Below are 268,804 nucleotides of genomic sequence, written 5' to 3' on the forward strand. Positions count from 1 at the left end.
TCTGAGCTTCCTGACTGCGTGGCAGACCCCCTAACCGCCCACCCAGGAGAGGACTGGGTGCTGGGGAGGCAGGCAGAGGGGCCTGGCGAGCAGAGGGTGGGACCGGCAGGGCGAGGGTCACCCGGGGGCACCGGGGCTGTGCCACCCAGGCTGCCCTTCGCAGCCCAACCAGGAGCGGCAGAGGCCGCGGTGCAGGTGGAATGAGCCCCACCGTCCAGGAGGGGCTGCCTGTGTGGCTGGCGGGGTGAGCTGGGCCTGGAGAGGCACGTGGACAGGCCTGTCCATACCTGGCTGGGCACCGGGCCCCCCCGGGCCAGGCCTGAGTGGGGAAGGGGGCTGGTGGCAGGCGGGCGGGGTGGGTAGGCTACACACACGTACACACGGGGGCGTGCAGTCTCCCCCAAGCCAGCAGGGTCCTGTAAGCTCCCCTCAGACCCCTTAAGGTCACGGGGTCCCCCCAAGAATGTGGGGGCCCACTGGCACTGCCCATGGCCACGTCCTGATTGCCAGGAGGGGCCCGGCCCTCCCCGCCACTGGCTCCACTCTGCACACCCACCTCCAGGGGACACCCTCCTGGTGTCCGACCACCAGCCCTGCCTCGCCAGTCACGTGGGCCTCACGCCACCCTGCCCTTCAGTCTAGGTGCTTCGGGAGCGTTCTCCCCCGACCTCTTCACAGCACAAGAGGCTTCTCCTCCGACCTCTTCTTTCTTCGGCAGCGTCAGAGTGGCGTTCGGTTCTCAGTTTGGAAGCGGCACTTTGTCATTTCTAGAAACTCTTTTCTTTTCAAATCTGCTCAGCAGTGCGAGCGGTCTTGCTCAAGCACACCCAGCAAACAGGCTTTGCACTCGGGGTCCGGGCGTCTGAGGGGAGCCTGCAGCCAGCCAAGCCAGACAGCTCTGCTCCAGGGGCTGGGGTGCCCCGTGGGCCAGGGTCTGGACTGCGGTCTGTCCACCAGCTTGGGCAATCACTCACAAGGAGTAGAGCGCTCCAGGACAAAAGGCGCTGGCATGGTTTCTCCCAGGAACCTGGAGTCCTGAGTTACATAAACACAGCGGAAAAGGGGCCTGGAAGCTGGTGATCATTCTGGTGGCACGAGTGCTCCGCGAGCGTGAGCTGGCGTAAACCCTGACCCAGTGAGCAGCCTCACCGACAGGCACGGAGCCAGCCCAGCCCACCACCCCGAGGCCCCCGGGCTGAGGCTCGATTTGCCCAGCCTTCGGAGCCAGGAGCCACGCATGGCCTCGGCCTTGGGCTGTCAAGCTTTGACCTCATTCCTTGAAATCCTGACAGCGCTTCATTGCTGAGCGACTTGGCACCATTGACAACGCTCTTTCCACGTGTTCTCAGCTCAGACCAGAGGCAAAGCGCCTCCGTCGCCCCATTTCCAACAAGGCGTCTGTCAATGGCGGACACCCGTGTGTTCACAGACATGGGGGACCCGAGGGGCCTGCACCCTGCCCCCTGCTTCCCAGCCCCCATCCCACTCTGCATAACAAAGGAACAGCACCTGAAGAACAAGGGAGGCCAAAACTTTTAAGTTATTCAATCAAATATACAGAGTGATTCATTTAATATGTACATATGTACAGAAATGCACTTTCACGAGGAGGGGCGGCCAGGGCCGGCAGGTGGGCAGCAGCCAGGGGCCCGCAGCAGACGCTGACGGTCGCGAGGGAGAGTCTGTGAGAAGGCACTTGTCACAAGCGGCGGTACTGCCGCCGCCCCGGGGGACGGAGCAGTCAGGAAGGGCACTTCTGAAAGCACAGTTGAGAGATCTCTGGAGCGAGCGTCGTGGGCAGCGCAGGCGAGGACGGCGGGCTGGAGGGGTGGGTCTGCCTGCGGCCTCAGGCCATGCCGACCACCACGGGCCCCACTGGCGACCCCCAGCCCCACTGCCACCACAGGAGCCCCCGGCAGCGGCGGGCCACGCCGGACGCCGTGGGTCCCACCGGCTCTTTGGCCTGGAGCCACGGCGAACCCAGATGAGGAATAAAGGAAGGTTCTGTAAACAGCGCGCCACCTCGGGGACAAACGTCCAAGGACCTGGGGAGGACACGCCCCCTTGCTGTCTCCTGCCACACACGCGTGTGCGGCCCACGGGAACGTTACAAAAATAGCAGCTCTCCAAGAATTCGCCGCTGTTTTCCGCCTGACAGTTACCGAATAATTTATACAAGGCTACAGAAACGTAGAAAATAAACATTTGTTTTTTTGCTTTTGGTGTTTTTTCTTTTTTACACAAAATAAACTATGCGCGTGGCCTCGGCCTCCTGTGGCCCCGAGGGCAGCCTGGCGCCTACTCCCGGCCGGCGCGGCGGGCAGCGCTGGCGCCCCCAAGCGTGCGGTTGTCCACCTTGGGGCCTGAGGCCCAGCGGGCCGGCCGCCCGGGTGAACGGCCGGGGTCTTTGGTGAACTTGTGTGCAAGGAACTTCTCGGCCTCGGGGGACTCGTCCTCCCCGCGGCCCGGCTCCTCGTCCTCCTCGTCCTCCCCGCCGCCTGCTGGCCCGGGCAGCGCCTCGCCCACCCTGCGCGGGGGCGGCGTGAAGTTTTTGCAGGGGAACAGCGTGTCCTTGGGGCCGCTGGGGCCGCCCGGCCGCTCGATGGGATTGCGAATGGGGTTGAGCGGGGCCCACTGGTTGTTGGGGCCCTCCTCCCGCGGCAGCCGGCTCCTCTCTCGCTCTTTCCTCCGCTTGCGCGTCCACCACACGCAGACGACCACGCACGCCAGACACAGCACGCTGAACACGCCGCACAGCACTGTCGCCAGCAGCCCTGGGGCGGAGGCACCCAGACGTCAGAGGGCCAGACGCCCGGTCCTTCGGCTCGTGGGGATGGGCAGGGCCCCAGGATCGGGGCTGGGAGGTGGGGTCGGCTGGGAAACCTTTGCTGGCGGGTACAGAGGAGCTGCCGCGTCCCCTGGGCAGGCAGAGGCCACAGCCCTGCCCTCCGAGCCCAAAGGAACCCACCCACTCTCCCTGGGCCCAAGCGGCGCTCCCCTCCCGCTCACCTGTGGAGGACCTGCCCACAACGACCGTCTCCACCTTGACCTCGGTGACGGCCAGCAGCAGCGAGCTGTTCCCCCGCTGCGTGATAGCGGTCACGATGGCGTGCGCCGCGCTCTGGATCAGGCTGCTGTCCGGCACGTCTCGGGCTGGGCTGAAGGACTGTGGCAGAGAACAGCGCTGAGGGGCCGCCTGCGCACTCAGCTGGGCAGTGGGGGGCCTGAGACCCCCTCCACTGCGGCAGCAGCTGGGACAGCGGCCCAGCCCTGCGTGCAGCCCCAGGGAGCGTGACACTCCCGCCCCGGCTGGCCTGTCTGGGCAGTGGGGAGGAGGGGCGGAGACCCCGTGAGCCCACAGCACGGCCATCTTGGAGCAGCGTCAGGGGCTGGGGGCCTGGGGCCGGCTCACTGGAGGAGGCCTCTGGCAGAGGCTGGGGGTGCCCTACACTGGGCAGGCTGTGGGGAGGTGGCCGTGGCCTGGTCTGCACTCCCACAGACCCCGCTGGCACCTCGGCCCTTCAGGTGGGTCCCAGCCCCAGCCAGCCACGCCCAGAGTCCTGAGGGGGCCACAAACCCGCAGCTGCCCTGATGCTGGCCCAACTCACCTCCACCAGGCAGCCCCTTCCACGCCAACACCAGCACCCAGAGAAACCACCCTGCCCATCCCCCTTCCCTCCTTGCGCATCCCGATACACAGCCTCGCCCGACCTCCGAGGTGCCGACTCACACCCCACCTAGGAGCACGTTCACAGTGGGACCCGGAGCAGGGGGGTGGGGGGGTGGTGGGCGGGTGCGGAACAAAGGTGGCCGCCTGCCGGCCGCACTCACCAAGGCCACCTCCACTGCGCTGGCCTCCGAGGGTGGCCGGTCGCAGAGCAGGACCAGCAGGCGGTCCCGGGCTGCAGCCCTCGTGGCCGGCAGAGCACGGATGCCAGAGCAGACGGCGCCCACGGTGGTACCCTGCCGGGCAGGTGGCACGTGAACATTGGGCAGCGACCGTGGCCCCAAGGGGGTCCACCCTGCAGCGTGCAGCGGGACGCCCTGACAGCCTGTCTGGGGGAGCAAGGGTCCCAGCTGCCCACGGCGGCCCTCAGCCCCACCCAGAGCCCAGACGAGCCTCCGTGCCCAGGGCCGGCATTGAGAGCAGAGGGCCTTACGGGCAGAGACGAGGGTGGGGTGAGAATGCCCGTGGAGATGCGGGCTGGCCCCAGCCTCCTGGGAAGGCCGCCTGCAGCCAGGCCCCAGGAACAACTGGGCATCTCAGCCCGGGCCGGCCCCTCCCGGCTGCCCCCAAGCCCAACGCTCCATCTCATCCAACCACACGCAGGCATGGGGCTGGGCAGCCAGCAGGGGTCTCGAGCCGTCTGAGCGGCCACAGGAAGGAGGCCAGCAGTCAGGGCTTTGCTCGCCAGTGGTGTCCAGGGGGCGGGCGGCTCACCTGGGGCACCTGATCGCGGTTGAAGCGCAGGGTGAGGCGGGCACAGTTGTTGTCCAGGTGGCCGGAGCGCGGCTGGCATGGGGTGCTGGGTAGCACAGGCTCCTCCGCACTACATGCCCCCCAAGCCGCGCAGGGTGGCCGCAAGCACTGGCCCGGGGCCTTCTCCAGGCACTGCTGCCCTGGAGGGCACTGGGTGCTCAGGGCATCCGGCCGGCCAGCCAGCAGGCAGGGCTTCTGGCCGCACCACACCTGGGGGCACGTGGACAGGACCCGCAGACAGAGCCGGACGGCAACACGCAGGGAGAAACACACCGTCGGTCACGAGTCTGCGGGTAGAGCACCCCCTGCCTCCCAGGGCAGCCCACGTCTTCCGGGGCAGGCTTGCCTGTCCCCCTCCCCCCGCATCCTCCTGGGGTGAGCAACAGGGTCAGGGGTGAATGACGGGGACTGCAGGCCTGGGGCACAGAGGCATCAGACCCGGCAGGGCGGTGGGGGCGCGCAGGGCTGGCGGACAGACCCCACACCTTGCTGCAGTCCCGGTGGCCGTCCAGGCAGCGGCAGCTGTTGCAGTCCTCCACCCACGAGCTCCCGTGAGGGAAGGGCACGCCCTGCGACCAGCAGGACCTCCCAAACACGATCACTGTGGGCGGGAGAGGTGGGGCACCATGGAGAGCAGGCTCCCCCGGACCCACCAGCCCGGGCGTGACCTTGCCGGTGGCGTCCCCCACCTACCCTCCTGGCACCGCAGGCCGGATCGGCCGGGTGGGCAGCTGCAGCGGTAGCCATTGATTTCATCCACGCACGTGGCCCCGTAGGCACAGGGTGAGGACTGGCACTCATCAATGTCTGCGGGAGAGGGGCCGGGCGCAGCGTCAGCGAGGCGGCAGCTCGGGCAGCAGGGCCCGCACGGGAAGAGCAGCCCCAGCCAGCCTGGGCCTCAGGGGGCCCCGTGGGGCCGCTGAGCTGGGCCTGAGACCATCGGCACTGCCACCATCTGCCTCTGGGAGCCAACGGCCAAGCCCACCTGGGTCCGCCCCCGGCAGGGCGCCCCCAGCCACTGCTGGCAGGAAGCAAACAGCAGGACCGAGGCTCCGACCGAGCAGGGACGCAGCTGTGGCCACACTGCACCCTGAGGTCCGCGGACGCACACGGCCCTGAGAGCTCTCGACACGGGGGCCGCGCAGCCCCGCCCACCCGGGGTGGGGACCCCAGCCCCTCACTGATGCGACAGTCGGGGCCCGCAAAGCCAGGCGCACACTCGCAGCGGAACCAGTTGACACCGTCCACGCAGATGCCACCGTTGTAGCTGCAGAGAAGGCAAGGGTCAGGGGGCCCGGGGCAGGCCAGCCCGTCAGCTGGCCCACCACTGGGGGTCAGGGGGGCCCAGGGCAGGCCAGCCCACCGCCACCACTCACCAGGGCAGGGGGTTGCAGTCGTTGGTATCTGCATTTGAGGAGAGAGAGGATGGTGAGCCCAGCACTCCCTACCCGGGCACCCTCCGAGCCAGGTTGGGGGCACCCCAGGTGCACGGGGAGGGCAGGTGGACACCGTGCTGTCTATACCAGCCCACCACGCCCAGGCTGGAACCTGTGGGGCCAGGGCGGTTCTGGGAGGACAGCCTGTCGTGGAGGCCCGCACGGAAGGTAGGCTGTGTGAACAGGACAGTGGCTGGGGGGAGACGAGCAAGGGCCAGCACCGGAGGGGGGAAGCTCGGGAGAGTCAGAGGGGTTCAATCAGGCTTCCGTGGCCAAGCGCAAGGAGTGGGTCGATGGGGCAGAGTTGGGGGGGCAGGACCAGGAAGCAGGGGACAGGGTGGGCCCAAACCAGCCCACGACCACAGCCGCCCCCTGGTGCCCCCCGCCCCCGGAGCTCACTGTGGGTGCAGGTGCGGCCCTCCCAGCCATCCCGGCAGATGCAGGAGAAGGAGTCTCCGCTGCCCACACAGGTGCCCCCGTTCACGCAGGGGTTGGGAAGGCAGCTGCTGTTTTTGGCTGCAGAGGAGTCAGAGGAGGAGAGCAGAAACAGAAGGGAGGGCTCTCAGCGGCGCCAGGCAGGCCCGGGGTCCCCACCCCAGGCCTCGACCCAGACGGGGCCTCCTCACCAACAGTGCAGGTGCTGCCCTTCCAGCCTGGGGGGCAGGCACAGCGGAAGGCGTCCCCGCTGTCGTAGCACGTGCCGCCGTTGCTGCAGGTGTAGGCGTCACACTGGAACTCCCCTGCAGGCACACGGCCACTCAGAGGGTGCCCGGAGCAGCGGGCGGCGCCCGGCAGGCAGTGCAGCCCCCAGTGCAGCCCCCACAGTGGCAGGGCGTGGTGGGCACTCACGCGAGTGGCAGGTCTTGCCCTTCCAGCCGTCGTCGCACACGCAGTAGAAGTCGTTGACCAGGTCGAAGCAGCGACCGCGGCTGTGGCAGGGATCGGGGAGGCAGTCGTTGGGATCTGGAGGCGAGGACGCCGGTCAGCGGGGGGTCCCCGGCGTTCAGGGAGGGCTGCCCGGAGGAGGAGGCACCGGGGTGGGCCAGGGAGCGACAGAGGAGCAGGGAGGGAGCATGTGTACCCCTCTGCCCAACCCCTACGTGCCGCATCCCAGTCAGCGGCTCAACACGTTGAGCCAGGCGGGCGTGGGGCGGGGTGCAGCGTTGGGGGGATTGCAGCGTGGTGCGGCACGGGCGCGGGGCGTGGCGCGCTCAGCCCCGGGAGTCACAGGCCCTACAGCCGAGGGCGGGGCAGCGTGGCCCACTCACTGGTGTCACAGAGCTCGCCCTCCCAGCCGCTGGGGCAGAAGCAGCGGAAGGCGTCCACCTCGTCGATGCAGGTGCCCCCGTTGCGGCACGGCTGGCCCAGGCAGTCGTCAATGTCTGCGGAAGGCGAGCATGAGCTGGGGCCCCGGGCGGCCCGGCCCCCTCCCGGCCCTGGGCCACGGCCACTTACTCTCGTGGCAGTACGTGCCCGTGAAGCCGCTGTCGCAGACACAGGAGAAGTTGCCCCCGGGCTGGCTGATGCAGTGTCCGTGGGGGCCGCACACGCCAGAGGGGCCCATTCCAGCCACCCTGGTCCCTGTCTCGAACCCGCAGCCATCGACCACTGCCACAGAGACAAAAGGGGTCAGCCGTACCCCTGCAGGACACGGCCACCACTCGCCGCAACCCCACTCCTTCAAGCCCAGCCCACACTGCACCCACCCCTCTAGGCCCCGCCCCTGCTGCATACATGCCTGCAGGCCCCGCCCACCGCACCCACCCTTGCAGGCCCCACCCACAATGCACTGATCTCTGCAGGCCCCGCCCACAACCCATCACCCAGGAGGCCCCACCCACTGCACCCACCCCTGTAGGCCCCGCCCACAATGCACTCATCTCTGCAGGCCCCGCCCACAACCCATCACCCAGGAGGCCCCACCCACTGCACCCACCCCTGCAGGCCCCGCCCACAGTGCACTCATCTCTACAGGCCCCACCCACCGCACCCACTCCAGGCCCTGCCCACCGCACCCACCCTTGCAGGCCCCTCCAGGACAGGGCGCCCGGGGTTCGGAGCAATTCTTGCCGCCCATGTCGTCCGGGCAGGCGCAGTAGTAGTCTCCCTCCAGGTTGTAGCACCGGGCCCCGTTCTGGCAGGGGCTTGGCTCGCAGAAGTCGATGTCCACCTGTGGGTTGGGGGCAGCCGTGAGGGTGCTGCTGGCACCAGACGACGGGCCAGGGCTCACGTCCCCATGCGCAGCCCCCACGAGCGGTCCCTGTGACCCAGGCCCCACTCAGACTAGACAGCCAGGCCTCTGCAGCCAAAGCCTGGAGGACGGCCCAGCTCAGCCGTCCGGACCCCCGGCTGGACGGAAACACCTGGGTGGGCCAGGCCCCGCCCCCGGCCCCGCCCCGGGGCAGCCCTCTTCCGAGCCTCCCAGGGCAGCATCCGGCCTTCGCCCCTCCCACTAGCAGGAAGGCCGGCTCCCGGCCACCCCTCCAGCCTCCAACGCTGCCCTGAGCCCCAGCTGTGAGTCCTTCTGAAGAACCACCCCAGGCTGCGGGGCAGAAGACAGGATCTGGTGCTCACACCCCGCAGCTCACTCCTCTCCCGGGTAAAGACAAAGCAGGTCAGCGGGGGTGGAAGCGTGAGCCTCTCCTTGTCAGGCCCGAGAGTGACACCCCCAGCCCACCCCGAGGCCCCTCTTTCAGGGGCCCGCAGATTCCACCCCATCAAGGCCCCCACCCTGCATCCACAGTGAGAATTAGCCAAGGCACAGGGTAGCCAGCGGACCTGCCAGGCCTCTGGGCCACCCCACCAGGAGGGGCTGGTCCTGACAAGCCAGGACTCTGCGTGTCTCCCCGAGACCTGCCCAGCCAGGACTCTGGGGCCAGGGTCTCTGTCTAGTATTGAGCCTGGGACACACTGCAGGGCCAATCCCCACCGTGGCCTCTGCTGGCCACTCGACGGGCCACCCGTGGCAGCCGCTGGGGCCGAGGGGCGGGCAGCACACGTGGGCCTCACCTCGCAGAGCGGCCCTGAGAAGCCCTGAGGGCAGTGACAGCGGAAGCCGTCAACCAGGTCCTCGCAGAGGCCGCCGTGGCAGGGGCTGCTGGCACACGCGTCCAGCTGGTGCTCGCAGTGCCGGCCCCCGAAGCCCCGAGGACACGCGCACTGGTAGCCATTCACCAGGTCCTGGGGGAGGGCAGGGCGTGGCGTGAGCCCTCAGGCACCTGCAGCCCCACGCCTGCCGCCCCCGAAGTGTGCAGCCCTCACCTTGCAGGTGCCGCCGTGCTGACACTGCCCCCGGCAGTCGTTGGCGTCTGCGGGCAGAGGCGCAGGTCACAGCGGGCCCTCCCCGTCCCCCAGCCCTGCCCCCTGTGGCCCGCCCACCCATACTGACTGATGTGGCAGTTGGCGCCCTTCCAGCCCGGGAGGCAATCACAGTAATAGCCACCAATCAGGTTTTTGCAAGAAAAAGCATTAAGGCACGGCTTCCCTTCACACTCATTGGCGTCTGTGAACGAGACAAGGGGGGCGATGGGCCCGCAGCCCTAGCAGCACACACAGCAGCCGCCACAAGCACAGCACACAGCCACGCACACACGCCCCGGCCGCGGGACCCTTACCCAGCTGGCAGGTGGCCCCCACCCACTGCTCCGGGCACACGCACTCAAAGCCGTCCACCTGGTCCACGCACGTGCCCCCCGCCGCACACGGGTTGGAGGCACACTCGTCGATGTCTGCGGAGAGTCCAGGGGGAGGAGCAGGGGTGATCGCAGGGTGGAGGAGGGGGCAGCTGGCCTTCAGGAAGGAGTGTGAGCACCCGGGGTCTTCCCCTCGCTCCTCCCCAACCCCAGCCCCACAGGGATAGGCCGCCTCGCCCCCACCCTCCAGAGCCCCGGAATGCAGTCTGGGGTCCCCAGAAGCCCTGGAACAGGCTCTCACCCAGCGCACAGGTGGGCCCGCTCCAGCCCGACGGGCAGTGGCACTCGAAGCCCGAGGGTGCCTCGTGGCAGGAGCCCCCATTGGCACACGGGTTGGAGGCGCAGGCGTGCTCGGCTGCGTGGGGAACCAGAGGTGGGTGTGGCGGCCAGGCCCCACCTTCTACAGGGCTCCCCGCTCCGGCCCCCGCTGCACTCCGGCCAGAGGAGTCCAGCCGTGGCCGCCCCGACGTACCCCGCTCACAATTCTTGCCCGAGTAGCCGTCAGGGCAGGCGCAGCGGTACTGGTCAGGCTCCGCGTTGATGCACGTGCCCCCGTTGATGCAGGGGCGGTGGCTGCCGCAGTAGTTTAGGTCTAGGGGCGGACAGGGCGCTCAGGGCACAGGCCGCAGCCCTCGTGCCCCCCCGCGCGGCAGGCCCCGCCGGCGCACCTTTGTTGCACAGCAGGCCGCCCCAGTTGGTCTCACAGGTGCACTGCCAGGGTTCCACGCAGCTGCCGTGCACACAGCCGGGGTACGGGACGCACTCGTCACAGAACCTGCCCTGCCAGCCATAGCTGCACCTGGGGGAGGCAGACGGCCGGGAGGCCCCGCGTGTGACCGCAGGCCCCGCGCGCGGGGACCACGCCCAGGGTGGCGTGGGGGCACGGCGCAGCGCCACGTGGGCCCCTGGGGCCAGCGGCCACAGCCTTTGAAGCGGCGCAGCCCCACCCGCATGTCACGGGCAGTCCTGGCCGCTGGCTGCGCACGGCCGGCCGCAGCTGTCCAGTCACTCCTCCTGGAGCTATTTTGGGACACAGCCGGAGCGGGGCCCCCAGAGAAGGCGCCAGGCAAGGAAGGCTCTGCTGGGACCCCGGGAATGAGAGGGCCAGGTGCTTCCAGGGCCGGCAGGCCAGCGGGCACACGCCTTCTGCTGCCAAGAACCCTGGGCACAGCCTGCGACCTCGCCTGTGACTCAGAGGCGGCCTCTCTCTCCACAAGGCCCCAGCAGGGGCGCATCTCACAGACGGGGACGCTGAGGCCCGTGGGCTGTCCCAGGCCAGCCCTGTGAGAGGCCAGATCCAGGGCACTTCCTGACCCGGGAGGAATCACCGGCTCCCTGGCCTCGAGAGACCTCTGGGCTCTCAGGCCGTGACCCCAGGAGTCAGCCCTGCCCGTGCTGTGGGCCAGCATCCTCTCTGGGAAGTCCTTCAGGAGGAGGCGCAGAGGGGCGCCCCAGCCATCAGCACCACCCCCTTGAGAGCCCAGAGCCCCAAGGAGAGGGGCCAGCGCCCTGTGCTCAGTGCCCCGGGGCCCACCCGGACGGGACCCCCAAGGGGAACCCCCCTAGCACTCAAGGGTCCTGTAGGACGCGGTGACGTCCACACCACCACCCGTCATGTGGATTTATTTTTGTAAAAGGGAAGAGGCACGGCCCTTCCTGGGCTGCCCTCGACCCCCCGGCACCCAGAAGGGATGCTGGTGGTGCAGGCCAGGGAACCGAGGCTGCTGAGAGGGGCTCGGCTGGCCAGACGCACGCGCAGGGCAGGGGCGCCAGCCCGGGCCCCACACACCCACCCGGGGCCCCCTCCAGGTGAGAGGGGTCCCCGGGGCGTGCTCTCAGCCCTGGGTGGGGCCAACTCTCCAGGCCCCGACAGCCCCGGCTTTCCTGGCCTGTGGCTCCAGCAGCTCAGGGAGGAGGCGGCAGGAAGGCACGGCCATCTCCGCGGCATCCGGTGGGGGTTGGCCTGAAACCTGAGCCCAGGGCCACCAGCAGCAGCTGGGCCTCACCCACGGGGCCAGAGGGAGGCGAGCGGGGCTCACCTAGGGCCCTGTCCGGGGAGCCCTGTGCCCCCCACCGCCTTCCTGCAGGGCCCACGTGGGCAGTGGAGCGCCAGCCTCCCCCCTGCCTGCCCCAGTCACTGGCCACCCGGGGCCAACGGCTCACCCCCAAGAGCGTGGTGCCTAGGGCTGGGCCGGGCCCCAGCCCTGCCGTGCTCACAACCCAGCAGGGACGGGTCTGCTGGACTCTGGGGCTCACGCCCGGGTCAGAGGGCAGGGCTGCAGGAGAGGCCTGCCCCAGGCAGACAGCAGCCATGCATCCCGTCTCCCACACGGAGGGTGCTCCTGGGGTGCCTGCTCCTCAAGACGGGAGCCCACTGTGGGCTAGGCCCCCGGGCACCTCTCAGCCCCGCTGCTCTGAGACTGCCATTCAGCTCAAACCTGACAGATGGAGTGGGTGAAGGCTAGACACACCACCCCCAACGCCGGGTCCCCAGGCAACCTGCCCGCTTCCCTGCCCAGGACTGGAGGATTCGCTCCACTTACCCCTTCCCAGGCCACAGGCACCGCAGGACGAGCAGAGGGTGCCCCCATCCTGGCTCCCAAACACTGCCCTCCCAGCCAGAGTCATCGGGGCAATTACCAAACTTCCCTGCCCAGCATCCTTATCGGAAAAACGCAGCAGAGGGGATCCTGATGAGTCAGACCCAAAGTGGAGAAGAGGCTTCTCTCACCCCCTGCTCCTCTGTCAACTGGCAGCCCCCCCCCGAAGGGCTTCACCCTCGAGGGCGTCCGCCTGGTCCCCGGGGCCCAGCTCCTAGGCCATCGGCAAGCACCTGGCACCCACCTGGCTCTCGCCTGTAGAGAGCCTCCTGGCCCCCCCCGACCCCTGCTGGCCCCCGCTCCTCCCCGCCCACCCCCTGACCCCACACAAGCCAGCGGCGACTCCACTGCCCCCTCAACCAAGGTCCGCTGCCCAGACCCCTGGCTCTGTGGTTCCCTCTGAACCCCTGCCGACCTGTCCGGGACCTGCTGCCCCTGCCAGCTCCTTGCTGCCCACTTGCAGCAGCAGGAGCCCGGACCGGCTCCCTCTGCCCCACCTGCCCCACCTGTACTCACGGGGCCCACGTGCATCTCTAGCCAGGCCTCCTCCCGCACAGCCGGGCAGGGCGGGCAGCACTCCCACGACAGCAGCTGCCCTCTCCCGCCCGCTGCGCCTAGGGCCGCCCCGTGTCAGTGGCTCCGGGTACCGAAGGCTCGGGGCGCTCGAGCCCCACTCTCCCACCCCAGGACGCCCGCGGGGGTGGCCCCCACACCCCCACCCGCACCGGACAGCAGCCTCTGCCCCCGGCCCATCCCTGCGGGGCCCCCTGGCTGCCCCCAGGCCCCCAGGCCTCCCCCGTCCCCCGCCTGTGAGCACCATCCTGCTCTGCCTGGGCCGTGCACTCCTGCCCCGGGGTGGCTCTCAGCCCAGACCAGCCCACCCGAGGGCGGTATGCAAAGCGGCCCTGCCCACCAACGCTGGCCCACACCCTGGGACACACTCAGGCTCCAAGGGCACGTGCGGCCTGCACCAACAGTGAGCGGCACACGAGCAGCGCCCGTTCCACTCACGTTGCCCGTGTGCAGCCAACTCTGTGCGGGAGCAAGTGTGCACACACTCAGGAGGCAAAGAGGAGCTGGCGCCGGGCACTCACCTGCACTCCCCGGGCACGGAGCACCCCCCGTGGAGCAGGTTGCATCCTTGTTTACACACAGCTGCGAACGGAGAGAGCAAAGAGGCCCCTGCAGCGGCCACACACCGCCCTGCGGCCGTGGCACAGGCTCTGGGGGCAGCCCCCCCCGTGCCCACGACACCCACACCAGGCCCTCCCAGGCCCCCACCCCCCGTGGGGCCCCACGCGTCCTCCATGATGCCCCCCCGGCCCTCCCGAGGCCTCCGCAGGGCCCCCAGCGCTCCTCAGCCCCGCGCCCTGCCCGGCTCACCCTCCTTGCACTCCTTGCCCATCCAGCCGTCCAGGCAGGCCTTGTTGCCGTACTGGTCGCAGGTGTAGTGGCCGAAGAAGTCGTCGCGCGGCCGGCAGAACTTGGTGCAGGCGGCGCTGTAGTAGTTCTCGGCGCAGCGCACGCGGACCTTCAGCTCCAGCTGCGCCACGTGGCCGCTGAAGTGCAGGCTCTTCCAGCGGTCCTCGGGGTTGATCATGCCCGCGTGCGACACCCGATCGATCAGCAGCTCCTCTTGGAGGGGGAGCGGCAGTCAGCCGGCGTGGCCGCCGCCCCCAGAGGCACAGGGCAGAGGAGCCAGCTGGCCAGAGCCGGGACAGCAGGGCCTCGGCCGGCCCCGCAGGAAGCACAGGAACGGCGGGGGCGGGGGGGGGCCTCCCGCCTGCGCCCTGCAGCCAGCCTGTCCTGCCCCTCACAGCCCCACCCCGCCCTGGGCTCTGCACGCTTCTCACTGCTGCAGCCACGGCCGCCCCCGTCCCCGCAGGAGCTGCAGCAGTCACTGCGGCCGTGTCTCCAGACGAGCCTGCCTGGGCCCAAGACCACGGACCCGGCAACCCGAGGGCTGGGCCTCCCTCCAAGCCAAGCTGCCGCGTGGCCGGAGCTGGCAACCGCGGCCACGGGGTCTCCCAGCACACGTGTACTGGTTTAGGAGACAGGGCAATAAAAGGCTGAGGACCCTCACCCCGCAGCCGCAGGAACAGCCAAGCTCCTCCCAAGGGCCTCGCTCTCCTCTGGGGAACCTGCCGCACCGGGCAGCCTGGGCCCACGCCCACCCAGCTCCACTGACCGCTGCTCCCCGCCCGCCCCTCTGCTTTTCCGCAGCATCTCCACCGCTGGGACCCAGCTGCCCCCCTGACGCTGCCCAGACGCAGCGCGTCCAAACCGCGCTCCGGCCCGTGCCCACGATGGCCTCTCTGCCCCGAGGCCACCCGGTCAGCAGGCCCCGGGCCTCGACCTCTGGAGAGAGCAGAACCCTGCCCGCCCCACAGGCCGCCCCTGGTCCCAGCACCCCAACTGCGACACAAAGCTCCCCACCTGTCTCCACCCTGGCCCTGCAACCCACCCTCCACGCGGCAGGCTGAGCAACCCACCTCGGAGAAGAGCCGGTGTCCTCACGGGCCACGCAGCCTCCGCGAGCTGACCCTGGCCCGCTGACCTCATAGCAACTCCTCCCCTGCCCACAGGCCCTGGGCTGTTGGTACTGGCTGCTCCCTGTCGGCAGGGAGCCTCTGCCCACCACCACAGGCCCCGTGGACTCCGTGCAAGGCAGGCCGGCCGGCAGCTAGGCCTCCAGGGAGGCCCACCGAGCCCGTCACCAGGGCAGAGAGGGGCCACACAGCCAGAGAGAGCTCTCGGCGGTGACCCACCCCACTGAGCCATGGCTGGGCCCTAAAAGATCAGCCTTGGGTCTGGGTATCAGCAGGAGGCCACGGGAACGCCAGGGACGGCCAAGGTGCGGGCCCTCGGGGAAGACCCGGCCCCCCGTCAGAACACAGGCGAAGCGAGGGCAGCAGAAGCAAGTCCCGAGCACAGCAGAGCATCCTGGCGGCCAGGGCGAGAGGCGACCGCACAGAGGCCTGCAGGGCAGAGGCGGCTCCCTGCCCACCGTGTGCCTTCTGCCCCAGCAGGCAGAGGCCCAGGAGCCTGGCTATGCGCGTCCCCGTGAGGAGGGAGGCCCTGCAGGCAGCCCCCCGGGGACCCTCAGGGGCTGACTCACCATCCGGGGTGGTGTCGTTGTCCCAGTCCCAAGCCTCCACGATGAGGGTGAAAGAGCGCTGTGGACGTGGGGGGTGGGTCAGGCTCCTCCTCCCTCCCCAGCCAGCCCAGACCCGAGACGGCCCCCTGGAGCGGGGACGCTGCCCTTTCCAGGCTCAGGGGCCTGGACTCCCAGCTCCTGCAGCCCGCCGGCCAGCAGACTAGGTCAGAGGAGACACAGTGACCCGCACGGGGCAGCAGGCAGAGGGCGGGCAGCTGAGTGGCCTCAGCCTGAGGTCCCCGGGTGGGCTGGGGCCAGAGGGGGTCGTGTGGGAGCCCAGGGTCCTCCAAGCCTGCTGGGAGGGTCGATGCCCGTCACCAGGCCACAGGGGCGACCTGGCGGCCCAAGCACTAGAGCTGCCTGTGGGACACGGCAAGCTCACAGTGAAAGGGAACATCGCTCAGCCGTGTCCGACTCTTCGTGACCCCGTGGACTAGACAGTCCGTGGACGTCTCCAGGCCAGAATACTAGAATGAGTAGCCATTCCCTTCTTCAGGAGATCTTCCCAACCCAGGGATCGAACCCAGGTCTCCCACATTGCACGTGGATTCTTTACCAGCTGAGCCACCAGGGAAGCCCACAGTGAAGATCCAGGAAAAGTGGCCCCACTTCACAGATGGGGAAACTGAGGCCCAGGGGTGGCCTGAGGCAGCCTCAGCAGTGCTTGCTGCCCCCACCGTCTGGCCCTGTGCCCCAGGCAAAGGATGCGGCGAATCAGTGGTATCACCGAGCAGCCCAGGACCACCCTCTGCCCTCCCCAACCCCGCGAAGACCGCCAGGCATAGGCAGCGCCCCTCCCAACGCCCGCCCTGCCCAGGACTCCCTCACCTCCGTGGCTGCCCCTGCCCAGAGCTCCCCCACCCCAGCAGCTGCCTCCTAACACCTCACCCCCACCAGAGAAGACGGGCAGGAAAGAGGACGCCATCGTCCACCCTTCTAAACCCTGCCCCCATGGGGCCGACCCCAGGCTCTGAATCCCACCCCCGAGGGTCCCCGAAACCCCTGCCTCCCTGCTGTCAGCGCCCACTGCCAGGCCAGCAGGCCTGGCCCAGGCTGCCTGCCTCCTTCAAGGGTCCCCAGCAGCCACCGGGGCCTCCGCTCCCCCGTCCACAGGAGCCCCGAGGAGCCTCAGAGCTCTGTTGACGTCTCCCCCACTGCCCAGAGCCTTCCTGGGGCTGCCCACGGCTCCTGCGCTCCCCACAGACACCCAGCACACTCCCCGCCACGGAGACCTTGCACACGAGGCGCCCTCCCTCTGCCTGGAATGACCCCTCGGGCCAGCCTTCCCCAGGTCAGCCCACTCCTGGGTGCAGCTGGAGCACCCAGCTCCTCCCCAGTAAGCACTCACTTCACCCACCCACCCATCCTTCCATCCATCCACCCACCCACCTACCCACCCATCCATCCACCCACCCACCCATCCATCCATCCACCAACTATCCACCCATCCACCCATCCATCCATCCATCCACCAACTATCCACCCATCCACCGTCCATCCACTCACCCACTCATCCTTCCACCTTCCACCCATCCATCCACTATCCACCCACCCTCCCATCCACCCACCCAGCATGCTCCAGGCACAGGCTGCCTCTGGGGCCGTGGATGGGTGTGAAGCTGCTGTACTAAAGGTGTCAGGGCCAGCTTTGGGGAGGGTGCTCGGGAGGACGCGTCCCAGGCAGGGGGACCACAGGCAGGGCCTTCAGCTGGAAGAGCAGTGATGCGGGGAACAGGCCTCAGGGTCAGACTGCGGGGCGGCTGGGCCCTGTGCCAACTGTGGTGCCAGTGCTGTGCAGAGTGGGTAGCTGCCAGGTGGGTGTGAGTGAGGCCAGGGGCTCCTGGGGCTTCAGAGGGCATCCTGGCTGCACGGGCCATGAGGGAGAGCGTGGGAGGGGGCGGGGCAGGGCCCAGGGCTGGAGCCCCCGAAAGGCAGGCCGAGGAGCGCCCCGGTCCCAGGGTGCCCAGCCCACAGGGCGTGAGAGCCCACCTCCCGGCACCTGCGCTTCGGGAAGCAGGGAGCTGCTCCCGACTCCCAGGAAACCCCACGCCAGCCACCCAGGTAGGGTTACCGCCACCTTTGCCAGCACCCGGAGCTCCGGTTACCTGCCCCTGTGGGGACGTGCGCCCGCCCGCCCGCCTGCCCACCCACAGGGCCCCGCCGCCCGCCAGCTGGGCTCCTGCACCTGGGCGGCAGGGAGGCACCCGGGGAGAACCTGAGCTGGGGGGCAGGGCGCCGGGCCGGGCCTCCGCCTCCTCCCGGCTGGCCTCCAGGACTCAGTCTCCTCTCTGCAAAGAGCAGCCTTCCGTCCCAGGGCCAAGCCTCGTGGGCCACATGCCCGCCGGGCTATGTGGACCCAAGGCCCTACAGAACAGGAGGCCCCCTGGCCAGGCGCAGCTGGGTCGCCAGCCTGCCCAACTGTGAGAGGCCCCCGGCCTGCTGGCCTTCTTCCCTCTTTCAGGAAGCCCACCCAGACCTGCCTGAGCCAGAACCCCATCCCAACCGCGGCTCCTCCTGGCCCAGGAGGCAGCGCTGACTGCAGAGCCCGGGACCCCCAAGGCCAGGTCCCAGCCCACGGTCCGACCCCCGGAAAGGACAGCGGCCCAGCAGCCCCAGTGGTACAGGGCAAACACAGGGCTCAAGGCAGCCCGGCCCAGGGCACCCCAGGCCCAGGAGGCAGCGCTGACTGCAGAGCCCGGGTCCACGGCCCCACCTGCTTCTCTCCTGCAGACCCCGCATCCGAGCCCGGCCCCCCGTGGAGCAGAGCGGGATGCGGCGCAGGGAGCTCTCAGCTTCCTGAAACCCGAGCTCTTCAGAGGCCCAGGGCTCTGCCTCCACTGTCACCGCGGGGGAGTCGGGGGGGGGGGGGGGCACCTCCCCCCAAGCTGCTGGGCCCAGGGTGGGGCACGGCAGGAGGACTGGACCTCAGGCCTTCCCCACGGGAACCCGGACGCCCACGCTCCGCACCGGGGACCAGCCGGGCCGTGCCTGGGCGTGCCCAACCAGCCCACTGCAGCCAGCAGCCCACGGCCAGCCAGCACCTCATCACATGCACCGGGCGGGACCACTAAGTCGAAGATCAGATGGACCCCGGTCATACCAGGGTGTGTGACGGGGCCTGGGGCCGCAGACCCTGGCCCAGGCCTAAGGATTACAGCATTCGTCTCCACCAAGAAGCCCCTTGCTGGCCCAGGCTGCCCTCACCCAGACACGACCCCTGGGAGGGTCCCCGGAAGCCACAACCCCTCCAGAAGTCCCTGCCCAGACCCCCCAGTGACCTCCCCCTTGCCACGGTGGAGCTTCACTCTCAGCTCCACCCCCTCAAGGCCCAGGGACAAAGCCCTAGCCTGTCTCTGAGTGCCCACCGGCTGGCACTGCCCGTCTGGGGCCCCTCTTTGCCCAAGAGCCCCACCCTGTAGCCCCAGTACCAATGCCTGGGCCAAGACCCCTGACATCCGAGGCAGGTGAGCGGGACGCCTGGCTCCTGGCACAGGAGGGAAGGGAAGGTGAGCCCCCAAGTGCACAAAAGAGGCAGCAGGCCTAGGCACCGTGCAGGGAAGGGGCCGGACTACCTGCGCCCCACACCAGCCGCAGCTCCTCAGGGGCAGGGAGCAGCAGGAAGGTGCCATCCCACACTGTCAAGGATAGCCCCTGGGGGCAGACCCTGGCCCAGCTCACTGTGGAAGGGAGCTCAGGCTAGTGTGCGCATCCCACCAGGCCTTGCCCATGGACATGCAGGCCCTTGACTGGCCCAAGGTCCCCTCCTGACCCCTGAGCACAGCGCACGGGTCCTCAGTCCTCCTCGCACTCCAGCCTGGCCTTCCACAAGCCGCCACAGCCCACCCAGGCCAGCAGTCACCCCGCAGACCCACAATGTACACATCAGGATGGGGCCTTAGACCTGGGGGCCAGGTCCTGTGGTCTTGGAACCAGAATGTGAGCCAAGGAGGCAGGCATGGCCTCAGGCTGGGCAGCAGGCCCTCAGTCAGCGGGAGGCCCCCAGGGCCACGCTGTGCCTCCATTGGCCAGGCCCCCCAGGCTCCTGTGAACCCCCAGTAGCCACTGACACACCCAAGGAGGGCACACACACACGTGATCAAATATGGCCTCCACTCTGCTGGCTACGAGCCAGCAGCCAGGGCCAACCGGCGATCACCCATCTCCTGGGGACCAGTAGGACACGTGGGGGCATCCGTGGGGGGAGCAGGAAAGGAGGGGAAGCCCCACACCCAGACTGCCGGCACCTGCCGTCCCCTCCCCTCACCCAAGACCCTGGACACACCTCTGTCTAGAAAGCTGAGCCCAAGTCCAACCTGAAACCACACAGAGCGGACAACACGGGGGCTCCAGAGCCCATGCGGCCAGGTACGGGTGCAGAAGGTCACCCAGCCTTGCCTGGGGCACCGGGATAGAATGAGAAGGCAGTGGCGGGGGCCGGGGGGGGTCAGGACTGCCTGAGGGTCACTGGAAGGGCTAGAAAGCGTAGAGCCCAAACTAGGTCCCGGTCTGTCCTCTCCAAAGCCAGGGCCAGGTGCAGGCCGGCTCCCTACACTCCTGGACCCCCAGCCATTTCCAAGGCCCTGCTCACACAACCTGCTCCAGGGTCCTGGACAGAAGCCCCCTCGCCCCGCCCTCTCACGTGAAGCTCCTGAGGCAGGGCCCAGCCCCCTTCTGGGTCCCCAGGGCCGTAGTGGGCACCAAACTCCCGCCAGCTCACGGGATGGAGCTGGACTTGCAGGGGGCTGAGGCGGTGCAGCCACAGGGCCGCTGCCGGCCGAGCGGAAATACCAGGGCACTGGCATCACTACACGGGCTATGGGCCTGGCAGCCAGGCCACGCTATCCGTGGGGAGAGGGAGACAGGAGCGGCCCCCCAAACACACAGCTGCCCCACTGCCCCACCCTCACCACGGGCTGGGCCACCCACCCCTCCTGGGTGTGCCCAGCAAAGCGGAGGGCGGGGACCTAGCCCAGCACCTGCCCCCAGTCTGCAGGCCCCTGCCTGGGAGACCCGGGCCTGCCCCATCCCATTCCATGCCTGGCCGGCCGGTGGGACCAAGAGCGCAAGGGACACGCGTCGGCCCGCCACATTCCTGCAAGGCCTCCCTGCCCCCACGCCCACGGCTGCCAACTCGAGCAGAAAACACATCCTCAGGTAGCGATTTCGAACCGCGCTGGCCCGAGCCCAAGCGCAGATGACAGGCTGCGGGCCCTGCTCAGACCTGCCTGCCGCCCGCTGCGGGGGCGAAGGGGGCTGGGCTCATCCCAGCGCCCGGGGCCTCCCAGCCTGCCCCTGCCTCCCGCCTGTTCCACCCCAGGGACACACTCCCCACCTGCGGCCTGGGGGTCCAGGGAGACTGCAGAGGCCCCAGGTACGTGGGGGCAGGGCTGTGGCCAGGGGTCAGGAAGCAGGGGGAGGGGGTAGCAGGTGAGGCCTCCTGGCCCATGATATGGAGAAGGTGCCAGCACAGGGCTCAGAGCTGGGGGGACGGGGGTGGGGTGGGGGGCCAACCTCAGCCTGGCCTCAACACCCAGTCTCTTTCAGAACCAAGGCATCAGGTGGACACGTTCTTGTGGCCTCCCAGTGGCTGATCGAGCCAGAGGTCCTTGTTCAGAAGGACAGTCCCTCAGCCAGCTCGGCACCCTGCTGTGGGCACTGTCCACACGCAGACACACCCCAGCTACCCAGACCTGCCCTGCACCCTGAGACCCCACTTAGCAGAGGCCTCCCTCCTCCCTGCCCCCACCCAGTTCCCTGTACGCAGGACAAAGACCTGGGAGGCCAGGCTTCGGGCCACGTCGGGCAGCAGGCGGCCTGGCCTGCCGCAGCCTCCACCCACGGGGGCCCAGGACAGCCCACTGAGATGGACCGCATCCCTGCCAGCATTCCCAGGCCCATGGCTCCTGTCTGACAGGCGGACCTCAAGCTCCTTCTCCAGAAAGAACAAACAAAACCCAAAACGCAAGACAGGAAGGTGCTTAACAGACAATCACAGCACCAAGGCCCCTCGAGGCTGGCCCCCCGGGTCTGGACCAGCGGCAAAGGCTGCCACCAACCCACGAGGACGAGGTCCCTCGGCCCCCTGCCCGGGCAGCCCCCCACCCCCACCCATCCAGGAAACGGCAGGGCGGGCGCAGGCTGGCCGCGGGCCCGGGCGGCTCCGCCGGGGCCTGCCCCGGACCAGCCCCAGCACGCGCGGCGCACATGCCTGCGCGGCCTGCCTGGGCCCGAGGCGCCCGGCCGCGCCTCCGCACCCAGACAGACACGCGCAAGGCGACGCAGGCACACGCCGCGGGCCGCCCCGCACGCGGGCCGCGGCCACCCCGCGGCGCGGCGACCCCCCGCGCGCCCACGTGGCTGGGCGCGGACCCCGGGGCAGGCGCCCCCTGCCGGCCCCGCCCCGCCGGGCCCGGGCGCGCGCGGCTCGCCCGCGGAGCCGGGGCCGCAGGTGCCGGGGGGGTCGGGGGTGCCTGGAGACCCGGGGGCCGGGGGGCGGCGGGCAGGGCGGGGCCGGGGGCCGGGCGCCCGGAGAGGGCAGCGCGGGAGGAGCAGCACCTACCGGCCAGGCGAACTGGAACGGGATGACGACGAGCCCGGGATCCTGGTCGCCGCCGGCCCGAGCCCGCGCCCGCGCCCGGTCCCCAGCGGCGCCCGCCGGCGGCAGGTAGAAGGAGTTGCCGCCCAGCACGGGCGTGGCGCCGTGGCCGTAGCTGCAGGGCCCCGTGGGCGTCACCTTGGCCTGGTACTCCTTGAGGCACACGCGCACGTACGTGTCGCACTCGTCGTGGCCGCAGCCCCCCGCGCGCGTCGTCCGGCCGCCGCCGTCACAGCAGGCGCCGCTCAGCAGCTCCCCGTTGGCGTTCCGCAGCGCGCTCAGCTGCAGCTCGAAATAGCCCATGGGCCGCGCCGCCTAAAAATAAGGCGGAGGGACAGCGCGGGGAGGCGCGGGCCGGGGTCGCCCGCCGCGCGCCCCGCCCCCGCCCGCCGCGCCGCCCCGAAGGCTTCCGAACCGCGGCTCCCGTGGGCGATGCCGCCGGCCCCGAGGGCGGCGCGGGGCGCCCCGTCCGCGCCCCTGCTCACCTGCACGCAGAGCGCCAGCAGCAGCAGCAGCCGCCGGGGCAGGCGCCCCCGGCCCCGCGCCCGCATCGCCGCCGCGACCCCGCCCGCCGGCCCGCCGCCGCCGCCGCCCCTGCGCGCCGGGCCCCGGCCTCCCAGCGCCCGCGCGCCCGCCCGCCCTCCGAGCGCCGGCGGCAGCGGCAGCAGCAGAGGCGGCGGCGGCGGCGGCGGCGGCGGGCGGGGTAGAGGCGGCGCCGCGCGGGCGCGGGCGGCGGGCGCGCGGGGGCGGCGGGCGCGAAGGGGCGGCGGCGCTCGGGCTCGCAGGCGGCGGCGCTCGGGCCCGACCCGGCTCCCTCCCGGCGGCGGTGGCGGCGGCGGCAGCGGCGCTCCGGGCCTCGGCTCTGCGCGCCCGCGCTGCGCTCGCCCGCAGCCGACAAGTTCGGGCCGAGACTGACAGCTCGCTCGCCCATTCGTCACCCGCGCACCTGCATATGCATGAGGGGGCGGGGCCGCGCCACGGGGTGGGGCGGGGGGGCCCGGGGGCGCCCGGGATTTAAAGGCGGCGGAGGGCGCCTCCTGTCAGCGCTCCGGCCCGGCGCGCGCCTCGCCGGGCTCCCGGCGGCCGGGCGGCGGGGCCTCCGCTAGCGCCTCGGCCGGAGCCAGGAGAGCGGGACCCGGCGCCGCAACGCGGCCGCGCCTCGCCGGAGCCCCGCCGGGTCTCCGGAGCCAGGGGGTGGGGCGCCCCCTGAGGTCACCGCCACGGTCCCCTCCCACCGGTGCGCCGCCGCCGCCGCGCTCCTCGCGGTCCCAGGGGAGAGGCTGCCTCCTGCGCAAATCAGGGCTCTACCCTTCTTGGGGCGGGCGCGGCCCTACTACGCGCCCGCGGCCCCGGGAATGCCTCCCCGTCACTCCCGCCGCAGGGGGCGCTGCTCCCCTCGGACGCCCGCCCCACTGCCCGCAGGTCGGAAGCCACGGAACTAACGGTCTTCTGCGCGGCCCGTGTCCAGCTCTACTCTGGTGGCAGGGGTCGCCGGGCCGTACATCCGAGGAACGTCCGGGATGGGGGTCGTGGTTTGGGCGCGGACGAGGAGGGTGCGAATACAGGACGGTGATGCACGCCCCAAAGGACAAAGTGAAGGCCGCCCAGAGAGGCTGCGGCTGCCGTTCTGGCCGCCAGGCCCCCGCATCCCACCCCTCTCATCTCCTTATTGCCCTCTCCTGGAGTAACCTCGCCTGACCTCCACGGAGTCATGCCAAGGCTCCGGGTCTCCAAACACCCCCTCCTCTCCACCAAACAGGGTCCCTTCCAAGGCTGGAGATCACCTTGGCCGTTAGGGATACTGCTTTGGTCCAAAGGGGTTTCCCCGCCCAACCCCGGTAGCAACTGAGCTTTCTTCCATCCCTGGCTCCTTCAGCAAATTGGCCCGCGGCCCTGGTTTCACTGCCCAGCCCAGGGGTCCAGCCCCCAGGAGCCTTAAGAGCTGGGCCTGACTGCTCCCTCCAAACACCCATGCCGACCTGAGCCCCTCTCTAGGTTGGGAGGGGGCAGGACACAAGCCAGGCCCCGCCATGCACAGTGACCCCCACCAAATAAGGGAATGTGAGCGCTGTTCAGACCCTTCCAGTTGCTTCCTGGGCAGCGGTTACTGCCTGTGGGGGCAGAGGGTTCACGGAGAGAGGCTCCCCACCCCCTTCTCTGGCCCAAGGGCAGGGACGGAGTCCTGCAGGCCCCATCAGGGAGGAGCAGCCCCCTGCACATCCCCGGGGACAGAGCTCCATCCTGGCCCTTGCCCACTGCCTTACTACCCACTGCCCTCCAGCACTCACTCAAACCATGAGCAAGATGGACACAGCCCCTGCCCACCCACCTGTGAGTGGCTCCCAGTGGGGCTGGTGGAATGGGCAGAGAACGTAACACAGGACAGCAAATCGTACTGAGTGAGGCACGTTGGGGGTTCCCTGCCCAGCAGGCTTGCTCAGACCCAGTGGGCAGGCCAGGGTCGGCCAGGTAAAGGCTGCAAACAGCACGTTCCAAGGCCCTGGGGTTGAGGAGGAGAACTCGTGGCCTCGGCAGAGCAGGTGGGGGCCTGGGGAGGCTGGAAGGGGTGGCGAGCACCAGCTGTGCTGGGCCGGCCTGGCGAGCCTTCCTGCGAAGACTGACGGGAAGTCACAGAAAGCAGCTGAGCTGGGTTGGGCTGCACATTTGTGACTTACATTGTCACAGAGATCCCTGGCTGTAGGGGGGAAGGGCAGCACGGGTTGAGGTCGGACAGGAAGGCCACAAGCAAACGAGAGGGGCCAGTGGCCTGGCAGGGTCCTGGCCGTGGAGGGGCCGAGGGGGCAATTCTGGCACAGGTGAGAGGTGAAATCTGGAAAACAGCACCGCCCCTCCCCCCACCCCCGCCGCTGCCCTCTGTGCCCCTCGTCCACCTCGAAGCTTCCTGCCAGTGGCCAGTTGCAGGAGAAGCAAACGGCCGGGATGCTCCGCAGGGTGCCGTGGCTGACCCTGGCGGCTGGTCCGCAAGTCCCAGGAGCTGCTGCTCTGGGCGGAGGCCCTGCCCTGCTTGGAGCTGGCTCAAAGGCGGCAGCGAGGGATTCTCAGCCCACCTCGATTCCAACTCAACCTGCCAGCAGGCGGGGCCACCCTGGGGCCCAGGGAGACCCCACCCATCCTGCGACCCCTGTCTAGGGGTCGGGCCCCTCCGCTTCCATCCAGGCCCTTTGGGAGCAAAGCAGGCTCCTTGCCTTCCTGCCCAGGGTGCCCCCTGCAGGCCACAGATGCCCCTCATAGTCCCCTCCCCCACCCCCTGCCTCCCAGGAGCCACAGCCTGGACATAAGGGAGCCAGGAGAGGCTGAAGGCAGGACGCTGGCCACTTGAGGGAAGGGGCCGGGACTGGGGCTGTGGGGTGGGCGACCCTCCTACAGGGGTCCCCTCCTGTGGTGGGGGGGGAGCCAGAGGGCCAAGACCCGGAGACAGCCAGGCTCCCGCCTCTTCCAGGAAGACCCTGGCATAGTTTGGGGCTCCCTGGGTCACACTCCGCTCAGTGTCCCAGCCCCATCCGCCCCCTAACCCACGGGCTCCCTCTCCTAGCCCCCTGCCCCAGGGGGCGTCACTCTGCGCCAGACAAGGCACGCGTGGAGGGGGCACGGCTCAGCCCGGCCAAGCTGCTCAGGACCAGGCTGGGCACGGCCGCCGGGCATGTGGACAGAGCCGGTGGGGCTGAGTGAGCTACTTCCGCCCCTGTTTTGCGGCGCTAAATATAGCAGCCATGGAGGGGAGTTTCCGGTTACAGCCCCCCCCCCCCCCCCCCACTGCCAGGAAATCGATGCCAGCTCCATTAGGCCCGGCAGTGCCTGCTGACCTGCCTCAACGGGCTGCCGAGTGGAGTGCGGAGCTGGACCGCACCCAAGACCAGGGCCCTGTCCTGCCAGGCCGAAGCCCATGTGCTCCCCAGGGCAGAGGGCCCCCAGCCCCACCCGGGGCCCAGCAGAGGCCCCTCTGAGCGGGGAAGGCAGTGGAGCTCAGGAGGTGGGCAGCGGCGGCTGGAAGGTGTGGGCGGGGTGGGGCAGCTCCAGGTTGGGCAGAGCCCCTGCCTCAGACTCTCCAGACATCCCAGCCCAGGGCCGCCCTCAGGGCACCTCTGACAGGGCGGAGCTGGCGCTTGGGACCCCAGCACGGCACCACCCCGCCGGCCCCACACCTAGGCCTGAGCACCGCACCCCACAGCACCCCACTGCCGGGCTGGGCCCCCAGGAGACCCCACCCGGGTCACAGCCAGCATTCGCATACAGGCGTTGCTGCCTGAGTGGGCCTCCCGGGTGCAGCCACCCTAGGGCGGCCCCAAGCGCCAGACTCGGGGGCCACGGGCTCTGAGCCGCTACTGGAGGGGCTCAGCCACACACGACCCCCAGGCCAGCAGAAAGGAAAGTGCCCGCTGGCCTGGGGTGGGCAGGGAGCCCAGGAGGTAGGGGGCCTCAGCTGGGGAGCTGTCCCCTCCTAACAGCAGTGTTTCAGCAGAAGCCAGAGGCAGCATGTCCTCGCTCAGCGCCCCTCCCATCCCAGCCAGGGCCCAGTCCCGGGGGACACTGGGCACAGGGCACACAGGTTCACAGCAAAAGCTCCTGGTCACCCGGACCCCCAGTCCCAACCTGTCTGTCTGGCAGGATCTCCTGGCCACTCTGCCCTCTACAGGGTCAGTGGACCATGACCCAGGCTGCCCCCATCATGTCCCAGGGCATCATCCAAGGGCCTGACCAGAGGATCTGGGGGCCTCTGGGAAAGGGCCAGGCTAGGCCACCACCCTCACAGAGGGGCGAGCCAGCCTTCCCTCCAAGAAACCTCCCTGGCCCTCTCCCAACTGACGGCCCTGCCACGCCTGCAGACACCCACGGCCATGATGACCCACACACTCCTCACCAAGGCCCCAGCGTACGCCGGAGGTCCTGCTGGCTGCCTGGTGGGGCAGATGTCCAGCCCTCCTGAGACCCCAGGCGCTCAAGGGCAGCTCACGTCATCCCTGACCCCCCGAGTGGGGGTTCTGTGGGGCTTGCAGGCCAGCCTGCACACAGGTCAGCAGGTGGAGCAAGACTTGTCACCAGTGCCCAGGGCCACAGGACTACTGAGGGGGACACCGGCCCAGCCCCACTCAGGGAGGACCCAGGAGCACGGAGCACGCGCCTCCGGACCTGCCCACAGCCTCTCCTGCCACAACAGCCACCACCCCCAGGGCCACAGTTCCACCCACGGCCCAGTGCCCCGTGGGCCCTGAGCGCTCGGCCTGGCTGACCCTTCCCTGCCCCGACACCGTCTTCCCGCCTCTCCCTGCCAGCCGGTGGCACTGCCCAGGGCTGGCCTAGCCCTCTGCCAGCGGCCAGCTCCCAACAGCCCCCCCGTACAGCCTGCAGCCGATGCCTCTGCTCAGGGGGAGTTTGAGGGGCTTTCATGGAGATCTCGCCCTATCCTGCCCCCCAGCTCAGCCCGGTCAAAGCTCAGAGTCGGTGGACAGACGCAAGAGCGATGCCAGCCTTTATTGGGTCTGCGGGGCTCTCACTGGAGACCCAGGCCAGGGGCCACGCAGCTGAAGAACCACGAGATACCAAAGATCACGCCGAGGGTCTTGGGAACATCCGGGTCGGCCGCAAAGGCCCGGGCGCCGTCCAGGGGCAGGTGCACCACCTCGATGAGCTCTCCCTCCTCAGCCAGGCCCCCACCCAGGCCGCCCCGCTGGGCATCCGTCACCTCCGCATAGAACATGGTCTGGCTGGAGCCAGTCAGTCCCACGCCAGACCTGCAGGTTGAGACAGTATGTGCTGAGGAGTCCACACAGGCCCCGCCGGCCACCCCTGCCCCTTCCACAGTCCTCTCCTGACCACCCCTTCCAGCCCCTGGCAGGCAGGGTTCCAGGAGGCCCCCAGATCCCCACGCAGTATCTCCTTGAGTGTGGGGGAGACCTGGGAACATGCTGGATATGACGAGGCTGGGACTAGGCTTGTGACTTGCAACTGGTTACATTAGGTCAGGTGAGGAAGGTGGAATTCTACAGATGTCATTAAGGGACCTAACAAAGGGGAATTTAAGTTCATCAAAGGGGGGATGATCCTGGGTGGGTGTGACCTAACCAGGAGAGTTTAGAGATCACTGAAAACTCAGAGACAGCTGAAGACAAAGCAAGCTGCCTCGCTGCTGCGGGAAGGTCATGGGCCAGGGTGTGTGGGAGCCTCTAAGGGGCTGAGAGCCAGCCAGGAGACAGAGCCCGCAGGCAAGGCCACGAGGAGCTGCAAGAGGACGCAGAGCCTCGGACCAGACTGCAGAGCCCAGCTGACGCCTGGCCGCAGCCCGTCAAGTCCCTGAGTGGTGGGCCAGGCTCTCGGCAAGCAGACGGCTGACCCCCCGGCAACCACACGATGAGAATGCAGGTGGCTGACAGGCAGCCCCCACTCTCCCGAGGGCACTGCCACTCTGCCCAGCCTGGGCCAAGCCAGTCCTCTCCCCACCCGGCAGAGCCAGTCCACACCCAGGGCTCCGGCCGTGCAGCTTGCGTCTGTGAGCACTCGCAGGGCAGGGTACCCACTCCAGGCTGGGGCTCATGGTGGGGGTGGGGGGTGAGGTCCCCAGGACCAGGGCTCATAGGCTGGGGGGGCATCAAGGACTCCCCTTCCTTCCTGGGTGGCAGCCAGGAGGGGGTTGCTGGCCCCAGGGAGAGGGATGGGCCAGGCAGAAGGCAGGGGCGCAGACCGGGCGGTGGCGATCAGCAGCGGGTAGGTGACTGCTGGCCTTGAGGACGGGGTGACGGGCAGGCTGGTCTGGACTCGAGGGGAAGGGCCCAGCACAGTGTGCAGGGGAGAGGGAAGCCAGCGGGTGTGTGCGAAGTCCAGGGGACAAGGGGGACCCGAGGTCCCGCTGAGGCTAGCTGAGGCCAGCCGAGGCCTGCGGGGTGGAAGAGCTCCCGGGACACCGGGGCAAGGAGCAGAGGGACCTCCGTCCCCTCGCCAGCTGTCCCACCCCCGGCGGGACCACGCCCAGACTGACCTCACCCAGCTGCTTCCTCCGCCCTCCGGCCCCTTATCTCCCCTGGACCCTTCCTGAAGCCCGTTTCCGCCGGCGGCCACAGCCTCGGCTTTGATGGAAGTCGCTGTCTGCGGGGTTTCCAGGCCCCGTTTCCGCCAGTGTGTGAAGGAGACCGGCGCCAAGCAGAGTGTGCCCTGCCAGGCCAGCACGGCCTCCCCCTGTGCACTCAATCACGCCCCTGGCCGCGAGACCTCAGGCAAGAGCCGGGCCGCGTCACCCGGGACGGGCAAGGAAGCGGCCGGGGCCGCAGACGGAAGCTTTGGGCCCAGCCACGGGGCTGTGCGAGCTTAGCTCTGGCTTGTATGGCTGCTGTCTGGCTGCCGTCCAGCTCCCGGGGCTAGGAGCTTCGCTGGCCTCCTCTCCCCCTCCCAGGCCTGCCTCCCCTTGTCCCTAAAATACAGTCTGAGCTGACCACCTGCTGTCCAGAACCCTCCGTGGCTCCCCAGTACCCTCTGGATCATGGCCGAGGCTGGGTTGCTCGTCCCCTTGATCTGAGCCTTTTCCATGCAACGCCCCTGCCAGGCCTCCACCCAGATTCACCCCTTCTGGGGACCCTGCCCCCAGGGCTGGCCTGCCCAGTGAGTCAATCCCTACCTGAAGTCAGGGCCCCTGGACCGCCGGCCCAAAGGCTCAGAGGCCAAGTGGCCGCTGGCCAGGCACATGGAGGATGCCTGCAGATGACTGGGCCCTCATGCAGCCCGGATGACCCTGGGGTGCGAAGCCCCGCCTGGAGCGCGGGGGCGCCAGGCCCTGCCCCACCTCCTTCCCAAGACTGAAGGCCAGGGACACCCGGCAGGGCCCAGGTGTTGCTGCGGCGGCCCTGGGCCGGCCTGGGGGGCAGAGCTGAGGCCCCACCCCTCTGGAGCAGGCTGCTGGGGGCTGGGGCTCAGCTGGAGACCCTCCTCCTGCTCGGGACATCACCAGGGCTGGGGACCCATCACCACACTCCCAGGGCAAGGGTGGGCTTCACCTGACATCCTGTCCCGGAAGATGTCCCCGGGGGGGTTGGAGTGCCCGGCAGGCACCTGGACTCTGGTCGGGGCAGGCCACACTGCGACCCCTCCCTGGGAGCGCAGAGCGCCAACCCTGGCCCAGGACTCGGCCCTCCCCTCGCTCCTGAGCCGCTGTCAGAGCCCTCTGTGCTCACCCCCACCCCCAGCCCCCGGTGCCTAATCCCACAGGAAGCAGGGGCATCTGTGAGCAGCAGCTGCCACTGGAGCCGGCCATGGGGGTGGGGGGTGCGGCAGGGCCGCAGGGAATTGCAGTGGGGGCTGGGGGCCGCAGGGGTCCGGGGGGGCACAGTGGGGCCAGGGGCTTCAGGCTCCGGCCAAGCTTCCCGCAACCCCGAGCTGCAGAACACAGCGATCTCGCCCTGCTCGCACAGCCCTGGGGAGGAAGCACTCGCCGCCCCCCAGCGGCCCGTCCCAGCCCGCCTCCAGGGCTGTCCGACTGCCGGCCACCCTCCCAGCCCCACTCACTTGTACGAGGTCACCCGGCGCAGGTCAGAGGGTGCCAGGCGGTAGCCGCACTCCTCCCAGGCCTCCTTGCAGGCCACCTCCTCCAGCGAGAGCCCGGGCTGGTCCAAGAGGCCGGCACACAGCTCGTAGGTGACCCCCGCCGAGCCAGGCAGCGCCACCTGCAGTGCCTGGGGCCTGTCCTGCTCCGCAGCGGCCAGGGACCCCGGGAAGAGACGCTCCACCTCGCCAGCGTACACGGCTGGCGGGGGGAGGCAACCGCGTCACAGCCTGTGGCGGCCGGCTCCACGTGACCTGCTCTGGCCAGACCCCCCTGCCAGGGCTGTTTCTCCCGGAGCCCCCTCCCAGGTCTGCACACTGATGCCAGGACCCCAGGGGACTGAACGTGAGCCCGCCAGCCTCCCCGCCCCCAGCCTCACCTGGCCGGAACTGCTTCACCAACACCAGGCTCCTCCGGGAAGAGTTGAACATGAGGATGGTCACGCTGGGGGTGGGGGGTACTGAGCTCAGCACAGAAGCACGCCCTCACCTCACCACCCTCCTCCACAGCCCTGGAGGGTTGGGTCCCTTGCTCAGATGGGCAGATTGAGGCCCAGGCCAGGACAGAGCTCGCCAGGGTCACACTGCCAGGTAAGGACCCAGGCCTCCTGTATGTGCCGGGTGGCAGGAGCGGGAAGGATACACTGGGCAGCTGGACAGGCTGGGGTTAGCAATAGCTGAGGGCACAGGAATGACAGGACACGTGGGCCCTGCAGGCCAGCTAAAGCCACACTGCCCCCAGCCCATGCTCCTGGCGCTCCAGGGCAAGGGCACCTGGGCAGCCCACACGGGGCCCCTCGGTGAGAGGCAGGGAGAGCAGGGGCGCTCAGAAACGCAGAGGGGGCTGTGGCTCTGTTGCCCCTGGGCCCCATGTCCCTGCCAGCCTGGGGCTTCCCTGGTGCCAGCCAAGCCAGGCCCTCACCTATCGTGAGTCTTCATGAAGTCCCACGATTTCTGGGTGCCATTCTGGAAGAGAGAGGGCAGCGGTTGGGGAGTGCCCCGGGGAGCGAGGAGGCCCCGGGGACCCACTGCAGCGGCTCTTCCCAGGGAGCCCAGCCATGGCCCAGGCCACCTGGGAGCCAGGAGGCGCAGCGGGTGGGCAGGGGGGTCCAGGGCAGCTGCGTGCTCCCCAGGAGTGATGAGAAAACGGGAGCAGGTGGTAGGGAGCTGGTGGAGATGCTCGCTGTCACCCAGACCGGGAAGGATCATGGGGTGTGGAGGGCCCCGGGCAGGGGTTCCCGAGTGAGTGGAGCAGAGATCAGGTCTTCACGGCTGAAGCTCCCTTGGGCGCCTGGACAAAAGGCCATGGGAGGGCTGGAGAGGGGTGGGTGGTGTGCCAGCGCCCAGCAGGAGCTCACCCTGCGGACTCAGGGGTGTGACTGGACGAGGGACCACCCTCTCCCCAGCCTGGTTTTGACCCGGGGCTGTCTCTCCCGCAGCCCGTGGTCCTGCTGCTCTGTCCCTTCCTTCTGCCACCCTGCTCCCCTGCCCAGGGCGCCCTGCCCCAGCGGCTCCCAGGGCTCCGGGCAGCACCCGGTGAACAGAAGGCAGCGTGGAGCTGGAGCCTGCACCGCCAGGGGCAGCCAGAACCGATGCTAGCGTGGTTCCAGCCGGCAGGAGGCATGAGGGGCTAGGATCCTGTCAGCCGGGCGTTCCCCATTCCTGAGCCTTCCTCAAAGAGGCCTCTGAGGATGGGGCTGGCCCTGGAGCCCAAGAGCCCAGCCCTGTGGATGCCCATCACCAGCTTGCTTAGCCCACTGCCCTTCAGCCACTGGTCCAGCCCTTTGCCCTGGTGAGCTGCCAGCCCGACACATGGGGCCTTGTCCCGGCCACGAACGGGACGTGGACCTGAGCTCCAGAGCCAGAGAGCACAGCCAGGACTGCAGGAGAGGGACGGTGCTGAGGAGCAGCCTCCCGGAGGACTTCCCGGAGGAGGTGACACTGCGCCAGGACTCAGAGGAAGGGCCTTCCCGGAAGGGGGACCTGGCAGGCAGAGGCCCACACGCTGCTCTGAGCGGACTGGGGAAACTGGGCTGAGCTTGGCCCAGAGGCAGGAGCACCCTGGCAGGGCGGCAGCTTTGGTTTCCGGGGGGAAGGAGAGCTGGCGCCCGGTGCTGTGCCGGTCGGGCTGCCCGGGAGGCCGCTGTGAGGCACCGCCCACAAGAGGCAGGCCTGGGCCTGCCTGCAGCCTGGCCACCCCAGGGCCGGCCACCCACCAGGAGGGCTTCCCGGGAAGGCCTGTCCCCTGCCTCCCTCAGGGCACGTGTCACCCTGTGTTGGTTTCAGGAGCCCTCTTGAATCAGGATCAGAACATCGGTCAAACCTGAGGTCCAGGCAGGGTGGAGTGGAGGGTCCAGAGAGGTCCACCGAGGCCCAGGCAGCCCCTCCTGCAGGACCCCCACCCAGGTGGTCCAGACCCAGGCCTGGCTCATCTTCACGGCCCTGGGAGGGAGGAACAGGACTGGAGTGTAAACACAGCCCCTCCCCCTCAGAGCCATGGGGGTGCCTTGCCTCGGGATGATCAATCTCCATCCATCAGACCCCCCTGGCATAGCAGTTACTGAGCAAGGCTGCAGAAGCCCCTCGCTGACACTCATCGCCCCAGCCCAGTGTCCCACGAGCCCCTGCCTGTGCCCACTGCAGCCCACCACCCACACGGGCTCAGCTGTGGTTACCAGCACCCATCCCCCTTTCATAGGAAGTGGGGGAGGGTACCACAGCCAGAGGCCACTGCGGTCAGGTGCCTGGACCACCCTGTGCCCCTGAGAGCCATGTGGCCACAATCAGGCATCCTGGCCCCTGGCCAGCACCAGGGGCAGGGCGGCAACCCCCACATCCCTGTACTATGCCCTCAGCCCACCCCGGCTTCTGCCCCAAGCCAGTGCTGCCAGCCTGGGTCCAGCCTGGGGACAAGAATCCCTGTCCCCTAGGGCCAACGGGACAACAGCGACGAGGGGGGGCGGTGCAGCCTCTCTCAGGCTGGGGGTCAAGAGGGCGTCATAGTTTGGACAGAGGAAGGGGCCGGGGGCAGGGGGCAGACAGGTTGCTGCAGGCCAAGGGCGGTCAGGCAGAGAGAGGGCCACCAAAGACCTGCACCGCCTGTCCTGACTGGGGGGCACCACGGGGCCGCACAGACCACGCTACGGGGCGCAGTCCTCGCCTGGATGGCACAGTGGACTCCAGGGGAGCTGGAAGCAAAGGGGCAGGGCCCAAACTGGACAAACGTGTTTCCTGTGAACCTACTCCATGTACGGCACCAAGGGAGGCAGCCGTCGTACCGCACTGCCTCCCAGGGAACGGCAGGAGGAGATGATGCCCTGGCGGAAAGCCTGCAAGGACGGCAAGTGGAGACACGGAGGAGGCGTCCTGGGGAGGAAGCCCACCTGGAGAGGCTCTCCAGTGCGCGCCCCCGTCCCTCCTTTCACCTTCTTCTGCCCAGAATGGAGAACACCACCTCCAGGAAGCTTGCCCCGACCCCCGGGGCGCCCAATATGTCCCACCGCAAAATGGGCCGGGGCTCAGCAAAGTCTCTTTGGAGGAATGAGTGGTCCCTCGAGGTGTCCCTGCCCAGACCCTCCCCGACCCCGACACTCAACCGGCGTGTACACCTGGGCTCTGGCAAAGCGCTCCTAGGGGACGCGAGGCCTGCGGGGCGGGGCTCCTGGGCCCGGAGGCGGGAGCCGGGAGCCGGGAGCCCGGAGCCGGGCTCCGGGCGGGGGCGGGGCTGCAGGGGCCGCCGGCTGGGGGCGGGGCCCCGGGCGCGAGGGTGGGCGGGGCCCCGGGCGCGAGGGTGGGCGGGGCCCCGGGCGCGAGGGTGGGCGGGGCCCCGGGCGCGAGGGTGGGCGGGGCCCCGGGCGCGAGGGTGGGCGGGGCCCCGGCTCGAAGGCGGGCGGGGTCCCGGGGCGGTGTCGGGCTGCCGGGGGAATGGAGGGCGCGCTCACCTGGCGGTAGTGCAGCGTGAGCGGCACCAGGTACGGCGAGGCTGCGCAGCGGCCCACGGCCGCCCCCTCGATGCGCTCCATGGCGGCGCGCGGGCGCGTCCCCCGGCTCTGCGCATGCCCAGTGCGCGCGGGGCGGGGCGGCGCCGAGCGCGGGGCGGGCCCGGGGCGGCCCCTGCCCGGGGCCGTGCGGGTGGGGCGGCGGGCGCGGGGCGTTCCCGGAGCCCGCGGGCTGGGACCCGGGCGGGAGGCGAGCCCGCCGCAAGGTGCAGTCGGTCGAGCGTGCGGCCAGCGGGGCGGGCGCGGCTGGAGGTTTGAGAGGCGATCTCCGCTGCCCGCGGAACTTGGGCATCTTGGTCGCGAGAGCGACGCAGCGCAGCTTGGGAGAGGGGGCTCCAGCCGAGCGGATATCTGTCTGCCCCCTGGGGCAGGGAGAGAAGCCGGCGCCGCCGCCGCGGCCCCCGAGAGGAGCGTTGGGGAGCGCGAAGGGTCATCCTGTGGGCGGTGGTGGCAAGAATATAGACACCTCTGGAGGCCCCTGGGTGGACGGAGAGAAGGCTCTGGAAAGAGGGCAGGGCGAGAGGAGCCTGAATCTGCCCTTCAGGGAGGGGCTGCCACTCCTGTCTGGCTGCGGCTGCTACCCACCCCCCGCGCCCCTCCCTCCTTCCTTGGGTGTGGACTTCCAAGACCCGCTCCAAATGCAGCCACTGCCTCCCCAGTAAGTGTCAGCCGCTCAGTCGTGTCCGACTCTTTGTGACCCCGTGGACTGCAGCACACCAGGTCTCCCTGTCCATCGCTAACTCCCGGAGTTCACTCAAACTCATGTCCATTGAGTCAGTGATGCCATCCAACCATCTCATCCTCTGTCGTCCCCTTCTCCTCCCGCCTTCAATCCTTCCCAGCATCAGGGTCTTTTCAAATGAATCAGTTCCTCGCATCAGGTGGCCAAAGTATTGAAGTTTCAGCTTCAGCATCTGTCCTTCCAGTGAATATTCAGGACTGATTTCCTTTAGGATGGACTGGTTGGATCTCCTTGCAGCCTAAGGGACTCTCAAGAGTCTTCTCCAGCACCACAGTTCAGAAGCATCAATTCTTTGGCGCTCAGCTTACTTTATAGTGCAGCTCTTACACCCATACCTGACTACTGGAAAACCCATAGCTTTGACTAGACAGACGTTTGTTAGCAAGGCAATGTCTCTACTTTTTAATAGACTGTCTAGATTGGTCATAACTTTTTTTTCCCAAAAAGCAAGTATCTTTTTATTTCATGGCTGCAGTCACCACCTGCAGTGATTTTGGAGACCCCCCCCCAAAATAAAGTCTGACACTGTTTCCACTGTTTCCCCATCTATTTGCCATAAAGTGATGGGACCAGATGCCATGATCTTAGTTTTCTGAATGTTGAGCTTTAAACCAACTTTTTCACTCTCCTCTTTCACTTTAATCAAGAGGCTCTTTAGTTCTTCACTTTCTGCCATAAGGGTGGTGTCATCTGCATATCTGAGGTTACTGATATTTCTCCCAGCAATCTTGATTCCAGCTTGTGCTTCCAGCCCAGCGTTTCTCATGATGTACTCTGCATATAAGTTAAATAAGCAGGATGACAATAGACAGCCTTGACATACTCCTTTCCCAATTTGGAACCAGTCTGTTATTCCATGTCCAGTTGTAACTGTTGCTTCCTGACTTGCATACAGATTTCTCAAAAGGCAGGTCAGGTGGTCTGGTATTCCCATCTCTAGAAGAATTTTCCACAGTTTGTTGTGGTCCACACAGTCAAAGGCTTTACATAGTCAATAAAGCAGAAGTAGATATTTTTCTGGAACTCTCTTGCTTTTTCGATGATCCAACGGATGTTGGCAATTTGATTTCTGGTTCCTCTGCCTTTTCTAAATCCAGCTTGAACATCTGGAACTTCACAGTTCACATACTATTGAAGCCTGGCTTGGAGGATTTTGAGCATTACTTTGCTAGTGTGTGAGATGAGTGCAGTTGTGAGGTAGTTTGAGCATTCTTTGGCATTGCCTTTCTTTTGGATTGGAATGAAAACTGACATTTACCACTCCTGTGTCCATTGCTGAGTTTTCCAAATTTGCTGAAGTACTGAGTGCAGCACTTTCACAGCATCATCTTTTAGGATTTGAAATAGCTCAGTTGGAATTCCATCACCTTCACTAGTTTTGTTTGTAGTGAATCTTCCTAAGGCCCACTTGACTTCACATTCCAGGATGTCTGGCTCTAGGTTGGTGATCATACCATCGTGATTATCTTGGTCGTGAAGATCTTTTTTGTATAGTTCTGTGTATTCTTGCCAACTCTTAATATCTTCTGCTTCTGTTGGATCCATACCATTTCTGTCCTTTATTGAGCCCATCTTGGCATGAAACGTTCCCTTGGTATCTCTAATTTTCTTGAAGAGATCTCTAGTCTTTCCCATTCTGTTCTTTTCCTCTATTTCTTTGCGTTGATCGCTGAAGAAGCCTTTCTTATCTCTCCTTGCTCTTTGGAACTCTGCATGCAAACGGGTATATCTTTCCTTTTCTCCTCTGCCTTTTGCTTCTCTTCTATTCACAGCTATTTGTAAGGCCTCCTCAGACAGCCATTTTTCTGTTTTTTGCATTTCTTTTCCTTTGCATGGTCTTGATCCCTGCCTCCTGTACAATATCACGAACCTCCATCCATAGTTCTTTAGGCATTCTGTATATCAGGTCTAATCCGTTGAATCTATTTGTCATTTCTACTGTATAATTGTAAGGGATTTGATTTAGGTCATACCTGAATGGTCTATTGGTTTTCCCTACTTTCTTCAATTTAAGTCTGAATTTGGCAATAAGGGGTTCATGATGTGAGCCACAGTCAGCTCCCAGTCTTGTTTTTGCTGACTGTGTAGAGCTTCTCTATCTTTGGCTGCAAAGAATATAATCAGTCTGATTTTGGTGTTGATCATCTGGCGATGTCCATGTGTAGAGTCTTTTCTTGTGTTGTTGGAAGAGGGTGTTTGCTATGAGCAGTGTGTTCTCTTGGCAAAACTCTATTAGCCGTTTCCCTGCCTCATTCTGTACTCCAAGGCCAAATTTGCCTGTTACTCCAGGTGTTTCTTGATGGACTATTACTCAGCCATAAAAAAGAACAAAATATTGTCAGTTGCAGCAATGTGGACCTAGCAATCACCATACTAAGTGAAGTAAGCCAGACAGAGAAAGACAAATAACATATGATATCACTTATAAGTGGGCTCTGAAGTACTGTACAAATACACTTATCTACAGATGTAGGAAACAGACTTACGGTTAGCAGGAGAGGAAGCGGGGCAGGACGAACGGGGAGGCTGGGGCTGACATATGCACACTGTTATATATGAAATAGGCGGCTGGTAAAACCTAATATGTAGTACCGAGAGCTCAGTACTCTACCACGGCCTAATCGGGAAAATAATGCAAAACAGAGTGCATGTATGTAGACATAGAACTGAGTCACTTTTCTGTACACCTGAAATTAACACAAAATTGTAAATCGGCTATACACCAATAAAAATTAAAAAAAAGAAAAGGAATGAAGTTCTGACGTGTGCTATCACACGGAACAGCCTTGACGTTCTGCTGAGTGAAAAGGCAGACAGAAGGTCCCGTGCGATATGAAAGGAACGCATAGGAACAGAAAGCAGATCGCGGTTGCCGGGGCTGGAGAAGCGGAGAACAGGGACCGTGTCCTTTCTGGGGGACAGAATGTTCTGGAACTTGGGAGACAACACTGAGAACGTGCTGAACGCTGGTGAAGTGCGGAAGCCAGACGGTTAACGTGATGCGATTTTAGCTCCATTTTCTTGAAGGAAAAATACATCAGGGACTTTCCTGGTGGTCTAGTGGTTAAGAATCCACCTTCCAGTTCAGCGGATGTGGGTTCGATCCCTGGTCAGGGAACTAAGACCCCACATGCACAACTAGAGCCCGCATGCCACGCTGGAGAGCCCACACAGCTAAATAATTAAAAAAAAAAACACACACACACACACACAACAGTGAGACTGGTCAGGAGCACCCCACGCGGGCTGGAGCACCCTGGGGCCCATGATGGAGAGTCAGGGTCAGGTCCCCGCAGGCTGCTGTGGACCTGGGGTCAGGAGGGGTCTGGAGCGAGGCTAGAGGCGTGCTTCTAGGGGCCTGCTGTGGGCCTGCTTCTAGGGGCCTGCTGTGGGCCTGCTTCTGGGGGCCTGCTGTGGGCCTGCTTCTGGGGGCCTGCTGTGGGCCTGCTTCTAGGGGCCTGCTGTGGGCGGGCAGCTGGGAGCTGGGGCTCGGGGTGCACTGGGGTGCGAGCACGAGGGCAGCAGGGGGCTGGACTAGGGGCCCCTGGTGACGAGGCGCTGTCTTCAGGGACCTGGAGGAGCAGGAGGAGGGGCGTGCCGTGGTTCCCAGGGGAGCCCGCTGGGCCGGGCTGGGCCCCTCAGTGGCACCAGGAGCCTGGGAGGGGTCCAGGCAGGGGTGTCGAGGGGTTGCCGTAGCCGCCTGCTGGGGAAGGCAGGAGACCAGTGCGAGGGGCCTTGACCACTGTCCAGAGCGGAGGCCGTGCAGGCGAGTGGCCTTGGGCCCCATGGGAGCAGGTGCAGGGGGAGGAGGGAGTGGAAGATGGGGTGAAGGCCAGGGGACTCGGGCCACGCCCTGGGGAGCCCGCTGGAAAGCCCCCTGTGGGTCTGGGGGCCTCAGAGACCCGGCCGAGCCGTGCTCAGAGTGGACGTGGAGACACGCACACACACACACTGGGGTGAGCATGGGCTGAGTGGACATAGAGACACACACACACACGCGCGCGCGCACGCACACACACACACACACACACACACACACACACACACACGGCGGTGAGCATGAGCCTCGGCAGCCTCCGATGGCCGGGACTGGCTATGCCGAGCCGCGCAGGCAGGCCTCCGAGCACTGAGGCGAGGGGAGGGCAGGCTGCCTCCTGGGCTCCAAAGGAGAACGGACACTGGCCTCTCCCAGCTTCTAGAGGCCGCTGCACTCCTGGCTCCCGGCCGGCACCTCCTCCCTCTTCACAGCCAGCGGCGCAGCAGCCCTGTTCCCACCTTGACTACGACCCGCCGGCTTCCCCTCAAGACGACCCCAGCCCCTTATGACGACCCCAGCCCCTTGTGACGACCCCGGCCCCCTCAATGACCCTGTCCCCCTCATGACGACCCCAGGCCCCTCGTGACGACCCCAGGCCCCTCGTGACGACCCCGGCCCCCTCATATGACCCCGGCCCGCATGTGACGACGCTGGGCCCCTCGTGATGACCCTGACCCCTTCATACGACCTCGTCCCCCAAGTGACGACCCCGGCCCCCTCATATGACCCCGTCCCCCACATGACGACCCCGGCCCCCTCGTGACGACCCTGGGCCCCTCGAGACGACCCCAGCTGGCACTGTAGCCCAGGACACCCCCAGGGTCCCCCACCTGACTGTGTCTTCGGCCTGTGAATCTCCACGCTGGCAGGTCCTGGGAATACCATGTGGACTTGGGAGTCAGGGCAGGGTCCCGGGTGAGACTCAGCCTGCTGGGCCCCTGGCAGGACTCGGGGGCTCCTGCTGGCCGCTGCCTCGTCTTTTTCCCTAAGAGGCGGGGGCAGGGTCGTCTGCCACGACTGGGGCAGGAGGAGAGGGTGGCTGCACGTGGCCCAACGGGACTGGGGGCCCAGATTCCCGTGGCCTGGGGAGGGGCTTCCTGGTGGCTCCAGCCTGGGGGATGCCCCGGCCGGTGCCCAGCAGTCTGGGCAGGTGGATGGGTGGACGTTGGCTTCCTCCAAGGCTCAGCCTTTCCCCAGAGGGGGTGATGGGCAGCCCAGGGGTCCAGAGGTCAGGCTGCTGGTCGGGGGGTTCCTGATGAGGGGGCTTCCTCCCGGGGTGGGGCAGTGGGGGCTGGCGGGCTGCGGGAAGCCCAGGAGTCGGGGTGTGGTTTCAAAGCAGGTGCGGAGCTCAGGCCTGGTCACTGGCGGAGCCAGACGGGTCACGGAGGGCCAAGGTTGGGGGCGTGGGGCTCCAGGGATGCCCGCCTCCGTCTTGGTCTCCCACTAGGCAGCGCACCCCACTCGCCAGTATCTCCCCACCCGAGGACCGGCGGCCTCCCCGGGACCTCTGCACTCCCACCCTGACCCCGCTCGGCTCGGAGCCCCTTCCCTCCCTCTGGTCTCATCCCTCCTGCCCTGCCTGGCCTGGGTGCCCAGGCTCCACCGTGGGCTCGTGGAGCTGGGGGAGATGTGCTCAGGCCCCGGCAGGGCCTCGGCCTGCAGCCCAGCCCTCCTGCTGGCCCCCACCCGCCCTGAGTCCCCAGTCCCCTCTCCACCCTGTCCAGCCTCGGCCCTGCCTGCCCCCCACCAGTCCAGGTCGAATCTGGGGCCTCTGTCTCCTGCTGGAGCAGCCCCCCACCTGCACCTCCAGGTGCCCAGCCCCCCTGGAGCCTCCCAGGAAGTGAGGAGGGGGTGCCTGCTCTCCCCCACCCTTTCCGGGGTCGCTCAGAGTGCCGGTGGCAGCCGACGGGCGGCTCTCATTCTTGAGGACGGCTGAGCTGGGGGCAGGTGACACAGCGCCCTTGACCATTCGGGCTCCTGGCTCACAGGGGGACACCATGGGCCTGGGGTGGGGGTGGACTGCCTGGCCGGGCGGGGGTCCCTGAGGGCAGCCTGACCCCTCCCCCCAGGCACGGCCTAGCTGGCTTCCAGGCCCCCAACCCCTGCGGGATCTCCCAGGACAGTGGCCTGTGAGGGTAAAGTCGGACGGAGCGGAGGCAGTGGGACAGCACCTGGCCCACAGGCCAGAGTGTCCGGGCGGGTCTGGAGGGCCGCAGGGGCACGGGAAGGGGCTGGGGCCTCGTGGGGGGTGGGGGCGTGTGTGCGGGCCCCCGGCTCTGACCTCGCTCTCACCCGCCTCAGCGTGGGCTCCTGGGCGTGCACAGGCTTGGACGTGCGGGAGTCGCCCTAGGCCGGGGCGGGACAAGGTCCTGCGTTCCCAACCCCCAGGCGCCCCGGGGTCTCGAAGGGAAACCGCGCAGCCAGGAGCCCCAGGAACGCGCGCGCCCCACTGCAGCCGGGCCGCCCGGAAGGCACGAGCCCGGGAACAATGCCCTTCGTGTGACAGGCTTTCCCTCCGTGGGAGAAAACAGTGCTTGACAGAATGGCGGTTTCCTGCATTTGTGCTGCGGCAGAGAGTGGCTCACACAGGGGCCTCCCACAAAGGGGAGCTCCTCGCCAAGTCGGCCGGGGCCCCAGGGCCGGGCAAGGGTCTGCCCCGTCCTCCAGGCCCCTGCCCACCCCCCAAGCCTCAGCTTCAACCCTAGCTGCTTGTCAACATGCAGAGGGGCTGGGAGGGGGCAGGGGGGCTTCCTGGAGGAGGGGGCCTTGGACAGAGTGGGCCATGAAGACAGCTTCTCGGGGACAGAGGGTCCAGGGCAGAGCAGATGGGGTGCCATGGTGAGGGCAGGCTGGGGGCACTGCCGTGGGCGGAGGGCAGAGGTTCCAGGGAGGCGTAGCAGCAGCAGAGCCTGGGCCTCCTTCCACGGTCTGGGTGGGGAGGGCACGGCCTGGAGGTGCCCCTAAGTAGGGCGATGCTGAGTGCTTGTGGCCCACGAGGGCTGCCACTGGCTGAAGGTCCCACCACCTCTGCCCGCAGGGCCCGGCTGGCCCAGGTGGTCAGACCCAGAACCCAGCGGACCGCTGGCCTGCTGAGGTGGGGGCAGGATCCTGAGGGCACCCCTGGGGGCTTTCCCTTCCCAGAAGAGGTTTGTGGACAGGGCCTGGGAAGAGGGCGTTTGAGGCGGAGCAGGGCGCCTGTGGCAGGGACGGAGTGCTGAGCCCAGGCTCACACCGCGGGGTTCTTGGGCTATGTGCTGAGGATGCCGTCTCCACCCACCTCTTCCCTGAGGACGGGCCGCCGGCTGGCCCTCCTGCCCGGTAATTCCAGCGCTGATGCACTCTCCAGGGCACAGAGCCTGGTAGGCTGTCCCGATCTCTGTGTTTCAACCTTTCTCTGTCCCTGGGCACAGGGACTCAAGTGAGCTACGAGCTGCCCACCACACCCCAGCCCTGGGGGCCACACTGTGGCCACTGGCCTCTTGGTCTCTCCTGGGGGAAGCCCTGGCTGACCCTCCTGCCTTCTCCTAAGGCTTTGGCAGCTCCCACACCCAAAGCCCACCACAGCCGCACCTCTCCTTGGAGCTCAGGCCTCACCCGCTCACACCTCACCCCCCATTCAGGGCCCAGAGCACAGAGGTGGTGGGACCCACCACCTTGCGCTTGGCACACAGGGCCCTTCTCTGCAGGGCTGAGATGAGGCTTCCCTAGGACCCTGCCTTTTCATACTGCTCACAGTGTTCTCAGGGAGAGAATACTTAAGTTTCAGAAAACTAAGACCATGGCATCCAGTCCCATCACTTCATGGCAAATTGATGGGGAAACAGTGGAAACGGTGACAGACTTGATTTTGGGGGGCTCCCAAATCACTGCAGATGGTGGCTGCAGCGGTGAAATGAAAGGATGCTTGCTCCTAGGAAGAAAGGCTATGACAAACCCAGACAGTGTATCAAAAGGCAGCGACACTTTGCCGACAAAGGTCCATATAGTCAAAGCTATGGTTCCTCCAGTAGTCATGTGTGGGTGCGAGAGTTGGACCATAACGAAGTGCTGAGGAATTGATGCTTTCGAGCTGTGCTGTTGGAGAAGACCCTTGGACTTGCAAGGAGATCAAACCAGTCCATCCTAAAGGAAATCAACCCTGAATGTTCATTGGAAGGACTGATGGTGAGGCTTCAACACTTTTCCACCTGATATGAAGAAGTGACTCATTGGAAAAGACCCTGATGCTGGGAAAGATTGAAGGCAGGCGGTAAAGGGGACGACAGAGGATGAGATGGTTGGATGGTATCACTGACTCAACGGACATGAGTTTGAGCAAACTCTGGGAGACAGTGAAGGACAGGGAAGCCTGGTGTGCTGCAGTCCAGGGGCCACAAAGAGTCAGACACGACGTAGTGACTAGGCCACAGGACATCCAGCTTCAAGGCTGGTGGACAGCGGCCCCACTGCTCCCCCCACCCTAGCCCCGACGCACTGGGCTGCCCTGCCCACGGCTGCTGCCGGCCTCCAAGGGCACAGTGGGGCACTGCGGAGGTGGGGAGGCTCCTGTGCCCACTGTCCTGCCACCCCTGCCTCCTCTGGGGCAGGCACCCTGCAAGGGGTCTGGCCCCCACTCCTCGCCCCCCCGCCCCGATTCTTCACAGGTGTTCCCCCCAAATCTCGTCCACACCAGCGCCCCACTTGGTCTTTCAGATGGGATCAAGTTCAAGCTGCCACCCCCTCTCCTGGCCCTTGTGACCTATAGGGTGGCACGGTCCCCCTCACGCTCTGACGGGCGCCCTGGCCGCTCGCGCGAGCTCACTGCCCTTTGGGAAGCGCTGGCGCCGACCTGGGGCTGCAGAGTCTTCTCTGCCTGACACCTCGTGTCTCTGCACAAGTCCTGGCATTACAGCTGAGCTCAGAGCAGGTCGAGGCTGCAGAGGCCCAGCCTCGCGGGGACGCACCCATGGCGGGGTCTGGGTGGCAACTCTGCCCCGGGCTCCTCTGCCCTCAGGCAGTGGCATCCAGCGCTCCTAAGACCTCTGGGACCAACTCCTCATATTAAATCCTGCCATTGGAAAAAACCCCAGTGATAGCCATGATGGTTTTTTCTGGTTGAGCTGGACTGAGTCAGGGAGGGCTTTGCAGGGGGAACACGGTGTGTGTGGGGTAAGGGGCACACTCAGAGAAAGGCGTTGCAATTGCAGGGCTCTAGGGAGGGGAGGCAGGCCAGGGCCAGCCCAGAGAGGTCCGTCTGGTGTGGTGGGAAGGGGGCAGAGGTTGGGTAAGGACAGGGGAGCTGTGTCTCCCATCACCTTCCGCAGACCCTTCTCTCAGCTGTGGGTGATCGCGTGACTGAGGCCGGGGCCTGGTGAGTGGGCAGCCTTGGAGCAGGGGCTGATGAGGAGGTCTGCCGTGGTCCCAAGTGGACCACCTGTCCAGGATGGGCAGGACTGCTTCGTGGAGCCCAGTGAAGGAGCAACAGGAGGTCTGGCTCACCTGGGGAAGCACTGGGAACCCCGTCTCCCTCTTCCTCCGCAGGCCACAGTCCTGCCCAGCCTGGAGCGCCAGAGGGCTCCTCCTTTTGCTGAGGCAGTGGAGCTGGATCCCACCCTCTGGGACTTGAGTTCTGCCTCCTGCTGTTCTTAAGCTGGTCGAGCCTGTCGCCCCTGAAAGGACCAGAGGAGAAACACAGGCCTGCGAGGGGCACCCCTCTGCCCAAGGATCGTCCTCCTCCGCCCCCGCCCCTCCCGCAGCGCTATGGGATCTGATCTCATGAGCACAGCCCCCATCAGCCTTCCCTCCCTGCAGACGGGCACGCGGAGACCCAGAGGAAACGGCTGAGCTGAGACCAGCCTCGCCCCTGGTCTGGCTTGGAGCCCCCGGCCCAGGACCTAGGGTGGCCCCGGGCAGGTGGCCGTCACCTCTGACCCCGGGCCAGGGTGGCCTCGGCGTCTGGGCCTCAGCTCAGAGCGTTTCCTGCCTGCCCGCCCCAGCCCAGCCCCGCAGGAAGTCGCCGCCTCCTGAACAAAGGGGCCGGCGGACAATGGCCATTGAATTGGGCCGGGGCGCTCGCGCACGGACAGGCCACCAGCTGCCCGCACTGATAAGACCGCTCCGCGGACTCCGCGGGCCCCTGGACCCCAAGCGCGGGCTCGCGGCCGGCGCGCCCAGCGGCCCAGCGGCCCAGCGGCCCAGCGGCCCAAGGGCAGTCACCCCGAGGCGGCCCCGCCCCACAGGCCCCTCCCCATCTGGCCCCGCCCCGCGGGCGGGCGGCCAATGAGGAGCCAAGCCGGGCTCCTCCCCCACCTGGCCCCGCCCCGCGGGCGCGCCCGCTGGACCTGTCGAGGTCTGCAGAAGCCGCGCTTGGGGAAGTGTCCCCTCAGAAAGCGGAGGAAGTTAGCGCCTCGTGCGTTTCCTGCGCCTACTGGAAAAGCCGGGGAGGGCGGCCCTGGCTCTCTGCGAGGGTCACGTGCGGCTCGCTGTGCTCCAAGGGTGGAGCTGGCAGCCTGGTCCTCACGCCTGCTTGGGGCAGTCCTCCCGAGGCGGCTGGACACGTGGTGAACACGGTCAGCTCTGTATACAGAGGCTCAGCGCCGAGAGCCAGCTCCAAGAGAGAGCAGTGGGGCTGAGGTCAGCAGTCATCCCTGAGCTGGTTCTGCAGGGCCCAGGTGACCCAGGTCATCACTCCTGGTCTGGGAGGCTCTGAATGTGGCAGGGGGTGTCTGCGACCAGGAAGGCATCGCCTGGAACCTGCGGGGAGGATGGGACTGAGAGGGGCAAGACCTACAGGTCTGGGAGAACAGAGACAGGCTCCTTCTTCCTGGTGGGATGACATAGCCCACTTCCGGGCCTGGCATGTGCCAGGCAGGGCAGGGGTCTGGGGAGCTCAGGCCTACAGCAGCCCCGTTCTGTCGTCCAGCCATGTTGGTGGCAGTGGCTGTGGATAAGGTGACTGCTGGAGTGTTTGCATGTTGACTCTGCCAAGGTCCCAGGGTGCGGTTGGGTGGGGAGAGATGGTGATCAGCGTGGTGGTGGGCCAGCAGCGTGTGGCCATGAGCAGAGCCGCATGGTGGAGTGCTGGGGCTGGGACCACTCGGGGTGGTGCTACAAGGCAGCCCACATAGCTCCCGGTGCTCAGTGAGGCTGCCCAGACTGCCACTCAGTGGCCTGGGGTCATGCCCTCCAAGGAGCCAGATGATCGCTGCCAACTCCTTTAGCCCCTCTTGCTCACGTACTGTGAGCACTGCATCTCCTGAGTAACTGAGGTAACCGTGGTCACTGGGCGGGTAGACACACCTGACCTTCAGGTGGACACAGCCGGGCCCTCTCGGGGACTCATGCCCACCCTGGCCTACCTGCCGTGTTTTCCTTCACCCCGTGCTGGCCCTGGCTGTGTCCTGACCTGACCACCTCCTCCACTCCACCCGTTGATCCGAAGCCTCTGAACTGTGGCCACCCTCCAGCCAGAGGCCACATGGGACCCCGTGCCGACTTCGATGCCCCACTGCGGTCTCTGCAAGCATGGCCAGGTTCTCACGGGTCACATGGTGTTCCGGGAGCCGTCCAGGCTGGGCCACAGACCCACAGCCTGCGTGAGCAGCCGCCCGCCCAGCCTCTGCCCAGCAGCAAGCCCGCTGCTCCTAATGCAGGAAGTGGGAGGCCCAGCGGCTTCTGACTCCCGCCCTTTATCAGCCCACGACGCTTCCTGTGGCCCACGCAGCCTGGCCCCGCGGCGCCAGGACACCAGGTCATCAGTGACTCATCGAGAGCCTGCCCTGGGGACACCCAAGCCCATGCCCCCCGACTCCCGCAAACGTGAACTCCTGCCCTCAGCCCAGCCCACACCCGGCTGGCAGGCCCACTCTGAGCCCCCGTCCCCGGGCCACCCACCGGCATCTCCCCACCTTTTAGTCTGTCCCTCCCTCCCCCATCCACAGCCAGAAGGGCTGAGGTGGCCCCACCTCTTTGTGCCCCCCCGTTCCCAGTGCCTATAGCCAGTAAGGTGGGCAGCCAGGGCTGCAGGGCCCACGGGGCTGACCACGAGCTTTGGCCACAAGCTTGCTCCCTCCTGCAGGCCCTGCTGTCCCCCAGCCCCAAGGAGCACCACCACCACCAGCTCTCCTGGGGCCGTCACCCAACCCCAGGTTGGCAGCCCACCTTCCTCCTCTGGTCTCAGTGTGGACCCCTCTTCCTCCAGGAAGTCTTCTGGACCAACCCCTACACCTCTCCCATCCTGGGGCCTCCCAGGGGATGCCTCCACTCCACAGAACTTGTCTCGGACCTTTACTGGGCCCCCAGACCCCCCTGCCGCAGGAACCCAGACTCTGCTGCTCGCGGACAGACCCCTCCTCCCTCACCCCAGCGCACCCCTTGCCCAGTGTGCCTGGGGACACCGTGAGGGTCAGGACAGGAACTGGAGTGGGGGTGGAATGGAGAAGATAGGGCACCGGGAGGCTCATCTTGGTCTGCACGCGCAGGGCACCCGCTGGGCCCAATGTAAATGCTAAAGGAACCACCAGCTGTTGGGGTGGGCCCTTCCCAAACAAATGCGGACCCCTCCCTGGAGCCAGGTCCTTGTGGCACTGACCCTTACACACGCACAAGTGTGCACACACAGGCACACACCCTGCAGGAGGGTCCTCACGGCACACACCAGCCGTCCCACTCAGGCCCACCCTGTAGGGCCGTCTGCAGGCTGGCCAAGCGAACGCCCGCCACGCGCCACAGCTTGTGGGGCTAGAAGTGGGAGCTCTGCTCAGGGTGTGCCCACGTGTGCATGGCGCTCCTCTGCATGCTGTGGCCTGGCCCGTGACCACCACGTCACCTCCCCAAGATTCACATTCCCCAGCTGGGTCAGTGACCGTCGTTGGGAAAGTCTGTCTCTGCCCAGGGCCAGGCTGGGGTCCACCAACCGGGGGGAGGGGTTGAGTGCCATCTACAGACTGGTGAGCTCGGCGCCCAGCCCTCAAGCCGCCTCTCCGTCACTGCAGGCCCTCCCGCTCAGCCCTACCCGGCACCCTGTCCCCCCGTGGTTGCCTCGCCTCTGCCCTGTACAGCGGCTCTGCTCATGCCCAGCCCACCCCTGCTGCCCCATCTGCCCTCAGCATGGGGGCTGCTCCCCCCCAGGGATTGTCCCTGTCCCCACGGCCGACTGCAAACCCTCAGAGCTTCGGTGAGGTCTGCTGAGTAAGTAAACCCATGAACCGATGAACGGGGCCTGTTTTCCAGAGCCCTGCGTGTGGCTGGAAGGGACACCCAGTAGGGGCTTGTGGGGAGGGAAAGCCAGAGGGGCAAGCCCCCCAGAAGGTCTGTCCAGGATCCTGGCCGTCTGCTTTCAGGTCCTGCGGGTGTGGCCCCCACTGGCCCAAGCCCTCCAGCCCCAGGGCATCCCCTCAGCCACTGGCTCAGCTCCACCGCGGCTGAGGCTGGCAGCAGGGCCCACAGCAGACAGGCCCCTGCTGAGCCCTGCACGGGCGTTTTCCCAGGCCCCACTGAGGCGGGCACCCGGCAGACGATGTCTTTATTCACTGTGGCCTCTGGGTGGGGGAAGCAATTACTCAGCCTGCCCGGGGTGAAGGGACCTCGTAGCCAAGGAAAGGACGGTCCCCACGCTATCGAGCAGGGCGGCGCTGCCTCCAGCCATCCAGGCCTCCGGGGCTCAGCTGAGTCCGTGGCCTCTGCAGTCGCCCCTGTGACACGTGGCAGCCCACCTGCCCGCCGCAAGCCTGCCCGGCACCTGCCCCACCGCGGCCTTCCACTGGCCTCGCCGGGGCCGAGGCGGCGGTGACGCCAGGGTCCCACCATTCTGGCCCCCTGCCCTCCGGGGACCCAGGTGGACCATTGTGTGACGGCTTCCTGAACTAGGCTCCTCTCGCGGCAGGAAGGCTAGACCGCCTCGCCTCTGCCGCCGCCCACAGGCCCTGGGAAGGGCCCGGGCAGTCTGGGCCTGAGGCCCGCAGCCTTGGAGCCCGACCCTCAGACCCCACCCCTTGCCAGCCTGGCTGGGGTCCAGGCCTCCCCAGGGACCAGCCAGCCCTCCAGGCACGTAGGCCAGGACAACGCGGGTAGACGCCAACCAGCCCGGGGAAGCTGCCGCCTGCCTGCGAGCGACCCTGACTCGGGAGAGGTAATGCCGTCGGTGCCCTCAGCTGGCCAGTGTGCACGTGCAGGGAGCCAGCTGTCCTGCCGATGTGGCCACAGGGGACCGAGAGAGTGTCTGGACCCCTGGGCAGGGGAGGTGGCCCAGAACCCAAGGCCCTGAGGCAGACAGCCAACCCCCGCTGCAAGTCGGACAGGCAGGAGCCGCCCAGAGCCCCGCCGGCCTGCTGGTCCTGGAGCGCCCCCTGCTGCCCGGGGCTAGCCCTGCAGCGCGGCAGTGGCGGGGTCTCCCTGCAGGCACAGGTGTCTGGACTGAGGGTCCGGACTCAGTGGCTTCACTGGGCCCTGAGGCTGAGACGAGGGGTGGCTGGGGCCCCGGCTGCGGGGCCTAGGGTGACATTAGGGCCCACGGCCGGGCACGGGCCACTTTCTGTCCACACTGATCCCCACGGTCTTGCTGGCCAAGGGGGTCCTCAGCTCAGAACAGGGTGGGCGTGTGGAGGATGGTGAGCCTGGGGCGCCCACGCCGGCGGGGGTGGCACTGAGCGGGGGTTCCCGGGGGCAGAGCCGTCCTGGCCCACCAGCCACTGGACGGTGTCAGAGAACAAAGACCCTGAACAGGACTCGCGGCTTCAAAGGCAGCCTTTATTGTGCAGGGAACAGTGTCCCCAGGGTCTGTGCTGGCCCCACCTGGGGCCTGGGAGGCGAAGCAGGAAGCTGGCCTGGCAGCCTAAGGGCGGCCAGGGGGAGGTGGCCGTGGGGCTGGGCCCCTCAAGGCAGGCTGGGCAAGTCCAGCCCCCGGTGACCTGGGGCCTTCAGGGGACCCCAGGGCAGCCCCAACCTGGGGACCGGGAACACCCTCGCCCTCCTGGGGCCCCCCTCAGCCCAGGAGGGACAGGGGCCCCTCTCCCGGTCCCAGACTCGCAGCCCTCACTCGGCCAGCGCTCCAGCCCGCTGAGGAACAGAGGGAGGGCCAGGGTGTGGAGACAGCAGAGGGGTTCGGGGAGGGCAAGCGCTGGATGGAAGGAGGGCGTCGGCCTGGGGTGGCACGACAGGGAGGGCTGGTCTGCGCCTCGCCCAGTGCTGAGCCGTGGGAGCAGCGTTTGTGGGGCTGCCAGCGGGCAGGGCACAGTGGGCGCTCAGGCTGGGCTGACCCTGGTTCTCAGGGGCCCCCCAGAAGCTGCCCCTCCCTCAGAGAGACTCCCCCCAGTGCCCGCAGGGGCTGTGGTGGCAGAGGGCAGCCACCAGCCCTACTGCCTGTCTGGAAGCACGACGGCGGAAGCCAGGAACGCGTGGGGAGCTGCTGGGAGGGGGCAGGTGTGCAGGCCAGGCCCCGGGCAAGCTGGCTCGGGATGGGGCTCCCTGCCACCTGTGGGCACTGGGGGCATCTCGGGCCTGCTCCCCCTTCTTGGGGGGCCCGAGGCAGCGAGTAGCACGCCGTGGCCCATACAGTCCTGCCAGGAAGGGCGCCCATGGTCCCGGCTCCGTGGCCCAGAGGGGCGGGAAGGGCACGCGGTCACGGAGCGTGGCGTGGGCCGGGTGCCAGCAGGTGCCACATCCTCTGCAGACACACCGTGAGGGTGCCCAAGGCTCCGTCGGGCCTCAGGCCCCAGAGCTCAGCCCCGCTGGGGGTGGACCTGGGTCTCGCCAGAGCCCGGGACCCGGCGCCCTGATGGGGGACCCGGCGCCCTGATGGTGGCCCCGGGGAAGAGCAGCACTGGCGTGTCTGTGCACAGGTGTGCAACGCGGGTGTGCAGGCCCTGCAGGCCTCTCCCGGCCGGCCCCCCTCCCCCACCAGGCCGCCGGGGACAGGCTGGGAAAGTGAGGCTGAGGGGGAGAGCAGGACACCCCGGAGGAGGGGCAGGGCGCGCGGCGGGGATGGGCCGCCCTGGGCCCCGGGGGAGGCAGGCCACCTCCCCTGGCCGCTCCGGCGCCGCGTGGAGCCTGGTGGCCAGTTGTGTGCCCTGCTCGGGCAAGCGCCCACAGAAGACCCTGCTGATGCTAACCTGAGCGGGTGCAGCTGAGGGCCCAGCCTCCGCGGCTGCCCCCCGTGTTCTCCTCCCCAGACGTGCTCGGCCGCTCGCCCGCCCCCGGCTCAGCAGCCTCTCCTCTTCAGGCAGGCCTGACCATCCACCTCGTGCCCCGCAGGGCCATCAGCCTCTCCTCTGTGAAGGGAGCGCCGGGGCGGGGGCCTGCAGGCTGGCCTCCCGTCCACCTCCCGGGGAAGCGTCCCAGCCAGACTTCTGTGTCTAGAACACAGCACATGCGGCCCGGGCGCTCCCCACAGCTGCCAGCTCCTCCCCGACCCGGAGGCTCCCAGGCTCCAGCCCAGCGAAGCACCTGCTCCCTGTGCGGGGCGGGCCCCCGACCGCGAGGCCCCTCTAAGAGCCTCTGCGGGAGCCCAGGGGCTTCCCGTGACAGTGGGCGTGTCACCGTCCCCAGCTGACAACCGGGTGCCTGTGGAGCCTGGAGGCCCAGCACCCCCACCTAAGCTCGCTCTGCCAGGGCCAGACAGAGCCGCACACCACACGCTCAGTGAGCTTCGGCTCCAGCAGCCATCTCTGTGTTTCACCAGCCAGCCTTCCACTCCAGCCCGCCAGGCGCCCGGCCGAGGGGCACAGCGAGGGCCTCGACATCCCCCGGTGAGCCGCGATGCCCTCTGGGCTGGATGCCACGAGGCCTGCCCACCGGGGTGGGGGCTGAGCCCCCGGGGGCAGGCTGCTACGGCTCTGCCACTGTGAGGTGCGGGCGGCTGACGCTGGCCTGGAGGAACGGAAGCCTCTGTGGGCCCCTTCTGGACAGCCCCCGCGCAGCCACGCCCAAGGCCAGGGCAAGGGCTCTGGGCCTTCCAGCAGCAAGGCTGGCCCAGGAGTTCCGAGTGTTGTCAACGGAGGGCCTCTGCCGGCCACGCCGCCAAGGACAGGGACCCAGGTGCAGCTTGGGAGGGAGGCGGCCGGACAGCTGCGTGTGCGCCTGGCGAGAGGTGCCGCCACCCTGTGGGGCCAGGCAGACTGTGGGCTCCTCGGTGCACGTCTGTGGGGTCCCCGGGCCCGGGCAAGCGGGGAGGGCCTGGCTGAGCGTCAGCTGGACGCCAAGTGCTTCTCTCAGGCGTGGCAAAGAGGCGAGGGGCGCAGGCTCCCGGCCCCGGGCAGAGCAGGGTCCAGACCCCGCTGGGCCTCCGCGAGCCTGGACACGTGGCTGGGCCTCCCTGGGCCTCAGTTTCTCTCCATAGGACGCGGCAGAGCCACGAGCAAGGGTTCCTGGGCCACGAGACCCAGCTCTGCCGAGAAACAGACACGCTCCTCACGCTGCTCAGATCAGGATCCCGACAGCGAGGGCCACGAGGTCACGGGCGGCTGTGCACGAGGGCCGCCAGGCAGCGGGGCACCCGTCTCCTCACCGAGGCTCGCTGCTCACGGGGGCTCACCCAAGGCCGCCAGACCCTTGGGAGCCAGCGGCAGGACCACCCGCGGACGTGCCGGATGTGAGACCGCCTCAGTAACCGTCGTCGTCATCCCCGTCACAGCCGTAATCTGCAGAGCGCGAGGCAGTAACCACGGGGGATGAGGCCCGCTGCTCCCTGCCGCCCCAGAAGCGCTGCCCCCAAAGTGCCCCCACGGCCCCACCACCAGCCCCACGGCCCTGCCCCCACCGACGGTCCTCAGGAGCGCGGCAGGATGGGGCCTTTCTCAGCTGGCCAGGTGGCCCGGAGGCCCACCCCCAACCCCTGTGCACAGCAAGCAGGGCCCAGTCAGCTCCTTCCACAACACCCACACGGCTGACCAACAACGCCGGCGAGAGCCCGCGCCCCCCCACACACACCGTTGGCGCCCATCATCCGCAGGGCGCTGACGCAGGGCTCCCCGTCCTCCTCCTCCGCGTCCTCCTCCTCCGCGTCCTCGTCCGCGTGGTACGACACAGGCCCGCTCTCCACCACGACCGCCGCGGGCCTGACACGCTCGGCCTCCAGGGAGCGGGCGCTGGGGAGTGAGGCCTGCAGGCGAGGCGAGGGGCTGGGCAGGCGCGGGCAGGCTCCGGGCGAGGGCCGCCCCGCTGCTGGGCCTCGGCTCCCAGGGCCCGGCCCCTCTGCCTGGGTGGGCGCGCCCTCTGGACACCTTGTGGGCACCCTCTTCCCCGAGGACCCCAGTCCCGGCCCCGCCCCGCCCCCCGCCGACGCACCTCTCCCAGAGCCACCTTCTTCGCCGGCTGCGTCGATGCCAACGGCCTCAACCTGGAACAGCACACAGTGAGGCCGCCTCAGGGCAGGCCGCGCCTCCGCCCAGGAGGACTTGGCCTGGAGAGGCCTGCCTCTGACCGCACCTGGCGGCATGTGGAGGCCAGGGACACTGGTCCTGTCCCCAGGGGCCCAAGTGCTGGCCCCTAACCCCTGGAGCATCCCACAGCCGCCTTCTACCCCCAGGCCTGGCTGCCCTCCACCCACCCTGAGCCCGCGGGCTGGGCAGGTCGCTGGACAGGCGGGCTGCCCTCTCGGCCTGCTCATGTCCACGCAGGGCACAGCGGGGAGCAGCCTGGGCCGCAGCCACCGCCGTTCTGCCTGCACTGTGCTGGACACACCCACAATGGAGCCCGAAAGAGCCTCCAGCGGTGGACACCCGATAGTGGGGGTCTCTGGCCAGGCCGCGGGCAGCCTGCCCTATCAGCAGCAGGGGCTCAGGGCTCTCACGGGGGCCCTGGCTCCCCGTGGTCCTGGCCAGCAGCCTGGAGGAGTAGGCGGCAGGTGAAGGTACGGCTCTGCCCAGGCTGAGTCAGTCCCTCCCACAGGACAGCTCTACTAAGAAACGGTGTGCGGGGCTGGGGCAGCAGCGACCCCAGGACAGGCAGAGCAGCCTGGAGTCCCGGAGCCAAGAGGCGGGGGCCAGGAGCATACTGCTTGGCAAGGGCCGCCCCACAGGCAGGGCACGCCAGCAGAGTGGGAGGAAAGCCAAAGGGGCAGGTCTGTGTCTCGGGCACCCTCTCGACACGCCCCACAGCGATTCCCACGCTGCCCCCGGGCGGCCAGGCTTCTGAGCAGAGCCCGCAAGCACCGGGGACACAGAGCGGGGGTGGGGTCCGCCCCACAGAGCCCAGCACTGCCCGCCTCCCAGGAGCGGCCAGGCGGGGGCATGCCGACCTGTCTTGGGCCTGACAGGAGCCCAGGGGGCGGGCACACAGAGCTGCCCGGACCTGTCCACGCAGGGCGGCCCACTGGCCCCGAGGAGGGCCCCACAGCCCCACTGGCCCCGTCAGTGGTCTCCTCTCCGAGGCTGAGGCGGTGCGGGGTCTTCCAGGAGCCCTTGGGTGGGGAACAGGCCTGGCCCCCTCCCCGTTTCTTCAGTCAGGATCGTGTCTGATGCCGTGGGCCCTGTCTGAGGCTGGAGCCCCACTCAGCTCCCCACCAGGGCGGCAGGAGCTCCGGACACGGACGCTGGTTTCTGGCACGCGGGTGGTGAGCGACCCCAGCCTGCCCCCCAGGCCCATCTGGCACAGTACCTCTTGCCCACGCTAGTCGAGGGGTCAGGCCGGCTTCTCCTGGAGGGCGTCTTCCGTCGGGACAGCCTCCGGGCGCTGGCCCGCTCCGGGGGCCGGGTGGCCTCCCCCTGGGGGTCCATGTCCTCCCCAGGCGGGGGGCCGTGCTCCCGGGGCGGGGGGCCATCCTCCCCAGGCGGGCCGCCCGCGTCCAGGCCCCGCAGTACGCTGTAGTTGATCTTGCTGGAGATCTTCTTCTGCTCCAGCATCTTCTCAATGGCCTCCCCGGCCGTGCTGGCCTGGATCGGCTCCCGGCGCTTGCAGGACTTCTTGGGCTTGAGGGAAACACAGAAGTTATGCTTCCTGTGGGCCTTGGTTCTGTGATTCTGTGAACTGGCCAGGTGCTAGTCAGGACGCAGGGGGCACCAGGCGGACTCCTGGGAAGGAGACTCACGCCGTCAGGGCTGGCTGGGGCCTCTCATCTTCCCCGGAGAGATGGGCCCCTGGGCGGCCGGCACTGCCCTCTGCCAACGGCCCACCGAGCAGCCCCCAGCCGTCCTGCGCCTCAAGCGGGACTGCCCAGCACAGGGCGGCTGTCTGCAGGGGGGGAGGGGCTGACAGCACAGCCCTGAGGCGAGGTGTGCCGGCCCCTGGGGGGGCGGGGGCGGGGCGGGGGCGGGGGCGGGGCGGGGGCGGGGGCGGGGCGGGGGCGGGGGCGGGGCGGGGGCGGGGGCGGGGGCGGGGCGGGGCGGGGCGGGGCGCGTCGGTCACCTTGTGCTCCTTGTAGGTACCCAGCTCCCTCTCCTTCGCGATTCTCGCTTCCTTCTCTGAAAGACCAGGGAGCGGGGTCAGCGAGGCCCGCGTCCCGGGGAGCCTGCGCGGGCACAGGCGGCCACTCACCCTTCTGCTCCCGCAGGTACTCAGCGTTCTCCCGCATCCAGAGCTCAGCCTTCACGCGGGCTTCCGCCTCATTCAGGATGTACTGGGGAAGAGCGCAAGGGCACTCAGAGGGCACGCCCCGAGCTCAGCCACAGGCGTGCCTGCTCCTTGCACGCCAGTCAGGAAGCAGGCCTCCAACCCGAGAAGGAAGGTGTGTGGAGTCTGGGCTGAAGGCTCGCCACACCCCGCCCTCCCCAGGCCAGCCTGGGGGCTGCACCCTCCCCAGCAGCTCGCAGCCCCCAGGCACAGAAGCCAGGCCAGCCAGACCGCAGGCTCCATGGTCCCATGACGCCGCGCCGCCAGCTGAGGAACCGCAGGCCCGCAGCCTGCGGGCGGGCGCTGCCGGGCCGCCTGCGGGCGGGCGCTGCCGGGCCGCCTGCGGGCGGGCGCTGCCGGGCCGCCTGCGGGCGGGCGCTGCCGGGCCGCCTGCGGGCGGGCGCTGCCGGGCCGCCTGCGGGCGGGCGCTGCCGGGCCGCCTGCGGGCGGGCGCTGCCGGGCCGCCTGCGGGCGGGCGCTGCCGGGCCGCCTGCGGGCGGGCGCTGCCGGGCCGCCTGCGGGCGGGCGCTGCCGGGCCGCCTGCGGGCGGGCGCTGCCGGGCCGCCTGCGGGCGGGCGCTGCCGGGCCGCCTGCGGGCGGGCGCTGCCGGGCCGCCTGCGGGCGGGCGCTGCCGGGCCGCCTGCGGGCGGGCGCTGCCGGGCCGCCTGCGGGCGGGCGCTGCCGGGCCGCCTGCGGGCGGGCGCTGCCGGGCCGCCTGCGGGCGGGCGCTGCCGGGCCGCCTGCGGGCGGGCGCTGCCGGGCCGCCTGCGGGCGGGCGCTGCCGGGCAGTGGGCTCAGAGCCACGGCACAGCAGGCCCGGGGCCCGGGGTGTGGGGGTACAGCCCCAGCCCATGGCCCCCCCCAGGGTTGCGGCCCCGCCCCGGAGGCCCCGCGAGCAGGCAGCACCTACCCGGTCAATCTCGAGGTCGTCGATGCCGCTCAGGTCCAGCTCCCCGTCCCCGCAGGCGTCCTCTGGAGGGGAGCACAGGCTGGAGTCACGCTCAGCCTCCCGTGAAAAGGCACACAGCTCACCGGGGCGGCTCGGGGCCTGGGGCAGGGCCAGGGTGGCTCCAAGCCACGCCCCCGCACTGCTCCCAGGGGCTCGTGGAGGAAGCAACTCTGACCTGGAGGAGACCCTGTCCTCACACTCCTTACGGAGGAGCTTCTCAACAATGCTCCGGGGAGGGGGCCCCAGGCAGCCTCCACGACCATGCTGAGGGCCCCCCAGACCTGCGGGCCGGCGCCCTCCCGCCCCGGCTGGGCCAGTGGTGCCCTCCGTGTGGCCCAGAAACGGGGGCACCTCCTGTTCGCTGCCTGCCCCATCACCGCCTGCAGCAGGGGCCCTGCTCTCAGCTCCAGCCAGGACGGCCTCGCTCTGCCCCTGGGCCCCCGTGTGAGCCCTCTGCCCGGTGCCCTCACACAGCAGCCCCGGGGGGGTGCGGCCTGCTCGTGCCCAGCAGGTGGGCCAGGTCTGTGTCACGCCCCCGTCCACTCCCAGGACAGGGGGCACCCACAGGGCACAGCGGGGGCATCGAGCAGCGTCCCGCTCACAAAGTCTCCTCACACAGAGGCCGAGCCCTCGGTGCCCAGGGAGGAGATGAGGCCACGCTCGCATGAGACGCGAGGGAACTGGACCTGCCTTCCTCGTGGGGAGGGCCCTGCGTGCACCGGAGCCCAGCAAGCAGTGCCCGTCTGTCCAGCGGAGAGGCTGCCTTCGGCCGACACCTCCCCACCAGGCCAACACAGGGGACAGGCCGGGGTGCCAGTCTGCCCCTGTGGCCCCCGTGACATGTGGCTTTGGCTTTCTGCGCTGAGGGGCAGGAAGGAGACTGGCCACAGCCAACCACACCGAGGGCTTGGGCCTGTGCGGGAGGGCTGTGGAGACATGGCAAGTGCTCCGGGCACCCAGCTGTCGGCACAGCCCCTCCCGAGCCCGCCCTCACACAAGGCTGCCCCTCAGCAGCTCCCACGGCGGGGGTGGGGGCACGACGACCCGAATGGGAATGCCCCTGCCCGCCCCCAACCCCCGGCACTCACTGGGCTCGTGGCTTGGGGAGGCGATGCACTCTCGGATGGAGTCCGAGATGCCCAGGCTGGCCGCTGTGGGCAGGGGCCCGAGCAGGGACTCCAGCGCCGGGGGCCTCCTGCCCTCCTCGGGGCCCCCCGCCGCCTCCGAGCCGCCAGGGACGCCGCCTCCGAGCAGCTCCTGGTAGAAGTCCTTGTTCAGGTGGCTGGCCGCAGCCTCCAGCTCCTCATCCTCGGTGTCCTCCTCCCCAAACAAGCTGGACGTGGAGTCCTCGACGGGACCTAGGGCACAAGCGCACACGCCCCGTCAGGCCAGCAGGAGGCCGGAGCGCCGCCCGGGGAAAAGCGCTTCCACGCGGCCGCACACATTCCCAGCGGCGGGCCTGGCCCCAGGGAGCCCACACCACGCACGGGACGCGAGAGCCGCGACGTGAGAGCCGCGACGCGAGCGCCGACTCAGAACAGGCCAGACGCGAGCCTAAAAGCTGCGAGCGCACACGCTCCCGAGAAAAGACGGGAGGCGGGAGGAGATGCTGACTCCAGCATCCATGAACCCGGTTTCATCAAAGACGAGAACTCTGCTTTGAAAGACACTGTTTCGAAGCCAAAAAGACAAGCTTCAGACGCATCGCAAATCACATGTTTGACAAGGACCTGCCTCTGGAATGTGTAAACAACTCTGAAAACAGCCCCGTCACAGCCGGGTGAACCATGTGAGCAGAGCCCAGCAGAGGCGTCGCAGGCGGGCACGGGCACGCCGCCCACGACAGGCGCCCGCAGCCACGGCCAGAGCGCCAGGGCGGGACCACGCGCCTGGGGCTGCCGTGTCGGGAAGCAGTTTCTGAACCACCCGACCACGTCTCCCCGACCCAGCAACGCTGCTCCCCCACACTCACTCTCGAGAAAAGGAAGCAAAGACTGGCACGAATGTTCACAGTGGTTTACACGCAACAGTCCAAGACTGCAAATAACCCAGGTCCTCTGACTGTGTGGATCACAACAAACTGTGGAAAACTCTTAAAGAGATGGGAATACCAGACCACCTGACCTGCTTCCTGAGAAACCTGTATGCAGGTCAGGAAGCAACAGCTAGAACTGGACATGGAACAACAGACTGATTCCAAAGAGGAAGAGAAGTACGTCAAGGCTGTATATTGTCACGCTGCTTATTTAGCTTATATGCAGAGTACATCATGAGAAACGCTGGGGTGGAAGAAGCACAAGCTGGAATCAAGAGTGCCGGGAGAAATATCAATCACCTCAGATATGCAGATGACACCACCCTTCTGGCAGAAAGTGAAGATGAGCTAAAAAGCCTCTTGATGAAAGTGAAAGAGGAGAGTGAAAAAGTTGGTTTAAAGCTCAACACACAGAAAACTTAAGATCATGGCATCTGGTCCCATCACTTCATGGCAAACAGATAGGGAAACAGTGTCAGACTTTATTTTTGGGGCTCCAAAATCACTGCAGATGATGACTGCAGCCATGAAATTAAAAGACGTTTGCTTCTTGGAAGGAAAGTTATGATCAACCTAGACAACATATTAAAAAGCAGAGACATTAGTTTGCCAACAGAGGTCTGCCTAGTCAAGGCTATAGTTTCTCCAGGAGTCACGTGTGGATGTGAGAGTTGGATCATAAAGAAAGCTGAGAGCTGAAGAATGGATGCTTTTGAACTGTGGTATTGGAGAAGCTTGAGAGTCCTTTGGACTCGAAGGAGATCCAACCAGTCCATCCTAAAGGAAATCAGTCCTGAATGTTCACTGGAAGGACTGATGCTGAAGCTGAAACTCCAATACTTTGGCCCCTTGTTGCAAAGAACCAACTCATCTGAAAAGACCCTGATGCTGGGAAAGATTGAAGGCAGGAGGAGAAGGGGACGACAGAGGATGAGGTGGTTGGATGGCATCACCGACTCAGTGGACATGAGTCTGGGTAGGCTCGGGAGTGGTTGGTGAGGGACAGGGAGGCCTGGCGTGCTGTAATCCATGGGGTTGTAGAGTCGGACAGGACTGAGCACCTGAACTGACTGACTGACTTCCACTCAGGACTGGACACTCGGGGTCCCTGCTCCAGAGAGGACTGACAGGTGGCGCACCGCTCAGAGTAGCAACACTGAGTGAAAGGCCAGGGGAGAAACGGTCCCTCTCACAGAGAATTCTAGACACAGCTGACTTCCAGCCGCAGGGGGCAGCTGCCTGCCGGCCGGGGCGCCCTCGCGGACCCTCGCCTGGAAGCCCGCGCTGTCACCGCCGGTGTCGTCAGCAGCCCGCGGGGGCCGGCAGAGCTGGGACACTGGCCGCCCGCGCGGCCTGCTGCGGGTCCCCAGAGCTCAGGGCCCGCACACGCGCAGCGCGGCTTCCGGAGGGCCTCCGGAGGGACGGACTCGACGGCGTGTGCGGCCCTTCCTCCCCTGCGCCCCCAGCACCCGGCCTCCTCCTCCTTGCTGCGGAGCTGCAGCCCCCCCCCCCAAGGCCGGCCGGCCTGCGACGGGGCAGGGCCGCTTGGAGACCAGGGGTCAGAGGAACGAGTCCACACCAAGGAAGGCGGGCCAGGAGCAAGGGTGGGGTGGGACATGGAGACAATCCCAGTACCAGCGGTGGGCACGGAGGAGGACGTGTCCCCGACGCTCTGGTCAGGAGCAGCCGCGAGAAGCTGGACCTGGGGCAGACCGGCGGTCCCTCAACAGCACCCGGTAGGCGCGGGCAGGGAGAGCGAGCCTAGCCCTGTGGCTGGGCAGCTGCAACAGGTGCTGGCCCAGAATCAGAGACCTCAAGAGACCACGTGAAGAACCCCGGGGCCAGAAGACACGCTCCCCGAGGCCCAAGGAGCACCTTGCAAGAGGCGTGTGAGCAGACACGGCGGAGCCAGGTCCTTGTGGGGAGAGAGGTCCAGGCTGGGCCGGAGAGCAGAGCCCCGCTGTGTCCAGAGGGGGACACGAGCAGGGTGGGCGGCGAGGCAGGCTGCCAGGGCAGAGACCACCAGGCGTGCACTTAGGCCCACAGGGGGCGTCCGGCACCAAAACCCAGCCAGCCTCAGCCGAGACCACTTCTGCCTGTGGGAGGGTCACACAGCTGACAGTGCGGATGGGGGGAGAGCCCGGTGGACATGGAGCCCAGCCCTGGCAGATGGAGCCCTGGGGGCCTGTTCCCCACACACCACGGGCATCTCCAAGCAATAGACCTGTGGCCACAGCACGGTGGCGCCAAGGAGGGACAGCGCCAGCAAAGCGCCAGGCACCAGGCGGCACGATGTAGGCCCCCCACCCCCGACCGCTGGAGGAAAGCGGCAGGGCGGCAGCCGCAGGTCAGGACACGGGGAGACGCGGCGGAGTCCAGAACCGAGGGCGAACGTCGCCGGCAGAGCGCGGAGGTCGCAGGGTGCACGAATCAGCCAAGAGCTGCTTCAGTGGGAAATCAGTAGCACGGCCAGAAAATGAGGACGAAACACTCGAGACGTGAACGGACAGCACAGAAAACTGCCGGAGAGAGAGCACCGTCGGAGGCGCCCGAGGCGCGGCGCGCACGGGGGACAGGGCGGCTCGGGGCACGGAGGCTGGCTGCGGGGCACGTGGGCCAGCGTGGCCCCGGGCGCGGGGAGGCCGGCAGCAGGAGGAGCCGGCACAGGCGGGCTGGGGGGCCGCTGCAGACGTGGCTGGACTCACCGTCCTTCGTCAGGCTGGCGAGCGCCCCCTTGGCCTTGGGCCGGCTATTTTCTAGCTCAATCTCAATGGCATCCTGGTAGGTGGTTATTTCACCTGAAGCAGTAAGTTAAAAGCAAAGAGCGATCGTGAGCTCCATCCTGTGAGGCCCTGCAGCCTCTGTCCAGGGAACGGGCAGTTACCTTCCACGTCCTCCAGCTGTTTCGACAGGACTTGTTCAAGCTGGAAGGGAAGGGCGTGAGCATTTAGTGACGGGGAGACCAGGCAGCGGGCACCGCAGGCCTCTCGGCCCCGGGCAGGGCCCCACCCCAACAGGAGGGACGCGGCTTCAGGCCAGACAGACGCTGGGCCCTGCAGGAAGGAGGCTTCCCTGAGAAACAGTGCTGGAGCACTTGGGCGGCCTGGGGAGACCCCACGGACAGATGAGCGGACCTGGGGCCCAGGAGGGACTCTGCCCGGCGCAGCCCATCCCGCCACCACCCCCCGCTGGGTTCAGCGCCCCATCTGCCTCTCCCGGGGCTGTGCACGGACGCACACCCCCGTCAGTCTTCGTAAGGAAGCCGCTGTCTTAAAGGAAGAACACGGAATGGTGAGGGCAGAGGCCACGTGCGGGGCCCACCTGCTTCAGCCGCAGCTTCCTCTGCCCAGCCGTGTAGGACGGGGGGTCGCACTCCTCCTCCAAGTCAATCTTCATAAACTCGTCCACGGTCAGCTGACTGGTGGGCGTGTCTTCAAACTCCGTGAGCCTGAAGCACACGGAAGAGAGGGAATCTGGCACCCCCGAGCAGCGTATTAACCAGCACCCAGTTAGTGAAACATCCCTTGGGGGTCATGGGGCCCCAGCCCAGCGCCCGCACACACGCAGCTGTGCAGACCGGGCCCAGGCCTGCCCAGCAGCCTCTCGGTCCTACTGGACTGTGAAGGCTGGCTTCCCTGGGAGCCAAGGGCAGGGCCCCCAGGGAGACCCCGGGAAGGAGGCCCCCAGTCCCAGGCCGTCGCCGCAACAGGGCTCCTGCGTGGCAGGGAGCCCAACCAGGGTCAATTCTTGCCCATTTCCCACGTCCCGCACGATCTTCCAAGTGTTTAATAGGAAAATCTATAAAGAGACTAGAGATCAAATAAGCAAACCAAACTCCCTCCGCTTTGAAAGCTGCCGTAGAACACGATCTCAGCTGAAGCACAGCCATCAGGGGCTCCCAACTCGGGGTAAGCGGGCTGCAGTGACGGGAGTGCCAGCGACTCGCTCACCCCAGGCTGAGTGGCACTCCGGCCAGAGCTGCCGCGATGACCCTGGGAACTCGCGGCCCAAGCAGCAGCTCCCTGGCCGCTCCAGGAGGGACAGCGGCCGCCTCCGTGGGTCACGCTGGCTGCGCCAGCCAGGGGACGGGCACGGCTGCTCTCAACACCGATTCCTGACCTGTGAGTCAGGGCGACCTCACAAGCCACTGGCCCCCGCAACCCCAGGTGGAAGAAAGGGGCCGCCACACGGACAGAGACGCTGCAGAGGGGGGCTGCCGGGACCCCAGGCAGGATCAGAGCCACCCACCTCTTGCGCAGAGTGGACTCGCACACCTTGACCACGCTGATGACCTCCTTGACGGTTCTCCGGAAATCATGCATCCTGGCTGCAACCAGAAGTGCTGGGAAGAAACACAGGGAATTCAGAAAGGGGACAACCCAGCAACACCAGGAGCACCCCTGGGCAGACGGCCGTGACCCGCCGCAGGGGCTCTGGGAGCCAGGGCGACGCCAAGTGCTCTCCTCCTGCGGGAGGCGCTGCAGGCTGGCGACCGTGAGGACCCCGAGGAGGCTCGCTGCGCACAGGCCCGTGACCGTGAGGACCCCGGGGAGGCTCGCTGCGCTGCAGGCCCGCGACTGTGAGAACACCTAGGAGGCTTGCTGCGCTGCAGGCCCGCGACTGTGAGGACCCCGAAGAGGCTCGCTGCGCTGCAGGCCCGCGATTGTGAGGACACCTAGGAGGCTTGCTGCGCTGCAGGCCCGCGATTGTGAGGACACCTAGGAGGCTTGCTGCGCTGCAGGCGATTACACAACAGTTTCAAACCAGAGGAGTTGCTGCATCAGAGTCTCCTTTCTTAAACGTAAAAATTAAAATGCACTTTTTGAGAACTTTGTGTAACCTCTCAAAGCAAACGTGTGTGCTCTGAGCTGACTCGCATGGGAACGTCGAGGAGAGACAGAGGCGGCCCCGGTGAGCTGCACACGGTGCCCACAACCGGCTGCCCCGAGCAAAGGGCTTCAGGCTTGGAGCTGGATGTGCCCGAGCAACACTGATCCTGGGAGGGATCCTGGGAGGATGGGAGGGAAAGTGAGGGCCGGCAGGGGCTCCAGGCCCCGGCGTGTCAGGAACAGCAGGAGGGTTGTCTGTGGGCACCTGCCAGCCGGAGGGGCGCCCAGACCACAGTCCTGAGGGGAACAGGGAGCGGCCCGGAAGGGAGTAGGCGCTACAGCAGTGACTCGGCACAGCTGCACCTCCAGTCGGGCCTTGGGTCAAGGCTGGGAAGCCTGGAGTCCCCTTGGCTTGATGGTCCTGCCTGCTCCCCAAGGCCGAGGAGGCCGACAGGGAGCAGGCAGAGTCCTTGAGGGCTGGGTCAGGACCAGGCAGGGGTAGCTGGGAGGCAGCTCTGGGGAGAACCCACCCGCAGCAGCCCGGCTGCTGAAGGGTGAGCATAGGCCGCGCTCACACAGGGCCGTAGGGCCCAGCCAGCCCAACCCTGCACGCCCATCCCCGCCCCGCACCGCCGCCCCACACGCCCACACCTGCCCCGCAGAGCCCCGAGGGCCGGCGCGCCCATCGCCGCCCTGCACACCTGCCCCGCCCCGCAAGCCCGCACCTGCCCGCACCCGCCATGCAGAACCCCGAGGGCTCGCACGCCCACACCTGCCCAGCACCTGCCCCGCACCTGCCCACACCTGCCCCACAGAGCCCCGAGGGCCGGCGCGCCCATCCCCGCCCTGCACGTCCGCACCCGCCCCGCACCTGCCCGCACCTGCCCCGCAGAGCCCCGAGGGCCGGCGGCCCGTGTGCATCCAGTCTCTCTTCATCCTCTGCAGCAGCCTCAGGGCCGTCATGGACACCTCGTGGTTCTTCTCGCCGAACTCCAGCAGGTGGGCAAAGCGTGGGATGTACAGGCAGGGGTCTGCGGAAGACACGCACCTCAGCGCGGCCCTGGGGAGATGCACCCCTCTGCCCTCCAGCTGGGGCCTCCTGGAGCCTGCTCCTCAGGCCTCTACCATGCCCCAAGGAGCACAGCTTTGCTTGATGGTTGTGTCCAAAGGCGGGAGACGTTCTTTTAAGAGGTGCACACACACACTTGCAGACAAGAAGGCACAAAGTCTAAGCTGCTGTTCCACAAGAGCAAATGCAGAAAACGAGTGTGCAAGAACCTGCTCAGCCTCCCTGGAAATCCGCGAAATGCCCACAAAGCAGCCCACGGGGGTGTGTGCTTCTGCCGGGGCCTGAGCAGGGCGCACACAGGCCTGGCCCCACCTCACGTGAGGAGAATGTCTCCCCCTCGCTAAGGGAGGCCAGCCTGGCTGGGCGGGATGGCAGCCACCCGCACGCACACCCTGTGTTTACCAGCACTGCCCGCCACTGCTCTGGGCTCCAAGGGTCATAGAGCGGACAGAAGCAGCTGAGCAATCAACCCGGCTAGCTGTCAGGCCTGCCACAGATAATGCGGAAAGCATCCGGGGTTCTGTGATGGAGTCCTGGGCCGAGACCTCCTTTGGACACAGCCATCGGCAAGGCTGTGCTCCTCGGGGACATGGTGGAGGCCTGAAGAGCAGGCTCCGGGAGGGAGGCCCAGCAGAGAAGGGGCCGGTCGGCTCCCCTCACGCGTCCGACAGCAGCGCAAGCAGCAGCAGCAGAGACCCCGGCCCTGGCCAGCACCCAGCACTGTCCTCCTGGGCTCGGCTGCACCTGTGAGGCCTTGGGGGCGGCTCTGGCCCCTGGCAGCCCCGAGATCCTACAGGCAGCTCTTCCATCCTGTCAGCCTTGGCTCGCGGAAAGGACCAGGGAAGGTTTCTGAGACCACAGACTGGCCGCAGACTGAGGAAGCAGCCCGGGTCCCCCAAGGCCTATGGGAACCAGGCAGGCCCGCTCTGCTCGGTTGGCCAAGACCCAACGGCCAAGGCGCAGCTGAGTGTGCAAACAAGCGGGGGAGCCGCGGGGGGCGAGGCGGAGCCCCTCACGGGCGCTCTCCTGCATACACGCCGCCCGCACGCTCGCTGGACACCCCGGGGCCAGGAGGCGCTGGCCGCAAGACGAGGAAGGGAGCCCAGCCAAGGGCCAGCAGCCGCCACACGACCCTCGCTGTCCTCAGCGGACCCTCGCTGTCCTCAGCGGACCCTCGCAGCGCCCCATCTCCTCCTCCTGTCTGCCCGGTGAGGCTCCTCTCCACTGCCTGCAGAACCCGCCCACGGCCGGCCGCCACAGCACGCCTGTCCTCTGCCACTCCCGAGGACACTTGCTTTGCTGATGAGAGAGCTGACTGGTTTAGGCTGATAGCAGGCAGCTACGACCACATAACCCCTTCCAAAGACACTGTGGGACCAGCATGGCAGTCACGGGTCTAGGCAGTCTGGAGCTTCACCCCCTTCCACTGTGGGCTTGTTGGTCTGGAGTTTTGGGGGTGATTTGATTATGGGGAAAAAACACAGATCTTAAAAGTATGACTACTAACATTTGTAGGTATTTTCCAATAAAACAAAACACATCAGAAATGAGGGTTAAATTACATGCATATTAAAAGATCTTATCTTGATTTGAGTGTGACTTTGACACAGATTAGTTTCTAAAATAGAAAACCCTAAGCCTAAAAGTACTGGGAAAAATTTCAAGACAAATATGCCAGCAGTCTAGGGTAAGTGTGAAGTGGACTGGGGCATTTAATGTAAGGAAAAGAAAAAAAACTAGGAGGAAATGAGAAACCTCTAGTATAGACCCCATGACGGGAGTTAGATTCCATAGTGCTCAGACGCTCGATCGTGTCCGGCTCTCTGTGGCCCCATGGACCGTGCTCCACCTGGCTCCTCTGTCCATGGGATTTTCCAAGCAATAATACTGGAGTGGGTTGCCATTTCCTCCTCCAGAAATTCCCTAGTGGGCTTGGACAAAAACACTGCATCCTGGATGCAGTATTCATAAGAGGCAGTTACAAGTAATGTAAAGGTCAAGCTCAAAAGGCCGTTCTGGGTCCCTGAAGAAGGTCACCAGGAGGAAAAGGGCACAGCAACACAGGTCCCAAGGCAAGGGAGGTGCGGGGCCAGGGCGAACGTGTTATGATGGAGAGGACCCAGCATCTCAAAGGCAAGGGAGGTGCGGGGGCCAGGGCGGATGGAGAGGACCCGACATCTCAAAGGACACAGGACAGGCACACATCTGTAACATACACGGACTCAGAAAGTACTAAATAAAGCAAAAGCCGCTAGAAACAGACATTTCCACACTTGATGTAAGATTTTAACATAACCACAATGACGTGGGATTAACACAACTCTCTCAAATTTGACAGCCTGGCTAGCGGAGGAAATACCAAACGGGAAACTGGATGCCGCCACAGGTTCAGCTCAACGGCCGACTTTCACAGCCAAAGCCCTGAAGGGTGACCACCCTCGTCCAGAGTCTGCAGAACACTCACAGAAACTGACCGTGAATTAAAGAAGGCCCCCAGAGAGAACGGAGATGTCACAGGACGTGCCCTTTGATCTGAAGTGCAAGAAAACTAAACATTAGCAAGAAAAAGACACAGCTCCCTCACCTCTACACAAATTATCAGCAAACTAAAGAACAGCTTACTAACTGTTCTTAGAACAGGGCAGACTAGGGAATGGGAAAGACTAGAGATCTTCTCAAGAAAATCAGAGACACCAAGGGAACATTTTATGCAAAGATGGGAACAATAAAGGACAGAAACGTTATGGACCTAAGAGAAGCAGAAGATAGTAAGAAGAGGTGGCAAGAATACACAGAAGAACAGTACAAAAAAGATCTTCACGACCAAGATAATCACGACGGTGCGCTCACTCGCCTAGAGCCAGACATCCTGGAATGTGAAGTCAAGTGGGCCTTACTTAGGAAGCATCACTACGAACAAAGCTAGTGGAGGTGATGGAATTCCAGCTGAGCCATTTCAGATCCTGAAAGATGGTGCTGTCAACGTGCTGCCCTCACCATGCCATCGAGTTTGGAAAACTGAGCGCTGGCCGCGGGACTGGAAAGGTCAGTTTTCACCCCAATCCCAAAGACGGGCAGTGCCAGGGCAGGCTCAGACTGCCGCACACGGTGGCAAAGCCACGCTCAGGGCTCTCCAAGCCGGGCTCCAGCAGCACGCAAGCAGAGAGCCCTCAGATTCAAGCTGGACGCAGAAAAGGCACAGGAACCAGAGACCGAATTTCCAACATTCGCTGGACCATAGAAAAAGCAAGAGAATTCTAGAAAACCATCTACTTCTACTTCACTAACTACACTAAAGTCTTCGTGTGGATCACAAAAAACTGGAAAATTCTTAAAAGAGATGGTCATTCCAGACCACCTGACCTACCTCCTGCAAAACCTGTATGCAGGTCAAGAAGCAATGGTTAGAACAGGACATGGAGCAACGGACCAGTTCAAAATTGGGAAAGGAGTACGGCAAGGCTGCATATTGGCACCCTGCTTATCTAACTTACATGCAGAGTACATCATGAGAAACGCCAGGCTGGATGAAGCACAAGCTGGAATCCAGACTGCAGGGAGAAATTACAATAACCTCAACTTCACTTTCACTTTTCACTCTCATGCACTGGAGAAGGAAATGGCAACCCACTCCGGTGTTCTTGCCTGGAGAATCCCAGGGACAGAAGAGCCTGGTGGGCTGCCATCTCTGGGGTCGCACAGAGTCGGACACGACTGAAGCAACTCAGCAGCAGCAGCAGCAGCAGATATGCAGATGACACCACCCTTACGGCAGAAAGTGAAGAGGAACTAAAGAGCCTCTTGATGAAGGTGAAAGAGGAGAGTGGAAAAGCTGGCTCACAACTTAAACGATAAACATACATATACATCTAATCATTACACCGCACACCTTAAATTCACACACTGTCATGTGCCAATCACGTCCCAGTAAAGAAGAGATCGGAAAGATCGGAAAGACACAGTACTGAGCTCCATGCAGTTAGCAAAGTGCCTGCCATATCCAAAACAGGCGAAGAAGCAGCGCTAAGCAGACGCCCCTCCAAAGAGAGCGTGAAGACAGCCGATGGGCACATGTGAAAACACTCGACATCGTTAATCATTAGAGAGACGCAGGTCAGAGCTGCAGGGAGACGACACCGCACACCAGTCAGAAGAGCCCCCGTCAACAGGTCGACAAACAGGCTCTGGAGAAGGTGTGGAGAAAAGGGAGCCCTGATACACGGCTGCTGGGAATGTGAGCGGGCGCAGCCACTGTGGAGGACAGTAGGGAGGCTCCCTAAAACACTAAAAAGAGAATTTGACCCGTATGATCCTACAATCCCACTTCTGGGCACATATCCAGAGAAGACACGTGCACCTCAGCGTTCACAGCAGGACTATCCACAGCAGCCAGGACATGGAAGCGGCCCAGACGCCCACCGACAGACGGACGGACGAAGATGTGGCGCCTGTGTGCAACGGGGCCCTCCTCCTCCGTAAGAAAGGATGAGCTGATACACGTGCCGCAACACGGGTGGATCTGGAGATGGCCATACCAAGTGAGGCAACGGCCTTGCTTATATGTGGAATATTTTTCTTAAAAAAACATACAAATGAACTTATTTACAAAAGAGGAGACTCACAGAGGTAGAAAACTTAAGGTTACCAAAGGAGAAGGGGTGGCAGGGAAGGGATAAATCAGAAAATCGAAACGAACACATACGTACTAGCATATATACAACACGAAAGCCAGTGGGAGCCTGCTGTACAAAGCGCGGGGACCCACACTCAGCATTTGTGCTTGTGTGTGTGTGTGTCTGTGTGCTTGGGCACGCTCAGTCGCCTCTGACTCTGCAACCCCATGGGTCATAAAATCGGCTCCTCTGACAGTGGGATTTCCCAGGCAATAATACTGGAATGGGGTGACATTTCCTACCCCACGGGATTTGCACCTATAAAGGAAAGAACCTGAAAAAGTATACAGATGTATATACATACACAAAACTGACTCATGGAGCTGTATACCTGAGTCACACAATACTGCACATTAATGATACTTTGTTCATTAACAGTATTAAATTTAAAAGAAAGTTAATTTAAAAACCCCCTGAGACTTCCTTGGGTCCAGTTGTTAAGACCACGTACTTCCAATGCAGGGGGATGCGGGGGTCAATCCCTGCTTGGGAAGCTAAGCTCCCTTCTGCCAGCCGGTGTGGAGAAGCAGCAGCAGGAGTCTATGCGAGTGCTACAGGGAGGGCTAGAAAGGGGAAATGGAAACAGTTCTTCCAAATTAAAGATATGGGCGAAAAGCAGTAATAAGGTAACGAAACAGTAAGTGCTACCTTCACCAGGAAAGAATTTCACAAGATAAAACAGAAAACAGTATGGTGCTGGTACAAAGCCAGGAACACCCGTGCAGGGCCACTCAGCCTCTGATAAGGATGCCGAGACTGCACAACGCGGGCAGGGCCATGTCATCAACAAACGGTGCTGGGAAAATCGGATACCCATAAACAACAAAAAAGGTGGACCTCCACCTCACACATCACATACAAATATCAGCTCCAAGTGGACTAAAGACCTAAGCGTAGGACATGAAACCGTCCATCTCCTGGAAGAAACAGAGGACGAGCATGACGGTGGAATGCAGTGACTTCTTGACTGTGACAATAAAAAAGAAAACAGACAGTAACAGGACTGGGACAAACCTAAGACCCTCCGTGAAGCAACGGAGACCGTTAAGAGAGTGGAGACGCAACGGACAAGACGAGAGGAAGTATCTGCAAATCTCGGACTTCTCTGGTGGCTCAGAGGTGAGAGTCCGCCTGCAACGCAGGAGACGCGGGCTCGATCCTTGGGTCGGGAAGATCCCCTTGAGGAGGGTATCTTTCCTGGAGAATCCCATGACAGAGGAGCCTGGGGCGCTGCAGTCCGTGAGGTCGCAACGAGTCGGACACGACTGAGCGAGTAAAGAGCAACAAGAAGCCCGCATATCTCCAGAACAGGCAGAGAACGGGCAAGTCTCCGCAATGACAAAACCAGCCGATTCAGAAACGGACAGAGCAGCCGGAGAGACTTTTCTGCGGAGGCCCACAGAGGACCCATCGCAGCTGACGGGCTGCGCCGCAGCACCGACCACCAGAGGCTGGAGGCCCCCGGGAGGCAGCGCCTCACAGCACGGTCAGGACGGCGGCCCGTGGGGTCGTCGCGGGACCCTTCGCGACCCTCCCCGCACCGGACCGCCCAGCGGACAGCGGACGGCACAGGCGCCGAGGCTGTGCGCACGGGCCTGGTAAGGGCACGGCCCCCACTCCTGGGTCTTGCGCAGGCACGTCGGCCGCGCGGGGCGGGGCGGGGCGGGAGAGGGGCGGGGCCCCGGGCACGTCCGCCGCGCGGGGCGGGGCGGGGCGGGAGAGGGGCGGGGCCCCGGGCACGTCCGCCGCGCGGGGAGGGGCGGGACAGGGGAGGGGCGGGGTCAGGGGCACGTCGGCCGCGCGGGGCGGGGCCGTGGCGCGACGTGACGCGCGGTGGCCGCGGCGGTGCGGGCTCCAGACTCCGGCCGGCGGGCGGGGCGGCCCGAGGAAGGAGGGCCCGCCGCCCCGCGCAGGCCGGCACCCCGCGCGCGCGCGGCCGCCGCGGCCCCATGCTGCTGCCCCTGGCCTGCCTACACGGCCGAGTGGCGCAGTGCCTCACCGCGCTCCTGGTGCTCGCAGAGCCGCCCCCGAGGCCCCGGCGCGGCGCGAGGGCGCACGGCGCGCCGCCCCCGCGCGCGGAGGCCGCCCTGCCCGCGAAGATGGCCGCGGAGCTCTACGCGCCCGCCAGCGCCGCGGCCGCGGCCGCCGCCACCGCCACGGACATCGCCAACAGCAATGCCGCCGCGGCCGCCGCCGCCGCCGCGGGCAGGAAGGGCCGGCCCAGCGCCCCGCTGCCCGCGCCGCCGCCGCCCGCGCCCGCGCCGCCGCCGCCCGACAACAACAACCCGGAGGGCCCCAACTGGCAGTCCTTCCACCCGACCCTGCGCGAGAGGTGAGCCCGGGCGCACCCGCCCCGCCCCGCCCGCGCGGCCCGAGCCCGAGTGTCCTGTGCCTCTGCCCTTTGCAGGAACGCGCTGATGTTCAACAACGAGCTCATGGCCGACGTGCACTTCGTCGTGGGGCCCCCGGGCGCGGCCCGGCGGGTGCCTGCCCACAAGGTCGGTAGAGGTTCGGCCCTGTGCGCTCCCAAAGGCGACGGGCCGGCTCCCGAGGATGGACGGTCCTCTTCTGGGTGTGGCAGCCGCTGGGGGCAGGGAGGGCCCAGGGCTCAGGGCCGCGCTCCGCCTCTCTCGTCCACAGTATGTCTTGGCCGTGGGTAGCTCTGTCTTCTATGCCATGTTTTACGGGGACCTGGCAGAAGTCAAGTCAGAAATCCACATTCCCGACGTGGAACCTGCAGCTTTTCTGATCTTGCTGAAGTAAGTCTACGTCCTGAGGGTGGGAGGATGGGGCGGCTCCTTGCTGTCTGGTTCTTCCAGCCGGCTGCCTGGAGCTTCCTGACAGTCCCCGAGGACCGATGGGCTCCTCTGCCGGGCCCCGGTGCCTGGAGTGCCCTGTGCTGCCCATGACTCGGTCCTCCTCCTGCCTAGGTACATGTACAGTGACGAGATTGACCTGGAAGCTGACACGGTGCTGGCCACCCTCTACGCTGCCAAGAAGTACATCGTCCCTGCCTTAGCAAAAGCCTGTGTCAACTTCCTGGAGACGAGCCTGGAAGCCAAAAACGCCTGCGTCCTGCTATCGCAGAGCCGGCTGTTCGAGGAGCCCGAGCTGACCCAGCGCTGCTGGGAGGTCATCGACGCGCAGGCCGAGATGGCCCTGAGGTCTGAAGGCTTCTGTGAGATCGACTGGCAGACGCTGGAGATCATCGTCACGCGCGAGGCCCTCAACACCAAGGAGGCTGTGGTCTTCGAGGCCGTCCTGAGCTGGGCGGAGGCTGAGTGCAAGAGGCAGGGCCTGCCTGTCACCCCTCGCAACAAGAGGCACGTGCTGGGGCCAGCCCTCTACCTGGTCCGGATTCCAACCATGACCCTGGAGGAGTTTGCCAACGGCGCCGCCCAGTCAGACATCCTGACGCTGGAGGAGACCCACAACATCTTCCTGTGGTACACAGCGGCCAACAAGCCCCTCCTCGAGTTCCCCCTGACCAAGAGGAAGGGCCTCGCGCCCCAGAGGTGCCACCGCTTCCAGTCCGCTGCCTACCGCAGCAACCAGTGGCGCTATCGCGGGCGCTGCGACAGCATCCAGTTTGCTGTGGACAGGAGAGTCTTTGTCGCCGGGCTGGGCTTGTACGGCTCTAGCTCTGGGAAAGCTGAGTATAGCGTGAAGATCGAACTCAAGCGGCTGGGGGTGGTCCTGGCGCAGAACTTAACCAAGTTTGTCTCTGACGGCTCCAGCAACGCCTTCTCAGTCTGGTTTGAGCACCCCGTGCAGGTGGAGCAGGACGCCTTCTACACGGCCAGCGCCGTCCTGGACGGCAGCGAGCTCAGCTACTTTGGGCAGGAGGGCATGACGGAGGTGCAGTGCGGGAAGGTGACCTTCCAGTTCCAGTGCTCCTCCGACAGCACCAACGGGACCGGCGTCCAGGGCGGGCAGATCCCCGAGCTCATCTTCTACGCCTGAGGCGCGGGGGCCGGCCGCGCTGTGAGGGGCGAGCCCTGTCTCTGCGGCCAGCCTGGGGCCGGGAGTGCAGGGAGGCAGGGGGCGCTCTGCTCTGGCTGGGCCGCCCTTGCGGCCAGCCTGCCTCCTGTGTGCGGTCCGCCGGGGCCTGGGGTGTGACGGGGATGCTCCCCTCCCCAGCCAGAGCCTTGCTCCCTGAGCCACGGCTGCAGGGCCGGCCTCATGGGCACCTCCCGTACAGTGGGGTGTGCATCTCTGGGGGAGGGCGGGTTTGGGGGTGCAAGGCAGGCCCCAGGTTCCCCCCGAGTCGCCTCCCACCTGCTTTCAGGGCTCTGCTCTCTCTCCTGTCCTGTTGGGTTCTATTCTAAGTGGTTCTAAGCTTAAGACCTTACCTTCAAATCCAAAATGGGAAAAGTCACTTCAAGTAGTTTACCTATTTAAGTGGATTTTCATAATAAAGTTTTAACAAAGCGAGCGCCACACACACGTGAATGACTGCGAATCTCATGGGCCTAACGGCACGAACAGGTCAGCAGGCAGTCCCATGGACCCACCTGCCCAGGGGGTGCCCTCCGCTGGCAGCCGGGCCTCCACCCAGGAGGGTTTGCTTTCTGGGCTGTAGCCAGACTGCCCTGGAGAAAGGCATCAGGTCGTGCTACCTTCCAAACTGTCACTCGCCGCTCAAAGTCCTGTCTGGCTCCGAGGTGGGGCGGGTGGGGGGGTGGTCCTCTGCAGGGCTCGGGGCTCCAGCCCCCAAGAGCAGACCTGCCACCTCAGGCTCTCAGGCAGCCTGTGGGCTCAGGCAGGCCCCTCGGGCCTCTTGCCTCTGTGCTCCCGTGCCATAAACTCCAGGCCGGTTGCTTTGTCCTTGGAAAACATCAGCTTGACCCCAGAGGGGTGCGCGTGTCCCTCAGCACAAGGACACAGCCCCGTCAGAGGACACCCCGACCCAGCGCACCTCTGCCCCCACTGCCCTCGCCCCCCGGCCCCGGGGATCATCCTGTTGTGGGGGGGCAGGACTACAGCCCCTGTCCACCCCCCGGCCCCACATGCTGCCTCCTTAGTACAAAAACATGTGCTTCTAGATGCCCGTGGGCAGCGGAGCAGTCCTTGCAGCCAACAGGAAAAGCGGTCCCCGTGGTGAAGCTCCCGTAGAGGCCCACCCTGACGGAAAGGCTGGCTCCGTCTGCAGGGGCCTTGCCGTCCACGAGACCCTTGTTACCGGGGTCCCGCTAGCACCTGCTGGGGACTGACTGCGGCATTCTGCTTTCACGGGAGGCGGCTTCCAGGCGCCAGTGGCCCCCCTGCAGGTCCTCGTCCCGCGTGCTGCCCTCCCGCCCCACGGGCCCCACGGTACCTATGGCCGGCGCGTTGATGCAGAGCTCTCTTGCCAGGAGGAGGAACGTCTTGCCCAGCACGTAAACGTTCACCTGTCGTGAAGAAATACAACTCAGGACAGCCCTCAGCAGCAGGAGTGTGCTCCTCGATCAGCAGAGAGCAGCCCTGCTGGCCCCCACGGCAGCTGGGGCGCCCCCACCCCTCGTCCAGGTGGTTTTTTAGGGGCTCACGGTCTCAGTGGCGGCTGACACTGCTGAGAAGGAAAGCTGTCGGCAGGACAGCTGACTCAGCAGAAGTCTCCAGAACCCAAGGCGCCCCTCCACCCGCTCCCGGGGCGTCCTTGTTGCGTCCCTGTGGGCCAGTGCAGGCATGGCGGCGGGTCTGCAGACCTGAGTGCCCTGCCTGCTCACTCCTCAAGGGCCAAGCCCTGCCGAGGCCCACGCCGGGCATCTCACCATCCCAGCTTAAGGGGACAGAGGCCCCCGTCTCCACCTGTCCACTCCAGCCCCCCACAGGACCCAGGCCTTGCGGAGCTCTGACTCCCTAGAGGGCCCCCCTGCCCCGATCAAGCCTGGCCTGTGGGCCCCTTGGCCAGCCCCCAGGAGGACGCCAGGCGTGGTGGCGAGGTGGCCGAGTGAGGGCCCGGCGGCCCTCCCGTCACAGGGCCCGCGGATGGCACACAGGGGCTCCTGGAATGGGGCAATGAGCCCCCTTAGGACAGGCAATGGGGGTCCCTGTGGGCACCAGTCGGGGCTAGACCCCCCCCCGCTCACCCCACTGGCAGCTACTCTCTGCCCTCGTCTGACCCCACCCAAAGGGCTGTGGCTCCCAGAGGGGCCTCCTGAGGGCACCCTGCCCGGGCCGGCCTCCAGCATGTTGGTGCGTCCTGCCAGGTCCCTGCCCTGCTGACCACCGCCTCCCCTTGGGCTGGGACGGGGCTGACCAGCCGGCATCCGTCCCCACGCTCCCCACAGCACGTCCCTGACGCTGCCCGCCCGTCACAGCCCTGCAACCCGGCCCCGCGACCCAGGCAGACGCAGCCTGAGTACCGCAGGAAGGGCCCTGAGCAGAGTGTGGGAGACCGTGGGTGCGAAAGGGCGCGCCTGCAGAACCTGCAGTCCTCAGCAGGGATGCTCACCGCCATTAACACTCTTTACAACTCATGACACGGACGCTTTGTCTGAGGGCCACTCACGAGTCTGCAGCTGGCTGTGGGTGGCCCCAGGTCCGTCTCACTACGGGAGGTGGGGAGGGACAGAGAGACCTCCTCCCAGGATCCTCAGGGCACAGCAGCTGCCCCCGGCTCCTGCCAGCGGCCGTCAGCTGTGAGCTCAGCCCGTGAGGTGCTCACCTGGGCACGTGTAAGAGTGAGAATGGGCTGAGTCCTGAGCCTTCCTGTACATCCACTAAGCGGTCAGCTCTGGGCAGTGGGAGCCCTCTGGGCAGGACCTCCCTCGACGTGTGCGCATGAAACCCACAGTTAAGTGCAGACACAGGTCCCGAGTATGCTGAGCCTGTCCCGGCCTCACACTCTGGAAGGGCCGGGCTCCTGACTGCCAGGTCACCTTCCACCCTTCTGGTGCTCAGGCTGGGTTCTGCCCAGGACGCAAGGCCCAAGGCCTGCCCTCCCCCTGAGGTGTGCAAACTGTGTGGGTGGAGCCTGCATGCACAGGGTCCCGCTGGCCCTGACCCAGCCCCGGGGAGGGGAGCTCTGCTCTGTCACCTCCCACCCCAGCCCTGACTGCCCAGCTCCCTGAGGTGTGAAGCAGGAAGCACCGGAACGCCTCCCTCTACCTTCCAGGCGCCCAAGCACTTCCGGAGTGCTGTCCCGAGGCACCGCCCGGAAGGAAGCCTGGCCACGTGCACGTGCCCTGACCACGTACAGTACGTGCAGAACTGGATCTTCTAGGTCCCCGGGATTCTTTCCAGGGTGACCCAAGAAGGTCTCAGCAGGGCTGCTGAGAAATGGCGTCTATACAGGCAGTCTCTGAGGTCAGTGCAGCTCTGCCTGCCCGCCCTGGGATTGCTGAAGGCCCAGCCCTGGGCCAGCTTCCTTTGGGAGGCGGATCCCTGGGTACTTTGCGTGCATCCCCACACCGGTCCTATCTGCTTTCCCTGACATAGTTAGGGAAAGTCAGTTTCTTTCCAAGTCCTCGAGACCCACCACTGAGCGCACGCTCATCCAGCGCCATAACCAGGACACACGCAGACCGCAGTGGCCCCGCCCCGAGGCGGCCCCCCCCCATGAGCGGCCCATCCACACCCACATCCCTGTTGGTGGTCTTGCCATTACCATCAGTCATTTGGAAATGAGGAAACTAGAAAGCAAGTTTCTCCAGACTGCAAGTATTAATATAAGCTGTTACACTGTTTAAATGTACCGGTATGAGTCCATCTTGTTCTTTGAAGAACGTCCCTCGCCTTGGACAAAGGTCACCTGGGCCTCTCCTGTGCTTCTACGACAAGCCCCTGGGACGCCCCCACCCCCATGTCCACTGTCCCTACCCATTCCGTTTGCCAGTTTCCAAACCAAGACCCAGGCCCTCCGCGTCCTTCGCCTGTGGACCCTCCCATCCGGGGCGGGCGGGGCCTGAGCAGGGCTGTGGGGGAGGGGGCTGCATCTACCTGGAGCAGGTCGCTGAGGTCCAGGAGCATGTCTGCGTGAGAGTCAAGGAGCAACCAACAGGCCCACAGGCGCCGGCCACCGGACGGTCTCTGGGAGGCAGACCCTGGCTGTAGAGCTAAGCTCCGCACGGGATCGCAATCCAGAGTGAGGCGGCCACGTTGGGAGGGGCAGTGGGTCTCCACCAGGACGGGGGCGGGGCTGGGGCAGACGGGGGCGGGGGCTGGGGCAGGCGGGGGGCGGGGCTGGGGGCAGGCGGGGGCGGGGCTGGGGGCAGGCGGGGGGCGGGGCGGGGCGGGGCGGGGCGGGGCGTACAACATAGGCCCCGGAGCACAGCCGCACGTGCAGGCCAGCCTCCCCATCTGCTCGGGCCGTGCCCAGCCTGCCCCACGAGCACGGCCACACTCGCGACTGTGCCCCGCAAGCACCACGGAGCGCCCGCTGGGCACCAGGCAGGGGGGCAGACACACACACACATGGGACCCCTTGGTGGCTGGCAGGCACTGCCCAGTCCTGGTCCCCAGGGGATGGCTGTGGGGACGCTGGCACAGGCCCTGTCCTCACTCTCAGTACCTGAGTAAGGAGTGATCAGAACACGCCCGAAGCGAGCCAAAACCTAGCCAGCCACACACACAGAGCTATACACACAAGGCATGAGCCCCTGAGAAGAGCAGCTTGTTGAATGACGGGAACTTAGTGTCATTCATGCTGAGGCTTTGAGAAGTAACTGAGAAAGGATCCGGTGACGCTGAACCCGAGCCCGGAGCGGGCATCCAGAGGGAAAGAGGGAAGGAAGCCCTGAAGCCAGAGCCTCATTCCAGCAGGCAGCGAGCTCTGAGCGTGACCACCAAGGTCCCTGAATAAAAGGCGCCTTGTTTCTCCGTCTCTGAAGACAGGCCCCTCATCAGGGAGTGAGCGAGACACATAAGACTGCGGTGCAGACCAACACCAGTGAGAACTCGGAAAACAAAACAAACAAAGCCGCAAGAAAGGAAAGGAAGAGGCCGCAGTAAGCACACGGGCGGGAGCCAGGGGCCGCAGAGGCAGCGGACACGGCCGAGAGGCCAGGCGCTGCCGGGGCCCAGCAATGTCACAGCGAGGGGAGACCAGCAGAGGCCTGGGGCCAGGGCCGCAGGGGAGGGGAGCGGCCACGTGCCTCCACCATGGGGGACACACAGCCACCCTCACTGGTCACGCCCAGGAGTGTGGCCACCAAGAGTGAGCCCTCAGGGCGGCTGTGGACATCGACTAACAGAAACGACCAACGTGTGTCCGCCGAACACAGAGCTCTCTGTACAAGCGGGTAACAGGGATGCTCTGCGTGGGGTGGAGAATGTGGCGCTCAGCACAACTTCACAGACCTGACGCTATTCTTAAAATGAAGTCTGTTTTTGCAATGATACAGATAAAGTGAATGCCCCAAAAATGGGCAAAAAAAAGGTTTGAACAGGTGTGTCACGAAGAGAAGCAAAGAGCCCCCACAGGAACTCAAAGTGGCCCCCACACCGACCGTGGGGACAGCGGCTCCACAGGAGGGCCTTCCGGCTCTCAGGACAAGGAGCGGCGGAGCCCACGCCTGGCCACGCCCACGCCCCAAGGAAGGTGAAGTCACAGAGCTTCAAGCACACGAGCAAAGATGGGGACCAGCAGGGACCCCCTGTCACACACAGTCCAGAGATGGGCACACACGGGCTTCCCGGGCATGGCACTCCAGAACAAGCAAAATGAACCCACGGGGGTCCCGGAGCGTGGGCGCCTCGGGGTGGGCTGCTGGCACTGCCCTGCTCCCTGGAGGACGAGCCGGTCCTACAGACCCTGTGTGCTCATCAGAAGTCATCTGAGGGCACAATTAAGGCTTGTGCATTTCATTTCATGCCAATTTTGCCTTAAAAGGAAAGAAAAACCATAAACAAATACTGGGATCTAGTCAGTTAATAACTCGCATGCTGAAGGGCTTGGGGAGAGCAGGCAGATGTCTGCACCTCACTTTGAAAAATGCCAAGAGGACAGGCCGAGGGACCAGCAGGCGGGGAGCAGGGGAGCGCAGACGGAGCACAGACGGGGCGCGTGTGCGAGGTGTGGTCGGGGCTTCCCACTGCATCATCAACCCTCTCAAATTTTCCCATGTATTTGAGAGTTTTCATAATAAAATGATGGGGGGGGGGGATATGTGTATTTTAAAAAGGAAATTGGGATTCAACTTTTAACCAAGTTAAAATGAAACGGCATTTGTGGTCCTTCAGCAGCAGCGCCATCAAAGGATGACTGCCCAGCACCCACCCAGCCCCCAGGGTCCTGCCCCTGCCCCCGCAGGGGCCCCTGCTCAGTGAGCCCAACCCAAGCAGCTGGCACCAGCGGGCAGTTCCTCAGGAGCCGGCACTCAGCTCTGTTGAGCACACCAGCTCACAGCCATGCCCTGCCAAGGACAGAGGCCACCAGACACCACACCCTGGCGTCCTGCCCCATCAGTTCTACCTGGCGGTGACGCCTGACCCTGCGGGAAGTCCAGAAGTTGTTCGGGAGAGTGCAGCAAGGGCCAGCGGCGCGCAGACACCAGCTGGCAGGGGGGAGCGGGCAGCAGCAGTCTGCTTCGGCAACTTCACCTCAGCCACAGTGAGACGGGAGCGCGACCGTGCTGTGGGGAGCAGGACTAGAAGCCAGAGGCAGCACACGCCGCTCTCGGAAAGCACAGGGAAGCAGCCCGGAGCCGCACGCAAGGGCACCCAAGGGCAGGAGCCTAGGGATCTGGAGAGGCCGGGGCCTGCTGGCGGCTCCGGCTCCAGCTCCGGCCGCCCCTAGGGCAGGAGGCCAAGGCCCACGCCGCATCCCGGAGCTCACACAGTCTCACCTGGACTGCCAAGGCAGCCAGCCTTGAGGGGCCCCACTGCCAAGAAGTGGGCCCAACACCACGCACACAGCTCCCCCAGCCTTGCCAACTCCTGCTCCGCATGGGCACGAGGGCGCACAGGCTCCACCCATGGCCAGCAGCAGTCAGCTCCCAGGGGCGAGAGCGGGCAGAGACCCCCGTGACGGCCCCAGCGGGCTCCGCCCGGGTCCTGCACAGTGAGGCCCCGACGGGCGGTCCTGGCTCCCTGCCTGCCAGAGCGAACGGCAGCCCTTCTGGGCAAGAAACACCCACAGCTGCCACCAGCTTTCAAACACTATATCCAGAAACTCTGTGAACTTTCCCTGGCGACTCTGATGGTGCAGATTCCACAGTGCAGGAGGCCTGCGTTTGACCCCTGGGTCGGGAAGATCCTCAGGAGGAGGAATGGCTGCCCTCTCCAGTGCTCTTGCCTGGAGGATCCCATGGACAGAGGAGCCTGGTGGGCCACAGTCCACGGGGTCACAAAGAGGCAGGCACGGCTCAGCAACTAACGCACACAAGTGTGGTAACAGACAGAAGCAGATCTCTAATTCCAGAAGAAAACTCAGACAGCAAAAGCAGCTTTCAGGGATCCCACTGTTGGAGTTACTGTTAAAGACTTTCATATAACTCCAGAGATGGAAGATCGTACCACAGAACTGGGATCTAATAAAATAATCTAATGGAAAACCATCACGGAAGTTAGGAAGTTAATAGACTGGTTTAACATCCAGTGACACACAGCCAAGAAAGGATGAAGGGGCTCAGGATACGTTGTGGGACAAAGTTCAGGAGAAGAAAAGAAAAACATGGAAAATACAAAGCACAAGCTGAGATGCGAGGAAAGGGTCTGACGTGCATGTGACCGGGGTCCTTGCTCCTTGGAAGAAAAGCTACGACAAAGCCTAGACAGCTTATTAAAAAGCAGAGACATCAGTTTGCCAGCAAGGTCTGTACAGTCAAAGCTGCAGTTTTTCTAGGACTCACGTACGGATGTGAGAGTTGGGACTATAAAGAAAGCTGAGTGCCGAAGAATTGCTGCTTTCAAATTGTGGAGCTGGAGAAGACTCTTGAGAGTCTCTTGGACTGCAAAGACATAAAACCAGTCAATCCTGGAGGAAATCAGTCCTGAATACTCATTGGAAGAACTGCAACTGATACTGAAGCTCTAATACGGTGGCCACCTGACGTGAAGAGACAGCTCACGGGAAAAGACCCTGATGCTGGGAAAGACTGGAGGCAGGAGAAGGAGGCAACAGAGGATGAGATGGCTGAATGGCATCACTGACTCAATGGATGTGAGTCTGAGCAAACTCTGGGAGCTAGGGAAGGATAGGGAGGCCGGCCTGCCGTACTCCACGGGGTCACAAAGCATCAGACACAACTGAGCGGCTGAACAGCAACCACCGGAGCCCCGGAAAGGGAGCAGGGCCAGAAGAGGGGAGACTGCGCTTAGAAAGATGCCGCCCAAGACTCTCCCCAAACAGACAGAAGGCTCAGATTCCACGCACTAGACAAGTACCAAAGAACCCACATCTAAGCACATCAGAGTCAAACTCTGGAACAAAGGCAAAAGCGGCAAAGGTGCGGGCCGATGCCCATCACCACCGACAGGGGGCCGCGAAGCCCGCCCGCTGCCCTTCCTGCACCACAGCCAGGGGCCGTGGGGGGCTTTACTGCGCACAGGCCAGGGGGCCTGAGTCCGCTTCAGGACAGCCAGCCACGTGCTGCTTGTGAACGACATGCCTCAGACGCAGCGAGGACTGACCGTTAAGATACGGGAAAAGACAGACTGTGCGCACCCTCAGCACAGGGAAGCGGGTCTCGCTGCACCAACGCCCGACACAGGAGGGCCTAAGGGGAAACGTGGCGACAGAGACGGGCGCATGAGACGGCTGGATGGCATCACGGACTCGATGGACGTGAGTCTGAGTGAACTCGGGGAGATGGTGATGGACAGGGAGGCCTGGCGTGCTGCGACTCATGGGGTCGCAAAGAGTCGGACACGACCGAGCGATTGAACTGAACTGAACTGAGAGACGGGCGCTTCACAACGGCCGGCCTCACTCCCACCAGGAAGATACAGGACACCGAATCTGTACCCTCTAAACACGGCATCAGAATACAATGCGGACCCAACGAGATGAAAGGAAAAGTCTGTCAGTCCTCATCTGCAGCAGGAGTTTCAAACTCTTCCTTTAGAACAAGGGGACAGAAAAACGGGCACGGCTGATGTGAACGCGACTAACCGACTTGACCGGACGGACATTTAGGCCGCTCCACCTGACGGCTGCAGACACCCACTCCTTCGAAGTGCCCGTGGCACGGCCGCCAGAACAGACGGCGCGCTGAGCCGGAAGTCAGGTCCCAGACCCGGGGAAGGGGACGCGCCAGTGCCTGCCGCCTGGCCACACGGGGCCCACAGGAGACAGCGATGGCACAGAGCGCACCAGGAAACCCGCAGCGGGCGCACTCGCAGACGTGGCTCGATGTCGGCTTAAAGAGGCGAAAATGGGAACCAGAAAACGCTCTGGACCGGTCACAGAACGCAGCAAGAGAGTGCGAAGCCACTCAACCTGCCGGGAAAGAGTCACAGCCCCCAGTGCTGGCGGCAGGGAAGCAGAGAGATGGAAATTAAGAACCTAGGAAGCTGGAACATGGCAAACAAACCCAAAGAAAGTGGAAGGAAATAACAAGCAGAAATCAAAGGAATAAAAAATAAACGCACGCTAGATGAAGAAAGCCAGAGAGCGGCTCTTCTGAGAAGACTGAGCGCAGGCCACGAGGAGGCGGAGAAACCGGAGCCGCCCTGCACGGCGGGGGCGGACACAACACAGTCCAGCGCCTGGAGACCAGGCCGCAGCGCCTCTCAAGCTAAACACGGAGCTCCAGCGGTGGTGTGCAGGGAAGGGCGACGGGCAGACGGGGAGCAACAGGGAGCAGGCTGCCGCTTGCCGGGGCCCAAGTGCCTTCTGAGGCGCGACTGGCCTCCCACCGACTGTGGTGACGGCCCCACGCTGCGTGAGCGTGGCCGAATGCCACTGACTTCCACAGCTCACCGCGTGGACTTCATCTCAACAAAGCCGTCACCAAGAAGAAGACTAAGAAAGCGGGCAAGCCCCTAGCAACACAGATGAAAGAAGAAAAATGGCAAAATCACAAACGCAAGACGTGACAGAGGGCCGTCACTACAAGCGCCACAGACAGCGGGAAACGGCGTGTCAAGGGCGACCCGACTCCTGTGCTCTGGTTCCTGAAGTAACCGGACACAGGCCTCGCAAAGCACAACCAAGCAAAGCTGGAAGGGAGCGGAGATCCTGAACGCCGCGAGGCACAGCCGAAAAATAAAGTCAGCGTGCTTCACCTCAGTGCAGATTAAGGGGAGAAATTACGGCAGGCGATGCGCGTACCGATGAACACACAGACGAGCCAGCAGCCTTCACATAAGAGCTCCCAGTGACCAGGAAAAAGGAGACGCCCAACCTGGTACCTGATAAAGGCACATAAAGGCCTGGACAGGGAGCCCAGAGCAGGCGTCTGCGGCAAAGCGCTGCAAACGCCTCCAGAGGCGGGGATGCCCCCTCACGCCTTACACCACGGGGCACCGAGGCGGGCCTCAGACGGCTGAGCGGCTGGCGGCGGCGGCAGACACAGCTGGGCACGCTCCTGAAGTTCAACGCCTGAGACTCGTCACTGAACCCTGCATTTTCCGCACGCCGCTACACTTTTGCACACTGGGAGCAAAAGGTACTGTCTACCTTAGCTCAACACACAAATACCGAGGAATAAACCCAACAAACGAAAGCTGAGACCTCCTCCTCAAGAATGACAGGAGGTGGTGAACGGCCATGGGAAATAAGGGGCAGTCGCTGACTGCAAGAGTCGCTGCTGTCCCTGAGTGTCAGCTGCACCCAAGTTGATCCACAAACCCCAGTCGGAGTCCCAGAAGCTGTTTTCTTTCTTTTTTCCCCACAGAAATGTACGATCTGATTCAAAAACGTGTACAGAGAAACAGCACCGCACACAGCCAGACGCCTCCAAGGCAGAAGAGCGCTGGGCTTCAGGGTCTCACGCTGCAGGCTCTGAGACGGATCACAAACCAGCCACGGAAAGCCGCCTGGTCTTGGCACCAACAGACCCACACGAGGGGTCCGAGACGGCAGCGACAGACCCCACATGAGCTGGAAGTGGTGCCAGCACTGCATGCTGGGAGGGCCGGCCTGCAGCAGACGGCACTCTGACTGGACGCCCAGGGGAAGCAGCAAACTCTGACCCTCTCCTCACAGCAGACGCGGGACCAGAGGCCCTCAACTCCAGCGGGAAACACAAAACCAAGAGCTTCCAGGAGGGAGCACTTCCAGGACTGGGCTACGCTCTCTTCAGCGGAACACAAACCATTTATCGTTGAGGAGAGGATGGACAGATGGGACGTCATGGGAATCGAGAAGTCCGTTTACAGAAGATGAAGCCCAGGGAGCTCCCTGAGAGCGCAGCGGTCAGGACTCCACGCGCTCACTGCCACAGCCCAGGGTCAGTCCCTGCTCGGGGAACTGAAAACGACGCTGCCGGGGGCAGAAAGCAGCAAGACGGGAGGCTCTTTTCCAGCCGACACACAGCCCAGGGCGTGCCTGCTGGACCCCAGGGAGCGGCCCCAGTTAGCATCATCAGACGTGGGCAGGCAGGACACGCTGAGCGGCAGGTCTGAGTGCCAAGGCCCCCGGGCGACGGGCACTGGGCCGTGCGCTTCTCTCAGCTCAGCCTGCAACTCCGCATGCCCAGCGCCTCCTGGCAAACGCTCACCAGCCACTGCGGCCCTGTCTGGACCACCCTCTCTCTGTGCGTCTGCCGAATCCACAGGACGTGAGCCCCGGCAGAGACCACGCGGTCTGGGAGGCAGTTAGGTGTCACGATGGGCTCACCACTGGGGGCAAACGACTGGCTTGGTGGAGGCCATCCACGCCGGGGAGCTGTGCGCGGGCGTGGACGGGGGTTTCACGTCTATCCACTCTCCTCTCGGTTTTGCTGCTGCCCTAGAAATCAAGCTACTTAAGATCTTTAAATTCTTTCGTTGCCCTTGGGGAAGCAAGTGGCTGAGGGGTGGTGGGCTGGGGAGAGCTGGGTCTTCGCGGGACTGTCCTCCGAGAGAGGATCGCGGGGGGCCTGGGGAGGGGCAGAGGCTCAGTGTGGAAGCACCCACCCCAGGTCTGCAGGTCAGAAGCCCCTTGAGCAAGACCTGGGGTCAGAAGCCTGGGGGGAAGGTCTGAAGGCCGAGCAGGGGGGACGGGGTCAGCAGCCTCGGGACTGAGGGCGCTGAGCTCGCCTGCTCACACACAGGCCCGCTGGCCGCTCAGCGGGAGCCCAGTAAACGCCAAGGACTACACACCTCCAGTGGATGCGCGCCACAAAAGATGCGCTAGCGTCGGACACACAGCTGCGGGAGACGGGCCAGGTCACCTGGGTGGGGACGCGGCGTCCACCCACAGCCTGGACAGGAGAGTGGGCGAAAGCCGCCCAGTCACGTCTGACTCTTTGCGACCCCATGGACAATGCCATAATATGGCATTCTTCAGGCCAGAACACTGGAGTGGGCAGCCTGTCCCTTCTCCAGGGGATCGTCCTGACCCAGGAATCGAACTGGGGTCTCCTGCATTGCAGGTGGACTCTTTACCAGCTAAGCTACCAGGGAAGCCCCTTAGAGCCTGGAAGTTTCTGCCAAACACGCCCACCCAAGGACAGACGGTGTAAAAGGCAGGTCAGAGAGAGGGAGTCGGGGGAGCGTGGAGGGCAGTCTGGGGCGAGGAGAGGAGAGGGGAGTCTTCGAATACGGTCTAGGGGCTTTGGAATTCATCTGGAAAACAAGGCGGCTGTGCCAGGCAGGGCGGGTGGGCTGCAGGGGCAGGGAGCCGAGGCCTGTCCAGGGCGCCAGGACACCGGCTGGAGGACAGGGCCCGGAGTGCCAGCCACCAGGGAAGCTCAGGGGGCTGGCCACACCTGTGCCCTCCGGCCGCCCCCAAAACGGCCCTCCCAAGGGGACCGAGGGCAGGCAGACGGACTGAAGCGCTGTCCCCACACACTGCAGTCCCCTGTGCTGAGGTTAGCAGCTCTTCCAGGCCAAGGGTAGGGCCAAAAACGCACAAGCGCAAGGCTCTCAGCCCATTTACCGAGCTGCAGACCATCACCCCTCCCCAGCCCCGGCAGCACCCCCGGCCCCGGCAGCCGCGCGCAGCTCTCGGCCTCTGGGAGGCCCGTCGGCACGGTTTGGGTCCGGGGCCCCCACGGCGTGGGCTCTGGTGCGGCCCCTCCCCCGGGCAGCGCTCCCAGGTGCCCGGGCCTCTGGTCCATCCGCTGCGGGCCCGCCAGGCTCCGCTCCTGGGCCAGGGTGGTGGGCAGTGGTGGGCAGGGGGCGGGCGGCTGGGGTGCTCGTGCTCCCCCGCCCCCACGGACCAGGATTGCTGCTCCCCCCGCGAGCTCGTGGGCCTCTGGGCGCAGCGCTTCATCCTTTCAAGCAACAAGGGTTCTTTGCTGCTGAAGTGATGCCGCCCCAGGATTCAGACACTTTAACGCGAGGCTCCGATACTGAGGGTCGCCCCCCTGCAGCCTCCGGGGCCCCTCGCGCATTCCCGGCTCAGGGCCGGGGCCGCAGCCGGGCCACCTACGCACGGGGAAGGCTGCGGCGACCACACGGAGGGAAACGGCGTGCGAGGAGGGGCAGAGAGGCCGGGGCTCCTGCGCGCGCGCACGGCAGCCCTGCCCCAGGAAGGGCCCGGGGACACACCGCTGCCCCAGCTCCCACCAGGAGAGCGGAGGCGGAGGCTCGGCTGGGAGACAAGCTCTCCCAGAGCGAAAGGGAAGCACGTGGACAACGGGGAAGAGGAGGCCAGAAAGAAGCCAGATCAGCGGGGCGGCCCGCGAGCAGAGAGAGGCGCGGCCGGCGCCGGGAGGCCGGGCAGCGAAGGATACGCGGGGTGCCCTCCGTGCGGCACACCAGGTAGAGGCAGGCCGCCACCACGTGCGCCGTCCGCCGGCCGCGGGTCAGGTGCTTGCTCACGGCCATCTTGAAGAAGTTGAAGGCGGTGTCCAGGCAATGCTGGTTCAGCTGCAGCTGGTTCCCCAGGTGGTGGATCTGGCGCCTCCCTAGGACACAACACGACACGTTACCGCGGATCCCAACAGGCGAGCCGGCCGCTCGCTAGCACTGTCGGCCTCACGCGACTGCCTCGTGACTTAAGGCAGAGCGTCAAGGTTACCCGTTTGCTTTCACGCTCTGCAAAACGTTCCGTTTCACAGGGCTTCCAGTAAAATCATGTGTGTGGACACGGGGCGCGAGTTCCCTCCAGGGTGGAGGGGGGGCAGGTCAGCCAGGGGCAGAGCCCTTCCCAAGGCCCCGCGCTCACCGAGTCTGGGAAGGGCTGCGGGTAAGCCGGCCGCCTGGCGCTGAACACTGACACGGCCCCGAGTCCACTCGCTCCACCGCAAAGGCCCCTCCCAAGCCTGAGCGCCCAGGCCCTGCCGCCCGCGCCCACCCAGCCTTCCCCACGGGCCCCACGCCAGCCTCCGCCCAGGCTGGTGCGCCCAGGCCGGCCAGGACCAAGTCTGCACGCACGCCTCTGCCTGGAGCACAGCCCTCCTGGGGGTCACGGGAGCAGGCCGCAGGGGCGCCGAGGGGGAGGCAGACGCGCCCCTGCAACCGGCGAGCCTCACGGGAGCCAGGGGCTGGGGCGCGCACAGCCCGCCCAGCGTCCTCCCACCCCGGGCCCACTCCTCCTCCGGCAAAGACCACTCTACACTGCGCAGCGGCCTGCGCCTCCCCCGCAGAGCTAGGGGCGGGTTCTGCTGCTCCTGCGGCCAAGGGCTGCGGGCTCAGACTGACCCCTGGCCAAAGGGGGGTGCCCAGGGAGCCAGCGCCAGGGGGACAGGGGGGCGGGCTGGCGCCTAGCAGTCGGCATGTCCCGTGAGTGCCCTGGCCCCTGCAGCCCTACCCCCGCGACCTCCAACAGAGCCTGCCTGGAGCCGCGCAGCTCGGAGGCCTCTGGTCAGGCTGAACTGAGGCAGGATCACGGTCACGGTCCCAGAGCCGAGGCCGGGGCACAGCCAACATCCTGACCGTCTGCAGAGAGAGGAGGGCGGGCCGCTGCTCCCCATCATAGCGCGTGCAGCCAGGATGTCAGGTGGATAAGCACGGTCTGCCCCGCAGCCCAGTGCGCACAGGGGCTCCGCCAACAGGGAGAGGAAGGCCCTTTCCGGAGGGCGCTTACAGAGCCCAGGACCCAGCTGAGCCCCACACACCACGGGCCAGGGTCCCCCAGCAGCTGGGTGGGGGGCTTGAAATTATCGCGGCAAGTTATCTTATCACACCTTCATTGCTCTACAGTTCACACACTGTAAAGTTTACCCACTTAAGTTGTCCCATGGAGTGGGTAGTATATTCACAAGAGTTGTTCGACCATTACCGCTTTGGTACATTCCATCACCCAAAAAAGAAGCCCTGTAGCCACGAGAGGTTAGTCCCAGCCCCCAGGTGAGGTTTTAATTCACGCACGTTGGGCACTGAACAAGGCACACGACGAAGGCGTGTGTGCAGCCTCTAACAGCACAAAGGCATCGGTAAACGCAGGCACGTGCAACACAGACTCCCAATCAACCAGCCACAGCTCACTCTCCTAAGGATAATGAATGAACGCAAAGAGCCAACTCACTAGCACACAGATGTCTTCAAAGTTTTGACACTTTGTGAAACTAAGGCCAGCCTCTCCCTTCAGGACGGCGCCTGACCAGCTTCCTCCCAGAACAATGGAGACAGCAGAGAGCACAAACGTGGACACAGGGCGAGGGCCAGCCAGCACCCCGGGGAGGGCCTGACCCAGTGGCTTAAGAAGCGGAGCCGTACTGCTACAGGGCTCGGCCCAGAAGCCTCCTCTCGCCCGGCACCCAATCAGGGTGAACACGCACGTCACACCCGTCCCACGTGGCAATACGCGAGAAACCACACCCGTGATCAGATCCAGGGGCACCAAGAAGCCAATGGGTGCCCTGGGGGGGCTACAGGTGTCAAGAGGCCAGCCTAAGACCCACATTCGTATTAACATGGACCGACAACTGAGAATCACCCAACCTGTGCAGAAAACGCCAACGTGGAGAGAGAGGAAGACGCGCCAGGCTCCACAGGCAGACTGCTAAGAGAAGAGAGCGCCCCAAGCCCCATTACAGTCTCGCAGTGCTGGAAAGGTGTCAACACGCAGGAAAGTACGAATAGGCTGCAATCAAAAGACACAGTCCTTGGAGAATTAAAAATGTGATCACTGAACATTTTGTAAAAACTCAGAAATAACCAAACCACAGAGTGGGCACAGGTGAAGATTTAAAAAGAGAGCTAGGAGCAGGAGGAAGGGCCGCCCCCAGAGGAGAAGGGCGGCTGCCAGGGCACAGGCCCCAGAGGGAGGCATGCAGCTGGCCAAACAGGCAGACATCCAGGCACGAAGGGTCAGCCAGATGAAGAGGGCCTGTGATTAGGACAGACGACACCACAGAAAGAGCTAACAGTCCCACCAAGCGTGCAAACGAGCAGGGGAACTGCGGGGGGCGAGGCGGAGCCCCGCAGGGCGCTCTCCCGCACAGGCCCCCCACATGCTCGCTGTACACCCCAGGCAGGAAGCTGCTGGCCCTGCAACGAGGAAGGGAGCCTGGTCAAGGGGCAGCAGCCGCCACACGACCCTCGCTGTCCTCAACGGACCATCAGAGACCCCAACCTCCTCCGCCTCCTGTCCGTCCGGTGGGGCTCCTCTCTGCTGCCCGCAGGACCCGCCCACGGCCAGCCAGCCGGCCACAGCGTGTCCTCTGCCACTCCCGAGGACACTTGCTTTGCTGATGAGAGAGCTGGCTGGTTTATTTGAAGATTGACAACAGTATGGACTTAATACCCCAGATTCAGATCACACCACATAAACCTTGACGGAACCGCCGGGAAAGGGACAGCACTGCCTCACGGAATTCCAGAGACCAGAGTCACACAGACATGCAAGTTGGGTTTAGAAAAGGCAGAGGAACCAGAGATCAAACTGCAAACATCTGCTGGATCACAGAAAAAGCAAGGGAATTCCAGAAAACATCTGCTTCTGCTTCACCGACTATGCTAAAGCCTTCGTGTGGATCACAACACACTGTGGAACGTTCTTCACGAGATGGGAATACCAGGCCACCTGACCTGTATGCAAGTCGAGAAGGAACAGTTAGAGCCAGACACTCAACAATGGGCTGGTTCAAAATTGAGAAAGGAGTATGACGAGGCTGTATGTTGTCACCCTGCTTATTTAGCTTAGATGCAGAGTACATCATGGGAAACGCCGGGCTGGATGACTCACAAACTGGATGTCGTGACCATCTCAGCCGAGTCTCACTGTTCAGATGGTCACTGACTCACAATCTTGACTCACAAGATTGCCGGGAGAAATATTAACCTCAGATATGCAGATGATACCACTCTAAGTGTAAAAAAGTGAAGCAGAACTAAAGAGCCTCTTCATGACAGTGAAAGAAGGAAGTGAAAAAGCTGGCTTAAAACTCAGCATTCGAAAAACTAAGGTCCTGGCCTCCAGTCCCATCACCTCATGGCAAAGAGAAGGCGAGAAAGTGCAACAGCGACAGGCTTTATTTCTTGGGCTCCAAGATCACTGCGGGCGGTGACTGTACCCGTGGACGCACGACACCTGCTCCTTGGAAGGGAAGCTGTGGCAAACCTGCGCAACGCATTGAAGGGCAGAGACATCACACCACTTTGCTGGCAAAGATCTGTACAGTCAAAGTCACGGTTCCTCCAGTGGCCATGCACAGAAATACGAGCTGGACCATAAAGAAGACTGAGCAACAAAGAAGTGATGCTTCTGAGCTGTGGTTCTAGAGGAGACTCTTGAGAGTCCCTTGGACTGCAAGGAGATCCAACCAGCCCATCCTAAAGGAAATCAGTCCCGAATACTCATTGGAAGGACTGATGCTCAAGCTGAAGCTCCAATACTGTGGCCACTTGATGCAAAGAGCTGACTCACTGGAAAAGACCCTGATGCTGGGAAAGGCTGAGGGCAGGAGGAGAAGAGGGCAGCAGAGGATAAGATGGGATGGTTAGACAGAATCACCAACTCGATGGACATGAGTTTGAGTAAACTCCCGGAATTGGTGATGGACAGGGAGGCCTGGCGTGCTGCAGTCCATGGGATCGCAAAGAGTCGGACGCGGCTGAGCGACTGAACTGAACAGACGTAAGGGAGCAACTGACAGGAACGCAGCAAGAACAGAAGACTCTACCAGTCCACAGACACCGACGGACGGCCCCCGAGAGTCAGGAGGCGGCAGAGGCCCTGCGTGACACCGCGGAGCAGTGAGGCTCGGCTGAGATGGTCCCGACATTCATCCAAAAAACCCAGAAGGCGGCAGAGGCCTGCGTGACACCGCGGAGCAGTGAGGCTCGGCTGAGATGGTCCCGACATTCATCCAAAAAACCCAGAAGGCGGCAGAGGCCTGCGTGACACCGCGGAACAGTGAGACCCAACTGATATGTTCCCGACGTTCATCCAAAAACCCAGAAGGCGGCAGAGGCCCTGCGTGACACCGCGGAGCAGTGAGGCTCGGCTGAGATGGTCCCGACATTCATCCAAAAAACCCAGAAGGCGGCAGAGGCCTGCGTGACACCGCGGAGCAGTGAGGCTCGGCTGAGATGGTCCCGACATTCATCCAAAAAACCCAGAAGGCGGCAGAGGCCTGCGTGACACCGCGGAACAGTGAGACCCAACTGATATGTTCCCGACGTTCATCCAAAAACCCAGAAGGCGGCAGAGGCCTGCGTGACACCGCGGAACAGTGAGACCCAACTGATATGTTCCCGACGTTCATCCAAAAACCCAGAAGGCGGCAGAGGCCCTGCGTGACACCGCGGAGCAGTGAGGCTCGGCTGAGATGGTCCCGACATTCATCCAAAAAACAAACACCAGAAAACACATTCTTTTCAAGCTCACAAGGAACATTCTCTCGGACTAACCACATACTGGGGCACAAAACTAACCTCAACAAACGTAAGACACAGAAATCCTCTCAAGCATCTTCTCTGAGCACAATGGCATGAAACTAGGAATCACCACGCGAAAAGCAATGAGGAAGCACCCCCGCGTGGAGACCAGCCAGCACGCTCCAAGCGCCCTGAGGTGAGGGGCAGCTGAGCGCCACAAGCGTGCAGGCCTGCCTGCTGCGTCGCCACCGAGCCACGCCTGCCTCCTGGTGGCTTCATGGCCAGCAGCCTGCCAAGCTCCTCTGCCCACGGGACTTCCTGGGTGAGAACACTGCAGTGGGCCGCCATTTCGCTCTCCAGGGGTCTTCCTGACCCAGGGGTCGGACACAAAGTCTGTGGGAAGCCCGGAAGCAACTCTTAAGAGGCAAGTTCATCGGGACGGAGGCCTCCATGCAGCAACGAGAGACCCCGAGCAAACCATCGGGACGGAGGCCTCCACGCAAAAACGAGAGATCCCGAGTAAACAATCGGGACGGAGGCCTCCATGCAAAAACAAGAGAGATCCCGAGCAAACAATCGGGATGGAGGCCTCCATGCAAAAACAAGAGAGATCCCGAGTAAACAACCTAACTCACGACCTAAGACAGAAGAGGAACCAGTAAAACCTGAAGGAAGCAGAAAGGAAATAAATAAAATAGACATTTTTTGAAAATAGAAAACAAAAATCAATAAAACCAGGAGACGATTCTTGGTTTGAAAGAGTAAACAAAATTGGCAAACCGTTAGCTAGGCTCACCAAGAAGAAAAGAGAAGCTGAATAAATGAAATAAGAAATGAAACAGGACTCTCACAGAAGTCCAGGACCGAGGAGAGTGCCCAGGACCGAGGAGAGCGCCCAGGACCGAGGAGAGCGCCGAGCGCAAGCGGACGCCAGCGAGGCCGCACAAGTGGACACCAGCAGGCCCGACCGCGGAGGAGAGGGGAGCCAGAAACACGCAGCCCGCCAAAGCTGAACCAACAAGAAACAGGTGATGCGAACAGACTCGGTCAAGGGAAGTGAAACAGAATCTGCAAAGCAAACAAACAAACCAACCCTCCCTACAAACAGAAGTGCAGGACCAGACGGCTGCCCAGGTGAGCTCCACCAAACACACAGAAAAGAACTGACTACGCCGACGTGTCGAAATCTCACCCGAAAGCCTGAAGAGCAGGGGACACTCCCACAGACATTCTGTGAGGCCGGCATCACCCTAACACCAAAATCGGGCACAGACACCACGAGAAAGGAAATCGCAGGCTGGTGCCTTTGAACGTAGATACGGAAATTCTCGACAAAATATCAGCAAACCAAATTCAGCCACACAGACACAAGATCACCCAGCACAACCAAGCAGGGCTCGTCCCGGTCCACAAGGACGGCTCAGCGTCTGCAAGTCCATCGATGTGATAAACCACACCGAGAAAAGCCAAGACCCACGCGATCATCTCAGGAGACGCAGAAGAAGCATTTGACAGAGTTCAATATTCATTCATGACAAAAAACTGTTACCAAAGGGGGAATGGCGGGAACACTTCTCAACATGGTAAAGGCCATTTATGGAAACCCACAGCCTATATAACACCCAACGGTGAGAAGCTGAGAGCCTTCCTACTAGACTCTCGCACAAGACAAGGACGCCCACTCCCACCACGCCTATTCACCACAGTATCGAAGTTCTAGCCACAGCAGTCAGACAAGAAAGAGAAGGAAAGGCATTCAAGCTGGAAGGCAAAGGGTGAGACTGCCTCTGTCTGCAGATGACATGACACCGCGCATGTCGACAGCCAGCCCTAAGGACCCTAGATCCGAATGGGTTTAGCAGAGTAGCAGGTACAACGTTGCCATTCGAGCATCAGCTGCATTTCTTTACACTGCCAATGGGGTGTCAGAGAGGGGATGTAAGAAAGCCAACACCTTTTAAAACAGCACCGAATATACATGCCTAGGAAAAACCTGGCCAAGGAGGTGACTTGTATGTCCAGAATTATAAATCATTAATAAGTAAATTAAAGGCGATTCAAAGAAATGGGAAGATACCTTATGCTTCTGGATTGGAAGAATATTGTTAAAATGGCAACATCCAAAGCAATCCGCAGATTCAATTGAATCCCTGTGAAAATATCCATGACATTTTTCACAGAACTAGAACAAATAATACGAAATTTTACAAGGAACCATGAAGACAGAGAATTGCGAATCCTGAGGCGGGGTGGGGAGGGGGACAGTGCGGGAGGCCTAACTCTCCCAGCAGACTTCCGGCGGCATGACAGAGCTGCAGTGACCGGAGCGGTGTGGCACCGCTGCAGAGACAGGCGCCAGACCGGTGGGGCAGAGCAGAGGCCCGGAGAGAGGCCCCCATGCTCAGGGGCCACTGCTCTTCAGCTACGGGGGCAAGAGCACAAAATGGGAAAAAGACAGTCCCTTCTGCAAGTGGTGCTGGGAAAGCTGGACAGTCACATGTCAGTCAATGACCTTAGCACACATCCTCACATCATGCAAAAAAAAAACCTTACCTATGTTCTCTTAGGTCAGTCTCCCAAGGCAATAGAGACAAAAATACACAAACGGGACCTAATCAAATTCAAAAGCTTTTGCACAGCAAAGGAAACCATTAAAAAAAAAAAAAGACAACCTACAGAATGGGAGAATATACTGAATCCCACTGCTATACAGCAGAGATTGGCGCAACACTGTAAATCAACTATACTTCAACAAAGAAATAATAAAACTGAAAAATGCAAGCCTCAACCTCTGCTTCATACCATATATAAAAAACTGATTTGAGGCAGATCACAAACTTAAATGCAAAATATACAACAATAAAGCTCCTAAGCAAAGACACAGAAGGGTATCTTCAGACCTTAGGATGGACAAGAATTAACATCTGTTTAAGCTTTATCATTTGTTATCTGGCCGCGTCCAATCTTAGTTGCAGCACGTGGGACCTTAGTTCTGTGATAAAGGATCGAACCCAGGTCCCCCGCATTGGGAGCCCCGAGGGAAGTCCCAAGAATAAGATCTTAGGTCACGAAACCCCCTAAATATGAAAACGGATACATAGGGACTCTTAAAATTAAGAAATTTCTTTTCATCAGGACATTAAGAAAGTGAAAAGTCATCTACTGGGGGAAAGACTCAAAATATGAACATGCATCAGAAGACCTGAACCCAAACTTATAAGGAAGTTTACAGGTCAATAAGAAAACAGTAACTCGGTTTAAAAAAAAAAACCAACTTGTACAAAAGACGCAACAGGCAGCTCAGAGAGGACCAAGCAAAAGCAGCTAATCTCACTGCTCACCAGGGAGAGCAGAGCAAGGCCCCTGAGCGCTGCGCGCCCCCCAGGAAGGCCAGCAAGCGCAGGGGCCGACACGTCCACTGCAGACCGACGTGCACGCCATATGCCCCAGGGCCCCGCCTGCAGCACCGTCCCGAGAGGCGAGTCCGCCGGAGGATGCACGGCAGCCACAAGGACTGCCAAGTGTCCGCGGCAGGAAGAGGACGCGGCACGTTCACAAACGAAGCCCTCTGAGCAAACAGACCGCTGACATGCACGCGAAGGGCGCTGCTCGCGGGCTCCAGCCGTCTGCGGCAGGAAAGCCGGGAAACTAACCGGCAGGAGGGAGCTTTCCGGGCACAGGACACACGCTGGACCATGCTGTGTGCTCAGACCTTAAGTCACCCACACTAGCCCAGGAGCTCACCTAAGGTTGGTACAGTCACACACTTTACATACGTTATGCCAAGGAAAGCAGACAACCAGAAAGAATACAGTGAAGCCTCCCCTGAGAGACATCTCCCACGTGAAAGGGTTCATCAGGTCAGTAACAAAAGCACCAGCCTAGAGGTATCTGAGAATTCCAAGGAGAGAGAAAAAACCCAAAGGTCCAAGTTAAGAAACAAACAGTGAGACAGTGACTCAGTACACCTTGGCCCACCCTCCGTGGGCACCCACCCCAGCCCTGCCAGGCTCCTAGAGGGAAGATGGGGGTACCTCAACCGGGGCTCAGCACGTTTCCAGCGAAACCAGAGGCGAGTCCACAAGAGGGGCCTGGGGCGCCGGCCTCCGGGGCGGGGGCAGGAGGCGTGGACCCCGAGTGAGCGGGCCCAGGAGAGGGGCCTGGGGCGCCGGCCTCCGGGGCGGGGGCAGGAAGCAAGCACCCCGAGTGAGCGGGCCCAGGAGAGGGGCCTGGGGCGCCGGCCTCCGGGGCGGGGGCAGGAAGCAAGCACCCCGAGTGAGCGGGCCCACGACGCAGACGTCTGTTTCCCCTACAGTTCTCTCTTCCTAAGAAAGGCACCCAAAACCGAACATAAATAGTAACAACGGAGGGTGAATCCATAGATTCCAACCCAACCCACAGGCTGGGGGCAGGTGGCAGGGAGCGAGTGCCGGACACCCCCATGGCAGGACAGAGCAGCTGCGGCGGAGAGAAGGGGGCAACCAACCACGACGAGGACCGTGCGGGAAACCCCCAGAGCCTGGGCGCGGAGGAGGTGCCAACAGACCGAGAAAGAGGTGCACGAGTCAGTCAGCAAACGGCCGTAAACGCTGTTTACGGAGATGAACTCACGGCACGAAACGAGAGCAAAGCTAACTGAGAGCAGGAGCTGCCTGCGTGCGAGCGGCGCAGGCCTTCAGTCACGCGCGGCCCCGACGCACCAGAAGCAGGCCAGTCATGCTTCTTAGAGAATGTCCGGGAGGCAGAATCTGCCCGTGCCTCTCCTGCAGAAGCGACAGAAGATGCCAGCAAGGTCACACAGTCAGCAGGGACTCACCCGGACGGAGCGGAAAGCACAGGAAACCTCCACGGACAGGCAAGGCCGGCACACGGCGGGCGCGCTGAGGGGCAGGACAGCGCGGGGCCGCCGGGAAGAAGCCGGGCTGGACAAGAGCAGCAGAGTCGGGGCTGGAGCTCAAGGCCACCCTCGGCCCCCACAGCCCCGTCCAGCAGGGACAGGATGCTGACGCCAGAAGGGGACAGCTGCCCGGCCGGGCGGAGGCAGAGCCCGCCCCTCCCCGGGTGCTGGGCGCTGACCCAGGCAGGAGCCCTGGGGAAGGGGCAAGGGCGACCGCCGAGCGGGCTCGCCCGGCCTCAGACTGCGCTGACCCCGTTCCCAGCAGCCCGCAAGCTCCGCTTGACTTCTTAAACGAAGCCATGTTTAAAATCAGATGGGGTATTTCTCTCTGTACCGCTGGCTTACCATTTTACTTCCATGAATATGTCTGCACGAACGCTACTCTTTACAACTGATTTGGGTCCGATGGACAACCTGCTTCGGGCTTTTGGAAATAGATCCCTTCTCTACTGGGAATAAAGTTCCTCACATGCAGATAGTCTTAAACGTGGCGCAGGGAAGAAAGATTACAGGACAGTACCACCTAGAAGACAGCCGGCGGGGCTGGGAGTGAGGCCCGAGCACTGCCCCAGCAGCGGAGGCGCGGGCCACCCGCAGGAAGAACTCTGCTCTGGAAGCACTAGGGAGCCCCTAAGACACAGGACTGCAGGCTTCCGACATCGTGCGTGCTAACTCGGTCCAACGCTGTGTGCCCCACAGGCTGTAGCCCGCCAGGCTCCTCTGTCCATGCACTCCTCCAGGCATGGAGTGGGTTGCCCTGCCCTCCGCCAGGGGATCTTCCCAACCCAGAGCTCGAACCCCGGTGTCGTGTCTCCTGAATCGGCAGGTGGGTGCCTTACCACTAGCACCACCTGGGAAGTCCTCCAACACCATGGTCTGGGTTCAATCCCTGGTCGGAGGACTAAGACCCTTTAGGCCACGCGATGTGGCCTAAATAAATACATAAATCTGTGTGCCCTAAATTTGCAGACACACAGTCTATACAGGCAAAACAAAAGGCCAAGAAAACTACGGCAGAAGGGAGAGACCCACAGCCGCCACGGAGGCTGTGACATGCTCCTGCAGAGCCAGGCGGCAAGCAGAGCCAGGATCAGCGGGCTCTGGGAGGAAGACCGACCCCAGTGACGCACACGCGCACCCCCGGCAGACACAGGTTCTTTTCACGCGTCCAAACGGATTGTAACCGACCAGACAAACGCTGGGCCATGAAGTCAAATCATTCAGAAGACTGAAATCCTGCAGAATATTGTCTCTAAACACAGAAGAATCAAGCTGGGAAAAGCTCACCAGAAACCCTAACACATTCTGGCGCGGGTCGTAATCTGAAGCCCACCGCCCGCCCTCTCGGTAATCAGCAACACAGCCGTCAAGCCCTGCTGGACTGGGGAGCGGCTGGCCGAGGGCGTGCTGGCCGCCACCATCCAGAGCAGCAGTGGGCAGCCTGGCAGGTCCTCGGGAGCCGTGGACGAGGAGACCAGGCTGCAAGGAAGGGTGCTCCGTGTCACCCAGCGTGCAGGTGAGGGCTGCGAAGCCTGACAGAACATCCCGTTGGGAGGCACTCGGGTGCCAGCAAGTCCCTGAGAGGGTGCTCACAGAGGCCTGAGGCGCCCCAGCAGGGGTGCCCTGCCTGAGCGCCCACAGCCAACGTCGTGCCTAGCTGTGAGCGCATGGTGCGTCCTCTCAAATCAGCAACGAGACTCCTGGATGTGGTGCGGTGCTGGAGGGTCTAGACAGCACTGTCAGGGAAGGGATTTAAATGGTGCCTAGATCAGACAGTAAAGCAAGGCTATATCTATTTCAGATGTCCTGATATCATATATAGAAGATTCTCATAAATCCATCGAAAACTGTTAAGTGGGATTTTCAAGGGTTGCAGGTTACAAGATCAATACACAAACATCTATCACATTTCTATACACTGGCAACAAACAATCAGAAAATGAAATAAAGAAAGCAATTCCATTTATAATAGCATCGAAAGGATGAAATATTTAAAATAAATTAGCAAAGATGAAAAACTTATACTTTGAAAACCACAACAATTGTTTGAACAAGTTAGGGAAGACCTAAATCAATGGAAAGGCACTCTGCACCAGGGGTGAGGAGACTCCGCCTTGTTAACAGCACCATTCCCCAGACTCATCTTCAGAGCCCACTGCTCCCTGTCCCCAGACTCATCCTCAGAGGCCACTGCTCCCTGTCCCCAGATTCATCCTCAGAGCCCACTGGTCCCCGTCCCCAGACTCATCTTCAGAGCCCACTGCTCCCCATCCCCAGACTCATCTTCAGGGGCCACTGGTCTCTGTCCAGTTCTCAGCGGGCTCTGTGCAGAAACTGACAAATTCAACCTAAAACTCGTCTGTAAACTCAGAACAGGCAACAAAACAGTGTTAAAAATGAAGAACAAATCGGGACGAGTCAGACTTCCTGATTTCAAACCGTGCTACTAAGATGCAACAAGCAAACCAGTGTGATGCCAGCGAGAGGGCAGACATGAGCCCGGAGGCGGAGGCGAGAGCCTGAGGGCGGACGCGAGCCCGGAGGGCGGAGGCGAGAGCCCGGAGCCCTGCCAGTCACCGCCTCCTGACGAGGGCGCCGCGGATGAGTAGCCTCCTCAGCAGTGGCGCTGGGAAAATGGGTGCCCACACGCAAAAGAGTGCAGGTGGGCCCTTATCTGAACACCAGACGCAAACACTAACTCAAGGTGACCAAAACCTCAGCCTTAGAACTAAAATCACAGAACTTGGACGGAAGCACCAGCTTCATAAACCTCTGCTATGTGGACCGAATCAGCCAATGTCTGTTACTAACGACACAAACGCGCGGGCGACACGGAGCAAACGGGCTGCACGGCCTCAAGGTTAGACCCTTTGCTTCACACTCACCGTCGACGCACAGAACGGGCGCACGTTGTTGCAAATCATACAGCCGGTGAAAGACTCATGTATGAAACACGTAAAGAACTTTCACCACTTAAGAAGACGAACGGCCCAATTAAAAACAGGCCAAGCTTAGAACAGACACTTCTCCCATCTGTTGGGGGCTGGCACTGTCACAAAACACCGCGAAAGTGGTCACACCGCAGGTCAGGGTGCTGTCCCCAAGTCACTTCTGTGCTCACCGAGACTGCCCGGCTTCAGAAGGTGCGGGCCCACTGGGTGCTGAGGGTGAACGGAGCAGCCCCACGTGGCTGCAGCAAGCCCAGGGTGCCCCGCTGGGGCCCGGCGGCTGGGGTGGGGCTGCTCCCACAGTCCCTCCCTCCGCGCTGGTCGCTGCAGGCTGCCACGCTCGCGCTTCGCCCCGCAGCCCGTCCTGCCCGGGAGCCCCCCCCCCCGCCCCCGCAGCCCGGCCCGCCCCCGCAGCCCCCGCAGCCCGGCCCGCCCGGGAGCCCGCCCGCCCCCGCAGCCCCCGCAGCCCGTCCCCGCCGCCCCCGTAGGGAAATACCGTTCTGCAGCGTCTGTGCTCGAGACTCCTTCCCCAGGCTCACGTGGAAGCCGCCTCCCAGGGTTGGGGCTTTGCCAGCACCTGGAAACACAGATCAGACGGGTGAGCCAAAGCCCGGCAGAGATCCACGGCAACAGCGTTTCTCGTCACCGCTCGTGTTTCCGGATCAAGAACTCAGAAGGGTCAGCACGCAGACCAGGAGTCCGCAGTGAGTGACCCCCAGCCCACCACCTCCTCTGCCCTGCCCTGGAGCCCAGAGGGGATCATCACACAGCGCCCTCCCAGGCTGCAGCACAGGCCCAGCCCCTCACTCAGCCCTGCAGCCCGGGCCGCCCCCTCCCGTGGTTACCACAGCCATCTGGGGGGAGGGGCTGTGGGCTCCTGGAGGGGGAGCCTTGTCCGTGGGGCCAGCTGTCTGCAGGAGGCACCCGCGCATGCCCGCCCGCCCACCTGCAGCAGCGATCTAAAGACCCTGCTCCCAGAGCGTGGCCGCGGCTGCACTCACAAGCACTCTGCCTTGAATCTCCCACCAACTCCAAGCCACCCCAGGAAGTCTCAGATACTCTGCTCCGCAGGGCTTCAGGGCTGGACTTCTGCCCTGATAGCCTCCTCCGGAGACAGCCAGGTGGACATCCGATGGTTCACCAGACTTCACAAGCCCCAGCCCTGAAGCGCAATCCTCAAATGAGCCCCAGGCCAAAGGGAGGCCCCGGGCGGCAGAGCACAGCAGTGGGGTGGGAGGAGCCGCCCGACCAGAGCGCAGCGCGCCTGGCAGAGAGCCCAGCCGCCACACTAGACGCTTCTCCAGTCAGGGGACAGGGGCGCACACCGCCAGCCACAGGGCCTGCGGGAGGGCCACATGGAGGCGCACACGTCAGGAGGCAGAGCAGCCGGATCTCAGATGTGAGAGGAGGCCCCCAGGAAAGCCCATGGCCCAAGTCCTGGGGCCGGCAGGCTCCTCCGGGTCATCCATGGGCGGCCACAAACACAGACGGCAGGAGAGCAAGCTGGCCTTCGGCTTATCTGTGATTGTTCCGTGTGGGATCGTTTAGACACAGGAGCCGCTGCAGACGCCACCTGCCCAGGACCCACACTGAGACCTGCCTGCGGTGTCCCAGGCCTACCCAACTTTTATTTCAGAAGAAGGGAAAAACAGCACCGTACTGTCTTAACTGAGACGAGTCTGTGTCTTAAATAAACCATTACAAGAAGCCTGCATTAGAGAACAGGCAGGGACGCAGTCTAAACCGCTGAAGCCCCGCCCGGGTTCCAGGAGCACAGACTCTGGGGGCCTCCCTCCCAGCCACCTCCCCTGGCCTGCCTGTCTGGACAGACCCAGCGACCAGCACGGATCGCACAGAGATGCCACCAAATCGGCGTGGAAGTGGTTTGGGTGAGTGTTCGATGCCTGGCAAGGCCTGCCAGCCACCCTTCCGCGCCCCGCCCACCCCGCCCCTCCCCTCCCCACCTCCGCTCTCCCTGACCCCCTCTCCAGCAGGCTGTCGTCCCCCGCCCTGACGTCTCTCCAATGCCCCCAGCACCCGTCCTGGGGCTGCCCAGCCGCATCTGCTCTGGAAGCTGGCTCCTGACTCGCTCTCCCCAGGCACACACTTGCACACACACCACTGGTGCTCTCCAAGGGGCCTGCGGATAGCCTCTGCCCCCCACGTGCCGAGGAGACACCGGGACTGAGATCTGGAAAGGAAGGGGCCTCCCTGGGCCCGGCCAGCAGGGGAGGTGAGGAGTGGGGGGCAAAACCGGCTTGCCAAGTGGATGCAGGTTCTTCCATCCGACAGACCCCAGCCCCGGGAACGTGGTTACATGCAGAGCGGCAGTGGAAGGGATGGAAAGTGCTCATTCAGCGAATCTCAGACCACTCACACCACAGGCTGGGCTCCCCTGAAGTGCGGAGGGAAGTCTGAGCTCCACCTCTGGCCAAAACCACCAGCGCGTGCTATGCTAGTCCTTCAGAGGCCCTTCACACTGTTCCCTCTACTAAAAGCATCTGATGTTTTCTATAACAAGATCCCTTAACAGACAAGATACAACCAGCTAAAACTATCAAGCATAAGGCGCAGTTTCCATCACCCCTGGTGGGCCAAGGGCGCCCCCGTGTGGACAGCACGCATACGGCCAGTAACTGCACCCAGGGCACCCGGCCCCTGGGGTTGGGGTCCGCAAAGGCGAGAAGGTCCAAGACCCGACCGACCCTTGCGACTCCGCACGGGCGGAGGGGAGACTGGGAGCCCTGCTCGGCCACTCTGAGCGTGGAGGACGAGCAGAAACAACAACATCCCAAGAACAGACAGAGAAAAGCAGCACGCTGCACCGTCCTGCAGTTCACTCCCAGGCCCGTCCAACACGGATAGGCCAAGCCCTTCCTAGGCCTGTACTCACTATTCAAAGTGAGGGGTGCCTGTCATCGCTGTGAAACTCATTTTAAGGGGGGACGACCGCACGAGGTCCAGTGGGCAATTCCAGGACAGAGGAGAAATCCGGTGGCCCCTCAGCCTGAGCTCAGATGTGGGGATGAGGCTTCTAAAGCACCCGAAAGGTCCTGGGAAGTCCACACTGAGCCCACACGTGGGCTTGTTGACGGACACAGACCTCGGATGCTGGTGAAGAAACAGCTAACCCGGGCAGCTGCCTAAATTTCAACCAAAGAGCTTATCGCAGCTGCAGTCCTGATTGTGGAAACCACCCAGCACGGAGCACGCGAGGTGACCCAGGCAGCTCGAGGCATTTCAGGACCAAGGTCCTCTCACCCAGGTGCCTGCAGGACAGAGCTCAGCCACTTCCTGGGAGCAGGTCCCTTCTGCCCGGACCTCAGGGGGCCCACAGGATAGAAACAGGGAAGTAGAACCTTCAAAGCTCCAGGACCAGAGCTTGACTGGGACATGGGGCAGCTGTGCCTGAGAGAGCACCCCAGGGGCCGCGCGCCAGGGCCTCCTCTCGGCGTCGCACAGCCAGCACCTCACTCCTGGCCAGTGCGAGGACGCCGGCACCTGCAGGCGCCGCGGCCTTGGGGACAAGCCCTGCAGCAGCCGAGAGCCGTGACTACGGAGCCCCTGGGAGGCGCACCCCAGAGGAGGGAGGGCAGGGCCGGGAGGGCTGGAGGCAGCGCTGTGCGGTGCCGGCGGCTGCATCCAGGGGCCCTGCAGGGGCGCTGGGCACCGGCAGTCAGAGAGCCCGGGGGAGAGTCCTGCTGTCCTTGAGACCTTCAGCACCGACTGCGGCACAGGATGCTGACGGGCCCATGCCGGAAGCCCTCCCCTGCCCCGAGCCCCTCGGCACACAGGCCCCCTCCCCAGGACTCAGAGACCCGGCTGCCCAGCTCCAGCCAGCGCCTCAGCATCCTGCACTCCTGACATCCATCCCTCTCTGAGCCACGCCCACCCCTCCCCAGCTGCACCTGAAAGACAGCCCCGATGTCCCCAGGAGCGCCCTCGGGGCCACCGCTGGGGAAGCGGCACACACACACAGACACAGACACACACACACTCAGACACACACACACCACTGGCTCCCCCCGTGTGTGGTGCAGAAAACAAGAGGAAAAAGCAACAAAACCAAAACTGCTTCTTCTTTGAAAAGATCAATAAAATTGACAAACTTCCAGCCAGAGAAACAAAGTGAAAAAGAGAGAAGACACAAAACACCAACATCTGAAAGGAAAAGGAGGCGCCACTACAGGCCCCGCGGACACCCAGGGAGGGGACAGTGCCAGCAGCACTGTGCACTCAGGCAGCAAGTGAGGCCACACACTCCCCCAGGACGGAAGAGGTGGTCCAAAAACAAGCAAGGCCAGCGGCTGCCAAAGCAATTCAACCTGTAACTAAACACTTCTGACAAAGAAGGCTCCAGGCGCAGAGGACCCACCACACGGCCAGCCCAGAAGTGAGACTGATCCTGCACACTCACCACCAGAAACAGAAGGGAAGGGGACGCTTCCCAGCTCGCTCCCCAAGGCACCAGACAAAGACGCTACAAGAAAACCGCACAGTGACCTTTCACATGCACCTAAACACAAACATCCCCAACAGCACATTACGAAGCCTCACGCAGCGACACCTACAAAGCACACTGCCCCACCATCAGGGGGGTCTACCCCAGGAATGCACAGCACGTTCAGTGTTCAAGAACCAGCCACACTGAAACACCCAAGGAGGAAAACTAAGCTCATCACCCAGGGACCTCACTAGTGGCCCAGTGGACAAGGCTCTCAGTGGAGGGGACCCAGGTTCAACGTCTGGCCGGGAAGCTAGATCTCGCTACAACCAGACCCTGCGTGCCGCAGTCAAGACTGAAGACCCTGTGCGCCACAGCTGGGACCTGGTGCAGCCAGACAGATGAATAAAGATAAAACCAGTAAAAAAAAAAAACACGTCACCACCCACCTATGATAAAAACTTAACAGCAAGCAAGGATCAGAAAGAGAACGCGCCCAGCGCTGCTGATAGAGAACAGGCCTCACAGACCCGCAGCCAACATCACGCTGAGAGGGAGGAGAGCCAGTGCCTCCCACCAAGACCGGGGAGAGGCGAGCATGTCTGCTCCAATGCAAGGAGAAGAGCCGTGTCTGTTTACAAACAGCAGGATTACCTGCATCAAGAATCCCGAGGAACCTATCTTTGTAAGAAGCCCTAGAACTAGTAAGTTTAGCGAGGTCGCAGGACGCAGGACGATGAGAGAATCAACCGTATTTCTATCTACCAGCACTGAACAGCTGAAAGCTGAGTTGCTGAGAAATACTGTTTACAAAAGTTCTGTTTGGATTTTAGGCCAACGTCTAAAACATTGCAAGAGCTATATGCTGGAAACGATGACACGCGACGGAAGAACAGAGAGAACCACGTGAATGGGGAGACCCATCTGCGCTCAGGGATCGGAAGGCACAGCATAGTGAAGACGTGAGAGGAAACGTCACTCAGTGTCCCGCTCTCTGCGACCCCATGGACTATACAGTCCATGGAGTTCTCCAGGCCAGAATACTGGAGTGGGTAGCCTTTCCCTTCTCCAGGGGATCTTCCCAACCCATGGACTGAATCCCGCATTGCAGGCAGATTCGTCACCAGCTGAGCCACCAGGGAAGCCCCAAAATGTCAAAGCTCTCCAAATTTATCGAGAGATTTAATACAATTCCAATCAAAATCCCAGGAGGATTTTTTTTTAATAAACACAAACTTATTCTAAAATTGAATGAATGAAAAGGGAAAGGAACTACTTACTGTAAGTAAAGCAATTCTGAAAAGGAAGCCAAAGCTGGAGGAATCGTGACGTCTGATTTCAAGACTTACTATAAACGTGCAGGAGGGAACGTGCGTAGACAGACCAACTCAACAATGGGATGGGACAGAGAGCCCAGAAACAGACCCACACAGACACAGCCCAGTGACGCCCTCCAAGGGAGCAAAGGCAATTCGAGAAAGGACAGTCTTTCAACGAATGGTGCTGAGGGAGTTCCCTGGTGGCCTAGTGGTTAGGATTCTGGGCTTTCACTGCCAAGGCCCAGGTCCAACGCCTGGCCAGGTGGCGTGTGGCCAAAAAGAAAAACAACCAGACAGCCACTGCAAAAAACAAGCCTCAGCCTACACCCCACACCTTGTATGAAGCTTAAATTCAAGATGGTCATAAGGCTAAATATAAAGCATTAGAAAATGAAACTTAGAAGAACAGTGTGTCTCGGGCTCAGGAAATTTCTTAGAATGACAGAAAAGGTACAATCTGGAGAAGGGGACAACAGAGGATGAGGTGGTTGGATGGCATCACCGACTCAATGGACATGAGTTTGAGCAAATTCCGGGAGATAGTGAGGGACAGGGAAGCCTGGAATGCTGCAGTCCATGGGGTCCCAAAGAGTAGAACACGGCTTCGCAGCTAAACAATAAAAGAAAAAAATCAAAAAGGGGACCGCATCTAATTTAAGCTTTTAATCAAAATTTCAAACTTCTGCAAATAACCTGTCTAGCAAAGGACTTGGAACTACAATATTTAAAGAGTGCTCAAAACTCAACCTGTATAAAAACAGTAAGAAAACAGCCTGCATAAAACTACCCACAAAACTACCGGAACAGACCTTTCAGCAAGGGAGGTTTACAGCTGTTTCACAGCACTGTGCCCGAGGGGAGAGCACTAGCGTGGAGAGGAGGCGCCACAACACGCTAGGGACGCACGGAAAACGCATATAAAGGTACAGACAACCCCAAGCCCCGGCTAAGGAGCTTACGAGAATGCAAACCGGTGTTGCCACATTGGAAAGTCAGTTTGGGGGCTTGTTACCCCGTTAAACGCACAGCTGCCATCCGGTCCTGGGTGACCGGCGTCCGTGGCAGGAGCCACCCGCCACGCTCCCGCAGCTCTCTTCGGATCGCCTCGGACTCGCCGTGGAAGGGCCCCGCTGCGCGCAGCGCCCCGGGCGAGTCTCCAGGGTCCCGGGCTGAGGGACGGAAGCGGGTCCCCAAGGGTGGCTCCGGGCCCCGGAGAGCCAGCCGCGGGCGCCGGGGAGCTCCGTCCTCAGGGCGCGGCGACTGAGTCCCGAGGCGCGGGGATCCCGGCCCCGGAGCCGCGGGGCTGAGCCGACCACCGCGGGCTGCGGGAGGCTGACGTCCTCGACCCCCGACAGCCGGCCCCGAGGGGCCAGGCGACTGCGGGCGGACCACGACTGGAGCCCGCGCCGCGCTGTTATCGAGCGCTCCCGCCCGCCCCCGGCCCCGGCCCCCGGGACCCCCACCGGGACGCACCGTCCAGGGACACGAACTGGCCCACGGCCGACGAGCCGCCGCCGCTGCTCTCCACGAACTGCACCTCGGACACGATGATGTTGTCCTCGAGCACCGAGCCGCAGCCGGTGCACACGGCATCGCCGCGCGCCGCGTCCAGCTCGATGTCGGTGCCGCCGCACCCGCGGCACACGCGGCCCGTCATGCCGGCGGCTCCGCGGGCCCGGCCCGCGCTCCAGGCCGCCCGCCGCCGCCGCCGCCGCCGCCGCCGCCGCGCCGCTCAGACTCTCGCGAGGCCGCCGCCGCCGCCGCCGCCGCCGCCGCGCCCGCCGATTCGTAGCGGCAGATTCGCCGCGCGCGCACCGGAACGGCGCCGCCCGCCGCGGCCGTGCCGGGCGGGACGGCCGCGGGCTCCTGGGCCGAGGACTCGAACCTGCAGTCCCGCGCCGGGAACGCAGCCACCGGGCCCGGGACTCGCACCCACCGGGCCCGGGACTCGCACCCACAGGCCGCAACGGCGGGCGCAGGGCTGGAGGGGGGCGGGGCGGGGCGGGAAGGGGCGGGGCGGGACCACTGCTCGCTGGCGGGGCGGGCCCGGGGCGGGGCGGGACCACTGCTGGCGGGCGGGGCCTGGGTCCGCGCCGGCCGCGGTGGGCGGGGCCTGATGGGCTGGCGGGCGAATCCCGGGCCGCGGGCGTGGCTCGAGGTGCGGGGCCTGGAAAGGAGCGCTCGGGACTGGTCGGCTCAGGCCGAGGGTGGAGACCCGGCCCGGCCGCCCGCCCGGCTCGGTGCCTTCAGGCCGGGCCTCCGCCCGTGGGTGCCCCGGCCCCCCAGTGCCTTCAGGCCCGGCCTCCGCCTGTCGGTGCCCCCGCGCGCTCTGCCGGCAGGCCCCAGCTCGTAACAGTCGCTCGTGCCGCCCGTGCTCACCCACGGCGGGAACGTTTCTGTTGCTGTTACGTCGTCTCCAGAGGCCGTTGGGTCCCCGGAAATGGGCCTGAAAAGAAACGCACAAGGCCGCGTGACCTGATCTGTTTCTCAAGCAGGGATCGAACCCAGCCTGCCACAGCGAAAGTCCAGAGCCTTAACCACTAAGCCAGCAGGGAACTTCCAAGACCACGTTTCTTAAAAAACTTAAACCTTGACTATAAGACTGTGGGAGCTCTAACTAAATCCGAAAATGCCCCGTTCCCACTTGAAAGCAGTGTTGTAAATACTTAAACTCTTCATGAGCCAGTGTGTACATTCTGTTTAATCCCAGCCGTAATGTCAACAGGATTTTCACATGACTCAATAAGCTGATCCTAAAGTCATCTGAATAACACACTGCACAAGAGCAGGCAAGAAAATTCTAAAAAAGAGAAAATCCTGAAAGAAAGAAAGCTCAAGAAGAGGGAACTGCCCTTCTGTATATGAAAATATTATACCTGGCTACATCCATTAAGCCGCATGGTGTTTTACAGGGACAAATGGACTAAAACCCAGAGTACAGACACAACCCCACAACTATCTGTGGGAATTTAGGGGTCCCGGACCATTGCGGGAAAGACAGACCGTTCAACGGTGATGGAATTCGCATTGAGAGGAGGGGAACGATGAATTGAACCCCAGCCTCACACTGTTCTAAAACTAAATCCCAAGTGCCACTGAATGGAGAAAGTAGAACAGGCTCCCACAGTCTGGTAAAGGAGGGCTGAGCAGACTCCAGGAGACAGTGAAGGGCAGGGAAGCCACGCAGCAGTCCATGGGGGTGGCCCAGAGGCGGACGCGACTGAGCGACAGCGTCCAGAGCCCGCGGGAACTGCAAGTCTGCAGCGGGTCCCAGTCTTGGGGGAGGGTGGTCTGAGCCCACCCTGCGCATCAGCATCTCGCCCTCCAGGCCATCCTCACCACAGGGCGTGGCTGCCTAGCCAGCTAAGCTGATGACAGGCGGGACAGCTGGTCTTTTGTAGGGAAGCGCAGAGCTTTTGTCTCCCGTCTCACGCTGAGGAAGCAGAGGCTGCTGCCATGCCGAGACTTGCCTTCGTGCAGATGGACTTGCTCCTCGGGGAGGACCCCAGAGTATTTCTACCCTCAACAGGCTTCACGTGGGCACCTCGATCCCCAGAACTGTCCTAGGAAATTACTGCTTCGTGGTCCGATTTCAGTATGTTAGTCATCAATTGTTGCCTAACAAATAACCACAAAAGTTAGCCGCTTAAAATGACAAGCTATCATCTCACAGATTCTGTGAGTCTGGGGTCTGGGAGGGGCTTCCCAGGACAGTTCTGGCCCGGGGTCTTCAGACACTGTGGTCACAGTTTTGGCCAGGGCTTGTCCTCTGAAGACTGCGCTGGACTGGGGAGGGGGGTCTGCCTCCAAGCTCCCTCACGTGACTCTTGGTAGGGCCTGAGCCTCTCCCAGGGGTCCCTGCAGTGTCCTCACCAGGGGCCGGCGGGCTTCCCCACAGCCAGGGGCCGGAAACCGCAGGACAGAAGCTGCAAGGTTTTGATGACTGACCCAGCATCACTGCACCAGCTCCACCTGGGCGGCAAGCCCACACCCGAGCGGGGAGGACTTGGGACATATTTGAAAGCACCCCCAGCTGGCCCCCTGCCCCTCCCTGACACACACATGGGGCCCAGAGGTCCAGCTGGCCCCGAACTCCAAGCCGGCTGAGGGCTTCTAAGAGAGGGCGCTGGCGAGAGAGAGACCTGGGGTCCGGGGTGCTGAGAGCGCCTCCTGTCCCACACAGAGGAGAAAAAGTTCCCAGGACAGAGAGCCAGGCCAGCCCCAGAGCAGCAGCTGCGCAGGATGCTGGACGCTGGACGCTGGACGCTGGGATGGCTGTCTCCCTCCTGCACCTGTCACTGGGTACAGTGGAGGAGGAGAGGCCGCCCGGGCACGGGGTGGGGCCCCCTGCCCAGCTGGGCCTGGAGTCAGAGCAGAGGTCTCCCAGCCCCCACCCAGAGCCAGGCTGGACTGGCCCCTCTCTCCCGCAGCCAGCCGAGACCATGGGTGCAGATGTACTCTGGGGGTTAGGGTGGAGGGGACGGGGGCTGAGGAGACACCTGCCTTCCTGCAGGGAGTCTTGGGGGGCAGGAGGCCTCTCTCCTCCCCATCCAGTGGGGAGAGGGGCAGGAGTCGTCCCTGGACCTCGCGAGGGGAGATGGGGGGCCTGGGGAGGGAGCCCGCCCCTCCCCCTGGCTGGAGGCCTGCCCAGCTGCAGGACCCCACGTGTCATGTGTGGACTCTGGAGGTGGGGACCTGGGCGGGGCTTGGTGAGTGTCTGGGAGCGTGGGGCGCTTGAGGGACCCTGCGGCTTGGCCACTGCCCCGTGTCAGGGACACAAACGGGAGCAGCCGGGCGGCTGGAGAGGGGACAGGGCCTGCGGGGGCGCTGCACACGTCCAGGGTGCGGCCTGGAGCCCCGGGTCCCTGCTCTGCAGCTTCAGGGCTCATTCCCTGCGTGGCTTCTCTGCTTGCACCGTTTCTGTTGAAAAATTCTGGGTTTTTGCATTTTGTTGCACTTCCAAGGCAAGGTGCAGTTCTTTTCCTGCTGCTGCTGCTAGCCGCTTCAGTCGTGTCCGACTCTGTGCGACCCCACAGATGGCAGCCCACCAGGCTCCCCCCTCCCTGGGATTCTCCAGGCAAGAACACTGGAGTGGGTTGCCATTTCCTTCTCCAGTGCGTGAAAGTGAAAAGTGAAAGGGAAGTCGCTCAGTCGTGTCCGACTCTTAGCGACCCCATGGACTGCAGCCCGCCAGGCTCCTTCATCCATAGGATTTTCCAGGCAAGAGTACTGGAGTGGGGTGCCATTGCCTTCTCCGTTTCTTTTCCTAAATGCTTTAAAAATTTTTAAATCTCTTTCTAGGATTCCAATTACACCCATGTTGGATTTTTCCTGTGTCCTCTATGCCTGTGTGTCTTTATACTTGTTTTTCTCTCCTTGTTCCCATCTGGGTATTTTCTACTTACATAATTTCCATTTCACTAATCCTCTCTTCTGCTGTGTGTGATCTGCTTTTAAAACCATCTATTCAGTTGTTCACAGGTCTTATTCTATGTATTTTTACCTCTTTTTTCCCCCTTCCTGTTTCCAACTGAGTATTTTGTACTTACATAATTTCCATTTCACTAATCCTCTCTTCTGCTGTGTGTGATCTGCTTTTAAAACCATCTATTCTGTTATTCATTTCAGCTATTTTACATTTCAGTTCTAGAATTTCCAAATTTTTCTTTTACTTTAGATTTCAATTCTCTGATGAAATTCTCCATTTTTTTCCCATTGATTTTCTCAAACATATTAATCAGATTTTAAGGTTCATTCTAATCATTCCAGTATTGGTGAGCTATGGATTTACATCTGTGATTTTTCTTGGCTTGTGTGAAACTTTTCTGGTGCACCTGGTAATTTTGGAATAAATGATGACCCCTATGAAGAGAAACCTCGAGGTTCTGGGAGATGCTTTTGTTATTTAGAGAGAGTTTCCTTACGTCAGTCACATGGGTGGGGGCCCGTACTTGACAGAATCCCAAGCTTTACTCCAGGCTTTGTAGGGCTCTCTGTCTTCCTGCTTCTCGGGCACCTTCTGGCAAAGGCCGTCGTGTCAGCTTATCATCTCACCACACTGCCCTGAAGCAACTCTCGAGTATTTGACAGCAGGTGGACAGGGAACGCTTTGCTGCAGGGCTTGCACCTGGACAGACATCTCCTGCAGCAACAAAACACAAAGGAACCGTAAGGGACTGAAAATAACTGCGTGCAGGCACAGTTCAGCCAAATTAGGGACGAGACACAAAAAGGCCAGAAGCCCACAGGCTGCTTCCGAAGAGCCAGCAGCAAAAGCAGGGCGTCAGGAACAAAGGCCAGGAACTGCACACACCCGCTGTGTGCCCAGGCTCAGCCGCTCAGCCGTGTCCGACTCCTTGCAACCCTGAGGACGACAGCCCGCCAAGCTCCTCTGTCCATGGGATCCTCCAGGCAAGAACGCCTCCTCCAGGGCATCTTCTCGACCCGGGATCAAGCCTGTGTCTCCTGTAGCTCCTGCCTGGCAGGCAGATTCTTTACGGCTGAGTCACCGGGGAAGCCCCAAGCTCCCTGACCAGGGATCAAATCCAAACCCGGGCCCACCACAGTGAAAGAGCCGAGTCCTAAACACTGGACGCCCAGGGAATTCCCCCAGCTTCTGAGGGAACACACGCGTCAGGGCTGACTGGAGCCCTGTCCAGAGGCCTGGGAGGCAGGCACGGCCTCTGCGCTGTCCCTCGGTCTCCCTCCAGGCAGCCCGCATCTCCCGCAATGGAGCTTGTGCACACATTCTGGCCTGAATTTCTCGTCTGGCCTCTCATCATTTCTATTGATTGAGGAGGCCAAGAGCCCGGGTGGGTCACGCCCATGTCACACTTCCCCACGGGCGGCAGTCAGCACAGGTGAGAGGACCAGGCTGGGCACCAGGCTTTCATCACTTCACCTGAAAATCACCAGCCCCGTGCCTGTGGGCAGGGTCTCTGAGCTTTGGTCTCGCCCTCTGCATACCAGAGGCGATGGGGCCTCCATCCCAGCACCGCACCAGGCAGGCAGTGGCGATGGCAGAGCCCCGTCGCTGCCTGTCCTGCTCACCCCCATCAGGTCCACTGGGGGTGGGGCAGTCCATCGTTCACTGCAGAAGCCATGGGCCAGCACCCGCATGTCCCACCTCCTGGGTTCCACCCACCCCCGCGGGCAGAAGGGGATCCCTTGTGTGGCAGGTCAGCTGGTCAGCAGTCACCTGCCTCCCCTGGATCTCTCTGTTCCTTCCCGGGGATGGAGTGGACAGCAGCCTGACCCCTTTGTACAGCTCCTTCCAGGCCTGAGCTCTGCAGCACGCCGGTCAGCTGCTGAGCCACAGGCACCTGGGATGGCCTCAGGTACGGTGAGCAAAAGCAGGAGCAGGAGAGAGGCTGTGGCTGCTGCCTTCGGGGACAGAGCCTTTCCAGGTGCCATCTGCTCCACTGTTGGCAGGACCTGCACGTGGGATGTGCCGAGGGGCCAGGGAGAGGAATGGCCGGCAGCTCAGCAACCTAGGAGTCACCTGGCCTCACCAGGGAAAGCAGTCAACGCGGCGCGATTCCTGCCCTGGCCTGGAGGGGCTGGACTTGGCACAAACAGAGCGTCTAGGAGCACCGGGGCTGCTGCGCGCTTTGGCCTCGAGACTGCCTTCGGCCAAGGTGTTGCCTCCGCCGAGCACCCCGAGGCCCCCCTGAAGGTGTCACACTCAGGGTCCGGAGCGTCTGAGAGGGGAGGACGGGCTGCCCCGTGTGGCCCCCTGGATGTCCTCACGTCTCGAAGCCTCGGTTGACCCCTATGACCTCAATGTGTGTCTCAAGAAGGAAAGGGCCTGGGGAGGGGACCGTCGTTCTGGGTAAGAGCAATCGACATGCAACGTGATTAGAATAGCTGGACCTTTTTTTTTTTTAGATGAACCTGTTTTCCCAAACCCCTAGTTTACTGCAAACTTTAGCATTACGTATAAACACATAATCTTCCCCAAAGAGGAAGATGCCAACTAGTTACGATTACAGAAAAGCCCAGCATGGCCAAAAAATCAAATAAATAAATAGAATTTTAAAAAGTGAAACAACAAAGCGACCCCCTTCACGGCCTGTCGGGGGCTCTCACTGGCCTGCAGTGCCTGGAATTCTGTGGGCGTCCAGACGCTCTCCCGTTTTTCCCCTGTGTTTGTTTTGCTTTCTGTCCTGCGTCTCCCCCTCAGGAGTTTTGTCCTTTCTCCCGGGAGACCATGGGTTTCCACGCCTGAGCTGGCGTTCCCTCCGCTCTTCGCATCCACCCTAAACCCGAGGGGTCACCAGGTCACTCTGGTCACCCCCTGCGGCTCTCAGTGGCCAGCCGGCCCCCTGCCCCCTGGGCAGCAGAGGCACACTCCTGGTGCCCCAGCCGTCCCGCTGCCACTGACACCAATCGCAGAAAAACACTGTGTCCCTCAAGTGTCTTCTCGCTCAAAACTGCACAAAGCCCGGCATTTGGGGCCTACCTCCACTGCCCTGACTTTATTTCTTCTGCTTGAAAAATAATGTTGCTTCTCAGTTCCAAAATCATGTTTTCATGTTTACTAATTGTGAAACATTATAGAAACAAACACGAGTAAAATGCTAAGGAAACCCAGAAGTCACTCCCAGGTTAATCTGGCCAGCACTGACGTTGAGGCGGACTCGTGGGCACGGCCACTGCTGCGTCCCAAGCTTCGTGAATTATCCGGGAGCGTCCACCGTCGGCTTCTGTATTAGGGCCTTGCTATTTACTTTCCTTTTCCAACATTTAACTCTTTTTTTTAAAATTTTTGGTTGTGCTGGTCTTCACTGCTGGGCACAGGCTTTCTCCGCTTGCAGAGAGCGGGGACTTTTCCCACTGCGGCGGCGGCCCTTGCTACAGAGCGCCAGCCCGGGACACACAGGCTTCAGCAGTCGCGACACACAGACTTAACTGCCCCATAGCACGTGGAGTCTTCCAGACCAGGAATCAAATCTGTGTCCCCTGCACTGACAGGCGGATTCTTAACCGCCGGACCCCCAGCGAAGTCCCGCCAACATGGAAGTCTTGTACTGGCTTATCGTGACACAGTTTCCATCGTGGGAACACAGGGAAGTATCAAAATGCAACTGCAGAGGTGCCCCTTCTTCTCGGGGCCCAGAACAACCCCTGGTAAGCAGGGAGGGCTCCTAGGCGTTATCCTGACCCCAGGTGAGCTGTCTATTGAGCTACACAACCTGGTTTTCCAGGCATCACGTGTGCGAGCTTTCCCCACGCGGTTACAGATGCACGACCGCCCATTTCACCGGAGCCTTTATGTTCCACGGGCTGCAAATTCCGTTTGAACCACAGACGCTGCCATTATTTTCCTTGCACAATTAATACATTTTCACCGTAAAGAAAATATGAGATAAAGAGAAGCAAAAAAGCAAAGCTCAATCAACTGAATTCTCTCCAGAGAGATAATTTCTTAACACTTCGGATTCGCTTCTAACCTTCCGTGTTTTCCTTGTACATTGAGAGGTCTTTTACATGTATGATCACTTACATGTAAATGTATTTTTACATGAACGTGCATTTACACACGATAAGTTAACCAAATAGGGTTGCGTTATGCAGTCTCTTTTAGGCCATGTTTTAACTGACCGTCTCGCACAGCTGTATGTTCCAAGGGGTAGCTGCGTGGCGGCTGACCTGACCTAGCCTGGCTCTGCCACCCTGGACTTGACTCCACGCTTCACTCTCAGAAGCCCCGCTGGCCGGGTGCCCAGCATTCAGACTCCACAGGTCAGAGGTGACCCAGGAGCCGCTCACCTAGGTGGCCGCAGGGCAGTGCCACTTGCCACGTCCTGGGCTCCTGCTCCCTCCCCTGGCGTCCCTCCAGGGCAGCTGCTCTGGGGCAGGGCACCCACTTCCTGCCTGCACCAATACAGGGTCTCGAGGTCCGCTCCTTCAACTCTCAGCACAGAGTAGGCGTCTCTGTGCGGGAACTTCGATTCCAGGGATGCCAGCCAACCCGCCCCCATCTTCTGGAATCTTCTGGAACACCTTCTCTGTCTGCGTGGCAATCTGTAGGTGTAGGTGGCGATTATGTACCCAGGGTCCCACCCTGGGCCTACCCTACACACGACAGACGTTCCCCTCCGGTTTGCCCTTTGACTCTGCTGACAGCGGAATTTGGGCTTTGGAGACAGTGCCCAGCTGCCAGCAAGCGACCTCCTCGAGTCTGTGCTCAGAGTCCCCTCGAGTCTGGAGGCTGCTCTGCCGTACTCGATGCTTTTTCCTTTGTCGTCCACCTGGGTGTCACGGAGACATCATATATATGGATATAGACGCGTTTATTTATTTATTTGCACCAGATCTTACTGCATCTTCACTGTGGCACAGGAGCTCTTAGTCGCCGTGTGTGAAATCTAGTTCCCTGAACAGGGATCGAACCCCCGGATTGGAGCGTGGTGCCTTAGCCAGTGGCCACCAGGGAAGTCCCCACGCTGGCGTTTTGCACAGGGGAGGCTCACACCTGATGGTCTAGCAAACAGCCTTGAGGAGAGCGGTCCTCCCGCCTGCTCTGGCTACCGGTTGCCTCTTGGACCCTTGCCGAGACAGGTGTGGTTCTGACCACGGCTATCACACAAGACCCCAAAACACTGGCTAGGAGAGCACCCCCTGCCGAAAGCCTGCTAGTCGTGGTGCCCGCAGCCTCGCCCGCCTCTCCTGGGCCTTCTGGGCAGCAGCCCCCAGGTTTGCACCTGCCCCTGCAGCTGACCCGCGACAGGGCGGAGCAGCCACCAGAGTCACCCTGACCCCCGTGTGAGGAGGCCCAGGACCATGTCTCGGGCACAAGCTCGTGCTTGTTCTTCCAGCTGAAGTTCAGTGTTAGTTTTTTAACCTCTGTAGCAGTCGGAGGTCTCCAGAGACGCGGACGAGGGGCCTGTGCGCCCCCAGGGAGGTTTACTGTGAGGACTTGGCTCCTGTGATGACGGAGGCTGAGAAGCCCCACGAGCTGCTGCCGCAGGCTGGGGACCCAGGAAGCAGGCGGTGTGAGTCACCCCACGTCCAGAGGCCTGAGGACCCGGGGACAGGGGAGGGGGTGACACCAGCTTAACGCCGGGGCAGGTGCAGAAGGGCAAACCCCATCTTCCTCCACCTTCTGTTCTATCCAGACCCTCAGTGGATGGATGAGCTCCACCCACCCTCGGGGGGGACCTGCCCTGGGGAGGCCCACCCGCACTGGGGGGGCACCTGTGTTACTGAGACCACCCGTTCCAGTGCGGAGCTCACCAGAAACCCCCTCACATACACCCAGAAACTGCTTAACCTGGGCATCCGTGGCCAGTCGGGTGGACACAAAATTACCCATAGGTCCCTGCAGTGACCGCCTGGGGCCTGTTCATTTGCAGGGAGCACTTGATGAGCCCTTCCCAAAGAAGACTCCCCCTAGCATCATGGCCCACACACGTAGATACGCCTTTAGAGCAGCAGGCCCCGACCTTCCAGGCACCAGGGACCGATTTGCGGGAAGCAGTTTTTCCATAGACCAGGATGAGCAGGGATGGTTTCAGGATGACACAGCGTGCGCTCACCGTGCTCTTTGTTTCTGATCTAATGTTGCCGCTGATCCGACAGGAGGTACCAGTCCACGGCCTGGAGGTCCACAACCAAGCTGCAGGCTCCTAGCTTTTGCTGGAAGGCAGGGAGATGGGGTCTCTCCTCTGGGGGCCCCATGTCCAGCCACAGACTGAGAGCTCTGTCCCTCTGGAAGAGGAAAGGAGAGATTCACGGGGCTTTATCGTCTGCTGTTTCTGGGGGTGAACAACAAACATCTCCACATCCTACAGCCTGTAACGGTCCCAGTTCTGCCGAGTTATAGCGCTTTTCCCAGCTCTTCTCTCACATTTTCTCAGGATATAACCAAATTCTATTAATAATCATGGCATAACTTCTTCCCTCCCTCTAAAACACGAGCTCTTATGAACGTCTTAAGGGCTAATCTGACCACTTTAATGGGTTGCCACGTACATGCTTTCCTACGTACATGATGTTGGCCTAAACCCCGCCCCAAATGGACCCCTATGTAAGCAGGCTGCGCTACATCCAAACCACAGAGTGCCCATGCACGCTTAGTTGCCCAGTTGTGTCCAACTCTTTGTGACCCCATGGATGTAGCCCACCAGGGCCCTTTGTCCACTGGATTTTCCAGGCAAGAATACTGGAGTGGATTGCCATTCCCTTCTCCAGGGGATCTTCCCAACCCAGGGATCGCACCCAGGTCTCCTGCATTGCATCTGTAACCATCTGTCTGATGGTTAGATAGCATCACAGACTCAATGAACATGAGTTATGAGCAACTCTGGGAGATGGAGAAGGACAGGGAAGCCTGGCAGGCTGCAGTTCGTGGGGTGGCAAAGAGTCAGACACGACTGAGTGACTGAAAAACAACTCGGGGGATAGATGCTGGGCGCCCCCTGGGTCGCGAAGCTCAGCCAGGGTGGACAGCTTGTGTCTGAATCTCTACCCCTATGTTGAATACCAATGGCTGGAGGGCCAGGGCTACCCTCGAGCTGAGTCCACCGCCCCTGTGGCTCTTGTGCCAGGTAGGGGCCGTCCCACCTGCCTGGAGCAACTCAGACAGGCCTCCCCTCCAGGGTCCCCAGCGCCACGGCCCTGCGGCGTGAGGGTGCGTCTCCTTGGCCGTCCTGTCCTCTGCCCGGCCCGCTGTGCACTCCCCGTCCGATCACAGTGGTGGTGCCTCTGCCCCACCACGACTTCCACCCACAGGCCTGGATGGGACACAGGCCACGTCAAGGGGGTTCTGCCCGGAGCTTGGGCAGGCCAGGGTCTTGTCCCGCTCCGTGAGCGGCTTCCCAGCACCGCCCAGGGGAGAGGAGATGCCCGCCAAGCTGCCGTCCAGCTGAGCAGGTGCCTGAGTCCTGCAGGAGGCGCTGGCTGCTCACCTGACCGGCTGGAGCCGCTCCAAAGACCCCTAGGCCGAGGAGCAAGCCCGCCTCCTCCGGGTCCGCGCTCCCGGGTTTGCGGCGCTCCCGGCGCAAGAAGACGTGCCGCGCGGCTCCCGCGGGAGAGCAGTGCCGCGGCGTCCGCACACGGAGGGGAGCTTCTTGCCGGCAGGGGCCGCGAGGCCTCCCACGCCTGGGGCGATTCATTTTAACTCAGCGGGTGGGATCGCACGGAGGCGGCTGCCGGTTGCTACGTGATCCCCTCTTTCCGCATCGGGGCTTCCAGCCTGCAGGTGTCCTAGCCGGCCCTTTGGAAAGCCGAGGCCTTAAGGCGTCTGAGAACCTTGGCAGGCAGGTGGCGCACTGTCAGGGTCTCAGCACAGGGGTTCAGGGTGCCCTCCTGGGACCTCAGTGCTCTGGACAACCCCGTCCTCCAGCTGCCTCCCGAGCAATGCCACCCCAGTCGTCCAGAGAGTTCCTCTTTAGCCAAGTTCCTGTTTTACAGAAACAGCCATTCAAAAGGAGAGCGGTGCTCCCAACATTAGTGTGTGCGTCAGGGGCCGGGAGTGTGTCAGGCTGCACCACCCCGAGGGGCGTCCTCCCAGCCTTTGGGGCGCTCACCCCAAAGTCCAGTCATTTTCAGATACAGGGAATGGCGATGCATGGGACAGGTTCTGACGTGGAAGTGACTCTGACCCCAAAGCGAGATGTCCACTACTCCGCACCACCATTCATAAACAGAAAGTGTAAACAGAGCCACAGGTAGAGAGCACACAGCGCCCCTCTAGTCTCTCCCTCCCCACCTCGCAGGAGTTAAGCCTTTCCCCTCCTTCCCAGCTGGAGGACCAGGTTGTCCAGAGCACTCAGGTCCCAGGAGGGCAGCTCTGGACTAGACTGTGAACCCACCCCTGGCTCCTCCCACTAGGGGCGGCATAACTGCCTGTGCCTCAGGGTCCCCATCCGTAAAATGGGACGAGACAGAGCTGCTTGGCCCACGAAGGGCTCACAGTGACGCAGGGCACAGCTGGTACTGAGCCCTCTCATCTGTGGTTTAGTCACCCCGAATTTCCTCACTTGACCCCCAGGTATAGTCCTCTCTTGGGTGAGATGTCAGAGCACACAAAGTGTCCGGTGGCCCCTTCATCTCAGGCCACTGCACCTCTCGCTGCCTGGCACCACCGCAGGCTGAACACTGAGGTCAGTGGGCCCCTGTCCTCACAGGGGGCTGCTACGTGGTCTCTGGACGTCCCCTCCCCCACCTCGGAGGTATGAGACCCGCAGGCACTCTGCCTGGCAGGAGCTGCGATGTAAGGCAACACCCAGTCAGCTGGCCAGGGACAGCCAGCCCCGCGTGGCTCTCAGCTGCACCCCACCAAAGGTGCGGGAACATGTGGGGAACACAGGTTCTCTTGTTCTCTCTGAAGTGCCACCCCGGCTTTAAGCAGCCACAGCTGTTTGCAGCTCCAGAGAGGGAGTCAGAGCTGGAGGCGAGCTCTTACAAAGTGGGGGAGCCAGCGTGGGGCCCGCTGCAGGAGAAAGAGCCCACAGGGGCGCTGGAGGGTAAACCCCAAGGGGAGTCGGTTTGCTGGGGCTGGGCTTGTTTCAGTAGACAACGATTCACAGACCGGAGCAGGGAGGAAAGCAGCTGTGCATACTGTGGCTACAAAGAAGCAGAAGAGATGCCGGAACAGCTTTTCCTAAATCCCAGCAGCAGGATCTGGTGACTGACCAGAACCGCGGCCAAGAGGAGGGGGGAGGGGACCCCTCCTTGGGCCCCCAAAACGAGATGCTCTTTTCGAGGACCTTTCCTGACCTCCGCTACCCCGCTGGCCCAGTGGGCAGCTCTGGTCACTGCCTCCTTGTCTGGGTCCCCGAGTTCACTGGGAGCCCCACACCAAGGGCCGCCTCTGCTCCCAGTCATTTGCTCTCCAGTGTCATCTGTAAAAACCGCAGAAAGGGCATGGTGGATAATAGGGAGGCTGAGGCAGACAGAGGACACTCCAGAGGGGATTTGCGGAGGAGCACACCGAGCCCCTGGCGCCCCAGTGCGCCCGCGGGCAGCAGCTCGGGGTTGGGGAGGGCGATGCGGCTGGCCCCCCGCAACCCCGGTGTTCCGGCTCCACGTCCCGCCCAGGCGATCCGCCGGGGGAGTCAGGACGGGGGGGAGGGCGCGAGGGGACCCCGGAGGCACAAGGCGGGTTCGCGGGGTGGGCGAGGCTCCGGAGGACTCCAGGGCCGCGGGCGCCTGGCGGGTGGTCCAGACAGTCCGGGCCGAGGACACGGGGCACGGCCAGGAAAGGGGGGGTCAGGGGACGCGGGGAGCGCGTGGGAGCGAGCAGACTCGGGGATGCATAGCTCTGGGGGTCGGGGACTCGCGGAGGCCGGGGCGGGGGCTGCGGGGCTCAGGGTCGCGGGAGGACCCTGGGGTCCCTCCAGCCCCTCCCTGCCGCCCCCGGGGGGCGGGGCGCGGCGCTCTGGGCGGGGCCTGTGCGCAGGCGCGGGGGCGCGCTCCCGCGGGCCGCGGCGGGTGGGGGGCGCCTCCTGGGTCGCCGGCGGGAGGGGGCGCGCGAACCTCACTTCCGGTGAGCCCTCCGTGGGCCGTGATTGGGCACGAGTCGGCGAGAGCGCGCGCGCCCAGCCAATGGGCGGCGGCGGCGCGGGCGGGGGCGGGCGCGCGCGGCGGGCGCGCGCGCGCGCGGGGCGGGGCGGGGCGGGGCGGCCGCAGCCTGGTCGCCGCCCGCGGGCCTGTCCGACGCCCGCCCGGCCGGCCCCGCCGCCCGGCAGCCATGTGACCGCGCCGCCGCCCTCCGCGCGCCTGGCCAGCCCGCCCGCCCGCCGCGCGTCCGCGGCCCGGCCGCAGCCCAGGCCGCCGAGGGAGCGGCGGGGGCCGGCGCCATGGCCGAGCGGGGCCGCCTGGGCCTGGCCGGCGCGCCCGCCGCGCTCAACACGCCGGTGCCCATGAACCTGTTCGCCACCTGGGAGGTGGACGGCTCCAGCCCCAGCTGCGTGCCCAGGTACGCCGCCCGCCCGCCGCTTTGTTCCCGCGCGCACCTGCCGGCCTCTGGGACCGGCCCCCGGGGACCTCGCGCCCGGGCCCCCGCCCGGGCCTGCACCCTCGCCCGGCCTCCCGGGACCTGCACACCGGGCCCGCCCCGCGGGCCGTGCACCGGGCCCGTCCACCCTGGGGTCCCCGCTTGGGACCGACCACCCCGGGACCCCCACCGGGGGCCTGCCCCGGGGGCCGTCCGCTCCGGGATCCCCACCCCGGGCCGTGGCCTTGGCGCCCCACGTCGGGCGCGCGCCTTCTCTGCGCGCGAGCCCGGACGCGTGGATGGTCCCTGAGGTTTCGGTCCAGTGCAGCCGAGGAAGCGGCGCCGGCTCTCTGAGGCCCCGCGTGGTCCCCCGGGCTCTCGCGGGCTCTCACCTGGCTCGCGCACGACCGGCATCCTTGCACCTGCCTACGGTGCGGTGTCGGTGGAGTTGACTTAGGGTGTGGCGTCTCCTCTCTCCACCGGGTACCATACATTTCCTTTTGCGTCCGGCCGCACTGTCACGCCTGAGTGGCCTGGGAGTCACTCTCGGGGCGCGCAGTGTGCAGGAGGACACGCATATCCCGGACCGCAGCTGTACTGCTTCGCCCTTCGTCCTTCTGAGGGTCTGGGCCTAGCCCTCTGTCCTGCTGGCGGGAGCGTCCGCCCTTTCTGTTTGCACTGTGCTTTGCAATTTGGGGACTTTCCTGGACACAAACACTGCTCCTTGCATCAGGCCATCGCCAGAGATGCTGCCCTCTTCACTTGGTGGGGAAGCGTCCTGTCCCCAGCAGTATAGCTGGAGGAGGCTCACCCATGGGGCAGCGCTGTGGCCAGCCCCTGCTTCTCCTGACAGCTGGAAGCTCTGTGGGTTTTTTTCCCAATCAGTGGTCCTTCCTGAGGAAGCTCCCAGGCTGAGGGGGAGAGAGACAAGAGTCATGCCGGGGCCTAGTTCTGCAGTGGACACCAGGCCACGATGGCTGCGGGCAGGCAGCCAGGAAGCGCTCTCCCTGGGGAGACCTCTGGCGGGACCAGAGGCCGTGGCCGTGTGTGCGGAGGGGGCTCTGCTGCGGCGCCTTCAACAGGTGTGCAGGGCAGGTGCTGGGCACGCAGAGGTGCCGGGGCGCCCTCCCAAGCGCGGGGCTGCAGCTCAGGGTGTGGCTGTGCCCAGTGGAAGGCTGGGTGCTTCCCGGCCTCTGTGGGCCTCTGGGAGGGTGGGGTGTTCGCAGGCCGTCTGCCTGCGTGCCTCCTCTTTGGGAGGTCTCACCTGCCCAGGCCTGGTCTCCACCCTCCTCTCTCCCGTCTTGGCATTGGGCCCAGTGTTGGGTCATGCTGGAACCCCCCCCCCCACAGTGTTCCTTCTCTCTGCTGTCATTGTTGGCACCCCCCCCCCGCCAGACCTCTTGCTCTCCCTGGGGGCACAGATGCCCCCCTCCTGGCGCGTACATACACCCTCCCTCCCCCCGGAACTAGGAGTGCAGCCTCCTGGGGCTCTGAGGAGACCACTGAGGTTTTAACCAGAGTGAGGAAGGGAGGCATGGAGCTGGCCTAGGACGCCCACCCTACTGTGTGTGTGCGGGGAGGGGCGGGATAGGGGGTGGGGGCCAGGCAGCGCCAGGGGTCGGAGTTCCACAGCTCTGCCTGGGGGGCGGTGTGGGGCACGGAGGGCAGGGCAGGCAGGTTGTTCTGTGGGTATGGGGCCCAGCGGCCGTAGGGTGGGTGGGCGCAGAGCACCCCTGCCCGTACCAGCGCAGCCCTCCCCGTGGGTGCTGCCGGCCCCACTGTCCCCCTGGAGCAGGCCTCCAGGCAGGCTGCCCACCCTGCCTGCTTGGAGACTGGGTGCAGAGCACCGCTCTGTGCGTGTGCTCGGCACGCGCCCGCTCTAACCGCTGGAGCTGCAGGCTGTGGGTGCTCACTGGGCCCCATGAGGCAGCGGTGCGTCTCCGCTCTGTCTCAACGCTGTGGCCAGCCCCCGGTTGGACTGGTGGTGAACCCACTCCGGGGCCTTCCCGCACTGGCAGTGGCGTTTGGGGGGAGCGTTTGCTCGGTGTTACTACCAGGAGGCTTCCCGGAGCGGCTGTGCCAGCTCACCCCCACTGGCGTCCCCATTGCTCTGCATTCTTGCCAGCACTGCCTGACTTTTAATCACTGCCAATCTGGTGGGTGTGAAATGGTATTGTGGTTCTAATTTGAATTTCTCTGATTACTGATGTAGGCCCCTTGTACCTCCCCGTCAGCGAAATTCTTGTTCATCGCTCTTGCCAGTTTTTTCCTCCTGCTTTATCCCCCGACTTGAGCCTCCGTGGGTTTTTAAGGGCCAGTAATTCCTTTTCAGCACTGTGTTGAAAGCACCCTCTTCTCTGCAAGGCCATGGTGCCACCCAAGGTGCGCCTGGTGTTGGCCTTGGTCTTGTCCTGTGGTCTGTCCTCCCCGGGGCTGTTGGGAGAGCTCTCTGCTCTCCCTGGGAGCTGCTGCCAGGCCCGCGGGGGCTGCAGCAGAGGCAGGCTCGGTTTCCTGCATTGCCTTGGGGCACAGACTGCACCCCCTGCAGTGCCCCTCAGCCCTGGTGTCCCACTGCCCCTGCTCCCGCGGGGATCCCCTGAGCAGCCTCCTGCCGCACCCCCACCCACCGGTCTGGGGCATTTTGAACCCTTGCACTTGCCCCCTCATGTTCTGTGCTGCTGAGGTCTCACAGGGTCAGATCTCTCTGCAGGCTCACTGAGCGCTCGCGTTCCTGTGGCCCCTCCTGTCGGCGCCCTCGCCTGGCTCACCCTCCGAAGGGGCTGCAGCTGGAGCGCGAGCTTTGGCGTCTGCGTGCTGGGCCCGCTGCAGCCTGCGGCTGGGCGAGTGCCGGTTGCCCGGGCCACGGCTGCGCTGTGGGCCCCGCGCCCCAGGCGTCGCCCACCCGGCGTTCTGTGCAGGCCCTGTGCTCCCCCGCCTTTTCACCTTCAGCCACTTTGGAGGCTGTGCTGGGGTTTCTCCGCGGGGGCGCGCCAGGCACATGTAGCGTGCGGGCGCTGGGTGTGATCAGACTCTCAGAGCCGGGCGTCGTCCTGCTCCTTTCCCTGCCGATGTGGGTCTTCCAGCATTAAACCTGCCTCTCCCTCTTGGAAACATAGCAGCGTGCTAGCGTGGTGGTGCCCTGGTCCCCTTCCCGCAGGCAGGTAGATGGGATCAGACTTTGCCCAGGACGTCGCATCTCTGCCTGGGGTCTGTAATCTGCTCATCTGCTGCCCTTATCCGATTTTGATGCCAAGATACCTGCATGTGTCTGTGTGAAGCAGGAGCTGTTTGTTCTCTGAACGTCCGGGCGACGGTGAGGGTGCCGGTCAGGGGCCTGACTCCAGGTTGCTTTGGGCCAGGGGTGGCTCCTGACTTGGCTGCTTTAATGTCTGCAGAATCCCCATCCCTGCCTTTCAGTTAGCTTTAGAAACAGATCTTTCTGTGAATTTGTCCATTTTTTCCTGATTTTCAACTTGATTGGCAAAAGGTTGTTCCAAATGTTCTTTTTCTGAAAGAATGCCTGCAGGGCCTGTGGAGCTCTCCCCTTCCGGTCCCTTCCGTTGGCCGTGCGGGTGGGCGTCCACGCGCGGGTGCATCTCACCAGGGGTCCCTCAGGCGTGTTTTTTAATGGACGTTCACACCTTCCTTTCCGTCCACGCTCTTTGTCTCTGTCACGTGCGCGTGTTCCGATCTCTTTAAGGTGCACTCACAGCTCCTCCCTCCTCCTCCTTGCCTTCCGTGCTTGGTTTCTGATCACTCGCGTATTCGTTTGCCTTTGGCCGCACTGGGCCCTGGTCGCTGCGCGGGCTTCCCTGGTTGGGGTGTGCGGGGCTCCTCTGCACCGCGGCGGGCGGGCGCCTCCCTGCAGTGGTCTCTCCTGGCGCCGAGTGCGGGCTTAGTTGCCCTGCAGCGTGTGGCGTCTTCCCAGACCAGAGATCAAGCCGGTGTCCCCTGCACTGGTAGGTGGGTTCTTAACCGGATAACCAGGGAAGTCCCTTTTGTAAAATTTTAAAGCTGCAAAATAAGTAATGTTTTGACTGCATTTCACAAGCTTTTATGCGTAGAGTTGTTGAGTTTAAAATCTTTTAAAAAATTTTCCGTTTTTCCTTCTTTAACACGGTGGGATATTTCAAAGTTTCTTTGTATCCAGACTTGCTTCTATTATTTTTCCATCGCTGAAGTTGTTTCTTCTCTTTTGATTGTTCCTGACTTAGTTGTGTTGTGGTCACAGAGGGTGGTCAGTGTGACCCCAGGTCCGTAGGGTGTTTCAGGACTTGCTCTGGGGCTCCGTTTGAAGCCAGCGTTCGTGCGTGTTCTGCTTGTCGTGAAGAGGGCTGTGCGTTTGGCACTTGGTGGTGCCACGTTTGATGCCTGTCCCTGTGGGTCATGCTCGGCTTACAGTGTCTTCAAGGCTTGTTACCTTTCTTGTCTACTTGGGAAGCAGGGAAGAGTCTCCGAGCCTGGAGGGGGCTGTCTGTTCCCCCTGGAGCTCTGTCTTCAGATCGCAGCCCTGTGGAGTCACAGGCCCCGAGTGCTCACGGCTGACTCGGCACCCATTGGAGCTTCTCCTCCTGGGAGACTTGGTGGCGGCACCGCGCTCAGCTGTCTGTGGGAGATGCCCACCTGCGTGTCTCCCGCCTTGTGTCTCTAAGCTTTCCTGTGTCCTCACATGTTGCCTGCCTGCGTGTCTCTCCCGCCGTGTCTCTTTAAGCTTTCCTGAGTCCTCGTACGCTGGCTGTGTGCTTTTTATTTGGCACCATCTAGATTTCATTTTCGTTTGATCTGACAGTCTCTATTCTTTAATCAGGACATTCAGTCCGTTGTTATTTGTCTAAGTTGCTGGCGGTTGGGTTCATGCCTACCACTGCGTTTTTGTCCTTAGGATCCTTTTTTTCCCTAAGTTTCTCTTTTTCGTTGTACCTTACTGTGCACCTTCCATTTCTTATTAGTTTGAAACTTGTCCCTATTTCTGTCCCTTTCGTGGTGACCGTGTACATTGCGTGCTTGCTGTTGTGTTTCAGAGTCAACTGTAAATTGTTTTCCTGAACAACAGAGGGACCTTAGACCACAGTGTTCTGACCTGTCAGGTTCACGTTCACATGCTTTTGTTTAGAGCATTTTAACGTCTTTTTGAGCCCATACGAGATTATTGTTATTACTTTCTATTGTTGCTGCTAGGTCGCTTCAGTCGTATCCGACTCTGTGCGACCCCATAGACAGCCCACCAGGCTCCACCGTCCCTGGGTTTCTCCAGGCAAGAACACTGGAGTGGGTTGCCATTTCCTTCTCCAGTGCATGAAAGTGAAAAGTGAAAGTGAGGTCGCTCAGTCGTGTCCGACTCTTAGCGACCCCATGGACTGCAGCCCTCCAGGCTTTTCCGTCCATGGCGTTTTCCAGGCAAGAGCACTGGAGTGGGTGCCATTGCCTTCTCTGTTTCTATTGGTAATACTCGATTAATCTCAAAGCTCACCGCTTTTTAAATCCCTTTTGCATCTTGGAAGTGAGAAGTGAAAGTCGCTCAGTCGTGTCTGACTCCGTGCAACGTCATGGGCTATGCAGTCCAAGGGGTTCTCCAGGCCAGAACACTGGCGTGGGCGGCCTCTCCTTTCTCCAGGGGATCTTCCCGGCCCAGGAATAGAACCGGGGTCTCCTGCACTACAGGCCAGTTCTTTACCAGCTGAGCTACCAGGGAATCCCCGTTTTCCCTCCTTCTTCTGTCTGAGAATGCATCTTTAGGACTTTCTTTAGTGAGGACCCGCAGACAGCTCATCGTCTTTCAGTGTGTCTGAGGTGTTCTCCGCTGTCCCAGGGGTGTCCTGCCGGCCCCGGGGTCCCCGGTGGCGTCTCCCCAGCCCGGCTCTCAGCTGGGCTCTCGTGAGGCCAGCATCAGTCGCGTGCGCCTGGCTCGAAGGTCTGTCCTCCTCCCCGGTGGCTCTGCGGCCACCTCTTTGGTGTCCGGGGGCGGGGGGCGGGGGCCGGTTCTCTTGTGTGCCTGAGCTGGGGTCAGTGGGCTCTGGGTTCTGGGCGGTGGTTCTCCTGAGTTGGGGTCAGTGGGCTCTGGGTGGGTGGTTTTCCTGAGTTGGGGTCACTGGGCTCTGGGGCGGGTGGTTTTCCTGAGTTGGGGTCTCTGGGCTCTGGGGCAGGTGGTTTTCCTGAGTTGGGGTCCCTGGGCTCTGGGCGGTGGTTCTCCTGAGTTGGGGTCATTGGGCTCTGGGCTCTGGGTGGGTGGTCCTCCTTAGTTGGGGTCATTGGGCTCTGGGCTCTGGGGCAGGTGGTTTTCCTGAGTTGTGGTCACTGGGCTCTGGGTGGGTGGTTTTCCTGAGCTGGGGTCCCTGGGCTCTGGGCGGTGGTTCTCCTGAGTTGGGGTCATTGGGCTCTGGGCTCTGAGGCAGGTGGTTCTCCTGAGTTGGGGTCCCTGGGCTCTGGGCAGTTGGTTCTCCTGAGTTGGGGTCATTGGGCTCTGGGCTCTGGGTGGTGGTTTTCCTGAGTTGGGGTCACTGGGCTCTGGGTGGTGGTTTTCCTGAGTCGGGGTCACTGGGCTCTGGGTGGGTGGTTTTCCTGAGTTGGGGTCACTTGCCTCTGGGCTCTGGGTGGGTGGTTCTCATGAGTCCCGGAAAGCTCTCAGGCGCTCTCCTCTCCCCGGCTCTCGCCTTGCCTCTGGACCCGGTGGGCGTGCGGTTCCCCTTTCCTCTGGTGTCACAGACTGGCCGCCAGGCAGGCTGTGCGCCTCCCTGTTTCAGCAGCCAGTCCTCATCCCTCCTCCCTGTGGAAACGTGTCCGCGCTGCTCGGCACCCCAGCCTGCAGGAGGGCCTGCGCGCGGGTGGGATGGGCTGTCCCCTTTGCGGGCAGAGCCGTGATGGAGCGGTGCTGGGCAGGTGCCTGTGGCTGAGCATGAGGCCGAGTTTGGAGTTCCTGGGAGGCCGTGGATCTGTTTGGTGGGCGTGGATTTAGCTGGAGGCTGAGGGCGTTTGGATGTGGGTGGGGTGGGGAGGGCAGGTCGGGGTTGAGAGTGGGCTGGGCTTTTGGGGCTCTCAAGAGGTGCGAGCTGCGCTGAGGGGAGACCTGGGCATCTGGCCTCAGCCGTCGAGGCCTGCGGATGGGTCTCGGGGGAGGCCCGGCCCCTTGCCGTGGTCACCGCCTTTCCTGCCCCCACGATGGCAGTGCCAGGCCCCGCGCACACCTGGGCGGTGGGCTGCTCCCCCAGCAGGTGGCAAGGTGGGCTCAGTGCTGAGAAGTGCGGCCTTCGAGGGTGAGTGTGGAAGGAGGCAGCTGCTTGAGGCAGGCGGTGTCTCCCGTGACGCTTTGCGATGGGCAGTCAGCTGCTTGGGCCCTGCTCACGGGCACACTGCCCTTCCTGTCTTCCCAGGATCCAGGCATCAACCCTGGCTCCCCTCCCCCCAGCGTGGTGGGTGAGGGGGGCCTTGTGCAGGTGGGCGGGGCTGGGGTCTGCCTCAGAGAGCAGTCTGGAGAGTGGGGGTCTCTGCACGTGGAGGCTCTAGATCGGGTCTTGGGGATCCCTTGGGAGCCTGAGCGTCACTTGCTGTGGCCAGAGTGACCCGTGGCCGCCGAGGTAGGGGTGCTCGGGCAGGTGGGCGGCAGGACGGGACCCTCTGAGGCCGTGTCCTGGCACCGCTGCCCACCCAGGCCCCACCGGCCCGGCGTGGCCCCCACGGGCACGGCCTGGGCCCGTTGGACGTTGCAGTCCGGCCCCTGGGCTTCCGGCTTCGGTGGGAATTGGCTTACAGCTGTTCCTGCCGGCGCTGGGTATTTTGGGCTCCAGGATACGGAGGGCGGTGAGTGCGTGAGCCGCTGGCCCCTCCCAGCACCTGTGCCTGGTGCCTGACAGTGGCCGAGAGCCGCCCCAGAATAGCGCGGGTGTCTCTGGAAGCTGAGTCCCGTTCTCCCCCGAAGCGGCCTCGGCCGGGGAGCTTTGTGGAGGCCCAGGACGCGTTGCGAGGACCTCCGTGCCTGTGAAACAGGGTTTCCGGTGAAGCTCTGTGTGCTCCACGTGGCCCCGCCCGCTGCTGTGCCCCCGGGGTGAGAGGTGCACATCCTCCGGGAGCCCCTCAGCGCGGCGGGCACGCAGCAGCCGCTCTGCTGGGCTGGTCTTTCTCCCCCTTGGAGGTCAGGCCAAGGTCCAGGGTCTCCTGCACAGTCAGGCCAGCTTGGGTCCTGGCGGCGCCTGGAGCTGCGCGGTGACGGGGACGCTGTGCACTGGGCGTGCCTACTCTCCTTCCTGTCGGGCCCGCGGCGGCTGGCTGGTCCCCGCTGCCCCACCGGCCTTCCGTCCTCTCCCCAGCCAGGCCATGGCGCCTCCCTGCTGTGGGGCTGCCCCCAACTGTTCTCAGGAGGGGTGCTCCTGGCGGCCTGCACCTTTGTCCCACTGGCGGGGCGTGGGGAAGCAGCGGAGGGGCTGGGACTCGTGAGGTCTGCAGGAGGGGCTCAGGTCTCCAGCAGCGAGGGCCCCCAGTGGCCGGCACAGAGTGGGGCTCCCTGGCCTGGCCTCTTCTGCTCGGGCAGACGTGCCGGTCTCTCAGCCAAGCGGTCTCCCATCCCGGCTCTGTTTCCAGCTTCCGTGGGGTGGTTCCCGCCCAGCAGGGGCAGCCCTGTGTGCACACGAGGCCGGAGCAGAGCCGTGTGGGCTCGGGTGTCGCTGCCCCTGAAGACAGAGCGCTGTAGGTGGGGTGCCCCTCAGAGGCACTGCCCTTTGCCCAAACGTGGCTGTGAGCTTCGGTGGCCTGGGTTCTGGCTGCCTCTGCCCTCAGCCACCTGAACAGGCCGCGTCCTGCCTCCTGTTGGCACTGGGCTCCTTTGTCCCTGCCTGCTTTGTCTGTGGGGCACGCATCCCCATCTGGACTGGTGACGCCCCCACGGGGAGGCCCTTAGTGAGGAGCCGTGGACCCACAGCAGCTGGGACCTCAGGCCCCGTCCCTTCCCAGAGCCTCGCTGCCCAGCCCTGCAGCCACCCTCGAGGCGATGGTGCCGTATCTTCTGTTGGGCGGCGGCCAGTCTGCGCCTTTCTGCCTTAGCATGCCAGGGGATGGGATGGGCTGTTCTGTCCCAGTTTGCTTTCCGGGGCCTCAGCTTGGGCTCCAGACGTTCTGCTCCGTCTGGTTGCGACGTGGGTTAAGGGCTGCCACGCTTTGGCAGGTGAGTGGACCACAGTCACCACCGTGAACCGCGTGCCCTCCCACCAGCCCGGCTCTGGTGGGAGACGAGCTGGGTGTGGAGCACGTTCCCAAATACCATGGCTGACCACGCGGCGCTGGGGCATGCACCAGCCGGCCCCCCCAGAGGGGTGAGGGTGGAGCGGGGCCCACGTGGCAGCTGGTGGTGGGGCTCCACTCCGAATGAGCCCCCGGGAGGCTTCTGGGTGCTCTGGAAAGGCTGAGGGTCTGGCGCTGATGCCTGAGACGGCGGAGGGTGTCTGGGCCTGTTACTGCCGGCAGAGGCCTGCCCGGGGTGGGGGTGTCATGGAAGGCTTCAGGGGTCTGTTAGTGAGTGACTGAGTTGGGGGGCTGCTGCACCCTTGGGGCCATGCTGGGGTGACCGCAGCCGCAGTGTCGTGCCGGCTTTGGGGTGATGGTGTAGGTCATTCCAGGGAAGAAGCTGGTACAGAGGGAGGACCCCCCCCCCCGCCCGCCTCTGTCGGCAGAGGAGCAAGTCCGTAGGGAACCCACGGTGAGCCCGGCTTTCCCGACCTCGGTCCCCTTTCACAGCCTCCTCCTGGGCACCAGCTCCCCGGAGAGAAAGCTGGCCGCACTCCCCAGGGCCTCGGGCTTGGCTCAGCCAGTGGCCAGCGCTCCATCTGCAGAGGCCACACCAGCCGCTGCTTGGGACGGTTGCCGGGGGCTGGGGCGCCCCGTCCTGTGGGTCCTCTCGGCCCAACGGGAGCACAGAACCGCCGTCCTCATGTGGAAGAGACGGCTCCTTGGGGGCCCAGCGGGGTTTCCTGTTAGGTTATTTGCGATGGGAATAAAGAGGAGGCATGTCGTCAGACCTTTGAGGAGAGCGCTTTCCAGTTCTCTTTTGGAGGAGAGCGAACACAGAGTCTTCCTCAGGGGGTGCGACGCAGCCCTGGCGGGTCAGGAGGCTCGGTGCAGCGGGCTCCTCCAGGGCTCGGCCGGGGGTGTGCAAGCGGACCTCACCCCCACCCCCATCAGGCGGCCTGGCTCCAGGCCTGTGCGTGCTGCAGAGTGGCGGGGTGCCGGCCAGGCCTCTGGGAGGTGCTGTGGTTTGTGGGGGGCCTGGCACGGCTGCGGGCTGCACCCCCCGGCTCTGACGCGACCCTCTCCCCCCCACGTCCCTGTGGCTGGCGCGGCAACTCCATCGACGTTGGAGGTTTGCCTGCGGTGTCTGGACGTCCTGGAACCGGGTTGGCTGGTGGTCCAGGAGGGACGCTGGGCGTCCAGGGGTGTCAAGGGTGTGCGGACCCCCTGGCTGGGCTTCTGTGATGCAGACCCCTGGGGCTCTGGGGCCTGGGCACCTCCTGGGGACCGCTGCGGGCAGACAAGTGGAAGCAGAGCCCACGCTCGCCCTGAGGGCTTCTCCGTGGCTGCGTGAGGTCCAGGTGGGCCGGGGGACGCCCCTGCAGCGCCTCCCTACAGCTGCAGCCCAGGTGAGCAGTGAAGCCTGGCGAGCTTCGTTGAGAACGAGCCTGCGGGTCCGCGCTGCGTTCTCTGGGTTCATTCCCGAGGAGCAGGCGCACCCGGTGCCCATCTCAGGGGGAGACGCAGGCTCGTGGAGCAGGGCAGGGCCCCTGCTGTGGGAAAAGGGAGCTTGTTGTGAAGCCGCGTGGGCTCCCGGGGCCCCTCTGTGGGGGGTGGGCCGTGAGGTGGGACCCACGAGCAGATAACAGTGGTGGCTTGGTGCCAGGCGCGCGGGGGCCCCGGGCTGACCCTGGGTCTGTGGTGAGAAGCAGCTGAGCCCGGGGCCGGCCCTGCTCAGTGACCCTGCTCTCCCCTGGCTTCAGCCCTGACAGGCTGTCCCCTCCCAGATGGAGGGTAGTGGTGTGGCTGAGAAAGGGGACCTGGGGTGCCAGGACACGTTGGGGCAGAGGGCAGTTGTGCCGCACAACGGGGCCGAGTGGGTCCAGGAGGGCCGGTGTGGCGGACTGCGCGGAGGGGACGGGGCAGGGGAGAGTGCCGTGGGGGGGCGGTGGGGGCCGGGGTGCCGTGATGGGGGCCCGGGGGGAGCAATGGGGAGATGAGTTGCTGGGGGGCAATGGGGGTGCCGTGATGCAGGCCCTGGGGGCACAGTGGGGGGCTGGGGGGCTGTGATGGGGGGCCAGGAGGGAGCAGTGGGGGTGCTGTGATGGGGGCCCTGGGAACCTTTTGTGAGAAGCCGCTCTCTTCGGGTGGCCCTGCTCCCCAGCAGTGATGGAGCGAGGCTGGGGCTGTGAGCTTTCGGTCCAGGGAGGAGGGGTCCCCGGGAAGCCAGGGGGCTGGACGTCTGTGTCTCAGACCTGCATGGCCAGTTGGGGCCGTGCTCCGTGTCTCAGGTGTGGAGTCCGGGTGAGTGGGAGCCCCCGGAGGGCCCTGAGGAGGGCACGCGGGCTGACGATGGGTCCTGTGCAGGGGTCTGAGTGGAGGTGGAGGCACGGTGCCTCCTGGGGCCGGGTGGTGCGGGGTGCTACGGGCATCTGCGGGGCCCTGGGCCCACCGCGTGGGCGTCTCTCCAGCTCAGGTCACGGTGGGGACGGGCCGCCCCCCGCCTGCCTCCGGCTCCCTGTTGGCCACTGGGCAGGAGCCCGCAGCGCCCCTCCTCTCCTGCTGGTCCCTCCCGAGCACGGGGGACCTTACAGTGTGGTAAGTACCCTGCCCCCCTGGCCTGGTCCCAGACCCCCCCCCACAAGAGATCAGCCTCCACACGCCCGCCCCCTCCAGCTGACGTGCTCTGGCCCCGCACCCTGGGACGGGGGACCCTGGGGCAGCTCTGCCGAGCTTGTGGTAGGCCGCCCACCAGCGGCTCCCCTGCGGGCGGCGTGTGCTCCGGCTGCTGGGAGCTCCCTGTCCGGAGTCTGGCTGCGGGGGGCCTGCTGCCATCCTGTCGCTGCCGCCTCCTTGGGACCCGGTGTCTGCCCGGCTCCTGTGGGAGGGGCTCTCGTGTGATTGCCACTCGGGACGCCCCGTTTCCCCCTCCGTCTCTAGTCCCTTCCTGGACAGGGCTGAGCCCTGCGGTGTCCAGTGCCGGCCCCGACTGCAAGGGCCAGGCGGGGACTCCCAGGGCCCAGGGGCGCCCCTGAGCGGAAGCCCTGCCTTTGCCGAGCCCCCGGACGGCTGTGGGGGGCCCAGTGGACGCCACGCCCAGCCCTTGGTGGGGGCCTACTGGGCTCCCTGGGGGAGGCGTCTCAGCAGGAGCCTCGGGGCACAGGAGGGGAGGAGGTGTGGGTAGGGGAGCTTTGGGCGTGGGTTCCGGGCTCAGCGTCCTGCTGGACCACAGTCTGGTGATACCCCCTGGCCCTGCCCCCACCCCCACCAAGCCGGGGCCGTGACTCCTAAGTGAGCTCAGTCCTGGGCACACTTGCCTGCCTGGGGCAGAGGGGAAGTCCTCCCAGGAGACTCGCGCCCCGTGTCCACCGTCAGCTCAGCAGAGCACCCCGGCATATGGCTTGGCCCCCAGGCCCCTAGTTCTCAGGCTCCGGGGGCTGGAGGCCCGAGGCCACGATGCCCGCAGGTTGGTTCAGTGTGTCTCTCTGTTGTGTCCTCATAGGGGGGTCTCGAAGGAGCCCCATGCGGTCCCTTTACAAGGGCGCTGACCCCCTTCACCAGGGCCCCACCCTCTGCCCTCATCGTCCCCAGAAGTCCTTTCTCCTGACAGCGGCATGTAGCCTCACGGGGATCTGGGGGGAACCAGAGTCTGCAGCTCCGGTGTTCTGGCGGCGCCTGGAGCCCCTGGGAGGGGCCGCAGCTGTGTGTGCCCCCAGCCTGGACCCGCGCCTGTCGGGTGTGAGGACCAGCTGCTGTGAGACGTCAGAGAGGCCTGGGCCCCTGCCCTGCCCTCTGGCTCCCGGACCCCTTCTCATCTGACCTGGAGCCCTCTGACCACCCCAGACAGCCACGCCCCACAGCCGGCAGGGCAGGGTCTCCCCTCCTGGGAGCCGGCCTGAGGTGGGGGCTGAAGTGGGGGCGGGGCCCACAGCGGCTGCTCGTCTGCACAAGCTGCCATTCTCTGGGGAGCCTGTCACCGAGGACCGTGCTGCCTGGTCCCCGGAGCCGGCCGTGGCTCCTCGCTGGGGTGGCCTGGGTCGTGCCTGGATGGTGGGGAAGCCCAGGGTCGTCGCTCTGAGCCCTGGGGAAGCTGGGTGCTGAAGGGGCTGGGACGTGGGCCCCCCTCACCGCCCCCGTGGGAGGTCCCGCTGGGGTATGGTACAGGCAGGTTCTGAGCACACGGCTGGAGGCGGCCGTTGGCTTCAGCCCGTGCAGGCAGCGCTCCTGGCCTGCTGGGCCCGCGGTCCCCACGTGAGGCTTCCTACCTGGAGGTGGCCGCTTGTGCTGCTGATTCAGCCCTGAGGTGCCCTGCCGACCTCCGCACCCACGTCCCTTTCTGACTGTGCCGTTCCCCCAAGACGCCGCTTGCCTGCAGGGGCGTGCTGGGCGCAGGCTTTTCCCGACAGGGCCCCTTTGCCCTCACACCCGGGGCCTCTGGTCGTCACGGCCCGTGGAGGGGTCCCGATGGCCTTGTTGCTCGCTGGGCGCAGGCTTTGTGCCGAGACAGCGTTCCGGTGTCTGCCCAGCCCCTTGGGGGCCTCCTGGCTGTGGACACGGGTACCCTCTCTGGGTGGCTGGGCCCACGCGGCTTCTGCACCGCCCCCATGCCTGTCTGGGCCATCCCGCCCGGCCAGCTCTTCCCGGGCCTGGCTCCTCTGACTTTACACCCGCTGCCTGGTGCCCCGGCCCCCATGGGGGCGGCCTGTGCTGCGGCAGGAAGTGGGGCTCATGGTGGCCCCTGCCCGGGCCCTGGGCTTGGTGCTGAGGCGCCTGCCTGCCCCTCGCTTCCTGCGAGGCCATCCCAGCCCCACGATAGCCGGCAGGGAAGCGGAGAAGGCACCTCTGACCTTCTCTCCTGATTAGCAGGAAGCAGCCACGTCCTGAGGCCCGGACACCGGAGATGGCCAGGCTGGGCCAGCTGGAACTGGCAGCCGCAGGCGACCAGCGCTCGGGGTGCGGAGGGAGCTGGACACTGCCTGAGCCTCCCGGCCCCGGCCCCGCCCTGGACTGGCCTGAAAGCAAGCACCTGGGAGCACCCACGCCGCCCCGGCCGAGCTGTGTGCGCCTGCAGCCGGAGCCCCCAGGGTGCTGCCTGTGGGCCTGTCCTGCCCCCGGGCTGGCCAGTCCCCGGGGCTCAGGCTGGGCCTGGGATTGCCGGCCACCGCAGGGCCCCAGCCCCCACTGGGGCGGACAGCGACAGTGCAGACAGGCTCAGCCCCTGGGGACGAAAGGCCCCCTAGTTTTCCCTCCCACCTACACACAGTCTGTCCATTTTGGGGCCACAGAGGTAGCCCCCCAGGTGCCCGCGGTTTGCCTGCTCCAGTCTGAGTACCTGGAGGCTGAGTCCTCCTGGGAGGCCAGCCTGGCACTGGCGTTTCTTGGAAGCCTGGGAAGCACTGTCCTTGTCCTTCGTGGGCTGTGGGGGCTGTCCCCACGCTGTGGGGGCTGGACTCACCAGCCTTGGGGACCCACATGGCCCGCCCTGCGCCGAAGCCGAGCGCTGCTGGCGAGACACGGTGGGGCAGTCTTTCAGAGGCCCGATAGGGTCCAGTGGTTAAGAATCCACCTTCCCAGGCATGAGTCACAGGTTAGATCACTGTTCAGAGAACTAATGTCCTACAGGCCATGGGGCATGAGAAGACTCCTGAGAGTCCTGTGGATAGCAAGGAGATCAAACCAGTCCATCCTAAAGGAAATCAACCCTGAATATTCATCGGAGGGGCTGATGCTTAAGCTCTAACACTTTGGCCACCTGATGCAAAAGGGCTGACTCATTGGAAAAAACCCTGATGGTGGGAAAGATTGAAGGCAGGAGGAGAAGGGGTCGGCAGAGGATTAGATGGTTGGACGGCATCACTGACTCAATGGACATGGGTTTGAGGAAACTCTGGGAGATGATGATGGACAGGGAAGCCTGGTGTGCTGCAGTCCGTGGGATCACAGCAGTCAGACCCAGGTGAGCGACTGAACAGCCAAATGCCACAGGACAAATAAGCCTGCCCTCTGCACCTCCTGAGCCCACACACTGCAGTGAGCACCCAGCTCAGCTAAAAACGGGAAAGTGACAAGGCCTGATGCGGCGCCCCACAGGGCCAGCAGGTCCCTGTCTGAGAGGAGGGGCTGGGCTGGAGCCAGGCTTGCACACGTGCTCGTGGCGGCCGCCCAGACTGCCAAGCATGTCCTGACGCCTGCCGGGTGGGCGAACGCAGGGCGTGCTGCCCGGCAGAGGGGCTGGCCCCCAAGGACCCGGGTGTGGCCCCTTGTGCAGGTCGTCAGTCCAGGCACGGCCACCAGGAGAGACCTGCCGCCACTGCGCGGTCGGGGTGGGGGGGAAGGGCAGGGGCGCTGGGCTAGTGACGCGGTCCTGGAATTAGAGGTGGCGGTCGCTCAGCACCAGGAGCGTGCCAAGTGCCACTGGCTTGTGCCCTTGGACGTGGTTAGGCTGGCTGATCGCGCGTTGTATGTGTTTGCAGCAGAGAGCATGACGAGGGTACCGGCATGGTTCTGGACCCAAGGAGACCATGCGGGCAGGCGGGCAGGGTGCTGGGCTTGGGTGTGGAGCGGGTGCCTTGGGAGACAGCCCCTCGCTAGCAGGCAGCTCCCCCTTACTTAGCGTCCTGACTCCCCAGCTTGCTCTCCACCAGGTTGCCCCCAAATGCCACGGGGAGGGGGTCCCTGGTGGCTGGTGGGGGGTGTCTGCTGAGGTCTCGTCACTTTCTGTGGAGCTCCAGCTTTTCCACCTGAACGCCGGGGCGACGGGCAGGTGGTCAGCGCAGGCCGGCTGGCCCTGGAGGCGGGGTGCCGCGGGCGGGGGCCCTGCCCCCCGGAGCTGCCTGGGCCCTGTCGCCTGCCTCTGTGGGCCGATTGTCTCCCGGCGGCTCCTCTGTGGGCGCCTTTGTGCCGGGACATCGGTCCTTTGTTGCCTTCGGCACCGCGCCACGCCTCACGGCCGTGTCCGTCTCTGTCTGCTCACAGTAACGTCCGTGTTTCCAATTTCAGGAAGGGTTAGAGTCCCGAGGGGCAGGGCGGCCCCTGGGTGGGGCGCCTGGCCCCTGTCCTTCAGGGACCTGGGTGCACCCGGCGCTCTCGGCTCAGGCCCAGTGCGTCTCCTGTGGAAATCGGTGGGCGGAACAGTCCCCAGCCCCACTGTCCCACGTTGGGGTGAAGGTCCTGAGGGATTGAAAGCAGCGTGTTCACGAGTGTGCCCTCCCTGGGTTCCTCGCGGCACAGGTCACAGGAGCTGAGAGGGGACAGCCACCCAGGCTGTGTTGCTGCGTGAAGGGATGAGCAAAGACTCCACGTGCACACGGGGACGCCGACCCGGCCACGCGCTCAGGCCACGCACTCGGCCCACACGGGGAGAGGGACCCAGCCACGCGCTCAGGCCACACGCTCAGGCCACACGGGGATGCTGACCCGGCCACGCACTTGGCCCACACGGGGAGAGGGACCCGGCCACGCGCTCAGGCCACACGCTCGGCCCACACGGGGAGAGGGACCCGGCCACACGCTCAGGCCACATGCTCGGCTCACACGGGGACGCTGACCTGGCCACACACTCGGCCCACACGGGGATGCTGACCTGACCTCGCCCTCGGCCTACAGGGGAAGAGAGACCCGGCCACGTGCTGAGGCCACACGGGGATGCCTACCCTGCCACGCGCTCAGCCCACACGGGAAAAGAGACCCTGCCACGCGCTCAGCCCACACGGAGGGAGTGACCCGGCCTTGAAAAGGAAGGCAGACCTGGTGTATTCCGCAGCATGGGTGGGCGTGCTGAGCGGCGCAGCCTGTCATGGAGGCTGACTGTGTGCGATCCTCTCTCGAGGTTCTTAGCACAGTCGGATTAGTAGACCGGAAGCAGAATGGGGGTCGAGGGGCTGGGGGACGGGGTTCCAGTTTCACAAAGGGAAAGAGGCACAGGGTTGGTGATGGGGGTCGCAGTGCCATGAAGCCACGGGGCCGCCTGTTTGAAGGCAGTAAATTTCACATTACCTATGTTTTACCACAGTAGAGAGAGGTGGACGTTGGCAGACAGCTGCAGCAGTTACACCCTCCAAGGGTGAGGAAGCGTTGAAAGCAGACGCCTGGGGGCTCACCAGCGTGGGTCCTCGCTGCTGCCTGGCTGGACTCCCAGTGAGGACCCTGGGCGGGGCTTGGGCACGTCTGCCTGGGGTCCTACTCAGGGTGGAAGCAGCCTCCAGACCGCCAGGCCTGCCGAGCCCCTTGGAGAAGTTTCCTTGTTCCACCCCTCTCGCCCCTGGGCCCTCGGACCTCGCGGAGCTCCGCCCAGGCCCCGCGGAGCTCCGCCCAGGCCCCGCGGAGCTCCGCCCAGGCCCCGCGGAGCTCCGCCCCGGCCCCGCGGAGCTCCGCCCAGGCCCCGCGGAGCTCCGCCCAGGCCCCGCGGAGCTCCGCCCAGGCCCCGCGGAGCTCCGCCCAGGCCCCGCGGAGCTCCGCCCAGGCCCCGCGGAGCTCCGCCCAGGCCCCGCGGAGCTCCGCCCAGGCCCCGCGGAGCTCCGCCCAGGCCCCGCGGAGCTCCGCCCAGGCCCCGCGGAGCTCCGCCCAGGCCCCGCGCCACCGTGTCTCCCTCAGCCAGGCTCGGGGAGCTTGGTGTAAGAGGAGGAGCCCGCCCTGCTCCGTGGGTACGCCCGTGGTATGCCCACCTCCGTGGGTGGCTGGGCCGCGGGTCCTGTGTCTGCTTGGCGCCCACACACAGGATGAGGGGCAGCCGGTCTTCTAGGGAGAACTGGCTTTGTGCCCTCTGCAGCGCCCACTGCTCTGGCACTCAGAGCCCAGGCTCCGAAGCGGGTGGGCTGGGGCTCTGCGCTGGGAGTGGGCGCGGGTGCTGGCCAGGTCTGGGGGGCCTCGGGTGGACCCTCAACCTCCTCCCTGTGGCGGGTGACTGGGGGAGGGCTGGAGAGACTGGCCTCCCCTTGCCCCTGGGGGGGGTTGTCCACTCCCTTTCTTGTCCATGGAAACGTCCCACGGGCCTGTGTATAAAAACGTCTGCAAAGCCAGGTTTTCCTGAACTTTCTGAAACATCACTGGTTTTGTAACTCACAGAAACCGAGGGTGTCCGGACCCGGGGCCCGCTCTTCACCCCTCCCCAACACGCCTTCCCTGGCCTTGGGGACCTGCGTAGCTTGAACCCCTGGGCGGAGCCGTGCTTCCCCGGCGGTCTATGCTCTGCTCTGCGTGGGCCGTGTCGAGTGACCCGAGGCCCCTGCTGCCCTGCTCTCCCGTCCCAGGGCCCTCTGCGTGTCTTCTGTCACCGGCCTGCCTGCCTTCTGTCCCAGGGCTGGTGTCCGTCCACCCTGGCCCTGACCCCGAGCTCAGTTACACCCCCCGGCCGAGGCCCGGCACCCTGTGTGCCAGGCCCCACGTGAGTCCTCCTCGAGTCAGCTCCAGAGAGGACGCCCCTGACCCTCCTCCAGGGTGCCCCCTTCCCTTTCTCTCCTCTCTTTCCACTCCCCTCCACTGGCACCTCCCTCTTCCTCCAGATTCTGTGCAGCACCCAGGCAGGCCCTTGTCCTGGGCACGGGCGGATCCATCTGGCAAGGTAGCCACGTGAGGGCCAGCCCCAGGAGGCCTGCCTGCCCTCCAGCTGGATGGGCACCGAGCAGCGGCCCGGGAGCCCCATTGTGTGAGGACGCACTCGGCGGGGCCCGCTGACCGGAGGGCGCACGGAAACTGAGCCCCAGGCGTTGCCTGGAGAGACAGAGACCCCCAGGGCCGGGGGCTGGGCACGGCCGCCTGGGCCCGTCTGCTGGCGGGGGTGCTCTGAGGGGCTCATGCTGCCTTCAGCCCAGCTGGAGCCCAGCCCGGCCAGGTGTCCTGGGCTGCGGGCAGTGCTGCAGCCCTGCTGACCCACACAGCTGACTCCTGCACGCGCTCCTCGGCTCCTGCTTCGCCAGAGCCCAGAGGCGTGTCTTCCCCGGGTCTGTCCATGCTGGCAGTGGTCCCGTAGGCTCAGCTCTGCCTGCACAGCCGGAAATAAAGACCCTGGGGTTGGAGTGTGTGTCGGGGGCCCTTTCATGCGCATCGTGGGCATCCCCTTCTCGTGGGCAGAGGCGTCTTCCACACCTGTCTCTAAGGTGGTCCCTGCTGGCTCAGCGGAGAAGGCGTTGGCACCCCACTCTAGTACTCTTGCCTGGAAAATCCCGTGGACAGAGGAGCTTGGCGGGCTACAGTCCATGGGGTCAGGATGAGTCAGACACGACTGAGTGACGAAGCATCCCAGGCATAGTGGCTCCCCCGACACCGAGCAAAGCCTGTCAGCCGGACAGCCTGATGAGATGCTGCAGGAAGGGGCGGGTGTGCTGCCCATCAACCAGCTGTGAGTCCACCAAACGCAGAAAGACGGAGCAGAAACAGTTGTTCTGTGCGTCCGCACTCGGGACAGAAGGGGCAGTCCTTCTTGGGACCCTCTGGATGAGGAGGGGCTGGGCCAGACGGGCCAGGGAGGGGCCTGGGGGTGGGTAGCCTCAGAGCATGTCTGTGGTGAGGGCTTGTGAAATCAGAGTGCTGGGCAGGTGTTGGAGACCGCCCTTCCTGGGGGTTAGGGAACCCTGGCACGGCAGTGTGGCTGCCCTGTTTGGAAGACGGCGGGTGGCCCTATACTGTCGGAGCCTGAGTTGGTGGTGTGTGGGTTTGATGCTGAACACTGAGACGACCCGTTTTAAATGCATGCAGGTGTTAGAGGCTAAGCCTTCCGCCGTGGGAGCGCCCAGCTCAGGCACAGAGCTCAGGGCAAAGCTCAGGAGGAAAGCAGAGGAGTGGAGGTCACAAGGACCAAAACTTAGTGAAATAAAACCAATATTAAATATTAACAAAAGCTGGAAGCCGGCTGCTTGGAGAGACTAACGGAAACGACCCTGGAATGAACTGACGGAGATGAAGCTGAAGAGCACCATAAGCAGTGTCAGTAATAGAAAATAAGTCGGAAGTTTTTCTAGAAAGAATATGAATTGCTTAGTAACTGGCTTAGTAAGAGAGAAAATGTGGAGAGACCAGTTATATTAAAATCTCTTTTCTTTTCCAGAGAGCACCAGATGGTTTTATTTGTAAATTTTACCAGGTCTTCCAAGAGTTAAGTTCTGTCTCATATGAAGTGTTCCAGAGATTGAGAAGATGTTTTTAAAAGTGACACTGTCCGTTTTATGAGGGCAGTAGAATCATGGGAACGCCCAGGGAAGCGCAAGAGTGGGGACCTCACGGACATAGATGTGAAACCCCTAAAGAAAATGACAGAAAAAAAATCCCTACAAGATAAAAGGCAAAAGTATCTCATGAAACAGAAGTTATCTCAGGAGTGTGTGAATGATTTATTTAACCTTAGAGTACTAGTTATTTTTATCACATTCAGAGTGAAGAGAAAATTCATATGCTGTATCCAGAAAAAGCATTTGATGGAATTTAAGAGACATTGTTGGGGATGTGGGCCTCCCAGGCGGTCCTAGTGGTAAAGCAGCCACCTGCCAGTGCCGGAGACGCAAGAGACCCGGGCTTGACCCCTGGACCGAGAAGGCCTCCTGGAGGAGGAGAGAGCAACCCACTCCAGTATTTTCGCCTGGAGAATCCCGTGGACAGAGGAGCCTGGCAGGCTCACGTACAGTCCATGGGGTTGCAAAGAGTCAGTCACGAAAGAGCGTGAGCGCGCGCACACACACGCATTAGGAATATAGAAATAGGCAGAAGTGCAACCTGCCCACAGGCTTCCCTGGGGGCTCAGATGGTAAAGAATCTGCCTGCAAGGTGGGAGACCCAGGTTTGATCCCTGAGTTGGGAAGATCCCTTGGAGAAGGGAATGGCAACCCACAGCATTCTTGCCTAGAGAATTTCATGGACTAAAGGGCCTGGAGGGCTACAGTCCATGGGGTCACAAAGAGTCAGGCACGACTGAGTGGCTACCACTTGTTATAGGGTACCTGCCAGAAATCTGCAGACCTGCACTCATTTTCAAGTATCAGCTTACATTTGGCTGTTGATTAATCCATGCACCCACATTAAAATGTGTAATTCAGTTCTGTACTTGAGCTGGCTGTATTTCAAGTGGTAACTACTGACTACCACATTAAACAGTGCAGTTATAGAACATTTCCATCATTGCAGAAAGAAAAATGGACTTCACTGCTGTACACTCACCGTCCTTACACACTAGAAATATTATCTCTAAAACCAAGAAGAAAGGTGACTGTTATCCTTGAGGTACTGGACATGGAAAGCAGATTGGATTGGGTCGAAACAAACAGCATTGCCATCTGTGATGGGATCGTTGTTCGAATGGACAATATAAGAGGCTGTAGGGGTCGGAACCAGTGACAGTTCTGGAGGTCGGCTGATAGATCGACACACAGGACCAACGGTGCTGGAACGTGTGCATTTCGCTTCCCCGGGGGCTTCCATGATGCTGTTCCCCTCATAAAATGGGCAGTGTTGCGTTTCTAAAAAACATCTTTTCAATCTCTGGAACGCTCCGTGTGAGATATGACTTAATTCTTGGAAGACCTGGTAAAATTTACAGACTTGAAAAGAAAAACAGTGTTATTCATAAAAGCAGCTGGTAGCTTATCCATGAATAAGTTGGACAAAGGGCACTCACGACTTTCACCAGAGAAAGGGCTGCCCACTTACTCAAGGACACAAAGCACCTGAGTAAGGAGGTACTGGGGCTCTGTGATGACCCAAAGTTACCAGTTCCCCCTAAATGTGATTCAGTTTTATAAAATTCCATGACGGGATTGAGCTTGGCAAGTTATGAAGTTTATGTGAAGCAGACAAGCAATTTTAAAGACAAAGGAGGTGTGTTTGTGTTTAGGGAGTGTTTTGCTTAGCAGATACATGTTTAAGTAAGCTATACTCATTAAAACAATATGCATTTGGCAGAAATATAGACAGATTGACCCCTGGGACACAGAGGAAGACAAAGAAACACGCATTTTCAGAGACGGCCTTTAACCCGTAAGGAGGGGGTTTGCTCTTGCAGAACTGGTTGGGGGATAGGTGAGCATCCACAGAGAAAATAGTAAAGTCAGGTCCCTGCCTCACACCACACACAGAACAGCTCCATGTAGATTAAAGACCTCAGTGAAAAGAGTGAAAAAAACAGAACTTTGGGAGGAACGGTGTGAGATTGAAGGATATGGTATCCAAGAACCATAAATCATAGGACATGTAAGTAACATTTCCTAGAAACCCTCTTGAAGGATGGCCTCTACCTAGGAGATGACGGGCGTGATGCACGCAAGCCTGTGATTGCACCTGGAATAAATGAGGTGCAGTGAGAAGACGCCAGCGCGGTAGGAAAGCGGGCAAGATGGTGGAGTCACTCACGGCAACAGCCCGCAGAGCCGTGCCGCCTCCGTGGGAGCCGGGGCAGAACCCAAGGGAACCAGCACGAGAGCCCGTGGGTCTGGAGGTTCCATCTGTTCGGGGAGTGGTCAGCGTTCGAGTCTGAGCTGTGTCCCCCAGCCCACCCCGCTTCACACGTCGGATTCCTCACTGTCCTGAGACGTCAGGAGGTGACTGTCTGGGGACGGTCCTTCCAGGAGACCTTTGGGTTCAGACGAAGCCCTGGGCGAGTCCCACCCCACCTTCAAGGGCCAGTGCCGTTAACAGGAGGAGGTCTGGACGCACAGAGACGCCGGGGTAGGGGGTGCGTAGACGAGAGGCCGCGAGACGAGGCCGTGATGGGGCAGCTGGGGAGAGCAGCCCGAATGGCCCTCTTACGACCAGAGAGCAGCCGTGCACGCACCCGGACCCCCAGTCTCCAGGACGTGGGAAGCAGATGTCATGTCTGAGCTGCCCGAGGACACGGGCCACCCCCAACCCCCACCCCGGGCCTCCAGGAGGGCACGTTGACCCCACAGCTTGGGAGACCGGTTTGACGCAGCCCCTCCCCCAGGTTCCGAGTGCCCAGAGTGGGCCCGGCAGCCCCTGCAGGCTGAAAGTGCCGTGTGGCAGGTGAAGGCACGGCCAGGGCGGGTAGTGTCTGCTCACTGCAGCAGCCTGAACGGCCATCACGGGCGTGGGGGGTCAAGACCCCGTGTGCCCCTACAGTGAGCAAGTCCACAACTGGCGTGGGAGGCGCAGGCGAGTCATGTGAGCACGGCTCTCGAGAGTTGAGGAGGGAGGTCAGTGTGACTAGAGGAGCGTGACAGGGCCGCCTCGTCCGTGCAGATGGCGTGAGACTGGGACCTGCCGGGCAGGGCACGGCTGACGCCTCTGACGGAGTTGGAGGGCAGAGCCATCCACGCCGGGCTGACGGCTGGTCCAGGGCTGACTGCCCCTCTGTGTCCTTGGCATGTGGTTGCCTGGGTCCTGCCATTGCACCTAGCGGGAGACAGTGAGCAAGGGGCCTGCCACCCGGAAAGATAGCCCTGTAGCTCTGGGGCCCAGCCCACCCGCCCGAGGCAGGACCGAGGCCTCTGGCCAGGAGGCCCGCGCCCAGCTGACGGGGCGGGAGGCGGGGCAGCCTCCTGGAAGGACACCCTTCCTCCGGGGGGTGGGTGGGTGGGGAGAGCACACCAGGTTCCGCGATGGGCGCCTTGTCAGCGCTTCTCCGAGGAGGTCTGCAGCCCCCGTGGAGAACACTGGCTCGTCTTTGTCGGGGTGGGTTTTGTGGCCTCACTCTGTAGCTTTTCTCTGATTTAGAAGACAGACCAGAACCTTGCTTCCCTGGGTCAAGTGTGGAGCTTGGCTGTGCACACACCGGCAGGGCAGAGGGGGCTCTGGCTGTGAGCAAGGCCCCCGCACGTGGAAGCACCAGGTTTCCACGTCTTATAGCAGGAGTTCCCAACCTCCGGGATCTCATGCCCAGTGATGCGAGACGGAGCTGATGTAATATAGAGTGTGTGATAAATACAATGGGCTTGAATCAGCCTGAAACCACCCCCACCCCAGTCCGTGGAAAAAAAAAACAAACGGTCTTCCAGGAAACCAGTGCCTGGTGCCAAAAAGCTTGGGGACTGCTGGGCTCCCTTTAGGGTCCTTGGTGAACATACTGTTTACAGTGCTGAGTGCTTTACGGAATAACGGTCCTGGGTCATGATGAGTCACTGTTTGCGGGGATTTCTCGGTGTGTTTGTTCGTGACTTCCTTGAGGGCCAAGCCTTATGCAGTAAACCTCGTCCTGGGCTGCCTGTAATCCAGCCCTCAGGCCTGTCTCTCAGAGCCAACCTCAGATAAAGAACAAGCAGCGTTCGTCCTGTTGGTCTGGCTCTGTCTCTGTCTCGGTGCAGGTCATCCTTTTGACTCTTAACGTCGTTTGCACGGATCCCATCAGCTTGAACGTGCCTTGGAACACGTGTGTGTACACACAAACGCGCGTGCACACACACAGAATCCCGAATGGCCGCAGGTGTCACAGCCGCCTGGGAGCCTCACAGGAAGTGAGTCCGTCCCGGGTTGAGAGGGGCTCCCTGCAGGCCATGGTGCTTGAGCCCCGTGAGCCGTTTCTGTGAGGGGGAGACGGCCTCGTGGGCGCCCGGCTCTGCTTTCTGGAGGGTCACCTCCAGTCCGCGGTCTCTGAACACGGGACTCACCCCCTCCCCAGCTACACACGGCATGCGGGATGCCGGCTTCTAGAAACAGGAGTTACGAAGCCCTGAAAGGAAGAGGTTGAGACCCTGAGACCCCCACCCCAGATAAGGGCTGCTGCTGCTGCTGCTAAGTCGCTTCAGTCGTGTCCGACTCTGTGCGACCCCATAGACGGCCGCCCACCAGGCTCCCCCGTCCCTGGGATTCTCCAGGCAAGAACACTGGAGTGGGTTGCCATTTCCTTCTCCAATGCGTGAAAGTGATAAGAAAGTGAAGTCGCTCAGTCGTGCCTGACTCTTCGCGACCCCGTGGACTACAGCCTATCAGGCTCCTCCATCCATGGGAAAAGGGCTAGGAAGTATTTTTTAATGATTAATTTATTGAAAGCAGGATCCGAATTAGGTGCTTGGTTTGCGACTGGACGCTATATCCTTCAGGTCTTCTGGGTTTTTCTAGCTCTTGAAAAGGTACTTTAAAGAGCACAACCGCTGCCTCTTTTGCCTAAACTCTGACTGCTGTCACCGTCTCAGGCAGCTCAGAGCAGCCAAACCGAACCTCGGGGCGCCCCTACTCCCCTCTTTGCCCTGCACCCTCCGCCTGCCTCCCGTGGGAGGCACGCACGTGGGCAGATGCGGGGCGGGACCTCTGCGCTCCGGCGCCTCCGGCTTCCCTCCCGCGCCGCGCGTGCGTGTGCGTGCGTGCGCGTGCGTGTGCGTGCGTTTCCCTGCGCTCGAGTGCCCTTGGCGGCGCCTGGTCTCGGTTCCCCGGGGGCACTCCCCGGTGTGGCTGGCCCAGTGGCTTGGAGCGATGTCTCGGTTTCCAGGTCGGGGTGATGGTGAGCTCAGCTGCTGTGCGTGTTCATGTCCGACACCGCGGGTGGATTCCCAGCAGGGGGTTGGGGGTCCTGGGGGTCGATGCCTCCAGGCCCTCCGCCTGCAGGGTCCCGGCCCCGCCCCTCCACCGACTCCCCAGCAGCGGGCCTCTGGACCTTGTTTCCTTGCCGTGATGGGTGTGTGGTGTCTCGCTCTGGCTTTAATTTGCGTTTCCCTGATAACTAATAGGGGCTTCCCGGGTGGCGCAGGGGTAAAGCATCCGCTCGCCACGCAGGAGATGGGAGTTCACCCCCTGGGCTGGGAAGGTCCCCTGGAGAAGGGATGGCAGCCCACTCCGCTCTTTACAAGCCAAGTATTCCTGCCTGGAGAATCCACAGACGGGGGAGGCTGGAGGGCTGTCGTCCACGGGGTTGCAGAAGAGTCAGACACACTCAGCGACTGAACAGCAGCAGAGCCTCTTCTGCGCGTGTTGATCAGCCACATGTCTGTTGCGGTGGAGTCTGTTAAAACCTCTTGCCCATTTTCACTGGACTCTTTTCACATTATTGAGATTTGAGAATTCTTTACATATTCCAGATAAAACCCTTTGTCGAGAATGTGATTTGCAAGTATCTTCTGCGACTCTTAGCTTGTCGTCTTGTCCCCTTGAGAGGCTTTTTCACAGGGCAGAGGTTTGCGTGCTGACGCCGTCCTGTTTACCGGACTCTCTCTGTCGCTCCGCACACCTGCCCTTGGCCAGCAGCACGTTGTCTTGATGGCCGTCGGTTTGGAGCAAGTCTCCGTGTCGGGGTGAGGCGTGCCTGACTACGCTGTCTTCCTTTTTCAAAGTTACTGGATTTTCTGTGAAAGTGCAGTTGACTTACATTACCGTATTAGCTTTAGCATAGCGATTCGATAGTGTCACAGATTAAAACTCCGTGTAACGTTGCCGTGAGACACTGGCGCTGCTCCCCGCTGTACGGCCATCCTTGCAGCTTGCCTGCTCTGCGCCTCTCCATCCCCTCCCCGGTCTCGCCCTCCCCCTGCCGCCTCCCCCTGGTAGCCGCTGGTCTGTTCTAGCTGAGTCTGTTTCTGTTCTGCTGTGCGCATTCACTTGTGTTATTTTTTAGATTTCACATGCGTGATATACGGAGTATTTTGTCTTTCTCTGTCTGACTTATTTCCCCCCATGTTGTACACACACACACACACACCCCCACCCACCCACCCACCCACCAGGTCGCCTTTATCCATTCATCGCTTTCACGCCTTGGCAGTTGCCAAGAATGCTGCTGAAAATCGGGAAACATGCATCGTTTCAAGTCGGTGGCCTTGCCCCTAGCCAGTACATGCCCGGGAGTGGGTCTCGTGGCTCACATGACAGCTCTGTTTTTGGTTCTTGGGGACCCTCCGTTCCCTTTTCCTTGGTGACTTCACCACCTTTTGTTCCCACCACCAGTGCAGGCAGGCTCCCTCTCTCCACGTCCTCCTCAGCGTTTCTGGTCTGCAGACGTCCTGACGGTGGCCGTCCTGACGGTGGCCATTCAGCCAGCTGCGAGGCGGTGCCTCCTCCTGGTTTGGACTCGCGCCTCCCTGACGGTTGGGGCCGCTGAGTCTCCTTGCGTGGCTGCCGTCCGTCCGTCTGTCTTCTTTGGAGAAATGTCTCTTCAGGTCTTCTGCTGAGCTTTTAATCAGATCGGCTGTTTTCTCAATATCGAGTTGTCTGAGCTGCTTATATATTTTGGAAATTAAGCCCTTCTTGGTCGCTTCATTTCTAAATGTTTTCTGCCACTCCAGAGGCTGTCCTTGTCTTGTCAGTGGTTCCCTTTGCTGTGCGAGAGCTGTTAAGCTTATCAGGCCCCGTTTGTTTGTTTCTGCTTTCCTTTTTCTAAATTATTTCGATTGTTGCAGTTCTTCACCTTTCTATACACATTTAAAAGTCACTTAACTGATGACTGTAGAAAGGTCTCTGGGATTTCATTGGAATTGCACCTGAATGGAAATCTTAGAGCTAGTTTGGGGAGAATTATGTCCATAAGCCTGGCAGAGGTTGTGACAGCGGCTGGGAGTCCCTAACATGCAGACCCAGCGCTTACTCTATTAGATTTAGGTATTTCTTCTTCTTTTTTTTTTGTAATTGCAAGGTTTCTTGCGCATTGACTTTAGCTGCCCATTGCTCATATATAGAACTGCGGCCGCCTTCCGTCTTGCTAAGCTCAGTAGCTCTTGGAGCTAGTTTCCACAGTCTCTCTCATTCCTTGGGACATTCTGCATAACGGCCCCATTGTCTGCAGTAAGAACAGCTTCGCCCCGCCCTCCCCTCTGCCTCTGCCTCTCGTGTCCTTTGCCCTGGGCAAGCCTTCAGTGCAGTGCTGCGAGGATGCGCTTGGCCTCGCTCCCAACCTTAGGGGAGAATACTCCATCTTTCACCATCCAGCGTGATGTTTGCTGGTGGCCTTTGGACATGCTCTTTATCAGGTGGAGGGGGTTCTCATCTATTCCTGGTTCATAGATTCAGCTCAGTCATGTCCAACTCTTTTTGACCCCATGGACTGCAGCACGCCAGGCCTCCCTGTCCATCGCCAGTTCCCGGAGCTTGCTCAAACTCATGTCCATCGAGTCAGTGATGCCATCCAGCCATCTCATCCTCTGTTGTCCCCTTCTCCTCCCGCCTTCAATCTTTGCCAGCATCAGGGTTTTTTCCAATGAGTTAGTTCTTCACATCAGGTGGTCAAAGTATTGGAGTTTCAGCTTCAGCATCAGTCCCTCCAATGAACAACCAGGACTGATCTCCTTCAGAATGGACTGGTTGGACCTCCTTGAAGTCCAAGGGATTCTCAAGAGTCTTCTCCAACACCACAGTTCAAAAGCATCAATTCTTTGGTGCTCAGCTTTCTTTGCAGTCCAGCTCTCACATCCATAAATGACTATTGAAAAAACCATAGCTTTGACTAGACAGACCTTTGTTGGCAAACTAATGTCTCTGCTTTTTAATATGCTGTCTAGATTGGTCATAGCTTTTCTTCCAAGGAGCAAGCATCTTTTAATTTCATGGCTGCAGTCACCATCTGCAGTGATTTTGGAGCCCCCAAATATAAAGTCTGACACTGTTTCCACTGTTTCCCCATCTATTTCCCATGAAGTGATGGGACCGGATGCCATGATCTTCGTTTTCTGAATGTTGAGCTTTAAGCCACTTTTTCACTCTCCTCTTTCACTTTCATCAAGAGGCTTTTTAGCTCCTCTTCACTTTCTTCCATAAGGGTGGTGTCATCTGCATATCTGAGGTTATTGATATTTCTCCTGGCAATCTTGATTCCAGCTTGTGCTTCTTCCAGCCCAGAGTTTCTCATGATGTACTCTGCATAGAAGTTAAATAAGCAGGGTGACAATATACAGCCTTGATGTACTCCTCTTCCTATTGGGAACCCGTCTGTTGTTCCATGTCCAGTTCTAACTGTTGCTTCCTGACCTGCATACAGGTTTCTCAAGAGGCAGGTCAGGTGGTCTGGTATTCCCATCTCTTTCAGAATTTTCCACAGTTTATTGTGATCCACACAGTCAAAGGCTTTGGCATAGTCAATAAAGCAGAAAGAGATGTTTTTCTGGAACTCTCTTGCTTTTTCCATGATCCAACGGATGTTGGCAGTTTGATCTCTGGTTCCTCTGCCTTTTCTAAAACCAGCTTGAACATCTGGAAGTTCACGGTTCATGTACTGTTGAAGCCTGGCTTGGAGGATTTTTGAGCATTACTTTGCTAGTGTGTGAGATGAGTGCAATTGTGCGGTAATTTGAGCATTCTTTGGCATTGCCTTTCTTTGGAGTTGGAATGAAAACTGACCTTTTCCAGTCTTGTGGCCACTGCTGAGTTTTCCAAATTTTCTGGCATATTGAGTGCAGCACTTTCACAACATTGTCTTTTAGGGTTTGAAACAGCTCAACTGGAATTCCATCACCTCCACTAGCTTTGTTTCTAGTGATGCTTTCTAAGGCCCACTTGACTTCTGATTCCAGGATGTCTGGCTCTAGGTGAGTGATCACACCATCATGATTATCTGGGTCGTGAAGATCTTTTTTGTACAGTTCTTCTGTGTATTCTTGCCACCTCTTCTTGATATCTTCTGCTTGGTGAGGTCCAGACCGTTTCTGTCCTTTATGGAGCCCATCTTCTCATGAAGTGTTCCCTTGGTGTCTCTAAGTTTCTTGACGAGATCTCTAGTCTTTCTCTTTCTGTTGTTTTCCTCTGTTTCTTTGCACTGATCACGGAGGAAGGCTTTCTTATCTCTCCTTGTATGCAATGCGGGATTCCTGGGTTCGATCCCTGGGTCCGGAAGATCCCCTGGAGAAGGAAATGGCAACCCACTCCAAGACTCTTGCCTGGAGAATCCCATGGACTGAGGAGCCTGGTGGGCTACAGTCCGCGGGGTCACAGAGTCGGATAGGACTGAGCGATGTTCACTTTTACTTTCTTTTGTGTTCCTAGAGTTTTTAATCAAGTCTACTGCTCTTTCCAAAGAACCAGGTTTGGGTTTCATTTTTCTCTGATCGTGTCTTTGTTTTCAGTTTCATTGTTCTGCTTTTATTGACCTTGTTTCCTGCCTTCTCGCTCTGGGCTTGATCTGCTCTTTCTCTGGTGTCTTCAGGTAAAGCTCAGGTTGTGCGCTGCAGAGCCTTTCTTTTCCGCAATAAGCGTTTGACGCAGTGAGTGCCCCTCTCAGCACCACTGTAGCTGCAGCCCACAATTCTTGACGCCTTGTCACCTTCTTTCCACACAAACTGCGTCTGATGTCCTTCCAGCCTGCTCTGTGTCCTGCTGGTGATTCGGCAGTGTGTGCTGACGCTTCCCAGTTGTCTCCCCATAGCTGACTTCTAGCTGACTCCATTCTTGTCGGAGAACATGAGAGTGTGTGATCCTGGTTCTCGAACGTGTGTGTGGAGCATTGCTTCGTTGCCCAGGATGTGGTCTGTCCTGGCGAACACTAACTCTTTTCGTGCGTCTCCTTCTCTAACTTTTCCCCTGGCCCCGCAGAGGCAGAGCAGCCCCTGTGGGTGGAGGGGCTGGGCTGGGGGCTGCGAGGGGGGCCCTGCCATGGGAGGGGTCCTGCTGGGGTCCCCGCCTCACTGCAGAGAGTCGGGGACTGTCGGGGCGCACTGTGTCTCCACGCTGGAGCGCACAGCTGGAGTGTTTGCTGCGTGGGGGAGGCCTTGTGTCTGTCTCCTGGTGCCTGTGGACCGGGTGGAGGGTGGATGCATCTCCGTGCAGACAGATGGGGCGGACGGGACCCTACAGAGGAGTGGGCGGGGCCCAGGTGGACCCTGAGGGCAGGGCCCCTGGAATCCTGCAGCTGGGAGTGCGTCCCTGGGGGCTCCCCGGTCTGTCTTTGCCGGCTCTCTGCCCTGCCCGTCCATGGACCCTCTGCACGGGGGTGGGGGGGGGGGTGTTGGTCCAACAGCCTCTGCGGCCTGGCTGGGCCTGGGCGGGGGCCCCGGGAGATGCGAGGCCCATCTCCAGGAGTGAGCGGGGTGCTGGGGTCAGAGAGCCTCGGTCGAGCAGCGGCCTGGGCTCCGCAGGGTGGGGCGTGGGGGCGTCCGAGCACACGGCCGCCACTGAGCCTATCCGTGCCCTCACAGGCTGTGCAGCCTGACCTTGAAGAAGCTGGTGGTCTTCCAGGAGCTGGAGAAGGAGCTCGTCTCCGTGGTGATTGCCGTCAAGATGCAGGTGAGGATTCCCTCTGGCGCCTGCCCGGGGACCAGGTGGGGCCCCCCGTGCAGACCCCCGTCCCCCCGCACGGTGAAGGGCAGGCCGCACGGGTCCCAGGATGGGAGGAGAGCGCGTGCACTGACCAAAGCTTCGGAGGCTGGGCCAGGCCCCTGCTCCCTCCCCTGAGCCCCGCCCCCTGAGTCCCCCCAGCCCTCCCCACGGCTGGCCTCACCACACTCCCAGGCCCTGATGCTCTGTTTCCCTCGGGCCTCAGAGGCTCCCCTTCCGCCTTTGAGCAAGTGTCGTGTCTCGAGGGGCCGAGACCCCAGTCCTCAGCGCCCCCTGTGCCCGGCTGCGCTGGAGGAGGGGTCCTGTTAGCCGCATGGGGCCCCGGCCCCCTGGGGGGCTGGGTCCCTCGCCCACTCTCAGGGTGGCTCTCGGCCCTTTGCACACCCTGCGGCGGGGGCTGTGCTGGGCCCACCCCTGCGGCCCGCCCCGCCCCAGCGCGGCTCGTGGGTGCCCATGGGCAGCTCCTTGAAGGGGGCACGTCCCTGGTGCAGCCTGTTCTCTGAGGACCCCGGAGGGTCAGCCTCTCAGGGTGGAGTCTGGCCTCACCCACCCCCCCCACCCCGCCCCGGGCTGCTGGCGCCCGCGTTTGCAGCCGGCCTGAGCACTCTGACCCTGAGGGTCCGCGGGGCCTCCCGACAGGACCGCTGGGAGCACCTCGGGGGCTCGGGCCAGGCCGCCCTCTGGACTTGAGGTCAGCGTGGAGTCCAGGGCCTGGGGAGGAGAGCCTGGCGTCTGAGGAGAGGCTCCTGGCCCGAGGGGTGGCGGCACTCCCAGCTCAGGGGGCGCTGCCCACTCAGGAGCTGGCCCTGCTGGCCTGCGGGTGGCCCACTCTGCTCGGGGCCCTCTGGCCTGGGAACCTCTCTGGGTCAGAGCAAGGGGGTGGACCCTCCCTGGCGCCCGATACCCGCACCATTGACCTCTGACACAGCCGAGCCCCTGCTGGGGCCCTGTCCCTCCAGCTGCCCTCCTCGTGGTCCCACCTGGACCCCGTCCCTACGGAGCACTCGGCCCCTGACCGGCCCAGGCCCCTTTGCAGCCTCCCTGCCCGTCCTGCTAGCTCACCTCGGCGCTGCGTTGCCAGCCTGCCCCCCACGTGGCCTCCTCCCCAGCTTGTCCTTGGGCCTCCCGTCCCGCTGGGTCGCCTACCTTTCAGCCCGCTCCCAGCTCCTCCGCCGCCCCCAGGCCCTCAGAGCAGATGAGCTGCCCGCCCCCGGCTGACCGCTGTGGTTGCTGCTGCCCCTGCCCGCGTCCTTGCTGGGACCCCCCTTCACCTGGCACAGGCCTGTCAGTTGAGGGCCGGACCCAGACGGGCTCAGGGGTGCAGGGAGCTTGGGGGCATGGCTGTGATGGGCACAGGGGTGAGGCCGGGGGTGGAGAGCACCAGGCCACGGGGTGTCCGCCCTCTGGGTGTGTGGGGGCTCCAGACCCCGCGTGCGTCCAGAGGGCGCTGTCCTCCCTGCGGGCCCAGCGCGGTGCCCTCCCCCTGCAGCTCCGTCAGCGTCTTCTCTGGGGCCGGCACCTGCTCCCACCCTCACCCATCTCTGCGCCCCTTGTCCTGGTCGCACGCTGGGGAGCTGCCGTCAGCCAGGGGGGTGGCCTCTGCTTGCCTGCCCGCCCTGTGAGCCTGTCTCCTCGAGGTACTGCCCAGATGCGGCGCTGAGCTGGTCCCCCTGTGTCCACTTCCTGCACTCTGGAGCAAGTTCCTAAGGCTGTCTGCGTTGGGACGGCTGTTTTTTAAGATGATGCTATGGTTAACATCTTCAATCCATTTGGAACCTTTTCTGGGCCAAGGGGTCGGGACGGGGTGTTTTCTGCGGATCATCTGTGCATGTATCACGGCCATTTAGTGCTTAGCTTTTCCTGTCGGGCCTCCCTGGTGGCTCAGCCGGCAAAGAAATCCTCCTGCAATGCAGGAGACCTGGGTTCGATCCCTGGGTCGGGAAGATCCCCTGGAGAAAGGAAAGGCTACCCACGGCAGTGTTCTGGCCTGGAGAATGCCGTGGACTGTGGAGTCCGTGGGCTCGCCCAGAGCAGGGCGCGACTGAGCGGCTCCCACTCACTTTTCCTGCCGGCCCACAGGCCCCTTGGTGTGCTATCCCTGGGTCTCTTTACCTCCGTCTCTTTGTTCCCCGGGTCTGGTTCGAGCTGGTGCTACCCTCCCCGTCTTGCGGCCAGGCTGCTGGGCCTCAGTCACTGACCGCCTCACCCATTCTGCTGCGGGGGTGGGGGGAGGACACCATCAGAGTCCTGCCTTCCCAGGGACACGTGGCCTCTCGCCCATCTGCTCATCCACCTTCACTTCATCCCGGGAGTGCAGGGAACTTGGCGGTGACCCATCTCAGTCTCGTCTCCTCAAGCGCTGGGACAAACCTCTGGAGGAGGCTGTCCAGTTGCTCAGTCGTGTCCAAGTCTTTGTGACCTGATGGACTGCAGCACGCCAGGCTTCCCTGTCCCTCACTCTCTCCCAGAGCTTGCTCAAACTCACATCCATCGAGTCAGTGATGCCATCCAGCCATCTCATCCTCTGGCGTCCGCTTCTCCTCCCGCCTTCAGCCTTTCCCAGCATCAGGGTCTTTTCTGATGAGTCAGTTCTTCGCATCAGGTGGCCAGAGTGTTGGAGCTTCATCTTCAGCATCAGTCCTTCCAGTGAATGTTCAGGGTTGATTTCCTCTAAGATTGACTGGTTTGATCTCCTTGACGCCCAAGGGACTCTCCGGAGTCTTCTCCAGCACCATAGTTCGCAGCAGGTCAGAGGATGCAGGCTGTTTTAAGGCTCCGGATGAACCCCCGGTAGTGCCTTTGGGAGTCACATGCGCAGGCCTCCCGCCCCCTCCCCGGCGGCAGCTCTTCCGCTGACACTTTGAAATGAACTGACTCGCCGGCTGGCCGTTGCCCTTCCGCTGCGACGTGCCCTCTCCTGAGTCCCGCTGCCTTGCTGTCTGCCAGGGCTCCAAGCGGATCCTGCGGTCCCACGAGATCGTGCTGCCCCCTAGCGGCCAAGTGGAGACGGACCTGGCGCTGACCTTCTCTCTGCAGGTGGGCCCCGCCCCGCCCCGCGCCGGCGCCACCGGCAGCTCTCCCCGGGGCGGGCTCTCCCCCCCCCCCCGGGGCGCGCTCTCCCCCGGGGCGCGCTCTCCCCCGGGGCGGGCTCTCCCCCGGGGCGCGCTCTCCCCCGGGGCGCGCTCTCCGGGGTTAGAAATGCGCTCGGGGTGTTAGAGCGAGTCTTTCCTCGCATTCCCACGGTGAAGAGAGGGTGCTCAGGTTCGGTCATCTCATGCGTGTTTAGAAGAGATGCGGGTTGGGGAGGGGCAGAAAGCAACTCGGCGTTTCAGACGGAAGGAGCCGGAGAGGGGGCGGGGCCGCGGGCCTCCCGCCTGTCGGTCCAGGCCCCTCGGGTGTTCCGGGCTGCGCTGCTGGTGGGCTTTAGACCAGGACCCCCGACCCTGTGTGAAACAGCGGTCTCCCGGGGGGCGGGTGCTGGGCAGGCCAGAATCCCCCAGGCTGCTGCTCCCCCCACTTCTCTGTGCGTGATTAAGACCCGAGGTGTTTCGATTCAGCCCTTTCCGTTCTGGCTGAGCACGCCTGCCGTATTAGCATCAGTGCCTCCAAACCCCAGAAGCCCCTGTCGCTGTGAGCGAGTAAGAAAGGGCTGTGCTGCGGCCAGTCTGCGAGAGCCCTGCCAGCCCCACCCCCACGCCCCCGACCGTCTGCAAGACCCCTGCCAGCCTCCCCCTCAAGACTGCCCCCCAGACCACCTGCGAGAGCCCTGCCAGCCCCCCCACCACCCGTCCCCCAGACTGTCTGCCAGACCCCTGCCAGCCTCCCCTGCCAGGCCGCCCCCCAGACCGCCCCCCCAGACCACCTCCTAGACCACCTCCGAGAGCCCTGCCAGCCCCCCCACCGCCCGCCCCTCAGACTGCCTGCGAGACCCCTGCCAGCCTCCCCTGCCAGGCCGCCCCCCCAGACCACCCCCTAGACCACCTCCGAGAGCCCTGCCAGCCCCCCCACCACCCGTCCCCCAGACTGTCTGCAAGACCCCTGCCAGCCTCCTCCGCCCCCAGGCCGCCTCCCTGCCCCAGCCCCATGGCGGCTTCTGGGCTTTGTGTTGACTTTTCTTTGTGGTGGTGGTGGTGAGGAAAATCAGGTTCTATCATTATTATTTTATTTATTTATTTGGCCACATCAAGTGGCTTCTGGGATCTCAGCTCCCCAACCAGGGACTGAACATAGGCCCTCAGCAGTGAGAGCGAGTCCCCACTGCCGGGGAATGCCCCAGGAATCAGGTCTGTTGAGTGTAATTTCCAAAGCGTGCGGTTCGCTGTTTCCAAGCCTGTGGCTCCTTGGGCGTGGACACAGGCGTCTCACCTCCACCTCCGCCCCAGCAGAGCACAGCCTGTGGCCCCCAGCTTTTACAGTAGGCTATTAGTTGTGACCCTTGAGGAAACGTGCGCAGCTGCTCTGTGCACACGAGCGCGCCAGTGTGCACAAGCGCCGGGGTCCCGGGAGCGGGCGTGGCCGCCTGGGCCCGGGGTGCTGGGTGGGCACGGCGCCCTGGACCGCCGGGCAGGTGCCCCGCTGAGCAGTTACCCCAGACGGGCGGGCCCCTCCCGAGGGCCTGAGCACGCGGCGCGCGTCTGCCGCCAGTGGCCGTTCCTGTGGCCGCGGCCTGTGATGAGCAGCGGGCCGGGAGCCGGGCTCAGGCGCGTGCCCCATGGGGGCCGAGGGGCGAGGGTCCGTGTCATTGTGGCCCCTGCCCCGCAGTACCCCCACTTCCTGAAGAGAGAAGGCAACAAGCTTCAGGTCATGCTGCAGCGGAGGAAGAGATACAAGCACCGGACCATCCTGGGCTACAAGACGCTGGCGGCCGGCTCCGTCAACATGGCTGAGGTGAGGGCGGCGGGGACAGCCTCCTGGGCCTCCTGGCGGGCGGGGCGGCTGGGGGCGCGTCCCTGCAGGCAGCCCGCCCGCACTGCCGCCCTGAGCCTGCTGCCCAGCCGGAAGGAGGCTGCCAGCCCCCTTTGTTAACGTGGCTTCTTCAGTGGCGGTGATAGGAGGCACCGCTCTTCTCAAAAGCCTCATTTTCTTCCTTGACGAAAGAGCTGACCGCCCCAGCTGAGTCCTCCAAATTAAAGAACCTGGTCCCTAAAACTTTTCCAGCATCAGGCTGGATTTGATCAAATGACCCCAAACACAGCTTCTAAAACGCGAAGGCATTTGTTCATGGCTTGTCATGGCGAGGCCCGTCCAGTGACCTGCTTGGGCACCTGGGATCCTAGTGGGGGGCACAGGCCGGTGCCAGGTCGGGGCTGGGGGCCTCTGCTGCCCAGAAAGAGGTCTGCTTGATTCTCTCGTGATCAGAGCGGCCCCAGGACTTCCCCGTCCCATTGGGCCAAACCCAGGGGGTGTCCGCTCTGCGGCACCAGAGCTCCGGGTCTCATGGGGGCCCGTCCTCCCTGGCCCCCCCCACCCCCCGGGGCCTGGCCCCTGGCGTTGAGTCCTGAGGCTCGGGCCCTGTCTGGGCTGGCCCCTGGGGCTTCACACTGCCCGCTGCCACGCAGCTCCTCCTCAACGGCCTTCGGTGCTCGGGGGCTGGGCCTGGCACTGACCACCCCGCTTGATGGCAGGCCGCCTCGTGGCCTGGCCACTGGCCCCGTGTCCTCTTGTCCTCCTGCCCCGTGCGCCCCCTGCCTCTCATGCTTGCCTGGCTGACCGCGGCCCCTCTGGTCACTGCCGAGAGGAATGCCCAGAGGACCCCCGAGAGTGCCCCCTGGCTTGGGCCAGCAGGGTCTGTAGAGCTGTGCCCCGCAGGTGCTGCAGCAGCCGGCGGAGGGCGGGCAGGTGCTGAGCCTCTGCAGCAACGTCAAGGAGGCCGCGGTCAAGGTGGCCGAGATTTGGATCTTCTCGCTGTCCAGCCAGCCCATCGACCACGAGGATGGCGCCATGCAGGCCGGCCCCAAGGCCAAGTCCTCCGGTGAGCGCCGCCTCAGGCCGCCTCTCTGCCACGGGCGCCACCTCCTGGCTATGAGCGTGCGGGCGTGAGGAGCTGGGGCGGGGACGCGAGGGTCTGCAGGCGGCCCTCTGGAGGTGGGCATCCCAGCCCCGCCCCCACGCTGGGGCCCAGCCACTGAGCAAGTCACGGGAAGCCGTGGTGCCTTCTCCGGTCTGGCACCATCCGGGGCCGTCTTCTGTCACAGCTGGGGTCACCGTCTCCCCGGAGGTGGGGGTGGGCAGGCGGGGACGGGTCCAGCCGAAGATCCAGGACGCTGTGGTGGGCAGGAAGGGCCAGACTATGGTGGGGGGGCACCTGGGGGTGAACCCTGTGAGGGGCAGGAAGCCCACCGGGGGGCACGTGGGGGCCGTCCACCTGCTGCGCCGCCTGTGGGGGCTGTGTCCTCGCGGCTCCCTGCACACCAGGGGCCGGAACCTCAGGGTGCCCTCCCCTCTGTGTGCTCATTCCGCAGAGAACTACTCGGAGGAGGAGTACGAGAGCTTTTCCTCTGAGCAGGAGGCCAGTGACGACGCCGTGCAGGGGCAGGTAGGGGGCCGCGGGGGTGACGGGGGAGTCCCAGGGGCAGGTAGGGGGCCGCGGGGGTAATGGGCGGGGGCAGGTAGGGGGCCACAGGGGTAACGGAGGAGTCCCAGGGGGCAAGTAGGGGGCCTCAGGGGTAACGGGGGAGTCCCAGGGGCAGATAGGGGGCCATGGGGTTAACGGAGGAGTCCCAGGGGGCAAGTAGGGGGCCTCAGGGGTAACAGGGGAGTCCCAGGGGCAGATAGGGGGCCATGGGGTTAACGGAGGAGTCCCAGGGGGCAAGTAGGGGGCCGCAGGGGTAACGGGGGAGTCCCAGGGGGCAGGGATGGGGCTGCGGGGGTAACCGGGGAGTCCCAAGGGGCAGGTAGGGGGCCGAGGGGGTAACGGGGGAGTCCCAGGGGCAGGTAGGGGGCCGCGGGGGTAACCAGGGAGTCCCAGAGAGCAGGTAGGCGGCCTCGGGGGTAACGGGGGAGTCCCAGGGGGCAGGTAGGGGGCCGCGGGGGTAACGGGGGAGTCCCAGGGGGCAGGTAGGGGACCGCGGGGGTAACAGGGGAGTCCCAGGGGCAGGTATGGGGCCGCGGGGTAACGGGGGAGTCCCAGGGGCAGGTAGGGGGCTGAGGGTGTAAAGGAGGGGCAGTAGGGGGCTGGGGGTAGGTAACCGGGGCTGGGGTCACTGGAGCCATGTGGGACCCCTGAGGCGACACCAGGACCCCCAGAGCTGCCAGCACAGGGTATCCTGGGGCCTGGGTGCTGCCAGCAGGCGCTCTGACACCCGGAGTCTGCCTGGGGAGGGTCCCTGGGCCCCGTGTGCGGCTCAGGTGCGGCCTGTCTCTGCAGGATTTGGATGAGGATGACTTTGATGTGGGGAAGCCCAAGAAGCAGCGGCGATCGATAGTAAGAACGCCGTCCATGACCAGGGTCGGTGGAGACTGGTTTTACTAACCTGGGGAAGCGGGGGGCGGGGGCCTGGGGCGGGGGCCTGGGGCAGGGTCGGGCAGGGTGTGGGGTGGCCCGTCCGATCGTGTGCTGCCTCGGAAGCCTGGCTCTGTGGCTTCTCTTGAGGTCCAGCCTCTTCCCCACAAACAGCGTGAAGGTGGGCGGCCCCATGCCATGACCTTGCCTTGGGAGGAGGGCCTCCAGGGCATCAGCGTGCCAACCTCAGGCTGCGGGCCGCAGGCCTGGAGACAGCGAGCGAGGCCAGTCCCTGAGCAGAGGCCAGTCCCCGAGCAAGCCTGCTGCTTGGCCCAGACACGCCCAGTGTGAGGCCGGCCTGTCTCGGCTCTGGGCAGGTGGGCCGGGGCTCGGAAGGGCTGGAGGCCCCTCCTCCAGAAGGGAGGTCCCGGTGGAGCAGAGGCCCGTCCCGGAGCATCCGCCCCTGGTGCCCGCTCTCCCAGGCGAGCTCCCAGTGCCGAGCTGCCCTGCGTGCCGGGCTGTGGCCCCAGGCCGGGCCAGTGTGGAGGGCGGCCCAGGGAGCCCGAGCGCTGACCCCCTGCCCCAGAGCCTGTCACCCCTGGCCAGGCCGGGAGGCCACGGGCTGGTTCCCGGACACTGATTGAGCCAGCTGTCTGGACCACAGTGCGTCCTGAACTGCCGGGACAGCATCCCTGTGAGCCTCGGGCCCGGGTCCCGTCGCCCGGCTTTTGTGGAGGGAGCCAGGGCTCCTGCAGCGCCGGCCCCTGGAGCTGAGCCCTGTGCCCACGGCTGCACTGGGGCAGATGGGCCCCTGCACCCTGGCCACCACGCGGTCCATGGAGGCGGGGCGGGGCCTCACGCGTGGGGGCTTCTGGAAGAGCTGTAGATCCCCCCCTGTCCCCGGGTTTGGCCCAGACCACCAACCCGTCTGTGGGCCCATTTCCAAGTCTGAGCACAAGTGTGGTCTCACGCTTTGAAAACGCCTGCTGCTGCTGAAGTGCGGGAGGCTGGAGGCCACGGGTCTCTGCTGTCTGAGCCGCCCCCGCCTGCCGTTGCTGGGGAGCAGCCCCGTGCGCTCTGACCGCGCCCCGCTTGTCTTGCAGCAGCAAAACTTCAAGCAGAAAGTGGTGGCGCTGCTGCGGAGGTTTAAAGTCTCCGATGAGGTGAGGGGGCGGCCCGGCAGCCGGGGCCCGGGTGGGAGGAGGGCCCGGAGGCCCGCGCCGGGAGTGTGGACGGTGGGGCCACCCCCAGTGCCGCTCGGGCGCGGGCAGAGGCCCGGGCAGTGCTTCCTGAACGGTCGCTGGACAGACCTGGGGGACAGCAGGGTGTCGCCTTGGGGGGCCGCCACGGGCTTTATTTTTTAGGGATGTCATCTTGGGGGTGGACCATGGGCTTTTGCATTTTTTAGGGTAGTTTTAGGTTCGCAGAAAAGCTGAGTAGTTTCCGTGTACCCTGTCACCATGCACGGCCTTCCTGGCTGCCAGCCGTGTGCTTTAACATTTCCTTTCGCTTTTTTCTAATCTCCAAATGATGAGTTTGTAGAACTTTGATAACCAGAAGGAAAATGCTTGGTTTTTCTTTAAATGTGATCAGAGGACAGTTTGTCCCCAGGCTCTGGACCCACCCAGGGCATGTGGCATGTAACTGTGTGAGCCCCAAGGCCTTGTCACCCTGTGGGTCCCAGCAGTGAGAGGTTGCTGCTGAGCCCCGCTCAGCAGTGAACAGTGCCGGGATTCTTGGCCTCCTGAGGACAGGAACTCAGTGCGGGGCCAGGATTGATCATTCAGCACATTTGTGTGATAAAGATTTATTAAAGTATAAAAGAGAGACAGCTTCTGACATAGACATCAGAAGGGGGCAGAAAGAGGGCCCCCCTGCTAGTCTTTAGGAACAAGTTACATGCCTATCAGGAGGCTGTTAATTAGAGAAAGGAAATGTCCCAAAAGTCAGAGACTGGCACCAGGCCCCTCACCCACAGCATGCGTTTTGAGATGACGTTCACACAAAGTGAGTCATCCCAGGCCATGAAATGATTGACATGAATCTTGAAGAAAGGTTTCCAAGCACATGCGTGGTCTGGATGACACAGCTCAGGAGAGCACCTGCCTGGGTAGAACATCCTGGTTCCTCAAGTCTGCTCTGAGTCTTTGGTGGAACCAACTGGAAGACAGAACCTAGAGTAAATACATTGTTCATTAACACAGCTTAAGAAAAACGTTTCCATAAGAAAAATGCATCAGTTCGCTCAAGATTTGAGAGAAGTTCAGGTGGAACAAGGTGTCGTCATGGCGACACAGAATTTTAAAGGGAAGCTTTTAAATCGGTACAGAGAAGAGGAAAAATCTGAGGCTTGTAGTGTTTCCTCCTGCCGCTGAAGAGAGAGAGAAAACGTCTGACCCTTGCAGCCTGTTTCCCTCGTGTGGAGACCCCTGGCCTTCCTGCCTGTCGCCCTCCCGACAGCATGTGTGACGCCTGGAAGCGGCAGCCGTGTGTCCACATGCGGGGTGGCGCCATCCCCTCGCGGCGGCTCCTCACGTGAGCCGCGGTCTTCCCCACACTGGCCTCCAGGTCCACACGATTCCTAGCAGACCTCCAGCGACCCTGGTGCAGAAGCCAGCCACCTAGTGCTGGAAGTTAGCCGTAAATGCTGGGGGCCCAGAATCAACAAGACAGCCGTTGAGGAAGAGCAGACTTGAAGGGCTCACACTGTGTCTCCAGAACTCAGCGACAGCTGCCGCCCTCAGCGGGTCAGTGAAGTGAGGGCAGGTCGCTCTGTTAATGGTCAGGTGATTTCCAGGCAGACCGTTTAGTGGGGAGAAATGGCCTTTTCAGCAGGTAGTGCTGGAGCAGTGGGATGCCTGGGCACCCCCCCCCCCAAACAACGCGCACAAGAAACAACTCCAGGCGACTCAAAGGCCTAAATGTATGGGCTAAAACTGTAGACCTCTTAGAAGGAAACAGCAGTATTTGTGGGCTTGGATCAAGCAGTGGCTTTTCACATACGACAGCAAAAGCATGAGCAAACGAAAAACAAGCAAGTTGGACTCCATCAGAATTTAAGGTTCTGTGCTCCAAACAGTGCCATCGAGAAAATGAGGCAGCAGCTCACGGGGTGAAATGCTTTGCAAATCATAGATCTGATGAGAGACGTGCAATCCAGAGCGTATAGAGAACACTTACAACTCAGAGCAGCACAGTGAGAAAACTGTCTGCTTTAAAAGCTGGGCAAAGGATCTGAGGAGCTACTCCTCCAGAGAAGAGACACGAAGAAGCCGGCAAGCACACGAAGAGATGCTTGACACCGCTAGTCATCGGGGAGTGCAGGTCAGAGCCGTGGACCCCTCTCGATTGCCACTGGGCGGGCCGTCCCCAGGGACACGGAAGATACGTGTCGATGGGGATATGTGACCGTCGGTGTGCTGGAGGGAACATCCGTAGTGCCGCCACTTGGCAAAAGAGGCTGAACGGGTTAGACACCCTTGCTAGGCACACAGCAGTGCCCCGTGTTTCCCCGTGAGGAGGAGACGCGTCCACAGAGGCCGATGGTGTTACAGGAGCTTCCCTGTAGCCGCAGAACCTGGGAGCATCGCCCCATCCCTGCTGGCCAACGGCAGACACACTGTGAGCCGTCGTAAAGACCCACTAGCGAGGAGGAGCTGGCTGTGGGCGCGCGCGCGCGCTCTCTCACACTGACACACACACCGCTGCACTAAGGAGGGGAGACTGCAGGCCGAGGGGTTCCGGCGCGTGCGCCCTCCTGGGAGAGGGCCAGTGCGTGGGCCTGGGGGCTGCCGGGGGGCAGGGGCGCCGGGAGGGCAGCCTCGCATCCGGGTCCTGCTGGGGCCGCCGCACGGCTCTGTTGTCGGAGCACTGCCGCGTGCTCTGAAGGCCGTGCTGGCGGCGCAGGCTTCCCAGGCTGAGGGGAGAGCTGAGCCAAGTGCCCAGGTGACTGGATGCCTCAGCACGATGCCTGGGGCCTGAAGGGACTGGCTGGAGGAAGGGTGCCGGGTGGCCGAGCAGTCTCCTCCCGTCTGTCCCGCAGCCTCACACCTCTGGCCTCACGTAGGTCCTGGACTCGGAGCAGGACCCCGCAGAGCACGTCCCCGAGGTCGAGGAAGACCTGGACCTGCTGTACGACACGCTGGATGTGGAGGACCCCAGCGACAGCGGCCCCGACTTGGAGGATGACGGCAGCGTCCTCAGCACCCCCAAGCCGAAGCTGAGGTACACGCGGCTGCGCCCACATCTGCCTTCAGAGCCGGCGGTCAGCAGAGGCCAGACGTGAGGCGGCCCGTTGGGTGGTCGTCAGGGCTGGAAGGGAATGCGGTGTGCAGGGCAACAGGCCCACTGGGGTGTGGGCTCGGGAGGGGATGGACAGGAGGCACAGACCCTGAGGGAGCCCTGGGTCTGCAGGGCTTCCAGAGGTGGGGTGTGGCGAAGGGAGGGTCCAGTGTGGAGCCAGCTGGGCTCAGCCCCGCAGGAGGCCATGTCCGGGAAGGAGGGGCAGGTGGGACGTGGACCCGGGAGGGACCAGTGGGTGCCCCGGGGCTGTCTGTCCCGCGGGAAGTTGGGGGGGCACTGGGGTTTCCCCCAGGGGCAGGGGTGCGGACAGAGCTGATGGCAGGGGGGAGGTGGGGGGCTGCAGACTGGCCTGGAGCCAAGGGAACAGGCAGGTCTGAGTCCAGGAGCGCAAGTCAGAGGCAGGAAGGCCTGTGGCCCGGCCGACAGCTCGATGCCAAGCAAGCGCGAGCCAGGGCCCGGGAGCACTCAGGAGGGGCGGGCATTCTGCCACCCGCCCCCCCGCAGCCCCTGCCCTCTCACAGCGGGACCCCCACGGCAGACTCCCCCCATGGCGGGAGCCCCCCCACGGCAGACTCCCCCCAAACGGCAGACTCCCCCCATGGCAGACTCCCCCCACGGTGGGACCCCCCAACAGCAGACTCCCCCCACGGCGGGACCCCCCCAGGGCGGGACCCCCCCACGGCGGGACTCCCCCCACGGCGCGACCCCCCCGCCAACGGCAGACTCCCCCCAGAGTGGGACCCCCCCCAACGGCAGACTTCCCCCACGGCGGGACTCCCCCCACGGCGGGACCCCCCCACGGCAGACTCCCCCCAGAGTGGGACCCCCCCCAACGGCAGACTCCCCCCACGGCGGGACCCCCCCCAACAGCAGACTCCCCCCATGGCAGACTCTCCCCACAGCGGGACCCCCCCACGGCGGGACCCCCCCACAACGGCAGACTCCCTCCACGGGGGACCCCCCCAACGGCAGACTCTCCCCACGGCAGACTCCCCCCACGGCGGGACCCCCCCAACGGCAGACTCCCCCCACGGCGGACTCCCCCCACGGCGGGACGCTCCCCATGGCAGATTGCCCCCCCCCGTGGCGGGATGCCCCACGGCAGACTCCCCCCATGGTAGGACCCCCCATGGCAGAACGACCCCTCATGGTGGGACGCCCCACGACAGCCGCCCCCGTGGCGCCCCCCCTATGGTGGGACCCCCATGGCAGCACCCCGCCCCCGTGGCGCCCCCCCCACGGCGGGCCTCAGTCCTGACCAGTGAGTGGCTGCTCACAGAGCCCAGTCTCCTGGAGGAGCTGCTGCAGGCCCAGGTCAGGGGTCCCGCTCACCTTCTGCCCACGCCTCCTCCACTTTGAAGGCCAGCACTGTGGCCCCCCGACCCCTCTCTGCCTTCAGGGGGCAGGTCTCCGGTTCTGACAGCCGCCGAGGTTACCTCCGCAGCCCAGCTGACCTGCGCTGTCCCCCCTGGAAGCTGTGCCGCAGGGCGAGCCCCCAGCCAGCCCCCGTCCCAGTCCCAGGGCACAGGTGTGGCTTCTCGGGCCTCGTCCCGCCACCTCGCCCTGCGGTTCAGCCTCACGTTTTCACGCCCGTATGGCCTCATCAGCAGACGTTGCCGGGGTCCTGCCCCTCATTAACCTGACCTTTGGCTCCTGCAGTCTGCCCCGGGGGCCCGGGCCCCCACCCATCAGGCCTCCAGCTATCCAGTGCAGCCATCCCGGGTGCCCGGGGCGCCCCCAGGGTTGGGGGGCTTCGGGGCACAGGTGTGCTGGGCGGCTCTCAGGCCCGCGGCGTGTTGCCTGTGCTGTGTCCTCGAGGGTGGGGCTCGACCCTGCTAGGCCCGGTTTGGGGTGTGCCGGAGAACAACACACTCTCTGTCCCCGCTTCCCAGGCCGTACTTCGAAGGCCTGTCTCACTCCAGCTCACAGACAGAGATCGGGAGCATCCACAGCGCCCGCAGCCAGAGGGAGCCTCCCAGCCCGGTGAGTAGCCCCCGCTGGGGTCCTCGGGCGGGCAGGGGCCACCCTGATCCTCCGTCTGAGTCACTGGAGGCTCTGACAAGCCCGAGGCTCAGTGCCTCCTGGTTCGCCATGTGGCCTGAGTAACCTGCCCAGTGACTGTTGTGGGGTGGCCCTGAGCCCACGGTCCAGGAAACGCTGGCCAGTCTCCCCAGGCTGCCTCCAAACCCAGAGCCCCCTGCCCAGAGGTGAGCCAGCCTGGGCACCATTGCCGGACACCTCCTGATTCCCTCCCGTCTCATCCACACAGGCTGATGTGCCCGAGAAGACACGGGTCCTCGGAGGCAAGCAGCCCAGTGACAGCGTGTCTGATTTGGTGGCCCACGTAAGCAGGCATGGGGCCACCTTCACAGAGCGCACTTACATGTTGCCTTTTGGGGTCTGACCCGTGACCTGGAGGTCCTCTTGCTCCCACCATCTAGAACCTACGCACAGAGATACGATGAGCCCCCCCTGGACTCTCCCCACCCCCGGGGACAGTCAGTATTCCCCTGGACTCACCCCACTCCTGGGGGATGGTCAGGACCCCCCTGGATTCTCCCCACCCCCAGGGGCCAGTCAGGGCCCCTGGACTCTCCCCACCCCCAGGGGACAGTCAGGGCCCCTGGATTCACCCTAACCCCAAGGGGTAATCAGGGTCCCCTGGACTCAGCTCACCCCCGGGGGACGGTCAGGGTCCTTCAGAACTCACCCCATCTCCAGGGGATGGTCAGGGCCCCTGGAGTCACCCTAACTCCAAGAGGCCAGTCAGGGTTCCCCTTGGACTCACCCCACCCCCAGAGGACAGTCAGGGCCGCCCCGCTTCGCTCTCAGGCACAAACAACCAAGGCTGCTTCCTGCTGCTCTCGTGCAGGTTCTCAAGGAAGGGCAGGGTCGGGGTGGTGCGGGCCTCCCTGCTGCAGGCGGGACTGGGAGCCCTGTGGTTGGAGGTGGGGGTCAGCTGGCTTCGCAGGGCAGCGTGTGGCCACAGGCACGGAGTCACCAGCCCAGGAGAGGCCCGAGCGCCCTCACCCAAACCAAGGCCACTTGGGCACAGGAGCACAGCGCCAGGAGGAGGCCCTGGGCATGTGCGTTCCCCACGGTTCCATCCTCTGCCCACAGAGCACGCCCGCCCCCGGGGAGCAGCCAGCACCACCCGAGGAAAGCCCCGAAGTGGAGATCTCTGCCCTGGACCTGTTCACTGAGAAGCTGCCGCCCAGCGGGCGGATCACCAAGACGGAATCCCTGGTCATCCCCTCCACCAGGTGGCCAGCCGCCCCAGGGAGGCCGTGGCCCAGGCAGGGCCCCCACGGGCCGCTGTACAGCATGTGTAGGCGCCCCGTGGGGGGGCCCGTCTGGCTGGACAGGCATCGCTCGTGGGGCTCACCTGGGACCCTCACTCACCCCCATCTGCAGCTGGCTGCCTGCTCCAAGGGCAGGGAAGGCTTGCCCTCCCCCCCCCCCCCCCCCCGCCGCCTCCCCTGTCCTGGGCCCTGTGGCGCCATCTGGGCTGGGGCAGGCTTGCGCTTGGTGCCCGCGATTCCATGCCGCTTGGTGCCAGGGTGGGTGGGGTGTGCCCGCTGGGCACGGGCCATGCAGACAAGCAGAGCAGCCCTCGCGCAGCGCACCGTCCAGCGCAGGGCCTCTGCGGGGCAGGGGCAGCTGGCCGGGGTCCCGTGTGGCAGACGCGCGATGCATTGCTCCCCGATTTTCGTCCTGCGGTCAGCCTGCACCGCCTCCCTGTACCTGCCTTCTCCCGGAAATGAGAAGGGAGGCGATGTGCACACAGCCTTTGGGACCGAACCTCCCGACCCAGGCTGCGCCCGATGGGAGCCAGCAGACAGGCGTGTCAGCCACTGGCCTCCGTGAGGCCTTGGCTTTGTGTTTCTGGGACGGGAGTCTTCCAGGAGCAGGGCTCTGGTGCTGGCACTACCTGGGGGGGCACAGGGGCCTGTGTCAGGCCTGGGAAGGGCACCCTGAGCTCCAGGACCTGGGCACAGCCTGCGCCAGGCACACCTGGCAGGGGAGGGCCTGGGGTCTCCTTCCTCGTGGCCTGTGGCCCAGCTGCCCAGCCGCCCCCAGCGCAGCCGCCTCACTGCCGAGCGGCCGGGCACCCAGGGCACCCAGGGCAGTGAGCGCCCGCGGCTGCCCCGCAGGTCCGAGGGGAAGCAGGCAGGCCGCCGGGGCCGGAGCACATCCCTGAAGGAGCGGCAGCCGGCTCGCCCGCAGAACGAGCGGGCCAACAGCCTGGACAACGAGCGCTGCCCCGACGCGCGGAGTCAGCTGCAGGTACCTGCGGGCGGGGCCCCAGCGGGCGCCCCTGCCGTGCTGCCGGCCCCGGGGCCTCTGTGCACGCCGGGGCTGTGTCCACGCGCACCGCGGCTTGGGCTCTCCCGCCTGCTTCCAGGTGGCTGCTGGGGGTCCCTGGGCAGGCGAGGGGCTGGGCACAGCTCGCCCTCGGGGCAGCTGCACATGAGCCCCGTCTCTCCAGATCCCCAGGAAGACTGTGTACGACCAGTTAAACCACATCCTCATCTCTGATGACCAGCTCCCGGAAAACATCATTCTCGTGAACACCTCGGACTGGCAGGGGCAGGTGGGGAGGGGCTGGGCAGCCCGGGCGGGGTGGGGTGGGGAGCGGGCAGTGTGTCCTCTCTGGGGCCCTGGCCAGCCCTCCCGCCATGGGCGCGAGCAGGGCGCGGCTGAGGGTCCCCCGCCCCCCCAGTTCCTCTCGGATGTGCTGCAGCGCCACACGCTCCCAGTGGTCTGCACCTGCTCCGCGGCCGACGTCCAGGCGGCCTTCAGCACCATCGTGTCTCGGATTCAGAGATAGTGAGTCCCGGGCGTGGGGCCGTCTGCTCCGCAGCGTCTCGGGCCGGGGCGAGGGCTGCTGGTGGGGCAGCCGGCCTGGCGGGCCGCCCTCCTGAAGCGCTGCCCCTCGTGCGCCCACAGCTGCAACTGCAATCCGCAGCCGCCGACGCCCGTGAAGATCGCGGTGGCGGGCGCGCAGCACTACCTCAGCGCCGTGCTGCGGCTCTTCGTGGAGCAGCTGTCGCACAAGACCCCCGACTGGCTGGGCTACATGCGCTTCCTCGTCATCCCGCTGGGTGAGCGGGGCCCCTGCCTCGGGGCCGCGCGGCTGCCCGGGGGTGGGGGGGTGGGGGGTGCCGGGCCCACTGGGGCCCCCTGTCAGCAGGGCCCGGCGGAGGCCTGCTTATTCACTAACCTTTGAAAGCTCTCACGGCCAAAACCCCCGTTTTTGGCTCGCCTGAGGCAGAGTCCTCAGGGAGACCCCCGCGCCCGGGCGAGGTGAGGGGCGGCGCAGCGGGCCGCGCCTGACGCCGCTCTCGGCCCCCAGGCTCCCACCCCGTGGCCCGGTACCTGGGCTCCGTGGACTACAGGTACAACACCTTCTTCCAGGACCTGGCCTGGAGGGACCTGTTCAGCAAGCTGGAGGCGCAGAGCGCCGGTGAGGCCCGGGACGCGCGCGCTCGGCTCTCCCGTCCTCCGCGCTTCCAGCCCCCGCGCCCAAGCCACGACCCGCCCCGGCGCCCCCCGCCCCTGCGACCCCCACCCCCCCCCGCGACCCCCGCCCCAGCCACGACCCGCCCCCGCACCCCCGCCCCTGCGACCCCCACCCCTCGCGCCCCCCGCCCCTGCGACCCGCGCCCCCCGCCCCTGCGACCCCCACCCCCCGCGCCCCCCGCCCCTGCGACCCCCACCCCCCGCGCCCCCCGCCCCAGCCACGACCCACCCGCGCGCCCCCCGCCCCTGCGACCCGCGCCCCCCGCCCCTGCGACCCCCACCCCCCGCGCCCCCGCCCCTGCGACCCCCACCCCCGTGCCCCCCGCCCCTGCGACCCCCACCCCCCGCGCCCCCTGCCCCTGCGACCCCCACCCCCCGCGACCCCCGCCCCAGCCACGACCCACCCCCGCGCCCCCCGCCCCTGCGACCCCCACCCCCCGCGCCCCCCGCCCCTGCGACCCCCAGCCCCCACTCCGCCCCTGCGACCCCGCCCCTTGCGCCCTTCCTCTCCTTGCCTCACCGCGCCCCTCCTGTCCCTCTGCCCCGCCCCCACCCCCACCACCTCTGCTGGCCCTTGCACCCACACCCCACCTGCAACCTCCAGCTGCCCCTCCCCCTCTGCGCCCCCATCTCCACCGGCCCCGTCTGCCCTCCCGCCCACTCCCACCCCGCGCCCCTCACCCTTGCACCCCTGAAGTGCCGCCCAGCCCATCACACCTCATTTTGAAAGTCAGCGGTTTGCTTTGCTCTGAGACACATTTTATGTATTGGGCCTGAGCGCCAGGCAGGTAGCTGGGGTCAGCAAGCATGGTCAGTGAGGGGTGGGCCAGGATGTTTTTCTGCCTGTGAGCCGCAAAGCTCTTTGGTGACCGGCTGGGGATGGCTTTTCAGGATTTGGAGAGGCCTGGAGGAGCCTGGTAGGCTGCAGTCCATGGGGTCACTAAGATTCGGAGCGACCTCACTTTCACTTTTCACTTCCATGCATTGGAGAAGGAAATGGCAACCCGCTCCAGTGTTCTTGCCTGGAGAATCCCAGGGACAGGGGAGCCTGGTGGGCTGCCATCTATGGGGTCACACAGAGTCGGACACGACTGAAGCGACTTAGCAGCAGCAGCAGCACTGCCCTCCCCAGGACCCCAGAGGAGCCCCTCAGCCATGCCCAGCCTGGCTGCCGCGGCCTTGGGTGCTGGGGTGCACCATGCCCACGGACCCCTCCTGGTCTTCTGCAGTGCAGGACACGCCGGACATTGTGTCAAGAATCACCCAGTACATTTCGGGGGCCAACTGCGCCCACCAGCTGCCCATCGCGGAGGCCATGCTGACCTACAAGCAGAAGAGGTACCTCCCGGGCCGGCAGGCGTGGGGCGGAGACCACCGGCTGTTCGCAGTCTCGGCCAGGCAGCCTGCGTCCTCACTGTTCCAGTACCTTGGGTCACTCACGGGCCCACGGGATGGGAAGACCTGGGATGAGGGAAGCCCCCAGTTCTGACCACTGCACCTTTTCCCGATGCAAACCAGAGTTAGGATCAGCTGGTCGATTTTTGTCCATCTGTGTCCGCGCTGGGATTTCCTGTAACTGGAGTCTCAAGAGCAGCGGTCCTGGTGCTGGCCCAGCAGGGGCCTGCCTCCTCCAGCTGCCAATCTCCAGCGGGAGGCCCAGTCCTCCCCCTGCCCCGAGCAGGGTGGTGGTCAGGGGCTGGGCTGGCATGGGGTGGGGCCTTGTGCAATCTGAGGGGTCGAGCGGTCCCCTTGCCCAGCTGTGAACAGAGGTGCGGTCAGGGGGTTTCGGGAAGAGGTGGACCACAGCTGGTCTGAGCAGCTCAGCTGCCCTGCCCCCGGCTCTGTGAGGGACCCCCAGCGAGTGCCTCACCGCCCCAAGCGCCTAACAGCGACCTGTCCTGTCTCTCTCTTTGGCGGCTCTCTGAAAAGGAGAAAGAACTTTCACTTTGACTTCGCCCTCAGGTACTGCTGTCCTTGGGTCCGGCCCCCTCCCGCCCACTGGCTGGTCTTCAGGGCTGTTTGGCAGTGTCAGTGGGTGGGTGGCCCTCAGCTCTCCATATGGGGGTCAGGAGGCGCGGCCTCCATCGAGCAGGCTCTTGGCGCTGCCCGGTCCCTCTCGGGCACTTACCCAGCCTCAGGGACAAAGTCTGCCGCCTGGTAGCGTTTGAGTTCCGAGTGCAGGTTGGGAAGTGGCCGGCGGAACCCTTTTCTGAGTTGCTGCGTCTCTGAAGCCTGGTGGTGCCGCCACTGTTAGCCACAGGGACTGGTTCCACTCCGTGAGCCACCAACCAAGCACTGCGCGGGCTTTGCTCCCAGTGCCCGCTGCCAGCAGCCAGGGAGAGCGGCTTGAGCTCTCCAGAACTTGAGCTCCCAGCTCAGTTCTGGGGTGTACCTGGATGGTGGCCAGGCCACATTGCACGCAGCGAGGCTCTGTTTTCTTGCCCCCGAGGCGGCGGCTTCTCCGTTTGACCGTGTGTCGCAGCCGAGTCCGGTGGCCGTGCCTGCCAGGTGTCTGGCACTGGGCCCTTCAGGGCGCTGCTCTGCCTGAGTCTTAGGGCATTTGCTCTGGGAAAGCTCCAGGGCGAGTCCTTGGGTCCCAGGCCGCCTCTGTGTTGGGCCCTGGGATGGATCAGGAGGAGGGGTGTGAGCCCGTTCAGCTGTCCTGCTAAACAAGCTTCAGGGTCTAGAGAAAGACCAGCCGTGGTGTGCCCCGCTGACCCCGGGCTGTCTGGTGGGCCTGCGCCCGCTCCCCTTCCCCGCCCACCCCCATTAGCTGCGCCGGGAGCGTGGCCTGCTTTGCTGCCTGGCCCGCGACGTCTGTCTGTGCCAGGGTGGGCTCCCGTGAGCTGCACCTGGGGCTGAGGCCTGGGAGACCCCAAGCCTCCTCCATGCTCAGCCCCCATCCCCGCGTTACAGTGGTGACACCCGCCCAGGCTGGGGGGGTCCCGGTGTCCTGGCATCCCGGCTGGAAGCCCGTGAAAGCCAGTGTGCCATCCGGGCTCAGAGCCCAGGCCTGGAAGGGCAGCGGGCGCACAGAACAGGCTGCTGTCCACCCAGAGGGGTCAGGAGACCCGGGAGAGGGTGGGCAGCGGGTACAGCCATCCCGGTCTCCTTCAGCCCAGCCCCACGAGGGCGTCTGCAGGGAGGCTCCAGTCTGCTCAGCACCAGCTCCCAGCCTGAGGTCAGACCCGTTGGTGGTCCTCTCAGGCAACTGTGCAGGCTGCCCAGCACCCCCACCCTGGCCTCTTGGCCGGCGTGGGCTCCCCTCAGCTTCTGTGCCACCGCTGCCACGTGGAGGCACCTCCCCCATGCACCGGTCTCATGAGCCATGCCCAGGGGCCTTGGCACAGAGCCGTGGGCTCAAGCCCTAGGAGTCCTGATCTCTGTCCCTGCCAGGAGCACCATGCCCTCTGCACGCAGGGTCCAGGGTGAGGGGTCTCGCTGGAAGCCGGTGTCACCCCCGTCTCGTGGGAGCGTGCTCGCTGGATGTCGTCTGCATGGCCCAGGGGCGCGGCTTGGCTTTGATGCTTGTGTTGTGGAGTCTCCAAGGCCCCCTCCTGGGGGTTCTCCTTTGTCTGCCTCCCTGCGTGCCGATCGTGGAGGGGTGGGCGTGCGTGGCGGGCAGTGGCTTGCTGAGGTGGGGGCCCTGTGGGTCGAAGGCCCCTGTGCGGCCAGGGACGCCCCCAGATGTCCTGCCTCGTAACATGCAGGAGGAGGTCCAGGCACAAGGTTACGGTGGTTTCGTTACACAAACCGCAACGAAGGGAAGTTTTCTTTTTCGACCGTTTTCTTCTTACAATGGGGACAAAGGCCTGGGAGTTTGGTAGCCTGGTGGTGCAGAGGTTAAAGCGGCTGCCTGCAATGTGGGAGACCTGGGTTCGATCCCTGGGTCAGGAAGATCCCCTGGAGAAGGAAATGGCAACCCACTCCAGTATTCTTGCCTGGAGAATCCCATGGACAGAGGAGCTTGGTGGGCTACAGTCCACGGGTCGCAAAGAGTCAGTCACGACTGAGCGACTTCACCTTCACCTTCACCTGGATGGGCTGAACCTGCAGGTTCTCTCACCCAGAGTCGTCTGCCAGGTCTTTTGCAGAGATGGGGTGGGTGGTGCTGGGTGGGTGTGTGGTTCACGGGTGCCCACGTCCAGGGGTGCCCAGGGGAGGGTGGCTCCTGCCAGCTGCTGTCCCCTCACGTGGGTGGCGTGCTGGGCACACGGCAGTACCTGCCGGGACTGGGACCTGCGTTCTGTACTGACCCCTGGGTCAGGGGCGCTCGTCCCACTGGTGACCACACTTCACCGGGGCACCCCCAGCCCCAGCCTCCATCCGCCACAGGGACAGGGAGGGGGAGAGCCTCCTGTCAAGCTCTGGTACCCTGGGGCTCCTGGTCCCAAGAGCTGGTGCCCAGGGAGCTGGCTGAGCTGGGCCTGGGTCCCCACTGGCAGGCCTGCCTGGTGCAGAGGCTTCTCCCTGGGTGGCACCCACAGGCCGCTGCCCTGCTGGGTGTGCATGTGTGGACTGCCCTGCAGAAGAGTCACTCTGTGACTTCAAGCTCAGGTTTGGGAGGATGGCTTGGAGAGGGTGCTGGCCCAGGAAGCAGGGCAGGGGGCACCTGTCTGCCCTGTGGCTGGGGGAGGGGCCACACAAGGTCCAGGACCAGTCCTGCCCTGGGGACCCAGGTGGAGGCTAGAAGGGGGTGCTCCCCAGCCGCTGGTGGAGCCCAGGCCAGGGTGGACACCGGGGGAGAGAGTGGCACCAGCTGAGCCGCAGGACCAGCCCTGGCCTGGGGGGAGCAGGCGGAAGAGGCACCCCACCCAGGCCCAGGGACTCCGGCTGCCTCCCTGCCAGTGGTCATGACGGGTGACTCTGGAGAGGCTGGGCTCTGCCAGAAGTGGTGCAGGGCCTGTGGGCCAAGTACAGTAGCTTGCCCTCAGAGCCTCCCCCCGCCCCCCGCCCCGTCCTGTCCCGAAGCTGTTAGTCCAAGAAATGCCCCCCAGTGGGCACCAACTGCATCCAGATTGTTGAGGGGAAGTCTCAGCCTGACGGGACGGTCACCCCCATCCCCTAGAGGTGGTCCCAGCTGCTCCCAGGGTGTCCTGGGGGCACAGGCAGCCTGCCCTCTCCTGGGGCCCCAGGGGGCCGGCAGAGTGGCTCCAGGCTGGGCCAGCTGCCTGCGCGCCAGGCGCCTCAGAGGGAGGAGCAGATGGCCTCGGGCCGCCCCTCGCGGCTCTGGACCTCGTGCAGACGCATTCAGGCTTCCTGCAGGTCCGCGGGCCCTGCGGTCAGGGGTCCAGGCCGGTGCCTGGGGGAGGGCGGGCATGAGTCCAGGTGGGGCTGGGCGCTGCAGAGGGCGGCCCTGCCCATAAGGGAGGCTGACTGTGTGTTTCCCTGTCTCAGCCCCGACGAGGAGTCCTCCCAGAAGTTCATTCCCTTCGTCGGGGTGAGTACCGCCCCGGGCAGCCGTCTCCTCGCCCGCCATCCTGCGGCCCGGCGGCTCTGCTGCAGGGCGGCCACACTCCGCCCACGTGGTCAGCATGTCGTCGTCTTCATGCGACGGTCCAGAACCTTCTTCGGTTGGAGCGGACGGCCTGCCTTCGCGTCCCTCCCGCCCTGAAGCCTTCCTTTCCTGCGTCGAGTGGGGCGTGAGCCCAGGCTGGGAGTGGACGTGGGAAGCAGGCGGCCCGCCTGGGGGCGCGGGGCCAGGCCTCGGCTCCGTCCTGGGCGGCGGGGGTCAGTGTCAGGCTCAGCTCCTCAGAAGCCACCCAGGGCCGGTCGTCCTCAGGACAGGCCCCTCCTGGGGCCTGGGGCAGAGGGCTGCCTCTGTCCTCTGGGAGTCTCAGGGCAGGCTTGCTTGGCTGGAGCACGGCCTGTCAGTTGGAAGGTTTACTTTGTCCCGGGGCCAAGGAGCCAGGCCTGCCGCCTGACGGCCGGCTGTGTGTCCGCAGCCTGTGACCCCACTGGGGTCCCCAGCCGGGGCATCTGCTGGGAGAGGCGCTTCGGCAGCCAGGCAGGTGGCAGGGCCTCTGCCGCCCACTCTGCTCAGGCGCGGGGTGGCTGCTGGCCGTGCTGGGAGGGAGCGCGTCCGGGGCTGTCCTGTGGAAGCTGCTGAGGTGACCGCTCAGCCTGTCCTGCTGGCTGCACGTGACCCGCCGCCGTGTGCCCAAGGCCGCGGTCGTCGTTGCAATCTCTCTCACTTGGCACAGCTCCCACCCAGTCGGTGTGGGCTGGGACCCCTGGCCGCCCGTGGGGAAACGGCACAGGCCCTGCGGCCACCTTGGTGCCCCGCTGGGCTGGGCTCCCTTGCTCCAGCACCTGACTCGCCACTGCCTGTGCCCGGCCAGTCACACGCACACGTGTTTTGCTGAGGCCAGGGTGTGAGATCTGAGAGGTTCACTCGAGGGGACAGGGTTCCTCTCCTGCCGGAGGCCATGTGGGTGCTGAATGCTGGTCACAGGTCAGGGCCAGGCCCGCAGCCAGCCGGCCAGCAGCCTGGGGCCTCTGGGGCCTGTGCCTTTATCCTGGGAGTGCAGGATGGCCAAAGCAGGCTGCGTCTTGAGGGCGTCTCCCAAACACACCACCTGCAGAGGGAGGGCCCTTCACCAGAGCCTGTGGCACAGCTGACCACACGGACGGTGGCTCCCCTGAGCCCAGCTCTGCCCCTCGCACTGAGGGTCTGGGGCCCAGCTCAGCCCCAGAAGTTCCGGGGGGCGAGGGGGCATGGCAAGTGGGCAGCTGCAGGGAACAGGTCCCCACCCGGTCTGGAGCCCCCCTCAGCAGCGTCCTGTTGCCTCCTAGGTGGTGAAGGTGGGGATAGTGGAGCCGTCTTCGGCCACGTCAGGTGACTGTGTCCTCCAGGCCCTGGGCTGGGGTTGGGGTGCTGGGGTGGGGGTGCGGCGGGGGTTGGGTTGTGGCGGGCAGCAGCCCTGGTGCTTGTGTGCTGTGGGGCTTGTGTTCACCAGGCATGGGCCTCCCTTGTCCCTGAGGCCTGACAGCTCCTGCTCAGCTTTGGGGGAGGGGGTTCCTCCGGCTTCCCACACGTGCTCCCCCAGCCCATAGCTGCCTGGCCTCCCTGTCACGTCTGGGTGCAGAGGGCCACAAGCTGCCCAGGCAGAGCCGTGAGGGAAGCTCAGCACTGCCCCCAACTCCTCCCCTAAGGTGACTCAGATGACGCGGCCCCCTCGGGCTCCAGTGTGCTCTCATCCACCCCGCCGTCCACGTCTCCTGCGGCCAAGGAGGCCTCGCCCACCCCACCCTCCTCCCCGTCAGTGAGCGGAGGCCTGTCCTCCCCCAGGTAAACGCAGCCACATGGAAGTGCTGCCCCCAGCACAGCAGGGATGGGGCTGAGAACCAGGTGGTTCCTTGGGGTCCCTAACCACACCCCAGGCTGCCAGGAAGCGGAGGGGCAGAGTGGCCTTGCCAGGGACACAGTGGTGTCGACAAGGGCTCACTCAGGCAAGTGGGCGGCGGGGGGGGCGGCCCTACTCTTCAGTCCTGGCCTGATGTCTCCCCACCTGGCCCCCTGCACTCCTGGGGCCGGAACCACAGACTATAAATACAGGGTGCTCTGGCCACAGGGAGTTTCGGAAACTCGGCTGTGAGTAGCTGGCCTGGGATACAGTGGGTGTGGTTGTTGGCAGCCCCTCCTGGGTGCCAGCCATCAGGGCTCCCCCGAGCAGAACCCCCCAGAGGACCGCCACAGGGTCGGGGAGGCCCACCATAGGGCCCCCTGGGGCCTGTACACCTATGAGGGGCGGGTGGCCTGGGCCCTCCACACAGAGGTGGTCCCCGAGGTCGGGCAGCACAGGCATCAGAGGCACCCGTTTGCCCATGCCGGCCCGGGGTGCTGCCGGCCCCTGCTGAGGACGGAGGGGTGAGCCTCCCTCGTCTTTCACAGCCAGGGCGTCGGCGCCGAGCTCATGGGGTTGCAGGTGGATTACTGGACGGCAGCGCAGCCCGCAGACAGGAAGAGAGACGCCGAGAAGAAGGACTCGCCCACCGCCAAAAACACGCTGAAGTGCACCTTCCGGTCTCTCCAGGTCAGCAGGCTGCCCAGCGGCGGCGAGGCCGCGGCCACGCCCACCATGTCGATGACCGTGGTCACCAAGGAGAAGAACAAGAAGGGTGAGGCGGGGCGGTGGGCTGACTGTCGGGGCGGAGGGGCTGCTGCGCAGGCCCCGAGGGTGCTGCGGGGCCTGGGGGCCACGTCGTTCCCACACCCCTGGGCAAGGGCCTGCTGGTGGGCGGGTGGTGGCGGTCAGGGTCCGCGTGGAAGGAGGGCCAGGGGCGCGGGGTCCGGGGCCCGCAGAGCGTACACCCCGCGCTGCCCCCGGCCCTGAGGGAGCAGCAGGAGCACAGCACGGCCCCCTTTCCTCCTAGTGATGTTTTTGCCCAAGAAAACCAAGGACAAGGACGTGGAGTCCAAAAGCCAGTGCATCGAGGGCATCAGTCGCCTGATCTGCACGGCCAAGCACCAGCAGAACATGCTGCGCGGTGAGGGAGGAGCCCTCGCGGCGGGGGCGGGGCCTGTGGTCAGTGGGCGGGGCTTGGGCGGGCCCTTCGGGGCGGGGCCTGTGGCCAACAGGAAACTGAAGTAAACCGGGGCGGGGCCGGGCCGGGCCGGGCCGCTTCTGGAAGCTCACCTCCGGACATGCTTGTTTGGCTGTGATGTCATGTTAATGTAGTCTGAGCTCAGAGCACACTTGGGAGAGCCCACTTGTGTGTGTGGAGTGGCTTTTCAAATTCTGAGAAATAATTTCTCAGTCCTTTCTGCTTTATCTCAATTTTTATAGAAGATATTCTGTGACTGAGTGGTTGAGAACACGGAGCTCTCGAGTTCTCTCTTTTCCGTGGGCTTGGGTCTGACCACAGTAGACCACAGCCAGTCTTTCTCTGTTGATTTTCTGGCTTAAGTGGAGGGTGTTTCAAACCCCGTCTGCAGATCCCTCGGAGGCAGACAGGCTGTGGACACCAGCTCCCCTGAGGTGGCTGGGGAGAGGCTCTCGGGCCATGGGGATGGGGTGGGAGAAGGCGGCAGGAAGGCTAGGAGGGGAGCTGGGGGCCCCAGACCTCCTCCCGCAGGGCTGGTGAGAACCAGCGAGTGTCTCCCGGGAGCCTGGGGGTCCCCACGGGTGTCAGCACCCCCCAGCCTTGTTCTGGGCCGCGGCCTGGAGCTAGGGGCAGGCGGGTCAGGCGGTCTTGTCCCCACAGTCCTCATCGATGGCGTGGAGTGGAATGACGTCAAGTTCTTCCAGCTGGCGGCCCAGTGGTCCTCCCATGTCAAGCACTTCCCCATCTGCATCTTCGGACACTCCAAGCCCACCTTCTAGCCCCGCCTGCCGGGGGGCCGTGCCAGTTTCCGCTCTGCAGCCCCACGACGGGAGGGCCCAGCTGCTTTCCTGCTCGCACTTCAGTTTACCACAGAGACAGACCCTTAAAACCCCAGAGAGGAACAGTCTTAAGTATGAGCGCGCTCACAACCTGGAGACTAACGGGGCGGCCCCCACCGGGAGCCCGTAACTGCTCTGCTTGTTAACCAGAATGTCCCGGCAAGGATGGGAGGGCAGGCGGGATCACGGAAGGTGTGTTTTGGCCTCAGGACTACCCCCCCCCCCAACCCAGTCCCCCCAACAAGAAGGGTTCTTGTCTTCGTGTCCTGTCCTTTCTGAAAGCCAGGACTACTCTGCTTCCTCAGGGAGCGGGGGGGTCCTGCGGGTGGCCCCGTGGACCCCAGGCTGCCTGTACCCAGGCAACGAGCTGGGGGGCGGGGGGCCAGAGGCCAGCCTTCTGTCAGGGATGTCCTGAGCGGAACCCAGAGGCCTGTCAGCCCCGCCCTGGGCCCCCCCGCCCACCAGCCGAGAGGGCCCCAGCCCCGCCCACTCTGGATCCCGATGAACTCCAGCCGCCGGGGCAGTGGAGGTTTTATAGTAGCGGATATTTTTAATGCTTTTAAATACATGTTATAATGTAGCTGCCAAACAGACGTTGCTCTTCTGAAATCCCAGCAGCCCGTGAGGACGGAGGCAGAGCCAGCCGTGCCGGCCGGGTCCCAGCCCCCTGCTCCCCGCGCCCTTCGCTGCCCCCGAGGCACTGCTTTGCTTCCTGCCCCGAACACAGTTGCCTCCTCAGCTCCACCGCCTGCCGACTGGGGGTGTCTGGGCCAGGCAGCCAGGTGTCTGTCACCTGCAGCACTAACGTGGCCAGGGAGGCTCAGGCAAGCGGCCACACTGCAGGGGCCGAGCCCGGTTGGAGCCAAGGGTGCAGCCGGGCCCCCACCTGTCTAGGCTAGGCTCCTCAGAGCAAGGGGTTTGGGGGTTGGGTCCCCAGGGAAGGGGGTCAACCTGCCATCCCCCTCCCTGTGCAGTAGGCTGTGGCTGTCCTGGCCCGAGGCCGGGGTCCCTTCCAGTCCTGCTTGGCCCTCAGGACTCCCCAGGAGGAGCCCGCCCACTCCACCTCGCCGCTCTGGCTGCAGGCCCAGGGTGCCCACCCAGGGGCTCTGAGCCGTTTTCTAGGGCTGAGAACCACACAGGCTGCGCTCAGAAAAACAGTGCCAAATGCCGGACAGGCTGCAGGTCTTGCCTGCTCTGTTGGAGGACAGGGCTTCCAGCAGCCTGTGGCAAGGAAGGGTCCCACTCAGGAATGGGAGACGGTCGATTTTTCTTACCTGTGACCTACCTGCTTACCTCCTCCCCCAGGTGGCTGTTCAGGGTCCGAGTGTCCATGGCCAAGAGCCTTGGGCCTAGCAGGTGGACAGACCTGAGCATGCCCTTGGACCAGGGTCCTTGGACGGGAAGGACCTGGGTGAGGGTGTAGGCCCCTGAGCCGAGGACTCCTTGGGCAGCTGGTGGGGTGCCCACCTGTGGCTGCAGCCGGCAGCTGCTGGGGACCCGCGCGCTTCCCTGCCCTTGTTCCCACCACTGGCTTCAGGGCCCTGGGTACTGCTCCTTGAGTTTCCTTTTCAGAGGTCACACTCAAAAGGAGGTGTGACATGCCCTTTCCAGCTGCAGAACTAGTTTTAGAGGAAGGGGCAAAAGGGGCTGTCCCATCCCATCCAGCTGTGAGGTGTCCTCATACCCACAAGAAGATGCTCAGCACCTCCACCCTGGGCCGGCCACTGTTCCTGGGCCCTGGAGGTCATACAGACAGCCCCAGCCACCATGACTTACTTAGAGACCCAGGCTCTGCTCACGCTGGTGCCTCGGTTTCCCCATCATCTGATCGGGAACAGTCAACACTTCCCCCGCCTACCTCATGGAGCTGTTTTGAGGACACAGATAAAAGCACTTTGTCCCTTGAAAGAAAATGACTCAGAAGCCAAAGCTGCTTGTGACTGAGGCACAGCTGTGAGTGCACGGAGGGCAGTGTGGGGGCAGCTTGTGAGGAGTGCAGGGCCCAGACCGTGGCCCGCAGGACAGGAGCAGCCCTGCAGAGCAGGGGTTCTCCGCCCGCTGGGTGACCAGAGGTCACTGGGACTCAAAGGCCAAGCCACTCGTCATGTTAGGGCAAGGCCAGGCTCCTCACGGGCCTGTGGCACGGTATGGGCAGGCTCCACCCTCAGGCCAGATGGGAGGTCAGCCCCAGCCCTGTACCCAGGCCACTGCCTTCTCTGTGTCAAGTCCCCAGGGTCACCGTCTCCTCCAGACACGCAGGCCAGTGTCCCAGGTCCCATGGCTGCAGCTCAGGGAGGAGAGGGGCAGCAGGGCTAGAGCGGCCAGGGCCAGCTGTGCTGCGCTGTCCTCGCTGGCCGACACCAAGACCTGCCTGGCCTTCGTCCCAGGACGCGTTCCTCAAGACAGGACTGCAGCGCTTGCTCCCAAAAGCCAGTTGCCTGACCCCTACACGTGTCCTTTGATCTCCTTCTAGAGACCCCTCCTATCCTGCGGCGGAGAGGAAGCTGCGCTCCTGGCAAGGGCCTGCGGGGCCGGGCTTGGGGGCCCTTTCCCTGGGGTGTGACGCTGCAGGCCAGGGGTGCCACTGTGCGTCCCTGCAGACCCCGTCCAGTTCGTTGTGCGTTGTTTGGTTTCTAGGATGTACGTGTTGCTAGCTTTTGTTTTCTTTTTTAAAAATGGAAAACAGGATTAATGTAAATAGCGTTTTTGGGAAACAGATTCTAATCTGTCACGTATGTGACCACGTGGACTATTTTAAGGTGCTGATGCGACACTAATAAACCCGGGGAGCACTCCCAGGCCCTCCCTCGCCTGCTGTGTGATTCCTCTCGAGCAGCCTCGGCCCTCCATCCGTCCAGGCGCGGGCGCCGCCCGGTGTCCAGGCACCGCGGGCCGACCTTCCGAGGCCCCCACACGTCGCGGGGACCCAAGGGGACCGGGGGGGGGGGGTCGGGGCGCGGACAGCTGGGGGGCATCCCCGAGGCGTGCCCCTCCGGGCAACGCGAGGCCGGGACCCCTGCGCGGCCCCGAGATGAAGCTCCGGGTCATGGACGCCGGGGCGGGACAGCGTCCGCGTGGACAGCGGAAGCCCGGGCGGCCCCTGACGACTGAGGCCAGAGCGCAGGCGCGCCACGAGCCGGAAGCGGAAGCGGCCGGGCGGAAGCTTCCTTAGGCTCGGCTACGCCGTCTCGGGCCTTCCGGAACCGCTGCGGGCCCCGCCCCCTGGCCCGCCCCGCCCCCAGCGGGCCCGCCCCTCCTCCTCCCTCCCCTCCCCCGCGTACCCCCGCCGTAGCCAGCGGACCCACCCATCCCCGCCCCCCTGCGGAGTGTTACCCCGCCATTGGTGGGCCCCAGTTCTCCCGGTCTTCGTGCCCCCGATGTGTCCCGCGCCTCCCCATGACTCCCTCCCCTGACCCTCTGTCTTGTCCCCTGACCCCTGCCCTGCCACCCCTCCGCGGAGTGGAGACGGGCGGGCTGCCGTCTGCTGCGGCCCCGTCGCGCGTAGTCGTGCAGGTGAAGGGCACGGATCCTGGGCCCTGGGGTGTGGCCGGGCGTCGACGTGAGGTCACAGGGGTCTGGGAGAACCAGGCGGGGAGAGCTGCGTGGGGGCCCCTCCTTTCTCCCCTGGTCGTGCTGCCCGCAGGCAGAGTCCCGAGAAGCTGCCCATCCGAGGAGCTGGAGCCACGGTGGGAGAGGGGGCGTTCCTGGGGGAGGCTGGGGGGTAAGGGGCAGGGCGGTGGCTGCAGCCGCCCCGGCCTGGGGTGACCCTGCGGAGAGAAACGGATGCAGGAGCAGGGGGACCCTGGACACCCAAGGGGATGGACCTTTTTGAGGCTCACTGGCTGAGGTCACCCAGCACTGTCTGGCCAGTGGCTGGAAGCTGAGCCCAGTTCATTTCAGTCGCTCAGTCGTGTCCGACTCTGCGACCCCATGAATAGCAGCACGCCAGGTCTCCCTTTCCATCACCATCTCCCGGAGTTCACTCAGACTCACGTCCCATTGAGTCCGTGATGCCATCCAGCCATCTCATCCTGGGTCGTCCCCTTCTCCTCCTGCCCCTAATCCCTCCCAGCATCAGAGTCTTTTCCAATGATTCAACTCTTCGCATGAGGTGGCCAAAGTACTGGAGTTTCAGCTTTAGCATCATTCCTTCCAAAGAAATCCCAGGGCCGATCTCCTTCAGAATGGACTGGTTGGATCTCCTTGCAGTCCAAGGGACTCTCAAGAGTCTTCTCCAACACCGCAGTTCAAAAGCATCAGTTCTTCAGCGCTCAGCCTTCTTCACAGTCCAACTCTCACATCCATACATGACCACAGGAAAAACCATAGCCTTGACTAGACGGACCTTAATCGGCAAAGTAATGTCTCTGCTTTTGAATATACTGTCTAGGTTGGTCATAACTTTCCTTCCAAGGAGTAAGCGTCTTTTAATTTCATGGCTGCAGTCACCATCTGCAGTGATTTTGGAGCCCCCCAAAATAAAGTCTGACACTGTTTCCACTGTTTCCCCATCTGTTTCCCATGAAGTGATGGGACCGGATGCCATGATCTTCGTTTTCTGAACGTTGAGCTTTAAGCCAACTTTTTCGCTCTCCTCTTTGACTTTCATCAAGAGGCTTTTTAGCTCTTCACTTTCTTCCATAAGGGTGGTGTCATCTGCATATCTGAGGTTATTGATATTTCTCTCGGCAATCTTGATTCCAGCTTGTGTTTCTTCCAGTCCAGCGTTTCTCATGATGTACTCTGCATAGAAGTTAAATAAGCAGGGTGACAATATACAGCCTTGATGTACTCCTTTTCCTATTTGGAACCAGTCGGTTCTTCCATGTCCAGTTCTAACTGTTGCTTCCTGACCTGCATACAGATTTCTCAAGAGGCAGGTTAGGTGGTCTGGTATTGCCATCTCTTTCAGAATTTTCCACAGTTTATTGTGAGCCACAGAGTCAAAGGCTTTGGCATAGTCAATAAAGCAGAAATAGATATTTTTCTGGAACTCTCTTGCTTTTTCCATGATCCAGCAGATGTTGGCAATTTGATCTCTGGTTCCTCTGCCTTTTCTAAAACCAGCTTGAACATCAGGGAGTTCACGGTTCACATATTGCTGAAGCCTGGCTTGGAGAATTTTGAGCATTACTTTACTAGCGTGTGAGATGAGTACAATTGTGCGGTAGTTTGAGCATTCTTTGGTATTTCCTTTCTTTGGAGTTGGAATGAAAACTGACCTTTTCCAGTCCTGTGGCCACTGCTGAGTTTTCCACATTTGCTGGCATATTGAGTGCAGCACTTTCACAGCATCATCTTTCAGGATTTGAAATAGCTCAACTGGAATTCCATCACCTCCACTAGCTTTGTTCATAGTGATGCTTTCTAAGGCCCACTTGATTTCACATTCCAAGATGTCTGGCTCTAGATGAGTGATCACATCATCATGATTATCTGGGTCGTGAAGATCTTTTTTGTACAGTTCTTCCGTGTATTCTTGCCACCTCTTCTTAATATCTTTTGTGACCTTCCTCTGCCTGAGGGACCCAGGTAGCTGTGGGGACTTCGCCCCAGAGGTGCAGGCCAGCCGCCCAGGGGTCTGCAGATGGACAGCAGGGAGTGCTCGCTTAAGGCGCTCTTGAGGAAGAAGGCAGAGTCGCAGCCTTTCCAGGAGAAGGGGCAGCCCTCGGGGCCACCAAGTCCAGCGATGGCCTGGGGCCCACCAGGTGCCCAAAGCAGCAGTCAGCAGGAGCTGCAGACTCAGGACTGGGTAAGCTAGAGGGGGTTCCTCTCTGGAAACCTGGGTCCTGGCAGGGGAGTGTGGGTGGAGAGGGGGCCTCTGGAGCCCGGGGAGGGCCAGAGGGCATCTGATAACAGGCAGATGCTGGACTGGGGGCCATGCAGGGTGTCAGCATCCTCTCCCCCAGAGCCCGGGGTGGGCACCAAGGTGGGCGGGCACCAAGGTGGGCGCGCCTCTCCCAGCTGCCCGCAGCTGTGGGCGACCTACCTCTGCCGGCCACCCCAACCCCAGCTGCCGCCACATGGAGGGCGCCTGGCCAGGGGAGGCTCTGCACACAGCCGGGACGATGTCCTCCTGACCAGGTAGGTGGGCGGTCAGCAGGACACCTGTCCACCAAAATCATGACCGAAACGCTCCTGGAGGCCCTGCTTGGTGCTGGCCCCAGTGTGGAGGAGCCCATCTCACCCCAGCCGGCTGGGTGGGCTGCTGTCTGGTCACCGTGCAGCCCCGCGTGCACAGGGGGCAGCTTCCCAAGCAAAGGAAGCCAGGCCCCCAGAAGTTCCGGACGGTTCCCTGTGCGTCAGCGTCAAAGCCAGGCCTGATGGATCCAGGCTGAGGCAGGGTAGGCCCAGTGGCGCTCATGCGGCCGTGTGCTTGAACCCGTCTGCGGCCATGTCTGCAAGGCCCTGGGTTTCTGTGGAAAGGCGGGGGAGGAGGGAAGCGGGCTTTGGGTGCCATGCCAGCCGCGCCCCCGCCCGAAGCCAGCCACCGCTTGGCTTCTATGAGGCCAGTCTCTCGGGACAGGCCATCTAAGACATAAACACACAAGCATGTCGCCTGTCCGGGGCTAGGACTCCTTGGGAGGGGCCAGGGTGGGGCTTCTGTCTGGACGGGGGGCCTGCAGATGGAGGGGCCGGGCGACGCCTGGACAGGGGTGACCTGCTGCCTTTGCAGTTCCAAGAGGTGGGGGTGGCTGTCGGGGAGGGGTGCATGGGGACGAGGCCGAGAGGCAGCACAGCAGAGGGGTCCTGGGGGAGGCAGAGAAGGGGTGCAGACCCCTCTCCTCAGACTGCCAGGTTTCTGACTTGGGGCCAGGGAGTCCCACTGGGTCCCCTGCCTTGGCCGCCCTGTGGTACCCTCCTGCCTCTTCCCTCTGCTGCTCCCCGCCCTCGGGCAGCATCAGCCGTTGGGTGGCCCCGCGGGTGTGCTTGCTCACTCCGACTGTCCTGCTGCTCGTCCTCTCTGCCCCTCCCTGCTGTGCCCTGGCAGGGAAGCTCCTCCTCCAGTCTCCCCACGTCGGGACCTCGTCGTCTTTCTGGGACGAGCCGAGCTGACAGAGGTCGGCCCCCCAGTCCCTTCTGCCCCGGCCTTCCCGGCCCGAGCCCGCGCTGGCGGACACGTGCTCACAGGGCAGTGTCCTCGGGCTGAGGCCCAGGTCTGAGGAGACAGTCCCCCCTACAGCGACCGTCCCCAGACAGAGGGCCTCGCACAGAGGACCAGGCACGCCTGTGCCCGTCCGCCTCCCGGCAGGCCCACCAACATGGCTGCCGAGGACCCTGAGAAAGGCAAGAACCCATGGCACAGGATTGGGCGGGAGGACCGGCCTACAGGAGATAGCAACCCCTGTCCAGTGAGTGGCCTTGGGGCGGGCAGGACAGGGGGTCAGCTCTCAGCTGCGTGGTGGGGGGCGGCCGAAACACGAAGCTGCCCCCGTGGCCAGGCCCCAGCCCGCCAATGTTGCTATCAATTCTTAGTCCCTGCGGTAAACGCGAGGGAACAGCCAAGGGCACCAGACATTCTGAGATCTCTATCGTGAAAGAGAGCAAGACACCTGGAAAAAAAAAAAAAAAGAGTCGAAAAACCACAGTGCCAGGCGGGTCAGAGCCAAGCTGGAGGTGGGTCGCCGTCCCGTGTGGCCCGCGCCTTCTCAGAAGCGCTGGCCCAGCAGCCGAGCAGGGGGCATGGAGCCAGCACCGTGGGAGCCACGCGCCTGCACCCCGTCGGTGCCGGGGGTGCACTGGAGCCCGTCCACAGAGACGGTGCAGGAAGGGGTTGCAGGCGACTGCTTGGAAATGAGCAGCCCTTGCAGACACGTGCTGGGAGATGAATGAGTGAAAAGGCACGTTTGACAACAGGAGACTTGACAGGAGATAACGCAGACCTGCTTGAAGCTTTTAAACACCACAGAGCATTACCAAGAGGCTTGGCAACGGGCAGACACCATGTTCTTGGAGAGCACAACTCATTGGCACGGAGGGCTCTCCCCGGCGTTTCACAGCCCACTCAATAATGGTACAAATTGGTAAACATACATCGTCCCTTTCTTCAGTTGGGCAAACTGGTCGCATGGAAGAATAAACATAGGTGTAGCTCTAACAGGTGTGAATTCACATCACAAAGCTTCAGTCATTAAACTATAGTGTCCTGTCCTGTTATGAGTGACAGCAGAGCTGAATAGGAGATCTGGAAACTTCCAGTGTGTGCAGACACTTAGTGTAAACTGAAGATGCCATCCCAAACCTGTAAGGAGGGACGAGGGGCTGTGGGATCTTAGCCCCCTCGCCTGGGGAGGGACTGGTGCCCCCTGCAGTGGAACCGTGGTGTCTTAACCACTGGCCCACCAGGGCAGTCCCGTGGCTGTTTCGGTAAATGTTGAGACAGTGTGCAGCTGTCTAGAAGAAAGGGACTTGTAGGCACACCTCTCACTCAGTACCAGGATGAAGGTGTCGAAGTTTTAAATGCACAAAAAATAAACCATAAAAGTGTTAAGAGGCTTCCCTGGTGGTCCAGGGGCTAAGACTCCGTGCTCCCAGTGCAGGGGCCCAGGTTTGATCCCTGGTCAGGGAACTGGATCCCACATGCTGCAACTAAGACCCAGCGCAGCCAAATAAATAAAAACAGTCATTTTCAGAAAGTGGTAGAAGAAACCCTGGGAAGATCCCTCTGTGGGCATGGTGTGTTAGCCGCCCAGCCATGTCTGGCTCTTTGTGGCCCCATGGACTGTAGCCCTCCAGACTCATCTGTCCATGCAGTTCCCCAGGCAAGAATACTGGAGTGGGCAGCCATTCTCTTCCCCAGGGTATCATCCTCACCCAGAGACCGAGCGTGACTCTCCTACCTTGCAGGCAGGTTCTTTACCATCTGAGCCACCGGGGAGCCTATGACCACAGAAGCAGGGGCAGCCTTTCCAGTCAGGCCGTGCGGCCCCACGGACTGCAGCACACCAGGCTCCTCTGTCCTCGCTTGGATCTCCCGGAGTTTGCTCAGATCCGAGCCCACTGAGTCGATGATGCCATCCAACCATCTCATCCTCTGCTGCCCTCTTCTCCTCCTGCCCTCAGTCTTTCCCAGCAGCAGGGGACTCTCATTCTTCTCCAGCACCATAGTTGGAAAGCATCAGTTCTTCGGCGTTCAGCTTCCTTTATGCACCAGCTCTTAAATCCGTGCATGACTACTGGGAAAACCATAGCTTTGACTATGTGGATCTTTGTCAGCATAGTGATGTCTCTGCTTTGGAATACATTGTCCAGGTTTGTCATAGATTCCCTTCCAAGGAGCATCTCTGAATTTCCTGGCTGCAGTCACCATCCACACGGATTTTGGAGCCTAAGGAAACAAAAGCTGTCACTGCTTCCGCTTTTTCCCCTTCTCTTTGCCACGAAGTGATGGGGTCAGATGCCATAATCTTAGTTTTTTGAATGCTGAGTTTCAGGCCAGCTTTTTAACTCCTCTTTCACGCTCACCAAGAGACTCGAGCTCCTCTTCACTTCCTGCCATTAGAGTCGTATCGTCTGCTTACCTGAGGTTAATACCTTGCTGGCAATCTTGATTCCAGCTTGCGATTCACCTAGCCTGGTACTTTGCATGATGTGCTCTGCATATAAGTTAAAGAACTGAAGGAGATGGCAACCCACTCCAGTATTCTTGCCTGGAGAATCCCATGGATGGGGGAGCCTGGAGGGCTACAGTCCACGGGGTCGCAAAGAGTCGGACACATCTGAGCAACTTCACTTTACTTTCAAAACCCAACAACAACAAAAAAAACAAGAATTCAACTCAAAAATAGCTAAAAGGCTTGAATGGACACTTCTCCAAGGATGCACAAAATGGTCAGCAAGCACACGAAAAAAATGCTCAACATCATTAGTCCCAGGGCAGTGCAAATCAGAGCTGCAGTGAGACACCACCTCAGTCTTGTTAGGATGGCTATAATGATTTTTTTAAAAGGACAAGTGCTGGCAAGAGTGTGGAGAAACTGGAAGCTCACGCACTGGAGGGAGAGTGAAATGGTACAGTCGATGGAGTTCCCTCAGAAAGTGGAGCACAGGAGTGTGGTGTGACCCACAATTTCAGTTCTGCGTAAACAGCTGAAAAAAATCCAAGGCAGAGAAACAAACAGATACTTGTATATCCACGTTCTCGGGGGGATGCACTGGAGAATAACCAGAACCTAGAAGCAACCCAGGTGTCCTTGGACAGACGAAGGCGGTGAAAACATAGAGCAGAGCGTAACTCAGCCCTCCAAAGGGAGCGCGCTCTGACACAGGACACGGCGTGGGCGGGCCTTGAGGACGTGGTGCGGAGTGGGGTAAGCAGAGCACAGGACAGACGGGCCCACGCGCGGGCTCCCTCAGGGTGTCAGCTTCAGAGAAAGAGAGTAGACGAGTAGGGCGAGGGCTGGGCAGGGCTGGGAGTGAGTGTGTCGTGGGGACAGTCTCGGTTTGGGCGATGGAAAGCCCTGGACATCTTGGTGATGGTTGCACAACAGTTTGGATGTGCTTATGCCAGTGAGCTGTACGCTTAAAAATGGTCAAAGTGGCCGATTTTACGTTACGTGCATTTTATCACAGTAAAAAAAAAAACAAAGGGAGGGAAAGAGAAGGAGCAAGAGGTCATCTGACGGGGCATGACGCAGGGAGCAGTGGGGAGCCAAAGAAACTCCCCCGGGCCCAGAGGTGGCGCTTCCTGGAGCCCGTCCCCGCCCTGAAGGAAGGGCTGGTAAACGAGCTGGCCCCGGGGAGTTAACTGAGGACACAGCCCAGCGGCTCAGATGAATGGTGGGCGGGGAATTAGGGCTGGAGGCCGAAGGGAACTTGAGCGCAAGTTCCAGGACAGGAGAGAGGCTGAGTGAGGCCGAGCTGGCCCTGCAGGGCTCGGGGCCAGTCTGGGCTGGACGGATGCCCTGGGCAGCTGGGGCCAGCAGGTTGCATAGGAAACAGCAAGACTGCGAGGAAGCCCCAAGTCCTGCCCCGACAACCCCCACCACCCAGACAAAGGACCCGCGTGAGGCTCAGAGGGCCACCTGACACAGCGGACAGCAGGCGGGCCGTGGGCACACACATCACGCGCGCACACGCCACACGCACACACATGCCTGCAGGAGAGGCAGATGGTCCCCCGGAGGCACAGGCCTTTCACAGAAAGGGAGCCAGAAAAAAGTGAAAGGTATTTGATATCAGGGCAATAGATGAAACTCATGAAGATGCGGGAGGCCAGAGCATTGGCAAGACGCGCGGGGACCCGGCGCCCCTCGGATGACAGAGCCCCAGGGTGGCCCAGGTCGGGCCTGCGGAAGGCCAGACGCCAGCCGCCCCCCAGGAGCACGCGGCCCAGACCGCCGTGCCCCTCCCCAGGTGAGGGCTCGCGCGGCTCCCATGCTGCGAGCAGGCAGTGCCACTCGCGGGACGAGCCCCCGGAGCCCGCCTGCCGGAAGCGCTCTGTGCCCCTGGGCTCCGGTCGCACAGCCCGGCCTCCGCGGGCGTGGGCTTGTCAAGGAGCCTGCCCGGGACCAGGTCAGCACAGTTTCTTGGGGGAAAGACTGGGAGCAAGTATGGCACTGTTCATTTTGGATCATGGATTCCCGGGTTTTAAAATACACTTTCCTGTGCGTGTTCTCAAGTGGCTACCGTCCCAGTTTTGAACAAAACGTGTGCCTGAGGCAGGCTGGGGCGGGACAGCCCTTCCACTGGCAGGGCCTGGCGAGCAAGGTCTCCCTGCAGTGGGCACAGGCCTCCCCCCACCTGCGGCGACTCGGCTGCCCCAAGCACAGCCAAGGCCAGTGTTACCCGAATCCCCTGGGGCGGCAGCACGCACACGGCAGGGGCGTCACCATGCAGTCTCGCCTGGTGGGGGGATAGCAGAGACCCTGAACCCTGCTGATCTGAATCCATGTCACAGAGGGCTTTTCAGAACCCTGAAGAGACTAAGAGCAAAGGAAACTCTAAAGTGGGCCCAGACCTTCCCTAATGAGGGTTCGTGGGTAGGTGTCCATGTGCCCAAGAAGCGAATCCTCTGCGTCGATGCGGTCCTCGCAGCCCAGAGCGTCACCCTGGCACCCGTGTTGGCTGATGAGGCGGGGAAAGGAGAGGAGCGATGCCCTCTGACTGAAGCACAGGTTGAAAAATCCAGAAGTAGATCCAACCGCGCGGCAAACTCCGCGACCACAGAAGGCAGCCCCGTGCAGGACTGCAGGGCCTCCGCCCTCCTCAGCCCTGCCGACTGCAGGGCCTCCGCCCTCCTCAGCCCTGCCCCCAGCATCCAGGAGGGCGCACAGCACATAGCAGGTGCTCAGTGACCATGCCCTGAATAAACGGACTTGCATGAACGCAAGAAAACTGTGGCCCATGGATGAAGTGATTGGAAATCTCCTAGTCATGTTCTGAGCTTCCCTGGTGGCCCCGTGGTTAAGACCCTGCACTTCCACTGCAGGAGGCGAGGGTTTGATCCCTGCTTGGGGAGCCACATGCCAGCAGTGTGGCCAAAAAGATTTTTTTTTTAAAGCAAAAAATATTTTCTTCATTAGCAAAAGGAGGAAGATCACATGATTATTTCAGTGGGTTAGAAAAATAATGTTGATATATTCCAGTCTCCTTCCTTGGGAGAAAAAAATAAAAAACTGTCCATTCTTAATAGGTAGGAAGAAATGGACATTTCTGTAACCTGGTGAAGGGGCGCCAGAGAGCCCTCCGCGGTCGTCTTTCCCAAAGCGGCAGCTCGGCCGTCACCGTGATGCTGCTGAGACAGCTCATGGGGCTTGCACCAAAGTCGGGGCTGCGAGGACCGCATCAAAGAGAAAAGATACGCAGTCACCTGGTGGTGGTTCTTCAGTGGCTAAGTCATCTCTGGCTCTTTGCGACCCCATGGACTGCAGCACGCCAGGCTTTCCTGTCCTTCACCAGCTCCTGGAGCTCGCTCAAACTCTGTCCATCAAGTCGGTGATGCCATCCAACCATCTCATCCTCTGTCGTCCCCTCCTCCTCCTGCCTTCAATCTTTCCCAGCATCAGTAGCTTGGAACAGTAATAAATATTCTCATCCCAGTTTCTGTAGGTCAGGAAGCTGGGAGTGGCTTAGTTGGGTGGCTTTGGCTCAGAGCCCCTTGTGAGGTTATTCCAAGACACCAGAGAGAGATGCAGTCACAAGGAAGCTCGAGAAAAGCTGAAGGTGCCTCCCCGGTCTGGCTGGCAAGTCAGTCCTTGATCCCTGTTGCTGGCTGAGCAGCCCTTGGAGACCTGGGTGAGCGGGCACCACAAGTTTCAATGGCATCACAAGACTGGGAAGTGAGCGCCTCTGAACAAGTGGAGGGGACGTGGGCTAGAAACAACACCCGATCGAGCCAGAGGAAGGGGGCAGGGAAAGGCCCTGACATGGGCAAGGCCAGCAAAGCCGGAGACACAGCGAGTCAGAGGCAGCCGTCGTCAGAGTGGGCTGCAAAGGGCGCCCCCCCCCCCCCCCCGCTCCGACACACGCAGACGGCGCAGGGGGAGCCTGGGGTACTCTCGCGGCGGGAGGAGGCAGACTGCGCATGGTCTGCGTCAGTTCAGAGGCGCGTTGCTGCCAGGCGCGGCCAGCCACCATGGGCTCCAGGGGCAGGGTGGGTGGGAAAGGAGCAGACAGCGGGGTGCCCGTGTGAGGGGCTCCCTTTACTGAGGGCTCAGAAATGTGCAGAAGGAAACTGCGGTTGCAGAGTTTGGAAAATCGGAGATTTGAAGTTGTTTTTTTTTACCTGGAAAAGAAACCAGGCAAGAGTTTTAAAACAGAAGAGCAGGGCCTGGCTCGCCTGCTCTGAGCAGAGAGTGTTGCGTGGCGCTGGGATGGATGCTGGCCGGGGGGCTCGAAGCCTGCACAGACTGTCCAGGTCGAATCCTGGAGTTTAATTTCCCCGTGGGGAACACACTTTTCAGTGAGTAATATTGGGGTGACCGGCCATCCATCTAGACCCCCCGACTCGTCAGACACACACACACACACACACACACACGAGCTGCAAGTTAAAACCAAACGCAGAAGTGCCGGGAGAACGGGAACGGGAGCCGTGCTGAGAGTCCAAGGGGGAAACGCCCGAGCAAACCCTAACGTAAAACCCCAGCAAACCTGACTGCTGTGTGTGAGGCTGGTACAAAGACGCAATGGAGGTGCAGGACGGTCTGGGAAAAATACTTGTAACATTTAGAACATACAAATGTCTACCAACCAAACGTGTGAAGAGATGCCTGAGAGCAAAGAGAAGACAGTTTAAAACTGAGGAGAAAAGTACATTGAGTCTGAGGACATACATAGTTCATTAAGAAGAAACGGGGGCTGCCCCGGTGGTCCGCTGGCTAAGACTGCGTGCTCCCAATTCAGGGGGCCAGTTTGGATCCCTGGCCAGGACCTATTAATAGACTCCACAGGCCACAGCTAAAACTGGGCACAGCCAATATAAATAAATACTTAATAGAAAAGAAGATGGGCACTAAACACGGAAACAGTGGCAAAAATGACAGAGGTGGTTGATGGCGTGAGGACTATTCTGCTTTAATGGTTTTTCAAAAAACCAACTTTCAGTCACTGTCCATTGTATTTTCTTCCATTCTGATTTACTCACCAGTCTTCCCTAATTCTCCTTTTAAACTTTGAGAGGACCTCTTTCGTTGTTGTTTTTTCCTAGCTTCTTTAATTATTTGCTCGGTCCCTTGTTCCAGGGCTTTTCCCCTAATTTTCCAGCATTTAAAGCTGCCCTGTGTCCTCAGAGGCAGCGCTGGCCTCCCTCATGGCTGGTGGGAGTCCTCCTTGTCCCCTCCTGAGAATCGGGTCCCCTTCCGCTCCGGCTTCCGTGCCCGTGGGAGCTCCTGGTGCGGGTTACCAGGCAGGCCCACGAGGGGGTCTTTTCTGCCCATGGCCTGGGGTGGCCGCTGTTGGTGACGGTCGTCCTGTCGGTGAGCACAGGGGCCCCTGTGCGTGCCGTCAGGTCGCTCCACTCCGTAATGCCCGTCTCTCCTCGTAAAGCTGTGCGCCACTCTCGATACCCCACGTGAGCACAGAGCTGAGAAGAGCCGCCCTGAGGGCTCAGTGGAGGCTCCTGTCCCAGGAACGCGTGCTCGCTGCCTTCCCCCGTCCGCAGACACCTGCCTCTCCGCAGGTCCTGCTCCCCAGCGACCCTGGCCCGGAGCCGAGCGTGGGCAGCTTCCCTCCACCGAGACCGTCACCTCTCAGACAGCTACTGCGTCTCCTGGAGGTGACGATGGCGCCGTCCCGTCCCTTCTGCATCTTCTGACCCCTCCCAGACTTCCAGCACAGCTGTGGCCCTTGTCTCACAAACGACCTGGCGCCCCGGGCCCCGGCTGTCGCTCCCGCCGGGTGGGCTGGGGCCCCTCCCTGCCTCTGGCAGCTCCTCAGAAGGCCCCGCAGGTACTCAGTTCCAACTGGACGGTCCTGAAGGTACTCTGTTCTGCCTGCACACCTGGGTGGGTGGCAGTCCTAGCGCGAAGTCGCCCTCCTGCAGGAGTTTGGGGCCTTGGGTTCTCCCAGCGCTGGGAGCTCCTTGCCCCCCCACGTGCCCGTTTCTCTCCGCCTGGTTCTCAGATGTCCCCCACTGTCTCCCCTCAGTCCTGTGGGAGCCCTTCCAGCCTGGAGCCTTGCCCCTTGGAGGGGGTGTGTGCGTGCGCACGCCCGAGTCATGCGCGCGCCCGTGTGCGTGCGCGCGCGCGCGCGTGTCTGTGCGCGCGGCCCCTCTGTTCTCTCTGAACGCTGTTGTTAGCTGTCGGGCCTGCACGCCTGGCTCTCCCTTTCCTCGCGTTTCCTCGCCTTGGCTTTGGGGTTTGTTGCCGGTCCCGTCGCTAGTCTTTGCTGTGACGATGCTCTGTGACACACGGCTTGGCGGCAGACTTCTGTCCGTCTGCTCACAGGCTGAGGTCGGTGGGTCGTCCCGTGCCTCTCACCACCGGAGGTCTCCCCTGGAAGGCTGTGCTCGGGTGGACACACGGTCACAGGAGGCCCCCCTCGGGCCGCGTGGGCAACCCCCGTGCGCCACCAGCATCCTCGGACCCGCCCCACTTCAGGGGGAACGCCTGTGACGCCGCCTTTGGCGCCGTGGGCCTCGGTCACGGCGGCGGGCTGCCCGCGCAGCAGCCCCTCTTTGCTCTGTCCTCTTCTGTCTCACAGTCCGTGGGGTCCAGGAGGCGGCGGGAGGGGGAGGTGGCATGCTTCCTCCCACTCCCGTCGGAGCCTCTTGGGCCCGGCCGGGGCTCTCCCCTGTGTTTCTCGTCCGTGGAGGCTGCCCTGTCTGCACCCAGGGGCGGGCCCGTGGGCTGGCTGGAGGCCCCGTGTGCCGGGGGCAGCCTCGCCAGCAGTCGCGAACGTCGCGGGGTGATCGGGCAGGCTTCTGGCTGCTCTGCACTGGACGCCCCGGCTCTGTAGGGCTCTTCTCGGCTGGTCTTTTTCCCCAGAAAGGAGCCCTCCCCTCTCCTAGGTGGAGAGGTTGTTTAGCCAGGCTGCCAGGGTTCTTGATGTAGAGCGGGAAGAGGGGCTGGGGACTTCGCTTTATTCTTTTCCTTTTTTTTGCTTAAAAAACAGAAATGCATTGGTTTTCGGTCTGGAGGCAAGAAGGTCAAACTCTGTGTCAGCTGGGCTGGCTCCTCCTGCTGGCCGAGCCTCTCCTGGGCGGGCCTCTCTCCCTTCTCCTGTGTTGCTCACGCTATCCTCCTCCTGTGTGTGTTTCTGGCTCCAAGCATCCACTTCCCCCACCACACCCTGACCATTTTGAAGTGGTGTTAAGTGGTGTTAAGCACTGGGTTGGCCAAGAAGCTCGTTTGGGTTTTTCTGTCCCGTGGAGAACCCCGAATGAACATTCGCTCACCTCACCGTGAAGACTGCAGCAGCTTCCATGCTGCAGCTCTGAAATGCTGTCCACGTCAAACCGCACCCGCCCCTCCCCAAGCCCGGGCAGCCGTGGTGCCGTGCTCCGACTGCGAACCTGGCGACTCCAGGTAGCTCCCGCGAGTGGACCACACGAGACCTGCGTTCTCTGCGCCCGCGTCTCCGAGGTTCACCCACGCTGCAGCTTACGCAGTGTCTTTCCTTTTTAAGGCTGGATGTTACTCCGTCGTATGGACGGGCCACACGAGGCTGATTCATTCATCCGTTGATGGGCATTTGGGTTGCAGCCACTTGCTGGCTACTGTGAACAGTGTGGCTCCAAACACGAGTGCAGAAATATCTCTTTGACTTGCTTTCCATTCCTTCCGACGTATACCCAGAAGTTGGATTGTTAGGTCATATGGTAGTTCTATTTTTAGGTTTTTGAGGAATGGGGACTGAGTTTGTCTTAATCCTCCTTTTATTTTTAGCATGGCACCTACCCCAGCCCCCATGGCACTCTGAGGGTGACCTCCTGGACCCTGCAGGGAGGCAGCCAGCTGGCCCCTGGCTGGGCAGAGTGGGAGGGGCTCTGGAGCCCTTCAGGGACAGCCCACCTGGGCAGGAGCGGGGGTGCGGGTCCTGCAGGGTGCCTGCGGGCCTGTCCCGTGTGCCTGTGGAGCCCTGAGTGTCGTCTCCCCTAACGCCTCTCTGTGGGCATTTTGGAGGGGCCTGGGACGAGACTGACTTTTGGGCCCCGTCTTACTCGAGGCACCCACAGTCTGACTTCCTGTTCCGGGGGCCTCCCCAGAGGGTGGGCCGACTGTGCCCAGCTAGGAAGGGGCACTAGCGGAGGGCTACGACCTCTGCTGTAATGGCCCCCAACATCCAGGGGGCCAACCCACACACAGGGAAGCGGGACAGGTGCTGGCCTGGGTGTCCAGGCGCCGAGCGGCTGACGAAAGCCACACACAGCCCCAGAGCTGTGCTGAAGCTCTGCCCGCCCGCCGGCACTGCGGTGGCTGTGTGGAGCGCAGAGGGCTGGCGGGTGCGGGACCCCGGGTGCGGCCGGCGCAGACCCCTGCCTTGTCCCCCCAGGTGTGCGAGCCGCAGGACAGCTGGCGCCGGAGCCGCCGCCGCTGGAGCGTCAGCATAGATGAGCGCCGGAGGCTGGCTGTGCTGCTGGGCCGCAGCGAGAAGCCGGGCGTCGCGGGGGCGCCCCCCTCCTGCAGGGTGCGGGGAAGCGCGGGAGCGCCGGGCCCCGCCCCTCCCCTCCGGGCCCGGCCCCGCCCCTGACCCCGCCCTCCCCGCAGGACCTCGCGCGGATCGTGGCCCAGCTGGTGTCCGAGGACGTGGACAAGGACGTGCTCTTCCCCCACCCGCCGAGGTCCTCCGAGTCCACCAACGCCTTCCAAGCCTTCCTGGTCCGGAGCAAGCCTTTCTGGCACAACGTGGCTCTGGAGGCCCCGGCCTCGAGGTCGCCGCCCTCCTAAGAGCCGACTCAGCCCAGCGTTCTGTCTTCCGGTGTCTTTCCTGCGGGTGCTGGGGAGGCGGGCCCTGCGCCCGCCCTGTAGCCCTCCAGGCAGCCGCGACCAGCCCGGGATACGGAAACAGGCCTGGGAGGACGTCTGGCTGGCCCCTGCTCAGGACACTGAGCCTTGGAGGTCCCCTCTGGTTGGGGTGACTGGTACCAGCCCAGCCTCCAAGAGGCCACCTGGAGGGTCCGGGGACAGGGTAGAGTGGCCCTCCAGGATGGGCCCGGGGCTGCCAGCAGAGGGTGCCCGTCCCCCGCAGGGCCTTCCTCCTGGGACCAGCAGCGGTGGGTGGCCTGGGAGGGCGTGAGGCTCCAGCAGCTCCCCTTCCGGGCCTGCTTCACGGACAGCTGTCGGCAGCCCAGGTGGAAGGGGTCTGAGCTGGGGAGCCTGGCCCCTGAGGCGACTGGGCACCTGCCTGCCCGCTCACGGGCTACAGTCCATAGGGTCGCAAGAGTTGGATGTGACTGAGGCAGCTGAGCAGGTGTGCATGCGGGCAGTGTGTGGAGCAGTGAGGGGGGGCCACTCTCGCAGCAGGGTGGAGGTTTGGATGTTTGAACTGCTTGGTGCTGGCTCCACCCAGCCCAGGAGTACCCGGTCCTGGGCAGGCCCACAGGGAGGCGAGGTGATGTGGAGGCCAGAGGCCACAGGGGCCAGGGCAGCTCCCACACAGAGGGAGGCTTCCTGGAGGAGGTGGCGCTGTCCCTTCTCTGCACAGGGAGCGCGCAGGTGGACGAGGGCCCCGGAGGAAGGGTGGGAGAGGCCTGGGGTAGCTGTGAGGAGCTGGCCCTGGCCTGCCATGGTGTCTGCCTTTGCCTCAAGCTCGGGGGTGGACAGGCGGCTTCTGAGCTGCAGGTGACAGTGACATGGGGCTGCATTTGGGGAGACCAGGCTGGCAGCAATGGGAGGTGGGAGAAGGGGAGCAAGGAGGGGGTCACAGGAGCCCAGCCCCAGGGCGGCAGGAGGCTGGCGTTGGGCGGGTCATCTCCTGCACTTGGTGACTAACTGACGGCTAGGGGCTGATGGGGGCAGTGGGTTGGAGGGGGGCTTTGGGCAAAACGAGGTGGTCCACCCCACCCCCAGGCCCAGGATGTGGGTAGTTCCCGAGTTCTGGCCTCGCTTGCTCAGAGAGCCGGCTGCTGAGATGAACCTAGCTGCCCATCCCAGCCTCCTGCTCTGCTTTATCTTAAGGCTCAGCACAGGTTCCTCCTCCAGGAAGCCGTCCAAGATCACACAGCTAGCCCCCCCAGGCTGCACTCTCTGAGGTCCCCTGAGTGTACTCTTGTTCTAGGCCTGTGGATTTCTCCGAATCCCCAGGGTGCGTGGAAGGGCCCAGGGACTGTGGGCATGGTGAGTGAGAGTATGGTGGGGTGTCGGGAGAGGAGTGGAGTGAGGTCTGGACAGGGCCCCGGGGGCCTCATGACTTTCTCCTCCTCCTCAAGGACCCCTGATAAAGTGGGGGGCAGGTGTCAGGGGCCAGAACCTGCTCTGGGCCACTCTCCATGCCGGCTGGGAGGGCTCCCTCCAGCCCAAGCTGAAGTGTCGGCAGTTAAGACAGAGGTGGCAAGTGCTGTGAGTCCTTTGCCCCAGAGGCCGCAGAGGACCCCACATCTTCACTGAAGACCTGGGCCTTGCTGGGCTCTCCCGGCCACGTCTCCTGGTCTCGCCTGGGGGTTCTCCATAGGCCACGGTCGGTGGTGTGGGTCCAGCCTTGGGCTGGCTGGCCCGCTGCCCTGCAAGCGGTTTCAGGGCCTCTTCTTTGCACCAGTCTCCCCCTGACCACCCGGTGCTCCCCACCACAGCAGCAGCAGCAGCAGCCGTGGGGGGCCTCGTGGGGACCAGCAGGCAGCCTGTGGCCCTCAGTCGTGCCTGGAGCCTGGGGGCAGCTGACGGTGCCTGGAGACGGCTTTGTTGTCACCCTGGGTGTGTGGGTCTCCTCTTGCCGCCCTAACAAGATTCCGCAAGCTTGGTGTCTTCATGCAAATTCATGGACGTTAGATTCTATAGAAAGCCGGAATGGACCTCACTCAGCTAAAAGTGGGGTGTGGGCAGGGCTGCCTTCCTCCTGGAGGCTCCAGCCTTTCCAGCTTCTTAGAAGCTGCCCACTTCCCTTGGCTCTCGGCCCCTTCCTCCGTCTTCAGAGCCGCAGAGGAGCCCCGTTCTTCCGCCTCTTCCTCCACGTTCAAGGACCCGTGAAGATGTCGGGCCACCTGAATGACCCAGGATATCACTTCAAGGTCACCTGGTTAGCCACCGTAACTCCTCCCTTGCCGTGTAGCCCAGTATGGTCGCAGGTTTGGGGGAAAATGTTGACATCTTTAAGGGAGGGGCACTCTGCCTTCCACAGGGGCCCCTGGCACTGAGTGGGTGGGGGCTGGGGATTGCTAAACATCTCAGGCGCACTGGACAGCCCCTCACTGCTGAGAACGATCAGGCCCCAAATAGCACCAGGGGCCTGTCTGGGAACCCCCGGAAGAGAGGAGAGAGAGCCTAAGGGAGCCTGGCAGCCTGGATGAGAGGAGGCGGCCTGGGAGCAGACAGGTCAGGCAGCACCCTCTGGTTGGGACGCCACCCGTCACCGCTGACAGTGGGCAGTGCAGGGTGCCTTTACTCCACTTCCCTCCCTGAAGGCACCTCCCCAGACTCACAGGGACACCCCCAGGCAGAGAGGATGCCCCTGCACTGCGTGCCCTCCTTGCACCCTGGCACCCGTCTGTGCTCGAGGGTCAGGGGGACTCAGAGCAGGAGCAGAGGCCGCTCTGGACACCTCAAACAGTAAGGGGTGCACCCAGCCGAGTTTGCAGGGCGCAGGCCCCCGGGCCAGCAGGGTACCTGAGCCGTGTGGCCTCCCAAGGGCTGCAGACACTCAGTGCCCAGTGTTGCCCGTTGAGAAAAATGACTTCATTGGCTTTGCGAGAATACTTGCTCACTATTCAGCAATAAAATAAAATAAAAAAATCTCGCCTACAATTTCATCACCGAGGGGAACGCTGTTAACGTCAGGTGAGGGTGGTTCCGACAGTTCTAAGGGCCCAGGCAGAGAAGTGAGGGTACATGGAACCACAGAATGACTGCAGAATTCTTTCAAATTTTTAAAAATTTACGGGGAAACACGGTGCTGAAATTAGATGAACGCTTCTGCATCCGAAGTTCACAAGATTCTCTCGATTATTTTTAGAAATTACAGCAAACGTTGAGAGCCGGGTGTTGACTGGGTTTGTGCGACGCCCGTCTGCCTGCTGCTGGGTTTTGGACGGTGAGGGGCGCTGGCAGCTCTGTGCCTGTGCCCTGGCCAGTGCCGCCGTGCCCTGCCGTCCACGGCCCCTGCTCCTGGGCGGCGAGCTCCCCAGCCAGCACTCCCCTGGCTTCGTGTTCGTTACAGCCTTATTGGCTGCCCTGAAGGTCAGCTTTCACATTTTTAAAGAGCCTTATTTCTCAGGTTCTTCTAGGCTTAAAAGTGCTTGCCCAAGGCCTTTAGACTCTCACGGCGGCTCCCAAGGGCGCCTGTTCACCAGTGCCCTCACTGTGGTCACCCTGTGCTCCGACCCTCATCGCTCTCGTCTTCAAGGCCTCAGCTGTCCTGTCTAGCATCTCTTCCCTGCTCCCCACTGGACGGCACCCTCTGCAGGCCGGGGCAGGATTCTTTGGTAAAGTGTTCTCGGCCTCCTGACTTGGTCTTCAGGTCTCAAACGTTGCTGCGGAGAACAGGGCCAGCTTCTGTCCTTGCTGCGCGTGACACGGTTTTTCTGAAGAGCATCTCTCTCATCTCTGAGGCTGAGTGAGCAGGCGAGGTCGGCTCCGTGCGGCTCGCCTCGCTGTGGTCCTGGGGGCTCCCAGGTGATGCTGGGGAGAGCGGCCTGTGGTGGGTCTTCTGAGCCTTTTTCTAACCGTGCCTCCTGCGCCCTGTGCCCCCCCACCGGGGCCGCTGGCCTCCACGTGCTGCTGCCCCCATCCCTTGGCAAGTGGCCGCCAGGGCCAAAGGTCAGCTCAGGTCACCCGGAGCCCTGCAGGCCCTGCACAGGGACGCTGCCCTGTCCAGTGGCCTCTGGACCTTTCCCCCCACCGTTAGGCTCCCATGGGCCCCTCCCTCACCAGTGTCCCTGCCTCTCTAAACAAACAGCGCCCCCGCCGTGAGCGCTTGCCCCCTGACCCTTCTCGCCACTTTGTCTTCAAGGCCTGAACTGTTATAACCCTTCCCTGCTTGCTGCTGGACAGACTGCCCCTCCCCGCCCCCAGCATCTAAAGTGTGTGGCTTTGAAGTGGGTGCTTAGCAAGTGAGTGATGAAACGGCTGTTCTAATTGCTTGGTCTCGCCCCAGACCACCTCTAGGCCTGCCCGGGTTAGTCACTGCCACCCCGGGCCCCGCTTCCTGTCCTGGCAGCGGCGGGACCCTGGCCTGCCGCCTCGGCTCACATCTGCTCTTGCTCTGCTGTCTTGTCAGCCTAACGTCTGACCTCGGATCACGGGGCTCCTGTGGAGGCGACTCCGTCGCCCCTCGCCCCCGCTCCCCACTCTTTCTGCGGCCCTTGTGGTCTGGGACAGGGCCGCCCCGTCCCACGTGGCACGCCCTCGGGGCTCCTTCCTGAACGTCTCCTTTGCCACTAAATGCAAGAATTTCGAAGTCTTCTGCAAGGTGCCTGGGGCCTGTCGCCGTGCCTCTGAGCTGGTGTGAGGTCTGGGCCCTGCCTGCAACCCCCCTTGTTGGTCTGGAGAGGGGAAAGCAGTGTGAAGCCGGCAGAGGAGCGGGGCTTAGCAGACGTCGCTCTGCTTTGGGAGGGGGAGACGTGGAACCCAGCAGCGTGCCTGAGACTTCCAGGGAGAGGCAGCCCTGTCCGCCACTCGCCCCCATCCCCCACCGTGGCCCGAGGAAGGCAGCCTCCGCCCTTCCGCGCTTCTCCCCGCGGCAGGCGGGGGTGCTGCAGGTGGATGCCACTCTCAGGGGGACAGGAGCAGGCGCTTTGCAGGCGGGAAATGTGGGGTTCTGTGCTGCCTGGGCATTGATCCGTGGTTTTTACTGTTTGGTCAGCTTGTTGGGTGCTGGTGGATGGAGGCTTCATGGTACAGCTTCGCTGTCCAGAGGAGGAGACGCAGCTCACTGAGTTAGGATGGGCTGTGGGGAGGGGGACGTTCCTGCCCTCCCCTTAGGGGGGCCTGCCTGAATGGCCTCAGCGCTGAGCTCCTGCCTTCTAGCCGCCCTCAGTCTCCACGACGTGCGGGGCCTGGGGCCTGTCCTGGGCTCTGTCCCCTCGCGTCCCACAGGGATGTCCCCAGGCAGATGAGGCAGTCACCCTGGGGCCCTCACCTCCCTCCTCTGGCCCCCGAGCAGCGGGCTGGTCCAAAAGCCCCACTGGGCCCGCTACTGGCCAGCCGGGCCGCCCCCTCCACCCTCCGCTTTCTCCTGCGGGCAGTGCCCGGGCCACCGCCATCCTCAGACTTAAGCCCACACAGCGTGGCAGGTCCTGCCGGGCCTGCGGAGGGCAGGCCGGTGCCTCACCCACGGCCCTTCCACCTCGCTGTCCTCGCACGGACCGCCAGCCGCCCCGCCGTACCCCCGCCAGGCCCCCAACACCGCCCCCCGCCCCCACCATCCGCGTCGGGGCCCCCCCCCCCGCCCCGCTCCCGGGCGGGGCCTCCCAGAGGGTACCCTGGGCACGGCCACCCGGCCCCTTGGCCGGTCTCTCGGGCCGCAGCCCAGTGCGGAGGTGCCCGCGCGGAGGTGGGATGGGGACCCGCCGCCGTCCGGGCGGGGCCGCGGGGCAGGGCCGGGGGCAGGGACAAAGACCCCGGGGCCGGGCGCGGGCGGCGGGCGCTCGCGGGCGGCGGAGGCCGGGCGCGGGCAGCGGGGGCGCGGGGCGCGCGGGCGGCGGCGCCGGGGGCGCGCGGCGCGGGGCGGGGCGCCCGGGAAGCGGCCCCGCGGGGGGCGCGGCGGCGCCCAGGCCCCTCCCTCGCGCGGCCCCTCCTCTTCCTCTCCCGCCCGCCCGCGGCCTCGGTCCCTGCGCGGCCTCGGCGGCCTCGGCGGCGGCGGCGGCGGCGGAGCAGCGCGGCCCCTTTAAACCGCCCGCCCCCGCGCCCGCGCCCGCGCCGCGCCGCGTCCTCCCGGCCGCCCGCGCCGAGCCCCGCGCCCGCCCGGCCCAGCCCGCGGCCCCCGCCGCCGCCGCCGGACATGGCCGCCAACATGTACAGGGTCGGAGGTAAGGCCGCCGCCTGTCCGCCGCCGCCGCCGCCGCCTTTATGCGCCGCGGCCGGGCCTCCGCCGGGCCCCCGCCCGGACCCCCGCCCCGGGCCCCGGACCCCCGCCCCGGGCCCCCCGGACTCCCGGCCCCCGGCCCGGCCCCACCGTCTCTGCCCCCCCCCCCCCCCCCCGGCCGGCCTCGGTCCGAAACCGCCGCCCCGGGCCTCGCCATCCCCCGGCCGCTCTGCACCCCGCGCCGCGGCCCCCGCCCGCCCCCTCCCCGTTTCCCTCCCCGTTTCCCTCCCCCGCCCCCGCCCCCCAGTCCGGTCCCCTCCCCCGCCCCGCCCCTCCCCCACTGCAGGCCGGCCTGCCGGGGCATCCCCCCTCCCCCCGGCCGCCCGCACCCCTCGTCTGCACCGCACCCCGTCTCCTCCCCCCTCCATCGTTTCTGAGCGGCCTGCCCTCCACCCCCACCCCGGCCCGGCCACGCTCACTGCGGCCCGAAAGGGCCCCTGGGGCCGCCCCGCTGGAGCCGGCGGGGACAGGGGCCGAGCTGGGGAGGTGAGGGGGGGCTGTGCCCACCTGTTGGGGGCGGCCTGTGGTCTGTGAGGAGCTGTGGGGGATGCCAGCACCCTTCTGTGCGGGGGCCTGGCCTGAGCCCCGCGCCCCCAGCGGAGCGGAGCACGTGGTGCAGGAGGCCCGGCTGCCCTCCGGGGGTGGGGGGCTCCGGGGCCCAGGGATGAGGAGGGCCCACGGTGTGCCCGGGGGGGGGGGGGGGGAGGGGCTCAGATCTGGGGTGCGGGCCATGTCCCCCCCTGGAGCCCAGGACCGCTGAGGGCTTGGGCCTGGAGTATGCTTAGGGGCTGTGTTCTGGGGGATTTCCTCTCCAGAGCCTTAGCAGCCTGTGGTCACCCGAGCGTGCTTTCAACACACCCCAAACTTTTTTGCTGCCTCCTATTTCCCCAGGGCGGCAGGGAGGTGCTTTGCAGGGGTGTCGATGAGCCAGGTGGTCCCTGCTTGGGATGCTGAGCGGGCCGAGGCCCTGTAGGCTCCCCTCCTGGGCTGTTCCTCCCCTCGTTGGGCCCCGGGAAGCCCCTGGCATTGGGTCTTGCCCCACTTTGTGGGGAGGGGGCTCCGGGAGACGGCACTGCTGGTTTCCCGTGGGGTTCCCAGCTGGTCCGTGAATTCACAGGGAGGCGAGGTGCCCGCTGGCTGTCTCTCAGATCCTGAGAGGCCCGCGTGCCCAGCTTTGGTGGAGCGTGTCAGGCCTGAGAGCAGCCGTGGCCTCGCTGTCCGAGCCACTTCTGTGCGCCGTCTGCCCTGTTGCTGGCCGGCTGACCCCGAGGGCCAGGCCAGCCTCGTGACCTTGGGCGCACACCCCCACCTGGGCAGTGGGCAAGCAGGACACCTGCCGGCCCGTCAGGCCCTCCCCTGCCCGCTCTGGCTCACGGGTGGTCGCGGGAATGGGGGCCTGTGCCCCCTGTAGCACAGGCCCTTGGTGGACACGTGGGGGTCGGGCTCGGCTGCAGCGGCCCTTCAGGGAGGGGCCTGTTCAGTTCCCACCCTGGCCCATCCGAGCAGGAGCCGGTCACCTGGAGGGCGGTAGGAGGTCCCTGGGACCCACTCGCCCCCTCTGTGCTGGCAGCCCCCAGCCTCCCCCGCCCAGGTCCCCTGGCCACCCCGGCAGCTCTCCTCCCGCACAGTGTCCTCTCGGACCACATTTCTGCATGCAGGCCCCCTCTTTCCCGGCGTGAGACCCCTCCGGTTGGCCCACCTTTCTGGCTTGCCTGGTGCCCCTGAGGTTTACCTGGCCAGAAGCCCCCCCCCGCCAGGCTTCCGCCCTAGGGCCGCGTTGGGGTGCTGAATAAATGAATGAGAGGAGGCGCCCAGCTCCTGGGTGGAGACTGGAGGGGGGAGGCAGGGGGGTGCTGGGGGCCCTTCGCTGGCCCCCACTACACCTTGGCCGCCTGCCGCTCAGGGCGGGACCCCCACTGTGTGCTGTCTCTGCCCCTCCCAGGCCGTGGGCACCGCAGCCTGTACTCTCGTCCCTGCTTTGACGTGTGGGCTCCAGGCCTCCTGGCTGTGCAATCGACCAGGGCCTGGCCGCACTCAGGCCTTGCTGTGCCTCAGACACCTGTGTCCCCCGCGGGTCCCGGAGGCGCTCCCGGGGCCCGAATGGAGGGCCGCTTCCCCTTGGACTCCAGGTTGGTCCCTGCTGTTCCGTCCCCCACCTCTGGACGGGATCCCAAGGCGCTGTCCCCTGGGTCCACAGGGCCTGTGGGCAGGGTGTCGGCAGGTCGGCGTCCTGTCCCGAGGAGCTGCTGGCTTGGGGTTGGGGTCGCCGTCAGGGCCTCTCAGGACCCAGACGGGCAGATTCGCGCCTCTCCCTGGGGCTGGGGCCCACTGGGCAGGCTGCCTGGCCTCGGTGCACCACAGGGACAGAACCCGGGGAAGCTGTCCGCACGCAGGACCCTCCACCAGTCACTGGATCCAGCACGAAAAAGTACAGGATGCCTGTTAGGGTTGCATTTCAGATGCAACGTGTCTTAGCATCTGTGTGTCCCCAATGCCGCATGGGAGGGACACAAGAAAGTGGTCCGCGGCACCCAGCCTCTCCCGGGCGCCCTGCGTCCTGCCTGGCAGGCTGTCCCGAGGCCCTGCCAGGGTGTCTGGGCGGGGCGAAGGCATGGCCGCCGCTTCGTGCCAACTGACCGGCTGGGCGGAGTGGGTCAGCCTGGGAGGGACCAGGCCTGGTTCTTCCCCAGGAAGTGGCCGGGCCTGGACAGAAGGCCTCTTGGGCGGCACGTGGCGGGCGAGGCCTGGATGCCGGTGGCGGGGTCAGGGTCCGCGCCCCGCTGCGGGGGGCGGGGGGGTCTGTGCTCTGCAGGAGGGCGGCGGGTTCCTCTCTTTCTGCCCCTTCGTGAAGGCAGAGCTGATCCATCAGGCTCCAGGACAGACGGAAGCCCCGCAGCCCGGAGCCGCGGGCGCCTCGGTCACCGGGCAGTGGGCGCCTGGGGCTGGCTCCTGTCTGCTCTCCTTTGGCCTCGTTGTGCTCGCTTGCAGAAGGTGACAGGGCCCCCGCGCGCCGGGCCGCGTGGCGGTGCTCCCGCTGCCTCTGCTCATTCCCGTCCGTCTTCTGCTCTCTGTCGGAGACGCTTCTGCGCTTGTTTGCTTACCTTTTTACGAGGTAAGACGTTGCCAGGCGGGAAAGCTGCGCACGCTTCAGGGGCGGCAGGGACACGCTGGGGACCGTGGTGAGGGGAGCGGCCGCCTTGGGCTCTGGGCGGGAAGCGGGTGGGCCACTGTGTATGTGTGCACGCTTAACCTGCAGCCTGCCCCCCTGTTGGGGCTCTTCTGCGGCCTTCACACTCCTCTGAGAGGAAACTGCGGCCGTTGCCGCCTGGGGTTAATTCGCGAGGAGCTGTGGCTCAGGGAGGTCTGGGGCAGGTCCTGGGTTGGGGCTGGGCTGGGCGGTGGACGCCCTCCAGTTGGTGGTGGCTTTGCTGGGCACCTGGATGGGTGGGCATCGGTGCCGGACTCGCCAGGGCTGAGGGGGGGTTGGCCGAGGTTGGCGCAGGATCCCCTTCTGGGGCTGAAGTTGGGGTCACTATGGATTTGGGGGGCTGCCCTGGGGCCCTGGTCCAGGCCCCGCCCATGACTCCGCAGCCTGCCTTCTCTCGAGTCTGGCGTTCTGTGCTGTCCTCTGCTTCGCGCCTCTGCTCCCCCAGCACTCCTGCCCGTCTGTCCTCGGGGAGCAGGTGGGCTGGAGTCTGATGGCAGCAGGCCCGCTTCCCTGGGTCTCCAGGGGCCCTGCGTGGACGGAGGCGGCCGCTGGCGCTGTCCTGTCGGGGGCTCGGGGTGGCGTCAGGGTTGGGGCCCTGGGGGGGCCTGGCGGCCGTGCTTCTGCCCTCCCAGGCCTTGCAGCCCTTCGGCCGCCATCCCGGCAGCCTGAGGGGACGACCTTTCCGAGCAGCAGGTCTGTCCTCCCCTGCTTCCAACTGCAGGGTCAGCTCCCAGTGCCTTGAGGCCCCCTCCTCTGGCCCTGCCCCCAGCTGGCCCCTCGCAGGCCCGGGTCCCTCCAGCTGACCCACGTGACAGTGACCGCCGGATGTGGGGGTGAGGGGTGCGGGCACAGCAAGCCCAGGGGGTCCATGCCTGGCACCCGGGGGGCAGGCCCACTGCCTCCCGCCCTCTGCAGGGTGTGTGTCCAGGCGGGCCCCCGGGCCCCTGGGGCTCTGCCTGTGGACGTCGAGCAGAGGGGCTACCCTTGAGGAGGGGGCGGTCACCCCTGAGAGGCGGCCGCATCCCGTGTGAGGGGACCAGGGTCAGCACAGGGCCACGCGGGGGGGCATGCTCCAGTGGGCACCCTGTGAGCTTAGGCCTGCGGGTCCGGGTGTGGGTCAGCGTGGGCTCCGCGGGGCCTTTTCTGGGGTCCAGGTGGGGACAGTTCTGCCCCTTCGTCCAGAGAGAGCGCAGGGCGTCTGAGCTGAGGCCTGGTGCCCAGCCCGACCCCCCGTCACCTCCATCCTCTGAACCCCTGGATGGAGGCCGGCGCCTTGGTCGTCGGCCACTTCGGCTCCGGGCAGGGCCTGGCCTCCGTCCAGGGGGTGTGTGCACGGGGGTCTGGCTGGAGAGATGGCGCGGCCACACCCGAGGGGGTGTGCCTGCCAGGCCCCGGGCCCGTGAGGCTCGGCAGGTGAATGTGGAGGCTGGCCGGGGCCTGGGGCCGGGCTCCCGCAGGCTCCCAGCTCCCGGGCTGAGCCCCTGCGCCCCCCGCGGGGTCTGCGGGTCCGGGGCTGGCGGGAGCCCGTCCCTGAGGTGCCGGTGACCCGGCCCTTCAGAGGCCGCGCCGCGTCCCTGGGGGCCTCCCTCCGTCCCGCCCTGCCTCGTCGCTCCTGGCTGCTCGCCTTTGTGAGCCTGCGGGTCCCTCAGGGTGATGCTGACCAGTGGGGCCGCGAGGGAGCATTCCCCCGGCCTTAGGACCGTGCCGTTGGAGGTGCAGTGCTTTTAGTTGGAGGTTCCGGTGTCTGAGTGGGCCCGGCGATGCCCTGAGGCGCGTCCAGGGTCCCTCCGTGCCGGCAGGCTGCAGCCGTGAGCAGGTGGTGTGATACGAGCCAGGGTGTGGCTGTCAGTCTTCGAGCCGAGCGCGGAGAGCAGGTGCTGTGTTGATCCCGAAAGAAAGCCTGGCCTGAGGCTGCAGGAGCCTGACTCTGGCCTTGGCCCTGACCCTGACCCTGACCTCGCCCTGGGCCAGTGGGTCAGCTCAGGAGAATCCAGCGTTAGAGATGATTTCAGAAATGCGATTACTGTGGCTAAGGGATCTTTAACATCGGAAGCTAGGTCTGCCGAAGTGCTCGCTCACACGCCCTTTGTGGTTCAGCTCTTTGACTTGGACAGGTGTGCACAGCGGCTGCCACACGTGCTTCCAGGTGTGTGGTCTCAACAGGCTGAGGAGGGCCCCAGCTCAGACGGCTGGCACGACCCACCGGTTTCCCTCTCGCCTTGTGGTCAGCCCCCCGTGCCCAGCCCGGCTCCGCAGCACCGAGGGGACCCTGTCGCTCCTGACACCCCCTAAAGGGTGTCACGCAGCACGTCCAGGGCTTGCCCAAGTGTGGAGAGCACCTTCCTCTGCCTGCTGAGTCGGTTCTGTCGGACGGACGTGTCGTGGTGGACTCAGCAGCTGTGGGACGTTGGGTCTGGAGGCCCCAGCCTGAGGGCTGGTCAGCAGCAGAGGCGGCTGCTCGCAGTTGTGGAGGCTGCAGGTCCCCAGACGCGGTCCAGGCTGCCCCCTGCAGACCTGACGTCTCGGGAGAGCCCACTTCCTGGCAGGGAGCTCTGGGGTCTCCTGTAAGGGTGCAGACGCCCCCTTCTGGGGCTCACCTTCAGCCTCTCCCAGAGGTCCTGACTCCAGATAGCGGGCTGCCGGTTTGGGGTTTCAGCGTGACATTTGAAGGGCGCGTTCGCGTCGCTGCAGGGTCGTCTTCAGCCTCTGGTGGCTGCACGCTCCACCCTGCCGTGTCACCTGTCGTGGTGAGAGTCCTGGGCTGGGAGGGCCTGGTGGGGCGGGACACCCCCAGTGCCCCGGGCCCTCCGCACCCTGGCCGGCTGGCTCTCGGGCCAGTGTCTCTGTCGAGGGTCTGACAGGCGGGCAGGGCGCCTCCAGTCTCCCCGGATCGAGGCGCGGGGCACCTTTCCGCCTGCTGGTTGGCCTCCTAGCGTCTGGCCGTGTCTGCGCGCGCCCTCTGCCTGGCTCCTGAGGTCGGGAAGGAGCTCGCCAGCGAGTTGTGGCGCTTTGTTTTACGTTGTATGCTTTAGTCCTTTATCAGATCCATGTTTTGCAAATTTTTTCCTTTACAATTTACATGTTTTGTACATAAAATCCGCCAACCCCAAGGGCACGGAGGTCTTGCCCTGTGTTCTCTGGAGTGTTTATGGCTCCGGGCTTTGCCTGTAAGTGTGTGGGCCATCCTGACCTACTGGCATGTGCGGTGGAGGCAAAGGTCCTCGGCCTCTTCCTTGTGGGTGTGAGTGCCCTGTGGCCCGTCTCCACCTCTTACCGTTCGGACCCCCCATCTGGGGGGGTCTGGTCACAGCTGTTTGCCTCCCCGCACCGTGTGGGTCACTGTGACTTCACAGCAAGTCTGGGTCAGGTGGGACGCCTCTGATTCGTCCTTTCTCTTTCAGCTGCACTTGAGGCTCGCGAGGTCTTAGTTTCTCCAACAGGGGTCAAGCCCTGGGCAGTGACAGCGCTGAGTGCTAACCAGTGGGCGGCCAGGAAGGCCCTGGCTTCATGCCGTTTCCAGATTGCTTCATCTGTCCTGCTGTTTCGGATGCCCCATGTCAAGTGTTGAGTTGTCTTACTGACGTCTCTGCAGAAATCACTGTGGAGTTCGGTTGGGATTATGGGGAAACTGTGGCTGATACCAGCTTGGGGGAAGGTTGGCATCTTTTCCAGGGCTAGTCCCTCCTGCAGGGCCTGGCAGGCTGTGGCCCGCTGACTGCTCCTGTGACTCACGAGCTAAGAATGGCTCCTACATTTTTAAATGGTTGAGGGAAAAAAAATGAGAAGAAAACTTTAGGACGAGTGAAAATTCCGTAAAATTCCAGTCTCAGTGCCTCTAAGTGAAGTCACGTCAGAACGAGCCCTGTGGGCGTGTGTGCCTGTGCCCTCGGGCTGCTGTGGGGCCTTGACGAAGTCAAGCGGCGGATGGCGAGGTCGCCTGCCCACATGTCCGCCCGCCCTGAGTCCCACGCCCATGTCGTAAGGTCAGTGTCCCAGAGAGTGGAGCACTGGGCTCAGGAGGGTGCTTGCGGGGTGTGTGTGCGGGGACAGCGTGTGTGTGTGCGGGGACAGCGTGTGTGTGCGCGGGGACAGCGTGTGTGTGCGCGGGGACAGCGTGTGTGTGCGCGGGGACAGCGTGTGTGTGCGCGGGGACAGCGTGTGTGTGCGCGGGGACAGCGTGTGTGTGCGCGGGGACAGCGTGTGTGTGTGCGGGGACAGCGTGTGTGTGTGCGGGGACAGCGTGTGTGTGCGCGAGTCTAGCGTGTGTGTGCGGGGACTGTGTGCAGCGGACAGCGTGTGTGTGTGCACAGACATCGTGTGTGTGGGGACAGCGTGCGTGTGCCGGGACAGCCATGGACCTTCGAGCTCAGGGAGGGCCCGTCACAGCTGACCCTCCTCACCAAGTCCGTGAAGACAATGTGATGGGGCCTCCACGGATCTTTGGCTGGGCAAGAAAAGCCGGTCCTTGGCCATGACGTCCCTGCGTCGTGCTGGTGGTCAGCTTCCCAGGCTGAGGGCCCGGAGCCCTGGGGTCAGGAGCCTGGCTCTGTGAAGAGTCTGCCTGCAGGCACAGCCAAGATGCTCAGAGAAGTTGGGAAAACACCAGCCTGGTGGCAGTGGAAGCGGGCTCTGCTGGGACGCTGTGTCCACCTGGTTGGGCTCAGGGCGGCTGGGGGTTGTCATCCCAGGGTGTCCGCCAGGGTGCTTCGGGACAGGTGTGCGCTGGATCTGAGCCCGCCTGGCGCCGCGGGGAGCGGCCGGCTCCTGCTCTCACCCGTGTGTCCGTCCCCTCTTGCCCTGGGGCGGCTCAGGGGCTCCCAGGTCTCAGGCCGTCAAACGCGGGCTGACCCTCACCACCAGCCGCCCTGGCCCCGGCTCGCAGACGGCACATCGTCTGACCTCTCGGCCTCTGTGTCCACATGAGCCGGCTGGTGGAACAAACCGCTGCGTGTGAGTGTGCACACACCCGCGTGCCACACACATACACGTGCCTCTTCCTGCCGTTGGCTCTGCTTTCCCAGAGAACCCTGGCGGGGGCAGACCTGTCACAGGTGACGGGTCAGCAGGGCGGGCCGCAGCCGGACGCTGGGCAGAGTGCGCGAGCACACCGGGCGGCTGCTCGGCAGGCACTGTGTGCAGAATGCAGGGTCTCCCTCCTCACCCGCCTGTGTGTCTGCCGCGAGCCGCGTCCGCCTGCGGGCTCTGCTGTCGTGAGCTCTGCGAGTCGTATCAGAAGTGGAGGCTGCGCATCTTGACTCGCCCTGCCCAGAACGGGAGGAGCGGCTCTCAACCGGTTCAAACGCAGACTGTCTCTGGACATCAGCTTTGGTGCAGCTTTAATGAGAGTTCTCTGTGAATTCATCTGAAAAGGACGTAAAACGGCACTTTCTGCAAGTTTACGCGTTTGGTTTGGCGGTGACTGATCCTGAATCACCGACTGCTCTGCGCAGGTTCCTCCTGTTGAAAGGCGAAATGGGGCCTCCGTTCGGATCCACGTTTGCAGCGGGCATGTTTTCTGAGCTCAGGCTGCAGTGCGGGCGGTCGAGGTGTCCGGGTTTCAGAAGCCGCTCCACCGCCTGCCTCTGAGGTGCTTTGGGTTTGCTCCTTCGCCGGCAGGACTCTGCGGACTCGGCGGAGCTGTACTCGAGCTTCAGCTTAGGATCCTTGAGGCAGCAGGATGCAGACCACGAGCAGCAGAGGAGAAAGGCCACGCTTCCTGCCCGTCTCTCCGGGGCTACAGACACTGTGACCGCACTTCGGCGTCCAGGGTGTTCCTCCCAGCCGGCCGTGTAGCCAGGGCTGGCCTGGGGCCTGCTGGGCTGACCCTTCACTGCACAGACGCTGAAAGGGGCAGAGAGGAAGCTCGGCAAGTTCGACACGAGCGTTCTCGATTCAGCTTTTGCACTGGCCGATGGATTCTGGTGTTCAGGTGCTTCCTGTGTGGAGGGATGCGGAGACCGCGGCACCGGTTGGTGTCATCAGGGACAGGGCCCCGGGCTTTCGTGATGAAGCACGTGAACTCTGAGCCCTGCTTAAATGAATTGTTTCTCCCACCAACAGAATTTCTTAGACCAGTGTTTTATCAGAAAAAGCGTATTCAGTTGTTTACTTTAGATTTCATTGGCAAAACGTTTGTGGAAATGTATCCTGTAAATAAACAAGCTAGAGGGGTCTCTTTGGTCTCGCTTCCTGTCCTGCGAGGCCTGCAGTCCTTACTGTCGGGCCCTTTACCGGAAAAGGTTCACGGTCTGTGTTCTGACGATGCCTCGTACGTTACTGCTTGTTCAGACTTTGTTGGTTTTCCTCACTAGTGTCTTGCAGTTCTCAGCGTGCAGATCTCTGCGCAGGACTTCCGACCTTCAGAAGTTCGTAGGCGGTTAAGTCGATACCGCAGCCCTGAGTACTCAGTGGTGCTAATTTCTTTTCCCTATCAGTGTGCTGGCTCCTGGCTCTGCGGGATTGTGGCTGCTGCCGGCGGGCCCTCTCTGGCCGTGGGAACCAGGGCTCCTCCGCACGCTGCACGGTCTCGTGGCGCGCCTTCTCCTGCGGCGCGTGGGCCTAGCTGCCCCGTGACACATGCCGGCCTCCCAGACCGAGGGTGGACCCTGCGTCCCCTGTGTTGGCCGGCAGATTCTTAACCCCTGGACCACCAGGGGCGTCCTGTAGATGGTGCTTCTGATAGACTTTTGTATCCTGTGAGCTTGCTAAACCCTCCCTCGTGAGCTGCTTTCTTCTAACAAGAGAAAGCAGGTTTATGGAGCAGGCCGCCCTGGCCGCGAGCAGCTGAGGTCCTTCCAGCCCACTGAGGGGCCGGGGCGGCCCCAGCCTCACAGTGCTGGCAGCTGTTTGGTCGACCGGGAGTTTCTCTGCGGACAGCCACGTCGTCTGCACGGAGAGTGTCTGCCTCTTCCTTTCCAACCTGTACGCCTCGAGTATTTACTCTCACTGCTTGTGGAGCCGGCTAGGTCCGGTGGGTGAGCAGCAGGGGGTGGCGGGCGCCCAGTCCCGGGTCCACCAGTAAAGGCGGCGTCGCTGTGGACTTTGGAGAAGCCTGCCAGCGGGCGAGGGTGTTCCTTGGACTCCTGGTTTGCGTCTGAGTTTTAACCAGGAGCTGTTCAGGTGTCGTTGGCTGAGGCGGCTAGGTGGCTTTTCGTTCTCATTCCGCCGCTGTGACCCCCGGGCCGGGGGTATGGCCCCATCCAGGCTGCCGGCCTGGCGTTGCAGAGGTTGCGCCCTGGGGTGGGGGGCTCCATGCTGTGGTCCCTGGGGTGCCAGCGGGGGTGTTGGGGCCTCCTGAGCCGCAGACCTCTCCTCCAGCGCTGCGGGGGGAGTGTGAGTGGACCTGTGGTTGGCCTTCCCTCTGTATTTGGAGGGGTTTTGGGGGGTTCTTTTTTCTTTGTGTCTCTGCTAGGCTGTTGCTTCTCAAGTCAGGTCCTTCACGGGTGTCCCTGCAGCCCCCTGCCCCCTCGTGGCTGCTCAGGGTGAGGCTGCTGGGCCCCCCCTCTCCTGCCCCGTGTTTGTGCCCACCTTGAAGCCCGCCCTCGGGAGCGCGGGGGCCCTGGGGGTGTGGCCCCCACCCCTCTGCCGGCCCCCACCCCCCCCCGCCCCCCCGCCGCCGCCCCGGCCCTGGTCCAGGTCCAGGGAGCTGGGTGCTGCCCTGGACACACGGCACCCGGGGGCGTGTGGGCTGTTTCTGGTTCCTGACATGTAGGAGCGATTCTTTCAGGTTTAAGTTGCTTATCATCTGGTTTCTTAGAGTGAGAACTTAGATGGTTGATCTGAGGCCTTGCTGTAAAAACGGCTTCACTGAACAGGCTCGCATGCGATAAAGTGCGCCCACCGCGTGGCCAGCCCCCGCCCCGCCAGCGCGGACAGTGTGACCCCTGCTGTGACCCCCTGGGGTACTGTCCATCCGGGGTCAGCTGGGCCGTGTGCAAGCCTCAGCAGAGTCCAGCGGGGCAGCCCTCCCCTGCGGGCGCGCGGGGAGGCGAGGGCCCACGGCCGGGCTGGCAGCCGGTGGCCTGGTGGCTGTCCTGGGCCTCCTCGGGCAGGCCCCCCGATCCCACCGCAGGCCTCCCTGCGCCCACCCCAGGGTTTTGGGGAAACGAACTTCTGTGAGGGGAGTTTGCCCTGACCTGAGGCCTGGGACCCCGCTCCCCTGCGTGCCCGGTCTCCTCCCGCCCCCGCGGGAGTCCAGGACCCCGGCCAGCGCATTCGTCTTTCCAGGGAAGGTGGTGGTTTGCCAGGGCCGGGACTGGTGTGCGTGGGGTGGGGTGGGGTGTGGTCTGGCAGCCCTTCCCTGTGCTGACGTCTCTGGAGCCACACCGATCTGACCCAGGTGCCCCCCCGCACTGCGACGATGTCCCAGGGGGCGGGCTGTGGACGCCCGCCTGGAGCAGCGACCCTGCCTCAGCTCCCCCGCCCCCATGGCGAGCACCCTGGGGCAGGTGAGGGCTCCGCACGGCTGACATGCTCTCCCCCCGCCCCCTTTGCAGACTACGTCTACTTCGAGAACTCCTCCAGCAATCCGTACCTGATCCGGAGGATCGAAGAGCTCAACAAGGTAGCGTGTGCCCGTCCCTGCTGGAGCCCCCTCCTCGGGGTCTCTGCTGGCCTTGCCGAGATGGGGGGGGGCACCCCTGACCGAGGAGTGAGAGTGAAGGATGCCCCTGCCCATCTCCCTGCCCGCCCCACACTGGCAGTGTCCTGGGCGGGGGCTCCTGAGCCCTTCGAGCCCTGGGAGCCACCCCGCCTCTCCTGCAGGCCACCTGGTTGGCTGCATGGGTAGGGGTTCTGGGGGGCCGCCGAGCACGCCTCCTCCGCAGCCACCGTGGAGCCCGGTCAGCGGCCCTGGGGCCTGCTGCTGCTCCCTGCTAGGTTCCTGCGGGGGTGGCTGTGGCCCCCTCCCCAGAGCAGCCCTCCAAGAAGCTCCATGTCGCCCGTGCAGGCGAGGGGCTGCCTTGTGGGGCCTCCATGCCAGGCCGGTCAGGGCACTTATCCCCCAAGGATCAGACTTGGCTTGCGGCTGCACCCCAGCCCCACGACCACGCTCGCCAGGACCAGGCGTGGGTGGGAAGTCGGGGCCCCCGGAGTCCCAGCGCGGGGCTGGCTGCAGTGAGCCCGTGCTCCCAGATGGCCTCAGGCTGGGGCTGGGGCCTGGCCAGGGTGTGCCGTGCGGTGGCCTCGCTGTTGGAGCCTGGGCCCTGGGGCACCTCCCCTGCCCCCTGCTCACCGCCTGCTGGGGCCACAGGGCAAGAGGGCCCCCCGTGCCTGCTGCTGCGACGGGGTCAGGCCGTCACCCCCGTGTGGTGGGTCCAGCACCGGCTGAGGGCGCAGCTCAGGGCCAGGCCTCTGCCCCCAGCGTCTCCTCAGCCAGTGGGGCCGCGGCGGCTGGGCTCTAAGAGCAGCCGTGGGGCCCTTGCTCTGGCTGCGGCCCTCCCCCTTGATCCCTGCCCGTGGCAGCCCGGGGCCTCTGCAGGTGGGGCGGGGGAAGGCGGATTGCAGGAGCCAGGGCGCGTGGCCCTCTGCCGCGGTCTGGCTGGTCCTCAGCCCCGTGCCCTGCCCGCCTCCCTGCCGTGGGGCATGGGGCTCGATCGCGGCTGGAGAGGCGGTCGCAGCTTGGGCGAGCGCGGCTCAGGCAGAGGCTGCAGGCCGGTCAGCCGGAGGGCTCTTACCCTGACATTGGCCGAGGCCTGGCAGCCCCACGCACGTGGGAGGTGGGGAAGGGCAAGCTCCGGGGTCAGACCTGAGCCGCTGTCCCCACGAAACGCCTGCCCTTGGCCGGCGGCCTGGGGGATGGGAAGACGGAAGGGCAGCTTCCTTGTGAGGCCCGTCACGACGGCTGGGGACAGGGCTGACGCGGGCGCAGCTGATGAGGGAGACTCGGCCACTGCTGTGGTTGGTGGGGCTGGGAGACTCGGGGAGAAGTAACCCCTGGAAGGTGCTCGTGGAAACTGGGACGAAATCACAGAGAGAGAGAAGTCAGTCAAGTGGAGGATCCTCCGGGGGCCCAGCGGCCAGCCAGCAGGGGTCAGAGGGACAGGGGCTTCGCAGGCAGAGAAGCGACCGAGGAAATGTTCCCCCACCCCACCTGCCCCCACGGCCTTCCTCCCAGAGCCGCAGGCCTGCCCAGCCCCAGGACAGCGGATGCCCCTGCGGAAGGGTGCCCTGCAGGTGTCTGGCCCGTCTCCACGCCATCGCCCCGGAGCGGCCTGGGGGGGGGGGGTGCGGGGGTTCCCAGCAGGCGGAGCAGGCAGGCCCTGGAATGGCCTGTGGCGGGCGGAGGGGAGCGGGCCGCGTGGCAGGCGGGGCCGCCCCCGCGCTTTGCTGCCCCTCTGTGAAGGAGAGCAAGTGGACAGTGAGCTTTCTTTAGGAAAAGCGCAGTTGCTGTCGTCCTATGGGTTGGGGTCTGCGTCTCTGCTGATTCGCCCCCTCCCCCTGACCCCGCAAACCCTCCTCGAGCTGCGCCTGCCACCCCCTTCCCTGGACCTCCCAGGACTGGGGGCTTCTGTGAGCTTGCGAGGGGACTGCTGAGTTTCCCTCTTAGGAGTCTGATTGGGTTTGTATTGGATCTGCCTTGACTGCGTGGAAACGTAAGTCTTTGTGCCGCTGGAGCAGATGACTTGCTGTTTTGTAAGGACGGAGAGGCCTGCTGTGGGGGTGGGAGGGGCAGACCCTCGGGGCGGGGCTGTGGGGGCCCCGGCAGGCTCCCCCTAGGAATTAGAAGGCAGATTTCAGAGTGAGGTCAGAACCTGGGTGTGGGAATCTCCACAAAGTCCAGCAAGGGGCACCAAGTAGGTGTCGCCAAGCCCGACAGGACATCCCCTGCGCGCCGCACTGTCATCCTGGTGGAGGACCCATTGGGGCGTCTGCTCCCGGGCAGGGCCCCCTGGGGGTGCGCTCGGCGATGGTGCCCTGAAGATGCGAGCCCGGCTGCTCCGTGGTTGGCCTCCCGGCTCCGTCCAGTCGCTGCTGCCATCCTGTTGAGGTGCCGGGTGTCTGCATCTGTCAGAGGCCCCTCGCCCTCCCCAGCTCGGCGGATGGCCTCCAGACTGTTTCTAGCGATTGCTTTTTGGTCTGGAAATCACAGTGCACAGAACTCGGGACGCCCGTGAGTCCTGCAGACTGCGTCCCGATGAGCCTGGCCATGCTCAGGACAGGCGTGCCACCTGCAAGTATTCTGGACCTTAGTTTTCCCTGAAGACATCTTGGTTCTCGTCACGTCCCTTGTAGGCTGGAGGGAGGCTGTGTGCCCTCCGAAGTCTCTGTGGCGACCTTGTAAAGCAGCAGAGAGGGTAACACTTACTTTACGTCAGGAACGCGAAAAGCTCTGAAGACTTCCTTGAAAGGTTCCTGGTCTAATGGAGTTGAATAACTAGAAGTTACATGCTTTGTGTAAAGAGACTTTATTTAACCTACCGTGAAAATTTCTTCAGTGTTTTACTGTTAAAAACGCCGTGGACGCTGCTAGTTTAAACAGTCTTCTCCGGGGGAGGCGAGCGCCCCTGGCTCTGCGGCGTCCTGGCAGCCACTCGCTCGGGGCCTTGTGGGCCTCGGCAGCCTGACTGTCCCGGGCCGTGGCGACCGCTCCCGCCCAGGTGCCCGCGTCCCTCGAGGCTCGGGCTCTCCTCACGAGGCGGCTGGGACCGGCGCCCCGTCCTTGGTCGTGCCTGTCTGGTGCCCGCTCGCAGGGGCGCGGGCGGCTTTAGGTCCGCTGAGCCTCCCCGGCCCTGGCCGGCGTGCCCTGCCCCTTGGCTCCCTGTGCTGGCCCCTGCCCCCACCCGAGGCCCTGCATGGGGCCGCCCCTGCGAGGGCGCTCAAGGCCCGCCTTGCTGTTGCAGACGGCCAGCGGGAACGTGGAGGCCAAGGTGGTGTGCTTCTACCGGCGCCGAGACATCTCCAGCAGCCTCATCGCCCTGGCCGACAAGCACGCCAGTGAGTCCTCCCGCGCGCCGCCCCGTGCCCCGGGGCCTTCAGCCGGGGGCGGGGCTGCTGTCCGTGTGCTCGCGTGGACTGCCCCTTGCACAGTGCAGGGGTCACAGGCCTGGGGGTGGGCCACGCAGGGTGGGCGCCTCTGGTGGGGGCGGGCTCCACCTGTGGGTTCCGGCCCGCGTGCTCGCATGCGTACCTCCTATCGACAGCGTCCTTGTGGCACGAGCCTCCGTCCAGTGCAGGACCTGGTGCTCTGCCCAGAGGGGCAGGGGTGGGGTTCAGGGCCGCTGGGCCCTCCCAGAGCCTGTGCCCACCAGCCTGGTACTGCCTGCGGCCTCCCGGTGCTGAGCAGAGGAGGTGCGGTGTTAGTGGGCCCGGCCCCATCTGCGCCATCCCGATGGTCAGGGCCCTGAGGCGGGCTGGGGGTCTGTGTGGCCTGGGCATAGCCAATGGTGGGCAGTCTCCTCTGTCTGTGCCCAGCCCTGAGTGACAGCAGCCCTGGCCCTCTGCTCACGGTGGCGGCCGTGTCCACGGGCCCAGCTCTCCTGCCCTTGGGCCCCAGGGGAGCTTGTCCAAGCGTTAGGTCACGAGACCTGCGGGGAGTGGGTCCCCCCGAAGGAGGGAGCTGGCGGGGCTGGGGAGGCCCCCACACCCGGCTCAGGGCAGGGCCTCCGTCTCCCCAGGATCCTCCGTCTCATTGGGCCAGGGTGGACCAGGGGAGTGGGAAGGATACTCGGGCCTCTTCTGGCAGGAGGGATGGAGGCTGGGTGGGCGCCCACTGCGTGGTCGGATCTGCTGCTAGAGCTGCTTCTGGGCCTGGAGCCCGAGGCACGAGCTCGCGCCCCGCCCCGCTAGCACAGATGCCCCGGGCCCGTGGGCCTCCCCAGAGCAGGAACGCCCTCACCGGGTCTGCAGGCCTTGGGCTGCCTGCCCGGCCCTGCTCACAGGTGCATGGGCCTCCCGCAGAGCTGTCCTGAGAGCCGGACCTTGCCTGAGGAGCAGTGGGCGTGGGACAGGTCCTTCCAGGAACCCCAGAGCGAGTGCGGGGCTCGGGAACTGGTGGGGTGTGTGGGTGAGGCCCCAGCTCTGAGCCGAAGGCCAGGACTCGCTGGATCCCAGAGGGAGGGGCTTTGGCCCCAGGGGCTGTGTGCCCCTGGGTTCCTTGACGCTGGGTACCACAGCCCATTCATGTCTGTGGCTGCAGAGCCACGCAGAGACTCCTGGTCTCCTGGGGGCAGGGGTCAGCCTGGCCGAAGCCCTGGCTGCCCCTGAGGCCGCAGTGTGGCTCCTGGCCGCTCCTCGTGTTGCTGACGGTTGGGAGCCCCGGTGGGCCTGTGTCGGCGTGAGGAGGGCGAGGTCTGCGGCCATGATATGGGCCCCCAGGGCCTGTCTCTGGCCCCGGCTCCTTGCTGCTCTGCCGGTCCGGCGAGGCTGCCCCTGGATGGTATGAGCACCAGTGTGGGCTGGGGGCCGTCTGAGTGTGGGTGACCCCCTTGCGTGGGGCTGCCCTGGGGCCCCCAGGGGTGGGCAGGGTGTGACGTGGCTGCAGTGTGGGTGGGTGCCCAGGTCCCTGCGGCCCCCGCCCAGATAGCCTGGCTCGGCCTCCTCCCCAGCTGCCCGCACCCCAGCCCCGCCCGCCGGCTGCAGAGCTGTGGACTCTGGGGGGCAGCGCGGGTCCCTGCGCAGCCGCCACAGGGGGGCAGCAGAGGGCTGCAGGCCGCACAGGGGCCCGAGCCTGCTCCATGCAGCCTCCTGGGGGCCTCGGGGTGGAGGGTCGTCTGGCTGTGGGCTTGGCTTTCCCTGTCCTCCTGCGTAGCCCCAGACCACCACTGCCAAGGGCACTCCCGCCCCAGGCCTGCCTGTGCGGAGTCCACATCCTGGAGGCCCCCCGCTGCCCCCCACATGCCAGACTTCCAGGCTCTCCCTGTGGGCGCCAGTGTCTTAGCCATGGGGGGTGGCTGAGGACCCCGGGCAGGAAGCTGTGCCGCTGATCTGGCTTGGGGACCCATCCCGCCCCCACCTGGTGCCCTGGGCCCGATTCTCCGGAAGGTCTGCCTCCCGCCGACTTTGCCCAGACAGGCCAGCCCAGGCTGGTCTGGGGTCTGCTTGGAGGCGTGGGTGGCGTGGGCTTGGGGGTGGGCAGGGCCGAGGTCAGCTAGGTGGGACGTCCTCTGGCTTTGGCTGGGTGGTCTGCGGGCTCCTGTCCACCTTGCCTCCCAGCCTCACCCCCTCAGCCAGGCTGGGTGCTGAGGCTGACCTGCTGTCTGGGCGCTGTCTGTCTGTCTGCTGTATAGCCCTGTCAGTCTGCTGTAAGACCGGATCGGGGGCCGACGCCGGCGAGGAAGGTAAGAGCCGCCCTTGCCGGAGGGTCCTGGCGCCTGTGCGCCGGGCTGCATGCCCGCCCCTGCCTGCCTGCGGTGAGGTGGGCCTGCGGAGACCCCTGCAGCTTGGCCTTGAGGGGGTTCTGGTGCAGGGGGGGCACGGGACATGGCTGTGGGGTCTCTGCCCCCCGGCCCTGGACGTGCAGCAGCGGCCGCCTCGTCTCCCCTGTCTCCCCTCGGCTGGCTCAGGACACGTCCTCCTTCCTGATGAGACTCCCCGGCTGCGGGCTGCTGGGGCGGCTGGGCTAGAGTGCCTGCCGGGGCCCCCTGCGGGGCGGGGGCCGGGGGAGCCAGCGGGTGGGTCTGTTCGGTGGCCTGAGTCCGTGTCCGCTCTGTCCTTCAGGAGAAATAGAGGAGGAGATGGAGAACCCGGAGATGGTAGACCTGCCTGAGAAGCTCAAGCACCAGCTGCGGCATCGGGAGTTGTTCCTGTCCAGACAGCTGGAGTCCTTGCCTGCCACGCACATCAGGTACCGGAGGCCTGGGGGGGACTGCACGTCAGGGGCCGCAGGCCCGGGTGGTGGGGACCGCACGTCAGGGGCCACAGGCCTGGGCAGGGACCGCACATCAGGGGCCGCAGGCCCGGGCGGGGACCGCACATCAGGGGCCGCAGGCCTGGGCAGGGGACCGCACGTCAGGGGCCGCAGGCCTGGGCAGGGAGCACAGGTCAGGTACCCCAGGCCTGGGCGGGGACCGCACGTCAGGGGCCGCAGGCCTGGGCGAGGACCGCACGTCAGGGGCCGCAGGCCTGGGCGGGGACCGCACAGGGCGGGGACCACTACCGCAGGCCTGGGGCAGGGAGCACAGGTCAGGTACCCCAGGCCCGAGCGGGGGACCGCATGTCAGGGGCCGCAGGCCTGGGTGGGCACGGGAGCACCCGCCCGCCCTGATGCCCGCCCTCCTGTGTCCTGCCTCGCAGGGGGAAGTGCAGCGTCACTTTGCTGAATGAGACCGAGTCCCTCAAGTCCTACCTGGAGCGGGAGGTGAGGCTCCCCCGCCCCCCGAGGGGCACAGCTTGTCTTGCTGGGGGCGGGGAGGCCCGTGGCAGCTGCCCTGGTTGCCGTCTGGGCTTCCCCAGCAGGCGGGTGCCAACCCAGCTGTCCTGGTGGCCATGTCCCGGCCACACTGCGCCGACCCAGCGTTGCTGGCCGGGCAACTGGAAGCGTCTGAGTTTGTGAAACGGGTCGTCAGTGCTGCCCGGGCCAGGGGACCAACCTCGTCCCACCGGTGGACGGGCCTTGCGGTGATGCCCAAGCTCCTCACCCTGTGGCCGCTGTCCTTCCCGCTGTGACCCCCAGGGTGGGTGGTTCTGGCGGGCTTGCCTGTCTATCGTCCCCTCTCCTGAGAAACGTGATGATCAGAGCCGTCTCCAGAGGACACACGCGTGTCCCTGGAGCAGCAAGACGCATCTCCAGGGAAGCAGGGGGGCCACCAGGGGTCGCCGCAGCGGGGCTCGGGCGTTATCCTGCAAGGGCAGGTCAGGGCACGGCCAAGGGGACACGCGCCGCTGGCTCCCAGGGGACCTGCCCACGGATCCCTGCAGTTCCTGCCGGAGTGTCATCCCCTGCGGGCGGCACCCTCCCCAGGCAAGGCCAGGCTCTCCCGGGGCCCCGAGGAGCGAGCGGAGGGGGCGGTGTGGACTGGGAGTGCAGGTGGCTGCCGGTGCCAGCGGTCCGGCGATCCAGCGAGGGCGGCCTGGTGTGCGGCCTCCCTGATGCCTGACTCAGGGGTTGGAGAACCGCCAGGCGAGAGCCTGGAGTCGGCGCAGAGGAGCTGCCGGGGCAGCCCGGCCCCCCCGGGAGCCCCTGCCTGCGGGAGGCCTGGTGTGGCCTGGAAAGGTGGCGGGCAGAGCCGGGCCGTGGCCCCAGACAGCTTCCCCTGGGGAGCGGACGCGTGGCCTGCAGCTGGGAAAGGACCCCCGGTGGCAGCCGCCCGAGCAGTGCCGTGGCGGCTGTGAGCAACCTCTGGAGGCGCATGGGTCCTGCCGAAGCACCGCGTGTGCCTCTAGGGTGCACAGCGGGCGTCTTCTGCTGTTCTCCTTCACCCGTCTGGGGAAGGGGGTGCCTCCGAGGAGAGGGGGGTGGCCCAGGCGAGGGGCTGGCCGCACAGGCGCACAGCTGCAGCCCACGGGACCTACGCCCAGGAGCCCTCGGCCCTGATGCGGGGGCAGCCCCTGCCCGCTGCCACCTGGGGCTGAGGGCTGTGGGGGCACAGCCACAGTGGAGTCAGGGGCACAGTGGGGGCGCGGGGCCAGGTAGACCCTGCGGGATACAGGGAGGCGCCAGGGGAAGCCCTGGGTGGCAGGCTTGCTCTCGAGAAGCGGCCCAGGCCGGCTCTATGCCGCTTCCTGGGGGCCAAGGACGGTGCCCACGGGCTGGGGGCAGCCAGCTCTGGGCGCCAGGCCCGGGACGTCCTGTCACGTGGCTGCTCTGTGTGTCTCCTGTGACAACTGCATGGGAGCCCTGCCGTCTCCTCCGAGGCCGAGCCCAGAGTCTGTCAGCTTTGTTCCCAGACGTCTTCGGGGTTTTGCTGCTGTTAAATGCCTCTGTAAACTAGGCTGCAGGCTTGCCGCTGACGGGCTCGAGGCGGCTCGTGGGCTGCCCGCGTGGCCGCGGCGCTGAGTGTGACAGCCCCGCCCTGCGCTGCTTTCCAGGACTTTTTCTTCTACTCCCTGGTCTACGACCCCCAGCAGAAGACCCTCCTGGCAGACAAGGGGGAGATCCGGGTGGGGAACCGGTACCAGGCGGACATCACCGACCTGCTGAAAGAAGGTGGGTGGGGGCGCGGCGGGCCCAGCACCCCAGCGCCTGTCGCTGGACCCTCCACGCTACCTGGAGACGTTGTTTCCTCTTAGCAGTTGTTTTCATAACTTTTTAAAAGCTCTTTCTCTGTTCAAAGAGCTCGTTTGAGTGATTGCTGGTATCACTGACTTCTGGTGGACGGTGCTGTCCACGAGGCCACCGTGCTCGGGGGACAAAGTGCCCGGCTCCCCTGCCCGCTCAGGCCTCCAGCGGCCCGGGGTCACGGGTGGGCCTGACCCCTTCCTGCAGCTCACTCTGTCCCCATGCACGCAGCACAGAGGAACTCGGGCCCCGATGACCCCCCAGGCCTTGCTTCCTGCAGGGGCCCCATGGTTGACAGCAGACCTGCCGTGAGTGGCCCTCGTCCCTCGGGTGGTGGCCTTGCCCAGGCACGTGGGGCTGATGCAGCGGGCCGCGGGGGTCCACGCTCGTGGGCGTCCTGTCCTCTCCCGTCCTGCTCGCGCGGCTCGGTGAGGCAGGTCTGGCAGCTGGACCGCACACGTGCTTAGCCTCGGGGCATTTGGGCACCTTGCTCTCTTTGGAGCCGGTGTCCCCGCAGAGCTGGCCCTGTGTGAGGTGCCCAGGCCGCCTGGGGTCCCCGGTCCCTCGTGGAGCGCGTGGCCGCTCCACTCTCGTCCTCAGGCGGCCCTGGCGAGCGTCTCCCGCATGGGTGGGGCGTGGGCCAGGCCTGGCTCCCCTCTGCTCTGCACCGCAGGCTCCTCTGTGCAGGAATCCCCAGAAGCCCCCTCTCCGCGGCTGCCACGCCTCCCGACCCCCAGCTGCTCCGCTCACCCTGGGCCCTGCTCTTGGCCCGTGTGCACGTTTCCTGTAGCACACACGTGTGGCACACCTCACTCGGACCTCACCCACACGCTCACACCCGCCTCCGTGCCGGGGCCTCGGTCTCCATTTCGGGGCGCCTGCTTGTCTGCTGAGCCAGGCTCGTGGGAAGCGGGTGGTGGGGCGGCTCCCCCGTCCGCCCTGCGTGTCCAGCTCCGTCGCAGGCGGGCCTGGCCGCCCCTCCCTCCGGCCCCATGAGCACTCGCATCATCCTGGGGGCCCCCGCACTGCATCTCCCGCACAGACACCCCTCCGGGGTCAGGCGTCCTTGGGAGTCCCCGGGGCCCCTCAGGCCTGTGCTCCCGCGGGGTGGCTAAGGGTTCCTGGTGAGGCCTCAGGAGGACGCTGGTGGCTCAAGTGTCCAAAGAGCTCACGTTGCCCACCGCCTGGGTGCTCGGCGGGGTTGAGCCTCTGTTCTCAGGGGCCCTGGGCGAGCCCTGCTCACAGCCCAGGCTTTTCCCGCTCCTGACTCGGGGACCCTGGCGAAGGCCTCAGCCTGCTGTCTCCCCGCGCCTCCTGGGGCATGGACCCTGCCAGTGTGAACCTGTGCCCCGTCTGTGAGTGTGTGTGGTGGCCACAGAGTGTGCCGTGATGCTGCCCGCCCGCTGGCGTGGCACTGGGACGGGGGTGCCACTGCACCTGGGGCTCTGGGCCTGGCTGCCTGGCCACGTCACTGGGGCCTAGATCCAAGGGGAGGGTCCCTGGCTTCCCTGGGGAGGGTCTCAGTGCCATGTAGCTGCCAGGAGGGAGTGCACCATGCCCATCCTCCAGACGCCCCATTGCGTCCCACAGACCTGGCACCCCAGGCTCTCGGATCTCCGCGCCCCATCCCTGGATCAGCTCTGCATGTCTGCGGTGCCGGGCTTCCCTTCCATGGGCCCCTGGCCCAGCGCGCCCCTGTAGCCCGCCAGGGTGACCTCCCCAGGGCGAGGGGGCACGTGTCTCCCCAGTGACTTTCAGCCGTGCCGGCCCTACTGACCCATGCCCACCCCAGGCTCCGTGGGCTTCCCGAGTGCACAGGGGTCCTGGGCCTGGAAGCGGGTTCCTGCCAAGAGTGACCGTGGCCGAGGGCGTCTGCAGGTGTTCAGCTCAGGCGCCCGAGTTGAGGGTGGGTGTGATGTGTCCTCCATGCCAGCCCAGCCACGCCGGGTGGGCATTCTGCAGACCCTCCTCGTGGCCCCATGCCCCCTGCTGATCAGAGCACACTGGCCCTTGGCACAGGTGCTGCCCAGGACAGAAGCGTCCACGGCTGGGCCCTGGGCTCCCCCGTGCCACCCACAGGCCGAGGGAGAAGCTGCCCTGAGACGAGGCCTCCGGCCTCAGGACCCCGGGTGGTGGGCGAGTGTCTGCTGAGCTGGCATCAGCGCACTGGTGGTGAGGGGCTGGCACGGGGGGCCGGGCGCGGTGGCACCCAGCCCTGCGGTGTCTTAGGGTAAAGAGCTCGACCGCTCAGATCCGGACTGCCCGCCCTTCCCCCCATGGCTGCGCTGCTGGTGCCGTCCCGGTGGTTCCTCCGACGCCCGGGGGCCCACACCCAGACCCCACTCCAGAGGCGAAGGCTTGCCCCATGCCACGCTTGCCCTGGAGCGCCGACCGGACCGCGTCCGTGTGTGTGTGTGTGCACACGCGTGCCGTGTCCCCGCCCCGGATTCACTCACCCTCTCCCTCCCTGCAGAAGGCGGTGCTCCCGCTTCACCCCAGTAGGCCAGGCCAACCCTGGCTCCAAGCTCTCACGAGAGCCTCGGGGCTCTTCCGCAGCCCCGGCGGCCTCGCCCCGGCGGCCTCACCCCGCGGCATCCCTTCTCCACAGGCGAGGAGGACGGCCGAGACCAGTCCAAGCTGGAGACCAAGGTGTGGGAGGCCCGCAACCCGCTCGTGGACAAGCAGATTGACCAGTTCCTGGTGGTGGCCCGGTGGGTGCCCGGCAGGCAGGGCACAGGCTGGCGCGGCCTGGACGCTCGCCCGCTCTGGTGGGCTCTGGGACGTCTGTTCCTTGGGGTGTTGCCCAGCGAGGGCACACGAGGCCAGCGGGGCGGGGCCCGCTCTGTCACGACCCTTCTGTGGTCCCCAGGGAGGCCTGGCCCTTCCTGCGTGCAGAGCTGGCTCTGAGGGGCTGCTCAGGGCCCCCCAGCATGCTGGGGTTCTTCCCGCAGACTGCGGGGTGGGATAGGGTGCCTGTCCAGCTCCAAAACCGGGCGGAGGCTGCTGGGGCGGATGTGGCCAAGGCCCAGGCCTCCTGGACACGCGCACCTCTTATGAGGCCGCCGCCCTGGCCCCCACTGGGCAGCTCCGGTGAGCACTCAGGCCACATGCTCCCCCCAGCCCCGCCCTGGGCTGGGCGCCATCCAGCGCTGGAACCCAAAGGCTGTCTCGGGAGAAGAGCTCTGTGGAGACAGGCAGAGTCCCCGAGCTCCAGAGCAGAGCGCTCCTCCCCGAGACAGCTGAGTCTGGGCCCCTCTGCGTGTCTGGCGTGGCCTGCCTGGCCTCCTGCTTGTCTGCTCCAGCGGTCAGCGTCTCTTCCCCTCCCCGCCCCCCCCAGCTCTGTGGGTACCTTTGCCCGGGCCCTGGACTGCAGCAGCTCCGTCCGGCAGCCCAGCCTGCACATGAGCGCCGCGGCCGCCTCCCGGGACATCACCCTGGTAAGTGGGTGCTGGCCAAGCAAGGCCCAGCACGTCTGCTCAGGCCAAGCCCCTGGGCACGGCCCCACCCAGGGCAGGGCTCTCAGTGGCCCCGCGTGGCAGCCCTGTCTTCGCACAGGCTCAGGCTGACCTGCACATCCTGGGGCCGCCCTGCTCCTTCCTCCGGCCCTGTCTCAGGCAGCAAGTCTCCCAGAAGGAGGCTCACGTGCCCCGGGCGGGCCCTGCCTGCCCACGGCTCTCTCCCCACATTCTCCCCAGAGGCCCGAGCCTGTGGCCTTCCACATGTGACCCGGGTGTGTCCGCCATCTGGGCTGGGGCTAGGTCCCAGTACAGGGCCCCAGTGACCCTGCCTCCCGCCCTGCACAGTTCCACGCCATGGACACGCTGCACCGGAGCGTGTACGACGTCGCCAAGGCCATCTCAGCCCTGGTGCCGCAGGGCGGGCCCGTGCTCTGCAGGGATGAGATGGAGGAGTGGTCAGCCTCGGAGGCCAGCCTTTTCGAGGAGGCCCTGGAAAAGTACGGGAAGGACTTCACAGACATTCAGCAAGACTTCGTGAGTTCCGCGGGGCGGGCTCAGGGCCGCGCTGCTCCCCAGCTCTCTGTCCCTGTCCCCTCGCCTGTTAGAGGCGCCTGCTGCGCCTCCAGGTCCTCGCTGGCCCTCAGGCCCCGGGCGTGTTTGAGTCCGGTGGTTTTTAACCAGCCGAGCTTCCGCATACGTCCTTGGAAGTGTTCCCCAGTGAGTGCGTGGGAATCAAGTCTGCAGGGATCCCTCACTCTCACGGCCCCTAAAACACACTTGAGCTCATCTGAAAGGAGGTGAAATGCTGGTCATTCAGAGGAGCAGGTCCGTGCGGAGAGGGCAGCAGGGCGGCCGAGCCGGCCTGACCACAGGCCCTAGGGAGAGGCTGGAGTGCAGCAGCCTTGCCCGCGTCTGATGCCCACCAGCATCTCCACTGGAACAGATGAAGCTGGTGCCGGGCTCGCTGCAGGAGGTGAACAGGTGTGGCCCGGAGGCCCTCAGGGCGCCCTGCAGAGCCCTGGTGCTGCGGGTGCAGGCTGAGCCCTGAGCTGGCCCCTTGACCGACATGCTGGAGTGTGCCGAAACCTCAGCAGGGGGGCACGGGCTCCCCACCAGAAATAAGCGGAGCGCGCCCCCCACAGGCCCCGGGCACCTCACGCTCCCGTGTGACGGCCCAGGTGCAGGAGGCACGTAGCCTGCGATCAGCTCACCCCAGCGGATGTGGGTGAAGGTGCTCAGGGGAGGCAAGGCCCGCAGGCGGCGCAAGCCCTGCTGGACTTGGGCTTGGCCTGTGAGCCCGGGGTGACGCCAGAACCGCGGGAGCAGAGGGTTCTCGCATGTGCAGCCCACAGCCTGGAGGGCTCGGGGACCTGAGTGCCTCCTGCACCGCCCCCCTTTCCCCGGCACTGTGCACCAGGGGCGGAAGCACCTGCCCACCCAGCCAGCCAGCCAGCCCGGCGCGGGTGCTGCGACAGGAAGGGAACCTGGGCAGGGCTTCTCAGCCATGCAGTCTGCCCAGGAGGGGGCGAGCCTGGGCGGGGCCCGCCCCCCGCTGACACACCTGCGTCCCACAGCTTCCCTGGAAGTCGCTCACCAGCATCATTGAGTACTACTACATGTGGAAGACCACGGACAGATACGTGCAGCAGGTGAGGGCCGGCCGGCGCAGGCGGGTCTCCCCGCAGACCCAGCTGCCCGCTTCTGACCCTGTGTTCTGTGCTTTAAGAAACGCTTGAAAGCGGCTGAAGCGGAGAGCAAGTTGAAGCAAGTTTATATCCCCAACTAGTAAGTGTACCCCCGGAGCACCGCCGCCGTGGCTCCACACCCGCGGGTGGGCCAGGCCCGCTGCTGGCCTGATGTGGCTCAGAGTCTCGGCGAGTCGGGGGCCTGTCCTTGAAGCCCAGGATGGCAGGGGTGGTGGGAGGGCAGAACCCCGCCCTGGCTCTCCCTCGGCCAGCCAGGCAGCCCCGGGCGTGGAGGCTGGAAGCCGTCCCGCCGGGGGTCTGACTCTGACCCGAGCCCGCGGGGAGAGAGCTGGGGTTGGCAGCCGCCCTGCGGCCCAGCGAGTACGGATGGGGCTGCCGGGGTTCCAGAGCCATGCACCCGGGGCTCCGTGCTCGCGTGACGCCCTCCCTCTCTCCCCTACCCAAGTAACAAGCCAAACCCGAACCAGATCAGCGTCAACAACGTCAAGGCAGGCGTGGTGAACGGCGCGGGGCCACCAGGCCAGAGCCCTGGGGCCGGCCGGGCCTGCGAGAGCTGTTACAGTAAGTGCCCCCAGGCACACCCTAGTCCGCGGCCCTGGGCACCCCTGCACCGTCCCGGGGACCGGCCTGGGGGCGGGGGTCGCACTCTGCCGGGAGGAGCCCTGATGGGGGAGCAAGGGGAGCGCGGTGCCCGGGCCCGGGGTGGTGTGGGCGGGCGGCAGCTGTGGAATGCTCTTTGCCGTCACTGGTTCTGCTTAAGAATCCGTCTATTTTCAACTTTGTTGTCCGTAGCCACCCAGTCTTACCAGTGGTATTCTTGGGGTCCCCCTAACATGCAGTGTCGCCTCTGCGCATCTTGTTGGACATATTGGAAGAAATATGGTGGCTTGAAAATGCCAACCCGGTTAGATGGAGAGAGGCCGGGACCCAACCGCAGTAACATGGTAAGCCCCGCCCTGCGCCCCGCCCCGCCCGCCCGCGCGCCCACCCCTGTGGCCCGGCCCGCGGTCATGGCGCTGTGTCGGGGCGGCGCGCCCCCTTCCGCAGAGCCCCCACGGCATCCCGGCGCGGAGCAGCGGGAGCCCCAAGTTCGCGATGAAGACGCGACAGGCTTTCTACCTGCACACCACCAAGCTCACGCGCATCGCCCGGCGCCTGTGCCGCGAGATCCTGCGCCCCTGGCGCGCCGCCCGCCACCCCTACACGCCCATCAACGGCGCGGCCATCAAGGCCGAGTGTGAGTGTGCCCGGGGCGGGCGGGGTGGGGTGCTGCCGGCGGGCGCGCGCACTGACCCTGGCGCCCTCCCGCAGGCACGGCTCGGCTGCCGGAAGCCTCCCAGAGCCCGCTGGTGCTGAAGCAGGCCACGCGGAAGCCCTTGGAGGCCGTGCTGCGGTTCCTCGGTGAGCCCGCCCGCAGAGTCCTGTGAGGATTCGGAGTGGTCTTCCCCATGCTGTGCCCTCCTGGGTGGGCTCTGGGCTGGGTGGGAGGCGTGCCCCCCAGGAGGGACGCACAGGGGCGGCCTGGGGCCCCGAGCATCCCGCTTGTCCGTGGCCCTCCGCTCTGCTGCGCTGGGCTAGGATTCGGTCTCTCCCCCTGTGCCCAAGTTCCCTTGGGAAAGACGCTCCGAGCTGGCGGGCCCCCGGGAGACACAGGCGGCTGTGGCCCCTCCTGCTATCTGGGCTCTGGCCTCTGAGAGCCGCTGAGGGCTGGGGCACTTGGTAGGTGTAGGCCTGCGCCTCCTGGAGCCGGTCTGGTGACCTGTCCATGGTCAGCTGATGGAGACCCTAGTTTATCATCTGGCCAGTGGCCAGCCTGGGCTGTCAGCTTTGTGGCCGCTAAGGGGACCTGCTCATTTGTGGGGATCTGGAGCCCGTGTGCTGGTTGGTGGTCGCCGGTGGGCCTGTTGGCTGGACCAAGGGGTCTAGCCCCAGCCTCTGTCGCTGCCCTCAGGGTGCCCAGGGTGCCACACTGGCGTGCCTACCGGGCCTGGGCTTCCCACACACTCCCGGGTGGTGGGGCTGCCGCTGAGGAGCAGCCTGTGCCCACTTGCCTGTGTTGGCCCTGCAGAGACGCACCCCCGCCCCCCCAAGCCCGACCCAGTGAAGAGTGTGTCTGGTGTGCTCAGCGGCCTGACCCCTGCCAAGTCGGCCCCTGTCATCAACAACGGCTCCCCCACCATCCTGGGCAAGAGGAGCTACGAGCAGCACAACGGGGTCGACGGTGAGTCCGGGGGGTCTCGGGCTCGGCCGGCGTGGCTGTGGGCCTGGGGTGCCCGGCGCCCGCCGCGCCCGCGCCTGCTGACCGTGTGTTCTCTCCTCTCTCCTGCCGCCGGGCGCTGCCAGGCAACGTGAAGAAGCGCCTCTTGATGCCCAGTAGGGGTAAGGCCCGGCCCTCCGCGCCTGCCTGTGTGCTGTGCTCACGTGTGTGTGGCGGATGGCTCAGGGCAGTCCACGCGGGCTGGGCCGCGCCCCTAACCCGGCGCCCACCTGTCACTCGGCAGAGACCTTGGGGCTGCCCCTGCCCCCACCCGGGCGCCCCGGCTCACGAAATGCCCTTCCGTCCGGGCCCAGCGCCGGTCAGTGGACTGTCCTCTGTCGGGCGGCTGTGGCGCCCCTGCCGCCCGCCCGCATGCCGTCAGCCTCAGCTCACGTGGCCGCCCGCCCTGTGCTTGTGACCTTGCCTGCGCCTTGCCTGGTGGGGGGCTGTGGGACCCTAGCCCCTCGGGCGCCGACGGGACAGAGCTGTGGTGTGGCTGGCATGGCTGGGTGGGGGTCTGTGAGGCCCAGGGAAGGCCCAGGCCGGGGCCCCACGGGGAGGTGCACCCGGGGCTGAGACTGTGGGCCCTGTCCCAAGTGGGGGGCTCGCGCCGGGGCATGAGGCCACCACAGGGCTCCCCTGCTGTTGGGCGCAGCTGGCACTGGCTTCCAGAGTGTGGCTCCCTCGCCCGCCCAGTGGTCCCGGGCTGCTCTAGTAGGGGTCACCACGGTGCCAGCGAGGAGCGTTTCAGCCTTGTGGGGGCCAGTGCCCCCGACAGTCAGCCTGTGGCAGGACCAGTGAGGGGGAGGTGAACGGAACCAACAGAAGGGGAACTTAGGGGGATGCACTCAGAGCTCTTCCCGCCAGCCCCTCCCAGCAGCAAGGTCCGGCCTGGCGTGGACACCCCCACGCTGCATCATGGGCAGCCAGCATGGACGTGGCCGGAGTCTTCCCCCAGTCTCAGGACTGGAGACCTGCCGGCCCAGGAGGCTGGCCCAGGCTTGGTTCTTGGATCTCTGGAAGGTGGTGGGAGGCAGTGGCTATCTGGCCCAGCCTGGTCCCCTGGACATGCCCATCTCAGTGTGTCCAGGAGCCCGGCAGGCACCTGCTGAGGGTCAGCTGGTGGCACTGAGGTCGGGTCCTCTCACTCCATCCGGACACAGGCTCTTCCCGCCCCAGGCCCCCTGCTGCCTTGCCCACGACCCCTTGGGGAGCCAGCTCACTTGAGCCTTGCCCCCTTGCTGACCTCCCCCTTCCCCTGGAGCCATCCTTGGGTGTTCTCACAGTCCCTAGTCTCAACAGAGCGGCTGGTCCACTCGGCTGCCCACATCCCACAGGAGGGGAAGCGGGTCTTATCAACAGGGCTTGGGGCTTAGGGCTTGACTTGTAAAGAGCTCTTGATAGCAGTGGGATAAACTCTATTCACTTCCGTCAGTTTTTCCAAAATCCACGTGTTCCCGTAGCTACTTCAGCGCCAGCCCTGGATCCCGGGCGGGCGTCAGGGGCTGCACTCAGGCTCACTGGGGTGCTGTGTGGCGGCCGGAGCAGCGGCAGATGGCAGGACCGGCTCTAGGCCAGGGCCCTGACCCCAGGGGGCCTTAACTCCCTAAGCTGGCCCTCTGTGGCCTGTGGCTGCCTCCGCCCCAGGGCCCCGTGTGTACATCCCCCCACGCTAACTGTGTGCTTTCTTCTCTCTGCCACCCGTCCCTCTGGTAGGCACCTACCTGGGTAAGTAGCACACAGCCCTGAGCGCTGTGTGTAGCTGTGCACACCCGTGGACAGCTTGTGAGCGCTGCAGGCTGGCTGCCGGGGCCCCTGCCCCTGCCTGCTGGGGTTGCGGCTACCCCAAGTTAGGAGGTGCTGCAAATGGGGGCTGGACAGCTATTCCAGGCTCGTCTAGAGTCAGACCTGGGTCAGGAAGCACTTCTGGGAGGAGTTAGATGTGTGTGGCAGAATGCAGGCGGTGGAGACTAGCTCACGTGACCGTATAGTGCACACTGACACGCTCAGCCACGCACTCACCCCAACACACGTTCACGGGCCCGTGTACACACACCAACACGGGCCCGTGTACGCACACCAACGTGCTCACGGGCCTGTGTACTTGCACAGACACCTGCTCATGGGCCCGTGTACGCACACCAACACACTCATGGGCCCATGTACGCACACCAACATGAGCTCATGGGCCCGTGTACTCACACCAACACGAGCTCACGGGCCCGTGTACTCACCAACATGAGCTCACCGGCCCATGTACTAACACCAACACATGCTCACAGGCCCGTATACTCAGGCCAGCACATGCTCACAGGCCTGTGTACTCACCGACACACTCACTGGCCCATGTACTCAGACCAGCACGTGCTCACAGGCCTGTGTACTCACCGACACACTCACTGGCCCGTGTACTCAGACCAGCACGTACTCACGGGCCCGTGTACTCAGACCAGCACGTGCTCACGGGCCTGTGTACTCACCGACACACTCACGGGCCCGTGTACTCACCGACACACTCACGGGCCCGAGTACGGACACTGCTGCTCTGGTGGCCACGCGCGTAGACTCACTGCACGAGCGCTTGGGAGCTGTGGATCGTTCCGGTTCCCGTTGAAGGTGCAGCCTGTGGCCTGGGACAGTGCCTTTTCTGAGCCGCTGGTAGCGGCTTTCACCGCCAGACCCCCAACCACAGAGAGGAACTGTTAGCTGGAGCGTGGCCTGCTGACCTCTCCTGGGTGCCTCCATCAGCTTCCTGCAGGGCGTCTGGCCCCAGGCCCACGCTGGGGACTGGGAGCCCCTTGGGAGGACGTCTGGTAGCGTCTGAGCCCAGGGAGCGGCTGCCCTGCAGGGCACCCCTGTCGCTGTTGCCAGGTGTGACTTGGCTGCTCTGTAAACCGGGCCACTGTGGTCCTGCCTCCTCGGGGGAGTGAGCGCAGACCGAGGCTCCTGCACTGCTCCCCTCCCCAGACCGGGGCCCCTGAGAGCCACCTGGGCGAGGCCAGGGCTCGGGAGCTGAGGCCCACCTGGGTGTGGGCTGCAGCTCTGGGGAGATGGAGCCCCGGGCTTCCTGCGTCTCCGCTGTGGGCCCTTGGCATGCGTGTGGGCGCGGCACGTGCCCGCGGGGACCTCATGGCCTGTCCTTCCTCCTGTCAGGTTTGGCCAACCACGGACAGACCAGGCACATGGTGAGCGCAGGGGCCCTGTTCTCCACATGCTCACACACACGTGCTCACACACACGTGCTCACACACACGTGCTCACACACACATGCTCCCTGGGCCTTAGCAGGGAGGCTCCAGCCCTGCCAGGCGCTGTGGGAGCATCTGGGAGGCCCCTGGGGACCTGAGGAGGGGTAGGTGTTGGGGTCTTCATGGGGTCTTCGTGGCCCTCGGGGCGCCCCTGCCTCCACTGCCCCTGGGACAGCCACCGTGGGGCTCCTGGGCGCTGCGTGGAGGCCCCGAGCTCCCCTCTCAGGCCTGCCCCACCGCAGGGACCAAGCCGGAACCTCCTGCTCAACGGGAAGGCGTACCCCACCAAGGTGCGCCTCATCCGGGGGGGCTCGCTGCCCCCCGTCAAGCGGCGGCGGATGAACTGGATCGACGCCCCCGACGACGTGTTCTACATGGCCACCGAGGAGACCAGGTGGGGCGGCCGGGCGGGCGGGGCTCGCGGGGCCAGGGGCTCCGTGCTGTGCTGCGCGGCCGCCTCACTGCCCGGCTCCACCACAGGAAGATCCGCAAGCTGCTCTCGTCCTCCGAGACCAAGCGCGCGGCCCGCAGGCCCTACAAGCCCATTGCTCTGCGCCCGAGCCAGGCCCTGCCGCTGCGGCCGCCCGCGCCCGCGCCGGTCAACGACGAGCCCATCGTCATCGAGGACTAGGCCGCCCGCGCGGCGCTCTGACCGCAGACCACGCCCGCCCGCCGCCCGCCGCCCGCCGCCCGGTTTCGGTAGTGCCCCCGCCCGCCCTCACCCGCAGAGAAACCGCCCCTCGGCCACGCGGGGAGGAGCGCCCGACCTACTCCAGACCCGCCGGGGAGTCGTTTTTTTAGCTTTGTGTTTACTTTTTGGCCAGAGCGGAGCTGAGGAGCCGCCCGAGTGCCTGCCCCGCACGCGGGCTCAAGGGCCGGCCGGGAGTTTTGTTGTTTCTGTTGAAGGTGCCATTTTAAATTTTATTTTTATTACTTTTTTGTAGATGAACTTAAGCTCTGTAACTTACACCTGGAATGTTAGGATCGGCGTGGCCAGCGGCCGGCCGAGCTGCCTGGTGGGGTTGGCCCCTTGTCTTTTCAAGTAATTTTCATATTAAAAAAAACAAAGAAAAAAAAACTTATAAAAACAAAAATCCAACTAGCCCCTCCTGCGTCTTTTGTTCTCAGTCCGTCGCCCTGTCTCGGGCCCACTGCACTCCCGTCGCCTTAGAGGAGCCCAGTGTCCCCCCCGCCAGCCCCCTCCGTGGGTCTGGAAGCCACCCCCTGCTCGGGTCTGCCCAGCGATGGGACGTCCAGGAAAAGTCTGGGCAGCAGCATATGGCCCCTGCAGGCTGGCCCGGGGGCTCCCCTGCTGCCTCACCTTGGCCCCATGCCCACCACCTGCCCCAAGGGGGCAGAGAAAGGTCCATCGGGGCTCGGGGCTCCCACACGGGGAGCCGACACGCCATGTCTGTCCGAGGCAGGGGTGGTCCGGGCCTGGCCTGGGAGCCAGACTGGCAGGTGCCGGGCTCCCCTGCTCGGGCAGCCAGGGTGGCAGGGTCAGCCGGGCTGCTGGCCGGCCTAGCAGAGCCTGCTGCAGCTGTCCACAGATGGCTGCCAGGGGCCACGGGGCCACCCGGAGCAGGTGTGCCATTTCCTCCGGGAGACTCCGCTCAGATTTCAGCAAGTCCGTTCCCAGAAACCCTGCCTCGGCTGGCCCCCCGCACACCCCCTCCAGGCCCACTGGACAGGTTCATCCAGGCCAGATGCCGGAGGGAGGGGTCCCCAAGGCTGCCGGAGGGGGGAGTCCCCAAGGCCGCCGGAGGGAGGGGTCCCCAAGGCCCTCGGAGGGAGGGGTCCCCAAGGCCCCCGGAGGGAGGGGTCCCCAAGGCCCCCAGAGGGAGGGGTCCCCAAGGCCCCCAGAGGGAGGGGTCCCCAAGGCCGCCGGAGGGGGGGTCCCCAAGACCGCCGGAGGGAGGGGTCCCCAAGGCCCCCGGAGGGAGGGGTCCCCAAGGCCGCCGGAGGGGCTCCTCTGCCTGCTGTGCCTCCAGCCCCACCGTGATGTGTGGACGTCTCGGCTGGAGAATTAAAATAGAAGCCGCGCTGCTGCCTTACTGGGGACAGATAAGGGGTGTTCTGGCATCCAAGGGCCTGCTGTGGGCCCCACTGGGTGGCGGGCCAGGGTGTCAGGAGAGGCTGGGGCATGCCACCCCACACGGCTGGCCTCACACCCGCCCACCCCCCAGCTCCAGTGGTGGGGCTGGGTGGCCAGGCTGGTGACCTTGACAAAGACACTACCTTCCTCCAGTATGGTGGGCAGGGGAGGGGCCTCCCCCCAGCCGGGTCCTCCCCCTGCCCAGAGACAGGCAGACCCTCAGGAGGGCCGGGGTCCCCTCCCCCGCCCCAGCACTGTGCTGGGCAGGGCCTGGACTGCGTGTCTGAGAGGTCTGTGCCAGGCCTAAAAGTGGGGTGGGAGGCGGGTGCTGGCGAGGGGAGCGAAGTCTTGAGAACCCGAGTGTTGGTTAGCTCTGCCCGGCTCCTGTGGGCCCAGCAGGGGCCTGCAGCTCCATCCTCCAGGGCCAAAGGCATCGCAGGTGGGCGTGTCCCCATTCCCCACCTGGGACCTCCCACTGCCCACCACTGGGCACAGCCCAGGGGGCCCTGCAGGAACACGAGCCTGGCTTCCCATGTGCCGTTTGCCAGTGCCACCAGGACGCTGCTCCGCTGCAGCCTCACGGGAGGGGCCTGCCCCTGCGCCTGGCCAGCGGGGCCCCACCAGCTTCCCTCCAGCCCCGCCGTCCTCTCTCAGCCTCATGGCCCGTGCCTGTCCCAGCCTCTAGCTCTGAGATGCAGCTCCGTGTCCACTGATCAGTGCCCCTTCCCAACAGCCCCGCACATCAGCCGAAGCCCTGCAGCTGGGAGGCAGGGTGCCCGTGCCACCCACCCCTGCCCAGGGCCTCAGCCAGGGCCTCATGCCATCCCTTGACTCCACCCCCTCTCTCCAAGCAGAGCTGGGGCCCACAGGTAGCTGCCTTGAGAGGGCTCCTGTGCCCAGCCAGCCTGCCCTCAACAGCAGTCCTGCAGATTTCAGGGCGGGGTGGTCCCTCAGGCTGATACCCTGGGGTCCCAGGGGTCTCCCAAGCTCAGAGCCCCTGGCAAGGGGTGCCAAGTGGGGGCCCATGAATTATTCAGACACCAGACGCCCAGCCTGAGCGGGGAGCGGCCTGTGAAGCGCTGCCCTGCAGGCCACCTAGCCCAGGAAGGGGCCCGCTGAGGCCTCCTCTCATCTCCACCCCAGCTGGCTCAGGGCCAGAGCTCAGTGCAGGGAGAGGGCGCCCGCCTGCTGGTCAGCAGCTTGAGGGCTCTTGTCCTCACTCATGGAAATGGCAGTGGCTGAAGGGTGTGAGTGCGGGTGGGGGCCACCTCAGGGAGGGGGGGAGTTACCTCAGGGAGGACGGGGGCACTTCAGAGAGGAGGAGGGGACACCTCAGGGAGGAAGGGGCACCTCAGAGAGATGGGGGGCACCTCAGGGAGGAGGGGGGCACCTCAGAGAGATGGGGGGCACCTCAGGGAGGAGGGGGGCACCTCAGAGAGATGGGGGTACCTCAGGGAGGAGGGGGCACCTCAGAGAGATGGGGGCACCTCAGAGAGGAGGGGGCATCTCAGGGAGGAGGGGGCACCTCAGAGAGATGGGGGCACCTCAGGGAGGAGGGGGGCACCTCAGGGAAACGGGGGGCACCTCGGGGCACTTCAGGCGACAGGGTGGGGGGGCTGCCGTGGAACTGCCCTGCGAGACCAGCTCCCTCACCCCCTTTGAACACACTGGCACCGGGAGCCAGAAGCAGGCCCTGGAGACCACCAGGGAGAGGAACTGGGCGTGGGGGGACCCGGTGTCCAGCACAGAGCCTCAGAGACACAGGGCAGGGTGTAAGGGAGCTGGAGCCCGCTGCCCAGACTGGGCCCAGTCATCTGGGCTTAGGCATCTGTCCATCTGCCAGACCTGAGGCTCAGCGGTGATGGGGGCCCAGGAGAGAGCCCCTGGGAGATGGCTGCCGCGACCTCTGGGTCCCCAGACCCTGGGGCTCTGGCCAGTTCTGCGTGGCACCAGGTGGAGGCAGGCAGGGGTGGGAGAGGCCAGGCAGTCCTGCCGGGCGGGGGCTGGAGGTCCCCTGGGGAGAGGCCCTGCCCGCTAGCAGTCTAGCTCCCCAGCCCTCCAGGAGGAGGCTCTGGGGCCAACAGGCCGAGGTCAGAGGCCCTGGGTCCGATACTACTGGGTCTGGAGGAGAGATGGGGCAGGCGTCCGGGGCAGGACGGCATGGAATGCAGGCGGCAGCGTCTGCCCACGGGGTCGCTACGCCTGCAGAGGAGGCACCCTGGGGGCCCCACGCCTTCTGTCTCCCGTCTCCCCCCGCCCCCCACATCGCCCTTGGGTGGGAGAGCTTGGGGAGGGCGCCTTCAGAGCCTGCCGCACACACCGCTGGCCCCCTCGCTGCCAGGCACCCCCTCCCTCACCCCCTTCCAGCAGTTTCTCTCGCACTGTTTTTGGAAGTGGTGGAGGCCCTGCCCTCCACCCGCTGAGGCTCCAGCACCACTGACAGTGTTAGGCGGGGCCGGGACCGGGCCTGGACCGGGTGGCGCTCCCGCCCAAATCCCGCTCCTGTCCCAGAGCGAGGCCGTTGCTATAGAAACCGAGCAACAAAGGGAAGCGGGCGGCGGCGCGCAGCAGGGTGGGGTGGGGTCCCCTGGGGACCCGGACGCCAGCACCGCGCCGGGCGGGCTGCTGCGCCGTCGGGGCGTCAGTCTGCGTGTCCCGACGCCGCCCTTCCGGGCCGAGGCCCCGCTGGCCAGGACGCCCCCCGTCAGGGGGCCGCGGAGTCCCAGCCCCACCCGCGGCCCAGCCGGTTGCCCCGAAGTTGCCATGGAAACAGGCGAGGACCGAGCGGGCCCGGTAGAGGCCACCCCGAGAGCGAGGCCGGGGGGCGCCGGGCGCGTGGCGTAGCCCCCAGTCCGCCCCGGCAGGTGCGCCCCTGCCCCCGCGGCGTCCAGGGCGGCGGGACCCCGGGGGCGGGCTCCCGACGCCCCGCCCCGGCCGCAGACCAATGGGCGGGCGGACAGCCGGGCGGGCGGGGCGGGCGCGGCGGAGGCGGCGGCTGCGGCGAGGAGACGGGCGCGCGCGGAGGACGCGGGGCGGCTGGGCGTACGGACCATGGCCTCCAAGTGCCCCAAGTGCGACAAGACCGTGTACTTCGGTGAGTGCCCGGGCCCGGCCGCCGCCCTTGGGGTCAGCTCCCCGCTGCAGAGCCGCGAGCCCCCGGCGCTCGTCGGCCAGCGCCCGGCCGCCACCCCAGGATGCCCGGCCCGGATCCGGCTCGTGCGCTGCCCACGCGGGTGCGGCCGGAGGGTGGAGCGGCGACGAGCTGGGGGCGGCCACGCCCGAACCCCCGAAGTGGCCGACGGGGACGAGGCGGGGGCCCGAGGCCTGGCGGGCGGGGGCTCGTGGACCCTCCAGAAAGCGGCCAGGCTTCGGGGAGCGCTGTGCGCTCGCGGGCCGATCGCGGTCCTGCCTGGCGGTGCCCAGCGGGGCGGGGCGGGCGCAGCAGCAAGCTCTGCGCACTTTTAGCGCGCTCCCGCCTTTCTCTGCCCTTTCGCTCGGACCCCAGTCGCGCCCCCCGCGGACATGTGGCCGGGCCGGCTGGCTTCATGGCTCCCAACCCCAGCCCCGACCTCGGCCCACGGCGGGCCAGGTCTAGGCTCTGTCTGGATTCAGCCCATGCGGGGGCGACCTTGGCCTCCACCTCTTATGCGCTCCGACACGCTCCTTTTCTTGGCGCCAAGTTCCCCCTGGACTCTCCTGCGGTTGGGGTGAGGAGGGAACCCTCACAAGCAGGAGGGGACGCTGGGACCCAGGTGGCCAGGCCCCTGACCTCCTCAAGGTCCCAACAGTGGCGTCCAGGAGGAGGGAGTGGGGAGGAGAGCCTGTCTCTGCCTGGAAGCCCCCTGGGTTGGCGGAGACTGCCTCCCATGGGCGCACCCCCCCCGCTGGCGCTCCTACCCTGGTGTCTGGCTCACTCCCCCACTCTCCCTCACCCTGGCTGGCCCTCTCCCCCACTTTGTCAGGGTCCCTGCCCACTGAGCCTCCCACCAGCACCCGCACAGACAGTGGCCCAAGTCAGAAAAGCAGGAGAGACAGGGCCAGAGAGAAGACCCTTCTCTCGTCATCCGTGGGGCAGTGGCCAGGGTCTGAGGTGGGGACTGGCCGAGGTGAAGATGGCCCCTTGGTTTCCCTGCGGACGGTGGGAGGAGGCGCAAGCCGTTGTTTGCTGTTCCCAGAGGGGAGGGACCGGATTTGGCCTGGAGTGCTTCTGGCCTGGCTGGGGCCTTGGGGCTTCCGGCTGCCTGCTGGGGAGCCCGCCCAGCCCTCAGTCCCGGTCCCCATCCTGGACAGGACTCATCCCTGTAAGGCTCAGGGTAGGGGCCAGCCCCAGGGTTGTCCTGCCAGCCCCACTGCCCACGTCTTTACCCTGGGCCAGGCCAGCTCAGGGACGGGCTGACAGTCCCGTGGACAACCCGGAAAAGCACTTCTGCCTGCTTGGGCGGCTGCTGGCTCCCAGCAGAAAACAAAGGCTGGCTTCTCTCCTGGTCTGGAGGCCCTGGTGGAGGAAGGGGCGGGGCCAGGACGCTGCCACCCCGAGTGCGGCTGCACCCCAGCGGGTGCACGGAGGAGCCAGGCCACCCCACAGTCACCTCGGGAGGCTAAGTCTCTGTGTCGCCGACAACTGCAGCTGGGTGGGAGCTGGCTCCTTTCCAAGCCATTAGACTCAATCGATTCTGCCTTCCCAACTTGGGCTGGTAACGTGTGGCCATTGACCTGCTCGGTGGGTCCGAGGGTCATTCCCCTGCCCCCCGCAAGTGGCCACAGCCTAACAGTGAGCCAGATCAGCATGGTTCTGGCTGCCCTGAGCCGCAGCTGCCTCAGCAACCGCTGGCCAGCGGGAGAGCTGGGAGAGGATGCCAGTCTGGCATGGGATCTGAGCCCGCCTTGGGCTCAGCCAGCTCCCGTCTGCCCTGGCATGGACCTGCGGGAGGCCTGGCCAGCCTGAGTCCTAGCCTTCTAGGGTGGAGTGGCCAGGAAGATCTGTAAGCCTGCGGAAGGGGAGGGTGGGTGGGGGTCCTAGAGGCTGCCCCTGGCCAGGCCAGCAGGCGCCAACAGGGCCACTGGGGCCAGGGCCCAAGCCCCGAACCTGAGCCACCAGGAGCGCGAGCCGTCCTCCAGGAGCCTCCCAGGCCTCCTGGGACTGGGGGTGTCCCGGCCAGTTCCCGCTCCCCACCCTGCTGGTGCCCTGGGGGAGGCCTGGCCCAAGCAGGGGCTGCTCTGGGAAGGAGTCCCTGCTCCCTGGCTAATCCTGCCTGATTAGAAGGGCCCCAGCCCACCCACCCCTCTCCTCCCCTTGCCTCTGGCCAGGCCCCTTCCAGTCGGGAGGATTCCAGCTTGGCTCCAGCGGCTTCCTGCCCCGTCCTCCGCCCTTTTCCTGCTGTGCTTCCCTGGGGAAGCCCCAGCTTCCGTCCACTGGGAGATGGCCCAGCAGCCCCGGAGTTGGGGGAGGCAGGGGGCAGGGAGGGCCCCCAATGTGACCCTTAGCAGCTGGTCTCAGACCTTGGGCGCCAAAGCCAGAGGCAGGAGGGGGCAGTGCTTTCGAAGCTTAGGGTGAGGAGGCCAAATATGGACAGCCAGCGCCCTGCCCTGTCCCCTGGGGGGCCACAGGGACTGGCCTCCACTGGGGGTCTGGAGGCTTGAGGCCACTCCCCTCAGCGGGGCTGGGGCTCTGCCAGCTCCTGTAGGGCCCTCCTGGAGGGTCTGGGGCTGTGTGAGGGGCAGGTGTGTGCGGCATGTGTCAGGGAGGGGCAGGTTTGAGCTGGAAGCCCGTCCAGGTTGCCCGGTCCAGCAGTGACCCAGGGTGAGGAGCGGATGGCAGGGGTGGCCACATGGCTCCGGGGGGGGGAAGGGGACGCAGGTGCCGAGGCTGCCCGGGGCCTGGGAGGCAGCGGGGCTCAGTGCAGGGGCGGGGGCGCTGTGCTGACACTGCCCTCCCACCCAGCTGAGAAGGTGAGCTCCCTGGGCAAAGACTGGCACAGATTCTGCCTCCGGTGTGAGCACTGCAGCAAGACGCTGACCCCAGGGGGCCACGCCGAGGTGAGCGCCTCCCTGGGGCAGGGAGGGGTTGGGGAGCCGGGCCAGACCCCGCCCTCAACGCCTGCCCTCTGCCTAGCATGATGGAAAGCCTTTCTGCCACAAGCCCTGCTATGCCACGCTGTTTGGACCCAAAGGTGAGACTGGGGCCTCCGTGGGCCGGGCCGGTGGGGACACCCCGCCCAGCTCAGATGGCCCCGGTCCCTCCTCCCCTCGGCAGTGCGGCCCCCTCCCTCCTGGAGGGACAAGCACTCTCCCTTCCTTGCCCACCAGGGCCCTCTGGGTGGGGGCGGGGAGTGGTCCTGGATCCCCGTGGCTGAAGGAGCCTTCCTGGGAGGTTGGGGGTGGCTGAGAGGTGCGGGGGTGGGGAGGGCCCTGGCTCCCGTGTCCCGTGCCTGCCCCCACCAGGGGTGAACATCGGAGGGGCCGGCTCCTACATCTACGAGAAGCCCTCTGCCGAGAAACCCCAGGTTACCGGCCCCATCGAGGTCCCCGTGGCCCGAACCGAGGAGCGGAAAGCCAGCGGCCCCCCGAAGGGGCCCAGCAAAGGTGGGCGGGGTGAGTGTGGGGCGCGGGGGTGGGGTCGGCGCCGGCAGGCCCTGACCCCGCCTCTCCCCCAGCCTCCAGCGTCACCACGTTCACCGGGGAGCCCAACATGTGTCCTCGCTGCAACAAGAGGGTCTACTTCGGTGAGTGCCTGCGCCCAGCCCTGGGCTGGGAGGGTTCCCCCGCGCGCCCCGGCGTCATCCTCTGTCCCCTCCCCAGCCGAGAAGGTGACGTCTCTGGGCAAGGACTGGCACCGGCCATGCCTGCGCTGCGAGCGCTGTGGGAAGACGCTGACCCCGGGCGGGCACGCGGAGGTGAGAGGCGCGCGGCCCCCGACGGCCAGGGGGGCCGGCGGAGGCCTGAGGGGGCCAGCGGGGGCCTGCGGGGGAGCCGGGCGGGCCCAGCCTGGAGACCGTGGGCCCAGAGTGGCAGGCCCGAGGGGGGCTATGAGGGCCCGGGAAGCGGGGCCCGAGGGGGGCTATGAGGGCCCGGGAAGCGGGGGCCCCGCCCGAGGGGGTCTGCAGGCCGGGAGGGGCGGGTGGGGGCTGCGGTCTGGGGTGGGCGGGCGTGCCCCGAGGGGTTCTGCGGGCTGGGACGGGCGGGGGTTGCGGTCTGGGGTGGGCGGGCGTGCCCCCGAGGGGAGCTGCGGCCCGGGAGGGGCGGCGCGCTGCCCCCTGGAGGCCGGCCTGGCGCCGTGTGCGCACGGACGCTGGTGCTGCGGCAGCGCTGCGTCCTCCAGGTCCACCTGGGAAACCGCGGGCTCAGGGTGCCAGGCGTCTGGAGGTGGAGGCGGCCACCGGGGGTGGTGGGCGTGGAGCCTGTGGCCGCCTTCTCACCACCTGCACCCTGTCCTTAGCACGATGGCCAGCCTTACTGCCACAAGCCCTGCTACGGAATACTCTTTGGACCCAAGGGTGAGTGTGGGCCGGAGTGTGGGCCGCGGGCCCCCTCCCGCCCTCCCCTCCACCGAGCGGTCTCTCTCTGCAGGAGTGAACACGGGAGCCGTGGGCAGCTACATCTATGACAAGGATCCTGAAGGCAAAGCTCAGCCCTAGGCCTCGGGGCTGCTCTGCGTGGGCCCCCGACCCCAAGCCCACTGCTTGGCTGCGCGGGGAGAGTGCACCTCCAAGTCCAGGGCCAGAGAGCTGGGGGAGGACCCTAACCCCAGGGCCCTGCCCCGTCCCTGTCTCCTGGTCTATCTGCCTGTGTGTCCCTGACTGCCCGCTGCCCCCTTTCGTCCTGGCCCCATGTGTCCCCACCTCGGGGTCTCATGGCCCCCCATGCCCCTGGTGTCTCTGTGGCCTGGGTGACCTTTCTGAGGTGGTGCCGCCCCCGCCCCGCCCCCAGTGTTATTTATGTCCCTCTTGCCAGTGACACCCACAGCCACGCCTCCACCGCATTCCTCCCGCCTGCCAGCGCCCGCCCACCACCCTCACGTGGCTCACACTTGAGTGCTGGGACTTTTGCTACCAATAAAAGGTCTGAAGGTCAAGGGCGCACGTGTCTGCAGCTCTGGGGTGGACTTGCAGCCAGGGGCCCATCTCTCAGTACAAGTGCCCCCAGCATCCCTAGGCCCCGGTTTCAGGTGGGGGCGGGGCCCTGTGCCCAAGGGTGATGCCCATGGGTGGGAGGCAGGGAGGCTCTGGTTTGGACTGGTTGAGGCGAGTGGGGGGCTGGGCCCCTGGGAAGGACTGGACTAGATGGAGGTGGGGAGTGCGGGAGGCTGGGGTCCTAGTGCCCAGAAAGGGGCACTAAAACCAGGTGGTGCCTTGGTCCAGCAGAGAGCTGGAGGGAGGGGAGCTGCAGGCACCTGGTGGAGGGAGGGAGGGACAGACGACACCTCCTGCAGGGGAGGAGCGGCGAGGGGTGGGCAGGACACCTGCGGCAGAATATGTGCCAGTCTGCCCAGGGAGCTCAGCTTCTCAGCTGGCAGGCGGGAGCCCAGGGACAGGGTGCAGGCTGTCTCCTGCATTCTGAATGCAGGGCCTAGTGCTCCTGCCTGAACGGAGTTTCTGCGTCTGGTTTGCGGTGTTGATGGAGTCACCTCTGGCCTCTCCAGGCTGTCCCTAGCAACCGGGAACCCCCAGCAGCTGGAGGAGCACCCCCCACCCCGAGTCCCGCCCACGCGCCTGCCTTCCCTTTATCCGCGGCTCCCTAGCAGCCCGCCAGAGGGCGCCCCTTCCCTTCTGCTCCGGGGCAGAGCCCTGGTAGACCCGCCTTCCACGGCTCAGCGCCTGCTCCAGCCTGCTCCGAGTATCGCATCCCCAGAGGCCTGGCCCTCCCGGAGCCAGGAGCTTCGGGGCCTGGTCATCTCTGGGCCTGTGTCCTCAGCACCGTAGGCAGCCGGCTCCATATGTGCCCTGCCCCCACCCCCTCATCCCCGGGGCCAGCTCCCAGCACCCCAGCCTCTGGCACAGGCCTCTCCCTAGCCCGTCCTCCAGGACGCAGGCTGAGACAGTTGAGCCAGAAGGCCGGGCTCATTGTCCTTCGAGCAGCCATCCGTGTCCCTCGGGTGGAGCGGCCGGCTCGGTGTCTGCAATGCCAAGCCGTCCTCCTTCCTCCCGGCCCGTCCGGGCGTCCAGCGTGGGCAGCAGTGTCTCCTTGCATTTGGCTGGCGCCGGGAACGCAGCCAGGATGTGCAAGGCGGGTTGGCCTGCCTCGGGGGTGGGAGGCCCTGGTGCAGGCGCCCCAGGGGCGCCCCTCTTTTACCCCGGGCAGAGGTAAGGGGTGCACTCAGAGGAGCGGCTGGGACACCTCTCCACTCCCGCCTCCCTTCTGCTAAGCCGAAGCTCCTTGGTTGGGGGGTCGTTGGGGGCACCCCCAGGCCCGCCCTTGCCAAGGGCTCCTCTTGCCGGAGGGAAACTTCCTGCGGTCCAGCAGGTGGGGGTGGCTGAGAGCACAGCTGGGCTCCTCCTCTTCTGTGACGCTCCAGTGGAAACTACGCGAGGGAAATGCGATCTCCTGCGAGCCCTTCCCCCAAACCCAGGAGGAGGGGCGCCTATGGTGTGGCTGCCGCCTTGCGGGCAGGGTGAGGGGCACCGGGTCCCCCAGAAGGCGGGTCGGCCGCAACCTGCCTGGCACTAGTGCCTCGCACTCGCGGGGTCTGGCCGCGGAGGCCGCCTTCCGTTTCCTGCTTTCGGGAGGGTGCTGAGCCTCCTTGTTTGTTTCCCCCGGGTTGTCATGGAAACCGGGGTGGGGCAGCTCCCGCCAGGCTCCTGGCGGTCGCCGAGTGCCGCCAGTGGGGGCCGCGGGGGCCCCGCGCTCCCGGGGCTCCCTAGGGGCCCCCAGCTCCAGGGAGCCTCTCCACGAGCCAGGTGTTTCCTCGGGCAACCCGCAAGATGCCGCGGACGCTTGTGTGCGGTGCGCCGCCCTCTCCGCCTGCCGCGGCCCGGGCCTCCACCCCACCCCGCCAGCGAGGCGGCCCTGAAATGCCATTTAAGCTCCTCTCTCCGCTCCAGAACCCCGGGGCTGGGCACGGCGCCCCGTCCTCCTCTAACACCCTGCTCCCCAGCCGCACCCCCCTCCCACCGGTCCAGTCTTCCCCACTTCCTCCACAGGGCCCTCTGAGCCCCCTGCACCCCATCAGCCTCCCAGGCCCTGGCTGGTGTTCCCTTGCGCCCCACGCCAGGCATCTCTTCAGCTTCCTCCGTCCCCACTTCCTGAGTCCTGGAATCCCCTGACCCCTGACCTAGATCCCCCAGCCCTTCTCCCCGCCAGCCCCACCAGCTTCCCCTGGGCTGCCCCTCTGCTGTGAAGGCTCGCTGGGGACCCCGCCCAACTCAGCTAGCCTCCCTGAGCCCCTCCAGGCCTGGAGGGGGCATGACCTTTCTTGCACCTGCGCACTGGTAGTGGTTCCAGGAGCTGAGGGTCAAGAAGTCACCAAGTGCCTGCGAGCCCGGCCCTCTGCCGCTGGGGGCTGGGCTGGGGAGGACAGCCAGGAGAGGCGGCCAGGTGCAGGCCGCACACTTTCTCAGGGCCCAGCCGCTGCAGGCGTGGGTCTGGGGCGGTGAACACGCCCCGCTGCCGGACTGGAGAGGCTGGAATCTGAGGCCATTCTGCATGGCCTTTGGCTCCAGGATACAGAGATTCCTGGCACCAGGCTCATCCTGGGGGGGTTGGGAGGGCAGGGGCACCTCAACGAGCTGAGCTGCAGGCCCTGGCAGGGCTGGCTGAGGGGGCTCATGGGTGCAGGTGCCCCTAGCCTCTCTGCCTCCCAGGCCTGCTTCCAAGAGAGGAGGGGAGGGACCCTCTCCTGCCTGGGCTGGTCTTAGGCCTGGAGGACAGGGTCGGAGCCCTCCTGGGAAAGCACAGATTCCATCCCCCTGCCCCCACCTCAGGGCCACCTGGGGCAGGACCTTGGGGCAGACAGGGGGTCCTGGGAGACAAGCTGCTAAAAATAGGCCCTGGGAATGTCTGAGTGCCTGTGACTCAGCCAGGCCTGGAGGAAGGGCAGGGAGGGGTGGACTCCGGGGGTAGGCAAGCCGGCTCTGGCCCTGGCTCAGCAGTGGTCCCGGAGCACACACTGGACCCGTTAGGCACTGGGTGCAGGAATGCCACAGAAGCCCTGCAGGCTTCCAGCCCTCGCAGGGGACAGCCTTACTCTTGTCCACTCTGAGGAGGAGCCCAGAGACTGGGGCGCGAGGTGGAGGCTTCGGGAATGGCTGGCAAAGGCCAGGGGCAAGCGCCACAGTGTGTGGTCTGGGATGGGGGTGGATCTGTGTAGCTCCGAGGGCAGAACTTCCCCGGAAGAGTCCTCAGTGGCCACTGGGGCCCAGCCTCGCCCCGCAAGCTCTACCAGTGCCAGGAGCCCAAGCGAGCCCACCGTGGGGCCCCCGCTGTCCAGAATCCTGCTGTGGGGCAGAGTCCCACCTGGTTCCCTTCTGGGTGGAACACGAGTGGGTGAGGGCGTGGCCGTGTGCACAGAGAGGGTGAGCACGCGCTGGTGGCCTTGGCCAGCAGCCAGAACCCCACAGTAGCCTCTCCCAGGTCTCAGGGCCCTGGGTGCCCTCACGCTGGCCGAGTGTAGGGGGTGTGTTCTGGGCACAGAGCAGCCTGGGGCAAGGGGCTGTGCTGGCCGCTCTGTCCCTCACACTCCAGATGCCCACAGCCCTGGGGCCAGTGCTGGGAGGGAGAGCGCGGGGCTGGGTGCTGCCAGCGTGGGGGCCGTGTCTTGGAATGTCCCCGGCGCTCCACCGTGCCTTCCGTGTGTTCGTGCAGCAGACGCCACTAGTGGCCCCAAAGGGCCAGGCAGGGCAGGGCTGGGTCTTCAACTGGCCCGGTGGTCCTGAGCTTGGTTGACCTTGGGCCAGGTCAGCGCCCCGCCCCTTCAAGAGCTTCCTGGGGCAGGTGAGCTGATGGAATCAGGAAGCCTGCTCCTGGAGGGGCTGTTAGGGCCTGGCCAGCAACTCACAGGGAAGCCTCAAATGGGGCCGTGCCTGGTCAGAGAGTCTAGAGACTGTGGGAGCTGTCCACCCTGCACACCCCCCAGAGCTGGGGGACTGCAGCTTTGGGGGGTCCCTAATTTCACAGGCGGGCAGGACAGACAGGGAGCTGGGGCTTTGGGAGGGCTCCAGGGAGAGAGAGTGTGTGTGGTGTGTGTGTGTCTGGAAAAACTGTGCTAAGTACCAACCCGAGGGCTACGCCCATGGGCCTTGGCCCCTCTCGGCCTCCTCCCCACACCAGCCTGCGCTGTGGCTATAGCAACAGCAATAACAGCCGGGCAGGCCCGGAAGACTCATCACCCTGGTTTGCAAGGGGGGGGGCTCTTGCTCCCCCACTCCCAGAGTCTTGGGGGCTTGGAGTCCAGTGCGGGGAGGGGTCATCCCCAGGGCCAAGCGTGCAGAAGGAAGCCGAGCCCAGCTCAGGGTGGCCCCCCGTGTCCCGGAGCCCCCCAGAGATGCTCAGATGGGTGTGCCCACACAGGCGTGCCTGCAGGCCCTGAACACACGTGCGCATCCAAGCTGCCAGCCGTTCACTGCCCCCTCGGGTTCATCACGTGGGTGGAGCTGACCTTCACCCAGCACGCCTACTCGGGCGGTGCAAGCCCCGTGTGTGGCCCGACCCAAGGGTCTGCCGTGACAGATGCCCACTTCCCCAGACGGTCCTGCCTGGCACCCCCACCCACCCAGGCCAGCCCTCTCTGTCACTGGGGGTCTCAACCCTTCCTCCCCTCTTTGCTTCTGCCCGTCTGTCCGTTTGTCTGTTCCCAGCTGTGTCTGTCCGTGTGCCTGTCCCCCTCCGGCTGTCTCTCATTTCCACTTCTCTCTCAGTCATGAAGCCAGGAGTGGAGGGAACCGGGGCCAACCCTCCTGTTCCTGGCCTGGCCTGGTAGACCAGGCACAGGCCAGGGAGACACCAAGGGCTGAGTGGGGGCAGGCGGGCAGCCACAGCTCCAGAAACTGGGGAGGCACTCCTGTGCCCGGGGGGAGAGGGTGATGAGGCTCAGGGCAGGGCAGGCTGGTGTGGCTCCTGCAGTGGAGGGTGGGCACCCCTCCTGAGGGCAGCGGGCAGCCAGCCACCTAGGGCTCCAGGGCAGGGCTCAGGCTTTGTGGATCCCAGGGCTTTCGGAGCCCCAGTGAGGGGCAGAACTGTGGCCTACTCTCAGAAGAGGGTCCCAGGGAGGGAGGACTAGAGTGGTGGTGGAGGGTGGGGTCCTGTGCGCTGACCTCCCCGAGGCTGGGGCGTGCTCCCCCACCGCAGGGCCTGGCGGGGGGCAGAGGGCAGGTCGGGTCGAGGTGGGGTTCTGAGGTGCAGGTGGCCGTGGCTCCCCCCTTCCCAGAGACAGGCCCAGGGGGCAGGGTCAGGGGTGGGGGGAGGCTGGGGGGGGAGGGAGAGGGGTTCCCGCCACTCAGGGCTGAGGGCCTCTCAGACGATGGTCTGCAGCGCCCTCAGTGCGGACAGGGCCTGGTCAGGCCCAGAGATGATGATTTGTTTTGAGGGACGGGTGTGTCGAGGGGAGCCGAGGACACTGCTGAAGGTTCGGGGTGGGGGCCGGGATGGAGAGAGGACTGAGCGCTGAGGTTGCTGAAGCCAGGAGCTGGGTGTGGCTTGGGGGGTCACGGTGGACCAGAGAGGTGGAGGGTCTACAGGGAGGGTAGCCACTCCTGCAGCCGAGGGTGAGAGGGGGTGCCCTGGGCGACACTGAGAGGAGGGTGGAGCTGGGCAGTGTCCTCCTGGGGTGGGGAGCAGGGGGACCCCACCCAGGCCTCCCTGCCTCCACCTGGGCTGAGGGGCAACGGAGACCGGTCCATCAGCCTCCCCACCAACCCCGGACCATTCCATGAGGCCGCAGGCCTCTCTGCTGGTTAGCGGAGGATGGCCTAGGGCCGTGCAGCGCGCCAGCGCCAGCCCCCTTGGCCTTCCCTCATTCCTGGAGCGGGTGGGGCCCACAGTCTCCGCCTGGCACCGGAGAGGCTCCGGGCCGCCCGCCCTTTCCTTGGACGTCGGACTTGGGCCGCTCGGCCCTCGGCCCTCAGCGCTTTCTGCGGAGATAAGGACCCCTCCCCCGCCGCTGCGCAGCTCCATGGAGGCCTGGGCGTTGCCGCACAGACTCCCCCCACCCCCAACATCCCGCAGAATCTCCAGCCCTGCCCTTGATGAGCGGCCCCGCCTTGGGAGGGGATGTCCCGTTTCGGAGTCCCCGGGGAGTTCCGCTGCGGTCCGACGGACGTCCAGGGGCGGGCCGAAGGGGGGCTCGGTGGACACTGGGATGTCCCTTGGCGGTAGGAGACTGGGGCGGGCCAACCTTCTGGCCCCACGCGTGATGAAGGCGGAGGGCAGTTCGTGGGGGAGGGCTACTAGGCTGAGAACGCCCTGTGGGTGGCCCCCGCCCTCTATCTAGGGAAAGGCGCGGAAAGGCACGACACGCTCGTTTGCATCCATCTGCATTGTAGCGGTTACCTTCCGGCTCCAGCACTCTGAGGTGGGGGCTGGGGTGCTCCCTCCCGCTCTGGGGAGACCCCGCCCAGAATCCGGGGCGAGGGCGAGGCTCCTCCGGGGTTCCAGCCCCGTCCAATCGGCGAGACAACCCGCCGACCTCCTGCACCCCTCGGACCGCGCTCTGCCGTCGGCCAGGCCCGGGTCCTGCTCCAAGGCGAGGGTGGACCAGATGACCTTTCTAGGCCCGTTGGCTGGAATCCGAGGCCTCCGGGTCCAAGTTCAGGACCCAGGCGGGCGGGGCGCTGGGGGCGTGTCCCAAAGGGGCGGGGCCCAGGGGTCCTTGAAAGACGCGGACCGGGCGCGACCCACCCAGTCCAGCGCTCCGGTCTGCTCCCGCCTGGCTATCTGCTCCGATCCGGTGCCACCATGCCCAAGTGCCCCAAGTGCAACAAGGAGGTGTACTTTGGTGAGCGCACCCCACCCTCACCCTCCCCGGCTCGAGCTGAGGCTTCCCCCTCAGCCCCACGCGGAAGCGCGGCCCAGGGTCCATCCCGAGGGGCCGCCCGGGTGGGCCGGGGGCGCAGGGGGACCTCGGGAAGCGCCGCGGAGCGACACCTAGCCTTGCTGGTGGCCGTCTGGGTGTGCCGGTCGGGCCCCCTGCGTCTGGCCGCCGTCCATCTCCGCCCCGCTCTCTCTCCGGGTCTCACTGAGTCTCCGGTCTGAATCTCCCTGACTTTGGGTCTCCCTGTCTCCGCGTCCCGCTATCTCGCCCCTTCCCTGGCGCGCCCTAGGCGGGGACCCCGGCGGATAGGAAGGAACACAGGGTTCGGGCCGCTTCTCCCATCGTTAAGTAGAAACAGACGCGGAAACCCGCGCCCCGGGCGGCGCAACCCCGGGCGCCGCCTCCCGCCCCGCGCCCCGGGGGCCCAGGGGAGGTGGGGGGGCAGGAGGAAGTGGGAGGTCCCTCCCGCCCCAGCACTGCGGTCGCCGGTGCAGAGGCGGGGGAGAGCTCAGTCCGGGAGCCCGGCCCGGTCCTGCCCGAGACCCCCACCTCCTCCTCTCCCAGCCCCACCCAAGCCCTCGGGGCGCCCCGAGGACCAGCGCCCACTCCCGCTCGTTAGGCGGGACTGTTTGGGGACTGGAAGTGCCCCACCCACGGGGGCACAGGTGCCGCTGAGCCCCCGGGTGGGCCGCGGGGCGCTGTAGGCGGGCCTTGGCAGAGGCCTCCGGAGCGCGTGGGTGTGAGCGTGTGCGTGTGCCCCGTTTCGCGGGGTCTCTCTGTGCCTCTGCAGCTGAGCGGGTGACTTCCCTGGGGAAGGACTGGCATCGGCCTTGCCTCAAGTGTGAGAAGTGTGGGAAGACGCTGACCTCCGGGGGTCATGCCGAGGTCGGTGGGGCCTGGCGGGGCCGCGGGGAGGCTGAGGGGTAAGGGCAGGGCACGTCGGCAGACCCTCATGGCCGCTCTCCCTGCAGCATGAAGGCAAGCCCTACTGCAACCACCCCTGCTACGCAGCCATGTTCGGACCCAAAGGTATGCTCCCCACGCCCCCGCCCGACCCAGCCCTCCATAGCCCCTGGCCACCCCTAACCTGCCCTCTACCTCTCTGCAGGCTTTGGGCGTGGCGGAGCCGAGAGCCACACTTTCAAGTAAACCCAGGTACCTCCCCACGCCTCACCCCGCCCCGCCCAGTGGCCCTGAGCATGTGTCCCTCGCAGTGAGGTCTGAGCGCCCTGGGCCTGCACTCACCTCTGTCCTTGTCTGTCTCTGCACAGGTTTTGGAGACCCATCTCCAGCTGCCCGCTGGGCTGCTGCCCTCCAGGCTGATGGCAGGCCTTTCTCCACAGGCACCTGGGGCTCCCCTCTAGACCCCCATGCCCTCAATAAAGGTGGACACTTGGGAGGCCTGCTCGTGTATTCGCATCCCCGGAGCAACGGTGCAGGGGCGTGGCCAGGGTCCTCCTGGGGGTCCCCACGCCAGGCCAGCGCGCTCCCGCTTGCTGCCTGCTGACCTGGCGGGGCAGGGCTGCTCTGCGGGGAGCCATGCTGTCCAGCCCCTCGTCCAGATGTGCAGCCCTCCTCTCTCGTTCTGGAACGGGTCAGCAGGAACAGAGGGTGCAGGGGAATCGCTGAGCTGGTTCCGCTTTTGAGAAGCTTTGGGGCGCTGTGGTGGGGAGCCCTTGCCTGCCCTCCCCACCTCCTGTGGCTCCACCCTTGTCTCCATTCCCTACCCCACCCCGCCAGATGGAGCCAGCCCCCTCTGCGCGTCCACCCAGACAACACTCACCTCCTCTGCCCCCACCCTATGCCCAGGGGCTAGCATGTGGCCGCTGCCTGCTGGGCGACTGTGAGGACTGGCTGGGGAGCGACGGCTGGGGGCTGTCTCACGTCAGCCTGAGACTGCCTCAGAGCCCTCCCGGTCCCCCTGCTTGGTCACTGCTGCTCTGGCTCTGGCAGACTGCCCCGTCCCAGGACTTGACCTGAAGAGCCTAGAGGGGTCATCTCAGCCTTGCGTGAGGCCTCCGCCCTGCCCCATGGCTTGGCTATGGGTCTGGCAGGCCAATGCTGGACAGGCGTGGGGGCCCCAGGGAGGTGTGTGGAGTCACGTGTGTGTGTGTGTGTGTGTGTGTGTGTGAGAGAGGGATTTGGGTGGTTCAGAGAACTCCGAGGGGTGGGAGCCGGAGAGCCTCTGGGGATGGATGGGACCAAAGAGGAGGGGGCAGAGGATGCCGAGTGAGCCTGGGTGTCTGTGTGCGCGGCCGCAGGAGTGGAGGTGTCTTGGGGGCCCGGGGACTGAGGGCTTGTGGGCAGAGCAAGTGCAGAGTGGGGAGTGTGTGCACAGGAAAGCCTGCCTTGAGCTGCTGGGAGGCGGCCCTGAAGAGGCAGCCGACTCCTGGCCCCACAGCATGCTTCGCTGTCTGGGGGTGAGGGGCAGATGACTGCTTACAGAGCTGAAGCCTGCAGAAGAGTGGGTCAGCCAGGCCTCAGGCTGGGAAGGAGGGTACTCCACGCAGAAGGCCCAGCAGGTGCGAAGACCAGAGAGGGAAAAGGGCTCAGGAACCACTTTGGGCAAAGTCTGCCGGCACTACGGCTGGTGGGCCTAACCAGGGTGGTCTCCGAGCTTGGAGACAGAAGACAGCCAGACTGGAAGTCTGTGCTGGTCCCAGCCCTAGTTGAAGGAGGACCCTGGAGGGGACTGAAATTCGGGGTGAGGGGGCAGAGAGCAATGCCCCCATGCCTGTGGCGGGAGGACTCTTGGGAGGTAAGCTGCTAGTGGGTGGCCAGTGAGCAGCCTCCTGGGGTCGGGGTGCCTGGGTCAGAGGCCAAGTTCTAGAGAAGGGGGTCACTTCTGCGGGGGACACCAGGGATGAGCAGCTGGCTGTGCCTGAGATGGGGGCAGGCAAAGGTGAGGACTGGGAAGAAGATGGGGGAGTCAGGCATGACCACACTTCCTGTCTGCTTGGCCAAGGCTGGGGTTGTTTGGGGAGCACTTTCTCTGCCTTCTTTCCCCTACGCTTGTCCTCTTTACAGCTTTATTGAGGCATAATTTCATGCCATAAAACTCACCTATGCACATTCCGTGCTTTTTAACCAGTTCACAGAGTTCTGCAACCATCAGTACAATCCAGCTATAGACCAGTCTCTTCGCCCACAAAAATTCCCTCATGCCCATCTGCCACACCCCAGTCCCAGCCTCTGTCCAGGTCACCTGCTTCCTGTCTCTGTACACTTGGCTTTCTGAACACTTCCTATAGATGAGAAGTAATATTCGCTGGAAGGACTGAGCTGACGCTCTACTATTATGGCCACCTCATGCAAAGAGCTGACTCGTTGGAAAAGACCCTGACGCTGGGAAAGATTGAAGGCAGGAGGAAGAGGGGGCCACAGAGGATGAGATGGTTGGATGGCATCACACTCAATGGACATGAGTTTGAGCAAATTCTGGGAGACGATGAAGGACAGGGAAGCCTGGCGTGCTGCAGTCCATGGGGTCGCAAAGAGTTGGACACGACTTAGCAACTGAACAAAACACACCACGTGGTGTTTTGTATCTGCCCTCCTCCATGTCTACCCGAGTCCTTGTAGATTCCCGGAACTTGTCCTGTGGGCTTCCCTGGTGGCTCAGAGGTTAAAGCGTCTGACTGGAATGCAGGAGAACCGGGTTCGATTCCTGGGTGGGGAAGATCCCCTGGAGAAGGAAATGGCAACCCACTCCAGTACTCTTGCCTGGAGAATCCCATGGAGGGAGGAGCCTGGTAGGCTACAGTCCATGGGGTCGCAGAGTCGGACACGACTGAGCGACTTCACTCACTCACTCACTAGTAAACTTAGTAAGGCTAGCTCTGAAATTACCCAAACTGCTTTCCAAAGTGGCCGTGCGGATCCCGCTTTTCAGTGGTAGGAAGAAGGCTGAAGGGGCAGGACAGAGGCAGGCAGGGGTGGGGTTGGGACGAGGTAAGGGGTAAAGGGTTAGCTAGGCAGAAGCTGGATTGGACAGGAAGGGGCCGGGCGGGGGTCTGCAGGCGTAGGTTTGAGGGGGAGAGTCGCCGGCCGGTCGGGAGGAGCACCTGCCTGCGTGACGCGGGGTTGATCGGTCTAGGGACGTCCCCTGGTGCCCGGGTGCCGGCCCCCGCGTCTGCGGCCTGGCGCGCACGGCGGGGCCCGGGAGCCCGCAGCGGCCTAGCCCAAGAGGGCTCGAGGAGGCAAGAGGATCGCTCCCGGGGTTGTTGGCGCCCGGCAGCAGTGCCCTCCCAGCCGCCGGCTGTTGCCAGGCCGCCGTTTGGAGCAACCGGAGGTGCGGAGCTGATTGGTGGGATCCGGACAAGGCATGTCGGGGTTGCTGAGCTTGAGTCGCGGAGGGCGGGCCCCGCGGAGTTCTCAACGCTGACTGGTTCTCGACGCACCGGAAGTGCCTCCGCACGGGGCGGCACAGACAGCACCCAATGCCGGGGGCACCGCTCATTGGGGGAGCTGGAGGCGTGTCCCAGCCGGCGCGGCGATTGGGCGGGCAGGCCCAGGGGAGCGGGACTTGCGCGGCGACTGGGCGCGGGGACCCGGCGCTCGCGCGGATTGGACGCGCGGAGGCGGTGGCGCGCAGTCCGGGGGAGGCCAGTGGGAGCTCCATGGGGAGGCGGCGGCGGCGCCGGCCCGACCCGGCGGACGCGGCCCGGGCTCTGCCCGAGGCCATCGCTGCGTTGAGCCGGACGCTGCCCGCCGCGCCCAGCCCCGAGACCTTCCGCCGCGCCAAGTTCGACCGTCCGGAGGCGGTGAGGCCAGCAAGGCAGGCAGCCGGGCGCGGTGGGCCCGCGGGTGGACGAAGGGAGGTGGCCAGTTCCACTGGCAATGGTTCTTTGATCCCCGCAGGCCCCCGCGCTCTGGCGGCTGCTCTTCCGTGTGCTCTCGCCGCTGCCCGCCGACGGCGCCTTGGCCTCGCTCGCCCTGGGTAAGCCTTCCCGCCAGGCCCGCCCCGGCCGGCCCCGGCCCCGCCCACCATCCGCTCACGGGACGGCCCTCCGCAGAGCGCCGATCATCGCCCCGCCTCCCCGTCAGACCCGTCCTGGTGGCCCCGCCCCTCCCCCGCCCACCATCCGCTCACGGGACAGCCTTCTGCAGAGCCCTGCCCACCGTCCCACCTCCTCGTCGGACCCGCCGTGGTGGCCCCGCCCCCCCCGCCTCCTGGCTAGGTCCCCGTGTCCCTGCGGGACCCTCCGGAGCCTGCTCTCTGCTCTGGGGTCGCGCGTGGGGCCCTTCCTTAGAGTCTGGGGGAGTGTCGCCTCCAGTGGGTGGCCCCCCTGAGCTGGCGTCTCCTATCGCAGAGGCTCAAGCCCGCTGGGTGAAGTCGGCGCTGCGCTCCCAGGGCTACCCGAGGCGGGCGCTGGTGCAGCTCCCGGACGAAGGCTCGCAGGGTGCCCGCGAGCTGCTGCTGGCCCTGGCCTGGCTCCTGGCCCGCGGGCCCCTGCCCGAGCGGCTGCTGACCCAGAGCCACGTGCGGCTGGGCGACGAGATGCCCGTGTGCGAGGTGGGTGCAGGAATCCCAGCCTGGGCCGAAATCCGGGGTGCGGGAGCTGGATCGGCGGGGTCTGTCCTGTGGGGGTCAGCGTTGCCCTCCTGAATGCCCGGGCGAGCACACGGAGGCAGGGCAGGGCCCGGTGTGTACACAGGGTCTGTCCCCAACTCTTCCTGGCACCCCTCAGACTTGGCTGTGGCCACTCCCATGGGCCTCCTTTCCCTTTCGGGGTAACTGTGTGGGGCGCGGGGGACAGCGTGTGACCAGTGCCCCCTCCGCAGTGTGAGGCCCTGGCCAGCCCTGGCCTGCCTGCTCCCGGTGTGGAAGCAGAAGGCTGTGTGGACATCCGCCACGTGCAGTGGCTGACGGGGAAGCTGCGGCTCCGGTGGCGAAACCTGATGGCCGGTCAGCAGGAGCAGTGCGCCCTCCTGGGCAAGGTAGTGCCACTCTTGCAGCGCCTCTCTGCTGCACAGGCCTGTCCAGCTCCCCAGTTCAGGATGGGGCTGGCCTTTGGCTGGATGTGGGTCTTCCCAGGCCTGGCTGGGGACTGACTGGTTGGGGGTGGCCTGACGGTGGGACGCTAGGGCTCCGGATTGTCCAGGAGGGACCTTGAGCAGGTGCTGCTTAGCGTCTGTGGGGCAGGGAATCAGGGAAGCCGGGGGGGAAGGCACCTGGTCCTCCCTGAGTGTGGCTCAGGCACAGTGGGCAGCTCTCTCGGGGGTCCTGACGGCTGGTAGGGCTCAGTTGTGGGGGCACAGGGGTCCCCCCACTGGCCCAGGGCATGTTCTGGGCTGAGAAGTGACTGGGTAGGTGGCCTGGGCTCTCTCCAGCACAGGACTCTTTGGTGCTAGAACCCCTGGCAGAGGGTCTTTGGCTCAGCTTGCGTTTCCTGGGACGCCTTCACTCCCTCTTGTCTGGGCTCCAGCGGCTCCTGCTGTGTGGGGCGTGCCCCCTGCTGGCCTCCCTGCTACCTTCAGGCCTGCCCTTGCTGGTGCACCCCCCGCCCCCCCAGACCCAGGTAGCCCGTGTCCCTGCCACTGGCCTCACTGGACCACCGAGCCTGTCCGGGGCTGTTTCTGCCACCGCCCAGGCCTGCCACTTGATGAGCTGAGGCGGGTACAGGGGTGCGGGGGCTGGGTGGGGGTGCCCCTCCCTCTGCAGGGCCTCCTGGGGGGCCCCGAGCCAGCCTCAGCAGTGCCGACTACTCTCCCTTGCTGGGCCCTCTCTGAACCCCCTTTCCTGGCCTGTGCCGTGCCTAGTGCTGGGGGGCACCCGAATGCTCAGCATGGGGCCTGCGCTGCGTTTCAGATCCACTCATACACCCGCGGCTGTCACAGTGACCGCAGCCTTGGCCACCTGTCTGTCACCGAGACGGAGCTGCTCAGAGACCCCGAGGGCGGCCGGCAGGTGAGGCTGGTGGGACCGAGGTGGGCGTGGCCCAAGGTGAGAAGGGGCCTGGGAGGGTGGCACCCCCAGGCAGTGGATCGGCTGCGGGTGGTCGTCAAGCTCGCCATCTAGCTTGCGTGGGGGATGGGCACAGCCTCTGTCCCTCTCCTTGCCCCGGCCTGCCAGTGCCGCCATGAGTGTGTGTGGCTGGGTGCAGTCTGGGCCGTGGGGAGAGCACAGGTGTCGGGCGGCTGGCAGCCAGCTGTGGCGGTGGCGGGGGGACACTGGAATTAAGGAAGACAACCAGGGTCTGGGCTGACGGGTGTGGGTGCCTGTGGAGGTGTTGCCTGGTGATGGGCTGGGAGTGGTCCACTCTGCCGACCTTCTTTTCAGGAGCCCCTTCCATTCCTGTGTCCTGCTCGGAGGCTCATGTGGCCAGGGGCTCCTGGGACAGAGCGGTGGCCGCGGCTCGAGTGCTGGGCTCTGGCTGTCCAGAGTGAGGCTGGCACTGCCCGGCCTGGGGGCACTTGGCCGGGCAGAATGACTGAGGCTCAGGATGGGCCCGGCAGGTCTTGGCTGCACTGTTGCGTGCTCCTGGGGGTCTGCTCCCTGAGGTGGGGTCAGGGTGGCTCGTGGGGCCCACCTGGCTGGCGTTCCTGGCGGCTGTCTGCTGGCTCTGTGGGCAGGACTGTGCTTGGCCCTTGAGGTGCTGAGGCAGCAGCTGGGTGTACTGAGATGCCCTTGGCTTGGTCCCCTTTTGGGGTGACTCAGCGGGGCCCGGGCCTCCTGCCCCTGGTCCCCTGGTCAGGGGAGCGCGGGGGCTTTGGCAGCCCCAGCCTGGTGCTGTCTGGGACCCCAGCCTCCGTGGGCGCTGGTCGGGGGGGTGCTCCCCCTCCGCCTGGGGGCTGGTGTGAGTTGGTGCCGCAGGACTGAAAACAGTGTCGTGGCCAGGTGGAGGGGGACGCTGACTTCCTCCCAAGGTTTGAGGATGGTCTGCAGGTGGCAGCTGGGAGCAGCCTACTTGAAGGGCCTGTGCTCTCAGGATGGGTCCCAGAAGCTTCTGGGGTGGTCTCTGGTTGCTGTCAGTGACCAGGGGTGCTGTGGGGCGCTGGGCATTGTCCTTGTCCCCCATCTGCTTCTGTACGGCCTGCGTGTGGGGGGTGTGGGCACCCCCGGGACTGTTCTTGGGAACCGATGAAGCTGCTTTTCTCACTCGCCACCAGGTGTGTGCGTGTGTGTGTGCGTGCGTGCGTGCGTCTGTGTGTGGTATGGGCACGTGGCTCCGCCCTCCCAGGTCCACAGCCCTCCCCCAGGTTACGGGGCGGCTCTCACCGCAGGGAAGCCTGCCTCTACCTGCTCCACTGGCTCTGGGCTGGCCCTTGGCCTGGTGTTCCAGCCCCCAGTGGCATGCCAATGTTTGTGGCCTGGGGCTCCACGCAGCTCCTGAGAAGGTTGGCAGGGCAGCCTCAATGCTGGCTCCGGCTGCTTGTTGAGCCCTGGAGTACATTCTGGGCTGTCTTCTAGGAGTGGCCTGGGCCTTCCCAGGGGACCAGAGGCCTGGGAGGCGGTGGAGGCCGATGTGTCTCTCGCTTGCCGTGGGCCCTCTGGGTGGACCACACCTGGCCTCACCCCCTTCGGCTTCCTGAGGCCGTGGCGGCCTGGGCAGGCGGGGGGCTCAGCACAGGGGCCACCTGGGCCCACACGCGCCGGTGCGGGGTCTGCAGGTGCGGGCGTGGGGGCAGGGTGGGGCGCAGGGGGCCGTACGGCTGTGTTCTCCATGCTGGGCCCCTGCCCTGTCCTCCCTCACCCTGAGCCAGGCACCGCACAGCCCCTGCCCTGCCTTTGGGTTTAGGGGGTTACAGGGGAGGGGCTTCCCAGAGCCCAGAAGTCTGCTGTCCAGGACCCCCAGCTGCCCGAAGCCTCCAGGGTGCAACCCTCCGTCAGTGGGGATGTGGCATGGAGTCCCGAGTGAGGGGCACCAGCGCTTAGCCCCCACCCGCAGGACCCATGGTTGCGGCGGGCACGGGGGCTCCCGGGGTGGTCGAAGGCCTGGCGGGCCTGGCCTGGGGGTGCCAGAGGTGAGGCCGCCCCGCCCTGCTCGTCAGCCTGCTGTGAGACTGCTCAGCCCGCCTGGGCCGACTGGGCTCGGAGGCGGGAGTGTGGTGAGCACGATGGCGGGGCCCTGCGCTTGGCTCTGACGCGGGGCTTGCGTTGCAGCTGCTGCAGCTGCTAGAGAAGGAGAATGCGCGGCTAGAAGCGGCCCTGGAGTGGCGGCGCCGGGAGCTGGTCTTCTGGCAGTGGATGGTCAGGAGGCACCCCCCCTACCCCCTCCTGTCCTTCCCCTCTGCACCCCTCCCCTCCCGTCCCACCTCTCCCCTTCCCCTCCCCTGCCCTGCCCTGGCCACGGCAGCCCTGGGCCTTGGTGGGTCTTCCTGTTCTCCAGGAGAGAAGAGAGATCTCGGGGATGCCCCCTCGCCCAACCCTGAAGCCGGATTTTCACCTGGGCCTTGGGTTTCGAGTGTGGGGCTCTTTTCAGACATCTGTCTGTCCCATCTCCACCCTTCCCAGCTACTGGGGAGACCCAGACTTCTCAGGGGGTCTCAGCCTTCTGGAAGTTTGGCCTCTGTGCGTCCCTGGTATCCAGGCCCCCTGGGGTGAGGGTCGGTCCAGCCCCCTCTGTGGCCTTGGGGCGGGAGCTGAGCCCTGCACGCTGTCCCCGCTGGGTGGGAAACCTGGCCCGTGGTCGAGGCCCGGGACTGCCACCCTCCTTCTCACTGAGGTCTCTCCCTGCAGGACACAGTCCTGGATGCATGCTCCCCGGAGGACTCACCGCCCACGTTTCTGCCCAGGATCCCTGAGCCAGAGGCTGGAGTGGCGGGGCTGCTGGCGCGGGAGCTGCAGGCCTTGCAAGAGGAGCTGCGGGAGGCGGCAGAAGCCCGACGGGCTGCCTGGCAGGCTGCGGTGAGCTGGCTGCGGGCCTGGGCCACCTGGCCGTGGACTTCCATGCTGGGGTTGCTCCGTTCGCCGTTTGGAAGACGTGGGCTCACCTGCCAGACTCCCCGGTGCCCCACCCCAGCCACCCTGTTGGATGTCTGGAGTGCTGGGTGGGGCTGGGGGTGGGCTCCCCGGGTCTGCGCCCTGGGCTCTCAGCGGACCCCCGGGACTTGGCCTGCAGGCAGCAGCCAGGCCCAGTTCCCCGCCATACCTCAGGGAGGAGCTGGGCCCGAGGCAGGGTGGTCCTGAGGGCTCAGGGCTGCGGAGCTGCTCCGGCTGCGGGCCGCGTCCCAGGCACCCAGCACCCCTGGCTTGGGGCTCAGGTGCTCGATGAGGGTGAGACAGCCTGGAGGGACCAGGCTTCGGCACCAACTCGGGGTCGTCCCCCGCCCCGGGAGCAGTGACGTCTAGGCGGGGCTGGGGCGGGGGTCAGGCTCAGTGAGAGCCAAGGGGCCCGGGGCTGTGTGCTGGTGGGCGGCTCGCCCTTGGCTCACTGGCTGCTGTCTCCTGTGCAGGTTGGTGGCCACGGGCCCGAGTGGAGAGCTGCGAGGCGGGCCCTGCAGGCGGCCGTGGCGCAGGACCTGGCAGCCCTGCAGCGGTCCTGGGAGCAGGACCAGGGCCGGGCCCGGCCCCACGGGCCCCACCGGCTGGTGAGGACCGAGGCCAGGGTGCCTGGTGGCCCGGGCCTGCGGGCCGCCGAGGCGACGGAGGCGCTCAGGGCCCGGGAGGCCTGCCTGGAGGCAGTGCTGTGCCAGCTGCAGGGCCAGTGTCGGCAGGAGCTGGCCAGGCTGGCGGGAGCGCGGCCTGGCCTCACCTGGGTCCCGCCTCCCACACGCTGAGTGCTGCAGGCGCCCCACATCCGGACGGCCTTGGACGGGCAGGGTCCATCCCCAGTGGCGCAGGCTCTGGGCCCTGGGGCCCCACATCAGGCAGAGCACGCCTGCACCCTGCGGGCCTGGAGCAGGCCCGGGCTATGCCCCCGAGGAGGTCGTGGCAGCCCCGCGCCATGGGCCTCAGGCCTTGCTGAGCACTCGGAGGAATGCCGTGGAGGCCTGCTGGCATAGCCGAGGCTCTAGCTGGCCTCTATCTGGGGAGGCGGGCGCCCCTCAGGCCCGGGGGGCTGCCCGGGTGCTGGACAGACGGGCAGGGCCTGCAGCTCGGGGTGGGTGTGGGTCAGCGTGCCCTGGGTGCCCCTGCACAGCCTGCTTGGGCCAGCCTGTGCCTGGGACGTGTGCAGTGACGTGTGAGCGTTGGACCGGGATGCCTGATGGGAGCCCTGGGTGGGGGCTCTGCTCTGTCCCTGGGGGTGGTGCCCAGGGGCCTGGGAGGGAGGCCAGTGCGGACAGAGCGGCTTTGTTTCCGAGGCTGTTCAGGGGTGGGGCCCGGCCTGACAAAGAGCCCTCTGTCCGGGGATGTCCCGCCGGAGCTGGCCTGTCCCCGTCACGGGAGCTCGGTTTCTCGTGCCCATGCCCCACCTGCCGTGGGCACAGCCGGGGCCCGGCTTCCTGGGCCAGGCTGCCCTCTTCCCGGATCCTCGGGCCCCCCAGAGTACGTTCTCCTTGGTACTTTGCCATCCGCGGGGCACCAGCTGGTCTGGGCCTTTGTCCCGGGTGGGGGCATGCCCATGGCGCCTCTGCACTGGCCTCTGGAGCATCGGCCAGACCCAGCACTGGCGAGCGGACACCCCTGTGAGGACCGCCTGTCTGGCCCTACCCCGCGGCTGGCCCCTGGGTTCCCTGCACCCCCTCCCCGGCCGGAGCCCTCCCGCCAAGGCCGTGGCTCCCTGCTGCCTGCAGTTGGGGTCCAGGCACCTGACCCAGGCCCTCTGCCTCGGGTGTTGAGGCCACTTCTCATCTCCCTGCCACCACCCTCCTGCCTGCCGGATGGGAACAAGTCCAAGGAAGGACTCCCTGCCTCCTGTGGACTCCCTGGGGCTGCGATGGCCACGGCCTTTGGGAACCGAGCTTTAGAAGCTCAAGTGGAAACTCAGTGCCTTGGGGCTGGCACTCCTCTACTGACCCGCGAGCCCAGTACAGTTCAGCCAGAAGCCCCGTGTGTCCGTGTGTCTGTGGGACTTGGGGTGCTGACCCTGGAACACGCGGTGGCCCATCCTGAGAGGCCAGGCTGGTGGGCGGCGGGCCCTCTGCGGTGACCCTGAGGCAGGAGCTTGCCCAGGTTGCGGGGTGCAGGCTGGGGCCCTGGGGTCGGGCTCCTCCTGCTGCGGCAATAAATGAGCAAGATCCCCATCCGGCCACTCCGGGGGGCTGAGGCCCAGCGGGCAGGCCAGAGGCCCCGGAGAATGTGCCCTGGGCCACAGGCCTCACCCGCTCCTCCTCGGACCCTCTGCTTCCTGTCCACCTCTGCACTCCCCCTGGCCTGCCGGCCACGAGTCCCCTTCTGCGTGTGATGTGATAGGCTCACAGGCTGGACCCCTGGGCTCAGACCCTGCCCACGACCCCTGGCCTCTCGTCGGGCAGCGCAGGCCCGTGTGTGCCCTGGAGCCAACCCGGCCTCCCACCCGCAGACACAGCCCTGCAGGAGGTGGGCACACCGTGCCCCGCTCGCTGGGGACTCACTTCATTGAGGCGGAGGCCTGGCCACTGAAAGAAGCTGGAGCTGCGGCTCTTTGCGGTGCCGGCCGTGTGTCAAGGCTGGAGTGGAGTGGATGGAGCTGTCTGTCCAGGGGCCCCAGAAGAGAGGAAACAGGCAATCAGATGAACCTTCGCTGTAACCAGGGGCGACGGGCGACGGGCAGGGCCGCCTGTGGGTGAGGGGTAGGGCGGGGGCGGGGCGCCTGGACTCGAACCGCGGCCCCCAAGCCCCCTCAGGGACGTCTTTCGAGGTGGGCGTCCGCTGTCGCCAAGGGGAGAGGCAAGGAGCGAGGGTCACGGCACGCGGGCCCCCTGCCGAGGCCTCCTGGGGCCCACAGGCCGAAGCGCTGAGTCTTCTAGAAAACAAGCCCGTCGCAGAAGACGAGCAGAGCAGCCGCGACTCGGGCAGGGAGGGCTCGCCCCCGGGGGGCCTCGCTGGCGGTCACGCCGTGAAGACCCGTGCTTCCGCCGCAGGAGGCGCCGCTTCCACCCTCGTGGCCTGAGAGCCTCGCGTGACGCGGCCAGAAAAAGGCGCTGGCCACGCGCGCGTGACTTTGGAGACGTTCGGCTCTGGGGTCCCACTCGCTCCCGGGTCACCTGTGGCGTCAGAAGGCAGGGCGAGGGCCCAGGTGCCCCCCGCAGCCGGGCAGCTCCGCCCGCCGCGCCCGGACTCTCATCCCCGCCGCTCGTCTCCGTGGTCCTCCAGGCGCCGGCCCTCCCTGCCCGCCGGCTGGCCCCCGTCTCCCTCGCCGTATCTGCACTGGTCGGCCTTGGCCTGGGGGCGCGGCTGGCTAGTCAGGACCACAAGTCCCCCCGGACGCCCCTCCTGGCGGCCTGAGGGTGTCCCCTGATCCCGCTGAAGTCCAGGTGCGGGAGGGCAGGAGCATCTCCGAGCCGCATGTAGGAGACAGTCCCTGTCGGTGGGGCCCAGCTGGCCACCCGTGCCCTCCCCGTGGGCGTGGCCGCTGCCCACGAGGTGCCCATGAGCTCCGGGGGCCTCGGCTGGGTCCTGGCTGCCAAGCGTGGCCGGGCAGCGGGCTCTCCGCTGGGCGGGGCGGGGCGGCGCTGATTTTCCTCTGTCTGGCAGCCAGGACCCCTGCAGTGCCGGGCCTGCCCTGGGGCTGGGGGTAGGCGGGGGCCACGCGGTGCCTGGCGGGGAGCGGACACCCAGACGAACCTGCATAAGGGGTAGGGGCCTGCCCTGCGGGGTGGCGGTGGGGCGTCAGGGTGCTGAGCGTCCTGTCCAGGAGGGGCGTCAGGAAACGGGGCGCTTCCGGGGAGACTGCGTGGGAGGGGCACGGACTGCAGGCTCTCCTGCCTCAGGTTGGCGGGGTGGTACCCTGCCCAGGGCCAGGTCCCGTCTTGGTTCTGAAGGGCCGCTCTGCCCCGGGTGGTCTGGGGCTCAGTGAAGGGTGGGTGAGGGTCTGGCTGGCGCCGGGGGCCTCTCGCTCTCTTGGCTGTGGGCGTGTCTGCTGGTGGCTTGCCTTTAAAGCTGTTTTTCTTCCTATAGCCTCTCTGTCTCTTTTTTTTCAGCAGCCCTGTGTCTTCACTGTGGCCTGTCCAGCTGGGGCTCCGGGGCTGGGTTGTGGTGTGTGGAACCTGAGACCCCCAGCGAGGGGCTGCACTGGGAGTGTGGGGTCTCATCCACTGGGCCAACAGGGAATTCCCTCTTCTGGTCTTTATTTACAAGTCCCGTCTCTCCCCCTCCCATTTAGGGACATGTTTAAATCGTGGTGTAAAACACAACATCAAATTTGCCATCTTAATCTGCCTGCTAGTGCCGCAGACACGGGGGGCGCAGGTTCAAGCCCTGGGTGGGGAAGATCCCGGGAGGAGGGCCTGGCACCCCACTCCAGTGTTCTTGCCTGGAGAGTCCCATGGACAGAGGAGCCTGGTGGGCTGCAGTCATGGGGTCACAAAGAGTCGGACACGACTGAACGTGAACACAAACTCATTTTTTAAAAATTGAAATACAGTAGATTTACAATACTGTGTTAGTTTTGGGTATATAGCAAAATGGTTCAATTAGATATATATATATTTCAGATTCTTTTGCATTATAGGTTATTATAAGATATTGAATATATTTCCCTGTGTTATACAGTAAATCTTGGTTGCCTGTTTCATGTTTAGTAGACTGTATCTTTAACACCGTGAAAGTCAAAGTGTTAGCCGCTCAGTTGTGTCTGACTCTGTGACCCCAGGCTCCTCTGTCCTTGGAATTCTCCGGGCAAGAATCCTGGAGAGGGTTGCCATTCCCTCCTCCAAGGGATCTCAATCCCATACTCCTGACTGATTCTTCCCTACCCCCTTTCCCCTTCTGTAACTGTTTTTTTCTCTCCTATGTCTGTGAGTGCGTTTCTTCTTTTTTTAAAGTTAACGATAATGGCCTTTGGCTGCGCTGGGCCTTTCTTCTTTTTTTAAAGTTATTGATAATGGCCTTTGGCTGCTCTGGGCCTTCGCCACCGTGCTCAGGCTTCCTCCAGGGGTGTGGGCTGGTCTCTTCCTTGGGGCTGGGGCTTCTCACTGCAGCGGCTTTTCTCCTGGAGCACAGGCTCCAGGCTCACAGGCTTAGCTGCTCGGCAGCATGTGGAATCCTCCCAGACCAGGGATCAAACCCCTGTCCCTTGCATTGGCAGTCAGACTCCCAGCCAGGGCAGTCCTCAGTCTATTTCTGTTCTGTGAATAAATTCCTCTGTCTCGTTTCTTGGTTTCCATTTGTAAATGATATATAATATTAATATTTCTCCTTCTCTTTGTGATTTACTTCACTTAGTATCATAATGTCTAGGCCCACCTATGTTGCTAAAAGTCGCATTATTCCATTCTTTTTTATGCCATCCTAACCATTTATCTATTTTTAACTTTATTTCAACCATTAATCAGACTGAACACTGCCACCGGAACTAACTGGAGCACATGGACTTTTGCCTGATGTTCGCTGACTTTCAAAAGTTGCTTTGCAGGAGTTCCTTGGAAATTCGAGACATGAGCACATCATTGGTTTCACACATTATAGCATCTTCTCCATTCTGTCCCCCTCATAGCTCAGTTGATAAAGAATCTACCTGCAATGCAGGAGGTTCCAGTTCGACCCCTGGGTTGGGAAGATCCCCCGGAGAAGGGAAAGGCTGCCCACTCCAGCGTTCTGGCCTGGAGAATCCCAGGGACTGTTAGGACGGGGTTGCAGAGAGTCGGACGCAACTGAGCGACTTTCACCTTCCCTTTCCATTCTGTCGGCGGCTAAAAATTGGCTCATGGTTTCCCTCTGTTGAGTAGGACTTTAAATTTTGTCTTAATTGAATTATGCTTCTGCCTCCTGCTTCTTCGGTTAGTGTTTGAAGACGCGCTTCCGCCTTGTGTCATCCTCTCCACATCTCTGGTCAGTTTCTGCTGCGTTCCATCCAGAGTCCACTCTGTGTGCAAGCAGACAGCAGTCAGATCTCTCCCGTGCAGCGAGCCAGCTTCCAACACCGTCTACACACGAGCGCCCCCGGCCCTCCTGGCTCTGTGCTGTCAGCTTCTCCACACTCGGCCCCCTTCTCTCCCACCGGGCACTTCGTGCACCGGCAGCACGCTGCTTTCAGCACGCTGCGCTTCGTCAGGGTCCACCCTTGGGAGCAGAACCAGTAGAGCTGCGCTGTCTGTGGCTGCTGGCGTAGGAAGACCCTGTGGTGACGGCAGCTTCATCTTGGCCGCCTTGCTGACGCTTACCGGTCAGCATGGTGACCCTGCTCTTAGTCTTCAGGTTTCCCCGTGAAGCACGGCGCCACCTGTGCTCTTCTGGTACGTAACTTGTTACAACTTATAGAAAGTTTTCTGCCACTGTTATTTTACTAAGAGCCATTTTAGAATCATAACTATCAAATGGTTTATCTTCGTTAATTAAGACAGTCATGATTTTCTCCTTTCTTTATCATAATGAATTGCATTATATTAACACATCAGCACCCTTTCCGAAGTCAAGCCACCCTTGCATTCCTGTGAGAAGTCCTGTTTGGTCACAATGCTGCAACATTTAAATATGCAGTTGGTTTTGAGTAGGTATCATTTTATTTAGAACATTTATATCCATACTCGATGGGAAATAGGCCTATGACTTTCTTTCTTCTCTGTTTTTCTTTGTATTTCCCTTTTTATGTTATGGAATCAAGGTCACATTGGCCTCATCATAGCCTCTA

The 268,804-nt window shown here is 64.4% G+C and overlaps 10 protein-coding genes and 2 long non-coding RNA genes across 39 annotated transcripts in view; 8 read left to right on the plus strand and 4 right to left on the minus strand.

Moving 5' to 3' along the window:
- Positions 1 to 1,533: 1,533 nt before the first annotated feature.
- JAG2 (jagged canonical Notch ligand 2) lies at positions 1,534 to 22,534 on the minus strand. 4 transcript variants are annotated; one of them, XM_069560237.1, is made up of 26 exons: positions 22,446 to 22,534; positions 21,925 to 22,275; positions 15,327 to 15,384; positions 13,592 to 13,843; positions 13,303 to 13,363; positions 10,277 to 10,407; positions 10,081 to 10,200; positions 9,850 to 9,963; positions 9,531 to 9,644; positions 9,305 to 9,418; positions 9,178 to 9,224; positions 8,926 to 9,096; positions 7,936 to 8,086; positions 7,372 to 7,524; positions 7,185 to 7,298; positions 6,766 to 6,879; positions 6,543 to 6,656; positions 6,316 to 6,432; positions 5,857 to 5,884; positions 5,662 to 5,747; positions 5,174 to 5,287; positions 4,966 to 5,081; positions 4,442 to 4,690; positions 3,832 to 3,963; positions 3,010 to 3,166; positions 1,534 to 2,774 (listed from the first exon to the last, which is right to left on the minus strand). In XM_069560237.1, exons 1-26 carry the CDS (start codon positions 22,509 to 22,511, stop codon positions 2,299 to 2,301), a joined length of 3,720 nt encoding a protein of 1,239 aa, XP_069416338.1. In that variant the 5' UTR covers positions 22,512 to 22,534; the 3' UTR covers positions 1,534 to 2,298. The 4 variants fall into 4 exon arrangements, with proteins under 4 accessions (XP_069416338.1, XP_069416339.1, XP_069416340.1 ...); XM_069560238.1 differs by lacking the exon at positions 9,305 to 9,418; XM_069560239.1 differs by lacking the exons at positions 15,327 to 15,384; positions 21,925 to 22,275; positions 22,446 to 22,534 and adding an exon at positions 14,701 to 15,001.
- A 4,897-nt stretch (positions 22,535 to 27,431) lies between these two features.
- On the minus strand, positions 27,432 to 34,888 carry NUDT14 (nudix hydrolase 14). Of its 3 annotated transcripts, none has more exons than XM_069560416.1 (6): positions 34,446 to 34,773; positions 32,828 to 32,946; positions 31,427 to 31,470; positions 30,885 to 30,949; positions 30,469 to 30,706; positions 27,432 to 27,710 (listed from the first exon to the last, which is right to left on the minus strand). In XM_069560416.1, the coding sequence occupies exons 3-6, from the start codon at positions 31,441 to 31,443 to the stop codon at positions 27,470 to 27,472; spliced, it is 561 nt and encodes a 186-aa protein (XP_069416517.1). In that variant the 5' UTR covers positions 31,444 to 31,470; positions 32,828 to 32,946; positions 34,446 to 34,773; the 3' UTR covers positions 27,432 to 27,469. The 3 variants fall into 3 exon arrangements, with proteins under 3 accessions (XP_069416517.1, XP_069416518.1, XP_069416519.1); XM_069560417.1 differs by lacking the exon at positions 34,446 to 34,773 and adding an exon at positions 33,748 to 34,098; XM_069560418.1 differs by lacking the exon at positions 32,828 to 32,946 and having other exon boundaries at positions 34,446 to 34,888.
- A 14,877-nt stretch (positions 34,889 to 49,765) lies between these two features.
- BRF1 (BRF1 general transcription factor IIIB subunit) lies at positions 49,766 to 107,517 on the minus strand. Of its 7 annotated transcripts, XM_069559937.1 has the most exons (18): positions 106,998 to 107,517; positions 100,258 to 100,338; positions 86,885 to 87,058; positions 77,061 to 77,092; positions 74,455 to 74,527; positions 64,277 to 64,426; positions 62,815 to 62,908; positions 61,888 to 62,014; positions 61,451 to 61,490; positions 61,272 to 61,364; positions 57,620 to 57,889; positions 56,493 to 56,554; positions 55,508 to 55,589; positions 55,379 to 55,434; positions 54,632 to 54,942; positions 53,321 to 53,372; positions 52,964 to 53,135; positions 49,766 to 52,674 (listed from the first exon to the last, which is right to left on the minus strand). In XM_069559937.1, the coding sequence occupies exons 1-18, from the start codon at positions 107,179 to 107,181 to the stop codon at positions 52,637 to 52,639; spliced, it is 2,091 nt and encodes a 696-aa protein (XP_069416038.1). In that variant the 5' UTR covers positions 107,182 to 107,517; the 3' UTR covers positions 49,766 to 52,636. The 7 variants fall into 7 exon arrangements, with proteins under 7 accessions (XP_069416038.1, XP_069416042.1, XP_069416041.1 ...); XM_069559941.1 differs by lacking the exons at positions 77,061 to 77,092; positions 86,885 to 87,058 and having other exon boundaries at positions 106,998 to 107,264; XM_069559940.1 differs by lacking the exons at positions 74,455 to 74,527; positions 77,061 to 77,092; positions 86,885 to 87,058 and having other exon boundaries at positions 106,998 to 107,249.
- BTBD6 (BTB domain containing 6) lies at positions 70,929 to 73,579 on the plus strand. The gene is made up of 4 exons (XM_069559945.1): positions 70,929 to 71,469; positions 71,545 to 71,635; positions 71,778 to 71,896; positions 72,068 to 73,579. Exons 1-4 carry the CDS (start codon positions 71,087 to 71,089, stop codon positions 73,098 to 73,100), a joined length of 1,626 nt encoding a protein of 541 aa, XP_069416046.1. The 5' UTR covers positions 70,929 to 71,086; the 3' UTR covers positions 73,101 to 73,579.
- A 3,408-nt stretch (positions 107,518 to 110,925) lies between the features above and the next one.
- Positions 110,926 to 118,904, minus strand: LOC138423228 (uncharacterized). Its single transcript, XR_011250185.1, has 3 exons — positions 118,436 to 118,904; positions 117,065 to 117,236; positions 110,926 to 111,666 (listed from the first exon to the last, which is right to left on the minus strand). It is a non-coding gene; the product is annotated as an uncharacterized lncRNA (long non-coding RNA).
- Positions 118,905 to 121,130: 2,226 nt separating this feature from the next.
- On the plus strand, positions 121,131 to 182,253 carry PACS2 (phosphofurin acidic cluster sorting protein 2). 11 transcript variants are annotated; one of them, XM_069558893.1, is made up of 25 exons: positions 121,143 to 121,449; positions 152,658 to 152,745; positions 155,743 to 155,832; positions 157,558 to 157,683; positions 158,605 to 158,767; positions 159,258 to 159,331; positions 160,163 to 160,243; positions 161,341 to 161,400; positions 164,304 to 164,461; positions 166,432 to 166,522; positions 166,809 to 166,883; positions 167,660 to 167,802; positions 168,694 to 168,826; positions 169,029 to 169,133; positions 169,263 to 169,369; positions 169,490 to 169,644; positions 169,896 to 170,006; positions 171,292 to 171,400; positions 171,992 to 172,024; positions 175,460 to 175,502; positions 176,858 to 176,900; positions 177,218 to 177,353; positions 177,957 to 178,183; positions 178,439 to 178,552; positions 179,270 to 182,253. In XM_069558893.1, the coding sequence occupies exons 1-25, from the start codon at positions 121,331 to 121,333 to the stop codon at positions 179,386 to 179,388; spliced, it is 2,703 nt and encodes a 900-aa protein (XP_069414994.1). In that variant the 5' UTR covers positions 121,143 to 121,330; the 3' UTR covers positions 179,389 to 182,253. The 11 variants fall into 11 exon arrangements, 8 of the variants coding, with proteins under 8 accessions (XP_069414990.1, XP_069414992.1, XP_069414994.1 ...); XM_069558887.1 differs by having other exon boundaries at positions 121,144 to 121,449; positions 160,163 to 160,219; XR_011250182.1 differs by having other exon boundaries at positions 121,152 to 121,449; positions 178,099 to 178,183.
- Positions 139,583 to 141,717, plus strand: LOC138423229 (uncharacterized). Its single transcript, XR_011250186.1, has 2 exons — positions 139,583 to 141,013; positions 141,370 to 141,717. It is a non-coding gene; the product is annotated as an uncharacterized lncRNA (long non-coding RNA).
- A 438-nt stretch (positions 182,254 to 182,691) lies between the features above and the next one.
- TEX22 (testis expressed 22) lies at positions 182,692 to 197,793 on the plus strand. 2 transcript variants are annotated; one of them, XM_069558894.1, is made up of 4 exons: positions 182,692 to 183,134; positions 184,981 to 185,200; positions 197,383 to 197,517; positions 197,598 to 197,793. In XM_069558894.1, exons 2-4 carry the CDS (start codon positions 185,036 to 185,038, stop codon positions 197,775 to 197,777), a joined length of 480 nt encoding a protein of 159 aa, XP_069414995.1. In that variant the 5' UTR covers positions 182,692 to 183,134; positions 184,981 to 185,035; the 3' UTR covers positions 197,778 to 197,793. The 2 variants fall into 2 exon arrangements, with proteins under 2 accessions (XP_069414995.1, XP_069414996.1); XM_069558895.1 differs by having other exon boundaries at positions 182,785 to 182,961.
- Positions 197,794 to 203,774: 5,981 nt separating this feature from the next.
- On the plus strand, positions 203,775 to 236,194 carry MTA1 (metastasis associated 1). 4 transcript variants are annotated; one of them, XM_069558897.1, is made up of 21 exons: positions 203,775 to 204,007; positions 215,767 to 215,834; positions 219,112 to 219,205; positions 221,497 to 221,547; positions 221,927 to 222,053; positions 222,503 to 222,566; positions 224,237 to 224,354; positions 227,035 to 227,137; positions 227,764 to 227,863; positions 228,230 to 228,418; positions 229,459 to 229,533; positions 229,611 to 229,669; positions 230,036 to 230,151; positions 230,383 to 230,534; positions 230,638 to 230,827; positions 230,902 to 230,991; positions 231,659 to 231,811; positions 231,934 to 231,969; positions 235,001 to 235,032; positions 235,338 to 235,489; positions 235,576 to 236,194. In XM_069558897.1, the coding sequence occupies exons 1-21, from the start codon at positions 203,980 to 203,982 to the stop codon at positions 235,724 to 235,726; spliced, it is 2,148 nt and encodes a 715-aa protein (XP_069414998.1). In that variant the 5' UTR covers positions 203,775 to 203,979; the 3' UTR covers positions 235,727 to 236,194. The 4 variants fall into 4 exon arrangements, 2 of the variants coding, with proteins under 2 accessions (XP_069414998.1, XP_069414997.1); XR_011250187.1 differs by having other exon boundaries at positions 203,792 to 204,007; positions 230,430 to 230,534; XM_069558896.1 differs by lacking the exon at positions 231,934 to 231,969 and having other exon boundaries at positions 203,788 to 204,007.
- A 3,575-nt stretch (positions 236,195 to 239,769) lies between these two features.
- CRIP2 (cysteine rich protein 2) lies at positions 239,770 to 245,261 on the plus strand. The gene is made up of 8 exons (XM_069558902.1): positions 239,770 to 240,284; positions 243,132 to 243,226; positions 243,303 to 243,360; positions 243,632 to 243,772; positions 243,844 to 243,912; positions 243,989 to 244,083; positions 244,626 to 244,683; positions 244,757 to 245,261. Exons 1-8 carry the CDS (start codon positions 240,242 to 240,244, stop codon positions 244,822 to 244,824), a joined length of 627 nt encoding a protein of 208 aa, XP_069415003.1. The 5' UTR covers positions 239,770 to 240,241; the 3' UTR covers positions 244,825 to 245,261.
- A 5,936-nt stretch (positions 245,262 to 251,197) lies between these two features.
- CRIP1 (cysteine rich protein 1) lies at positions 251,198 to 253,548 on the plus strand. The gene is made up of 5 exons (XM_069558903.1): positions 251,198 to 252,113; positions 252,940 to 253,034; positions 253,121 to 253,178; positions 253,258 to 253,304; positions 253,421 to 253,548. The coding sequence occupies exons 1-4, from the start codon at positions 252,074 to 252,076 to the stop codon at positions 253,296 to 253,298; spliced, it is 234 nt and encodes a 77-aa protein (XP_069415004.1). The 5' UTR covers positions 251,198 to 252,073; the 3' UTR covers positions 253,299 to 253,304; positions 253,421 to 253,548.
- A 2,952-nt stretch (positions 253,549 to 256,500) lies between these two features.
- TEDC1 (tubulin epsilon and delta complex 1) overlaps positions 256,501 to 268,804 on the plus strand; it is a 17,341-nt gene continuing 5,037 nt past the window's right edge. The window contains exons 1-8 of one of the 3 annotated variants that reach the window (XM_069558901.1): positions 256,501 to 256,912; positions 257,010 to 257,088; positions 257,462 to 257,664; positions 257,934 to 258,089; positions 258,961 to 259,059; positions 261,256 to 261,342; positions 261,832 to 261,999; positions 262,548 to 262,682. In XM_069558901.1, coding sequence (XP_069415002.1) covers positions 256,589 to 256,912; positions 257,010 to 257,088; positions 257,462 to 257,664; positions 257,934 to 258,089; positions 258,961 to 259,059; positions 261,256 to 261,342; positions 261,832 to 261,999; positions 262,548 to 262,682 — 1,251 coding nt within the window. In that variant the 5' untranslated portion in view covers positions 256,501 to 256,588. Of the gene's footprint in view, positions 256,913 to 257,009; positions 257,089 to 257,461; positions 257,665 to 257,933; positions 258,090 to 258,960; positions 259,060 to 261,255; positions 261,343 to 261,831; positions 262,000 to 262,547; positions 264,080 to 268,804 lie in introns of those variants that run through there. The other 2 variants (XM_069558899.1, XM_069558900.1) reach the window with 2 other exon arrangements.

Source organism: Ovis canadensis, chromosome 18, assembly GCF_042477335.2.
Source record: "Ovis canadensis isolate MfBH-ARS-UI-01 breed Bighorn chromosome 18, ARS-UI_OviCan_v2, whole genome shotgun sequence".
NCBI classification, from domain to species: Eukaryota; Metazoa; Chordata; class Mammalia; order Artiodactyla; family Bovidae; genus Ovis; species Ovis canadensis.

What these genes read in the sequence shown, in the direction of transcription:
- JAG2 (XM_069560237.1), bottom strand. Translation starts at nt 22,511, where the DNA reads ATGCGGGCGCGGGGCCGGGGGCGCCTGCCCCGGCGGCTGCTGCTGCTG. An exon ending in TCCGTGCCCGGGGAGTGCAG is followed by an intron (nt 10,408 to 13,302) that starts GTGAGTGCCCGG and finishes TGCCTCCCCCAG; the next exon opens with GTGCAGCTATGGCTGGCAGG. An exon ending in CGGCCTGCGGTGCCAGGAGG is followed by an intron (nt 5,082 to 5,173) that starts GTAGGTGGGGGA and finishes TCCCGCCCACAG; the next exon opens with TGATCGTGTTTGGGAGGTCC.
- NUDT14 (XM_069560418.1), bottom strand. Translation starts at nt 34,526, where the DNA reads ATGGAGCGCATCGAGGGGGCGGCCGTGGGCCGCTGCGCAGCCTCGCCG. An exon ending in TCACGCTGCACTACCGCCAG is followed by an intron (nt 31,471 to 34,445) that starts GTGAGCGCGCCC and finishes TCTCTCTTCCAG; the next exon opens with AATGGCACCCAGAAATCGTG. An exon ending in CGCCGGGTGACCTCGTACAA is followed by an intron (nt 27,711 to 30,468) that starts GTGAGTGGGGCT and finishes CTCAACCTGCAG; the next exon opens with GTCTGGCGTGGGACTGACTG.
- BTBD6 (XM_069559945.1), top strand. Translation starts at nt 71,087, where the DNA reads ATGCTGCTGCCCCTGGCCTGCCTACACGGCCGAGTGGCGCAGTGCCTC. An exon ending in CACCCGACCCTGCGCGAGAG is followed by an intron (nt 71,470 to 71,544) that starts GTGAGCCCGGGC and finishes TGCCCTTTGCAG; the next exon opens with GAACGCGCTGATGTTCAACA. An exon ending in GGCGGGTGCCTGCCCACAAG is followed by an intron (nt 71,636 to 71,777) that starts GTCGGTAGAGGT and finishes TCTCGTCCACAG; the next exon opens with TATGTCTTGGCCGTGGGTAG.
- BRF1 (XM_069559937.1), bottom strand. Translation starts at nt 107,181, where the DNA reads ATGACGGGCCGCGTGTGCCGCGGGTGCGGCGGCACCGACATCGAGCTG. An exon ending in ACCTCAGCGACCTGCTCCAG is followed by an intron (nt 74,528 to 77,060) that starts GTAGATGCAGCC and finishes TCTTCACGACAG; the next exon opens with GTGAACGTTTACGTGCTGGG. An exon ending in ACAGCTGGAGGACGTGGAAG is followed by an intron (nt 61,365 to 61,450) that starts GTAACTGCCCGT and finishes TTACTGCTTCAG; the next exon opens with GTGAAATAACCACCTACCAG.
- PACS2 (XM_069558893.1), top strand. Translation starts at nt 121,331, where the DNA reads ATGGCCGAGCGGGGCCGCCTGGGCCTGGCCGGCGCGCCCGCCGCGCTC. An exon ending in GCTCCGTCAACATGGCTGAG is followed by an intron (nt 157,684 to 158,604) that starts GTGAGGGCGGCG and finishes TGTGCCCCGCAG; the next exon opens with GTGCTGCAGCAGCCGGCGGA. An exon ending in GGTTTAAAGTCTCCGATGAG is followed by an intron (nt 161,401 to 164,303) that starts GTGAGGGGGCGG and finishes GGCCTCACGTAG; the next exon opens with GTCCTGGACTCGGAGCAGGA.
- TEX22 (XM_069558894.1), top strand. Translation starts at nt 185,036, where the DNA reads ATGGACAGCAGGGAGTGCTCGCTTAAGGCGCTCTTGAGGAAGAAGGCA. An exon ending in AGCTGCAGACTCAGGACTGG is followed by an intron (nt 185,201 to 197,382) that starts GTAAGCTAGAGG and finishes TTGTCCCCCCAG; the next exon opens with GTGTGCGAGCCGCAGGACAG. An exon ending in GGGCGCCCCCCTCCTGCAGG is followed by an intron (nt 197,518 to 197,597) that starts GTGCGGGGAAGC and finishes CCCTCCCCGCAG; the next exon opens with GACCTCGCGCGGATCGTGGC.
- MTA1 (XM_069558897.1), top strand. Translation starts at nt 203,980, where the DNA reads ATGGCCGCCAACATGTACAGGGTCGGAG. An exon ending in GGCCGACGCCGGCGAGGAAG is followed by an intron (nt 221,548 to 221,926) that starts GTAAGAGCCGCC and finishes TCTGTCCTTCAG; the next exon opens with GAGAAATAGAGGAGGAGATG. An exon ending in ACGGACAGACCAGGCACATG is followed by an intron (nt 235,033 to 235,337) that starts GTGAGCGCAGGG and finishes GCCCCACCGCAG; the next exon opens with GGACCAAGCCGGAACCTCCT.
- CRIP2 (XM_069558902.1), top strand. Translation starts at nt 240,242, where the DNA reads ATGGCCTCCAAGTGCCCCAAGTGCGACAAGACCGTGTACTTCG. An exon ending in CCCGAAGGGGCCCAGCAAAG is followed by an intron (nt 243,773 to 243,843) that starts GTGGGCGGGGTG and finishes CCTCTCCCCCAG; the next exon opens with CCTCCAGCGTCACCACGTTC. An exon ending in CCCCGGGCGGGCACGCGGAG is followed by an intron (nt 244,084 to 244,625) that starts GTGAGAGGCGCG and finishes CCCTGTCCTTAG; the next exon opens with CACGATGGCCAGCCTTACTG.
- CRIP1 (XM_069558903.1), top strand. Translation starts at nt 252,074, where the DNA reads ATGCCCAAGTGCCCCAAGTGCAACAAGGAGGTGTACTTTG. An exon ending in CAACAAGGAGGTGTACTTTG is followed by an intron (nt 252,114 to 252,939) that starts GTGAGCGCACCC and finishes GTGCCTCTGCAG; the next exon opens with CTGAGCGGGTGACTTCCCTG. An exon ending in CCTCCGGGGGTCATGCCGAG is followed by an intron (nt 253,035 to 253,120) that starts GTCGGTGGGGCC and finishes CTCTCCCTGCAG; the next exon opens with CATGAAGGCAAGCCCTACTG.